We start from the raw sequence: 255,417 nt of genomic DNA on the forward strand, positions 1-255,417 counted from the left end.
GTCGCTCGCAGGCACATGAACTGAAGCTGTAGGTAACCTCTGTACGCAGTCCTTTTCTTTTCTTTTTTTTCAGTTAAAGCATCGGGGATCACGTACGGCTGTCAGTGATGGATTCGTTTACTCTTGAGTTTTCAGTGAAGGTGCTATGTCGGCGCCAAATATTTTACACAAGGAGCTCCTGCGAATGTACGTTTGAAGCGCATCCATGATGCACTGGCCGAGCGGGAAGCCGTACTTCTACATAGGATCCGGAACATGTTCACTTGAAAAGGTTATCGCTTCTGCCGACAATTGTAGACACGTTGAAATTAGTTTGTGACCTCTTCATGGAATTATAAGGAGCGCTTTCGCAGAAGGAAATCTGACTACTGTTGTCTGCCGTGTACTCTCAGAAATATCGGTATCATGCTGGCTAGAGCGTAGAGTGAGATCGTCATTGCCCTCCTAAATGAACACCTAGCGCAATTGAAATCAAGTTGTAATAAAGGCAATGAGTGCCGAATTATTATGTGCACATTTTTATTATTTATCTATCAGAATAAATAGCGGTTTTATGAAAGGTCATCGGTGGCTACGGACTTTGGCTATAACAGTCGTCATGCCTCGATGTGGAAGTGTTGGAGAAAGGAAGCACCGATGTCGTATAATGACGTCGCGCGCACCCACGGAAAAGCTGTGCACTGTGTGAAGTTTAGCGCCTTTGTTCATTCTTTTCTGTCGTCTACTCGCGCTGCCGCGCAAATGTTTGTCACGTGGTTTCCCTTGGCGAGCTTTGCTTTGCAGAAACGAAACGTGGCATGAATCCCGCACCGGTATATGCAAGAAAAAGAAAGAATTGCACAGTTGAAAGGCCTCTGGCTGCTTTTGGCAAGACCGACGGCTTGAGATGGGCGCATTTAGCAGCGTTGCTACGTATGCGGGCTGTGCAAGAACTTTGTTTTCCGGAGGTTCGAAAGAATCGAACCTTCTAGACGGAGCGCATAACCGAGAAACAACGCTGAGAAAAGACGCAATACGTGAGCAGGACTTCGTAGAAGGCTGCCTCTTGCTGATGTCGCATTAACCGGCCAACCGGTCCATACTTCTGATCTGGGTTCACGCTCGCCGTTTAATGTACTTCCTCCTTGTTCCTCCTTGGCAGCTTCCAAGATTCCCGTTGCTCGGTCGCGATTCTCCCTTGACGCCAGTGCCCTTTCAGAGGCGCCCGTAAGCGAAGCGCCAGGCGACTGCTTGGCGGCCGGGATGGATGCCGCCGCTTCGCCCGGCGGCGTCCCAAAAGGGTTGCGGGGGTCGTGAGGGAAGGCGTGCGCGTCCCCCTTCGGCCGCTGAATCGATGACAGGAAGCGCGTCCCGACGCCGGCAAGGCTCTTCTCTCGCTTCCTCGCTCGGCCAGCCGGCGGCGCCGCGCCGTCGCGACGCTCTTTGCCAGACCCTTTTGCGGGAGTGGGTTGCGGCGCAGTGAGCACACACTGCGACGGACGGCACGTTTATGGACCCTTGAGAAATTTTCGCTGCGTCGCTCCCGTTTCGGGCGACATAAATAGAGACGCCTTTTGCAACGTTGGGATGCTGGTTATGGATCGCTCAGATAGACGCTGCAGGGGGTTGGGACTGAGAGTTGGCGCGAAGTTTTTGGCGCGTGGAGAGCGGGAGAGAATTTAGCATTCGGTCACTGACCACTGAACATTATGCAGAGAAGAGCTTACGCCGAGGAATTACTTTTTTTTCAGTAGTTCTATCTCAAATAGCAAGTCGTCCGTGACTACTTCACCAAAGGTTTGATAATCGCATCGAAGATAATGTGCAACTGCTTGCAATTTGCGCGCGCGCGCAAAATAGATCATGGGTTTTGATGATAATGCCTTTTTTTTCGGGGGGGGGGGGGGGGGGGGGCGGGGGGGCAGTATTGATGCATTTTACAAACGAAAAGTACAGAGGAAAATATAAGTACTTTCCCTCCTTAATGTAAAGTGTTGGACGTAATATTAACTATATTAGCAAACGACAACCGGGCAAAAAGGTAGGTTAGCTGTTAATGGATTTTTTTCGCATTGAACCCCAAATTCAATTTTGTTTAGCAGAATTGCTGACGCATTTTTTACCACAACTAAAATCTGTTGTCAAAAATTTCGGCGACGACCGTGTAATGCCGACAAGGCTGAGTATACCGGGCCCATAATAAACGGTAGAACGTGCTGCACAAAACAACAAAAAAAATATGAATTTGGATTATGGGGGTTTAACGTCCCAAAACGACTCTTCCAACGAGGGATGCCGTAGTGAAGGGCTCCAGAAATTTCGACCAACTGAGGTTCTTTAACGCGCACTGACATCGTACATGGGCCTCTAACATTTCACCTCCATCGAAATGCAACCGCCGCTGCCGAGATCAAACCCGGGTCTTTCAGGTCAGCAGCCGAACATTATAACCACTAAGTCACCGCGGCGTCTACAAAAATATCTATTGAGTTACAGAAATCAGAAGCGATATGAGGGCCTTGAGACACTCGGTCGTGGAGGGCGCCGGGTTTAATCTCGACCGCTTGGGATTCTTTAACATCCACCGAACTCTCAGTGCACGAAGGTTATTGCATTTCACATCCATCGTAATGTGGCCGCCGCGTCCGGGATGGAACCCGCGCACTCGTGCTCTGCAGCCGAACGCATAACCACTTAGCCACCGCGGCAGGGCGGCAGGGCGAGATAAAGGGTTCAATTTTGACTATGATGAGGATGACAAAATACATTTAGAGAAAAGGTTGGAGGAGATGCAGCGGAAGCAAACAACGACGAAAACAAAAGTTAACGTGAAGAAATTCCTTTTTCCTATAGTGGCATGGTTGAGAGCGTGGCATAGTGATTGTGAGAGAAAACAGAGATAAAATGATGCTGGCAGCATACGAAATGGGGGAGCAGTTCGTTCCTCGATGCATGCTAACGAAGAGCTCATTACAGGCGCTCGCAATTTTGCTGAAATGCTTTTTATTGTAGTTGCTTATCTTCTAATGCAAATATTCATGCGTGCAACCTGTTCCTCTTCTGGGCATACGGAGCTGAAATCGAGCGTCCACTTAGCGATTCTTTTGACAGCTGGGCGTGCGTAGCAGCACTTTTCCCATTCATGTCTGGATCTTCGTGCGCATGAAGACAGACGCAGACTTCGGAAAGAGGGGATGGGCACGAGGTATATACAGAGCCGCGAGTACGGCTCAGGAGGCGAATCTTTTTTTTTGTAGACTGGCATCTACCATTGTTTCGTGAACAACTAGCGAGAAGAATAGTTAGCTAAACTAAAGGGTTAGAACTGCTCAGAGCCAAGTCAAAAGTGCTCCGCGCGCATTTGAAATGCATGGTAGGCTTATACCGCGCAAAGCAATTACGCGAAACAGCTTACATTAGTGCTGCGGTTTCATTTTTCTCTGCCAGCCGCGGTAGTACAGCTTGTGTATGCGTCAGCTTATCGGGCTCCTCCTCCTTTTTGGTTAACCGCGGCGGGGCGACCATCCTGTCATTTTGTTTCTTTTGGCAGTAGTTGACCCAGCAGCATGTGTAGCGTAGCGCGGTTGGACTTTGAATGGTTCCGGCTGCCAGCCGGTGCCGCAAAAACGTAGTTGCAGGCACGTCGTCAGCGATCGTTTGTTTATGCAGCCCGGAGAAAATGTTGTGTCTGGCGGCCAGACTGGGTGCGCCTCAGCACGAGCCGAGAGGGGCGTGGTCTTCTCGGGCTGGAAAGTCTCGTTGAGTACAGCCTGTTGCGCAGCCACGAGTCGCCAAGAGCCACGATGTTTGGCAAGTGTCTGCGTATGGTGTGAAGTCTGAATAACGCGGTAGGTTTGTTGGCTATACTCAACACCGCTTTCTTGTATATGACGCCCACGCTTGAAGCTTCGCGCCATTCATATCGATTGGGGATATTGTTCACCGGTACAGAACATCTTCGATCGTATTCTAGGAGGTTCACTGGGAAATCGAACATGTGCTTAGAATGCATCGGAGTAGCACGAAAAGTGCGACGGTGACCTTTTTTTGCCTTTTTTTTTTGCTTAACGGATGCTTGCAACTGTTTGTCAGTGCAACCTGTGTTCCTCACACTGCAGCTGCAGAAGACTCGTTTTCAGGCCCCATTGTCAGGAAGTTACAAGGGCGCCAAAGCCAAATTGTCTGGTGGAATCTTGTGAGCAGGCCTATAAAGGGACACCGCTTTCGGCTAACGCCGCCTTGTCCCTCATAAGCTGCCACGGATAGCGAAGTTTTCTCCCCACGTCCTCCTCGCTTCAGTTGTGCTCCCTGCACCTCGAGTGGCGCGCAGTTACGCGCACTCAGTCAGCGATGCGGAATTACGAATACAGCTGCCGCCCGTTGTGGCCTGCAACCAACTCCCGACAGCACGAGCTGCTGCTGCTCTCTGCGTCCTGTCGTTGGTGTCACGGAAAGCAAGGGATGTCGAGCAGCGGCGCGCCCTCCGCACCGGGTTTGGGAAGCGTGCCGAGGACCATCGATTCCGACTGACCTCGCTTCGTCGGCGACGGCGCCGCGTTGGTGCACTGCTCGGCGCCATCGCAGTCGGCGCCAAGGATTCGGAGCGGAGGCTGTTCGATAGACCACGTGCGCATCTGCCCTCTGCAGCAGCGCATCTCCCACCCCTCCACCTCAAAACAAAAACGCTTTGCGCACGCCTGCACTGATAACGAAGAGTGGCCATTTCAATACGGCCCTCAGAACGAGTTATACCGCCGCTTCATTTTCTGTGATCGACTGTTGCGTGAAAGCCAGAACGGATTTGATCCGAGCCAGTGAGAGATGTTCGTTGACGTCAATGGGAATCATTCTTGCTACAAATCAGGCCGAGTATACACCTGTCACTCACATATAGCGCACGCGCGAATTCGCTGATTGGTCGAGAGATGTCACATGACCTTTGGCGTCATCACAACCTGTTCACCGTATTAGAGTTGTCGCATCAGAGCCCCGCCGATGAGTGGTGCCACGAAATTTTCTGATCGGTTTAGAGAGGTCGCGTGACCTCATGACGTCATCACAGCCTGCCTTGATGGGTCATCTTGATTTGTCGAGAGAGGTGGCGCGACTTTGTGGCGCCATCCCAATCTGGCCACCGGATTGTGAGCAACCTGCGCACCGTGGCAGCTAACGATTAAATTAATGATTGGTCGATATTAATGATTGGTCGTGTTAAGTTGTGACGTGATGACCTTGTGACGTCATCATAACATGCCCACCGGGTTGTGAGGAACCTAGTTTCTAGATAGTAACCAAAATAAAGAATCGAAATTAAGAATCAGAAAAAAAAAAGTTATATTGCAAATGTCGACACCGTCACAACATAGCGGATGCCTGATACTGCAGCTAGCTAGCTGTCCGGCTGTGGCGGTTGATGGACTGTCATCTGTAGGGAAACACACGCAAACACACACAGAAGTTGCAACAGAAGCTGTAACAAATGCGAAATCTAATGCTATTGATTTCCACTCTTAAGGTATTTCAGCGTCCTCATGCTTTTATAGCACCCTCTGCTGAAAAAACGCATTTCATGAGGCGCAGTTCGTGTTGCTTTACACTTCTGGCGTACCGGCAGTTTTTCACCGAAATGGGGGACTGGCTGTATACGTATCGCCGCATGCAAGAAGCATGCGCACAGAAAAAAAAAAAAAAAGTGTTCCTGTTTGCGCGCCGCTGTTCCCTCGCCTGTTTGCCGCAGAATGTGCGAGGAAATAGCGCTTTGTTTTTATAAGACGTGCCAAGTTTATCCGCGCTGTCTTGAGCCCTGCATTCAACCAGGCGCCCCTTCCTATATATATATATTTAAAGATAGCTTTCAAATACCCATATGTGCCTGGCTGTACTGTCGTGCTGGTTTCTTAAAAGCGTGCCGACACCGTGGACTTGTTCGTTGGTGTTCTTTTCTTCGTTTTAATTTTCGAAGGAAGAAGTTAAATTGCATTTCATTGCGTAAAATTTCCGCAATGAACACGAGCTTCGAGACGCATCCACTGCCAACAGAGAGTGAAAGTGAGGCGGTAGTGCGATCTGCACATCATCACGGCACACTTGACGACAGGTATCTTAGATCACATACCCGTAGAAGGAGTTCCATAAAAGCGGTTGCTCTTGCACAGTCTTCCACAGACAATCCAAAGAATGACCAAATTTAGAATTTAAAATATTTTGGTGTTTTGCTCCGAAATGCTGTCAGTACAGTTATGCCCACTTGACAAACTAATATTGCTTCAATATTGAGTTGGCGATAACATTCTCTGCTATAAGGAAGCGCATAACAGGAGGTGTAGAAAATGTTAGAGGCGCCATAGATGCCATAATGTGTATTCTTTGTCGGTTCCAAACCATATGATGAGAGAAGTATAGATAGTGAAAGGTGAGCTTCTCAACCAAACAAGTGATTCGTAAATGTTGCCGTTGCGCCTCGACTAACAGGCCACGCCTGAAGCGCGTACTTTCTCTCTGCGGCGTCTGCGCAGTCTTCAAAATCCCGGCGAAGTTTAACGAAACTATCCTGAAGCAGGCGATGCCGTAATTATACATGAGCGAACTCTCACGACAGCCTGGCACATAAATGCCACCGACGGCAGGCATTAATGGCGAGTAATTCCGAACCTCCACACCTTTCTGGGAAAATATGAATGGAACGCGTAATATCACGTGTTAAGTTGCATACAACAAGCTTTCTAAATTTTCAGCGCGATTGCTTTAGCAAACCTTCAAGAGTTTCACCAGGATCGGAGCATTTACGCGTTTTGCGCGGTGGAGTTGCGCTGCCGCCGGCGTGGCGAGAATGGGCGGGCTTTTAAGGAAATTTCGGCGAAGATTTCAGAGCAGGTTCCGACGCAGATTTTATAGAAAGTTTCAACGCAGAGTTTAAAGCACAATGGGATCGACAAGCATTGAACTAGAAAGTTTGCCGGGTATTCACGCGCTATTCGCGTATTCTGGATACCTTAGTAGATAATTAAAGTACTTAGAGACTTTCTTGACCATAAAGCCTAAAAGAAATAATGGTGTGCGTAATGAGTAAGACACCTGGTTACGTACAGTCACGAATATGTTCTATATAGCTGCCCCTAAATATTTCAGTAGCGTGCCCTTGCAATTTTTTTTGTTGGTAAGTCACAATCTTTTTAGGCAGTGTTGACAAATTATATAAACGACCAAGCGAAAAAGATGACTCAGACGCCAACAGACATACGAGAGTTTATTCTGTGCATTTGGTCTATTTTTATTGTACAGTTCACAGAATAAACGCTCAGGTTACTGTTAATGAGTGAATGAGCTGTTTTTTTTTCCACTATTCTGCTTGTGAAAACTACTTTCAATCATGTTGACATATTTATTTATTTATTTATTTATTTATTTATTTATTTATTTATTTATTTATTTATTTATTTATTTATTTATTTATACTGCACCCTCTAGCGAGGCTATTGCAGGAGAGGGGTAGAATACAAAGAAACAATACAAAGAAGTAAAGAAAGCAATCACACAGCATTAGGAACATGCTTGTAAGAATTCTTCTAATGATAATGAACGGCTGTTGCCTGTTAAAGAATTCCATACTTCAGTGATATGAGGGAAAAATCTGTAAGAAGTTGGTGCGGGCATAAAAGCGCGAAGTGCTTGTAAAGATATGCATCTAAAAAAAACTGTATGCTGATATCAGTTTAGGCAGTGTCTGTCTACATCAGAAAGTATCAATACTGAGCATATGGCTATAGCAAGCATTACAGCCTAGTAATAATGAGACGTTAAAAATAATTCAGCAAGAAAGGAGCTGACTTTTGCTAGTGAGGACAGATCGAGGTTGCTTTTAAGGAGTACATTTTCTTCTTCCAGCTTCCGAAGCTGCTTGGCGCAGCTCCAATATGACGTTCCTATAAAATAGGAGAAAAAAGAGGCAAGCATGCATTGTCATGGCAAGAATACTCCGAACTTGTCTGCATACTGGTGGTATCTTGGACCCTCGAATTATGGACAGCTTTCTGTGGGGATCAAGCTTTCTTAATGTACTTATGTCTCGTTAGTATGGAAAGACGGTGCTCTGACAATGGACTGAGCTGTAATCCACAGAGCTCAGTTCGGCCCGTATTAGTTTTTCCAGCATTTATAATATGGACAGCCATGCGAACAAAGCTTTGACAGACGAAACAAGGCGCCATGTGTCGACAGGAAGGACTGCTGAATCTGTTTGAAATTAGGTGTAGTTGAGAGTAAACACGGAATGAAATGTCTTCGTTACGCGCTAGAAGCCAGAAAGCTCCGCTAGTCGCATTTGTGCTTACGCACTCTGGCCGGTCATCTCAGTGCCAGGCAGGCGCAGTCTTCTGGCTGCCAACACGCTTCTTTCTCTGGTGTCTGATTTGCCGCCAGCGAGGCGCCGCCGAACAGCTATAGGCAAGTCTAGTTGTTGGCGCGCGTTGCCGTGTTACACCGAGGAACGAATCGGGTCAAAAATAAGAGAGCATATAGTATACATGAGCGTTGTGAAAACAGCGCACGGTAAGAAAAAAAACAAAAGAACAGCAGGTGCCTCGAGAACTTAGCGCTGCTCGGGCTGGGGCCAACGCGGGGATGAAGGGCAAAGGGTGGGAATCTGTGGCTGCTCACTGCTGCCGGAGGACCGGAAACAGCGCAGAGACGAGGTTATTGCGAGCGGAACGACAAGCGCGAAATCTAAGGCCAGTTCATCGAGCAGTGAAAAGACAGGAAGGAAACCAACGGTGCGTTTTATTCGGCTAGGCAGGCTACGCTGCCCCCCTTATAGCATTTCTCACCGTTTCTGACGGCGTGACCATATGAGGAGTTCCCTGGAGGCCGACGCGCTAGCGTGTCATGCTGAGGGAAATGACGATGATCGCAAGTGGACAGGAACACGGAGGCCGGCGACCCTCGGAGCCCTTCACAACACGAAGCGCTCACACTTTCAGCATCTTCGAGCAATGAGAGCGCGTGGCGTGAAGCCCTTAGCATCTGCAGCGCGGCACGGCCGCTGATACGGCTAGAGTTACGAGCGCTTTTCTCAATCCGGGGCACTCGATGTTTGCCGCACACGCGTGCATAGCGATGAAAAACACCTGGCGGGTCGGACGAGGCGCCTGGAATTAACACGCACTGTTCAGAGAAACGTAGAACAGAGTGGGCGATTCACTTTACGGCTGCGCCTCTCACTTCGACATCCTGAAACTGGCAAACCGGTGATAGCGCTTACAAAGTGAGAGTAATGAAGACGCAGCGTGATGTCGAATTATTGGCTGGCACTCAAAAAGGAATGGTAAAACGTGTCTCCTCGCACTAACAGACGTACTGCTTTAGCTGGTTTTAGCGAGACTTTAGCTGGTTTTAGCGAGCTGTCACGCACTGCGGATGTATTAGCCATTTTTCCTGAAGTACTTCGGGAAAGAAATAAGTACAATATTAATTTTTGCAAATCCATGTAGTGTCAAATTATGACATTTGAGCACACAGCACGAAGAAAGTGTCTTTTTGGTTTCAATAGTGAGCAACCAATTTCCCTGTTTAGTAAGTCGCGGTAAAAAAAAAATCATGTTACTGAACTTGCAAGACACTTTTTTTTTTTTCACTGTTGGGAAAATCACATCGCCGCACAAAAGTCATCATGGCGTGGACATCTCAGCAATTACGCTATTTTCACGAAATCAATAAAGATAATATAAACTTGATCCTACCTATCTAATGCATCCACTAAGTAGTGAACAGTTGCAGTCAGTTGTGTTACAGCGGAAGACCGTGTCGTAAACCGCGCTGGCGGTTATCAGTAATGTGATTGTTCTCGAGGAGGTGGGTTATGCGTTTTCAGATGATGTATTCTACAAATTTTGCGGAAGTGCACAAAAGAGAAATCGGCCTGTAGGAAGAAGATGCTGTCTGGTTTTCTCTACTGAGTGATTGCCGTTCGATTAGGGCCTCAAAATTGTTCAGGTGTCCATAAAGCCAACTTCGGGTGCATTATAGGAATTCTGCTCATGCCGACGTAAGTCTGCTAGGTCACAGATCTATGCAGCAAGTTCCCGATTTTAATTAACATCTGAGTGGCGCTACGTTGGAGCTATTGCCGGCAGAATAATCGCAAGGCTAATCCCAACAGTAGCTTACAACAACCTCAACTCGACTCTCCCCTCATTGAAACTCGACTCTCGCCTCAATATCTTGATTTTGGAAGGGCTTCTCATTTTGCTCCACGGGGTGGGGCGTAGAGGGAAATGCTGAACTTTTAAATTTCAATAAATTTTTTGGTGTTCTCTAGCTGACTTTTTCACATTTGGTGAGCGCGATGCCAGGGCGGTGGGAAATAATTCGGCAATATTTGTTTTTTTATTTCCTTTGAAAGTATGAAAAAGGTGACGATTTGTAAATTTGTTTCGCTTTTTGCTCCACTTTCCCCTAGTACAGGCGCGGAGGTTACAGCTAGCAACACATTGGTCTATTCCACCTTGTTAGCACTCCAACGCTCGTCTCTCTCGCCGCCCCGCCGAAAGCATTTCTATGTACGAACCAGGACCGCTATATTTGCGCAAAGTACCAGGTGAGGTGTCGCATGCTGCGGGAAGAGATGGATGGACAGAAGTCAGGTGCAGCGTCAGATGCTACCGAGAAACTTGGCGCCTCTGATGTTGCGTCACTGGTGATGGATAGCATCGCCTATCGAGAAGGCGCGACAAAGAAGCCACAAACGACGGCGTGCTGCCGCAACACGTCCTTCTCAAGGCGGAGTAGTAGTCAATATAGCGTAACAGACGACGCTTTTTGTTGGGATGCCAGAAATGCGCTCTATTTCTCGCTGAATAACGCTCTCGTCTCGCTTGATGAGATATTCATCGTCTCTAAACGCAGTCGAATCTACTTCTCTTTGTTTCTTTTTTTTTCACTCGTTTGTCCTCGACGAAATTTACGCGAGAGCCATTTGTTCGAAACTGGATTTAAGTTTAATGCAGAGGCGGTCGTCATTTGTTAGAACCTTCTTCGCACTTTGTGAAGTATGAATATAATTGCGAAGCTGTTTGTACGGTGTAACTTTTGCCTCCACTGTCACACCCGAAAACAAATTCAAGAGGGTGCAAGTGTAATAACAAACCTGGAAAAGGGGTGCCAGATTCGAGCATACAATACGCGGCAATCACGGAGCACCTTTTGCCCTAGTGCTGCGCGTGCTGGCCTGTGAGCGCATGTGAAAAAAAAACTACTTGCATTATAGTGACGGCAAGGAAATAACGGCGCACTAACGATGCGTCATCATTGCATATCCACCGGTGAGTTCATCTGGCGAACTATGAAGAGGATTGTTTGTTGATGTTATGATGTCACCTACCGGACGCAAGGAAAGTCTTGTTATAGCAGTGTACAACCACACCCGTGGCTTCATCCCCCTCCACTGTCACTTTAGGGCTGTGTCTTACAGCAGTCTCGTAGATTTTGAGGACGCGTGCAAGCAAAGCTGAAGTGCAGCCGCCGGACATCTTCCTGCGGTCGCAAACTAGAGGCGTCGCGACTCGTGACTGCTTGGTCCGTGTAACATTTCCTCCAATGCGGAGCAACACGGCTGAAGTGAATTTTCCAGTAAATACTTGTGCACTGTCGGACATCGGATACACTGCTGCGTTCTTTCATATAGCCAGGGTGATTATGACGACCAATTTGATTACGATCCTTCTAACGCCTAGTATCACGGATCCGCCGTTGTGGCTCTGTGGCTTCGGCGTTCAACTGCTGATATCGAGGTTGCAGGTTCGATCTTGGCCACGGCGTCCGTATTTCGATGGAGACGAAGTACAAAAATTCTCGTGCGTGCATGTGCTGTGCAATGTCACAACACATGGGACGGGTGGTCCGAATTAATCCGAAGCCCTCCACTACGGCGTCCCTCACAGCTCACGTGTCGCTTCAGGACTTTAAACCCCACAATTTAATTTCATTGATACATGGAGCTTACATGCAAAGTTTGATGCTAACATGTTCTCAGTAACCAGGGCTTTCCGCTGAAAATGTTTGGCGTCATTCTGGGGAAGAGGTGCGAAGAAAAAAGGGGGCGCGAATGTCGACATCCAGCAGCCAGCGTCTGACAGTTCCTCTGCGCTCATTTTGTGCTAACCTTCGACAATAGGAGTACGAAGTGGGATAAAAAGCTGCCTACTGTCCTTGGTCCGTTGGAGGCCTTCGATTCAGTCTCTTCCTCTCAAGTCGGTCTAGCTGCACAAAATGGACCAAATGCCCATTGTTTCGAATTCGCGACATACCGATGTCGCAAATTTTAGCGGTTCTAACAAAATTGGACTTGATATTGGCACTCGCGCGTACGAGAAACAATCGCGGCCAGTGCTTCGCAGTGCATCGCGCGGCCGTGAATGGGTCCGGCTCATACAAGAGCGCCGCATGCGACAGACTTGGCCGGAGGTGAGGGCTAACTGCCAGCTATGCGTTGTCTTTCTGGCTTTGGGCCCTCTGCGGTCATTCTTGGCCGGAACTCCAACCTCTTCTCGTCAGGACGCTGAATAAGAGCGCGAAAGGAAAATGAGTTCAAGGCCTGCAGCTCCTGGTCGCATCTCTCTGTGGTCGCGCTGTAGGGATTGAACCTGCGGCGCCTTGTTCGCAACCCCAGGGTGCAGTGCGCGCCGTGCTCGACCGTGTGCAGCAGCAACGCCACAGATTGCGCGAAATTCCCGCTTCCGGAAGCCAGGCCGCACACGAGCCATTGCGACGCTCGGTAGACGCGCTGCGGCTGGTTCCGGAAGGCTGCTCGCGCGGCCCGCCGCGCTCTTGCGGCCCGCCGCGCTCTTGCGGCTTGTTGTTGCAGCCGTGGGCGGAGGCCCGATTTAGCCCTGGCTCCCGGCCCTGGAGCCGAACCACTAGCCGGCGTACTGCGCGGGAACCTCATACGTCGTCGGTCACGTGGCTCCCCTAAGAAGCCGCCCGCCGAGCCTGGCTGGCTGCCGTCATCCAAACCGGGAACCCACGGGTGGAATAGCCGAGGTGCACCGGGGCTCCGATCGCTGCGAACGAAGCTTCGAAATACTTTTTCTGACGAAGTCGTCCCGGGGCCGCTAGTGCACGTGCGCGTGCGCCGGACGTTGAGCAGAGGCCGTCCCGCGACTGTGATGCAACCGGGCCATCCGGACTGAGTGTGACAAGTGAGTCCTGGGCGACCTTGCGGCCAGCACGAGCACCATGGGCGCGGCACAGAGGAAGCTGGCCAAGGTGGGCATGACGCCGTCTTGCATGGCTCCGCGCTGCTGCTGACTTCGGGGGGCGCTATAGCGACCTGCACGTGAGCGGCTCCGTGCCTCTGCCGCCTTCGAGCTGCGGGGACACGGAGGCACCCTACGTGTGCGCCAGCTGCGACTCTCGCGGCAGCGCCCGCTATGGCGATCTGGCTCGTGCAAAGCGAAGCACGCTCGTCTCGACCGAGCGTGCTTGTCCTGGTCGAGTGTGGGCTGTGCGCAGCGAAAACGAGAGGAGCCCGAGGGGCGTGGACGAATGCGCTTCATCCCACACGAGCCAAGTTTCCGACGCCCCACTTTCATGCAGTCTCGAGTTAAGAGTGAATAATTGTGCAACTGCAGGTAAAGCAACAAGCTCTGTGGCAACACAGGCCAGGGTACTGTGGTGAAAGCAAATTCTTTCCGCACCGATGTAGCTCCCATGTGGGTCGCCTTTTCGACGCTAATTGTGCCTGGCGCCTGTAGCTTCAAATGAAAAACCCCAAGGGAGCCTGTAGGGAGGGGCACAGGAAGGGAGTACCTTTTGCTCATGTGACACATACATGGATTCTTCTTTCTTCAGCGCGCCTAAGTTTTACTGTGTGGTTGCTTAATAGCGATTTACTACCCAGACAGCTAGCACGTCCACGTCGCAGCAAAATCTATTTCTGCCAGTCGGCACAAATTTGTTTGGCTTGGAAAGGGCCCCCTTACTAAACCTTTCGATGTTGTTTTACCACTCGCGCTCGCTGCCAACTCGTGATGGTGACGAGACGCAAGCCAGCTGGTCCTCGTCGTGCCCCAGGAACTATAACTGAATTGCAGGATTTGCACTCAGTTTCACCTTAGTTGCTGTGTAAGTGTTGACACTTTGCTCGTGCACTTTGTTCGTGTTATAAATTCAACATATTGACTTCTGAAGCCTTAACACGGAGAAATGTTAGCGCGAACTTACGCATGTGTAGCTGCTGTGCACACGTCTCGTACAATATCGCCCCCAGGTGTCGCCGTGCGGCTTTTCCACTCCTGACGCGACTATACCATCGACTTCCACCTACACCGATGCAGTTCACGACTGCACAGACTGCGCGTCGCTGCAATGCAAATACGCCCTCGCCGCAGCTTTCGCTTTCACAGCTTTCCGAAGCCAAGCGTCCTTGGCTCGTCTTACTGCACGCCTGCTTGGACGACAAAATTGATCACCGCGAGTTGACGTGGCGCCGTGGGTGGAACCGGAAATACCTTTTCGAGCGCAGCAGCTAAGTTATTCTCGAGGAGCAGCGACTACTCGCGCATATATACTGCGCTGCCGAAAAGCCTCGTCGTCGCGCGCTGAAGATGGTGCAGAGGAAGAGGCGCTGCTGCTTCCACCCGGGTCGCGTGCGGCATTGTCGCCCCTCCCGAAATAGAGGGAGGCCGCCCCTCGGGTTCCCACGCGACGCCGAGCGGCCCGTGGCGCGGGGGCCACGTGGCGAGTTGCCGCCGACCATCCACTCGGGCGGCAAGGGCGCTGGGCGGCTGGTCTCGCGATTGTCCCGCGGTGCCCTCCCCGCCGTCAGGGCCTGGAAGGCAGAGCGACGCAGCGCCGTCGCCAGGGGTAGATGGTATACAGTGCTCTGTGTGAGCGCGCCCATCGGACGCGTACAGCACGGCAAACGCGATCTTCAGCCATCCCAGCGGGAAATCGCTAAGGGTGCCTTTTTAAAACGGGCTCTTCTTTGGAGTTCCGGTTCCCACAGACGAGAGCGGGCTGCCGTTAGGTAAATGCGAGGGCATGTGGGCTTAAGAGCGCGTGTCTGCCCTCATTCGTGACGGCCGTATCGCGTTTGAATGGAATATGAGGGACGGGGTAAGAAGATGAGTACTCGTGCTGCAAGTGAGTCATAATGTCGCCGCAGTGTAGGAAGGGATGCGCGCTGAAGAGAGGCGCACCCCGAGGCTGCACCGCAGCCACTCACGCTGCTCCTAACAAAGCTTTCTGCTCCGCATTTGCCGTGCAACTTTTGGGCTTGAAGATCAGATGACAGAATCTAAAAATCAAATCGCCAGGCGACTCTTACGAAACAGAAGCCTGAAAAGGGAAAAAGGAAGGATTGTGTCCCAGCTCGCATCAGAGAGAGCTCGTATCAGAGAGCGCGATAGATTAAACGTTTGCCGAGGGCAATGCTTTTTGGAATCGTTAGTCCACTGTCCCACTGGTGGTCGCAATGACCCTTGCTCGACTGACAAGCCTTCGCTGGTCCTCCTGTAATGAGCTGGCTAGCGCTGCCGTCCAGGGAGCTCGGGTAGGGTTGGGCACGGGGTTTCCCGCTTCGGGTTTGAATCAATCGTAGACTTGGTGGTAAAGGGGTGAGGTGCTGCAGCATGTAGGGCAGCTGTCGGGGTATTGTGAGCGGCAGAAGAGATGAAACACATGCAGTCTGGGCTGGTTCCCGGCCTGAAGTCCGTGCCAATCTGTGGTCTATTGAATACGACAGGCAACGGGAAAGAGATCGGCGCTTTGAAGTGCGCAAACAGAACAAATAAAGCGCGCGAAATGCACGCCAACCACTGTTCTCATTATGTTTCATTATGTTTACCACCTGTGCTTTATTTGCACTCTTGATTTTTTAAAGCATAGTGCACTCATATTTGCTTTGATTGTTGAGCAGCGAAATAGCCCCAAGAGTGCTGCAAAGCTTGCAAATCGCTCATAATTCTAAATGTCATGGGCGCCGTGCCGCACACTTTGTGAGCAATGGTTAATTCAAATGCGAGCAGCTTACGCCTAACTTTTCATGTGTGGTATTATCACATTATTTTAGAGGTTTTGAATTTATAGGCACTCTTCTTCTGGTGCCCGTTTTTTCTCTAGACTTGCCACTTAGTGCCTTCAGGTGAGGAGGAATGTGCATCCATGTGATCACCTCACAGCGACTCTGGAAAATGTATTTAAATAATGACAGCCACTGCGCTCGATTGTTTCATTGGTAGTGTCCTCGAGCCCATCCTCGTGCTCACACGAGCTTTACTCGCAAGCTGTCCTGTTCTCTCGTAGCGTTTTGCACCGTCCTTGTTCCGCCCACGACCATCAGAGAAGGCCCCTCGTCTTAGCTTCTAGACTGCGTGGACGAGACGCCACGAAGCTGCTACCACGTATTCACACCTAAGACTGGCCCGTGACAGTGCTGGACAATCCCGATAGGAAACGAGGTGATGGTTTAGGCGCCAGCCAATCGCGAGACAATCTTACTTTCGGAGACGTATCAGCGGCGTCACGAACCTAACCCCGGTTCGCATCGGATTCCGCGAATAGCCTGACCCCGACTGCTTGGTGCGAGAAATTCGGGCGCAGTCGAAAAGTAGGCGGCCCGAGTTTTTAAAGCCTCTGCGCCGGGGCAGCCGGCGCGAGCGAAGCAGGGCACGCGGGGGCGGCGGCCACGCACGCGCCGTTGAGAGAAGCGCGCGGCGCCGTCGTAACTAGATTCCGTCCGAGCAGTTTTTGGGAACCGACGAGAGGGGGTTGCGGGCTGGCCGTCTCCTAAAAACGGCGCGTGCTTTTTGTGAGCCTGGAACGCGATGTTCGAGCGGCCAGCCGACCGCTCTTTCATCGGAGCGCCGCCGGCCCTCCCCCACGTCTCTGCGGGGCTCCTGCGCCTCTGTCTCTCGCAATGGCCTGCGGCTCTCTCGGCGCAGCACTGTCGCGATATTGTCTCGCGCTTTCCGCCACCGGCGCTGTTTGCGCCCACACTTGTCTTTAGAGACAGCATACAGCGTTGTTGAGGCTGCGAATGGCGTCAGTCAGTAATTCGCCAAGCTGAAAGCTGTACAGAGCGGTTCTTGTTTGGTTATCGTACGACAACCTCGTGAATTCAACCCTTGTCTGGATAACGTCCCCTCGAAGATCCGACAGTGCTGCGCGCTTTTAGTGAGGCAGTGTGTAATAGGAAGGAGCGCCTGTGGGTGGCGCGTAGTCGCCATTGATCTAACCGAAAGAGGGGTCCCAGCGCACATCGGACGAACGCCGGGCGTGGTGAGGGATGTGTACTGGAGGGAGGATCCGGCGCTGACAACGGTGCAGTGAAGGATGCAGCCGGAGGGAGGTGGAGCGGGCGTGAGGCGCGGACGCCCGCATGAGCCCGTCTCAGCGCCAGCTGCTAGGACACGGAGGCGCGGAGTAGACCACACTGAGCGGTCTCGCACACAACCCCTATTTATTTTTGCTTCGATCACATATTAATTTAAGGAAGAGAATGACATCATGTTACTCTAGTCTTGTGGTTGTGCGACCTTTGGCGGGTTCACGAGCTAGTGCACTATCCAACTAGAAGTTGGTTAAGTCCACCTACTTGGTCTTGCGTTGCGGAGACAAAAAATGCACCCTTCTTTAGCGCGAGCCTAGTATCGGTAGACTATCTATAGCGCTATCAAAGGACCGGGCGAAGACGCTGCGAGGAACCCTCTTTGGGTCACTCTGGCGAGACGCTGTAGTCTTGTTGTTTCTGTGCAAGAACTGCGTCGTTCCAGATTCTCAAGCTCAGGATGCCAGCGGCGGAGCGCTAATGCCCTGCCCCTCAATTGGAGCGCGGCTGGTACGTCGTCGTGACACGTCCATCCCTGTCTCTCTTTCGCGCGGCGGCGTCTTTCTTATCGCGTTCATTCATCGGGCGAGCTGACAGGCCCGATAAGTGGGCGCGTGTCTGGCGCTGCTGCCAAGATCCTTCCCGGTGCCTCTCGAAGCAGAGGTCTCTTACCGAACGGCAGCGGAGGGTGCCGAATCCAATATTGCCAGCTCTGCTTCTGCAAATAGAACAGGGCAGGCCCGTCGGGTGTATCTTGGGGGCCAGTTCGCGAGGCACGTAGTATCGCTTCGTGAAAGGCCAGCCGCGATCCCGCTGTCGCCTAGTTCGCTGTCGTGAGTGGCATACGCATGGGCGCCAGCCAGTGACGAACTCACGGAGCACGGCTTTGAAAATATCGTTTAATCAGCGGAACCATTGAAATATCTTTGTCTACGTTTAGTGGCTGCTAAGCCTAACGATATTACGAAGCAGACAAACAACATGGCTTCCGTGTTTTTCGGTTAACTGATATGGATGACACTCTCTGTATGTGTCAGGTGCTCAAGTGTTACAGGTATACGCCGTGTGGTAGTCTCCGTTACTACTGAACACTAATACTGCGGCAGCGAGAGCAAAAAGACTCCGAGATACTCTGGCACGGAGAGAGCATGGCAGTCAGGGCTAGGCTGCTGGTGCTACGATTTCCGAGTTTCGATCTTTGTGACGAAGGGCATTTGTTAAAAACATGCCTGCGGGTATACGCCTGTGGCTCTGCTGGCGCTATTTCAAAGCCTTGGGCGGTTTTTCGTGAGGGTTTTTCATGCCCTCCGCAGTTTTGAAGTTCTGCGGATGCCAGAGGTGCACCACTGCGCGACTCGGAACCAGCACCGACCACGTGCGTTTTGGCCGGTGTAGATTCGACGAAGGCTGACGCTGTAGTGCACGGGGGACACCTTAATCTGCGGCTAGTGTTCATGGGGATTTCGTTCGTAGTCCTTTCCAAGGCCCCGTTGCACGGCACGGGATGTTGCGCAAACAATCAGACACTAAGCCTTGTAACTAGGCCCGCACTTACAACGAAGAGCGCTTTTTGTTTGGGAGTTTTGCGATAGAATTTCGTTTTATACAGAAACGCGCTACATTTTCGCAGCCTCAGGCTCTCTAAGCATAGATGACAATTCAGCTGAGTTGGTGCTGCTTAATGTTAAAAAACTTGCGGACAGAATTGCAGCAACGCGAGCCTGCAGGGTGTGGTCAAATGCGGAGCTTGATGAAAGCCAGTGCCTACACACCTGGAAACCGAAAGAAACCTGCCTTGGGTTACGGCTATGGCAAAAACGGCAGTTTTTCTCGTTGACCCCGACCTGAGCTTCTGCACCGTCTTTTTTTTTTTTTTAATTATCCTTTTTTCCTTCCTTTCAGTGCGATAGCGTAAAGGCTCCCGTTCTCGAAAAAAATCGGCATCGTCAGCGTTGCGAGCGAGAAAACAGGTGGTCTGCCTGCCACTTAGGCGACGTGACTTTGTGACGTCATCACAACCTGCCCACCGTGGGAGGTGGCAACCTGCTGACCGGGTTGTGAAGAAACTACCCCCCGGGGCAGGTGGCAGTTAAGTTTGCGATTGATTGAGAGAGGTTGCTCGGGAAGAGCCACCTGGGTCTCTCATAAGCCTCACCGGTGGCTGTGTTTGAAACAGCCACCTGCCGGGGCAGTGGCGCATCGCTTGACCGCTGCACCACTGCGCCAGGAGTGGTATAAGGACTGTGCACGATCTATGAATGCAAAGCATAGAATGATCAAAGAGACAGAGAGCGAGATAAAACTTTATTTCACCATAAGGTGGAAGGGGTCATGGGATAGGGTGACAGAGAAGGATCAGTTCCGCGTATATGGGCATGTAGGCAGCACTCATGCGACAGAGAAGGATTACTTGCTCGAGAGAGATCTCTAATGCTGTTGTACTCTTCAGGGTAGGTTAAGCGTTACGTGATGGGGAAAGAGAGAACAGTGCCCGTGTTACAAAGTGATAAGCAAAGGGGACCCCAGGCCACTGAATGATGCCATTAACGCTATCGTGCGTCATACCTTTACGGCGGAGGTTAGCTGTCCCCTCAAGTTTTTTTTTTTTTTTCATTTCGTTGTTTAGATACCCGGCTACTTTGTTCCCTTTGCTAATCATGCTGCTTCTAAGTGTACATAAGATAGAGTACAGGCGCCTCCTCCTTATTTTTACTCACTTTCAGGACGTCACTGCCCTTCGTCAGTGGTTCAAGTGACCCAACGTTTAGCTGGTGCCGGGGCTGGTCAGGCAGTCAGTGCTGCGTAAGATAAGACTGGAACAGAATCAAACAAAAAGTATGGTATTATCCGGCCTAAGTATCGGTTACCATTCGCGTGAGAGTTTCTTTATCTCTTTTATTGCAACAGACGGTGCAGGCTTCGTAGGAAGAGATCTTGTTGCGAACTCGTAAAGTGCGACGCGCAGGGTTAAAGGTGACGTCCGTGGCTGCTTTTCAACGGGCCAAAAAGCATTCTGAACGAAGCAATAGCTTTGTCTAGTCGGTTGGAAGACTGTACGTGCGCAGCAGTACCATTCGTTTCAAATTGCACGCGTGCTTTTAAGCCAAGCCTCTCCGTAGTGAACGGCGTCTCCGCGCGCTCGGGATCACTGACCCAGCGGCCAAACCAGAGATACGTCACCTGGCTGGGCCAACAGACGCGGCGCGGAGAATACTTTTTGTGACGTTATTTTCGGGAGAGGCTGACAAGCATTCGGAACGGGTAATTGTTTGCGCCCGCACTTGATGTTTGTTTGGCCGCTGTCATTGTTTTGTCTGCAGAACAATGGCTGTCACAGTGCAGGGCATGAAAGCCGTCGTCCCTGGCCCGCCGTCGGAAATCGGGGGGCAATGGCGGCCTGCTAGCGAGTCGCGCCTCCTTTTAATGCGGTCAAGCCCGTGGCTCGGCGTCCTCTGGACGAGAGGAGCAGTTAGCGGGTCGTAAGCGACAGACCGCGAGTGTGACGCATGATGGACACAGCTGCGCGAGCACGGTGCGCACTCCAGGAAGGGGTTCTCGAAAGATCGGGGGAAAATGTCCCACTTTTATCACGGCGCAATTTCATCAAGGCGATGCTGCATAAGGTATGTGACGGCTATAGGATCTTGTCTTCTGGTTGTCCTGGACATTTCGCTGTTCAGTTTTCCTTTTCGGGCCTCACACCGATGCAGTCACGGAGTTGATGGGCGACGTGTTGTGCTCTTATAGAGCTGCTAACAGGGGATCGAAACGCACTGTGAGTGAGAACTTTGGTGTGTACATAAACTCTAATTGTTTATTGTGACTTAGCATCACGTCTAGACAGGCTAGATTCGTCATCTATTTTTTTTTTTCTGGCGAGAGGAAATTTGATGCCCCTCGTGTTCACATTCCACCCGGTTTCTGCAGCTTACTTCACAAGAAATGATGGCCATTTGTTTTGACTTGGCTGTTGCGCTAGCGGCAGCCACGCGAAACTGCAGTTCTGCGACTGTAGTTCCGCTTGTTTGCAGCTAAAACGTCGCAAGCCGTGAAATAAAGAAAACAGACAGAGAAAAACAGCCAAGCCTGCGCGGGCCTCCATCGCGACGATGGGCGTCGAAGCTAGCGGGCCGCTGGAGACGTCGGGCCCGCCGAGATCGGGTCGGCGGCGCGAGGCAGATGGCGCGGGGGTCCCGGGCCGCTCCCGAACTTTACTTTTGGCCGACGCGCCTCGATCCCCTTCTCTTCCCCACGGCCCGACAGGCGCCAGTCTGGCGAGCGGTCACCATGGCAACGCGTCGTGTTGAGCTCCCGGGACGCAGCGGGAACCCGAGTGCCGCCGTCCTTTCTGTCCTCTTCCTCCGCGGGCCCGGAAAGCACGCCCTCCCTTCCGCAACCAGGGCATCAAAAGCTGCTTTCGCAGAGAGTCGCCCGCTGCCGCGCTTCGAGTCCCGTTGTCGCGTCTGGGCCAGCTTGCGAGACACATCTGCAGTTTAGCTAAGCGCTGAGCCCCGCTCCCGTGCCGCTGACGGCCGCTATATGGCCTGAGGAGCGGAGGCGCCCCGACTCCCGCGGCCAGGCTGCGGATCTAACGCTGTCCAGAGGTGCGTACGTCCACTCATTTACATTAGCCGCAGGACGATGCTGCAAATGCTTCGCTTTCGGGTCGCAGCGTTTTCGCTTGCCTGTCCTACTCTGAACGGACGCACTTCGCGATTTAAACGCCTTTTCTGAATCTACACACTGAGGCTTTTTGAGAGCGCTAACCTGTTCATCTACGCTTCCTGTACCACCCTCTGAGTATCTTGTAGTGGCAGTTTGCGGCGTGCTATAGTTTGCCGTTGCATGCTTGGCATTTATGCTGCCTGCTGGGCTACCTAATTTGACTGCCGTGGATATCAAGATAGGCTGCGCTGTGCGTGTAGCTATGTAACAGTGCGACCTTCGGAACTGGCGCTGCCGACAAGGATGAGGACCACATGAGCACGAACGGGCACGAAGTCACAGGCGTAGGACAGGAAGCATGCAGACGTCGTCACCCGCCCTTTTTCTTTAGAGACCGTGGTTGTCACTATCGATCGATATCCGCATTGATAAAAATTTAAGTCTGGGATAGGCGTCACACCTTTCGCGTTTGCTTAAATTGCAAATCTATTTCTCCCCTGTCTTTGCGCCTCCAAAGTCTCAGATAACGGCGTTGTCACGGTGACGCCTCAGCCAGAAATAGATTTTTTTTTTTTTTTAGCAGCACTGAGATTTTTCGCTCTTTCACCTTACGAATTACAAGCGCCCACTCGATTTGAAGAGTAGACCTAAAGGAAATTGTATTGGTGATAATAAAACGCAGTGCACAAATTTTCTTCTGGTTTTGTTGCTTCTTGTTCCACATGACGCCGTCTCTAACGCTGACGATAGCGCGTTTAGAGCGGGCATAGAGCGTTTTTTTAATCCATAACTTAAAAGCGAAGTAGCGAGATCCCTCTTTCTCTGTGTGGCAGTTGTCACACTATAGGCTGAAAGTGGGTTCAGAGTTACGTATAATTGTTTTCCTTTTTTCTTTCAAACGAAAGAAAGCAAAAGAAGCATAAATAGCGCTAAGAAAATTCAGCAAAAATAATCCGCTGAAGAAATGACCCGTACTGAACTGTAACCCCAGATAGATAAATGAAGGAAATTAAACGTGACATGAAAGGTTTGCTTTTAAACATTTCAATTTTTCTAATCCTCGAATAATTGCGTTTAAAGAGAAGGCTGCTTTTCAAAGTTGCAAAGCCACCGAAGGCCACTATTTCAGCTGATAACCGTCGTGGGAAATGAAGCCTTCCCGACGTGTGCATGAACGCTGGACTTCGAAATTCGAATTAAAAGCTTGTTAAATGTCATTCGTGAAATTTTACTTTTCGGGGCATTTTTTATCGGAAGAAGTGTCGTCACGGTTCCTATACAAGTTCATGAGAGACACGAAAACTGGTGCCGCCCTTGTTTGAAACGATAAAGGACCGTGGAGACTGGAAGCGCAGAGCCAGGCACGCATCCATACGTGTTTGTGTGGGCAAGCCCGGAGAACACGCCGATAAACGGCGAGAAGAGTACAGCAGGGGAAAAGAGAATGAAACGTGTGACACCTATCTCATGCTTCTAGGCCAGGGAGTGCGACGTTATCGAAGGTATGTTTGCAAAGACGACGGCCCGCTTGGCAGGTAACGGCAGGCGATCGGCAGGCGGCGGTCGCTGAAGCAGCATCGGGACCGAGAGCTGCTTGTCGGAGTAGCGATGGCCGTCGAGAAGACCGACGACGTGGGCGTGTCCCAGGCGCCGAGGGCCCCCACCAGGCCAAAGTCACTCTGGCAGGTAGGGACGCCTCTTCGTTGCTCGCGGAAGGGTGAGGATACTGGCAGCGAGCCTCGATGCTTGGCTAAACATGGCACCTTCGCCTATAATGTTCTTATAAATGCGCCTGTGGTGTTGTAATCTGTGTTTGGCTGCAAGGGCCTGAGTTGCTTCCTCCATGCAGCATGTCGCCATCGTTTCGTGTTTTGCTTCTTGTTCGAGCGCTGTGAGTAGACTCGACAGCCATCGCCGCTTTGTGAGCCACTCTGAAAGAGCAAATGCATTCGCGGACAGCGCTTCATGGGGGAAACTTGCGAAGGGAGTTTCGGAAACACCTTACGTAGCTAAGCTGGCGCGCACAAACAGCGACGCCTCTCCGTGCGTTAGCGTAACAATCCTGTTTGCGTCGGCAACCTCACCTGCACGTGTGTAGGCGTCGCTAACCGGCAGAGCGGCAGCAGCTTCATCGCACGCTTCGTCGATTTGGTTCACTGCTGGCACAACGAAGCGAGAGCTCCGTGTGATTCCCAGCGCCACATACTTGTTGTTTGTGCGCTTGCGTGCGCAGTGTGAAGTTCGCGATCGAGCGAGTAATTATTGCCGCGTAGCTCGGCGGATTTCGCGTCTTTAACGACTGTCAGAATCTGTCAAAGGAGACAATAGGGAGCAGCCATCCTTCCAAGTTGTCCGCTTCGCGCCGGCGCTCAAGGCGTCGCTGCCTCGACTCGTCGCAGCAGCAGCTGTGCCGGCAACGGGGAGTCCTTCCCCCGCTCCGAGTGCTCCTGGAGTGATCGGCGACCGCATGTCACTGACCGCGCCCGGCGGGAGTCTCCAACGGCGCCTCGCCTGGACGCCGTCGTCTGGCGAACACTTTACTGCACCTCCACAGAGCTGCACCGTGCGCTGTTTCTGCGCCGCTGACCCGATTAGTGGCGTATCTGTGTCTCGGCCGAGCTCTCGACGCCTCGTCCTCCAGACGTCATAGTACCGCGTAACAGCGAGGCTTATCTCGTGTGGCTTTGCAGAAGAATGCACAGCCTGCGAACAAGAACTGCAAATAAGTAAGAGTCTCTCTCTTCAAGTGTGTGTACGACGACGGCGGCGGCGGCTACGTGGTGAAAGGCAAGAAAAAGGAAGCAGGCTCCGTGCACACTCAATGGAATCTGCATAACAGGTTGAGCAGCGCAATTTTTATGCTTTCTTGTGCGACGCTGTCCGGAGCACTGCTCGAGGCCCCTGCTGCGCCGATAGGAGTACTCACGGGGAGTCGGCGGCGGCACTACTACGCGCCCGAGAAGTGCAAGGCTGTGAGCTCCGACAGTCTCTGGTCAGGTTGGGCCTCTGCGTGTGTGTCCCTCCCCGCACCATCGCACACCCCCTGCACGACCCGTGAAACTACAGGAATATCGGCATGGAGCGACGGCTGCGCCGACACGGCTGGCGTTGAATGGGCCCCGGAGAGCCGACGATTCGCCAGAGCCGCGAAAGTTGGATCGGCTGTCTGATTCGGCTGCTCGCTTCGCAGAACGACCAGTGCGACCCGTCCGTTTACCTCTTCCTCCGCTGGCTTACGCTGCTGCTGTTGCGTGCCGTCCTGAGCCAGATGATGCCCCCCGCGGTAAGCAGCGCGCTTTGTGCGTCGCTCTGCCGGCTCCGCTGGCACGCCCAGAAAACGCGACCGATTCCCGTGCGGGCGCTGCACAGAGTACAGCGCCTGGACAAAAGAAAATTGATGTCACCATAAGAACACTGTTGATAACTTGCACAGTATATTGACTCCCTTGCCAGACATACGAATACGCATAAAAAATTACCTTTTGACATACGAGTTTAAAGAGTGAAAGGACATAGTGTCGCTGTATGTAGTGTACAAGCACGCCGATTATCGCCGGTCTGATCATTTTTCACTGCATTCTGACCTCGAAAGGTGTGCGCGTTCTTTATGTCGTAGTGTTTCAACCAGCCACACGTAGTGAAATGCTCGGTCTTTGACAGGAAAACACCAAGTAGCCCTTAAGAGCGTTATCACTGCTTTTTTTAGTTCGCGCTGCTCGAGTTCGCGCTGCTCACAGCGAAGAATGTGACTAGTTAGCGCTGTGAAAGGCGAGGAAGAATTAAACATTACTCAGGCCACCATGCCCCAGCGACAGCTTCGAGCAGTCCGCATGCAAATTCTATGCATAGTACACCCCTCAAAGTCCAATACAGGGCAGAGTGAAAAGTGACAAGCGACGCTGCTCACATTTTCTGCAGGCGTCACCCTCCAATCTTGAAACGGAGGAGTATTCGTATGCCTTGCGCGTACGCGCATTCGCGACCTGTGATTGATACAGGTAGATTTACTGGGACGCGCCTTGTCTCACTTTGTTGGTACCAAAGCGGAAGCTACAGTTCACGCCAGCTAATCAGAGGCATAATGCTCGAACAGTAACGCACGTGCGTTTCATGAATGGCTTGAGCCCATCACTTGGGTTGTAATTCTTCACGCGATGCCGCAATGGCTACCAATCACGTACCGTTCTAAAGTGGCAACATACTTTAAAATTCGGACCCTGATTTGCAGATGCTATAGCCGTAGCTTCAATTGCAGTGCCAACAAAGAGAGGGTAAAAGAACCACGACCGTGATGACTTCCATCACCACCTTCCTTGGCCTCTATCTTCTAAGGAAAACTTTGTTTACGACAGAACGGCTCGGCGCGCCGCGATCGGCCGCAAGCAGCGCGCCGGCGCCGAGTGACGCTAGAGCGAAGCTTGGAGTGAACCTTGACGTTTCCAGCGGGGCCCGGTGCCGCACACACGCGACGCTCTGCGGCAGGTCAGCGCGTAGAGGCCGCGTTTCCTGAATGGCGGTCGACGTTATGGATGCGGCGGGCGCAGCTGTTCACTCTCCGCATGCGGAACAAGCCTGAAAACGATGCGGTCACGGTTCGGCGCCCACCGCATGGCGCTGCGCCGCCGGGTCTCTGCGATTTGCCGTAAAGTGCGGCCAAGGTCGCCGCAAGGACGCTCTTCCGCCGAGACACTCGCGGAGCGCCACGCCCCTGCGGCTTCCGCCTTTGCAGAGCACCGCAGGGAAAGCCTCGCGTTGCGCTGTATTTGAATGCGTATGCGCGTGTTCGGACGCGCCTCGCGCTTGTCGGAAGCGGGTACAATTAATTCGTGTTTTGCTCCGCGCGGTGCGTTTGAGGGTTTGAGCTCGTCACACATGGAAATGACGAAAATGCGTGCCTGATAGAGAGTGTGCGACGCCTCGCAGCGTCTCGCTTAACGACTGGGGCGTGCCCCGAGAGGTTTTTCTCAGTCGCTTTCTCGAATCTTTCCCTCCGCCCGAAGCACTGTCGCTTTTGAGCCCTGCCACCTCCCACCTGTGCTTGTCGCCGTGATTTGGTACAGCGCATTTCTGAGCGTGCTCGCTTTTCTCCAACGCGTTTCGCAGTTGAAAGGGAATTTAAAGAGAAAATAAAGCGAGACCAGGGTTACTGCGCACAGATTCACCCGAATGCGAGCCTGCGGAGGCAGCGCAGGTGAGGGGCAAAACCGCGGTAATTGGGGATTGCTGCGAGCGGCTGGGAACGACGCGTGGAAACAGGCGGCGAGCTCAGCGGGAGCAGTGTGCCCCGCACGAAATCAGGACGACACACCGTGGCGCGCCCACGTGCCCGCTGCACTACGCCGGGCGTAGATCCGGTCTGGCAAAAGCGCCGGGGCGGCATTGAAAGCGGTGTCAAGCTGGCGAGGGCCGTTACGCAATTAATCCAGCGCAGTGCTTCGGGAGGGCTTCCCGGCGCCAGTCATGCTTGGACGGCCGTCTTTTTCGCAAACGCTCCTCTGCCCGCCGCCGCTCATCTGTTGGGCGAACCGCATTAAGCAGATGAGCCTGATGAGTCGCGAACGCCTCTTCCCCCTCTGATCGAGTGACAGGGCAACGTTGGCGGCGAGCCTCGTTTCGCCGCGAACAACGTTCGCCAGGTCGGGGCGCGGTTGCGCCCAGTCGAGCCAGCGTTCTCCGGGCAATCGTGGCCTTGTTCGCGTCATCTATATGAATACAGGCCGTAAGCGTACGGCAGCGCGGCTGGTTAGCGGAGCCTGTAATGTGCTCGCTGGGATGCGTTTATTTCTTTTTTAATTCTGCGTCTGAACAGCGAGTGCTGGTCAAGCCTTTATCTTATGCGCGTACGTGTTGTGTGCTACATAACTGGCCACGGGGTCTCGCCTGCATGGTTCCTGTCTTCCCGCTCTGAACGAATGCGCGGTGCGCGAGAAGGTGCTTGGAGCAGCATGGAGCTGTTTGAATAATCTGCCCCAAGCACTTATAGATTCACGAAACTGTACTCATTGGAGGCTGACCCGCGAGCATTGTGCGATCGCGTAACAGGTGTGAACCAACCACAAGCCTCAGGTATACATGAGATGAGTTTTGTATACATGACCCTGGTCATATTGAACGGCTGCCTTTTCGTATGGAAAAGGGTTACAATTGGTGGTTGTTAACGTAATACCAAGGTATGCGAACTCCGTACATTGTATATATGAATAGGTGAATACATTCTGCTTGTAAATATAAGATGGCTTAAAGATCTTCGTTGGTGTATGCGGTAATTTTATTTGTCAAATTTCTAGCCCAAATTTAGCGGACGATCCTCGTGACGCGGTGGTCTCTTGACCTCGAGTCCAGCCGGTCACGAGGAATGCCCAGCTGAATACTGGTCGTAGTGTTCCGGCATTTGTAGCTGACGGCAGCACGCTAGATTTAAAAAAACCGACCCACATCATATTCCGTTACAACAGGGGAGCTGGCATGCACACGCGTTCAGTGAACGTCCACTGTATGAATGTCAATTTGGTATAGGCTTATGGAATGAGGTTTGATTTCTGCTTTGTTCGCATCAACCGCGACACTCTGCTCTTGTTATTTTATCTCTCGCGTTCTGTCTGTGCTTCGTTTTTCTCAAAGCGTCGCGCGGGCGGCGTTAGTGCCCGTTGAATCAACGGGATCTCAGTTTGGTTTCGTTAGCTGGAAGAACCCATTGGCGTCCTCGCCTACCTGTCAGGAGAGCGTGACGTATCCCCGGGCGGTCATGTCTGGCGCGCCTGACAGCATTGCATCGTCAGTCGCAACGCAGGGAACCGCGCGTGTACACCGCTGCTATTCGGCGTAGCTGCGATGTAGGCAGCGTTGGCGCGCTCCCTGTCACAGCCCAACAGCTGCAGGCCGAGCGACCTCGAAATCTCCCCGCCGCCCGGGTAGCTCGCGGCTGCAGCTGTGTGTCGGCGCTGCTCGCCAGTGAAGGAGCTGCGCACGGGCACGGCTGAGCTGGCTTCCAGTCGGCGTGCACTGAACACCGAAAGCCTGGCCGTGCCACCGGCCTCACCGAAGGCCAAGCCCCGATGGGGGTTCCGGGCCCTGTGGCGGAGCCTGCGCCCACGCCGCCAGCCTTCGCCCCTGGCCGCCGAAGCCTTCTGGGTAACCGCACGGCCTCCGGCACCCGTGGCCGGGGTGCCTTTGCGGCGCTCTGCGCCTTGTCTCTCGCGTGCACGATTCGCGCATCGCTGGCCGGTAGAGCGCGCTCTGCGGACGCACTTGCCTGCAGCAGGAACTCCGCGCATTCCTCCCTCGCCGGTCGGCACGCACGATTCCGCAGAAGGGGTATAGCCCAGTGGCTCGATAATGCGGCCGACTACAGGGTAATTGCTTCCACTGCGCTAACTGCATGCCGGGTCCTTTCATGTGAGGCGATCCTTCGAGCACCGCCCTTTAATTTCCGGCCAGTGACTCCTCCGCGTTGCGCCATCGTTATCTTTAGTATCAGCCAGTTGATTCCCAGAGGCTGATTGGCGATTGGATTGGAGGTTGATCGGAGAACTGAGAACGTCGGCGCGGTGCCTCTGCGGCATATGTAGTGTTCGTTTTGGGGACGCTATATTTGCTCTCCTTGATATGAGTAGGTTTCTCCGCTGCTCTTTCGTACGCTGTGTCCACAGGTCAGCGGTATGCATTAATTAGTGTGGACTCGTGGTACACCAGAGTGCGGCGAGTCAGCCAAACTGCCCATAGTCTTAACCTGCAAATAATATCTTCTGAGTGGCGAGGCGCTTCCTCGAACCGCGGTTGATTTCTCGCTGCACGATAAATGGATGCACATCGTCGGAAATGTTTACAGTGGTGATGACACAGGTTACAGAGTTGTAGCTTTTAGCAAATATTTTTCGCTCGACGAGAGATTAAGGGTTGATCATTTGCAATAGCTCAGGGGCCATTTGAGGAAGTAATAGATGAGTCTGACTTCATTTGGGCACTGCGCCGTATTCATTTAGAGCGAAAAAAATACTCAAGACTATGACACGCGACTATGAACAACCCTCAGTTGGTTTCACTGGACTAGGACACTTCGCCTTTTTAAAAATTTTGGCTGCATTTAGCTGGGACACCCGGTATATGGGAGTGGCATTTCTCCTGCAGTGGACATAAGTGGACTGATGATGACGATAATGACGACATACATCAATATAACACGGGTTGTAGTTTGCTTTAGCTTTACAAGGCGAACTTCTCACAGTTTTACACATGAGATGATTCTCTGTTTTTAAGGTGTCACCATAGCGGCGAAATTACCGCTGTAAGCCGGTTCTGTCGGAAAAGTTACTTGTAAACATGGAGGAAGGAAAGCCAGTAAAGAACGTGTCTGTCATCACAGTGGTCTTGACGGTGACTGCGGTGACTCTGAAGTCGGCCACTCCCTCACTGTAGTCTTCGCTTGCAGCTAACAGGGCGCGTCGTGCGGCTGCACGGCCGTGTCGACGGCGTTCCTCGATCAGCGTAGGATGTAACGCGATTGTCGAACAGGTTCAACCGAGGACGCGAAAATGTTTGACGGAGCGGCGGTGCGAGCTCCTTTACCCCATCACGTTGCGCATACACACACCACGTGACTTCCGGGGTGCGCTTGTCGCGGCGATTTATATGCTGGCCACGATGGAGCCGTACCAACTTGACCGTGACCCCCACTCAGCCGCCATCATGCAGATGGAGGTTGCGATAATTTCCCCTAGCTATAGGTTCCGGGAAAGCTCTTGTCTCATGCCTACCGCGAGAGTAACTTCGTTCTGGGGTGAGGCCACCCAGATGACGTGTTTAGTGCGCGAAACGTTCGGTGCCGGTGTCATCTGATAAAAAGTAAGTAAACAAACGCCAGCTGCTACCACTAAGGCAGTGTTGTAGAACTCAGCCACTTTTTACGGCGCCGTTTTTTGAAGCTGCCAATGATAGCGTTTGTTGTTTAATAACTGATGGTAATTTAATAATTGTTTGTTGGTAATAACTGATTGTTTGTTGGTAATAACTGATGGTTGTTTAACAACTGATGGCAGTGTTACGGGAAAATGTGCTAGCTAAGGGCCGGCTACCCAAAAATCATAGCTGTCTAACGCTGTAGTCGTAAATGTTCTCCATTTGCATGCTTTATGGCAGTGTCTTGATCGAGCCGTCACAATCATATGATTTGACTCGTATAATGCTGCTACTGCTTGTGCAGCTAATAAATGCAGCATTTCTGTTTGTTCGATTTCGTTAAGCTGAACGCACTCACTGCTTAGGACAGGCTCTGTCCGAAACGTCGACTCGCAATAAATGTTTACCTAAATGAAGCGTTTCTCAATTTCAGATTTTACCTCTAGCAACCAATTACGATATATATATATATATATATATATATATATATATATATATATATATATATATATATATATATATATATATTGCGCTGGCAGGTGTCATCTTCGGCTCCGGCGGGAACGGAAAATGTTCACCTCCTTTTGCTTTGCTTGAGGCTAACTTCATTAAGTCGACTCTTGGATAGTAACCAACGTACTCAGGTAGCGAATTTATGGTCGCGCCGTCATTCGGGAAGCGAAGTTGCACAACGGCTAACGACCAGGCGGTGACCCGTACTTTCGAAGCGAGCATCGCATGGGGTGCCCTGGAAAGTGAACCAAACGCAAAGAGAAAAGCGATGGTGCTCGGTACGGATACGAAACTAAAGCAGTATTGCAGGCGGCCGCTTAGAGTAAGCAGGAATGGTTTTTTTTTTTACTTCATACTAACGCTTTGAACTTGTGAAGATGCGCAAAAAGAGCGCCAAATGAAACCTCGAACTGCTTAATTTTTGTAACGATGTAGCTACAGTACTGTGAATTACGCTCCTTGAATGAGGCACGCTGAATGCGAAGTGTTCGCGGCGGGCACGCACGTTTTGAAAATCGCGCGCGCTGCGCTTCTGCACCGGCCTCTACCTAGAATGTGCCATTAACAGTTATCGCTGTAAAATGCTTCCTAACTTTCATTCCGGCAGCATGGCCCACCACGTGCTTCACGCAGAGCGAGTATGTAACCAAGCCAGCACCGTTTTCTGTGCTATGCCCAACGGGTGGTATATATACTAACGGATACCTGAGAACCATCGCCACGACCAGTCGTCCCTGAGTATATGCTGCTTCTATGCAGCGCTGCGTATGGTGCATATACTGTTTTTAAAGCGGCGCGCGACGCGGCTAAGTATATGCAGAGCTATGAGCATGACTTGGAACTTCTTTTTAGGAATTTTGCCCGTTGCATACGTTAAGACAGGAGGTTTAGCCTCCAGATCGGCTTGTGTAAAGATACTCGTTAGAAATCGTCAATTTATTCTCCTCTAAAAACTCCACGTATCATGGCCGCAACTGCAGAATGTCGAAAAACGTGAGTCACTTAATGAGTAAAGATGCCCGTGCGTGATGGCGAGGGTCTACATTTTAGATCGGGGCGATTTCATGGAGGCTGATTTTCGAGCAAGTGGTGGTAAGTCTTAGATAACTGCTTTCTGTAATAATGAACGTCGTTATTGCACCGCTCAGACTGTCAGCGTCCTTCTCCGTCGTGGGAGGGGGGGGGGGGGGGGGGGGGGGGCGGCCACGTGCAGCCAGAAGCAGCCGTTCTGGCGCGTTTGTGAAAAATTAACTGTTTTCGCCTTGGTCCTTGAGCACTCACGGTTCTCCCTCTGCTCGGGGTCCACATTTATATATAATGCACGGTCGCCTGTCTCGTCCACAAATCCGGCAGGCAGCGACGGTCACACTCGCCTTCGCCTCCAGAGGCACGGGGCTGGGCGTGGCGTTCAGTGCGAAAGAAGAAGGGGGGGGGGGGGCGGGTGCACGCATTCCGGCCGGCTGCCATTGAATCTGGGGCCCAGGCTGCGCAAGAGCGCCCCTCTTCTTTGTCATCGATCGGCCGTGGCCTCACCCCGCTACACGGGACGTATACATAAGCGCAGCCCGCGGCTTGGCCCCGGCGTTTTTCCCCTTCCCCGCCACTGGCCGCGGCTCGATATCCCGCGCGTACCAGACAGCCAGCAGCAGCAGCAGCACCACGTGGGTCGCCGCAGTACGGGTCGTCCGGGACACCGCCCGTCGACAGGCGCCGCGTCCTTCGGCCAGTGTGCGCGGACCACCGCGGGGCCGTGCATGCGAGAGACCGCTGCAGGCGGGGGCTTCGGCCAGCTCACGAGTCTCTCCAAGCCGACAGCGGAGGCACCGCTGCAGCTATGAAGACCGCGTCGGATCGCTGCTGGAGCAAGAGCTGAGGCGATGCGCGAGTCGCTGTCGGGCATGCGAATCTGGCTTATCCCTCACTTCCGGCCCCTTCCAGTCGTCTGGAGTAATGTAAGCGACGTTGCTCGATGAATTTGGTAGGCAGGAACGTTAAGGGACGACACCGTAGCTCGTTTATCTCGAGGAGGAGAAGATCCAAGGCGCTGACAGCAAGCACTCCGTGAAACGTGTCTGCCGTGGAGCCGTAGTAGGAGCCAAGACCAGATCTAGAGACTGACAGCCTCGCTGAGTGAAAGCGGGCGAAGGACTCCCGCTGACCGCGTTAACCATGCCGATCAATCTCGCAGTGAGTATTAAAGCAGTATCGCGACACGTAACGCCGCGGTCAATCCTTGAATGCCGTGACTTTTTCCATTTGTATCCCGCTCTTTCGAAGTCTGCCTAATTATTCGGCGGTTATTCAGCCCGAATACCCTCGTATACTCTGCTTCTAAAGTCTGCTTTGTCAGCGGCAATTTGGCTGAGAAGTTACTTTTTAAAGCCCCCCACCCCCTTCGTGTTTGGCGCTGACGCGACTTATTGAAGCCTGCTACCGGCTTATCGATCGTAGTGCGGCGGTGTGCTCGTACGACACGGTTATTAGGTCATCCGTAGGGCGCTGCCTGCCTCATTACTTTATTCACGCCGTCCTTGTTGCCATAGCTCAGTCGTGTGGTCGTGATGCAACTTCTGGGGGGTAGAAGGATTGCATTTATTTTATTTGTACGTAACTGCTGCCAGATGCTGAAAGAATTTTCTTTTTCTCTCTATGAAGCCTTGTTGCTTCACTCTGTTTACTGTGGCCGGTAAAGAGAGTAGTGACGGCGAGAGATTCACTCCACACTGTCAGAGCAAGTTTGCAGAAGAGAAAAAAAACAGTAATCTGGAACGACGCGGCGAGTGGGGGGAGGCATTTTAGCTTGTCCCGAAACTGTGTTTTTGAATTGGCATTTTCGTTACTAACCGCATGAGGAAAACGTCCGAGTGCCGCCCGCCTTCGTGCCATTTGCATAATGTCCAATAACGCAGGTGAGTTTGCGCTGAAGTCACTCCCACCCCCCTTTTTTCTCTTTTTTTTTTTTTTGTGTGTGTGGGGGGGGGGGGGTTAAGCATGGTGACGGGTAACCTTGACATGAGGGATGTCCAGTGAATCATTCCAACTGCGTCTATATGTTATGTTCACATGAGATGGAACTTTTAATTTTTTTTATTTGCCGTGGGAGCAAGGCTGAAGTGGGGCACTATGTGGCATGGGATGTATTGTTGCAGACATGCTTGCGCCGGCGCTCTTCATTTGAAGCTGACAAGGAAAATGCTGACTGACTAGCCTGGCGGCCTCTGGGCATGTAGCCGTGTTCATTACGCTGACAGATGAACTATTCGGTAAATATGAGAGAGGAAGGGAGAAAAAAAAAAACATGCCGCATTGACCGCTGTTGTTTGCCACGGTGGCTGCCAATGTTTGCATCGGTACTTGAATTTAGATTAAAGCAAAATAAAATCGCTGATTATTTTACTCGACGGGCGCGCTTTTCTTTTTTTTTTTTTACTTTTCAACAGTGCAAAAGTGGTGACAAGGTGCCGGGCGAAAACACGCCCTGCTTACCGCTGCGCCTCTCAGGCGACGCAGTAAGCGCAAGACGCGTCCGTCGCTGTAGTTCGGTACTGTGGAACCAACGAGCCCACACATCTATCTGTTCATCGCATCTTCTTCCGGGTCCCTCTCCGATTGCCCGCTATTCGGTCGGTGGCAGGCTTCACAATTACCTACTCGGGTCTGTTCCCCCGCTTCCTCCTTGTGCGGAGAGAAAGGCGCCCGGGGCAGCAGCGGGCGCGCGTAGCTGGCTCCGTGTCGGCGCTTTGACCCGAGTGGATGGGCCTGGATGAGGAGGTGCGCGCTTTTGTGCCTGCGGCATGTCTCGCGGACCTTGATCCCAGGAGTGGCGTACGGGCGGTAAGCCAGCGCTGCTCCTTCTAAATACGTCCCCGGCTACGACGCCGTCGAGCTCCGCCCGTGGCGCGCCGGCGGCCGCTGTGCGTCCCAGACGCCCGCCGTTTTTCTTCTTTATCCGGCCCGGACAGCCGCGGTCGCCGCTCGTCTGCGCGAAAAGGGCACTGAACAGGGCAGCTGGGAACGCACCTTCCCCCGTGGCCAATGAGCGCGCCGTGTGAGTGTGTGTGCCCTTCGGCTGCGGCCAGTCTTGTCAAGCGCCGTTCCTTATGCCCCTGGAGTTGTGCCCCAGAGGATGGTGATGCTGCCATCTTGAAATAGTGCTCTGGAAGACTGGCTCATGATCGTCGAAACGCGGTGTTTACAATCGCAAGTATTTCTACCTGAGCCCTGCGCTGTGTTCGCCGAGCTCGGCTCGCAGTAGATAGCGTCCATGTCGTCACCGCAGGAAACGAGACAGCGCTTCCTTGTCGGTCATTTGCGCTGAAGACGTTTGCGCTGTTGAGGCTTGTGCGAGAAACGCTCCTCTCCATCTCGGGACGACCTCCACCTTGAAGCGTGCCCCTGGGAACGGTTACTCCCAACAAATGAATTTTCTGCGCGGCTCTCCAGTGTCTTGGCATTTGGCTGAATGGACGACTGCATTTCTCACCTGTCGGGAAAGAGTGCTGGGTTATCGCTCTACGTAAGTGCTCAAAGGCCCCTGTGCACTTTGTTGCGAAGATCGCGGACAAGGCTGGTCGGCGTTACGAGAGCTGTCTGACCGGCGCCGACTTTTCGAGGGCTGTCCAGTTCTTAGACGGGAGGAGTTCTTCGTTTCGCAATGATACGGATGCCGCAGAGCCAGCTGGTGAGTTTGTCGCGCCTCTGTTTCTCTGCAGTGCCAAAGAATTAAGGGCCAAAAGACAAGGAAGTGCCTGCAGGTGACTTTTAGTCGCTTTCAGACATTTCTGTCAAGCTCTTTCCTTTTTTTTTTCTGCCACCGGCGTGAATAACCCCTTAGCTGTACGTAGGATTTTCGATCTTGCTGGACCTTCATTATTTCATGTGTCGATTGTGAAGAGAACGAAAGGATAGATGCAGAGCCTTCCGTATACGCTGTGCGCTAAAATTTCATCCTTGACGCTAGAGATTGCACGCTATGCCAGGGAGACTGGCACGGGCATGCACTGAAAGGCTGCAGAAGCGCAGCTGGAGATCCGCATCTCTGCTTTCTGTAACAAATAAACTTGAAAATTGCTTTAGGATATATATATATATATATATATATATATATATATATATATATTCGTTCAGTTTCGTCGTAATTAGGGATATAGAGCAAAGAAAAAACAAACTTCGGCAAGTCGCCGCGTCTTCCACGCCTTCAAAAGCAGCCGCCGCAGTGACCCAGTTTTCTTCTTTCACTGCCTCCGGCCGCACTGTTGAAGAGGAACAGTGCGGCGGCGACAACAGCGGTGCCTGAAAGCGCGGTGGCGAAGTCGAGCGGTCGGTCTCCTCACCATCACACTGGCTCGGTGCCACGGCGATGGGCCAGCGTCCGAAATAGCGTTGTCTCGAGGTGGGGGACGCTCTCAGTGCTTCCGGTCTGCGCGTCTGCACTCGCTATAACTGACCAGGCGGCAGAGTAGTTACTTGTAAACGCGAAAGTTTCCTGGCCCTATTTTGCGCTGTTAGCAAATGCGCTCACTCGACTTGCTGCGTCTTTTGGCAGTCCTGTCTGCCGTCTCTGTGCCCGCTGAGGTGCAGACGAGGAAATAACGAAGTAATAATTTTGTTAAACTCTGAGCGTGCAGCCCAAAGACTTGAACTACTGTTGTCCGAACAACTGAGCTGTATGCTCTAAAAAATAACTATGTAAACCTTCGCCATTGCATTTCAAGAGAAGAGATAGTTTAGTGGGGGTGCGGACGGAGCCTATGAATGAATATTTTTTCTATTTCAAATGAACCGGTGACATCCTGGTTGAGTTATCGGGACCGAGAAAGAAAGGGCGAGGCGGTTGTTGTCCATATTATTTGTATATATTTTTACTGATCGCGAAAAAAAACAAGAAGTCGGAGTAAAAGCCATGGTGAAAAGATTGGGGAAGGTGGTCCAGAGCTTTCTTCCATGTTAGAAGGGAGTCCTCACTCTTCGTATTTCGGGTGCCCCAACTTCTGGTGATAAGCATAGCGGAATATGCAGCGTGCATGGTCTAATTATTATTATTATTATTTTTTTTTTTGCACACAACTACTTCTCTTCGAACTTGGATTAGGCTGCACGCAGGCACGAACTGCTCGAGCGTGGGCTACCGTGCGACATGCACTGCGCATCTCACACTATCGCCTCGCCCAGCTTGACCTTGGCCTCGGCCACTACGTGGGGACACGCCCAACACGGGCCGGGACTGACGGGACGGGCTCTTCTGACCTTGCCGTCAATGAGTATTGGGTTGAATCGATCAAACGAGCCGTCAGGACCGCCTACATACATCAATATTGAAGGAAAAGCGGCGAACTGCGTTTCTTCGTCCGAATATTGTCTCGGACGCGCTAATGGGAGGACTACACGCACCTCGTGCCCCTTCCTATGGCAGCTTTGGAAAGGGCTGGCTCCGCCTCTGTCTCTAGGCTGTCTCGCTACGGGTGGGGGGGGGGGCAATCAATAAGGTCCGCTTGCACGCCGCGCAGTGCGGTAGTCTGCTGGAACTGTGGGTTCCCGCTCGCCCTATTGTATATACAATGTGCTCTACGTGTATTTTGCGAACGAACGAATCAGGAAGTGTTTCACGCGCAGCAGCGTAACCTTGTAATCGATCATCAGGTTCCACAGCAGTTCACGACGGCAACGTTCGCGATAGAAACGAAGGTCCAAGTGCCGTGAGCCAAAATGCAGAGGGGTATTAATTTTTTATTTGCAAGAAATTACATGCGTGTGTTTTTGCGGCATGATTGGAGACTCGCTAAATGTCAGACTCCGTTCGGAAGAGGCTAACTCGGATGCTACGCAAACAATTCACATCTGCTTAGTGCATGATGGCCGACCTCTCATCGACGTACACCGAAATGCGTTTGGGTACAATCGGGGACAAAAGCCTCCAGGACGCGTGCGCGGCGTGCTCTGTTATTAGCCGGTGGCTCGAGAACACACCTGTGGGAGTGAAAGAAGAGCTCACGTGCTGTGATTTCTGGCATTCAAATTGCGTGCTAGTTGGCAGACATGACACTTGAGCGCCCGGGTCGCTTTTCGCGTGTCCTGGAGTCCGCGATGGTACATTTGTCGTAAGCCTGCATTGTGAAAAGCCGTAGCGCAGCACCCAGCGATTCCAGCGCCGCTTTCAGCCCAGCAACCGCACTGAGGGCCTTTAAGCATCCGATGTCAGTGCTGGCACACCTCTCGAAGAGAAATCAAGCTCGCCAGGGCAAGGAAATATGTATTAAGGAACATCATCACACTCTCAACAACCACAGCGGTGGCTATAGTGGGTTGACCATCCGCCTCGTATGCATTAGGTGCGGAGTTCGATCCCCAGTGCCGCCGGGTGCCAGCCGGTGATACAGTGGGTACAAGCTTTTTCCTGGCCTGGTGCTCGGCTTCTCTGGGGTGAAATGCTTGGGAAATGGGTCTGCGACCACACCTTGTGCAGTAGACGAAAAACATTGTTTCATGGTCTCCTTGGCCAAGGCTGTCCTTGCTCCATTAAAACTCATCATCATTATCATCAATACTCTCCGACTACAGCTGCCGTCACGCGCTAGAATCAGGAAACGAATTGCGCACTTTATTATATAATAGTATTGTGAGTACAACACATGACTCTGCTTTCGAGCGTGCGAAATGCTGTGTGCAAGTTTACAGGGTTCTCAGTCGAAAAGATGTGTCGCCGCGGCAATAAAATGAAAATTGGTTTGAGGAAAGGGAAGGGCGCAGTGATGTCTTACTTTTCTATGGATGGATGAAGGGAATGGAGGGTATGGATGAAAGAGGCAGGAGTGAGAGAAAGAGGTGCCGTATAGTGGGCGGCTCAGGCATAATTTCGACCATGTGGGAATTTAACGTGCACTGGCATCGCACTCGGGCACATTTTGCGTTTTGCCTCCATCAAAACGGGGTCGCCGCGTCCGGGTTGAACCCGCGTCCTCGGGCACAGCAGCCGTGCGCCCTAAGGGCGGGCGCCGCGGCAATATCCCATTTCCTTATTATGCGTCATGCAGGCAGGAGTGTTGAGTACTTCGTTTTGTGCCTGCGGCAACAAGGCTCTGTAGCAGTGTATTATCTTTTCGGGGTGGCCGAGCATCATGTCCTGACGGTGCCCACAGCATACTGTGCGATTACCTTGCGACCACAAGGCGTGTGTTACCGTGTGCTGCGCTTCAACTCCTATTATTTTTTTTTATCTCAGTGTAATCAGGAAGACAGAATATACTTACTAGATGGTAGTTTGTTTTCGGCTCTGAAGCAAAAAGGGTAGCGTGAAGCCCATAAAAGGGAGCGGGTGATCTTTCGCGCCCATGACAGTTTACGGCTTCTTTGAACAGTGTTTTGGGGTTCGTTTGAGAGTCTCCGATACCGTGCGATAAGCAGCGACATAAGCGCCGATGGCAACGACAGTGGCAGAATACTTTACAAAAGAGATCTTGACCACGCCACTGACTTCTTCGGCCGATGGGCCACCTATAGCTGAGTGCGTTTCCAGGTGATTTCGATGCTTCGAAAACCTCCTCCTGTTTGGCCTCTGCACTGCTTCGCACGGCGGGCCCACCGCAGTATCTTTGATATCTGCATGCATGCATTCAGTAGAATGCGCCGGAGGGCTCTTTTGTCTCCCTAACCAAGGGCCGGACGGCGAGCGACGGCAGGCTCGCACCCTAGCGGGACCCCTGCGCCGTGTGTGGGTGAGGGCTTCTGTTCGTGCTGTTGGGGAGCGCAAACAACGCGGGTCTGCGCAGCTGTTAGAGAAGCTTGCCATCCCTCCCCGCCCCTCGGTCTTTTGAATGGGGGCACCCCGCTGCAAGAGGGATGAAAGAGACTGCCGCTTTTCATCTTTTCTGCGGAGGCGCAGAGGAGAGGAGGGCGCCAGGCTGGAGAAGAGTGCACTGCCCGCCGCCATTTGCATGAGGGGCCGGCCCGCTTCGATCTGCAGCCGCGTTTTCCGATGCAGCCTCACGAACGGAGCCCATTCCTTGGTTTGTTCCTGAAGCATCGCCGCCTCTCCCGGAATAACGGTTGTTTGGGCTAAAAAAAAAAAATTCATAAGCTCTTCCTGGTGCATTCAAATTTAAGAAGCCTGTGGGGCGGCCTCCTCGACTCCTGAATAGAGTGGAGGCAAGCGCTGCATTACGTATGTGCCTGTGTGCGCCCACTGATGATTCGTTGCCTGGGGTCCCCGTCGCGAGTACAGGGTGCGTCGTAGGGTAACGGCCGGTTATTGTGTCTAATTATACTTATTTACCGGTGCTGGAACGGACCGGATCGGAAGGAGAGAAGAGCTCACAGTAAGGACGCTGCTGTCCTTACGCGCTACTTCATTCGTTGTGCACTTTCTTTCCTTTGTTTGCATTCCGTCCATTCCAATTGCAGCTCACAGCACGCCGTCAGTGTCACAACAGGCGATCCGTAAGCTGGTTCCATCGGTGCGTCCAGGCTCGCTTGCTTTTCCGCAATCAAAGACGGAAAGGAAGAAGGCGGTGCCCATGAGCGCTGGCTGGGTTGCAGCGAGTTGATGACAGGCCGGAACTTGCGTGTCCAGTGTTCAATTGAACCTTGAATCTTGGATGCGAGGCGGAGGCCTGTCCATTGTGTGCGCGAAAGTCTGCACATGTCAACATAGACCACAATCTCTGATGGAACAGCAGTAGAAAACCAATTTCAGAACTTGATTTTGATAGAGCATACGTGTATTTATATCTCAGCCTTAAGCCGCAGACTTAACGCATTCATCAAATACACTTTACGAAACAGATTTGGTTTCGTTCAAATCTATTTCGCCCCCCCCCCCTCCCCCCCCCCAAAAAAAAATAAAGATGAGAGAAAGATGTGGAAAAAAAGTAGCCCAGGGGCCGTATCTCTAAGCTGTCCTCCATTTTCCGTTGTCCATTTCTCGTCCATTCGGTCCCCTGTCAGTGGTCACTCAGGTCAGTGTCAGTGGTCACTCAGGCTTTAAAGCTTATGTGGCAAGCGACCCCGGCCATTGGGTGATTGGTGACCGGACGTTACCATTGGCTTAAACTGGATGCAGTATGCAGCCAATGGTGAGGTCCGGTCGCTAAACCACCCAATGGCCGGGTCGCTTGGCCCAGACACTTGAAAGCCGCGGGTATAGCTGAGTGACCACTGATAGGGGACCGAATGGACAGCTTACATTATACGGCCCGAGGGAATAGTTTCGCATTCCGCAGCTCAAATCGCCGCCTATATTCTTCGCATTAACGCAATAAAAAAACAAAGCTGCGTGCCCCTATCTATATAGAAAACCTTGATAAGCCAGCATGCGAACGATCTATCTATTCGTGACAGCCGTTGAGACAATGGTCAAACCGTGACACCCGAAGACAAAGCCGCCGACAATGCGCTAAGAGGAAAGCAGTGCGAAGGGCCTACTTTACTTTGATAGTTTGATGGGGTACAGCCAGGCGTCAGCATTTGCCAATGCTTAAGAACCGGTGCCAGCGCGAACGCAGGCATGATCGAAACATCATGACGATGATTCCAGTCAGGAAATGGCAGATATCTGGGTTCCTGAAGGAGCTTTCAGGGGGTGGGTGTGATCAATGTGCGGCGTAAATTGCTGGCTTCCCGGAGGTAAGCTAATTTGGAAGAGCTGTGCGTCAACAAAAAATATTATTGTAGAAATCATGAACCTTTCAGTTAGGAAATACATTTTTTCATCCCCTTGGCACTATCCTGCGTGTCGCTATTTTCCGAACTGCACGGTGTTGTGAGAAAAATGGCGATTCTTACGGAGTTTTTAAAACAGAGGGCTAATATAGAGCAGCTGCTAACACCGCCACCTTCGGAGCAGAAATCCTTTCGTGCTTTCGTATCACCGCCCATTGTTTGCAGTTCAGCGCTGTCGTTCCTGTTATCGGACATCGCAGTGGGGTTAATGTCTGTCTCTACCTTGGCCGTTATTTCCTATAGGGACAATTGGAATGATAGTTCAGCATACAGGAATTTTTGGGATTGTAACGACACTTCGGCTGCGTATCAACATGAACGTGTCAGATGCCCTGCGTACTGCTTCCTATTTAGTGTCCTAGCGTTTTTTTTTGTGCGTCTTGTATATCCAAGGCTGCCCGATCTAAAGTTAGCTAACGGGTTACAGCAGCAGTGTGCATTATATTCTTTCTTTGCAAAATTATAGCTAGTTAAGTTTAACCTGAAGGACAGATCGTGCGAAAACCTAGATTAGCATGGTCTGGTGTTTTATCGCCCTGAAGGCGATGCTTAATGGCTTCCTAGTGTGTCTATTTCCTCTCGTGAGGGAATATCAATGAAAAACAAACGCGGCGCGAGACTAATTTGCAGCCTTAAAAGCGCCTATACCACATCACAGATTACACAGAACACATCAAAACGCAATATAAAAAAAATATGAAAAGGACAAAAAAAAATTTTAGATAAAAGTCCGTTCTCACCAACTATATGAAATACGAGAACGTTCAACAAGTTCTTTCTTCTGGGATTTAATTCCCTTTTTTTGAGCGATGGTTTGGAACGATGTAACATTAAAATGAAAGTTTGGAACCCCTCTACCACCGTCGTCTTCACCAACGGCGGTGCGCAAGTCTCTGGATGCCGTCGTAGGAGAACGAGGGCGGCTGTTGACTCCAACGGTACACTGCATTGATAACCTCTTCGTCAGTCGCGCAGCGTGGATGCCCTTTAGATGTACCTTTCTCTTGGGAAATAGATGACCTGTGGCACGTAGGGGGGGGGGGGGGGGGAGACAAACAGCCACCCTCAGTCCCCTCATTCTTCTACGTCGGCATGCAGTGACCACCGGTGGCGAAAGCGTACGGCCATTGGGGGAGGGGGTGAGTGATATGCCTCCACTAGACAGGCAATTCCAAATTTCGTTTGAATGCGACATCTTTCCATTCCATCACTTAGAAAAGTTATGGCGCAGGAGGCAAAAACACCCCTCGCATAGTATAAAACCGTTGATGAAAAATGTTTGTTTAAAAACTATTTTGTAGGGCAGAACTTCTTTGGAAGTTATTAAAGTTGTTTAGGAACAGCACAGCCGTGAAGTTACTACTGCATTTCTGTCTAAAATATTTTACATCGTCTGTTTGAATGCGCTCGCAAAAAAGTTCTACGAACATTATGCGGTCGGCCCAAATAAAATCGTCTTGGATGAAACGCAGATATAAACAGTGCAGCGTCTCCAAATATATTTTGCCGATGCGACAAGCGCGAGGGAAGAGCGGAGTCGAGCCACGCGGGAAGCTTGCGCAGAGGCAAATCACGGAGCACGGAGCGCCGAGCGGAGGCGGAGGCACGCCAGGCGCCGCCATCTTCGGCAGAAGCAGATCGCCCGCGCATGCGCGCTGCGCCGAATCAATACTGGCGTCTGACGCGCCGCGACGCCGCTTCACCTCGGCCGTCTCGCCGTGTTCCGTGATCTTTTGGGTTTCTCACAGCGTTTCGACACCGAGAGCGCTAATTTAGGCAACGCAACCGCGCCCCGTTGACTTGGGGTAGGAACAACCAAGAAGATTGGCAGCTAAAGGTATCGACAAAGCGACTCTTCGACGCCGGCGAGCCCGTCGCCTCTTCAAAGGGATCCTCTTGGCGATGTAGGCTGCTTCTTTAAGCTGCACAAGCGGCGGTAACCATGGTTACTGAAGGGGAACAGCAGGTAAATTCATTTTGAACAGTATCGCGCGTTGCAGTTAACCTAACCTGTTCTCGTGCACAAAGCTATTTACACCACCCGGTGTATATAGCTTATGGGTCGAGCACTTGCGGGTTCGCGGTTCTGTAAACACGCGGATGCTTTCGCGATCCGCTGGTGGCGGCAGCGCTTTGATTGAGAGAACAAGCCGGCCTGGCTTCGTGGGCGTGCACCTTTGCGTTGCGATACGCTGTAGATGCATGCATTTTATAGACGAACTTTTTGTATTGAACGCCATTCAGTATGCACATGGACTGTTATGTTTAAGCCAGGAAGATCTGCTCTTTGGCCGGTGCATTTTCGTGCATACGCGCACTCGTTTTCCGATCGCCGGTGATAGGCGTGGCGTCTCACGGGTGGCTTTTAACGAGGCGCGTATATCTAGCGGCGAAACAAGCGAGAATAAGCACATATGTTGAGATTCCAGCGCGCAGCATCGTCTGGTTCCGTTTTGCGTCCAGGTGGAATCGGTGCGGCAGAGGAAATAGCGGCAAGCGAGTTCACCGTGCGGGCATACACGCGCATACCGGCCGCTACGCGCGATTCACCCGAGAGCGATGTGCGGAGCAGCTTTTTTTTTTTTGCCTGGGCCTTCTGTGGGTTAGATGTTCTGTTTTGCTTGATCACTTTTGTCCTTTCCTGTTCTCCCACGACGTGCTTGGCGCCGTCGGAACGCTTGAAAGCGGATATTACGCGACTACACTAGTGTATGCAGCCGATGTTTCGTTGTGTTCTGGGCTTTTTGCTCAAATTGCACCACTGATATGCTCCATCGCACGAGTTGTCCGCAGGAGAGTGGAAGTAATGAGCGAGCGCGAGGCGATGGCTTCCACAAGTGTGACATTCTCACACGCACGCTAGCCGGCCTGACAAATCTAGAAGCCATCACCTCGCGCTTGTAGCTTCCACTCCACTGCGAACTACTCGTGAGATGGAGCGTATATTACACGAACGCGTTGTCTCGCGGCTATGCTGGGCTGGATAATATTTTAACCTAACCTTGCATGCAGTCGGATATGAGTTACTCATGTTGCGAGAGCTTTTTGCTCCTAAACATGCCTTAATGTGTTTGACAGTCGAACCATAAAAAAAGCTTTAGCAAAATTCTGTTATGCAGTTACTCTTTCCATTGGACAAATAATATGATTGAGAATACTAATTCAGTATGGTGTTCGTAAGTGTTATGGTTTTTCACAGGCGTTGGCGCTTATGAAAATATGGGTGTTGAAAAGTTGATTTCGGCCTGCAGCCAGTATTTGCTCTGAAACGAGGTGTTTTTATTTGTTATAATATCGCAGACATTCAGGTAAACTTGTACACACCTCACTAGGGCTGACTGTAAAAAAAAAAAAAAAAATTGTACATTTGGCGCGACAACAGCAATCAATGTCGGTACAGCAAATAAAAAAAAATTCATCAAATGCCACTGAAAGGGTATAATAAATGAGTACCAGGAAAGGATATATGTTTATAATGCAGGCAGTTGAAAGAGGAAAAATATCAAGTATGGCAATCATTATAAACACGATATAATATAACATAATAGTTCAGATAATTATGGGTACAGATGCATGTGTTATAATCTCTCACTGTGTCCTGCAGAGCTTGATTTTGCTTTTGCTTTATCTTGCAGTTTAACACTTCCCATTGTTTTTTTTGTATGCATCACTGTTCAAGTATAATGTATGTTACCGTTAGACAAGGGACATATATGTGATGTTTATTTGGCTTTCTGGCATGCTAGCTGTCTTGTGACACATCTCAAAACATGTGGCAGTGTACTTTAGCAAAATGTCCCTATGGTTGATATTTTAGCTTTTGGGCGCAGTTTGATAGGTATAGCTAGGGTTTGATACCATGCATTGTTACTGGTGCTATTCGCAAACCTTCTCATGTGTAAGTGTGGTTTGGGACTGGTCAGCAACTTTCTTGTTCGCTATCCTTAGCCACCAGTGTCCAATAAACTTACAGTGGATGAGGTATATGAGACATTGAAAACATCCATTAGGTATCTACTTATGATCCTCCCATATTACACCTACGTGACGTGCGCTGCAAAATGATCGCCTGCAAAATGTATTGTTAATGTGTGGATACTACTACTCGATATTGGGCATGTTCAGTGTATTTTCTATTTTCCAGTTTCATTCTCTAAATATGTCATTAATGTAGCCTGAACGTAAGAAAACGTTTGGTGGTATCGGTTCATATTCTAAGCTTGCGTTTTCATATCAAATTGTGGGTGTAAAATTTCTGCACTTTAGGAGAACATTATGTATTGGATGAATGTACATTTGATTATTCTAGTCTTCCTTATGGGCTTTATACAATTAAATGAGTACTCCCTATATAAGGAGCCTGCTTTTTCATATTAAGCTACAACTTCATATGAAAAAGCAAGCTTTTTCGATTTGTTCATCTTGGCCCCGAGAGAAAAAACAAGCTGGCAAGATATCATCAGAATTATAGCCTGGCACAAACTGGTGCCTTGGTGCATCCATAGTGTGTATGGGCTAATATCTTGAAAAGTTCATATGTATGGTGTTCTATGTCTAATAATCTCTGTGCACTATAATGCCACCTGGATATTACATGTGCACATATACATTTGGAACTTGCTGGTACTTAAAATAGATGTTGCTGATTGACCAGGCTGTAACATAGACTGTCATGTTATCTTGTTATTGGCTATCATCATAATTCTCCACTGGTTATGAACCAGCCATTCGCAAAACACTTGCATTTAAGGGATGTTTTTGTGAATTTTGCACCACATACCTAAAACAGCGCTTAGGCTGAAGTACCTGCTTGGGACATATCTACAGTAGATATGCCCAAAGCAGGCACTTCAGCCTAAGCACTGTCAAAAGCTTGATGAAAATAAACTGAAGTTTTTTGTAAACAAAGGTGGCATTTGATTTTGAAGAATGTTTAAATCATGAAAGCTATGCAGTAAAAGGAGTCTTGTTAGCTGTTCATTGGACATTCACACCATATGCGTTCAAACCTATGCTTTCTGAGTATTATTGGCTATTAAAATGTGCACATGTTTACTCAAAGGATGTCTGCAGGTGTACTTTCTAAAGTGTAATAATTATTGTTTGAAAGTCTGGCTTAGTGATTAAGGGGTTGTAGACAAGTCCTTTGAATATGCAGCACCTTTAGTCTTTTCTTGTAGTGTTGACAATGCACCATGGCATGCATGGCATACTTTCGATTCTTGTAGTTGTGTATAGTACGCTAACTACTTATTTAACTAGCACCTTCGGTTTAGGCTTGCATGAACACACTTCATCATCATGCGAACAGTATACCCATATAAAATTTGGATGGTGCACTTGGCACAACTTCGTTTCTTGTAGCTCATACTGGTGTTGAAACCTTACTGTTTTTTCTGTTAGTGTTTTAATGTAAGGATGGTTAGCACTTGTTTATGTCATTGAAAAATACAGAATCTCATACACCTGGGAAGCGAGCACTGGAAATTGAAATTGCATTACTACGTCGGCAATTTCTGCAGGCCCAATATGACTCTTTATTACATTGATTTAACTAGAAGCAGATCTTGATGGCTTCCTTGAAAACCATCACTGAGTTACTAAACTGAGAAAATATAAGTGAATATCTACTGAGACTTTTGTATGTAATTGGAGTGTATGTATCGACAGTTTTAGTAAGACAAAAAAAAAATTACTGCAACGCAAAATAATAGGCAGGCACTCTTTAATGGCAGGTGGAGATATGGCGAATGATAGGAACGCCCATGCACAGCAGTGGAACAGCTCATCCAGTCTCAGTTCTTTTTGTGACAGTAGTGTTTGTTCTTTTCTAGGCTTGTGAATAGTGTCTTATTTCATATGTGGTGTCTCTAAATAGTACACAGATATGTTTTAGATAGTGCAGTGAGCACAAATGCTGTGGCACCATTACCTTAGCCCTTGTCTGCCTCATAGGAGAGTTCCTTTGTTAGCCTACCAAAGTGGCAGACCAGCACGTGAGCGAAACAGGCTCCTAAAAGGCATGAAATCTCAAGTCATGCCATTTTCACGGTGTCTTAGGAGAGGAGTTGCGCCTGCTCAAGGCCATTACTGGCTTGCTCGTTGCCTTCGTCCGAGGAAGTTAGTCGTGTGCATTCGCTGTTGGTGTCAGAGATGGATGCGGATGAGTCCCAGATACCAAGACATAGGGGTGTGTTTTCTGCTTTATATGGATGGATATATGTAATTGCTTCATCTGTGGCCACATTTGTGAGTTATCTGCGTGGAGGTTCAAATCAGCTGAAAGCTTTGCCAGTGTCTGCATCAGAAATCAACGAGGAAAAGTTGGCGGAGAGTACACAATTTTTGGTGAGACTATAATTTGCAGTGGCACTTAATGGCTTTTGCTGCACCCCTTTAATACCTAAGTACCAGTGTGTATTTTAGTGCTTTTTCCACAGCTAATTGCACAAGCTTCTAGATGTTCCGTATGTAGTGGTGACATTTTTGTCCTAGAGCTTATGCAAGAATTAATGTTTCTGATTTTTTGAGATGACATTCCTATTATTTCTATATATTGGATTGTCTTTTATATCTTGGCAAGGTATTTTGCATCAGTTGTTCAAATTATTGCGAAATCTTAGTAGCTGCCGAGTAACTTTTGGCTAGTAACTGCCGGTTATAGCTGCTTATGTGCGTTTTTACTTCATGATGAACCTAAATTAGCAAAACTAAGAGTAAGATAAATGCATGCGAGTCATGCATTGTGAATCATGCACTTTGTTTTTCACTTCATTGCTGACATCTATTGCATATTAAGTGCTTTTCGTAGACATCTGTTTACATAACTCTGATCTTTTGTATTTATGCAAGCGTATAGTCACTTAATCTCTGTGTACTGATCACAGAATTTTTCTGAGATTTTAGTAATACGTTTAGGGTGGCAGTGCAGCTCTACAGTCATAATATTAGCCGAATTGCAATTTTCTTTCCATTGTATGTTAAAAAGCTTGCCCCACATGTCACTGAAAGAATTTGAATAATTTTCTATAGAAAGTGCCATGTGACATTTGTTATCAAACTGGTTTGTGAACCTTCCCAAGGGCCTTTGATAGAATTCAGGAGTTCAATACTACAACTCTGTGCTGTTTGCTGAAAACACTGGTCTTTGTTAAGTGTTGTGGTTCATGACATGTGTCATTCACCATTGTCACTGTTGACTATGCGGCCACCGCGATGGTTCAGTGGTTATGGTGTTCGGCTGCTGACCCAAAAGACGCGGGTTCAATCCCGGCTGTGGTGGTCACATTGATGGAGGCAAAATGCTAGAGGCTCGTGTACTGCGCGATGTCAGTGCACATTAAAGAATCCCATGTGGTCGAATTTTCCGGAGTCCTTCACTATGGCGGCGTCCCTCACAGCCTGGGTAGCTTTGGGATGTTAAACCCTATAAACCATATACCAAACTGTTGATTGTGTAATATCCGTGCCACATGGGCAAATTTGTTGCCATTAAGTGCTTACTACGTTAAGTTTTAATGGCATTCGCGCAGTGCCACATGCATTAATTTAATGCATTCGCCTTACTGCCATTTGCGACCTACCGAGTTCGCCACAACTCATTCGCCTGAGCAGTGTGTACTGTCGTCCCCATTCCACATGTAGAAAAGGATGCAACTTTGTTAGTAACCACTTCCTAGCCATTAGCAAATGGTTAATTCATACTTTCAGTCAGGTGAGGCATCTATACTGCATCTTTGATGTGAAGGGTGGTATTTTTACTAGCACTTCTGACAAATACTCTTGGCTGGTGTGCTAACATGGGAGTTTATGGCTACTTTTTCTACTTGTCAAACAACTACACTGATATTCTCTGCAAAATAATGTTTACATTACATTTGAAAAACATTCCCAAGATGTTATGCTCGTGTGCCCTGTTTATATTCATGCGAAATTTTTGGCTGCTTTGGAAGCATTATCATCATTGTGACTTTCGTATAATGACATTAAATATGGACATGTAGCATCAACTCCGAAAATAATGGCATTAACATACTTAAGGCCTTAAGCATTTACTGCCATTTCTTTCGCGTGTGTCGCACAGGTGTGACACATATTCGGTCATTCTTTATTTTAGGCTGTTCATTGTTGCCTGCAGCTGTCATATGTCCTGGCCTTGGCTGGAGCAAAGTTTCAGGCTGTAAATACTAATGGCAAATATGACACTAGTGTTTGGAGGAACCTCAGATATGGCTCCTTGGAAAGGGTGTTAATTACTCGGAGTTGGAACGATTCAACCATGAGTTTCTCTGTGGCTTATTATACTGTTCTGCGTTATCACTGTTTAGCAAAACTTAGTTTGACAGATTAACCTACATGCTGTAATTAAACTGCTTTAAGATTTGAAAACAGGATTAACACCTTAAAATCTGGAAACACACATTCATGATTACTTCTGATAAACTATTGCTCATGTGTTTCAACACAGTTGTTAACTACTGTTGCATACTGCATAAGGTTTATACCTGTGATGAAATAAGTTAAATCAATACAGACAAACTGAAATGAAAATGAACTCTGGAAATGAGAATTTTGGCATCTCGGAGGCAACCTGGCTGCTCTTTTGGGTTGCTTTTAAAAGAAGCAGCTACAAAGCAGGTTTCCCCCGTCATAATTTACTTCAGATATACTGATTGTGTTGAATACATTACAGCGCATTCATCAGGTGTAGCAAAGAGTGCCAGTTTGCTTTGACTTGTAGGAAGAGTACGGAATATATACTCACAGAAAAGCTTTCTAACCTATGTATATGGTTACTTGCAGTATCACCACTTGACGGATGCACCAAGTTCGCTAAATTGGCTTTGAAATGTTGACATGCTTCTTTAAGGGCTTGGCTTAGAGTCCATTGTGCTCAAAATGACAACTCCCTTACTACACTATTCTCTGCCAGGTTCTTTACATTCAAGTTAATCCTTCATATGAAAAATATTGTTGCTACATGCACTTCACTCAGCAAGAAAAATATGTTTGCGCAATTTCACAAAACATGCCCTTCAGCGCACTGTCTAATGAGTGCCCTCATGTTGTACTCACTCTTTTATTAGTCATCGTGTACACAGGCAGTTATGTGATGCTGAAGCCCAGCCCAGGCTGCTAGAGCTGGGTCTACAAGGGTATGCAGGCATCGTATTTGCTGTAGAAGAGTTAATTTAATTTAACATGTTTTTAACACATAGCGCAGCACTGTGTGTTGTTCCTTCTACCCTTTCTTCTGCCTATCTTCTTTGGCCGTATACCATTGTACTGTGTGTTAAAAACATGACCTTAAATATCTGCTATGCTTACATCAGTGTCTGCGGTAAAGGAGGCCTGCATGCTGAGATTTTGTGCTGCGCCTTGTTGAAAAAGAGTGTGGCATACTCAAATGCTAAAGCATGACAGAATGAGAGGAAACTTTTTTTGTTCAGCAGACTGACCTGCAGTGTTAATGGAAGTCTCCGTAATGCTTCAATAGATAAGCATAACATGAGAAGCCACTGGAGAGTTTTTGGCCACTACGTCTTAAGATTCTACTGAATGAATTCCCAGGCCAGCAAGGATGAACACATATAGGAACGAACAAACATGACAAATGTGGTTATTTGGTCTTTCCTATGGGTTTCTTATAGTCTGGTGCAAGACGTGTACAGCAGCGAGTAATAATTTGGCTAACAACAAACTCATCACTAGCAGTCAAGATTCATACACTTCTCATCATTCTTAATGTGGTTAACAGTATCAGTGTGTGGTTTCAATCTAGTGGTTCTTGCAAAAAACTGTGAGAAGAGCAGCCTTAAACTGAGCTAGTGAACGTTTCTCTTGCGTCGTCATCAGTGAGATGCAAGTGCCACTGTTCTAGCCAGAAATCAGTGATAAAAACAGGTACTTTGCTTGCATAATTTTCTGAGCCAAGCCCCCGTTATGGATGCTCTGTAAGCCGTTGGAGGGTGTTGTGGGCACTAGCTTTTAAAAGCTTTTGTGTGGGGCTGATTTTGTGTTCACTTTTAGTGAATGTCCCTTTTTTTTCTTATTGTTTCAATGCTCTTTGGTCAGATAAGCCATTAAATTGTCAATTTTTTCTCTTATACAGACTGATGGCAACGCCAGCTTCCTGCGGGCTGCTCGTGCTGGCAACCTTGAAAAGGTGCTGGATTACCTCAAGGGCAGCATAGACATCAACACAAGTAATGCGGTAAGCTGACTGTTGGCTCTTCATTCGGAGACTGCCGTATGCTCCCATGAAAATGCACTTGGTTAATTGGAATTCTTTGGTACAGATGGTGTGCGAACATTTGGCTGTTTTTCCACCGATTCAGTGAAAAAAGTTTGCTTGCTGTGAACCACTTCACATGGGCTTCTTAGTTAAAGTGGGCATTCGCAGCAGCCACAAATCATTGCAACTGCAGCTCTGTGCAGTGGTGAAAGTACAGTTCCAAGTTCACGATGAGGTGAAGACCCATGTCTTTGTGTCTTCCATGAGGCAAACGCGGCAGGGGATGTAAGGACGGATCAGACATAACCAGATCTCTGTGCTGCATGGACCTCACCTGCCGTGTGTTGCCTGTGGTGGACAAAAAGACACACAGGCATGTGGTGCATCTGCTGATGTAGTTTGCAATAGTGGCAGTGGCCACACTGTGAAAGGAGGGAGGTAAAAGAAAAAATGCGGGTTGACAGTCATGTGACCACAGAACCTCTGCTGTGTGACTAGCCACTACGGTGCTGTTAGAGCTGGAGAGGAAGCAAAAATATATATAAAAAGACTTCAATGCATTGGTCTTTGAGAAAGCGGGGAAATAAGAGACTACAGGAAAGAAAGGAAAAACTGAACCATTGTTGCTTCTGAGTACTCTGACCATGTGAGCTTGTGTCGCTACTGCCTGCTGCCTTTATTATCGGTGCCATCACCCACACCAGCCATGCCGTTGCTACATTGTTTTTGGTGCACATGATGCAGTAAATGCTTTTCTTGCAGTCATCTTGTCGCAAAAAAGTTTCGCTTATTATTTTGATATCAGATATTTTGACACATCTGGCATACTCGCAAATCCTTTTTTAAGGCAATTCTGAATGAGCCGAACTTCTGATAAGACAAACAAGTTCTCATGGTTCCTTCGAGCTAAGCTTAAAGGGAGTCTGGTTTACTTTAGGAACAATCATCTGAAAATTTATTGGAAAGGTCTTCATTGTATCTGTTTGAAACTTGTAAATCAGGGATCTCAAACTCATCTCGTTAAGTGGGCCAGGCTGCATGGGCAAACTTTTGTCTCCCGCAAGCCAGTATCTGGATAGGGGGAGGAGGAAGGGGAAGCGCACTCCTCGTCACACTTATGATTATTTTTTCTGCTGTTTTGAAAGCAGCAATGGCCAAATGGTGGCTCAGATATGGTGGGGCGAATGCAGATTACTACCCTTTAATTTCCACAGAATGTATGTCTAATAGCTGGTTTTCTAGTAAGCCTCAGTAAGCAACTGGCTGGTGTCAAACTATGAACAACTGTAGAGAGGTGCAGTATGGATGGGAAAGAAAGCAATATGTCATTGGCATGGCTCCTAAACAAAGTTGAGATCTTCAGGTCTAGTTGACTGCACACGAAGGCCTCAGTACAGAGACATTTAACAGAGGAGGTTACAGGGGGACATAACTGTGTTGCAGTTCTGTATAAGCAGGTAAATCAGGTACTTTTTGTGCAGAATGGACTCAACGCACTGCACCTGGCTGCAAAGGAAGGCCATGTCAACGTGGTTAGTGAACTGCTCAAGCGTGGAGCTAATGTTAATGCTACCACCAAGGTAGGTATCATGGTGCCTCTGACATTTTTTGTTAGAAGTGAATTTACCAGTGGTATTTTCATTAATTTGTGTTCTGTTTTGTTTTTAAGGTGAGACATTCCAAATTTACTATTTTGTCCGTGAGGATGCTTATGCATGCAACAGTGCGCTGACACAGCATCACCGTACTGGCACAGTATATGCAGACCATATTTAGTATGCAGGGCATGACAAAAACTATTTTTAGCTACTCATTTCTTTTGAGCTTGTGAACACTGTGACTGGCTTTTGCTTAAGTTAGAAGGCTTCCTTAGTATATGACAGATAATTTGATGATTATGTTTTGCTGAAAGTAGCTTCATGTTAACGCACCTGTCTCATATATAATGTTCTGGATGTTTCTGACGTTTATTTTTACTAGGTAACATATTTTCAACTATCATTTTCTTCTGTATGACAGATCTTGAGCTAGTTGGTTGCTTACCGATGAACAAATGCAACACACAGTAAACAAAGGAAGGGAAGACAAGGCACAGGCATTGAACTGAAATCTAAAATTTATTGTTTCGACATTCTGGTTAATGTACAGAAAGTCAATATGAGATGAACTGATACAGATAGCCAGACATCGGTAACAGTAACATAGTACTTTTGCACTATATTCATTCATCCGTTTCTTTTGTCATTCTTTTGATTTGTATTTGTATCTTGTGCTAATGTGTTTCAGGGAAACACTAATAAGGGAGGAAGCCATGTTTTTTTGTGCATGAGTTATTGGATTTCATGTTGAGCTGCTGGTGGGTCACATGTTTAAGAAAAATGCAATAAAAGAATGGGTCTGGGTTTTTTTTTTTTTTAAAACTGCATTAAAATTAATAATGTCTTCTACTGGTCTAGGATAATAGTGGTGTCTGTGTATATGAAGTTCCTTCTCATGACTAACGAAAAAATACAATCCCCTTAGATGATGTTTCTCCCCATTGCCCTTTAACTGAAAAGAAAAAGGAGATATAACAAAGAGAAGAGTTACATTGCAATTTCTGGTATGATTGTGGTGCTATTAGTGATAAGTGGGGCATGACCGATGAGTGTCAGTGGATATTCGCTTTGGCAGCCTGGCATGTTGCATATTTATCCCTATTAAATAAAATTAAACTGGAAGCCACTTTGTGATACTACCTGCTTATGTCTTCTTTTGACTTCGTTTTTCTTTCTGCAGAAAGGCAACAGTGCTCTGCACATAGCGTCGCTGGCAGGCCAAGAAGAGGTGGTGAAGCTGCTGGTGCAGAAGCAAGCAAACGTTAATGTACAGTCGCAGAATGGCTTCACACCTTTATACATGGCCGCCCAGGAGAACCATGATGGCGTGGTTCGATTCCTCCTGGCCAACGGCGCCAATCAGAGCCTAGCCACTGAAGTAAGACCTACTCTGAAGCTATGTAGGGGACTTGAATTAAGTGATCTTATGGCCATTGTGTGCAGGATGGCTTCACTCCCCTGGCAGTAGCACTGCAGCAGGGTCATGACAAGGTGGTGGCAGTACTGCTGGAGAACGACGCTCGTGGAAAAGTGCGCCTGCCTGCACTGCACATCGCTTCCAAGAAGGATGACTGCAAAGCAGCTGCTCTGCTGCTCCACAGTGAACATAATCCTGATGTCACCTCCAAGGTCTCTGTACATTTATTGGTGGCTTAAGTTGCTCAGCATTTAGACTGTAGAATTGTGTTGGGGGAGGGGGAGTTTTAGTTCATTAGGCTCCTTACGTAGGGAAATTAAGTATGGAGGTGGTTGTGTGCCTGTTTGTAGATAAATTGAATTCATGTTGCTAAACGATTATTCCATGTGTTAAGCCGCCGCGGTGGCTCAGCGGCTATGGTGCTCGGCTGCTGACCCAAAAGACGCGGGTTCGATCCCGGCCGCGGCGGCTAGAATTTCTTTGGAGGAGAAATTCTAGAGGCCCGTGTACTGTGCGATGTCAGTGCACGTTAAAGAACCCCAGGTGGTCGAAATTTCCGGAGCCCTCCACTACGGCGTCTCTCATAGCCTTAGTCGCTTTGGGACGTTAAACCCCATAAACCTAAACCTAAACCTATTCCATGTGTTAAAGTTTTTCATTTTTGGCTCTTGTAGGAAATAAGAGGTCAGACGTTTGACGTACTGTACACAGCTTGATGATAATGTTGTGTGGAACAAGAAAGCGGACCATTTCTTTTGTCCACACAACTATACTTTGACTAGCATCGACATGCAAAGTTGGAGTTTACAGGCTTCTAGAAAAGAAAGTTTTGTGGTGGGAAAAAAAAAAAAAGGCTGGCCACAATTTTTTTTTTCCCATGAAACTTTCTTTTTAGCTTACTTTGTTTGACTGTGGTTTTAGTCTTTATTGGACCTCAGCATTCAGGTAGTGTTGCAGTTGTAAATAGTATTGAGATGCAACGTGTTAGGGGGCAATAAAAATATTGCTACTGCCATTTTGTTTTAAGTTTTTAAGGGTTCTTAATAATAACGGTCATATACATTAAAACTTGTTTTGGTGCGATAAGCCAGAGCAAAAATGTTTAGCAACGCATGACAGGTGGGTTGCAGGCAGCTCGCTGGTGTGTCATGAAAGCCTTTACCTACAGTTTATGCAGTTATAGATGGATTGAAGTGCAAGCCATCTGTAGTCAGCTTCTGTTAATTCAACTTCTTCACAGCATGTGAAATTGGTTGAAGTTACCTGAAGTTTTGATTTAAGGTTGTTCTTAAAATTAGTAGCTAGTTAAACATCTATTTAATTTAAATATCTTGTATTGGCAGTCTGTACCTATACTCCTCCTCCTCGTCATACTGGTATGCACTATAAAGTCAGGTTGGCCTTTGTGTAACCTTCTATGGTTGAAAGTGCAGCTTCTACTTCAATTCCGATGGGCCTTGTTTCCCAGACATTTTCGTTGTCATCTTCACTGTTGCTACTGTACTAAAACTGAGCAGCACTGAAGAAGATTGAGCTTGCTTATTCTAATTAGAAGCTGAGTTAACTAAGCTTGCCACAAGTAAGCATGGCATATAACTCATCAGGACCTGTGTGTTGGCCAATCGTGACGGTCAGAAATACCATAGGCCACCCACTGGCCACTCATATGTGGTTCTTGTGTTCAAAGGGCTTTTTAGGTTGGCCACTAATACAATGTTGCACGCTTCTAGTGAGACTGTACACATGCCTTTGTGTCTTTCTCAGCAAACACTACTTCAGTCCCCTCAACGTCCTGCCACACTTGGGTGGTGCTATTTTTCCTTTTTGGAGCGAAAGCTTCACTTCTCGCGTACAAACCTTGAAGGTCATGTTACAGCACAGATATGACCTTGAAGTGGCCTCAATTAATAAAAAAAAAACAAAATTGTGGTATAGGTAGGAATCGAACCCGGGCCTCCGACATGCGAGAGGGGGACGCTTCTGCCCCACCACGACTGTTCAACTCTTGGAAGTGAATGAAGGCGCGTCTAGTGATTGCACAGATGTCTTAGAAACGTATCTTCGAGATATGTACTGAGGTGTGAATGAATAATTTAATTATGAGCATGTAAATTACAGACATCTCAATTAAGTGAGTAGCGAAGTACGTTTCTGGTGAATTTCCTTTGTGCATGGCGTGCAGTCGTAGAGGCATCATGCGGCATCCACTGAAACCCCAACACGCAATGTACGGTGATGGTCCAGCAGGTGGTGTGCGTCTAGTGATTGCGCAGATGTCTTAGAAATGTATCTTTGAGTTATGTTCTGAGGTGTGCATGAATAATTTAATTATGAGCTTTTAAATTACAGATGTTCCAATTAAGCGAGTAGTGAAGTTGTCCGGAACACACTCAACGTTACATACGCCAAGCCGCACCTAGTTGCCCTATACACCACAGCTTTCGGTCTCTAATCAGGTTCAACAGTAGTTAAAACAGCTATTTTTTTTATGCTTGTGCATGTGGCTAGTGAAATGCATGGAGTGTGCCTAGTTTAGATGGACTCTGTCGGCACAGGCCTTGCACATTGAAAAGAAATCTCTCTTTATAGTGCCTTTAATACTACTGGTAGTGCTTATAGTCTTATAGTCAGTTTATCATTTTTACCTGTTGACACATTTAGGCATGACTGAAGTGAAGGAAAATATAGAAATGATAATAGCCGATGTTTGATTAAATGAAGTTGGTTAGGCCCCTAAAACTTATTTTGGGGAAACACCTTGCGATAAAAGCAAATGTTTTAACTGGTTTGGTACTTTGTGGAAGCTTTAGGATGATTTTTATAAACTAAAGGTTTTGTGAAAATATAATGTGGCCGTGCATTTGTTTATTATTCAAATAGACGAGTGCTATCCTGCCAAAAGCTTACTTAGTCTTAGCAGAAACAGAGATGCACATTTTTTTTAAAGTATCAGTACAGTAGAGCATTTGTTAATGCAAGGGTCATGTGGCCTGATTTGTTGAAATTGGCGTGCACATCCATTAGCAGAATGGCAATAGCATTGAATCATGAGTGGGCTCCTTAAGTTTTTGTCTTACTACAATTGGTACTACTGAAAGAGTACTTTTTGGTTGACCAATATAGAGCCTTCTGCACCTAGTTTGCAGTACTGTAACAGTGTGGTTCTTTTTGATCTTGTTGATATTGCAGAGTGGGTTCACTCCACTTCACATAGCTGCTCATTATGGCAACAGTAATATTGCATCTCTGCTGCTGGACAAAGGAGCTGATGTCAACTTCCCAGCAAAGGTGAGAGATGTGCAAAACAGTAGTCTGTTTTGAATTTGCATTTTGTTGTATTGAAAGCAACAGCTAAAGAATGCTTTAGTTACATTGATGAGGCTTTGCAAGTTTGTTTAATCGAAGTTCTTTTGTGTGTCTTTCTTTAACTGAAACCTTATTGCATATTTCTACATATTTAAATAGATTGGCACAATGTTGACATCTTAAAGGATTTTCGCGCACTGAAAAGGGTGGTGCACACCACATGACCGGAGTATCACATCTTTGCAAGCTGGTGTGATGTTATCCTACTCTTTGAGATGGGGATGGCACAAGTCATCCCTGCTTGCTTGGCAGTTGTTGGGGTCAGCAGCACTTGGTACTGTGTCTTGTGACAAAACAAGCTCTCATATTCCGTTGCACGGCTTCTTCTCTCAGCATGCTTTTCTCTAGTGGCTTGCATTCTGACAGAATGATAGTATAGACCTGGTGCATTTCATTGTTGTCATCTGGCATTCGGTGGGCAAGCTGATCTTCTCTTGAGACAGTATAGGTGCACACCAACTTGCCTATACCTTTTCATTGCTCTTCTGTTTTCCTTGAGCAAGAGGACCTTCTAAAGTGTGTTGGATGGCCTGTGCAGTGAGGTGATTGATGGTAGTGAAGTGATTATGGTTACTTTAGGAAAACATGCACAGGATAGAAGTATTCTCATGCTGGGCAGTTTCAAGCTGTCTGGCCACAATGTTTAAAGCAGAGGTTCTTGCCTTATTTTGTCTGCTGGCAGTTGTGTTATGCCATATTCTAGATGTGGCTTTTCCCAGAGTGAAAGAGGGAAAGAAACTAGCTATAGGTTTACAAGCTGTTGTTAAATTGGTCTGCTCCCTCATAGCTGCATGCTGTGACTTCATTGCCTATGCAAGCGAGAGAATGGCAGCCATTCCGGCTGCAGATGTCACCTTGCGCTCTGTGGGGACAGCTACCCCTATGTGAATACTGCGTTAATACTAGTTTATATACTGCGTGTTTCACATTATGACTGGTTGAGGATTAGAGTTGCTGGTTCTGCTGTTGCTCAACTAAGAATGCAGCTTTCACGTGTAATGTGAGTGTACGCATTTTGCATTCACAAAACACTTCCGTGCAAACAGGATGGCCTAGCACAGCGAGCAGATCACTATGTATATGGCATTTGTTGTGCTTACTTAGATTATTTAGACTACAGGGAATGCAATGCATCAAGGAAATGAATCTTTTTACTTTGCATTAAAAAACTTGTCTTTAGATGTGGTAGAGCGATCACATTGAATTAGTAATGTTATTTTGTGTTTTATATTAGCTACTTTTATTCAGAGATTTGTTCAACTGCTTGGAGCATACGTTGGATATTCCCATGTGGAAATTATGGCATACTGACAGTTACGCCACAAGAAAATTGGAAGCAGACTGTTTTTTTGGTGAACTTGGGCCCTCAAAAAACAAGAGACAGTTTTATGACGGGGAAGGCAACAAGTACGGACAGTGGTTATCAAATCTGAGCTTGTGATTTACACCCATTGTATAACCCATCATGTCTGGCTCACTTGTTGGTTACAGTGACAGTTTGAAAGCATGCTGCCAGCATTTTGCCAAATGAAAAAAAGAACATGGAGCATGTCTTGTGCCTAAACATGAACATAATATATATATATATCTGTGGTGGAGCTCTCTTTCTGAAAGAAAGCACAGCACCCACTGCACTCTCGAGGCTTTAGATTTAGAAGCAGTCAAAGTGACATGACGTTTTGCAGTGAAAGTATGGCAATGAAACGTGAGCAAGGCAACTGAAAATAGATCAACAAAATGAGATTTTAGCTGAGGGAGACTGGATATCACAGCAGTTAATTGTCACTTCCATGGCGCAAAGACTGCTGTGTAGAAATGTTAATTGACCCTGCCCGTATTTCTTCTTCAGCTGCTAATACTTTTGAACTTTTTGTTTGTCACAGTTATGTGTGCATTTCATTTGACACTGATAGTACATAAGTCGATGCTGTACTTAGATTTTATTTGGCATGAATTCTTCTACAGCACCAGATAACGCCATTACATGTGGCTGCAAAATGGGGAAAAAGCAACATGGTGAAGCTGTTGCTTGAAAAGGGAGCAAAAATTGATGCCTCCACAAGGGTAAGCCCATTCACTGTCTGAGTGAACAATTCGGGAAGCATGGATGTTTGTGAAAATTGCCAACAGGAAGGAACTTGTTCACACATTGTGCTGTTTGCGAGTGCACTCCTGCATTGACAAGCACCAGATGATATAAATTATCAAAATCAACAGAGAAGGGAAATCTTTGAGGCATTTTTAATCCACAAGACAGACCATCAGCGTGTTAGCAGTCCAGCAATTACATATATGACTCAAATAATCCAAACAAGCTGAAAATGCTGATTTGTATAGATTTTGAAGTAGTTATCTTTGCCAGCTTTTAAGTTACTGTTACTAGTAAAGAGAAGAAATTTTCATCTTTCATTTTTGTCCGTGTATTTTACTGAAGGTTGTGATGAATCACTGAGGTATGAAAAAAATTATATTGGTGATATTTATTCAAAGTGAGCCTTGTTCTCTGCCCCTCTCTCCCATTTTTTTTTTCCATTGAAGCAAGGAATATATGAATAAAGAAGTGTGATGCAGATGCAGTTTCACACTTTTCAGTAATGATTTAATTCTGATACAGTGGCAATTGCACATTGCCTGGTAATTTTGTTGTATACAAGTGCACATGTTGTATCCATTATGATTTTTGGCGCAGTGCTTTCTTGCATACATCCACTAGATGTTAGTGTTCTGCTAGTCCAGCAACGTCAGGAGAGTGGTAATGGAACTCATTGTTATAGGGACATGTTTCAGTTTATTTTAAAAATATTTTCCTTGAATGTAGTTTTATTCTGATTTTGACTTTGAGTTTGTTTTGTGTGCTTATTTCTAGGCGCAACTACTCATTAGTCTGCATACCAAATTGCTGCCTGAGGCCTTTTCATACTTTATTTAGTGAGCATTCAGCTGTGTTTCAGTTGCCAACTAGCATGGGAGAAAATGGCTGTCAATTTGCAGCACTTAGACACATGTCGGTGCAGCTTTTGAATCACCCAGAAATTTACCTGTGAGAGTGACTGCACATGTGTTGTTGGTTTAGCAGAGGTTGCTGGAATTCTGTGCCTACTGGGCCGTGCCCTCTGAGTGCTGTATGCCTTGTTTCTGGCGCAGGATGGGCTGACGCCGCTGCATTGTGCGGCTCGTAGTGGCCACGACCAGGTGGTTGAGCAACTGCTTGAAAAGAATGCTCCCATCACAGCCAAGACAAAGGTCAGAGCAGATGAAATGTGCTGCTGATTTGCTTTGGAACATGTCCAAAAAGATGTGTTGTGGCCAGAGATTTCAGAGAGAAGAAAGTGATGCTGTTTGGAGGGACTTGCATTTCACTGTTTCTGGTATGTTAAACTTGTTTTTACATGGTTCACATGTCCCCTCTGTGCAGAATGGACTTGCTCCCCTGCACATGGCATCTCAAGGTGACCATGTTGACAGTGCCCGCATTTTACTTTATCACAAGGCTCCAGTGGATGATGTCACCGTTGTAAGTATTCATTGCTTGACTTCTTTCTATTTTTTTTCATTGAGGCAGCCATTATGTGAAAGATAAGGAGTTTCACTTTATTCATATGGAACTTTGCTAGCATGCAATATTATAACATAACTAATATTATGTGGGTGCAAGGATGCAAACGAGCACTGTACAGCATCATACTCTTGTCGGTCAAAGTTATTCCAATATGGTATGTCCCTTTTACAAATTAAGAGTTTTGAGCTGAAAATAATACTGTTCATAGTTGTAAATAAAGAAGGGAGTCTGTTTATGGCTAATGGTTTATGGAGGTTTAACGTACCAAAGTTACTCAGGTTGTGAGGGATGCCGCAATGAAGGGCTCCAGAAATTTTGACCACTTGGGGTTCTTTCATGTGCACTGACATCGCACAGTACATAGGTCTCTAGAATTTCATCTCCATCAAAATTCAACCGCTGCGGCCGGGATCGAACCCATGTCTTTCAGATCAGCAGCCGAGCGCTATAACCTCTGAGCTACTACGGTGGCCGGTAGGAGTCTATGCACAACTTGTGAAGTAAGGGGAAAGCTGTGTGCAAGTACTCTTCATGCATGAGTTAGAAAGCAGTCAGCCTTTTCAAACAATGTGTTGAAGCATGCTTCTCATTCATTGGCTTATTTATTTGCTAAGGCACATGTTGTATTTTATGTGCAACTGGAGCTAACTGTGCATACCAGAGATTTTTTTATTGTTTGCAAAAGTGTAGCTCGGATTCTAGTAAGACGAAACAGCAGTGTACCTCTTAAGCCATGCATTAGCATAAACATGAAGTTAATTGTACACTTCTGTGGCTTGGGCTGCAGCCACATCTAAATTGTATATATCTTGCGCTGTGCAGGTGGTTCAATTCTGTTGCTTTTTTTTTTTTAATCATGTGATCAAGTCAGGTTAGGTTAGCTGCTAAACTTTCAGAGTGAGTTTTATGCAAAGGAGCATTTGTTTGCTACTTTTTTTTTTGTTAATGGGAAGCAAACATTTACATATTGAAGGCAATAGCATTTTTATGCTCAGTAAAGCCTCTCTCAAATATTCCCACTGAAGCCATAATAAAGTTTTCAGTGTAATTGTATGAAACTTGTGCCCAGCTTTCCCAGCTTTCGGGTTATTATGTATACCACAACATCATTTTGTGCACCAAACATCAGAAGGGGCCCCATCTTAAATTTTCGCGGGTTCGTTACCGGCCGCGGCGGCTGAATTTCTTTGGAGGAGAAATTCGAGGCCCGTGTACTGTGCGATGTCAGTGCACGTTAAAGAACCCCAGGTGGTCGAAATGTCCGGAGCCCTTCACTACGGCGTCTCTCATAGCCTTAGTCGCTTTGGGACGTTAAACCCCATAAACCAACCAACCATCTTAAATTTTGAACTGGGTCAGTATTTTTTATGATACTCTGCATGTTGCACATTGATGAAGACATTGAGAAGTTAATACTGGTGAACAGCGCAAAAAGGCGGGACAACGACAAGGCAAGCGCTGACGCAAAAAGGCGGGACAACGACAAGACAAGCGCTGACGCAAAAAGGCGGGACAACGACAAGACAAGCACTGCGCAAAAAGGCGGGACAACGACAAGCGCTTGTCTTGTCGTTGTCCCGCCTTTTTGCGCTGCTCACCAGTATGAATGCATACCAACTCGCCCAGATCTCAGCTTTACTAATTGAGAAGTTAGGTGCACTGTAAGTGCTAACCATTACCTGTGATGCTGTTAGTTGTGGAGCATGTATAGCTTGGATTTGGAGGAAGAGGTCTCCTTATGTTTGCTCATGAGCGCATGCAAGTTTTCTGGGTCCTCTCCAGGGTAGTTGAAAATGTTCTCTTGCTCTTTGTAGAGTGATTATTTTCCTTTCACTTTTCAAGAGAAAAAGGTAACATTTGTGAATGCACACACACTCATTTACTATGCAATCCAGAATCTGATATTGATTTTTGTTGGCTTGGCTGCTAGGACTACCTGACGGCACTTCATGTGGCTGCACACTGTGGCCATGTTGGAGTGGCCAAGCTGCTTCTGGACCGGCGGGCAGACCCCAATGCACGAGCCCTAAATGGTTTTACTCCATTGCACATTGCCTGCAAAAAGAACCGCATTAAAGTGGTTGAGCTGCTACTCAAACATGGTGCTTCCATCGAGGCAACCACTGAGGTAAGAGTCTCACCTCTATGGTCTGATGCATATGCATACCTTGTGGTTTAATGTCATTTTATTTTGTCCTTTCACATAGTCTGGGCTGACGCCCCTGCATGTGGCCTCATTCATGGGCTGCATGAACATAGTCATCTACCTGATCCAACACGGGGCCAACCCAGACATCCCCACTGTCCGGGGGGAGACTCCTCTGCACTTGGCTGCGCGCGCCAACCAGACGGACATCATTCGCATTCTTCTGCGCAATGGGGCACATGTGGATGCCAAAGCCAGGGTTTGTAGACGTTATGATGACTGTCATTTTTCACAGTACTTGTCATATTTGTTAACGTAATCATCTGCTTCTCAAATTGCAGGAACTGCAGACAGCACTGCACATAGCTTCACGACTGGGCAATGCCGACATGGTTGGGCTGCTCCTGCAGCATGGTGCTGCAGTAGATGCACCCACGAAGGATGCTTACACGCCTCTACATGTGGCAGCCCGTGAGGGCCAGGACGAAGTGGCTGCACTGTTGCTCGACCACGGTGCTGCCCTCGCTGCACCAACAAAGGTCAGAATAACAGACCAGGAGATAGCATAAAGAAACTTTAGGGTGCCCATATGCACCTTCTGTAGCTTAAGCTCCTATCTGTTGTCACTGCGGGGATAGACATGCAGAACCTGACTGACCAGTCGTCATGTCCGCATTGCAGAAAGGGTTTACCCCACTTCACCTGGCAGCCAAGTATGGCAACCTGAAGGTGGCGCAGCTGTTGCTCCAAAAAGATGCCCCTGTGGATGCCCAGGGCAAGGTTTGTAAATTGCTTTTTGCATTTCTCATTTTGCTCATATTCATCTTGACAGTTCTGTTCGCATGGTGTGTGGCAATTTGTTAGTTGAGGTTAATGGCCAGTTTGCTTATGAGTATGCTGATTGAAGACCAAAGTGCAATTCACTGTCATTTTGTTCAGTAAAATTCCAAGGCTTACGTTTATTGCAGCATGCTCAGGGGCAAAACTACGCCCTTTGGTGCTGCTTTCTGCTCTAATGCAGATATATTAATGCGAAAGCGTTAGAGCTGATGTTAGAAGGAAAAGCCGAGCACGTTGTCACACTAATTCAGGATTGGTCGGCAGAGGTCATGATGTCACACCACAGTCTACCAATGAGAGCGCAGCGTGACGTCAGACATACAGAACGGAGGGGTTGGTGGGTTGCCAGCTGCGCAGCAGTCGAAGCATGTGGAAAGTTTCCACTGCTCTGTGCTTGGTGTGTTGAATCATGTGACAGGGTTCATAATGTGGTTTCTGGGGTAGAAGAGCGGTGAGGGAGCACTTCTCAAAAAAGAAAGAGGCTTCAAAACGGATGTGTGTGCACCGTAATGGTGCTTGTGAAGTTGCGAAGGAGGACTAAGTGACTTCTAATGCTATTGCGTTCGGCTTGCTAAGGGTTGGTTAGGACTTGGACAAATAAAGCAGTAAAACGACGAAGGACAGGAAAAAGAGGAGACACACACTGCAACTGGATCCAGTCGCAGTGTGTGCCTTGTCTCTCCTCTGTTCTTCATCATTTGACTGGTTTATTTGTTCAAGTCCATGTACCAATTGACCCAGATTGCAACTCTTCTGTTGGTTAGGAGTTCGCAATTTTTCACTTCGGATTCACTTACCCTCACTTTGATCTCATTCTAATCAACAGCCTTCGGCATTATTTTATTGCTTTCTTGCAAAAAATGTGGCTGCTTGGCTGCCTGCTGTTGCCTGATCGTCTTCTGCCATTGTCAGAGCAGCAATGTGCTGAGAGCCTATTGCAGTGCTGAAGTGTTAAGTTTCTGTAAATGTATTAAATTCTAAAAGAGGGCAAACATCAGAGGTTCTTTAAAATGCAGCATGTCACCCGAAATTAAAAAGAATTGCAGCCACTTCTTGAAGGTACTTACAGTGCATTTCATTATTCTTGCCATTGGTATACAAGCAGTGTGCTTGTGCACTAGTTTTAGAAAATCATCAGTGTGGAGGGTCGGACCTGTTGTTACATTATCATACAGCAGAACCAGTGGAAAGCATGCTATGCAAAGGCAAAATGTTGACCTGTTTTTTTAGCCTTCATTTTGGGTGCTTTCTACAGGTTTTGTTGTGTGATTCAGAGACTCTGCCTACTGTTCATGCAGGCTGGCTGTGCAGCAGTGTGCAGTAGTTTTTTTACACCTCTCTTGTTACCTTAAACTTTTGCAACTGACTGCAGATTGTGCATTCTATAGCGTTTCTGTGCCCTCTGGCAAGGCTTGACCGGTGTTGCTATGGGACTGCACTTTGATTTGCAAGCATTTTGACTACTGTTTACATATAAATGTGTATTTACATGCATAATGAACCACATGGTTTTTCAGTCTGCTTCGCACTAAGTTGAATGGTTCTTCATATTAATTGTCATTTTTTAATTGCGTCATTATATGTTGCAGATTAACCTTTGGGTTTTTAATACTGGTTGGCAAAAGCAGATTTAGCATTGTGGAGATATTTCCATGTCAATTGTTTTTGTCGGTATATCTTTGCTTAGAGATGCTATGAGCTTTGTTCTCATTCCCTTGATAGGTATTGGTAGTGCCAGCTGTAAGCTGGGTGAAAGACTTCTGTATGGCTTATTTACTCTTTAAATGTTCAGGCTTCATGTTGCTAATGTACACTTCATGTAGCTAAGGTTACTTGTTCTTTCTTTTTTTTTCCTTTTAGAATGGAGTGACTCCTCTGCATGTGGCTGCACACTATGACCATGTAAATGTGGCTCTCCTACTTCTGGAGAAGGGGGCCTCACCGCACTCAGCAGCACGCAATGGTTTGTAGAATTTATTGTTGGCATGTGCAGCTGGCGTGAGTTATAAGGGAACTTGGGGTTTTGTGTTATGTTTATTTATTCAAATATTTGTTTTGCATAGCCTAAATGGCTCAGACTTGATTTTTAATATCAATTTTCATTTGTATGTAGCTTGATTTCTATTGGTGTTGCTCTTAGTCATGCTTGTTTAAGTTTTTGACCTGCAGTGCTTTTTTCTGTGATATGTTCGGGAACAACTGTTACGTTGAGCATTCAGAAGTGAGGTAAAATTTAATGACTTTGTCCTCTGGGTAACACATAATAAGCAGAGTGGCTTATAATTAAGAGTTGGACTTTTTGGTGTGAACCAAAAAAAAAAAAAATGATGGTATTCAGTTTTTGAATTTTGGTTTTAACCAAAAAAGATCAGTATTGCACGGCAAAGCTAGCTGGCTATTGAGCAGGAATTACACTTGAAATTTGGTTTTAACTGAAAAAGGTCAGTATTGCACGGAAAACCTAGCTGGCTATTGAGCAGGAGTTACACTCACTTAAAGGAGCAGATTAACAAAGTATGTAAGCCAGGGATGTGGTGATGTGCTGGTACTGTTGGAGTAGTGCAGTTGTGCGTTTTAAGGCATTGCTCTAGTATACTTTACACACCTCTGCAGACCAAGGGCTTCAACTCCGCCATCTGCTAGCAAAGTGGTGTTTGTTCACTGTCATCACTAGATTAGGGTGGTTACTATGTTGAGCAGGTTTCGCCACTGCATGTGAAGATATTGACGCGAAATCATGGATAAGCGTCACGAAAAGTTGTCATGTTCTAGCTACTGCAATGGTGCAGCGGCAGTTTCTTTGATGCCATCACCATGCAGACCATGGGATGATCCGCCCTCTCACTCAATCCAGCACGATTGGCCAACCTAATTTGTTTGGTTTAACATCCTGAAGTGACACATGGGCTGTGAAAGATGAAAAGCCAGCGGTAACATGACAGCCTAGTTTTTACATGTAATATTCCACTTGTATTTTTTTTCTGATGGCTCCATCATTTAACTTCTGCTATTTGTGTGTAATTAATGGTAAAGCATTTGCTCGTGCTGACAAAAAGGCCAAGGTAAAACTCTTAAGTGATTTTTGACTACACAAGAATACTATATTGTACCATCGAAAGGAACCAGTAATTCACCCCTATAAAATAATATTCACTGAAAAAAACTGAAAACTGCGTTCTGAAATCAATTCCGAGCAAAGTCCGTTGAATTAAAAAAAAATAAAAATAAAAATCTCCAACTCCTACCTGTAATTTGTGTCGAGCTTAGAAGGTTCTTTCGCGCTTAGTAAAAATGAACCCAGTAAGCATTGCCACAGGTTATTTCATAAAAGTATAGATTGTTTAAGGTGGAATGAGTAGCGTTATAATTAATTAAATATAATTGAATTCTTGTCCAAAAGTTATGAAATACATATATTTATGAAACTTTGACTTAAGTTCTTCATTTAAAGGGGCCCCGAACAACTGCTTTGTCAGTCATGGGAAATGCTTAGAGACTGTGGGGTGCCCTACAAGGGGGCGTCGTCCTTAATTCTTCCCAAATGCAGAGCAGAAGGGGAGAATTTAAATGTACAATATTTAGATTTTGCTGTTTTCATCAGCTTGAATCTCCCTTGAATTTTCCCGTGACTTGTGTCTCTAAAGCATCGTCCCACTTACCAATACTGTGACCAGAGCTGTTACCCATGGCATTCTGGCTCCTATTTTTATCTTGAGCAGCAGCACTGATTGTGCTATGGGTTAAATGTTGGTCCTGATCCTGCCAATGTTAGGTCTATCACGTCATGAAGTAATTGAAGAGCTGTAAGAAAGGCAGAGGGCCTTGTGAGCACTACACACCACGTAAGACTTAGGAACCTGGCTGGGATGTTCGTGGTGGCTAAGCGTACTTATTACATGTCACAACTTGCCAACAAAGTGGGGAGAAGACGCAGGATCTCTTTAAACTTTTTCCTCATTTGCATGTGCCTGCTACTAGCGATTGCCTTCTTGCTCCAAGTGTGCACAGGCACAGTCTTTGCAGGTATGGTCAATGCCTGCAGATGGGTGCGGTTTCATGTTGTTGTCACATTTGGCACTCTTGGTATGATAGTCAATTCGATGAAAAGCTTTGCTCAGGTAACATGGGGCAATGTGTTCAAAGAGGCTTGTGCATTCGTGAAGTACCAGGGAAAAAATGATTTATTGTTGTGAGAATTATAGTTCTGAAAACTTGCTTTAATGGTGACTTACCACTTAGTATGTGATGTTGACAGAATGACGGGTGTAGCCCATGCTGGGCAGTAAAAATGCAGCTGGCAGTAAGTGGTGTGCACAGATGGCGGATGGTCACATGGGGTAATGACAAGCCACGTGTGCATGCAGGGCCAGCAGCACTGTGATAATAGTGTGCCCAGGGCAGTCACATGAGTGGCTCTGGTGGTTACTGGTGCACAGCTGTTTACGGGCCAAAGGAAAGCTTTAACTGTCATCCTTCGCCAGCCAGTACAGGTTGGCTGTGCAGCCTATTCGGATAAACTGTTGCATACCCTTAGGCACTCAAATTGGCAGGTGTGTCTGTCATTGAAGTACAAGTGAGTGTAATGGAAATGAAGTGCCAGTTTGTATTAACCGGAAGTATGAAATTTACTAGTGGAAACTGTCAAGATTCTACTTAATTAGTACTTCCACCTTGCTGCATTCCGTTTTAGTTTACAAATGGCAAGCAAAAAAGGAGTGCACTTTCGTTGCTAATTTGGGGTTCACTGTTGTGCTGTGGTTTTTCAGCTTGCTACGCGCTGCTGTGGGAAAATACAGGAGTGATACTTTATAGTGTTGTTATACGGTTCGTTGTTGGCAATGGGAGCACTTGTATCAGTTCTGCACTGAGGAAGGCTAAAGCTTTTATTAATTTGTGCCTCTCATTATGGTTGATAGCAAGCATTTTTGACCATTAGGTGCTTGATTAGAAAATTGTAAACAATTATATAGTTATTTAAAAAGCATTTATGAAACCTAAGAAACCTGGTTACAAAAACCTGCTTCAAAAAAGGCAGCTGTTTTAAATATTTTTCAGAATTGTATGGAACAGTGTATGGCACCTTGAGGGTGAAGCCCACTAGCTATTATTCAGCCTGGTATTTGAGGACTTGAGTTGACAACAGCAGTGTTTTAAATTCTGTTTATGCTTTTTTGGTTGCAGTAATAAAACCTAGCTTTGTCCAAATGGCTTGTGGTAAGCCACTTGGAAAAAATAGCTAGTTGGTTTCTATGTGTAAAAGCAACATTGGACAATGAGGCACGTTATAGTGGAGGGCTCCAGATAAGTTTTGACTGCCGGGGTTGTTTGATGTGCTTATAAATGGTAGTATTGGATGCTTTTGTATTTCACCTCTGTTGAAGTGTGGCTGCTGCAGCAAAGATCAAACTGTAGTCGGATACAACTTAAGTCTGCAGTAAAACTTCGGCCACATTCAGGACCGCCGCACAAAATCCCTCCAGGGCAAAAAAAGTAGTCCATTGTTAAAACTTTTCTTGTTACCTAACAAAAAGGTAATCGCTAAAAAAAAACTATAAGCTCTAGAATTTTGATACCTGGCTTGAAACAATGTAGCGAAACATTAAAAAGTTGATTTAGTTTACTATTATGATTGCCCAGCGGAGTAATACAGGACGCCGCGGACCGTGGCCCAGGGTTAACAACTGTCGTTTTTTTAAGTTGTATCTTACTATAGTAAGCTTTTTGTATTAAACGTCCTTAACACTGGAAGGTGCTGAAATAAATGCTCCTTACATTTTTTTTTTAATAGCTTTATCTCTGATTGACTTCTTAACCCCTTTTGGTTTTTTTTTTAGGCTACACACCACTGCATGTAGCAGCACGCAAAGACCAGATGGACATAGCCAGCAGCCTGTTGGAGTACGGAGCCAAGCCGGGCGCTGAGTCGCGGGCGGGCTTCACACCTCTGCACTTGGCAGCTCAAGAAGGCCATGCCGACCTGGCTGCTTTGCTAGTCGAGCATGGGGCTGACTGTGATGCCAAGGCCAAGGTAGGCATGGATGAAGCGCTACTGGCTACGTCCTTTTTTTTCTTTCATGTAGCTTACGTGTGGGGAAGTAGTAGTAGTAAGAAACTTTACTGAGGACTCAGATGAAGTGTGCAATAGGTTGATGGCATACGTGGATGCCTCCTGCCTTCCAGACACTGGCACTGCCGTGTACGTCATCCATTTTCCAGACCCCATACTCCTCACGAGTGGCCCTTTTCACAACCTTCCCACTTCAGCCATGCTTGAAATCACACCCACAGTACACGCTATTCATGCATTTCTGCAAATCCCTTTCACAGACAACTAGTACATTATTTACACCAACTCGCAAACCACTCCCCACTGCATCTGAAACCGCACATACCTCTTGACCTAAGAGACGACCTCAATAAAAATCTTCTCATCCTATGTCCAGCCATTATCACTATAAAGTTGATTTCTGGCCATTCAGGGGTTGCTAGTAATAAGCTGTGTAATCAGATCCCCCGCGATTTTCATAAATGCGCTCTGGCAGTCCGCCGGGGTCATCCCACAAATGAGTAAGGAAGCATATGCTCTGACATGCACCCTGAAACAACACTACACACGACTTAAACATGCCTGTCTTCCAGCATGTCACCCCACCCTTAGTGTCCCTCAAATCCTGTATCCTTTGCAAAATTCAAACTAGCACCCTCCTTCCTGTGATGTGTCTCTTCCTATACGACCTCCGAGCTGACTCCACATGCTCTTACTGCCCCTCCCTCTGCACTAATACTTTTCCAACACTTTTTCCTTAGTCCTGTCACTATGTGGTCCCCACATTAGCCCCATCCCCCGCCTGTCTCCTGGTATACCTGGCTGGGGTACCAACTGGGTACCAACTGTGCTTGGTGTGACAGGTCACTGATCTGCTGGATGCTTAAAGTAAAGTGTCTCTGTGAACATTTGCGCAACATAATTGTCCTTGTTTCATTGTCAGTGAGAAAGAGTTATTCATATTCAAACCACTGTTAACTACGTGAGATGACAGAATCTTACAGGTGGAATTTGTTAAGTGCTGCTTATAAATGACACTTTCACATAACACGTTGTTCACAGAAGCTTACTAATTTTATTTTATTGTAAGGAGAGCCAGTTACAACTTGGCTTTCTTGCTATTTTGACTTCAGAAAGAAAGGAATTCACAGGTAGTCACTCTCGTGATGTTGCCGCATCATCTTTATGGTGGCCTCGCGAGCTACGTCGATACATGATGCCATTGTCTTGTATGATCACACTGATGAGCTGGACAGTGCTCACCTCCGTCATTAGCCTCTCATCTGTGTTGTGCTGCATTGGCTTTGCGAGTGGGCACATTATGCACGGCAGTGTAATTTCTGTGTTGTGTTTCTCTCTCCATACTGCTTGATTTCGAAATGATATGGCTGCTACTAGTTAACATTCTATTACCCAACAAGCACGTTTGCTTTCTTTCTGTGTTCGCAGCACCATTACTGCTGTGTTAAACACACGGGCTAGTTTAGTTGGTAATGTAAACTTCAATGATATTGTGTATTAGCATTCAGAAGGAAATGAGAACACAGTTCTTGCGCCTTGTGCAAACAAGAACTTGTGCAGCAGTCTGTGCTGTACATGAGAGAGCATAGGTGTATTATAATGATTCTCCTTCTGGACGGGGTGTTGAAAGCTGCAATTTTTTGTTAGTTCAGAAACTAATCAATTTTATATAGGTAGTTTTACAGCTGATGTTTAAAAGATTCGGGCTTAGCGGATTATGCTGACAGGACTCAACACACACATGATAATGTGGCTTCCGCGACATTTGCTGTGTATTGTATTTCTGTGAAAGTATTCACCAGCTGCTTCTGTGCAGGATTGACAGAGTTTAAAAGTGGTGGTGGTGAATGTGTTAGCAGATCATTTATCTTATTAATTTTTAAGGAACAGTGTCTATTTCATGCTCCATATGTAACATTTTAAGGAGTTTTGTTGATATTTGCTTTAACTGATCAACAACTGTTTTTGCAAATGAGAATTGTGTTGTCAGCACACATTATGCGGTCTGCGTCAAAATGAATTTTTTGTAATTAATGCAAACCGGTAATTGAAGGCCCAGGAATAATTAAAGAATTCTTGCTTGCCTTTGAACAACTTGTATGAACAAATTGTATGAACAAATTGTATGAACAACTTGTATGAAAAACTTGTATGAACAATTTGTATGAGCTAAGACAAACATTGTTACACTTTTGCACCGTGTTAAAAATTTGCATTGTCTTCATACACTGCCAAAATACGTTACTTCGTGGGGACAGTTGCATTGATAAAATACGCAAAATCTAGCTAACCTTCTGATAATGGCTAGATACCTATGCTGTACAGGTTCCACCACCATTTTGTGGCAGGCTTAGTAGTTCTGCTATACCAACTTTTTGACGAGATGTATCCATGCTGACTGCCTTCATTTCCATACTGGAAAACCTTCTGAGAGTTGGCCTCTCATTTGAAACATTGTGTTCAGATGCATATTTTGTTGTCTGAAGGATCTGTAGTGTTGGTTTAGACGAATGCCGCTTAAGAATGGCAACTGGAGACTTATTGCTTGGGTATTGTGTGATTGCAGAATGGGCTGACACCCATGCACCTGTGCGCTCAAGAGGACAGGGTGGAAGTGGCAACTATTCTGGCTAAGCATGGTGCCTCCCTCGATCCAACCACCAAGGCTGGCTACACTCCACTGCATGTGGCATGCCATTTTGGACAGACCAACATGATTCGATTTCTGCTGCGTCAGGGTGCCAATGTGAATGCCACTACATCTGTGAGTAACCTTCCGTATTTGTCTCAAGCAGAGCCCTCTTAAGCTATTTGGTTAACTTTTCCCACTTGATGTTATTGTTGATTTTTATTATGGGAAAGTGTTTCATTCTTCTAAATAATTCCACAGTTTTTAGCTGTTTGGGGGTGCCCTATACAATTGAGCTTTAGTCCCAAATTTTGGAAGAAGTGAATGTGTCTTGTTATAGAGGACTTCCATTAGCTTGATATAGATGGGACTCATTAATGTACTCTGAATGCAATTTTAGAGCAACAAGAAATAAGAAAATTAACTGTATCATTATCGTAATCGTTGCCTTACGTAAAAGCATAAAAATTGTGGCCAGCTGCGTTATTCATGTTAGCCATGCACTTTACTGCGGCTGTCAGAAGCATCAGAGTCAAGCACAATACTTTGCGATAAATGAATAAGAGGGAGGGCAGGCATCATTGCTGCTGTGCTGGAATTTACTTTGACAAAAATGTATGTCGGGTGATGAAAGAAGCCCGCACCATACTTTAATTCTGTTTTTTACAGATCTAGCTGCCATACATACACTCTGTCAGTGTTTTGTTGTAGGCATTGCCTCAGGTATTTCTACTGAAAATGGTCTATTTGCGTTGCCACTTAAAGCAGTGTCACCGGCAGCTTTACTTTTGCTTTTCTAATTGTTTGCATTCAAAGTTCAAAGTTCTTTCAGACCAAATTGTTTTACATCAGTGATAGATTAATCTACTTAAAAAAAACATTGCTTAACAAAAGCAACTCATATTTTTTAAAAAAGCTTGAAGCCATGGAGTTTTCGAAGCAGGTATGCATACTGTCAGGTTCTCATTTTTTGCCACACAGGCAAGAACTTAAACCAAAAGTTTGACTGACTTAATGCCCTAACCAAATTCACCTGCATGCTGTTTGAGTTGACCGTGAAAAAACTTCAGGCTATGCGTATGGTATGGTTGAGAGAGGTGCGACATGAATGTGTTACAATGCAAGAACTGAAAACATGCACAAGAAGGATCGTTTGAAGTGTGGCATCAATGGTCTGCTGTAAGAAATGCAGAGTTCACAGTCGACTGAATTTTAGAGGGATCGAGGTTGAGTTGAGCATCCATAAGTGCTTTCTGCCCTGCCTACTCTTCTTGTGTACTGTGCAGTAGTGTGCATTTCATAAAGTCACTTTCCCTGCTGGGCGTGCTCAGTAATCTTGGAACTTGTGCTGGGGCGGTAACCTTCAAGATTTACAGTGCACGGCTGGTGATCTTGGGAGTTTGTGTGAGGGTCTTTGTGCTGTTATGTTGTACGCATTTTTGCTTTGCACTTTCTTCATGGGATGTGTGCTGCGCTTTAAGAAGCTGGTAAGAATGTTGAGAATAACCACCATCATACAGCCTTGCTTAATGTGCAGGATTATTGCACCTGTGCATTCTCTGCGACTGAATCTTTAGTCTGCAGACATTCGTACTATGCTAGGCAAATTGTTGTAGCCGTAGTTAAGGCCCTTAATTTCTTGCAGTGGAAAATTGTAAATTCCCTGAATTGAAAGAAGAATCTACAATATTCCGTGGAAAGGCTTTCGTGCAGTAATGCATGCTGCCTTTTGTGCAGAAGCAGCCATACGCTTTGCCTCAGTGGCCAGGATTGTTGAGAAGTTGGCTTTTTCTTGAATCTCACAAGCCTGGTGGGTGAGCTTACTGTGGGTAGCTCGAAGAAGAGTAAAAAAGAAACTCGCGCTATTTTCGTAGTTTGGTCCCAAATATAATGCGAGGTACTTTCTGAGACAGATATGGTTAAAGAAAGAAACTAGTGTTATGTCTGTGCAAATACAGTAATATTGCTTTCAGCAGGCACCAGTATCGTGACTCACCTGATAGAAGCGTGTGGGTGCATTGCTGCTTGAGCCATAATGCTTGATGTGCTAACTTGCTTGAATGGTTGAGGATGCGAGCATGTCAGGGCATTAACAGAACGTCATTTGTTACCAGATTCCATGTTTCAAGAGAACTCAGAAGAATAAATTAATTACATTCTCAACATTCTATCATTCCTACTAATGTCCACGAACACAATGTTGTAAAAAAAAAAGAATGTGGCTGCTAACCCACATTTCCACAAAAAATGTTAAAATCCACGATTTTTTGTGGAATCACTGGAAACTAGGGGCCTTAGCCATAGTGCACAAGGTGCAGGTTTTATCATTTTCATTTGCTTTAAACAAGTGTTTATATAAGTGGGGCTGTAGTGTACGTGGCTACAATTATGTGGTGATGGAAATTCACTTTTACTGCAGCTTTCTCCATAGAGTTTTAATTAGTGTTCACTTAAAGTCAACTGTTATATGGTGTTTGGCTGAGGTAGTTATATAGTTATAAAAAATGTTCTTTTGGTGCATTGCATGCTTCTGTGCTCAAAAACTTTACACCTGTTTTTTGGCAAAACTACCTTATCAGTGACTCTTTACCCCAAGTTGAAGAAAGTTCTGGCCTATTTGGTCTCTTGACATCAATCTATACATTCACTAGTATGCTGAATTATTTCGCATATTATTAAATATCTGAAGCTTGTTTCCTGATTTTTTGACAGTGAGTTTTTTTACTCCTGAGTGAATACTTTTTTTTTTTATGCAGCATGGGTACACACCCCTACACCAAGCTGCTCAACAAGGGCACACACTAATCATCAACCTGTTGCTTGAGCACAGAGCAGCACCGAATGCTGTCACCAACGTAAGTGTACTTTTCATTCTCATTTAATTGTTTCTGCATACGGCAGAAATTTGCTTGAATGACATTTAGCAGCACGCAAGAGGTTGGGAAAAATGTCTGTCACTTCTGTCCAGTTCAACTCCTGACCAGCTGAACCGATTTACTTGGTCCTGTTGAGTTCTTCTATGAGGAACTTTGTTCAAGCCTGAGCTCCTTGCTTACTAAAGCTGCTGTGATAGAAATACTTTGATATTCCGTGTTGGCCACAGGTGCACCATTTCTCCTCATTGGTTGGTCACCATCTTGCACTGAAGTGGTATTTTAGTAGGAAATTGTCACACCTGTTGACGTGCTAGGCTTTAGCAGAAAAGAAAAGCATTAAAATTCAGTTTTCAATCTGGCCACCATTGTAATCAAAAACCAGGCAGCAGATCCTATTTTTTTTGTTTGCAATAAATTAAAATTTTGGGCCAATTTAGGCTTTGTACACTATTTGGTAAGAAGGAGCATTGTAATCACAAATACTACAGTGGCATCATAGTGTGCTTCATGTAAGTGAGAGGAGCATGGCGAGATAAAAATGCCATGATTTGAGCTCAGATGTTCGCAAACTTTTTGTCCTTGGGGGATCCCAACGACTTTTAATAGGTGCTGAGGATGGGGTTTGGTGCATGGCTTTAGGTGCTTGGAGCACCTAAGAAGGAGTCCAAGGAATCCAAATGTTCCACAAAACCCAGTTGTAGAACCTCTGTGCTAGCACCTTATGTGCCATACTGAAATATGAGTGAAATAATTTTTTTTTTTTGCATGATGTTACACAATGCTTTTCGTAAATTGTTTCAGTTATTGGAACTATTGTTCATGAAAGTAGTGTCGTAAAGTAACAAGGAAGATTGGAGAGCTCTTGTTGGGGCTAATCTGTTTTGCCTGTTACAAGCACTGAGGTTTGTGAGCAGACAGATTCTTAATGTGCATTGCAGTTTAAGCTAGCCTGTACAACCATTCCGCAACATTTGAATAAGTCTTGCACTGTGCTTACCAAATACGTTTTCTTTTTCTTTTTTTTTTTTTGCAGCAAGGGCAGACCGCATTGGCCATAGCCCAGCGTTTAGGTTACATATCAGTGGTGGAGACATTGAAGGTGGTAACAGAAACCATTGTGACCACTACCACAACAACTGTGACAGAAGAGAAGTACAGAGTGGTTGCACCGGAAACAATGCATGAAACTTTCATGAGTGACTCTGAAGATGAGGCTGGTAAGTATAGTAAACTCTAATATCTATCCTTTCCTTTATTGGCCATGAGAATTGAAGTGTAATGAGCTGATTTCTGCATCTTTATTAGCGTGAAAACAGCTCCTTCTTAGTGCTAGGGCATTGTTTGCTTTGTTATATTGTTAATTAAATTGTTTTCAAACTTAACAAATTCTTGGGATAGACAAAGTGGTCAGTTTTCTTGTACTCTGGCCTGAATATTTTAAGAAATTATACTTTTTATGTTTGCTGTGTGCAGTTTTAAATGAAAAAGAAACCGGTAAAAGTATGCTGAAACTGTTCTCAGAAATTTAGCTTTCTAAGGTGAGCTTTCAGGACAGTGTGTACCGGAACATGTCTGACAACTTGTCAGTAAATGTAGGAATCTACAAGCCTGTCGTCAGTGCTGGGAATGCGGTACAATCAATGGAGCTTCTTCAGTACATGAAGTGTACAGTGCTTAATAAAATTGTGCGCCCACCGTGGTGGCTCAAGGGTTATGGTGCTCGGCTACTGACCTGAAAGACGCGGGTTTGATCCGGCCGTGGCGGTTGCATTTCAATGGAGGCTGAATGCTAGAGGCCTGTGTACTCTGTGATGTCAGTGCACGTTAAAGAACCCCAGATGGTCGAAATTTCTGGAGCCCTTCATTACGGCGTCCCTCATAGCTTCAGTCGCTTTGGGGTGTTAAATTCTCCAAAACCTTAAAAACAATGATTGCGACCAGAATGCGACTGTTATATAAAATGCAACTGCAATGAAAAGATTTTGTATTATGACGGTGTGGTGAAATTGTCCTGCTTATATATATATAAAAAAAAATAGATGCCAATCGCTAGCAGTCATCTTCGTCACGCTGTTCTCGGACTGCTGGATCTTGAATTCTCAGTCGATCGGCTTATGTCTCTACCTATTGCACTTTGTATTCTTCGTGGCTAAGACGAGAGGCTTATTACTAACGCAGTAATGCAGAAATAAGAAACCTTACTCTAACCCAAGTGGGATTCGAACCAGTGGCAGTGCAACAAAGAACTTTGTTTGCCTATGCCTTATGCTAGTCTGCCATCCCTGAAGCTTCTTTTTATTGTTGCTGCATGGAATATATCAGGAACCTGGCTGATCCTTGCTCGTGCCTTGCTTGACCGGATCAAATTCAGCCAAAGGGCAGCCAATTGGGAGGTTAACTTTACGCAGTGCTAAAAGGCACTGTGCTAAAATGCAGTTCTCTGAACAGTGGTCTCGTTGGACACGGCGATTCTCCATGTTTATTCATCATGCGGCTTTCCCATGTGCTAAACTGTCCTATTAACATGAAAAGTTCACACAGGATTCCGGAGTGTTTCGTTACAGGCAGAAATCTTGTAGTGTAAGGCTTGATTTCAATGTTCTTTAAGAGTCTGTAGAAGTATGGGCCAAAAGAACGCGGCTTCACGAAACAATGGAAATGATTTCGTTGTTCAATAGTTTCTCGTTGCCTTTCTTTGCATACGGCACAAAGGTATGCTTGTTGCGAAGGCACGTCCTAACGCGCGAGATCCACGTTTCAAGTCTAAAATAAGGTTTTTTCGGCCGATTAAATTTGCATCCGCTGAACACACTTTAGAGGGGCTCTGAAAGGGGCTCTCAATAAAGGTGTGGTATGCCTGGGATGTTAAAGGATGCCGCTTCACGAATATCCTCCAGCAAGAATTTTTTTAATGCGTTTGTGGTCAAAATTTAAATTTTAGCTAGTTCTTGCCTCTCCCCCTCCTCTCGGCATTACTTGCTCGCTCAAAGGTCTGCGTTCCTTTGCCGGCCTCACCACGTGGCTGACTGGTGGTGGCCACTGCAGCCGTGCGACCTTGAAAGAATGTAACCACTAGTTATCTCTCAAGAGAGATAAGCTGGAGTGTGAAACGGAGGAGAGTGCGAGTATGAAAAATTCATCGAAAAAGGCTTGGTGACTTTCGCGCACTATTGTGGGTTCTCTGCTGCGTGTAGAATTGCATTATTTTGCTCAGGTTTTCATGACAACACGATGTAGAGATTTAGTGAGTTTTTGCACTCTCATGAGAAGTTGTTTGAGGGTCCCTTTAATACAGTGGTATCAAGAAAAGCTAGGTAAGGTTGCAGGCTTATGGGTAGAGGAAGTAATGGCCGATCAGAACCTTTGTTATTTGCCTTCTGGAAAGGCTGTACAGGTATGCTAAGGAAAAGTGGAGAGTGAGAAAACTGAATGTATCGGCACAAGATTCTCTCGTGACCATGTCCAGGAAGACAGATGAGCCCTTCGTCGTTTTTAAGCACAGCTGCCAGGAAAGGGTGGTGTGTGGTTTTGAAAAATAAAAACCCTGAATTAAGTTGGTGGACAAAAAGTGCATGACAGTCTGATCAGACTCTATTAAAGAGCAAAAAATTATTTCGTGCATAAGGTCCCTTTGATAACGCCCCAGAAAGAGTACAAAATTCTATGCAGCGCATGTACCCTCTTCCTCGCACAATGCAGCCCTTACAACAGTGTCGCAGCCAAGATGTTGCAAATTTATGGCCGTGCAGACACGAAGTGCTCCCAACCAATCCAAGCCTGCTTTTTTTTGTCATACTCTTTCTTTATCAGAAAAAAAGAAAGGGCGATGTCATTAGCATAGGCCAAAATCTTAATTTTTATACTGTACTGGAGAGCAGCCACGATTAGTTGTGTTTTTGAAGATACTGAGCTATAGGGGCATAATGTAAATAAATTTGGTAAGCTCTTTGTTGTTAGGGAGAGCAAGTGTTCCCACGAGGCTCTTGTTGAGTGGGGAATGGGTAATTGAGGAGGTGCTCGCATATTCTTATACTATGTGGTAGAGGTTCGGCGGGCTGCTCAAAAGGGGGAGAGGGAATGACGATGACTGGCAAGTCCATTTTGGGGCAACAGAAAGGTGTCTGTCTGTATATAGTTGCCAAAAGAAGTTAGCTTCTTCTCTCAATAGTGTGCGGTAACGTAGAGGGTGCATGCGGCAGTCCTGATGGTGCCTGTGTAAGTGCGTAGGAGAAATTCCCAACTGACACAAGCTTCAGGGGAGACCTATTACTTGTGCGACAGGGTCTCTGGAACTGCTGAAGCTGCAGGGTTTTGTAGATGCAAAATCCACCAGCATTTCGCCTTATGTACAGTCGGGGACAAAAGTCTGTGGACCACGTGCTCCGTCAACGAAGCCGATAGCTCTTTTATTACCCGCTGGCAGGAGACCACACTTGTGGAGGTGAAAGTGAAAATCCTGCTCTTTCACGCCTAAAAGTGTGCTGTTCAGCCAGCGGCTAACAATAGAACTATCAGGTTCATTTACGGAGCACACGGTTCAGACTTTTGTTCCCGACCGTACCTCATGAGGTGGATTCTAGCATATACTACATAGCTTATTTGATTTTGCGGCTCATGCTGTTGAAAAAGCTAGCTATGTCTCGCTGTGGGAAGGAGGTGTTATTATGACATATTGTCACAATATAGTTAAGCAGGCTTGTCAGGGAGTCTGAAGTTAATAATTTCTTTCTTGTTTTTAATTCTAGCGGAGGACAACATGCTGGGCGACCAGTCTTTCCGGTATTTGACAGCTGACGAAATGAAGTCTCTTGGTGATGACTCCCTGCCAATTGATGTCACAAGAGATGAACGCATCACTGAATCTATCCACATCACACGGGAGCCGGGTAAGAGCCAGGCAGTTATGACAGCTATAAAAAGCAACTACTTTGTCTGCTTTTATACTGCGCCTGGCACATAAAGGGAAAGAAATTTGTGTAATGCAAGGCTGCTTCAACAGCTGGCAGACATGCAGCCAGTATTGTTTGAAGCTGGGAGATGTCGGATCATGTGCCATATCATACTTTGCTGGATGTTAACCATGGGTCTTATCCTAGTGGTGCGGCTGCAGTCTTATCTGTGACTCTGATAGTCACATTTGTTTTGCTCCCTTGCAGAAACATTTGCCGACTTTCTATAGAATGTCAGTGAAGGTTGACTGAAAGTCTATAGTGTCTATAGTGACTGAAAGTCTATAGAGGAGATATCTATAGTGTGTGTATACGAAGTCGGCAGATGTTTTTGTTTAGAGTTGTTCACGTATATTGTGCAGGCTGTGTATGTTGTTTAGAGGAGATATCTTTCCGTCTTCAAATTAGTGATTGGAATCTCAGATTTTAGTTGACACTTAGTGCAAAGTACTGGCCGTCTAGAGTGTGTCCCAACATGGCAGCATATTGCCATCTCTTGTCCAGTGGAAGTTGTGTGTACTGGTCAGTGGCAACATCATCACTTGCTTTTAACTGCTTGCTATTTGTTTTAAAAGTAATGTAAAATTAAGGAGAGTGCAACTGGAAAATGTCCTGCAGTTAGCATGATGTTCTTGCCTGGTGGAGGTTTTGTTTCGAGTACGCACTTTTTATGTGCAGCTTACATTTATGGTCTCCTAAATGCTCTTGGATGTTATGAATTACATGATTAGTCATGCACGTGGCAGCCTCTTCTAGAATTTGAAGTTATTGTTTCTAACTGCTAAACAGCATAAAATTGTGGGAAGGCAGTGTTAGCAAATTTGTGGTTTCCAGCTTATTGCCTTGGAGCCACTGCAGAGCTCCTTCACTGGTGACACTGTTTGCCAATGCAATGTGCTGTATGATGGATGCACAGTGCTCACAGAAAGAAGCAGTATTGCTGACCTGAAAACATTTTAAGCACCTCTCTCACATTTTTAGCTTATGAAAAAAGTTGCCTGTGAAGAACTCAGCTAGAGCACAATGTAACAAACAGGTGTGCGTCTGTACATGCGCAGCCATCTGCTGTAGGTTCCTCAGTGCTGTGCTGTGTGTTCGGTGTCACAAAACAGAGGTGCTCTCTGTGTTGCAGGCCACCCAGCACCTCTGACGCAGGAAGAAGAGCGCCTGTCACCTACACAGGCCCACACAACAGAAGCTGTTTTTGTTGGCAATTATGCACCAGACAATGTGGATCTGTCGCGAACACCTATTCATGCTGGGTAGGTGCGCGCGTAGGTTCCTATGTGGTCTTGTAAGTCTTGTAAGTCTTGTAAGTCTTGTCTCTCTTTTTTTTTTTCCGTCAAGTGTGCAGATAAGAGCAGCTTCGGTTATCTATAGGTTCTCTTAATTTTTACATTTAACCTGCCTTGTTCTGGCTGTCTGGTAGACTTATTTATGTAAATAGCAGAGAAGTTGACACTATGCTTATTACGTTTACCATGTACAAACTAAATACGAGCGTTAGTAGAATAATACGTTCATGTGAAAAACAGTCGTAGAAAAAGTGAGCTTGCGTGCATAATACCTAGTCTTGGGTCACCCGTTTTAAGATTTAAACTCTCTGTTGCACTCTTAATGTTTATGATGTAAAATACTGCAAGGCTTTTGCTGCCGACCGAGTTTCATATTTATTTTTAACATGATTTTTCAAGATATTTGCAAAGGGATTTGGTGTACGTACTCCCAACCCATTTAGAGACGCGATAGAAGCTACATATTTGAGGAAGCCTCATCAAAATTTGAATTAGTTGCATATTGCTGAAGCTAGATGGGTTGTCCTGAAGTTATGAATGAGTCATCCATAAATTGGTGCTTTTGTTGCCTGTGGCATACTATTTCCTTCTTTAATTAATAAAATTATAAATAGGTAGACTTTAATAGTTAAGTTTCTGGCTTCTTATGGTGTTCAGAGATTTAGCATGAGACTGTATTCCTGAACAATTTCTGTTTTTTTTTTGTAGCCATCAAGTGTCTATTGTGCATTGTCTATTTACCATTAATTTTTACTTTCTGCTGGTACAATTTTGCTTAACAAAATTGTGAAGCTAGGTTGTACTTAGAGCCTAGCCTTTGTAACATTAAGAACTGTATAATTTGTCTAATCGAATGCTTAAATTAACTAACAGTTCACTGTGCAGTATGCTTTCTTTATCATGCCAAACCAATTTTTACACTTTTAGATGAGCTTTTACCTTCTTCACTGATACACCAGCATTGGTAACACCCAAAGCTACTTCTGAATTTCAGTTAACAATATATATGTAGCTGACCACCACTGTAGTAGCTTTAGTATTTTTCTCTTTGTAGCTATTCATAGCACATGCGGCTAACATCATGACAGGGTTGTTACTGTTGCTGCTGTTTTTTGGATACTGGCATGAACTGGAAAGAATCAGCACTAGCATGGAAGTAGGATGTTGCATGTATGTTTCTCCTCTTATGTAATCATATCACCTTGGTATTTTTGTGTGAGTTACATTCAGTGGTAATGAAACCTAAAATTTCATATACAGTAGAACCTTGATAATTTGAAGTCAATTTAAAAATTCAAAATCCCAGTGAACTAGAAAAATTCTGATAGTCGCTAAATTTACTCTGCTTATTTTACTGGATGATTGGACTAGCCAGTTTTCACTGACCAAATAATCTGTATTTTTTGGTTGTGGCTTATAAAACCCAGCTTGGGTGAATGCCACACTGGTTCTGTGCTGCTGCTAATCTTTGAATAATGCTTAGTCCACAACTTGGCAACTGAACTGGCATGTTCATTTTCAATTTGCTCCCTTACACGCCTTGTGGATTTGCGCCAGTTCTGGGTTCTTTGCTTCGCTAGCTTTCCTTGCCTCCTTCTTTGTAGTGAGTTGCAACATGAACACCTATGTGTTCACGTTTTGTTCTCTTGTCAAGTGAAAGCTTCTAGGGATGTCTGTGGTTACGTAACAGAGGAGGCCCCAATATAGAACCTCAACTCTATTCTTGAACCAGGCCAGAGGTGTGCCTAACTGGAAAGCTATAAAAGGCAGTAGTTGGACTTGCAAATCATTCATTGCACTCTTTGATGCTCCATGCACCATCACAGAGATGGCAGTGAGAATGAGAGCAAGCTTTATTGATCATTCAGTAATGTAGTTGAGGGTTTATGTTTGTTTTTTCTTGTATGTTTTTGGCGAGTGTTTGTTTCTTGATATGCCGGTTCATTCAGTAATGTTGAAGGAGACGTGTGAACATTCTGTGCAGACGTTGAGACCAGTATAACCAAAAGTCTGGTGTCCAGAGATGGTGGCAACCGCATTAAACCCCCTTGAGCTCCCACTGTAGCTTGAGTTAATCATTTCTTAGACATTTACCACAGTTTAGTTAGTGTAATGCTGGTTGCTGCGAAGTATTGCATATGATATGGTTAAACTTAGTTTCAACAATCCGCTTAATTAATATATATCTCATTGTCCAATTGACTTCAAATTAACAAAGTTCTATTGTAATTGTGCTGAATTTTTCCTGATTTTAAGCACTTGTGCAACAAACCCGCTAGTTTGTATTCGGCTTTCACATCATTGCCTCATTGCTGATGATTTCATTTATCTGCTCATATATTGTTTAGACTATTCATTCACTAGATGGAAAGATTAGAATATGTATCTTATCTCTTTAGAGCATCATGTCAAAACCATCCAAAAAACCTCTTTGTATCCACAGCAGCAAGGGTGACCAACATATTTCATGCGCTAGAGCTTTTCCTCTTGTGTGGTAGTGTCAACAGAATTGTGTTGTCAGAGTACAGTTTAGATTTACTATTCTAGATAATGAAAGTAGAGACTATACTTTTCATGTCTTTTTCTTATTACGGACGCAAGTCCTGACTTCAGCAGTGAGTGGGAATTGAAAGTTGACTTGCAGAGAAATTTAATTCACTGCTCAGATTTTCAACTCTTATTTTTGTGACCTCCCACTCTTGCATAATTGTTTTTGGAGTATGCATAGCTTTCTGCTTATAAAATTTGCAATCAGAATCAGTGGCTTTATCTAGCTACTGAGTGTACCAGATAATCGGCTTACCTACTGTGCTACATTAACAAAGAGTAGGTTATCTGGGTGGCCAAGACATGACATATAGGGGCATTTACCATCACTTGGACCAAGGTTTTTAGAAGAAGTTGTATGTTTTGAAATGGTAAGGCTAAACCATTTTTTTTGCAGTTACCTGGCACTCTTAGAAGCATTCTTATGCTTTAACTAATTTATTAGGTGGGATGTATTCTTTGACCATTGATTATAGATGTCCAAAATTGCAATCGGAACTTGTAGAACTTGACAAGAAGCTTTAAGTGTTTTTTTTTATTTTAGCTAAATGCAGAGCATGCAGAGCAAACATACCCACAAGTAATGTTCCAAAGGATGCGCATAGCAATCAAAATGCCCATTGCACGAGCACCTGCTTCAAAAACCCTGCTTCTAGTTGTGCATGTGTACTGGCTGCTGCCTCGGCCCACCAATGTTGGTGAAGCAGTTGCTATCATTGTGTGTGTGTAGTTGCAGGGCTGATGAGCACCTTTAGGATTCAGCGCATTTAGTTCATTGCATCAATATAGCGTTCAGAATAAGACTACCCATCCAAAAGTTGTGCAGTTTGGTATTGCTATTAATTCTTTACAACTTTGACTGTAGCTTTCCATGTATCTCAACAGCTCGAAGGTAATTTATCAAACTTCCTATATATAGCAGCATTCAAGAAAAAAAAAAAAATCTCCTGAGTGCACCAGGTGACCCTGAACAATATAGTACTTCAGTTTCGTCATTATTAAATGAAGTATTATACATATAAACCTTAGCTCACGTTAGGTGAAAGACCCTGTATATGTCTTGATTGGTACTACTTGTCATGTATGTTGACTAAAGAGAAATTTCAAGGGCAGGCTAATTTCTCTGGTATCAGCTTGCAAAATATAGAAGTACTACTAGTGCATGCTGCTCTTATTTGTTTTATAAATCTCGCTCACCTTCTGATGATGCTCATTTGCATTGTTTCTCTCTCTCTTGTACAGTGTGTGCGCTTCCTACTTCTGGCTTCAATATTGCTACCATTACCGATTAGTATTCTATTTATTGATGTGCAACCTGAGGCTTGTAGCATCAAAATATTTTAACATACTGGATGAGAGCTTATTGCTTTTTGTTGTAACTACTAGTGTAAGCATTGCCTGTTTTCTGCCTCAAGCTTTTAAAGAGCTTGGTTTCCAAGAAAGCAGTGTCATTACTCTGTGCTGTAGCATTCAGAAATAAGAAAAATGAAACATTGGTATGCATCTTCTGCATTCAAATTTTGGGGCTTCAGCGTATTGTAGTCCCAACATAGGTATGTACTGTGGTTCCCACATATGTATATGTATAGTGAATGTAGTATATGGTGCCAGTATTTGTTCTATTTTGGCTGGTTCTAAGTTCTAGTAGTGTCAGAAACATGCTACCTAATTAAAGACTGTCGTTGTTGCCTTGGTTTAGTAAAACAAATTTTTCATTTTGGAATGTTGTTAATATTCAGCTGAGGATGATGTGGCTATAAAGTAGAGTGTAGATAGGTTTAAATTTACAGTGTCAGCTCTATTGAAAGTTTACATGTAAAATCATTGTGTGAACATATTTTAGTTTGTCACTTTTCTTTGAGGTTCTTACGATTAGTGCTGCAGTTAGACAATTTCCTTAACATCGTTTTGTTAAAACGCTTGTTTCGTGATATTCACTTATTACAGTGAAAACTGATATTTTTGTATTTGAGGTCAGTTTTTATTTAGAATTGCGCCCTTTATCTGAATTACTAAGGAGGAAGAAGATATCAATGCCATTGAATATAGCGTAAAAGGGAATCAAATTTAACCAAGTGGTTAATTGGTAAAGGCACTGTGGATCTTTTGTGTGCAATTTGGGAACTGCACATGGCTAGTGGTCAGAAAAGGGAGAGGATTTTGTACTCCTCGTTTTGGCTTTGAGGTCAGTTTTTATTTAGAATTGCGCCCTTTATCTGAATTACTAAGGAGGAAGAAGATATCAATGCCATTGAATATAGCGTAAAAGGGAATCAAATTTAACCAAGTGGTTAATTGGTAAAGGCACTGTGGATCTTTTGTGTGCAATTTGGGAACTGCACATGGCTAGTGGTCAGAAAAGGGAGAGGATTTTGTACTCCTCGTTTTGGCTTGCACTGCTTCTTTGTATTATTGGATCATGGATCGCTCATGGTCATCGTAAGTGGATAGAATTGAATTTATTTCTTTTTGAATGCTACAGTTCAGAGCATATGACATCATGCAGTAAGAGCTTTGACTTTGCTACTGGCACTTCTGTGTTCTTAGCTTTGAAATGCGGGACAATGTACCCTCATAGTCATCCGTTCTTATTCTACATTGTGTAATTTCACGAGGTAAATATCACCTGTAATGGAGTTTAGCACAGCCTTAAATACTGCCTAAGGCAACTTAAAATGGCTTTGACATGAAACACACTGGTATGCTTACTTGTTATATAGTAAGGCTGCTTGTAGTAATGCAAAATGAATTTGGCATCTCTGGAAACTTGTGGTTTGAACAAAATTCATTTAACAGTTTAGAGTTTGTGTGCATGTCTATTTATAACTTAACTGTACATCATTGAGTGCACTTTCTTTTTAGTCCACCTAGTAGGTGTGCTTTAATAAATCATGCAGCTCAAAAAAGTTTAGTTATGCATTGTAATTTATTTGGGTGACTATGGGGGTGCGTTGTTTTGTTTTCGTTAGCTTGAAGCCTGTATGTGCTGTGTATGTTGCAACACTCATCACTTTTTGTGTTGTGTTCTCTTGGTTTTGCTTTCTTCCCCCCTCTTTTGTTTTCTCTGCACACATCTAGCTCCCTGCTTAGTTGGGACGGCGATTCCTGTTCCTCTGCCTACGTCCTGTCGCCCACAAAACGCATGTGGCGCGAAAGGTGTGCACCTCCCAGCTTTTATTTGCTTCTTTCTCCTTACCCCCTGCCAGCGTTTGCCCCCCCCTTACCTTGCATTTATGTTCACATGTTTGCACGGCATATCATCAGTGGCTTCTTTGGCCATTGTTAAAATGTAGTTGATGCCAAGTGCCAATTTATTGAGCATTGTAGCTTCATATCATTTATATGATCTTCGATAAAAGTTTCAGGAAAGTTGCGTGTTCACTTGGAAAGCTGTCATTACGACAAGCCATCATTTTGAATGTGTGCTGGCAACCTTTTGTGAGTTTTGTGTGCAGGAAAAAGATTGCCATTTAAAACACAATTTGTGTTTCAAGCAATCTTTAAAGCTTCTTGTTGTCCTTTAATTCGAACACTCATTTTTTTTTTCACCTGGTAAGTGCTGTCTGGTTACTAACAAGTTCAGCATCATGAATTAGTAAATAGTAGCAACAGACTCATGTGGTGTACAGAAACATTTTCCTTTTTATGGGTGCGGCTACTTGTGATTTATTGCAAATGTTGTGTTCAAATGTTTTGAATCTGATTTCTCAGCTAATTTTTTTTGCTTAGATTGCTGGTTTAGGACTTTATAGGACACATCTTGCCTTGAATTGCTGGTTTCTTTAGAAAATAATAGTGCATTTCCTTGAGTGCATGTTCTATCAGGTTTTTTTTTTAGGCTACATGTCATGAGTGTTTGTCATGCCATTGTACTGTTAGCACCATAAGTTCTTGGGATACCAGGTTCGCGAAAAACAGCCTTGTTATGCACCATCAGCAAGCTGCTTGGCATTGAATGGTGCAGTTCACACTTGCATGTGCAGCTCACAGAGCACATTTATCAATTCCAAGATGCTTGCTTAGGATGCGTGGCAGTTTGCACTTTTTGCAGATCCAGCTTTCTGCAAAATTTCTAGGTGCTGACAGTACATGGTCATTAAAACACTATGATGTAGGCTTCTTTAGTTTGCCTGGCATCACTGCATTAGAATGCCAGAGATCTTACACATGGAGAAGTAAGGCAACAAAGGTAAAGGGCAGTTTGTGTTGTTTTCAGCTTTCAGCTGATAATAATTGCTCAGTGTTGACGTCATCACAGTTGTTTTTCAGGGCTCCTAACTAAAAGCTGGGAAAGTCTGACACACTTCTTACTTGTTTCTTGAAAGCAGTGTTAATCTTTTGATTTTTGTTGTTTATGTTCTCTTATACTTATTCACATCTACCTTAGCTGCATTTACAATTTTTCTGAATGGTATAAATGTATTGTGCTTCAAGTTCTGTCAATTTCTCCTGTCTTTCCATTTCATCTTTATGGTTATGGTGCAGTGAGATGATAACGCTTATCTTGGCATGCTTGCATTCTCTGAAGCTGTTTTTAATTTTTACCCTTGCTTTGGGGGAAGCATGCATGAATGGATTCTTGCGTTGGCTTTATTAAAGGCTTGTTGCCTAGTGCCTAACACTGTAATGCATGCTGCATGTCTATGAATGCAATGTTATGATGAAGATGCTCAGTTTTCAGTTTTGTGTAGTTATGTGTCATTCCTGTGTACCCCTGTGTTATTCCGTGTCTGGTAATGGCATATTGCCAATATCGCAACACAGCATACAGCACAGCAGATACAGTGCAGCAGTCCTATTTGCAGAATGCATTTATTTAACTTTTTTGTTGCAAAACATGGAGGCTGACGTGTTTTTTTTTTGTGGAAAATTTCCTGTTTGGAGAGGAGTGACCACCCCCTCTGCCACCCCTTCTCCCCCATAAATCTGCCCCCACTTTTACCACTTATCTGTATTAGTCATGTGCGTGGCACATGTTGACATCAGATGCAAAGATATGCAGTTGAAATTAAAAATTTGGCTAAATTATCCTTGCTTTAATTGGTAATTTTACTTGGGGGAATGACTCATGCACACTGCGCAAGAAATTAAATTTTTCATGAGTTGTGAAAATATATTTTCGATATTTAACTGTTGTATTCAAGAAAGTTGTTACTCTGAATAATTTTAGGGCATATCAAAGATGTGGTCACTCTATTTTTGACTAACTTGCACATAGCTGCATAACAAGCTGAGTGAATGGGGCTCCCATATTAGTACTCTGCCTTTATCCATCCCTTTCTGTAGTAGGATACAACTTAAAAAAACTGTAGTTGCTAACACTGGACCATGGTTCGCGGTGTCCTGTATTACTCCGCTGGCCAGTCACAACAGCAAACGAATCACCTTTTTATTCTCTTGACTATATTAAACAAGCCAAGTATCAAAATTCTGCAGCTTGTAAAATTTTTCTTGCGATAAGCGTCTTGTTTAGGTAACAAGAAAAGTTTAAACAATGGACTACTTTTTTCGTCGTGGAGGAATTCTGTGTGGCGGTCCCGAATGTGGGCGCAGCTTCACTGCAGACTCAGTTGTACTGTATATTTCATGGTTGCATATTTTTTTATGAACTTTGTATGCATACTTTTTTTTTGACACAAAAATCATCTGTTGTTGCAGGAACAGCCCAGGCATAGCACTAGAAACAATTTCAAATAATGCCATCACATGTTGAGAACACTCACCTTCTTGCCTTTGTTGCCTTAGTCCAGTGGCAAGGTGGCATATCCTTAGCTAACCTGAAACTCATGAATGCAGGAGATAGCTGGACACCGAGAATTCTAGAATCTGATAATGAATGTCTTTGAGTGGTCTACTTGTGCTGTTATCTTAAGATAGCTGTGCTTCTTCAGCACAAACTCTCTTCACATCTTAATGAAAATTTTCAGTGCTCAGTGCTTGTATTATGTTATTTTAATATATGATGTTTATGAATACATGCCATCAGATGTGTGCAGCCCTATCCATTCTGCAGTCTTTTTAAGTATAAGCCTTCCCAGTGCCTCCTTGCACTGGGAACTGTAGTCTTTAAGCAGAGTTGCTTGTGACAAATCAGTGGTGGCCCTGCATAGTCAATTGCTGAACCAGTATAATGCAACATTGGTGCTTTGAAGAAAAGAAGAAAGTTTAGTTAATTGTGTTAATTGTTAGTTGTGTGGGTATGGCTGCTGCAGGAAAGAGTTAATTTCATCTCAGTGGGGGAGGTCTTTGTCCTACCATGGATGTAACTGAACTGATGGTGATAAGGATGATGATAATTATTCAACGGTCTTTTGGACATGGGCTAGAAAAAACAAGGACACATCTGGCCAACACTCAGATGTACTCATGTTTTTGTGACTTTTAATTGTCAACTATTACCTCCTCTGTGAGCATCGCTTTTGTATGCTTCTAACAAGGTGTAGCCAGTGTGCTTTCTTATGAGCCTTTGTAACACTTAAACTTCCTTGATGGCCATTAAGTTCAAAATTTATGTTATCAGCCTAGCCATACGTCAGCAGTTTGTGTGGCACTTAATTGCCAAACCATTTGTGTGAGAAATATTCAATCCTCGAGGACCTACTATTGGTGAGGCACAGCACAGAAACATATCGACACCATTTATAGTTAATGTGTGCTTAAATGCGAAGCTGCACTGTTGCTGTGCATGCACTAATGAAGGCCTCAGGGGTGGACGTGTAAAATACAGTTGCCAGGTTGTGATATCTGCATTTAATTCCCGATGCGTGTCATGTTGGCAGTCTTATATTTATAACTGTGGCTTTGTGTATCTACACTGTGGTGATTTACCTATTGCATTTTTTAGCAGCAAAGCAGGTTGGCAACATTTCACTGTGCAGCATCTCTGTGCTTTACCACCAGCATGTCTGTAATATGACAGGATGGGCATTTTTATTCTCCTTTTCAGTGCTGGAAGTGAAATCTATGAGGTTTAAATGTGCTGAAAAGATGCTGCAGTTAATTACTGTGGGGTTGGATTTATTGGAAATTTCGCACTCTGTGTGTGCAGTTTTTAGGTGGTACATACACAAGTCTGGATGGGCAGAGAACTTAAATAATTGGCATTCTGCTGTTGTGGTGACTAGCTGCATTTGCAGGTGGGAAGTTTTCTAGTAAATTGAACATGCTATGTGGAAATTTTTCATTGGGAAAGCACTGAAAAACTTGTGTTAAGTTGACTGCACTAGGTAAATTGAGACTCAGTCATATGTATTAACCAGTCTGTGCATACATGCTGGATAGTTGCAGGACTTTGTATATATCTTGACTCCTTGGCCACCTGAAGAAAGCACCATGCCTGCGCAAGCTGCTTCAAGATTGGAGGCAAAGAAGAATCATTTGCTTTGGGGAGGCGAATTGTGGGTGCTATCCAGGCAGGCGGTTGCATGTGTGTTGTGGACTACTAATGGCTGGCTGTTTGCGCTTTTCTGGCTGTTGTCTCTTGATGTGCCTAACCTGGTAATCTTTTTCCTCCTCTCCCCTTTTTGTGGCTGTTCTCTCCCCCTCTGCTGCACGATTCCTTCGGAACCAAAGTAGCAAGCTAAAGTGGAAGACGTAAGTGGCCCTCTGACCCTGCTGCCCTCACCAACATTGATAAAACCACCCAATAGTGTTGCTTTAATGTATCCCATTGCGGCTGTTTTATGTTTACACACCCTGAGCTATCACGTGCTCCACGCTAATTGTGTGGCTGGCACTGCTGAATATGCTGTGGTGGCTTTGTGTGTAGGCAGCTTGCAGCAGAACTTTTTAGGCATGCCGTCAGCTGATGAGTGGCTACAAACTGCCTTGGGAGGTCACAGTATTACGCTGTGCACACTTGATCATTATAACTGAGTGTTTGCTTGTGGGTTCTACCTTTGATGGTATACTCTAATGGACCCCTTCCTTTCTTTTGTGGTTTTTATTTTTGTGCTAGTAACAATTAGCATTGTTGGCTGAGGTTTACTGACATTGTTTTTGTTTATCAACAGTTTCCTTACAACCTTGGGACTCTAGTTTGGGGCCTGAATTTTTTAAGTACAGTCAAGCCCACTTATAACGACTGCAGTTATAAGGAACACCCCCTTATTACGAGCGAGAATTATTTTACCGTCGAAATATGTATTACAGCAATGGCACTGTGTCTCGGATACAACAAATGACAATGACAGCTCAACTCGGTTAGAGTGAACAAAAAGGCACTGTAAATTTGGCCCCACTGGCAAAAAACTCTCGCTTCCCACCAGCGTGGAGACAGACTGTATCACCTCCGCCCGCCTTCCAAGAACAGCGAGCTGGAGCCAAAACAGCATTAAAAAGTCTGTATTGAAACCACCGGCCAAGCGTGCACTGTTGGGCAGCAGTGATGCACTTGTGTCAGTTGGTCTAAAGTAGAAGCAGAAGTGTGGTTTGCGCGAAAGAGTGACAGTACTGAAAGCGAAACTGGTCGTATTCGGTGGTCAACCAATGGCAGCTATCTGAGAACTTTCACTGCCTGTCACATGGTATGCCTTTCTGGCTCAGCTGGTCATGTGGTGTGCGTTCCCCAATCTGTTCTTCGACTTTGCGCTGCTGTCAGGCAGAAGCATACGACAAGTAGTACAGTTGATATGCTTTGGGTGCAAGTGTTCTGTACTAGCTTCGTTGCTGCATCCGTACTACTTTGTCGGAGACTCAGAGGCTGACCTACCACCAAGTGCCATGATTGCTTATGCCGTAGTTAGTAATATTGTGTCCCTAAAGCATCTCGTTGGCAGAAATCATTTCGGAGAGAAGCACATTATTTGCCTGGACAGCTTGGAAAGAGCTGTTTAGGGCCTTCATGAAGAAGCAGACGTGCGTAATGGACGTTTTCATGAAATAAAAGCCACTTTTGCTTGACTTAGCAGTTTTTGCTGTAATAGAGTAAGTCCTCTTACTATTAACCTTGGTCACAACGAACGCGATCCCCTTGAATGTGAGATACGTTATAAGTGGGCTTGACTGCATATCTAATCAGCTCGTAACTATGATATCCCAAAGGATGTTTTTTTTTTTTTTTCGTCATTAACTTCGCATCAGAGTTTTCCTTAAAGATGGGATTTAAAGCAGTAGCTGAATATGGTGGTCTTTCGTTTGTGGCAGCCAGAATTATCCTTGTGCTGCCAAAAAGAGACTCAACATATCCACATTTTCCTTTTACAAAATTTACAGGTGGGTTAACTCACTGCTTTCTTTCCCCTTGAAATTCTGCACGTACTGGAGCCTGGTTGGAACAGTTTTTTTCTGCGCTAAAATGTTCTGCTGTAATTTATGTTGTTTTGTGACATGATTTGAGTTACATATTAAAAATAAGCATTGCTAAGCAAGTTGAGCTTGAAGTGTTGAGTGTTCACTGTTTTGCTCATTGTTTATAACAAACTAACTTTTGCTTATTTTCGATTAATCTGCTGTGGTACATGTGTGTGCAAGGTGTGTGTCGATTTTGTGTGCATTTAACATAACGTTTTTGCTGAGGGCATGCTAAGCCATAAATTCCTTTCCTTTTTTTGCTCATGAGAGATGTGCTCCATTTTAAGTTCAGTCATTGAGCCGTTGTTGAAGAGCTCATAAATTGTATTGTTAAGGAAATGTGTTGTTGTTTAGTATGCCATCATAACGGTTAGGAATGGTGACATAGGGTTAGAATGTGGCTGTCTGTGATTTTGAAGTTACTGCTCGCATTTTTGTGATCAAAACGTAAGTATCATGTGAGATCACAGAATTTTTTATAATTGCATTCTGTGTGCTTACCATGGAAGAGCTTACTACTGTTTTCTTTAACCTATCTTAAATTAAGTGTAAGCACTCTTAATTCAATTTTTCTCACTGTTTAGCTACGAGGTCATCATGTCTGCCATTGCAGCATGAAGTGAGAAGCTGTTTATAACAGAATTGAAAGTTACAGAGCTCAGCTAAACAATGTAGCTGAATGATTGCTGTGGGGTAGTGGGCCTTGATGTGATAAGGTAGATATATGACTGTGATCACTTTGAACCTCTAGTTGCATTTATTTAATGTTACCTGTGCAGATTCTTCTAAATTTTGTTTTATTATGCTTGAGTAAGCTTATTGTTAAAGAATAGCTTTCTTTGCCTTTATTACTTGGGCATATCATTTTTATTCTCAATAACTTTCACAGGTAGGTATAATTTTATAATGCCAGGAACGTTTCAATGCTTAAAGTACACACTTATTTGTCACATGAAGCCAATATTTTATGTGCGTAATGTTAATATTCTTGCGAAACTCCACCACACGCCAGGATGTTGCTGGATGACCTTGCTGGCTGACTTTGGGGCTAGTTGGTACTTACTTATTTATCCTACTAAATGGCAAAAGAGATCTGGGGAAGCTGATGAAGAAGCCAGCACAAGGAATTTGTTCTTTCAGTCAAATTGTAAGCGAAAAAATTTCTGACAGTCCCTATATGAACACGAGAAGGCTACGTGCATGGGTCTTCATAAAAGGAACATGAAGATGTTATCCCACAGTTGTAATTAGCCTGAAAAATGACACATCGGCCTTGTGCAGAGAAAGTGATGGACAGCTCATGCATGCGTCAGCTTTTTTTATTTATGCATATGGCTTTCACCAGTTTCTTTTCAGTCTGATACTAACACCTACTGGTGAAAGTGCTTTTACTAAATTCCGTGCACTAGTGCTTTTTGCAGTACTTCACAAGTTGAGAGCAAGGAAAGCTCTTAAGTGGGCTCAGACGCTCCCTGAGCCTACTTTTCTGACACTTGCCAGTTTGCCCCTTATGCACCTTGCTGAAAGAAATAAGGATAGCTCCTCTAAAGGCTTACATTAATTACTTCATGGGATGCATTGAAAAAAGCGCAGATGGAGTGATCAGGTGTAAGAGAACTAACTGGTTAAGAGTGTATGCATAACAAAAAAAGAAAGCTGACATGGGTGAACTGCTCATTGGAGGTCAAAGGTTTGGTTTGGTTTATGGGGTTTAACGTCCCAAAGCGACTAAGGCTATGAGAGACGCCGTAGTGGAGGGCTCCGGAAATTTCGACCACCTGGGGTTCTTTAACGTGCACTGACATCGCACAGTACACGGGCCTCTAGAATTTCTCCCCCAAAGAAATTCAACCGCCGCGGCCGGGATCGAACCCGCGTCTTTTGGGTCAGCAGCCGAGCACCATAACCACTGAGCCACCGCGGCGGCATTGGAGGTCAAAGTATCACCGTTGGAACTACTGCTGTTTGTGAGAACTTATCTGAATAATTGTTTTGTTATGCAGACACATGACCATGGTCTTCTCATGTTCGTGTATGACATAAAAACTATTCCTATTACACTTCAGCTGAAAGTTTCGGCTTGTCTTGTTGATCCCTTTGGCTTGCCTTGTGTTTCACTGACAAATAATGGTTTGTGGTCTGGTGCTAGAGCACAGAATCTCTGCTTAAAGAAAGCACCATGAGCAATGAGCTCAGAACACATTTTTTGTGACCTAAATTGAGAAATAGGATGATGATGACTGGAATTGTTCAATGAACTTCTAATGTGTCATTTTTGGACTGATATTTTTCTGTTCTTTATTTTGGTCCTCCTAAGTTTTCTTGCAGTCTCATATATGTTCTGAAATGTAAATTTGGCAGTTGCTAATAACTTTTGAATATTGCTGTGTGTGCGTAGCAGCATTTTTGGTAGTAAAGAATTCTTTACACTATGAGAGAGCATTTTAATTACCTGTAAATTATGCTTCTAAATGCATTTAATGAACAATGTTGCATGGTTGTCTAAGAATTATTAATGACGTGATGAGCAACAATTTTTTCCAAATTATTATGCTGCACCATGGAAAATAAAACTGCGTTTGCAGTTTTGTTTCATTTTGCCATCGTATGTTCATTTCTCTACCTAGTTTCCATTCTTCACTTGCACTTTTCCTGCTGCTCTGTGAGTTTAGAAATACCCATCTGCTAGGACTGGGCTCCAGCCTTGCCGGGACAGTGTCCACATTGCTGCTTGCATTATCTCTGGTCCATGAATCCATGAATGGTCCATGAATCTGGTCTCCTACATGTCCAACCAGATGGAAGTCTAAGGTAGCCAGATTAAGGCTGTAGGGCACGAGCAGGAGAACTTCCCATCCAGTTTTCTGAATTTTATTCACTTTTGAGTTAGAAGTTTGAGGGTGTTCATCGTTAAGCTGCTGGATAATTTTTCTTCCAGGCCTCGTATCAGAGTCATTACTCAATGCACGATGGTGCTTGCAAATGTTTGACATAGCCGTAATAATTATTTGCCCAGGTTCGAGAAAATAAACCAAAATGAAACACTCTGAATCCCTAGGGCCATGCTCTAACTTTGGCAACTGATGGCACTCACTGTCTTTTCCTTATTCTTTGATAGAGAGTTTGAAGGATGCCATTCCATGGTTTGGCATTTTGTTTCTGGCCAGATATGGCGAAACCATCTTTTTCTACCAGGCGCAGTAGATAGCAAGGAGCCACCTCTTTTGTTTAAAAATCTTTGTAGAAGTTCTGCTATGATGGTTTTGCATTGAATTTTTTGCTCCTCAGTCAGCAAGTGCAGATCCCAGTGGGCCTAACCCTGAGCTTGCAGTGATCTTCTATTCTGTGCTATGCCTGATACCAAGTATTCTTGCTGTTCCATCTAATGCAATACACCTGTCTTCTTTTGATGAGTCATCAGTAGCTCTTGTTGGCTTTCCTTGTGACAGTGCGAGGTCTACCACTTTGAGTCTAATCTTCATTGCCAGTCGGTCATCATTAAAATGTTGTGTCTACCTTTTGACAGTGCTTTCATTCATGGACGCATTGCCATACACATGCTGAGGCCTCTGGTAAACTGGTGCAGCTGAAGTTCCCACTTTGGTGAAATTGATCACCTTGCTGCAGTGAGACGTCATGGACAGCCAGTTTGTTTTTTGTACTGGTTGATAGATGATTTGACCTGTTGATACCAAATGATTAAGATTGTACAAAACATGGCATCGCACGCCACCAAGTGCTTATTTTGTGGTTGCAGTCTTGGATGCAAAAATTGTTGCTTATGAGCAGAAACAAAAAAAACTGCTAATGAAAATAGGTTCAGATGAGAGTTTAGTACATAAAGTTGAAGTGAGGTCACGTGATTTTGTCAGTGAAATGCAGAATTTTAGTATACTATGTGAAGATCTCTTTAAATTTGATTGCAAGATCAGAAATGCAAATTGATTGCAAGATCAGATATTTCGGGTAATAACAGTTCAAGTTTTAATGTTCAAACTTAGTTTCTCCGACAAGATTGGAGTCTTTGAAATCCCAAATTGCAGCCATGGTTAGGAATGACCAATGATTACCTGTTATGTTAGCGTGCATCAACAATAATTTATTTTAAGTTTCGTACTAGTATTAACTAATGACATTCATCTACCCTTTTCATCTTTGAACTTGTGATGATAGCAGTGGCGCAGTATTGGGGGAGTGTGTAAACATGGCGGCAAAAATGAGGTCCCAATCAGTGGTGGAAGACATTTATGTTCCTGCACCAGAAAATGTCAACATGTTCACCCACTGATTCCAATGAGGCTGAGGGGGGCAGAAAAGAGGGTGCATATTGCTGGGAGACATAGCACCATGGTCGCCACCCAGAAGAATGTTTTGAATGCTTTCATTCAAAATCAAATATCACTGAAGTGTGAACAGATAGAAGGTTGAGACAAGAATAAGTGTATATAGTTGCTGCAGCGGTGGCCTAGTGGTTGAGTATCTGCCTTGCATGCGGGAGGTGCGGAGTTTGATCCCCAGTGCCGCAGGGTACCCACCGGTGATACAATGGGTACAAGCTTTCCTTTGGCCTGGTGCTTAGCTTATACGGAGTGAAGTGCCTAAAAAAATGGGTCTTTGACCCCACCTTGAGCAAACAAAAATACCTTGTGCCTTGGCGCTCTTTGGTCGCAGATGGCCTTGCGCCATAAAAATTCGTCATCATCAAGAATAAGTGTATTTCTAAGTGATTCTACACAGCGCTTAGTTTCTTTGCAATACCTGGAGTTCATGAAAAATTCCTGACCACAGTGGCTGAAGAGCATGTAAAACTTGTGACTGCAGAGGGTTAAAAAATTAGTAAAGCATATGGCAGAAATGGAGACCTGGAGATGGAGGTAGAGGACTGAAAACCTACAGTTCTGTATTTTGGTGCACATCTGAATAGTTCCTCTTGGCATCTGTTCTAGCCCATATCTACAGTGGTACACAATTTCTATAGAAATCAGTATTAGCAGCGTGCGTTAGGTTGATTGAAACGAGACATGTTACTTACAGTTTGGCATCATCTGTGAATACTAAATTGCTGAGACTTTCATACATGGTATCATGCCAAAAAGAAGCTCTTTTGAGGCATACAGATTGGCAGGCATTTTGTAACATCATGCAGGAATGACCCGCCGTGGTGTCTTAGTGGTTATGGTGCTCGACTGCTGACCTGAAAGACACGGGTTTCATCCCGGCCACGGTGGTCGCATTTTGATGGAGGCGAAATGCTAGAGACCCGTGTACTGTGCGACGTCAGTGCACGTTAAGGAACGCCAGGTGGTCGAACTTATCCGAAGCCCTCTACTACAGCGTCCCTTGTAGCCTGAGTCGCTTTGGGACATTAAACCAAGCAACCAATCATACAGAAATGCACCGAACTCCTAATTAGCACAGCATACGTTGGACATGCAGTACAAAGAATTTGTTGTTACACAGCAATGTAATGCTCTGCTCTTTGGCATTTGCATCAACTATTTTTTTTTCATTTTTGCCCTCTGAAGTTGTTAGGCATTGATGTGTAAATTTTCTCGTCCTTTGCAATGTTTTGCATTGTTTGGCTCCTCCTCCTAGGTTTCTTGTGAGCTTCTTGGTGGATGCACGTGGTGGCGCCATGCGTGGCTGCCGACACTCTGGTGTGAGGGTGATCATCCCGCCTCGCAAGGCACAGATGCCCATGCGTATCACATGCCGCTATCTGCGCAAGGAGAAGCTTCCTCACCCGCCTCCACTGCTTGAAGGGGAGGCTTGTGCCTCACGCATTCTCGAGGTTGGGCCTGCAGGAGCTAAGTTCCTTGGGTGAGTCATTGTGCACAGGGCCAGGGTGAGGGCATTGAACGACTCAAGTTTGTCTTCTAGGTGTGTGTCTAATGCATATTTCATTGCTATGCAGGCCAGTGATTTTGGAAGTCCCACACTTTGCATCACTGCGAGGCAAGGAACGAGAGATAAGCATTCTGCGCAGTGACAATGGTGAAACATGGAAGGAGCACACTCTTGAGGCTTCTGAGGAAGCTGTCCAAGAGGTGCTAAATGAAAGCTTTGAAGGAGAAGGTGGGTTGGTAATCTTCTCTGGTGTCTGAGGTTAGCTTGTTTTTTTTTTTTTGCATTGTTTGTAGTGCACTGTTCTTGTTTATCACGGAATACTTTTTTCTGATGTATGTCTAGCAGTTAAGTTAGATGTTTGAAAAATATCAGTGGTGCCTGCAGTTTACAAGTGTCACACAATATCATGCATAAAAATGCGGAATGGAACAAAATGACGAAAATTAGAACACAACTCGAAAATGGTGGAACGGTGTCCACTTAAGAATTGGTGAAGCTATTTGAGGAAGTTACGTGAAACCTACTGTATTCTTGCTGTATACACCATTGTTACCATACCTTTTCAATCCTCTGAATGGCATGTTGACTGATTTCTGTCAAAATGTTCTGTAAGTGCAGAAGATGAACCAGATACGATATAAATCTATTCTCTTCTTCATTGAAAATGTAACCTTGTGGGCAAGCATATAGCTAGAAATTTTTTTTTTGGGAAGGGCCCAAGGTAATTTCTTGTATTGGGTGGAGAGAGTGGGAGGAAAGTGGGACGGTGCGTGTGCTTGTGGGCTTCACATTATTTGGTGCACAGCCAACTTAATCTTGTTTGGAGAAGTAAATTAATCTTTTCTATGAGCTCATTTGCCAAAAATGATGCTCAGGCATTGAAGCAGGAAGGTATTCAATAGATAGCATTTGTTAACAAAGAATGTTTAAAAGTATTTTACTCTTTGTATGTTTTTGCAATGCACATATTACCGATTTTGTGTTTTAGGAAACTTTTGGTGCTACTGTACTGGTGTTTTTGTCATTATTAACTGTGAGATTCTTTTTGTTCACTTCAGCTTCATTTTGTGTACTGTGACTGTGGATACACTACCTGTCAGGAAAGAGTTGCGCATTTTACTGTTTGGAGCTGTAACCTGTGCTGTAATAGCCATTGCTCATGGTATTATGTGTAGCATATTGAATTTTTTGGATTGTCTTGAATAATTGGGCTCAGAGAACTCGGAGACAATTATAGTCTTTTTACCTGAGCAGCCTCGCAACCACAAGTGGAAATGGAGCTTATTTTTGTCTTTGAAACTAGGGTTGCTGTGCGCTTAGTGGTGAATAAGACTCGCATATAAAACTCATCCCTCTGTTTGTGTTAAGGTGCTAATAAGATCATTTGAAATTTTTGGGTTGCAGACTTCGTAATTTTATGTCGCATATGCAGACGAGGAAATCATTGGTGCAGAATTATATTCGTAGCATTAATATTAGACTGTCGTTTTCGGCCACTTTCTCTTTGAACTCTCTCTGTGCTCTCGGCAAGAACAAATTGGAAAGGATAGGCCTACAAATGGAGTTGGTGCATTGCACAACACTGTGCCTTGCTCATTTCCTGTTGCTTACTGACCCTATGTCGTGTGGGGCTTTCTGGCAGAGCTGAGCGCCTTGGAGGACCTGCAGACCAACCGCATTGTGCGCATCCTGACGACAGACTTCCCCCAGTATTTTGCGGTGGTGAGCCGGACAAGGCAGGAGGTGCATGCTGTGGGTCCCGAGGGGGGCCTGCTCAGCTCGACAGTGGTGCCCCAGGTGCAAGCCATCTTCCCGGAGGGCGCTCTCACCAAGAAGATCCGCGTGGGCCTCCAGGTAGGGCAGCCCCCCCCACCACCGTACCTGGCACAGGCCGAGACCCTCAGCGAGGCCGACGAGGAGCCCCCTGCGGGTCGGGGGCCCCCTCGCTCGAGGCTGGGCCGCCTGTTGCCTGCCCGCAAGGGCCCAGCTGTGCGCAGTGACCGAAAGCGGCCCCCTCGCAAGGCGGGCTTCTTTGCACAACTTGTGAGGAGAACCTGGCCTAGGCTGGCTGTCTTTTCACATGTCTGATCGATGGGCTGGGCTCATGCACTGCTCATTGCTTCTACACTTTGGGCTCGTGTTGCAAGGGGGTGAATGTTTGCTGCGCAAGACTATTGTAAAGAAATGGAAGCACGGCATCAGTGTGGAGTATTGCCAACAATCTTATGTTACCTTATAAAGCCATCTTAATGCTACATTCCATGGTTTATAGGGGCTTCGATGCGAGTTGCGAGCTCTAAATACTCAGTCATACTCCCATCTCATTTCAATAGCGTTGTTCGTTCAGTATGCCGATATGACATCAGGGTTCATGGCATTGCTTATTGGCAACACAAGACAAAGACAAAAATGATGGTGCCAGGTATTGTAATATAAACAAAATTCAGAACTTTGTTTTGTTAGCAAAATTACTTGAAACTTAAGCAAGACATTACTAATTGTTTGAAATTAATGAAATGAAGTTAAGACTTTTGAAAAGAGGTTTCAGGATAATGACAATTGCAAAATGGTCAGGTAACTTTTTGTCATCGCCTTTTCATTATTAATAGTCTATTTTTTTTTATGTACATTTGATACAATACTCAAGTACAGTAATTGCATCTTGAGCTGCAGTGATTTGGTTCTGACTGACTGCAAATGGCTCGGGTTTAAATCAATGAAGTTTAGTTGTTGTACAACTCACTTTTATTCAGAGCTGTACTTCTTTGAGTGGCTTTTGTAAAAGGACAGCTGTCTTGAACATTACTGTTGTGTATTTTTATATCAATGCTCTTTTATGTCTCTATCATTGTGTACTTATAGCTTCGACTAATGTAGCCTCTTTAAGCTTTTCATTCATTAACTGTTTAGGTGAGTTTTTACCGACAAGTAATTTTTGTTGTGGTTCAGCGAATTAGTAAGAGGCTACGACATCTTAAAGCTTCTTTGTTGTAGAAGCTTGAAATTCATAATCATCTCTATTTTGAGCACATGAAATTATTGTTTCATTTAGCTGCTTTAGGCAGTGGAAGTCTTAAACTAAATTAAACTTATAGTGAACTCAATCTGGCAAAATGCAGTCATTTTGAAAGGCCACCGATGTGCAGAAGTTAATAGAAAGGAGTTTTTACCGTATTCCAGTGCCTGATGCTAGCATATTACAATGCCAGAATTGGAAACAGTATAGTTATACCCTGATACATGACAGTTCTATCTTCTTTAAAATGACTGGAATGTCAGTTTTTGTTTTCATTGTATGAGGTGCTTTCCGTAGCAGTTTGTGATTGTAACTCTCAAATTTTTCTGGTTTATTTAGAAAGTTTCTCACTCTTCGACGGATAGCAGCTAAAAATTATTTGCACTTATAATGTCAAAGAAAACACTGCACCAGTGGATTCTGAACCGTGTGCAACTTATTATTGTTTCTCGTGGATGACCCCCCACATTATTTTATATTCTAATTTTCCTTTAAAATTTCTTGTATCGATGACCTTAATATGCATTCTCGAGTGCCCAGTTTTTATTATAGCTTTGTAATATTAAAAACTTTATTGCAGTGGGAAACAGAGAGAGAGAGAGAGAGGGGCAATTATTTGTAGTCATAGATGGGAAGATAGCAGATAAAAATGTGCCATTCTTCTAACTTCACTTGTGGTAACTGCAAGAAGAAGTTTTTTTTTTTTTTTTTTTTGTGGAAGGTGAATTGAGCATATATAGGGCCGTTTGTTTTTGGGTTAAATTCATCTTTTTTCTAGGGGTGTGCGAATATCATGTTTTTCGAATACGAATCGAATACGAATACTTGGTTCCGAATATCGAATCGAATATCGAATAATAAAGGACACACGCATTTAACCGCTACAAAACATTATTTGAGCACCCAAGAACATAACAGTTCAACTATCAGTGATGAAATGAACACAAAAAGTGTGTATGGCTGCCAAAAACATTATTCTTAGAAGAGTGGTAATATCAGAGAATATGACTAGTACACATCATTGATTAAGGCTAGCTTGCCATAAGCACGAAAGCGCGTTGCTGGGATGAACATAAAAGGTTGTCGTGAAGGAAAACCGGCTGCTCCACATGGTCAGGCAGAAGTAGTTTCCTTCTAGCTGAAACCACTTCTCCAGCCACAAAAAATGCCCTCTCACATAGCACTGAACTGGCAGGTATTGCGAGGTATTTCGTGCACAGCTCTGACTATAACAGCTTCGCAGGTATAGCCACAAAGAAGCTCACCAGCGCAGTCAGCTACTGCATGGCCCAACGTTACGCATTGCTCTGGGCGCCGCCATGTTGTTATGTCTCTGTGGATAGGACTTGCGGACCGAAATGAACGCCGGTGCTCGCAATAGAATATTCGGCTAGATACGAATATTCGCGTCAGGTCGAATATTCGAAACAACACGAATACTAGGATTTCGAATCGAATACGAATACTAAAAATATAATCGAATTAAATTCGAAATTTTCGAATATTCGCACACCCCTACTTTTTTCATTGTTGCATTTCATCAGGTAAAGTCGAATTTTGGCCCCAAAACTGCTTTTTTGAAAATTTTGTGGACTCGAAGGGTTCGCTAATGTGCAAAAAATGAAAGTACGTTCGCTGGCTGATTTTTCGGACTGGATTGGCATTGCTGAGAGGTCCAAAACAGAGGAATGGAGCCAAGAAAGGCACCTTATTTGAACTCTTGATTGACGTGAAAATAGTGGTTGATGGCTTTCTGCACATTCCGACTCTTCGGCATGATCACATCACTCTTGATCTCATGGCGCATCATGCCATTGTTGTACAGACATGACAGAATAGGGACTGCTGTTGTGAGCTTGTCATTGAATGGGTGCAATGTCATCAGCATGCCATCACAGGCTGCTTGTGATGGGACCAAGTCCATATGTGATTAAAGCAGATCCACTGTTCCTGCTACATGAAGGACCCAGAACAGGAAGATGAAGGGGAAAAATAGGATAAGGTATAACTGTCATCATACCTTAGGTAGGTGCTCCATTGGTGTTGACTTTCATAATTAGGCTTTATGTTGCCTAGAACTCGGGACCAGTGTCCAAAAACAGTGGCATGTTGTTGTTTACACTTCACAACTCAGATAATACCTGTGCCAGCAGTGAACAAAAAATTACATTTACTATCTAATGTCGTAAATTTTAATACCATTCAAGATATGTCGCATGGGTGAACTGTTCTTGAAGCATGTAAGCTATGTTCCATAGCTTATGCAGGCCAGCAGATAGCTTTGTTAGAAACAACGCTGTATAAGGTATCAAATTATTTGTTATTCACGACTGTCAGTCAAACAGGCATCTCCACAGCATTTTTCTTGATTGTTACCATTTTTACTGGTACTGTGATTGACATAGTTTGGCTTGTGTGCTGGGCTTATAGCTTGATTTCTGACCTGCAAACCAAAAACAATGACAATTTTTTCAGCATAATTATTATGCTGCAGTTGGACAATATTGATGACGTTTTGGGCTCATGAGCCATATTTATGACCAGATAAAATTTTTTAATTGGCTTTCAGGCATTATCATCATTGTGGCACAAAATAATATTAAATGAAGACGTGTAGCACCGGCTCTTAAAATAATGGAATTAGCAAACTTAAGCACTTTATGTCGTTTCTTGTGCACATGTGGCGTCTGTACAAAATGAATGGGAAAAGTGAGATTTATTGTCGTCATTACAATGAAATAGTTAGGTCTGTGAAGCATATTTTGTTGTTAGTGCACGGTCCTCACTTGAGCACTGCCATTTTCCTCTGAAGAGTTTGTTGAAACAAAAGTACTATTCAGGTTTGTGTGATGAAGGATGTGTGGCTGCGGTACAGTCATGGTGCGATCTCCGTCAGCCATCTGGCGGGAGCGTCAAATGGCTTCCTTTAGTTAACCTCCTTGTTTATATGAAAAAATTTTCGATTGCCTGGAAGTATTAGTAGTTTAGGCGGTTCCATTGTACTAACAAAATGATGGTCAGCTCTGGTGAGTGCAAATAAGGCCTGAAAAATTAAGCAGCCAGTCATGAAATGCCCAAAAGAGCCATCTTGGTTATATGTTGGGTCTGTGAGATGCGGGTTGGTGCCGCGCAAAACTCCAAAATTTTATGCATATCTGAAATTTCAGTGTCTGAAAATCGGTCAGCGACTGTACAAAAATTACTGACTTCTGTAGGTTCCTTTCAGAAGCGCTCGAGGAGAAAACTGCCTGATGGTTTTTTTTCCTGAAATTTTGTAGTTGATAGCCTACTTATTTAGAGGATTTATTTTTGAAGGGGGTTTACTTCAGAATGAGCTTGAATGGTAGGTTTTGAAAGCAAGCCTCGAACATAAATTGCCATGGTGTCTTTATGGAATTAATTTCATTGCACACTGAGTTATGCTAGCAATTACGGCTGTATTATCATGCACTCCAATTGGCAGCTGTTACACTGAAACCATGCTCTCCCTGTTAAGAGAGCCATGTAAAGGCTGTGAGTGTGTGTGTCGGTGTGTAGGGAAAAGCATTTGTTCGTCAACATTTCTTTAGTGCAGCTTATATTTTGTTAACTTGTCTTTTGCCTATGTCCCTGCGTAGAGGACTGCTTGCTGTTGTAATTCCTTTCATGAAAATTTCTTAGAAGACTAGTTCTAGATGTTTTTATAAGACCTGGTTACATTCCTTTTATCATGTCAAAAAGACGTGATTTTTACTCATTCATTCATTCATTCATTCATTGTTTATTCATGCCATATCTTGCAAAATAGAAAAGAACTGCTGTACCCATAGCCATTGGCTAGTTCTTGGTCCATAGTTCCTCAAAGTTGTAAAAACATAAAGCATGAAAGCAAGGGGCCCTAAATACTTAGCGTTTATTTTCTCTTAATTTTGATTATCTATGCTGCCTGATAATGTCTCAGTAGCTGAGTAACGAAGTAACTCAACATTGCTGTCTGACCAGGAAGTTGATTGTATTTTAATTTTTTCATTTTAGTGCTTAATTTTGGCACTTTTTTTTTTATGCACATAAGCTGCTAGCATCATAACTGGAACTACACACAGTCAAATTTAGTATGGGTAACTGATCATCTGAAGCTCATAGATATTTTGATAGTTTTTCTGTTGGTCAGATATAGTTAGGGGTAAAATGCTGGGCGCATATGATGGATTGATTTTTCAGGTGATTTGTGCTAGACTTTGAGTGTCAGGTGTGCCTGCACAAATTGTTTTATTTTTATAACATGGCTAGTCAGTGTTGTACTTTGGTATTTGTTTCTATTTTTTTAAAATAAACTAGATAACTGTGCACTTTAAGCTTAGTTGCCCATGAACCTCAACCCGAGGTTTAGTAAAAATAAAAAAAAAATTGGCTTTGGTCATTTTCTGGAACTCTCTACATTCTAGGCGAGAATTTCATACAGACATTAGTGTTATATTTCCTAACAGAGCTGAGCTACAGTGTGTTTAAAGTAACAGTAGGGCAGGCTGTAACAAGTCCAAGCACTTTGGATACTAGGAATGCAGTAGGGTGGTTTGTGTCGTGCTGTGGTCTCTAATTTCTTAAAAGGAAACATAATTGTTTTGTCATTGATAGATTTTCTATTTTGGTGCCACAGATGATGCAACAACCGATTTGTCAGTAAGTTGCATTCAGTATGTGAACTCGCATGACAGTGCAGATTTATTTATTTATTTATTTATTTATTTATTTATTATTGGAACCTTACAGGCCCTGAAGGGCATTGTGTAAGGGGGGTTACAATATCAAAGTGGATCACAGTAAACAAGGGGCAAAGCACTACTCGATGCGTTATTGCAAAAATCATAACAGAATTCCTAAGCATTAATAGAACTGGAATAGAATACCTGTAGGTGCACACAAAATATACGAGAGAATATGTGCAAAAGGAACACAAGCTTGGTAACAAAATAATATAGACTGATTATTCTAGCAGTACAAGCTACAAACTTGCTCACGGAATGAAACAGGATTATTTAACGATGCAATTGAATCAGGAAGATCATTCCAAAGTGATATGGCACAGGGGAGTGACAATGAATTGAAAGCCTATGTGTGTTCGAAGATGCGTGACAAACTAACGTGGTGATGCAAATGTCTAGAAGTGCGCAATGGAGTGCAAAGCAGCAAGGGCGAAAGCCTATCGGTATACACATACTTGCGCTGCAAGCATACATGCGAAACTGAGCGGCGATTTTCTGGAGGTGGGAGATCATTTTCTTTTTTCATTTCTGTCACACTGGAGTGGTGGCTATAGTTGTTGGAGATGAACCTGGCAGCTCTGTTTGGAATTTATTCTAATTTTGTGATTAGGTAGTTCTGGTGTGGTGGCCATATTGGCGACGCAGATTCTAGCTTGGGGCATATATAGGTTGCATAAGCTAATTTTTGGACATGAGCAGGCACTTTTTTTAAGGTTTTGGTGGTGATAACCAAGTGACTGAGATGCTTTAGCACATATGGAAGTGACATGTTCAGACCAGGAAAGGTTTGGTGTTAAAAGGATGCCCAGGTATTTGTAGGACGAAGTCTCAGATACAGTCACATTATTTAAGAAGTAAGAGAACTTGGAATTGGCGCGTTTATGGCTGAAGGTTGTTATTTTGCATTTGGGTGGTTAAGCGTCATGATCCAATTTTCACATCATCTAGAAATATTATTAATATCCTGCTGAAGACGTACCAACTAGTTAAGATGGTCAGTTCTGAAATAGGCTGCCTGTTGAGTATGTGGTGCACTAAGCAGATTACTTTACTAGTCTAAGTTGTGAAATTTTTGTTCGGTGTGGAATCTTATGCAGCATAAAGTAGGCATGTGAAAGTTCGGCATACACTTTAAAAATATATGCTGTTCAAGTGGTGCGTTTGTGTGTGTTTTGCATCCCACTTCTGATTTTTTATGTGGGGAAATGGCAGTCAGGAATAAACGTTACATGGGAGAACATGGGAGAATAGAAGCAACACATAAAACACTGCAGTTTTTATACAACATGGGCTGTTGCCAGTTGGAGCTTATGTCCTGCGGTGAGGTTGTGTTGTTCAATTGATTTTAATTTCATATAACTTTTTCGGGTCATCAAATGTATTCATATTTTGTAATATACTGTGCATTCAGTGCATCATTTTGAGACAGTGATATGCTGGACTCATCGCGTTTTTGTCTACCACAACTTATACTCATTATATTTAAATACTAGTAAAGTTAATGCATGAAGAAGATTATTTAAATTTACATTTGGGCAGAATAAGCATATTTCAGGAATTATTTTGTCTATTGAATAAATGCCGTAGCATAGCATTCTGCATGTTGAGGATTTTCTGACCTTTCTTGCAGATAAAGACCATGTGAGGTAGCAGTTGCTAAGGCAGGGTTGCTGCGATTACAGATACAGCTAGCTCTTGTGGTTGTGAACTGAATGTCTTCATAAGACATTGCCAGCTTTGATTAAAAAGAGAGAAATAAAGACGGCCTTTTCAGCAGATTACCAATCATCAACTGAGAATTTCATTTAGGTTTTCAGTCTTGTGATTCATTTCTGTGATATATATAACTGTTTTTTTGTTATACTGTTTCTTGGTGTATGACCACAAAAAAACTTTCATTCCGAGGTTTTAGTACATATGTATGTTTATATTGTTTGAGATAATGTTGTGTGTGGTATTTATTGTGTGTTCAGTCTTCCGATTCTAGTCATTTTATTTCGGTATTTTGTTTCCAGTGTTGAAACTTATTTTGCATTTATTTTGTTTTTAATACTTTGTAAAAGTTCCATTCTTGAAAAATAGACTGGTTCTTTATGTGAGGAAAAAGAAAAGGATTTTTTGGGGGGTTGTAGCTTTTGGTGTAGTTTTTGTTTTCCTCTTTCACTTGGTTATATTTAGGCCGTATACTTTCCGGTTTTAGCTGAAAAACACCAATAAACATCCGTTGGTAAAAAAAAAAAATAGGTTCTGGTAAAACTGCATAACTGCGCAGCAAGTTTAGTTGGCAACTAAACTATTTTACCTGGAAACCTCTGTGCAGCATCACAAGAGGCATTTCCAGAGCATCATTTGAGCTAATACGAGAGTTGTTTGCCACTTTTAAAGCCATCATATTTGGATATTGCGATGCTTGGAGGCACACATGAGTGGTCATTGCAGTAGTGCAGCTATAGTTCTAGGTTCCATTGATGCTTTTTACGCTTTTTGATCTTGGGATGGCTCGTTTGATGATGTAGTCCTGGAAATTGCTGCATTAATGTGTCTATTTTTCATACTGGAAAGCTTTCTAATGAGAAAAAGCATTTATATAATGTCATGGTTACCTAAAGTATATGATAAATGTTTGCTAAAATTGATTAAATAGCATATAAAAAATTTCAATCTGCATAAAACTGCTAATAACAACAAAAAACTCATTCCTTCATTTGTATAAAGGATAGAATTTTATTTTTGATCTTTTTATTATTTTTCTGGGATACCATTTGCACACGCTAATTTGGAATTTTATGTACCTTTAGTGTAACTAAGTCATGAGTAGAACAAATCTGTAGCTAGAAGGAGCTCTCCACCATGGTGCTAATAGGCAAACAATTAGGCTGACTGTGACTATATGAAGCAGTGAGATGTAAAGAGAATGTTCTTCAAAACTGAGTTAACAGTACTGTATAAATAAAACGAATTGGAGTACCTTGAAATTTTAGGAACAGCACCTAGAAATTAGAAATCTGGGGACTCAACAGAAGAAGCAGAGGGCCTGTTGCACAATTTTTTAAAAAATAACAGGAGAAAGTGCAAAGTTTGGTGCTGTGAGTAATGAGAATGTAACATACTGGAGACTTGGTGACGGTCAAGTAAAAATTTCTACATCATTCACTAGTCAGTCTAATAAACAGCAAGGAACTTAACATGTATTTCATATTACTCTGCATTTCACTATTTTGCCAGAGAATAATTTATATTCATAACTTAAAATGATGCAATGAGTATATCTTACACTACATTTTTTTTTCAACTGCACTGACATTTTGATCATTGTTCCACAAAATTTAGGCTTCATGAGTGCATGATGAAGAAAGGCTCGCTGCATTGCTACTTGACTGCTAAATTCTAAATTCTTAGTATGATTTGTAAAACTTCTCACGGATTTATTTCATGTGTGTGTAATGTGTTGCCAGAAGCATGCTTTTTTAGATTTCTTTGTTCCATTTTAGTGCGACTAGAAATACAAAGCTCCTAATCTTTCTGAACTTGTGATGCATTTTTTTTTTCTTGGTATCCTGTAGGTTTAGTTAGTCAAGGGTTCTTCAAGAGTCGTTATCTTGAAGGGAAGGTAAAACATTCAGCATATTTTGATGAATAGATATTTAATTTTGCATTTTTAATTGGTAACCTTGGATTTTGAAGTGTTCATGTTTCGGTGTTGGGTAGGCACACAGGAACATGATCACTTCAATATGCAGGGTGTATTGGCTTTGAGTTGTGTACTGTCAGTGAAATAATGTTTACACACTTCGTCTGGAAAAGCAGGATATGTGAATCAGAGTCCTGCAGATTTTTTTCTTATACTGCCTGTAGCATTCTAAATATTGATGTGTTTTCAGTGTGGCTTCAAATCTCTCTCTGTGGCATCAGTTTGATTCTCGACTACTTTTAGCTGACTTTTGTGTAGTTAATGATCTTGAAATGAACATTTTTATTGTTAAAGATATCATAATGAAATTAGGTGTGTATATATGTTTCTTCTTGCTGTTTTCAAAAATATAATTAGTTTCAGTATATCTCAGTTCACGTATTATAGGAAAATAACTGAAGCCAAATTAGCTAAATTCTTATGGGTCATTAAGACACTTTCTTTTTGCATTTTTTTTTGTTTCAATTGAAATGCAGCTGCAGCCAAAGCCCTGCCATCTGGAGCTATGCTAATTATGATGATGCTAGGTTTTTTTTGCCGCAAGGGCACCTAAGGCCAAAATCGCCAGACACAAAGTTTTTGGTCGGCTCAGGCTAAAGCTATGCTAATTATATCGTTTAAATACATCATCATATAAAAATGTTAAATTTTGTCTAAGCACCATAATTATGAGGTATAGTTAGTCGACATTATAGTTCATAAAATTTGAAATGTTTGATTCAGCCAAACAAAAACAGCATAGCTCCATAGTTTAGATCTTCCTGAACTCAATGGTATAAGAATAATTGAAATTGCACCGTAAAAATGTAATAAAAACTGTTGTAAGACTAGTTATTTTGGCGAAAACACGAAGCTGAGAAAATCTCATTTGAAGTGCGCACGCCAGCCATTCAGCGATCGTTGCAGAGGCCTCAAAAAACAGTGGATGTTCCAGAAAATATGTCACAGTAGTGAGTAATACCAGGTAGAAGGGAAGGGTCCCAGCTTTCAAACAAAACCAAGATGGTGGCCATCGGGGACGTGGTCGTGGGAAGTGATGGGCGCGAAGTCCTGCCGCATTTTGCTCCAAAATCACCGTTTCCGGGCTTCATAGGTGCGAAATATATAGATGTTTTAGTAGTTAGAGGTCAAAATTTCGACTTTGAAACTTTTTAGGCAGGAACGTTGGAGTCTATCGATCCTGAATATGCCATCTCCCGCTTCTCCCCTTTAACGGCATAGATGAGGCCTTTGTATTATCATCAGCTACGTAATTTGTTTATTTGCTTTTTGACCAGGCTTGCTTGCCCATGCCTTATGCAGTACTAGTATATCAACAAGCTTATTCTGCTTCGTGATTTTACCTTGGGTGTAATGAATCGAGATTCAGAGAATTGACCTTCCATCACTGACATGCCTTTAGATGGAACTGACCACTTTATAAGTGCCGCTTTTGCTTGCATTTGTTTATTAGGCAGGCTTCCTTTCTAAGTGTGATGAGTCAGTAGTGTTTGTTGTACGCTGTCCTTTCATTTCTGTTGATATGAGTACTACTGAGTTCTCATGGCATGTAACTTTTCACAGATTCCTACAAATTTTTATGCATCTGCATTTAACTGTGTTCAGCCTTTGTGTTGACTGATTTACTAATGCAGCTTTTGAGGACTTTATTTTTGCAAGAAGAACTTTATGCTTTATAAGCCCAGCACAGATATAAAAATAAGATAATCTGTAAAGAACATATCTTTCAGATATTTTGTCTCTTGCCCATGCTTGGCCAGTATACATGAGAGTTATTTTTGTACTCTGTCTAGTTTTCTGCTGCAGAGCCACTTATAATCGCTCTAAATGTAACAGTGGTAGAGAGAGGTTGGCCAGGTGGTTCTTGATAATCACAAAGTGAACAAAGGAGGGGAAAACCTCAGGGCGCTTGCCAGCGTTTCGACAAGAGGACTTGTTGACAACGAAGACGAGTCCTCTTGTCGAAACATTGGCATGCACCGTGATGTTTTCCCTCCAAATGTTACAAGCGCTTCATCATTTTGAATGGCGTCCCCATGACATCATGGCACGAATTTAGATATTTAACCCTAGCAGACTTTGACGAGCCTGGATAAGCTGACTGTCATTTCTGGCCCATTACAACTATAGCTTGTCATGTGTTTTCTGGTACTCTGCGTCCAGTTTAAGACGAGTAGAGCTTGTTCAAAGCATTTTTTGATTTCCTGGCAAATGGCGACACGGGTACTAAATGACCATTTTGGTACCATTTTCAAAAACAAATGTATCCGTTGGGGAAGTTAAAACTTTTGGAGGACGTGAACGTGTGCTGACACAGCACTGTTGGGCCTTAGTTATCACAGTTCTATAGCACATTCTGCCTCTGTTAAGACAGGGAATCTTATTTCCATATGCTAAAATTTTATGTGGTGGATGATAAGAATTTTGTCATAAGTTGTGTTCATACAGTTCATGTACCCCGTGCAATTTATGATGCATGTACAGTGTATGTAAATTTTGTACTGTGAATTGCACAAGGCTTGTTGGATGTTGAGCAGCTGCACTTGTGTTAAATTAACGGTTCTTAGTGGGCCACGAATTGTGAAATGAATGACTATAGAAAGTAGTAGTGAAGCCACACATGCAGTGTCACTGCCAACTCTCATTCCCTGTATTCACGGTGCTTTAAATCCTGTTTGTGCAGTTGTGCGTATAATGTGGCATTGCAGGAGCGAGCTAGAGAGAAATTATGTTTTACAGCAGAGTTTTAATGTTAGTGCTGCATACACATGCTTATACTTGTAAATCTTGATATTGGCGATGCTGGCATGGCCAGCGTACATTCGAATGGAACTTAGGAGAGTATATAATGACGCATACTTTGTTAACAGCTACAGTGGGTTTTCTTGTCTCAGTTTCAGTAATTTTGAAAGAAAATAAGTGGGTGGTACTTGCATTAGCCACATGTCATTCTCAACATGCAACATTCTGCGCCGTCTATTTGACATATCTAGTTTAAATTGTTCTGGATTGATTAATTGTATTTGGGGTCTCACTGCTATCGCAAGCAGATATATAGTAGAGAGAATGCAAATTAACTGCGTTCAGCCTTTGTGTTGAATGATTTACTTTTGAGGACTTTATTTTTGCGAGAACTTTATGCTTTCTAAGCCTTAAGCTGTTTTCTTTATTTGTTCTTGGTGCTCCGCACGTACGAGTTGAGGGGGGGGGGAGGAGGAGCGTGATTTTTAATCGTCTATAACTTCATTGTTATTGATGCTAGCTCAAAACTTCTTGCGCTGGGGTGACAAGTGATGGATTGCCTATCTCTCGTCTGCTTTACGTAATCTCAATTAATTTATTGCATAGTCCCTTTAAAGTAATAAACCAAAAATGACCTTAAAAGTTTTTTTGAGATGCAGTGAAAATTATAGGTGACTTGTAACCTTTCATTTCCTCTATGGATTATTGTATAGTGCTTTGAATGATGCTTGGAAATGTAAAAATCACTAAAAAATGTAGGTTTGGCTGCTTGCATGGGCAAGTTTGTCAGTCAGTTTTCTTTTGCATGACGAAATTAAACTAGTTCTGTGCTATGAGCATTTGCATTAATATAAAACAATTGACTGAATAGAAATAAACCTATCAGCATATGCTGTTATTGTGTTCATATGTAAAGCTTTAGAATTTGAGCTATATCTGAAGTTTTTTTTTCAATGACAGATGAGTTTATGATAGTTGTAATGCAATATGGTTGATGTACAGTCGAGCCCACTTATAATGAACCTGGTGGTTGTGCGGATTCATTCGTTGTATCCTAAGTTCGTAGTAAGTGGACTTCTCATTTTACAGCCAGAAATGCGAATTTCTTAGAAACTGGCGTTTATTGCTTACGAAGTTTGTGCGCCGGCTTCTTCATAGGAGACCATAGCATGGTGGTTTCCAAGCCTTCATGAGTGGTCATACTTCATGTTCTTAGCCGAGGTCCTATGTGCCAACAGTAAAGTTGCTTTAAGAACATGATATAACTAATCGTGGTTAAAGTGTTAACAGCAGTTATTTACAAATCAGCCTCCTTGTCATCATCATCATCAAATTCTCGGCAGTTTGGGCAGCGCTCGCACTTCGCGTACAGTGGCCTCGTCAGGGTATGACTTTATGATGCCTGCGTCATGATCTGCCCCAACGAAGTCATCTCAGGTGAAATCATGTCCGGCCATCTGTGCATCAACAGCGAGTTGTAACAAATCATTTCACAGCGTCTAATCACACGAATGTTCATCAGTGTTCTCAGTCATTTGTTGGTCCATAAAGCATGCTTTACGGAAGAAATTCCTGATGCACTCCAGAGTCAGTCCCATCCACATGACTTTAATCATTCTTATAGCAGTGAACAAAGGTTGGTGGGGGAATTGCTTTCAACATGAGCTGGATGATTCATCGATGATAGGTCATCTTGAGCGCGTGAGTGACGCCCATGTCCGGTAGCTGAATCCTGCATTTGGTGGTGAGAAGAATGCTGTCACTGCAGCCAGAGAAGACAATATATGGTGCGCTGCAAAGTTATCAAGCACGAGTTTATTCGCTTTGTCATGGTCGAACTCAACAAGGCACTCAGCAAGCAAATCGGTGCGCAATGCCCATCGTGCCATTGGAACTTGTGCCTGGTTGCACGCTCGTTGCATGAAAGCAAAAAGTTGCGTGTTATCCGAGCCTCTGTGTTCGGCCTGTAGCATATGAAAACGTAGCTCTCAAAGCATCGCAGTGCGCGAGACTTGCCGATGACAAAGAGTCGTCACCAGTGGCTGCCGTTCCTCCTCGTGTACAGTAGGATGTTAATGCTAAAGCTTGCTGAGTCTGTCACAATGCAGATATCGCCTTTAAAAGCATGAGTTTTCGATGGCAGCACTTGGTAAAACTGTGCCATTTAGTCTGCAGTGTATCGCCTTTTCTATTGTGTTTCTGGGTCCCCACATTCTTTTCGGGACAGGGTGTCATAGGTGCCTTGAGATGCTCTTTCATCTTTGCGCGAGGTTTTGAACTGCAGGGCCAAGCTTACGGCGTCTCCTTGTTTGTTGTAACAGAGTTACGTGGCCATGGTTTTTCGTTGTCTCTGAGACCCAGTGCCATTGCCGTAATGCATATTTTGACGGTAGCACCAGCCTCGTTCGTAATAAGTGAGCATTCGTTTTAACTGCAGCTGTTGCAAGTGGGCTCGACTGTAGTTACATTTTGAAAAATGGATAGTTTCAAGCATACCTATTTTAGGCAGTTTCTTTATAGCACCATCTTTACAGTGCATTAAGGTCATGTTGTAAATTTTAGATCTGAAAAAATGCATTGTGATTGCGTTGATGCATGAACTTGTGGAATTTAGAAAGTATGATGTCCTTTGTGTGGCCACGTGCATGATGCTATCATACTTCAGTGCACCCTTTTCTTGTTTCCAGTGCTCAGTTTTTGTTTATTTGAAACTTAATATGCCTTTTTATGGGAGTTTTTTTTTATATGCCAGATCTAAAGTATGTAAACATAACAGTAGCTATGAACTCTCTTTTGATGAACTGGTATATGGTATGCATAATGCTTAATATGAGCTTGATAGATTTCATTGAATTCTTATTGCTTTTATTTACAGTAGAAACTGATTTGACATAGCTCATGCCTATTGCTTTAAGCAGAAATACTGTGCGAGTTAAATGCAGGCATGACTGGGAACAGGACTATTGCAGAACTGAAAAACGTCCTCTCTCTTGTCCATGTTCAACTTGCGCGGTATTTTTGTGAAAAAGATCATTAACTAACTTGCCCATCAACATGCCATATTATTTTACAAGCTACAACCTTGCCCACAGCCAGTACCTTTTTGAAGCAGTTATATGCAGATGTGACACAGGGAAAAGGAAGACACACGAGCATGAGCACTGTGATGAGTCATTGTGGGAGTACTAACTTGTTGGTGGTCCTTCCTGCTTAGGTGGCCAGCGCTAGAAAAATATAGAGGCAAAAGAATGTGCACACTGCATGTTGTGTTGTGTGTCTTCTTATGCCCGTTTTTTTTTTTTTTTTTTGTGTGTGTGCATATATGTGGGCTGATTGTCTCTGCAGATTAGAGGCATCAGAAATAGGCAGATCATTCATGAGACAAACAAAAGGGCACGATAAATTTTGTAAATAAAGCTACTGGTTTAAAAAAAAATTCATGTAAGTATAGTATGGTTAAAAAGTAGTGATGAATTGTTTTTATTTATTTATTTATTTCGTGTACCCTCAGGGCCAGAGGCATTATAGAGGGGAGTGGTTACAAAAATTTAAGAAAAAAAATGTACAGTGCAGCAAACTAATTAGTAATACAAAAATGATTGCTCCTAGTTATACATTATTAGCTGTTGGGTTCTTGGTGTGCTGGTTAATAGTATATAATACACAAAATACAGCGCAGCAATACAGTGAAAAACAAACAAACAAAACGCTCGTACAAAAAACAACAAGAATATAGAATTAAAAAAAAAAAGAAGATGATGCTCCTACTTATACAAAGTTTTCTAATGCTGTTTTGAAGCGTTGGTTGTCAGTAATGGTAGCGGTAGATGCAGGAAGGTGATTCCACTCAGCAGATGTGCGCGGAAGAAATGACTGAAACATGGCATTGGTTTTGCAAAATGGAATTCCGACTTTGTTATTGTGATCTAGCCTTGATGAAATGTGTTGGGGAGGGGAGATCAGTTCGTGGCGAAGTGAAGGATGATAAAATATCTTGTGAAAAAGTGAGAGTCTAAGGGCTTTACGGCGAGATGCTAAAGATGGCAGGCTGAGATGCGAGAGAGAGGCTCTGTCATCAGATTTTAAGATGATTGGCACGCAGTTATGATTATTATCGTTATTATCAATGGCAGGCCTAGTGTTGTGGTAGGCACACAAATATTTCCAACAGGTCACAGCACAAAAGAAATTTGAAAAAGAAAGCTAGGAGCAGTCATGTCCTTTTGTCTAAAAAAGGCAATAATTTTCTCCTAGAAATTTCTTGCTTCCTTCTAGTGTACACAGACCTTGTTTATTGACCACTTCTGCATTGGTGGGTTCTGTGGTAGACACCCTACTGAGCTCAATTTTTTGGAAAAAACATACTTATGGATGTGTTTCTTGGAAATTGCCATTATATGTCACAACGCTGTCATTTGGGGACAATTTTTTTAGAAGTTTATGGTATCCTAACTTGTAATCGCGCGAGCACCTTAACCTTGAGTTCTTTTTTTCTAATTATCTTGCAATTCTTTATGCAGTTATAACATTGTATTCAGTAATTGGTGGGCAAATTCTTCCATAACATAACTACTATGGCACAGAGCCATAATTGGCTAACAAAGAATGTTAATTTAACTGTAATAGTATGGCTTTTTTTTTTTACATTTCTTTCAAGTGTTTTTTGAAGCGTGGAAATGTTTAGCACACTCGAAGGCTGTTTATCTGAAGGATAGGTAGGTTTTGGATTTTGTATTTGTGGTGTCAGAGTGGTCGTACTAATGCCATATCACAGACTTCTTAAGTTGTTCTGCTTCCTTCCTGAAATATGACATGCCATAACATATGTGTAACTCTTAGTTCATCTTAATTTTTCTTAATTATTCAGTGTGCAATTTTTGTGTACAGTAATATCAGTGGTTCGTTATGAATGCCTTGTTTGGGTTATGCTTAGGCCACTCAAGTGGCATGTTTAGTGCATCAAAGGTTAAAAATCAGTTAGCTTCTTTTTCTTCGATGGAAGCATCAGATTCTTGTTACTTTTATAAAACTAGCAGAATTTGCCATGTGTTCACTTGCTGTTTAATTATTTGCATTAGTTAAAAAATATTAGTTATGGATTTCAATTTGTGAAATATGGAACATTGAATGCTACTGGTTGAAAAAAAAAATATTCCCAGAATGGCAGGATTTTACAAGCTTTACATAAAACATATGAAACTTAGACGATGAAACTTTTGCTTTGTACTAACAGAGTCCTTATCCACAGTTACCTCAATTGTGCATGGAAACAGCTAGTAGCAGAAGCCCCCTAAAGATATCATTCATCTTAAATCTGATGGTGAATGTTTGGATATAAACATTTTCTCTCCAGCTAAAAAAACAAAACAAAAAAACAAAACAAACAAAACAAACAGGCCAAAAAGAAGCAAACCTAGTAAGGGTCAAAGCTGTCAGTTTTTGAGATTGCTTGCCCTAAATTCTGTAATTTATGCAAAAACCATGAAACATGCTCACCTTTACTAATGCTTACCATTGCACACAGTCTGTTACTATTCCTGTGAATCTCTTGCTGTGACCTTTGCAGAGATATGGGCTTGATACGACAAGTTCTACTTTGATTGGGGTCTGAAATAGGTGTGCATTCTTATGATGAGCATTACTTTAGTTGAAGGGTATGATATTTATTACAGAGAATAGAAGATCACTTCATAAATTCGTAATGTGGCGTACGTTATGTTTATCAAACAGCTTGTTCTGCTGTCATAGGCCCTCTATTGGTCATTGGTCAGCCATTACTGGCTGCTTTTCTTTTCAGTGAAAAATTTGGCTGTACTAAGTTTTTAGCATGGTTCATTGTATGTTACCATATTTTATTCACAAGATGCCCTTTAGAGTGTGTCTGAAAACCAAGGAAAAAAAAAAAAAAAGAGGGAGATGGCGGGGGGCAAGAAAGAAAGGAATAGATGGATTTGATTGTGCAGCACTGCTGTGTTAGAAATTTGCAAGTGATGCCTTGATGCCAATATTGTCTTGCCACCATTGGTGTTGGGTGAAGAGCTTTCTGTGTTGTGCGCTCTGCAATTCTTGGAGAGAAGCTTTATGCCAAAGAGGTGACTGTAGTGGTAGCCTCCCTTGACTTCATTTGAGGCCCATGTACAGTGTTCATAGTGCATCTCTTTCTGAACACATCACGCGGCCCAAAGATTCTATTTTTGCCAGCTAACCTCGCCATAGCATCGAGAGTTCATGCAGTCATCAATTTCAGCATCATTCATGTACAGTTGCTACAGCTTTGTACAAGGTCCAAAGAAGTGTCAGTGTCTTGCTTATTGAAAAGGCAGATGCAAAGGATACTTAATGAAAACAATTTGTTTTAGTGAAACGGTACTAAGTTCATTGTAGAGTGCAGTACTATGCTTATAACATATTTGAAGACCTTGCTTTTTGTCTTCAGGGCTGAAGAAATTCACATTAGTGCATTTTTATGCAGTTTGCAGCTTTCACAACATACAGAAGAATCAAATTATTCATGCCATAAAAGGAATTACTGCTAAATCATAAATATTGCCAACATTATTTGGCAACAACTAGATGCTGAGTTTCTAGAATGTTTATGATGTATGTGAAGCCTTTGCAGATGGTATTAGTAATAAAATAAAATCTAAATAAGTAATTTCAAGAACCACTCGCTTACTATTGAAACAAGGCTTGCTAGTAAGGTCTGCAGAGGGGTCAGAGTTAAACACAAATTGATCTTTTGGTTTAATATGTGAAAGCTGGAAAATAGTCTTCGGACTTACTAATGTGAGCGAAATTGGTACTGCAGTCTGACTAACGATAAGTTAAAAATAATTTATTTTTGTTTTTAGTGGGACCTTATTGATGTGCTCCACTTTTTATTTTCTGTGATATGCTTAAATGCATATTTGTTTGATAATTGTGCTTTTTACATGGTTACCTTATTATATATAGCGTGCTCGAGAAAAAAGGGCCCTTGGCTTTAAAGAACAAGCAAGGTTTGCCTTAGCCGTATGGGAAAGCAAGAATGGGAACCGTGTGCCTGCAGTTATAGGGTACTTAAGAGGGGGTGATGGGGAACCTGTTAAGCTCCATAGTCCCTTTCATGTGCATGATTTCCAACAAACCACTGGAACCTAAGGGGTGTCCAACAATTTGTTGGAAATAGTAAATGAAGTGAAATGGAACATGGCTCATGACTAGCTACACCCGCTATACCACCTTGTGATTGCTGTTTGCAAGTTCAGCCATTGCAACTTGCAATAACAAGACTGATAAGAACTGGTTGCATTGCTGAAAGTAAATGCTAGATCAGCCTCTCTTTAGTGGCTTTCACCCTTTGCAGATTTGCAGGCTTGCAAATAAAAAGTGGCCTAGTTTTCATTTCAGTCAAAGCACTTGATTTGTTAATTGTCAGGTTGAGCATCATTCTTGTTGATACTATAGCCACTGCATTGTTGCTACCAAAGTGCTTAACCTGTGCATAAGCGTAGTTGTGACATAATAGTCCTTCGCTATTGTGAGGCTTGCTTTAGCGTATATTGTCAACATACTCGTTTAACTTAGGCTAGGTGCCAGTGATCAGTTGAAAATATTGAATAGGGCAGTCTGTGTAGGTGCCTTTTCTAATTCTATTGCAATTTTAATGTAACACTGCTGAACAACATGTTATTAGATGCTCCTTTAAAAAAAGTCTGCTTGATTTTGGTAGAACTGCAGAATCTTGTGTGGTAGTTCCATTGCAGAAGTGCATTTGCCATGCGCCATTTTTGCTCATTCCAGTAAGGTCACTAGTTTGCACTGACGAAGCTTATATTCAAAGTGAGACTTAATAGACAATAGCTTTGATGTGGCTTCTGAAGATGTGTACCTTAATTTATGTTATAGCTCAAGGCTGTAAATGTGTTCGTAGAAAATATCAGATTAACATAAAAATGTTTTTTTTTTTAATATCCCTGCAGCATTAGGTAGTGTACCTTTAATTTCTCATGCACATAATTTGTTCAAGAGCTGAAACCTTATGCACATTTTGTTTTCAGTTATTTAGTGCTTAGGTTTACTGCCTGGCATGGTTGGCTTATGTACAGGTGCCGTCAAAAGTAAATTGAAGGCAATATTCACGAAAAAATTTAATCATTGGTCCCCCAATTCGTGCATCCTTGAATACATATGTGCAGCCTAATTGCGATTTTGCAAATTGCTCTGTGCACCAACAAGCGTGGACCGTTATACTTTAGATTTAATGAAATTACATTTTTTTGACAAAGTCGCCTTCCATTTACTTTTGACGGCAAGTGTACATTTTAATTTGTGCTCTGTCATCTTTCTTGGTGGAGTGTGTCAATAAGGCCCTGCTTATCTATTATTTGTTTTATCTGCTTCTGCCTAGTTAATAGATAGTTCATTTTGCTGTGGTACTTTACTCACTTATATCTGTTTCATAAATGGTAGAAACTATCTTTTTTTTTCTTCTCGTTTTCATATATTAGTTTTCAGCGGTCCAAAGAGCGTTAGTTGTGCTTTTGAGATGGCAAAATATTTCTGTGCCCTCCTCGACATTGTCCAGCAGACATATCGTAACAGCAGCATTGAATGTGTGCTACGCCTGTGCAACTTCTTATATTTTTTTTATCTCGTACTCCTGTCATGCATGTGCAGCCGCATTCTAAAGGTTTGTTCCAAAAGTGTTTGTGTTACTGAACTCCTCACTTAGGCCACATGTTCTAATAACCAGTTTTGCTTCAGCTTACATTAGGTTGTAAGGAACATTGCTACTTGGTACTGAATAAATGCTTACATTTACAGTGCAGAAGTCAAGGGCAAGAGAGAGGCATGCACGCGATGGTACTGTAGCTTACAGTCATTTCGTGTGCTTTGCCCTTCCATCCTTGGCTTTAGTTCTGTGTGCTGTTAAAGGCTAAGCATTTAGGGTTATTGAATTAATCACTTAGGTAAATTACTGCAATGCTGCAGTTTAACATGTCTGGTATTCATAGCCTTGATTATAAAATCTTCTTTTTTTTTGCCATCTACGGCTTTGGGATGTGATGCGCAGTTTAAAGGGCCATTTTTGTTATGATGCAGTATAAGCATCATATGTACGAGGTGTGATTAAGAAGTAAGGTGAATGGTTTTCGTTAAAACTAAGAGTTAATGCTAGAATTATGTCTAATCAGACCCTTTTAAGTGATCCGTATTTGATCTCCCCCTTTTAGATTACGTGGTTAATATCTTTTGTATAGCTGAAGGCTGACCATTGTAGCATTCCTAAGTTTCACCAACTATCAATATTAGCTGAGGGTTTACTTTGGTGAATGAGTGCTGAGAAAAGGACTGAATGCATCGTGGAGCCTAGTACGTGTTCATGGGTGGAGGAATATGACTTGTGTGCAGTTTTACTCTTGAAGCGGCTTGAAAACTTTTCAGTAGCACCATCACATACTTGCGATGAAGGGGGAACATTATGGTAGTGCATTGCTGTGATTTTCATGTCTTGTGGCAGTGGAGCTGATGAGAAGGATATAAGCAGTCTTTAATTTGCTTCATTTGTACCTATGCAATGTTATCATATTGTGGTGGTGATTCACAAGGAAGAAGGCAGACCTAGTGTAATCAAGAAGCAGAATTGATTGCAAAAACACACTTAAGGATACCGCTTGGCTGCATACATGAGAGATAATGCTTAATGAACTCTGTCCTGTGTATATCTTCCTGTTGACTTCACAGCATGGGTAGCTCCATTCACCTCGGTTTTTAATCACATGTCGTAACCTCTGCTCTGTTCATGTTTTGCCCCTTTTGCTGCTTACCTGCCTAGTCTATGCTTTTGTGCACTGTTCTGACTAACCTGCTTCTGTAAGAGCTGTCCAACTTTCAATGCTGGCTGTGTGTGCATCCCATAGCAGTGGGGAGGACAGTTTGTTATGCATTTCACGTGACTGTGCATGGTGGCTTGCTTGGACATTGAGGAGAAAAAGTTCCTCACTTTGCTTTGTCTAACAGAGTTGGTCTTCTCATATTGGATTGATAACATTTTTTTTTGTGACAAGTTCTTTTTGTTCAGAAGGTGAGTTTGGTTGGCAGTGCATTGTGCCTCTCTCTGTGAGTACAAAATCTGACTGTGCAGCGTTGGTGAGTACTGTAATCTGTGCTGAGGAGGCATCCTTGTAGCATCATACATGGAATGACCAAAACTTTAATTTGAAGCAGTTTACTTGTGCCTGCTTATTACTGCTTCTATAGTTCTTTTCTCCTAGCTCTATAACATAACCTTCAACCAGAAGAAGCAATGTGTTATATGATTGAGGCCATTTTTTCTATTGAATCAATTCTCATAATTTTCGTTTAATAAGACTAACCTGATCTTTTCTTCTTGACTGACTTTGCTTGTTGTTACCTTACCTACTAACTGGACTAGAATGTATGTACTGAATAAAGGTCATTGTAATCTTGGCTTATTTCTGTCTCTGCCTGCTTCTTCTTAAAGCCTTTAATCTCCTTCTTTATTCTCTGTAACTTAAACTAACTAGCCAAGTCTTTATTCATCTTGCCTCCCACTCACATTAAAAAAAAAAAAAAAACCTCCAAGTAAACTGACCAAATCGGGCCACATTTTGAATATTTAGTTCTTTAATTTTATTATGTTAACTTTTTTTTGTACAAGCTAAATTGTGTCTTCTTGCTGTCTCTCTTGAAATAAAGTACTGGAGAGGGATATTGGCAAGATAAAATTTTTTTTTCTTTTTTTTGCTGCAGAGAGTTCAAAGTAGGCAGAGATCTGTAAAATTTCATAACCTTAAGTAATTCTGAAATGGAATTCAGTACATACATCTGGCTTCCAGGTGCCCCAAATTTATTTTGTGAAGTCAACACTGCTCCCCACTGCTATGCTATGAGCTTTGCTGCTGTTTACTCGGAGGTTGTGCCTTTCTCAAGCTTCCTTACGATCACATTACAAAATATGCCATTGCATGGACACTCTGCAAAGAGCAAGCTTCCTGATCAAGTTGCTCTTTCAGTAGTTGGCAGAAAAAATGGCTATGATGATTGCAACACTGGTGTCAGAAGCCTTCTGCAAAAATAAGCCTGCTTTTCATGAATTTTGGCTTTAGGCTCTTAAAATTCTGGCTTGAAACCCTCTGGGCAAACATACTTCTTAAGCATGGATCTGCGTTTGGGCTCAACCATGTGACCTTTATAGTGAGAAGCTCAGTTGAAGTTCTGTTATCTCCGCTGATGGCATTTAAGTTCAGTCCTGTGACTTAAAGTAGCACAAGTTAGAATGAGTGAAGTGTACATAGTTTTTTTGCATAGTTTTTGAAGTTTATGTACTTCTTGTAGAAACAGTTAGAACAGTTTAAATTAGTAAAATGTTCAACATTGCAAAGCTCAATTACAGAAATATTTACTGTGAGTTAACGCATGCAACCTTTTGCTCATCTGTTTATTTGGGAAGAACCATAAGTGCAGAAAATTGGGAAGAGTAGAAACAAAAAGCATAGGAAAAATATAAGTGCTGATGGCATGCCCAGTACTGCAAATTCATCACAACAGGCCATCCTGCACTAGTTCTCTGGGTTCCACTTGATTACTGTCTTCTGCTGCGTCTTATAGACCTGGGGGTTAAAAAATTTGCTTTCTCAATTATACTGGGAAGGGGGCTTTTGCGAAGGCGCTGCTTCTACTCTGGAGTTCTGCACCTCACCTCTGCGTGCTTCGCACCGTAAGGCACTGCTTTCTTTTCTCTTGTACTAGCCTTTTCGTAGTGCCTTGGACACAAGCTTGTTGGCTGCGCAAAAACTTATTGTGCATGATTTTTCTCTTTCGCTATATTGTACCCCAAGCTACTTTTATGCCTTTGGCATTTACTTTAAGGCAGAAAACTGATTTTACTGTGAGCTTTGCTTAGTTACTTGTGCACATTTTGAAAGCTTTCTGAATATGGTCGCAACCAACAATGACAGACTTGACATTCGTACAACCAGCACCAGTCAGTCAACTGTCTTTCATTATTCATGAAGACAAAGTTGGCAGAAATTTTTTGCTCTACATTTGGTGGCAGGTAAATCTTCAGTTTTTATGCATACCAAATGTTCCTTTTGCCAAAAGACTTCAGATTGGTTGATGCACTGTCATTGGAAGAGATGGATCATTCCCAGCCCAAAGCCACCATGAAAATTCTTAGCAGTTCTTGGTTGTTTAGTACACAAAAACACTGTCTTCATTAAGACATTGGGACATACTTATATAAGCTTTTGATGGCAGGTAGCAAGTACGTGTTATTGCTTACAACTGTGTCGTGGGTAAGCATACTCTGCTTGCTTTTGTGATAACAATGTTGGTAGATGTCATCTCAGCGGCTTGCCTTACACATTGGTTTACTTGTTTTCTCCATGCTTGTGCGTGTAATACCTTTTGTGGTAAGACAGGACTCATATTATCTTTTTTTTTTGCATACTCCTAATTCGTGCTGTTTTTCTAAGTGTGGTTTTTTTTTTTGTGCGACTCTTTTGAAGCGATACATTTGATGATAGGTAAATCTTCAGTTTTCCTGCATACCAGATACACTTTTTGCCAAAAGACTGCAATACATTGTGTGTTATCATTTGCAAACTTGTATCCTGCTGTAACATTTTAGCAGACAGTGTCATTGTTGCCTTGCTAGGCTTTTTTTTGTCATCTAGAATGTTTTAGGCACTGATAGTAGTAGTAGCATTTTGCAACAGTTAGCATTCATTGCTTTTTACTAATTTTGTTGCACATTCAATTCTAAACTGGTTTATTATTGCATGTCAGGCAAGCACTGTCACCAAATTTGTTACTTTGATAAGATGTAACCAATGACTATCTTAGGTCCGTCACCGTTTAATGCACAATATTATTTCTTTAAACTGCCGTTTTTTTTTTCTTGTAGGTAACATTGTATGTTGAGCTTACAGGGTGTTGCGCAGTTAATATGTAACCTAGGCGGTTTTTTTTTGTCTTATCAGCAGTATACTGTTTGTTCAACCAGTTTAATTGTCTTCTCCTATTTTCTTCCTTTATTTGGATAACATTGTTTTTTATATGGTGAACTTTTAGGTTCTGTTACCTTTGAGCTGTAACATTGCTTAAATGTTGGTAGAAATATAATGTTCTGGGAAAGTGGGATCTTAATGTACATATTTTGTTTTGAGTGCACAAAATTAAAATTGCTTCTGGGTCAGAAGGATATCCTGATTAGCTGACTACTATGAAGAAAACTACTGTATTGCCTTAGCAGCTTTTTCTTCTGATTACATGGAGAAATTAAATATTAGCTTTACTGATATGATATGGACACGTGCTGTGTGCTCTCTTGTAAAAACTGTAGCGGTGCTGTATCCTGCAAAAGAAGAATTATAATTAATATCCACCTGATATCATAAGCTGACGACTTCAAAGAAAAGCTGCGCTGTTTTCTGAAATCTTTTTAGTAAAACAGAAGTTTGTCCTGGTCTGGTGCTAGGGCTGGAATAGACTAGAATAGAATATACTAGAATGGAATAGAATAGACTAGGGCTTTATCGTGCTGCAGTGGGGGTATTATATGAGGGGAGGGCAAATAAGCAGCAAATACAAATCAAGGATGAAAAAAAGAATAATTAGGATGTTTTTATACAATCATAGCACAGGCATAAAGATCGAAATTGAATAACGCAAAAAAGATAAGAAAATGTTGGTCGAGAAGATGACTCATGAAGATTACCTTAAACTTAAGTGGATCACGCTCACTAGCAAATGGTTTGGGTAGCATATGCCATTCTTCAATTCTGGTTGGCAAGAAAGATTTATTAAAAGCGTTCTTATGGCCATGGAGTTGTTGAATGCTTATAGAATTGAACAAATGGCATGGTGTACGAATTGGAGGATGAGTAACCATTATGGAAGCCATGCTGATTCTTGAAGAAGAAAGAGTCTGTGCAGGTAGGGTGCAGTTTGCGGGCATATAATATGTTCGAGGAATTTACAAGGAATGCAGGTTAATGAAATTAGAAGGGGTTAATGAATTAGAATTGATGATAATTATAAGGCTCATTCCAATTACCTACCTTGAATACTAGAACCACTTCATTTAGTTTCTAGTATTTAGTTCCAGTCGTTTAATTGTTGACTAGACTGTTCTAAAATCTTTATTATTTTGCTTTCATGTTTTCACAGAAAGTAGGCTTGAGCTGCAGGGACTTCTCTTAGTATTCAGGCACTTTTAGTTACAGTATGGCTGGGGTATGTGTCACCTTTGTTGGAGTGTAGTGTTTACGTTAGCATTAGCAGAGATGCTTTATCGTGTAGACCTGTGTTTGGTGGTCCAAGGCCCATCAACACTGAATAGCATTTTAAAGCAGTGTTTGATCAGCACCTCATTGTATGAATTTTAGTGAACCTTATGGTTTGACATTATCCTGGCAGATTTTTAGCATTTTGTTTGTTTCAGTATTTGATGAAGCATGCTGTTTGTTTCAGTATTTGATAAAAAAAGGATAAACAGTGACATTTTTAATTTCAGAAAACAGTGTAAAAGACTAGGTGGAAGAGAAACTTGAGATGTATGGGGTCTCTGTCTTTTGCGTTTCTTCTCTCTCTTGTCCTTTGGGCTTTTTTCTGAAATTTAATTATACATGACCAACTAGTCCTAACCGAAGTTTTGATAGTGACATTTGTAATTGAAAACTTATTGTAATGAGTGATATTAAGAAGGGACGTGGCAAAAAAAAAAAAATGGCCAATTGGTTATAATTTAAAATTTTTCAGTTCATTTTCTCATGATCCTTGAGTCTTTATCTGTATGGTAGTATAAAATTACAGTGAAATATGAAGTTGAAATTCAGAAAAAAACATTTGCTTTATGCATGGTCATCGATAATTATTAGCAGATCATGCTTCTTATGGTCCTGAGGCATTGCAGATTCCACTGCTCTCTGAGGACTGAGAACCTCCATCTTAATATCACTATGTATCATGGTGAAGGGGAGAGATCAGAGCTTTCACTTGTCTCAGTGCTGCATTTCTCTGACCAAAAGCAAAAGTAAACAAGGTGATAAACAAAGTAAACAAGGAAATTAAGGTTGATTTTCTCAGCTATCAGTTTTTCTGTGGTTGATCGCTCATTCCTTTGGCATTTCATAATGAATGACAGTAGAATAATTATTTTTATGTGCATGAATTCTGAGACACTGAGAAGTGCAATAAAGTTCTCAATTTTTATATGTATATGTGCAGTAGGTTTTGAAAGTTATTTTTGTAACAATTTCATTTAAAGGTCAGCTTTTATTTTCGTAAGTATTGGGCACCTGAAAAAAACAAAAAAACTAACAGGTTTATTGCACAGTCCAGGGCTTTGTGAACATGCTGATATAAAAACTTGTGCACTTTCTCCTTAATTTAATACCCCAAGGCTGACTTTATTGTAGTGTTAATTGTAATTACTAAACAACTATAACAACTAGTTAAAATAAGATGCAGTTGTGAAATGTGCATAAAAATTTACTTGTCTGTCTGATTTGGTTACAGTTCACAGATAACGAATATAGTTCTAATTGCTGTGTCTTCTCTTGACAGGGAGTCATAGGGAATTTATTTCTGGATTTATTTTAATATAGCAGTCCTGTTGCTGGTGAAACGAGATTTTCTTATTTCATGGGAATGCACTTTCATATAGGCCATTTTATCCAGGGCGGAGCGATCTTGGGAAGGGGATGCCATCTACTGTCTAGGCTGGCAACAGCCGCCATGCTGGTATGCGCGGTCGCATTTGCGGAACAGGACGCTGCTGGTACAGATCGGCACACCAGAGCTTCTGCATTTATCTTTTTATTTTCTGACAGTTTCTGACTGAGAGAGAACTTTTCAAGCAGCAATGAACCCATTCGGTCAAAAAATAACTGGAACTTAGGCACATGTTGGGCCCAGAGGCGCTTCTACCATCATCCTGACAACTGACATAAGGAAGCAAAATCAGACTATGAGTCGCTCAAAATATATATTTTTTGTTATTCCCTGTTAAAATGAATGAAAGTAGGCACTAATAGTTGCAAAATAGAAAGCACAAAAAGGTTTGTTGTTCAGGTAAAGAACAGCTTTAAGCATATGCCACAAAACTTATCAGCTGCTCTATTACTGCAGTTAAGATTTTCTGGATTTTACTTGCATCGTGCAGTTGGTGCAAGAATGTGCTTCACATTTCTGTCTGTCATCAGAACCTGAAGTAGTGAAAAGTTTTCTCTTAAGCTGAGCTGTAGCTAGTGCCTGGTCTGGTGATACCCTAGTTCTTTTGTGTAAAGCTAGTCTAGGGAGTTTAAAAGTTGCCAAGACTGACATTTTAAACTCAAAATATTTGTTTCAGGGGATGGGAATCAATATACCAGGCGAGCTGGCTATGTAAACATTTTGCCATTGTTTCCTGAAACTCTATTAAAATTTACGATTGCACTGTTAAGGCAGACTGGTATACAGGGAGTTTTTTTTTTTTCTCATGTACATTATGGTGTCTAAAAATCTCAACTTAATTGTAAATTGTGGGGATGTAACGTCTCGATGTGACACATGGGCTATGAGGGATGCTGTAGTGGAGGCCTCCGGATTAATTTCAACCACCTGGGATTCGGTAATGTGTGCTGACATTGCACAGTGTATGGGAACCTTTTGCATAGTAAGAAATGCAAAAAATTTAGGAACTGAACATGTGAGTTTCAGCTGGCGCATAACATGTTCTGAAACAATACTGAAGGTAGCTATATTGGCTGTGCAGCAGGACCTGTCAGGGGATAGCATTGAGTCAGTTTGGTCAAGCTTGGCATTGAAGGCTTAGAATATAATGAACTAACTATTTTATTTGTACTGTTGCAGTATAATAAATGAAAGTGTAGACTGCACTGCAAGGCTAGCCTGTTGGTTACTGATGCATATGGAGTGTGAGTAATGAACTATGTTATGCACTGAAATTATTTTAGTGATTCCGTCTTAGTTTTAGCAAAGGTTATGTTTTTATGACTGCCAGCCTTTTTTTTCGGCAGGAATTAGTGCTGTGACAAACCAGTTGAAAAGCAGAAGCATAAAGAATTTCACTTCATGTAACGAGTTTGCACTGAGGAGTGCTTTGTACTGCTTTTTGTTGAAAGAAATGTTAAACTATGTGCACTTGATACTTCTTACTGACATTCTGTCATGCTCGCATTCATTGCCATACTAAAATATTTTGGAGGATATGGCTGCTGAGCTTAACTTTCAATTAGCATGCAAATCTGGCCTGCAAATCTGGCCTGCTGTTTTCAATATCTAGAGAGCATGCTGCGAATTCTCTGTGCTGGATGATATAAGAAAAATTCACAGAGAAACAATGCTGATGCAAGGTGCACAGCAGCAGTGTAAGGCATGTATTAGGCTAGCAATAATACCGTATTTTCCGGTGTATAAGACGCACCCGCCATATATGCAGGCTGTCATTGAAAAAGTTGGTATATAAGACGCACCCATGTTTAAGACGCACCCCAATTTACCCAGTTAGGCTAGTGAGGCTTAATTAAACACTCTTGCGCGACCATCGCGAAATGCACCGTACCTGTGAGAAGTTCTAGCAACACTAAGCGATCGAAAAAGGCAACACTCGTGCCATAGCCGCCCACATTTTAACAAAAAAGAAAGAAAAACGAACGAGCTCTCCTTATGCCCATAACAACATTTTATTTTTATTTAAAACCTTCGGAGTCTTCAGCTTCGGATGCACTATCAAAAAGTTCGCCCATTTCTGGAGGCAACGCGGCTGAAACATTCTCTTCGCACTACGTATGTACTACGTACACGGAGAAGAGTTGCAAAGGGTGACTAAAAAGAACGCCGGCTTGCCTTCGCTTGTCTTGGGCGAGAAACGCGATTGTCGCCATCTTTTGGCATTTCACATTACTTTTGCTTGGGACCTCTGAAACGGCCATGTGTTTGTGATCCCGGAAGTTGTCATCCCCGCCGTTTCATGGTAAAGTTCACCTAGAAAAGTTGCGCACGACGTCCCGGTATTGAAGTAGTAACAGCGTTACAACCGCGTTATTGGTAGTCATATATTTTCAGTGAAAAAAGCTTGAACATGAACTTGAGTAATTTCTGAACTCACAAAAAAAACGAAAAATTCACGTATAAGACGCACCCTTGTATAGGACGCATCAGCAAGATTTTTGGAAAAAATCCGCGTCTTATACACCGGAAAATACGGTAGATATTTGATATTTCTGATTAATCCAAAAAAAAATAGAAACATAGACGCGTTTAAAAGTCCTTAGTTTTAATGGTGTTTTTACTTCCTAGCATGATCCTTCTACTGAGAGAAAAATGGTTTCTGCAGTGGCAAGAAGCCAGACAGATAGAAGAAGGTATTGGACGTGTGTGGTATAGTGCATTTAGACATTTAAGAATAAAAAGCCGATCCAATTTTTTTTCTAAAATGCATGACCAGCTGGAGATTGTTGATTGAATAGCCATGGTGAAAGCTGTTCACCTTTTGCTACTTTACTGATTTTTATTGTACTTAATTTTTATAAGGCTTCAATACTCTTGAATGAGCATTTATTAATTTTTAAGTGAAAGTTTTCTGCAGCAAAATATTTAAATTAATTCTTTGTTTTTCAGTTAAAAATCTGTCTCATGTCAATAAGGCTGAAATTTTTAGTGAAATCTATGGGATTACAGTGGCCGCATATGGGGTTGGCACATATGTATGATGGTGAAGGCAGTCGTTTCGGTACTTACTTTGTTGCAGTTATGTGTATTACTGTTAAGGTTAAATAATTAAGTGTTAATTTATTTTAAGCTACACACTAACGAATGTGACCGAGTTGAACCCTGTCAAGTAATGAAGCTTTTGCAGCAGCCAGTTGCACTAGTAGACCACATCGTAAGCTTACTTAGCTACTTCAAGAAGAATTGGAAATAACTTGGACATTCTTTTTTTTTTTTAATCCTGCGATGCCCAGTCATTCCAGATGGCAGGTAAAAGTTAGATGCACCAGGATTTCATCACTCATGGGCCTCTTTTTGCAGAAATTAAAAAACCTAGGAGATTTATTAAGAGAAAGATGGCTATAGCGTGACTAAATTTAGCAAATTGTGATGATTTCTGAATGCCTGAGGACAACAGAACTGGATGCAAATATAGAGGAGCATACTGTAAATCAAGAGCAGAATTCAGAACTGCTCCATCATCGCCAGTGCAGCATTACAACCGCAGAAATTTCGCTCTGTTTTGCCGTTAGGGTTAGCTTTTACATTAATTTATTTTTCAGCAGGCCTCCTGCATCTTTGGCAGCAGACGCTTTGACCTTGCTTCGATAAGTATGTTAGAAAGGACTATTTCTTCAAATATTGTTAGCAATTCATGTAGTTCTGTGCATTGGAATTAAAATTATTCCCATTTTTGCACTCTTATCATAGGTGTTAACCAGGCATTAGAGGGTTAATAACATGTGGTTTGCCATGGGAAGCCACTGATTATAATATTGTCACCTTGTGCATTATAGACCTGCTGTGAAAGTAGTGGCATTCAGCGCTGTGCTGATGGAAGGGAAAATTTTATTATAATTAGAGCTCTTCATATTCGAGTTTCTTAGTTTGTCAATTTGGTCAGTAAGAGTGGGTGCAATTGTTCAGTTGATTACAGGGAAGAAATCTGGCTTGCTTTGACATTGTTTCATAAACGCTGTCTAAGAAACATGTTGATTTATGTCTTTTTGAGTTTTGTGGGCTATATTTAATATCACACGGGACTGAGGTATAGGTTACTTATATCTTGTTGGATATAAACTATTTCATTTTCACAGACTGATCACTAAAGATAAGTTGTTCTGAGGAAGAATTCTCAATCTTGCATATTTCTATATTCATGTTCATTTCTAACAGTTTTTCTTCGTGTGAATTACTTTCATTCTCACTACTTTCATGCTACTACCAAATGTATTTTCTATATTTATTTCAAGATACCCCTAAAGGCCCTCTTCACGAATGATAACTACTGACTTTTATACTTTCAGCTGGTAACTTGAGCAAGATTGGCTAATTTACAACTGCTGCTTAAAAAAGGAAGGTGGCTTTTCAGTAGTGATGTGTTTTAACTTGATTTTTTTTTGTAAATCTTGCTTGTAGTGCAAAAAGCAGGACAGGTCTGGTTTTATCTAAAAATGAATGTTCTTAACTATGATTTGTGCACCATGTATTTTGAATTGGTATAATGTAAAAATTTATTGATACACATTGTGCAGGCAAATAATGTATTTTTTGGACAAGCTGCATGCTGAGGTGTGTAAGAATAGTGGCTTACCTGTGATAGCAATGGCATATGACTTTGAATGTGTCTAAAATTTATTATATATGCGTGATTTGAAGATAGCTACATGGGAGGTTTAATTATCTTCTGGATGTACTTTCGGGACAACAATTCTGGCAGTTGCATGCATGCATTTTAGTTACTGGTGAACTGTTACAAGCCCTAGTAGATGTGTCCATTACAAGCCATAAATACAGATCGGTCCAAGTCTTTGAAAAAAAAAAAAAAATGTGAGGAGCTATAATAGTAGGCTAAGTTTAATGCATACAAACTGCACAGAATGCTTGAATTGTGCAGTGAATTTATTCTCTGTGTAACTTGGGTATTATTTTCCTAGTTTCATTTCTAGTTGAAGCAGTTGGTAGAGTATCTGTTAATGCGTGATAGGCATCCACAAAGTTGATGGATGGTGTTTTTGTCTGCCAGTGGCGACAGTTTCTTTGCAGAAAATACTTGAAGCAGGGCTAGCTTTGCTGCTGCTGCTGCCATTTACTTTACCTGGGTGTTTTGTGTTTTGTCACAACCCCCTTTTTCTTGGTGTTTAGGACACCCAACTGTGAGTTTAAAATACTGATAGGCTTTTCTTGAGGTTGTATGGTTCAACTAAAAGAACTGCATGTTTGGCCGCAGCTGATGTAGGACAAGGTTCAGTGAGAAGCCATTGTCCAGCATTGATTGTAGCTGAGCTGATCATAATCATGGTGACTGCATAAACACATAGCCAGTTTGTTTTTGCAAGCTGAAGCTAATTGGTACCACTTTTTTCGTTCCTATTAGGAAAACAAGTAAAGAATTTTGCAGTGTCTGCCTCTTTCACTGAGCTACATGCTATCATTGTGCATTATTTTTGAGTGAGCTTTCCTGTTTTGTGGTTGTCTGTACACTGCTAGATAATCTTTAAAATACTGTCGACAACGATCTTGTTTGCCTGTTTTGGATCTCTTTGGTGATAATTCTGGGGAAATGTGGGCCAAATACATTTGCGGAGAAGAACAGGTGATTTATTTTGCGGCAAAGCAGCATGTTTGTAATGGCTGTAAATGGCCTTCATTTTGTGCTTGCTTGGGGGACATGCAGGCATTTAGTTATCATATTAGGAATGAATTCTCTACCCAACTGCTCTGGATGCTTTATCCAGGAGTTTAGGGATCATCATGACACAAACAGGGGGCATCAGAGTTCTTGCCATTGCTTCTCCTCCACATGCTGCCTTTTCCTGTTCTGTGCGTTGCATGGCTGAACTGAACTGGAAAGCAGGGTTGTTTGGAGTCCAGCTTCCATCATGCCTACACTGTATTTAATGCTGCTTTGTTAGTAACATCATTATCAGCGATGCATCCACTGCAGGACAAAGGCCTTGCCCATTGATCTTCACTTATCCTTTTCCTGCACCACTTGGAACCTCATTATCCCAGCTAGTTCCCTTATTTCATCTGCCCTCCTAACTCTCTGTCATCCTTTGTTATATTTTTCTTCCCTTATAATCAGGGGAAAGGATTCATCTGGAGGTATTACCTCCTGTGGTGGTTCAATACTTGTGGCATTCAGTCACTGAGAACCAAGGTTGCGGGGTTGTATCCCGGCCCTGGTGTCCACATTTCTATAGAGGTGAAATACAAAACATTCTGATATGCTGTGCAAGGTCGGTGCGCATGAGAGTCGTAGGTGGTTGAAATTAATCTGGAGCCATTCATTGTGGCATCTCTTGCAGCTTACATGCACCTTCAGGACATTAAACCCCACATTTGCTTGCTTGTATGGTTAAAAAGTATTGAACTTTTTAGGTCTTTGTCTCTTTGGTAGTTGTGTAGCTGCCGCGTTGGTTCAGTGGTTATGATGCCCGGCTGCTGAACCAAAAGGCGTGGGTTTGATCCTCGCCATGGTAGTCGCATTTCAGTGGAGGCAAAATGCTAGAGGCCCACGTACTGTGCGATGACAGCGCACATAAAAGAACTCCAGGTGGTCGAAATTATTCGGAACCCTCCACTAGGATGTCCTTCATTGCCTGAGTCGCATTGGGACATTAAACCCCATAAACCATAAAGCAAACCATCTTTGATATTTGTGGATACTGAGCAAAATGATTTATTCATCATGCTGCAGCACTAGCATAATGTTGCTCAAAGCCTTAAGTAGCAAATATCTTTTTTATTTTTCAGGCCCAGCCAATCCCTGCAGAGCTGGTGACCAAGCTTTTGGGCCACCGTGTGGCAGTGAGCCCTATTGTAACTGTGGAGCCTCGACGTCGCAAGTTCCACAAGCCTATAACCTTGACTATCCCTGTGCCACAGGCGGCAACCAAAGGCATGATCAACCAATATGCTGGTGATGCTCCCACTCTGCGTCTCCTCTGCAGCATAACAGGTAATACTTCCAGCAAAACACTTTAATACCTGTTTTCTATTGCCTGGATCACGGAAATAAATATGGCACTCTGGTGCATCATGGTGCACCAGGGTATTTCGGCCCCTGGTTCTTATTTATTTAACTTCAAAGTTGACATTGTTTGTCCATAATGTTTGGGTATGGTATTGTTGTGATTCTGTCGCAGGGCTGAAAAACTACTCTAATGTGCTTGAGGCAAACATTATCACGGAATAATCGTACTGTATGCTTTGGTGACTGCCAATATGATTAATGATGTGGGATTTGCACCAGTCACCTACAGATAGTTCATACCCTTATTACGTACAGATAGTTCATGCTCTTACTACGTTGTACTGTAAAGTGCTAAATATTGTTACACCACAACTCTGCGAAGAACGTAAGCTAGGCTGAGCAAGAAAAAGGCAGATACAGAGCCAACAATTACATTCTGCTGTTTGCTTATTTACAGAATATGGGCTTGTTTGAATCAGTGAGCATGTTTTGACATTTTTTTCAAAGCTTTCATTTAGCATGGAATAAAAACTCACACATCTAAATAAGAAAAAGCTGAAAATGGTGGGCACTTCGGTTTTGCAAAGGTTAATTAATATACTCAAAAACTGCTTTCCTTTTGTTGTTGTTTGGTATAGCAGATTTTTAGTTATTGTTGCGATTATTTTTAAGATAAGTTAATTTTATTAGTTACTTGTGTTTTGCAGGACTTCGTTTGAACGCTATGCAAGTTGCTTGTAGATGGTACTGAGCTGTTGGTTTCACATGCTTTTGGGATAACAGAACTTTAGTTTTTGTGTGCCTTTTTCATTTTGAATTTTTTGGAAGGTGTACATGTTTAGCCCAAATGTATTTTTGTAAAGTTTGAGTGGTTATTATTGCAGTGTGCAAACAGGGGTATTTTCCTGCTATTATGGCGGTTACTTTGCGTGTAGCCGGCCAAGTAGGCAAGCTTTCATGCCAAGTACACGCAGGTGTTGCTCATATGTGACATCTGTGGTGCAATAAGTCACAGTCACAGCAAGTTTGGACAAAATAGGCAAAGGCAGAGCATGTTAAGAATGTGTTAAATAACCCAGTGTATAGAAATAGGCACTCAGTGGAAGAATGTTGTATCTGGAAGTAGAACGAATGGAAGGCTTACTGTGTCGTTAGTAGTCTTATACGACACCAGGTACAGTAGCGGACAGAAGAAAATAGGCCATGCTTCGTTGGGCAAAGTCTTCTGATGCATTACCTAGCAAAAAGTGATAAATTTTTTGTGAATATTCAAGTAATATCTACTTTCCCCTTTGTGCACACAGGCAGCAAATGTTTCTGTCTCTGTTATGCAGTGCGACAGAAAAGTTTGAACACGGAACCTTGGTCCATATTATTCTGTCCGCGACTGTATGTGCAGGCGAGACAGGGAGATATCTATGAGGTGGGCAGTTTAAGGGTCTGCGGGGAGAGAGAGCGTCCTCCAGTGTAAATGATGTACATACCCCCTTGGGAATTACCTTTCAAGGAGCAGTCAATTGCTCTCCAGAGGAATTGGGCAAGTTGCCTTCTGTGACTGGCGAGTGCACCTCCCTGACATCATGGCAGTGACCAGGAATGGAGGAAGAGGCGGGGGTGTCCCTCCCTTGCACCCAAGTAATGGGCATGCTGTCTAATGATGTCAGCACACTCGCCGCTGGCTAGGAGAGGAAACACAGTATGCGTGTACTCCACTGTGGCAAAGAATTGGCATTGGAATTGGCTTATACTGTTACAGTAATACCTCAATAATTTGAAATCAGTTTATTCAAATACCTGGTCAATTTGAAATTTTTTGGTGTTCCAAAATTTACCATGCAGATTTTACTGGATGATTTCAGCAGTCATTGGGCTGGTGAATTGATAAATCATTGACTTTGGTTGTAGCTGCTCAGAACCTCGGTGTGGTACTGACACGGCGTTGGCACTGATCGTGGAGTAATGCTTGGTCCATAAGTTGAGAACCGTAGCTGGCATTTCTATTTGTTCCATTTTGTTTGCTTGCTCTTTACGGATTTGCCAGCATGTCGCTTTGAGCTTCACTGAGCTAGCCCTAGTGAAGCACCGAATTCCCCCCACTCTCCCACTTTTTTTTTTTTTTCAACGGAGGGAGTATACCACTTGGTCAGTAACTGACCGTCAAGTGTCCTTGTGGCTGGGTCTGACCAGCGAGGCTATTTTAGTTGTACTGTTGCACATCACTGGTGCAGGTTTGCAAAGATTGTGTGCTTCATTTTGGGCTGTAAATCGTAACTTTGTGCAGTATATTTGAACTCGTATGTGGGACTTTTCACGCACCACAGTCTTTTCTTCTTATGGCTGATTAGTTGGCTTTCTAAATAGTTTTTGACAATTCTTTGTGCACCCATTACAGTGCTGATGGGTGACATATCTTAAAAGCCTTTAGAAAGACATGTTAAACGTTGGGTCATTTTTTTTTTCCTCTTTTCTGTTTAGATCTATAACATGTGGCTGTTGCTGTGCTTTGTGTGTCATTCTGCTTGTGCTGCCTGGGCATATGTGCTGCTGGCATTGAGGCATATAACCTGCAATACAAAACTGCATGAGAGTTTTCACGTGCACCTCACTTTGGATGATGGTCGTTGCGCTCAAGGAGGCCTGCCAGTAGCTGGGCTTCTCTTTCTCCACTTTCTCCTTTGACTCAAGCCTCGGTCTCTAACTGTATCTCCTCTCCTCCTTACCCTTCCATTTCTCTTGAGCAGCCAGTCGAAGGCATGGCCAATTGACTGGGGAGTACAGGCTCGAAGCAGGTCTCTACATTTGGCTTTCTCTTTTTACATTTTATTATAAGCTCTTCAGTTTCATTTCTTGCTTGTCTTAAGACCACCCAACCATTTTTTTGCAAGCTCGTCATCAGGTTTCCTTCCATTCAACGTGCTCATGCATTCTGGCGTTGTTTTTACCATATTTATTCATTTCCCTGCATGGGTTCATAGCTTTCATTCCTGCCCTTTACATTGTTTTTTCTTGTAGGTTTCATCCAGGTACAAGTTTTCATTAGTGGCATCCTTCATCTTTGTTTTGGTGTTGCATTCATAGCTTGAAAGTTTTCATTTATTTCATTCCCTCATCCTGACTTATGAGCTGCCCTGAGTAGTAGCATGTTACTTGGCAATAAAAAAAAAAGAAAACATTCCACTTCTGAACTAAATGAAAGCATGCACAAAGTGCATGATGCAAGGACTCTTTCATGTCTCTGTTATAATGCCCTGGCAGAGGTCCTGGCAGCCTGGGCAAGTGCCTGATACTTCTTGCTATAATGAGCAGATGTGTTGTGATCATGTATATCAGACTAATATCAAATAGGTTCAGGATGGAGCCAGGCCAAGCTTCCTTTGTTTTAATAATTTTCACTGAATTCAAGCACCTAAGATGAGTAAGTATCAATGTAGTTCTTCCTCTATTTAGATCCTCCACTTGCTATCAGGCAGTGCATCACCGTGGGCTCCGTAGCACTGGCACCTGGTAGTGCATTTTTACGTGCAAGCTTCAGAGCTGAGGTATCACGAGGGACTGCCTCCCCCCCTTCCTTTATGTTAACTACTTGCCGGAACATACAGTTGACTCTCAATAATTCAAACTTTAAAGGCACCAAAAATTCGATCGAATTATGTGGAGTTGAAATTAAAGGGAGCCTTTGAATTAATGAGAGTTTATTGTTTTTGCGTGTGAACAAAACAGGTCAGCTCGGATCAATCGAGTTAAATGGAAAGAATGAATTTGTGAACACTTGTCACATCTGTTACTGTATTTACTCGAATGTAACGGGAGTTTTTTTTTTTTTTTACTGAAAATGCAAGTGAAAAGTCACCCCTCGCGTTATAAACTAATGTTATGCTGAGACGAAGGCATACTATGCCTTTTTCACTTGCATATTGGTTGATGGCATTGTGCAGGTCGGCCCCCAACTTCGGGAACCGGAAAAAAAGGAACGAAATAAAAAAAGTTAGAGTGCTGCAAATATTTAACTAAGGTGACTGGCACAGCAGGTCACATATTAGAGCAGCGGCAGAGTGAAGACAAACTAACACCAGAAAAGGCACACTTCGTGAATTTGATGCATCATTCCTGGGAAACTCTGTTAGAACACACGTGACGTAAACACCTTCATTTTGTTCTATGTGTTAAGGTTCGCTAGGTACCCTCAACGTCCACAGCACCACTGATGTCGCAGATGAATGGTCGTTATCCGATATGGGTGCACAGAAGTATGATGCCACTATTGCACGCAAAAAGACACTCTCGGTGCTCTCGCTGCTTTCACTGCTTTTCTCAGTACCTATTGCACCTTTTGGCAACACCAAACTCACATGCTGCCGGGCAATTTTTTGATGGCTCCGCTTGTTAGGCGATGACTCGTTTAAATGCTGCCTAAAACAGTCAGTGACGTTTGAGAGGCTTGACTCATCACATGGTTGTGTGATTGGGAGAAGTTTTGTTTTTCTGACGAGGCTTCTAAAAGCACATGGTAAACGCAGTGATGGGGCGGTGGAAATCCATGCTTAGAGGTCTTATCTGATAATCTTTTTCGCGGCGCTCTTGAAAAAGAAAAGGTCCCTGAAACCTTCCCACAAAAACGGGTAGCAACTGCTGTACTATGTTAAAGCTCGAAGGGGCGTCCTCGCCTTCCTATGAAGACGAGCCACGGGAAAGCCATTCTTGAGGTACTTCATTATTAGTAAATTTCTAACTTTCAGTTCAAGCATGCAGCCTTGTTCCTCACATTGCTATTGCGTAATTATTTTTTGTCTTGTCTCGGGTCTGGAAAGCCGACCCTCGCATTAAAATCTTGTGCTTTTTTTCGCCTGTTTCGTGCCCCTCAAAGTCGACCCTTGCATTATAGTCGTGGTCGCCTTACATTTGCGTAAATATGGTACATTCATTTCATTGTCACCTCATGGTATTCAGCATGCTTTAAGAATCCCTTTTTGTGCATCTATACAACAAAGGCCAGGTAGTGAAGTTTTGAGAGCCTTGGGAAGTCCGAGTTATTTACCATATAACTATAAGCATTACAAAAAAATCAAGCAAGCATGCTGTTGCGTAGTTTTCACCAGTGATTTCTCTGTTTGTTGGATTTTGTGATTAGGTTGAAAAATATGGCTAGTGCAAAAATGTGCTCCTGTGTCTTGTGCCAGGGCGTGCATTTCAGTGCACCATGCATTTTAGTTTAGTGTTTTAACCAGACCTACTTTGCATATCCTTGGCAGAAATTTGCCTGAATGGACAGGATCAACTTTGATTTCATCGCCTTGTACTAAACAGCTGCAGTAGGAGGGCTGTTACAAACAGTACTGTTTGTGACTAATGCTCGCAGCTCTACAAAATGTGGCAGCATCCATTTTGTTTTGATTCATGGCACTGTGTTTGGTCAGCTTTGCAGAGTTGTATTTCTGGAGTGAGAAGGTTAGGATTTGCAGGCTAAAACACCTCTCATCTTGCACACTGCTTTGTAAAATGTTGTCCGTGTGTTCACCCCCACCCCCCCTTCCCCCTTTTATTTATTTGACCATAGCGGCCACACTTCAGCATGGCAGTGGTTTTACTGATGCTATGCAGCATGCTTTGCTTGCATGCTAATGGTGAACACTGCTTGTACTATGAGACAGTAAGCATGTAGCATTTTTTTTTTTTGTATCAGTGAACATTTCCTTCCGAATTTTAACAGTGCACTTTTACAAATTAAAAGTTCTAGAAAGTTTAAGTTCAGTAATTTAAAAGCATTATGGTCAGTAACTCTTGGTGTCTATAATGGGTGTATTGAGAAGCAGTGTAGATTTTGCACCATGTGGTTAGTCAGTTCATATTATTATTAGCTTTATTGCTGTCTTTCAGTCTAGTGTGTAATGGGTATGTTGACAAGTAGCATAGCTTTTGTGATATGTTGTTAGTCAGATAATATTGTTACTGAGACATCGTTTAGTCTAGTTTTGTGCGTTTTATTTCATTTAATCTGACGCAGTTTCTGCTTGCTGCTACTGTTGTATTGTTGCCAATCACACGGTTCCTTGGCATGCCCCCATATTTTTGGCTAAACAAACTTGGATGCTAAATCTGTTTCACAAACTGAATCGAATTTTGTGCAGCATGTAGAGGCTCATTGTTTTATTTTATTTCTGTGCATAGCACCCAGTTGGTAGCTATTGCTGCCCTGAGAATGGAGTCGTAGTCGATTGCTGACAGGGTGGTTGCTGAAAGTAGTGATACTTTTGAGTGAGACTGGCCCTTTATTATGTTGTAAAAATGCCAGAGAATAAGGAATCAACCATACAGTGTCACTGACATGGCTTAGTGCCTGCCTTTCAAAAGCTTTATCATTTTAAAGTTTGGCAGTCAAACTGCATCCTGAAGCATTTGCAGTTAATCCTTGTCAGGGCAGTGTGATCAAACAGCATGAATTTCCTAGTACGCATGATCCCTGTTTTGTCACTAGTAAAAATATGACTTGGTGAAGGTACTAAAAATTTGCTGGAGCAGCTAAATAAAAATGTAAAATTTGATTAGTTTTAATTTCAGGAAATGTGCCTCAAAATTTTTATGTATAGATACCTAGCCACAGGTTTGAGTTGTTTTATGAATAATAACTTGTGTTGCATTCCTATTAGCCGTGTGTGCCATGCTAAAAATAGATTTCTGGCTGTGGTATGAGCATTAGTTATGGTTTTCAGTGATCATGCTTTTGTTTGTTTAATTACTGCGCTTGTTATGGGTAGCTTTGGAAAAATAAGGCCGCTACTCACAGGACTAGAGGAAAGAGCATTTGGAGTAAAAGTTGAAGGCAAATAGTTCAGATGTGCTGATTACTAATTTCATATTACAAGTTCATATGTTGTGAATTTGTAATATGGAATGAATTATAAAAATACTATTTATAATCATACAAATTTATACATATGAATTTGCATGTTTACACATCATACGTCTTATAGCGACTTTTATGTACAGCAGGCATCTTTTATAAGGTGCAGAAAGAGGTTTTGCCACTTCAATAATACTTTAGGGATGTGTATATAATACCATGGTAGAGAATGTGGTAGAGAATGATAAAGTCAGAAGTCATTGCGGTGAAAGTTGCAATGACACTTTTCTAGCAATATGAAATATTTAATTTATAACGAGATATTGAAGAGTTAATATTGTATATATTTGTATAGCATTTTTAGTGCCTGTACTGTTAATCATACAGCATTACTAAAATTTTCTATTTAACATGCTGGGAAAGGCATGGTTTCTCTATCATAATGCTTCAACCTTACTTTTCACACCATCTGAAAGTTGTATGTCATGTGTGGAGTTACAAGCATTTCTTTATTCAGCACATTCTTGCAGCACTTCAAGCACTTCAAGCAGTGTGTAAGCTAATGAGCTTGATTTTTGCTTTTTGACTGTTAATCTATGGTATGGTATGTGGTTTTCACGTGGTATAAATATTGTGTTTTGAATGGTTGGTGGTCGACCTAAAACAGACCCTTTTGTGCAAAAACAAAAAAGGCATTCACTTGTGGATTATTGTTCTGTGGCAGGTAAATAGATTAGTTGTGTGATTTTTAGTCTTTTTTATTTTTGCTGATTGAATGTAATGGAACGTGAGCGCTAACCTATAGCTGAATGACCATTTGGTGCTTACCTTTTGCACATGTGAAAAGTGATGGTCGATTGTTTGATTGAAATTCAAATTTCAGGCGGCACAAACAAGGCTCAGTGGGAAGATGTGACTGGGTCAACACCACTTACCTTTGTCAATGACTGCGTTTCATTCACGACAACAGTCTCAGCCAGGTCTGCCCTTGTCTTACTTACAAATGCTGTGCATGTTTTCATAGAAATACAGAATAGCAACTCTTATTGAATGAAATGAAATTTCACTCCTGCTTGGGCCCAAAATTTCTTTTAGTATTGTGGAAGAAATATAATAAAAAATTGCTGGTTCTGAGGTTTTGTCTCTGTAGCAAAAACGCTTGCAGGTCCAGTATCAGTTAATTAAGTATTAAGTTTTAAATACAAGCTTGCTGCTCTCTCTCTTATGAAACGAGAATGCTGCTAGCATAGCTTACTGTATATAGAAAGGTGATTTAGTTCAAAAGTGGACTTTTACTGTTGGAATGCTTAGAATGTGATAGACTGTTTTTAGGTAAGCATATACTTTTTTTTACAGAGTTGGTGCATAAGTTTCTTCCTCTTTTTGAAAATTCAGAACACAAAGTAACACTCACTAACGATACTTGAATGAACTTGTTCTTTAACCTTAGAAAAATAAGGCTGTTACCGTGTGGGATTAGTAAAAGCATGCTTGCAGCTGCAGTTAATGCACCTTGTTGTAGCTTTACCATATATTGCAACCAACTGTTATAGTGCCAGCTGTATTGTTTGACCAATCAGCTGTAAAATATTTAGACTTTGCCAATAGTGCAGAAGGTAGCATATAAAAGGTTGATTTGTTGAGTGACTTCTTCATGAAATTAGTGCTATGTTAAGGTATCTTTTAAAGTTCTTATGTTATGGCATTACGGTACTGGACTTTCTTCGTCAGTCCGAGTAAATTAGAAAAGGCTGGATTTACTTTGTGTGCTGGGATGGTGTTTTAATAATTTCTCCTTTATTTAGGTTTTGGCTTATGGACTGTCGACAAGTGAGTGAAGCAACCAAGTTTGCAACAGAGCTATATGCAGAAGCAATGCATGTACCATTTATGGCCAAGTTCGTCGTGTTTGCGAAGCGTCAGGACCCTATGGAAGCTCAGCTGCGCGTCTTCTGCATGACAGATGACAAAGAGGACAAAACACTAGAAAGTCAAGAACACTTCACTGAGGTGGCCAAAAGTCGTGACGTAGAGGTAAGGGCTTGTTATGCTTCACAGGCATACATTTGAAAAATTTGGACCATCTAGTTTTGATGTCGAAAGGTGACCTCGAATGTGGAGCAAATCGAGGCAGAAAAGCTAGTTTTTGTTCCTGACAGCACTCCATAAAAGGCTGCAACAGAGGGTTTTTACTGCTCTCATGTGCCATGACTTGGAACTTAAATACACGATTCCCATAGCTTCATTGCTGCCAGTCCAATGCCTGAATTAACCATAATGCAACTAACACTTGTATGATTCCGGTTTCGTTCACAGCTTGAAGTATTGGAAAAGCTTAGTCGTATATTAGGAGAAATGCCCCTGGTGTAGTAAGCTTGAGTACTGATTTCAATCCAGCTGAACCTGCTGCCATTAAGGGGTCAGATGTAGAATTATTCTTCATAATTATGATGTTACGCCAGCTCTGTACATTCACATTAGGGCAGAATAGGTTTTGGACTCTAGGAATTCTTATATCCATCTGAAAGCATGAAGGTGCCACCTGGTCATGTGCCCTCTCCACTGCCTCTTTGTCTTGTTGTGTTTACATGCAATGAATTTTAAAGCCTGGTAGTGTTAAAGAGTCAGTGCACTGTTGGAACACTGAAAGCTGAGTAGATGCTAGCATGTTAGGAACTGGGCAAGATTAATTAGGTTGTAACGCTTAGTAAATTGTGGCTTTGTCACACTGAGCACCACCTTGATATCAGCTGCTAGTTCAACCCTGTTCCTGTGCTTACTCCTAAAAGCAAGCACCAAAAATGCCTTTTCACAGGTATAAGTGATTACTAAAGGAAGCAATGCATCTATTGTTCTGTCAGGGGGGTGCGGAAAAAGTGAAGCAGCCTCTGTTCAAAATATGACCATATCTTCATTGGCACACTTGTGAAGTACTTGCTAAGTCCAGACTGCAACTCATAGAGACCCTAGATTCTATAGAACCCACATAGAGAACCCCCGGAGTGGAATGTCATTGTCATAATTGCTTTAGCACTTTTAATTATCAGTATTTTTGTTTTGTGTCAGAAAGTTGACTCATGCAGTGAGAAGGTGGTCTGCCACCAAAGTTTCTCAGATCTTGTCTGCTTTGTGCATCAAAACACTGTAGCTACTCCTAGAATGTTTAGCTAATATGGGATTGCACCCCCTGTTGCTGTTCAGAGCTTAAATAGAGTGAAATAAAGCAGTGTAGTGCGCAGTGGCTTTCTTTCCCCTTGTCTCACTAACACTGAAAAAACAACAAGAGCGAGCCAATTGGCTGTTTATATTTTCGTAATGCTTAATGAGAGTAGTGATCAAGAAGAATGTACTCTGCACGAGTGCAGATGTCTGTAATTATTGATAGGTTGCCACCATCACTAACCTTGTCACCTTGAGGCTTCATCCCTTTCATCATGTGTAATGCAACCAACCTGGTGTGTAACTCGTTGACCTCCTTGCCTTTCCGCTTACCTCTCTCACTGGCCTTCATTGAAGTATTGTTACCCACAGTGAAGGCTTTGTGCACACCATCAGTTGTTCATGTTTTTTGGCAGTGTAGCGTTTCTTTTGTGCTGGTTTTATAAGAATAATAGTGTAGTGCTTGCTGCTTGCTGTCTGAGAGTCAGCGTTGGTAAAAAGAATTGTTAAGCTGCACCAGTGACTAATTACTCTTCATGCCAGGTATTGAAAAGGCATTCAAAGGTGTCTGATTTGCTATTGATGCCTGTTTCTGAGTCACCTAATTGAATTAATTTGTGGGTGATGTGCACAAAAATGGCTTGCGAGCTTTTATATTGGTCTCTGGGGTGCACTGTTACTCAGTGTTCTCAGCTCCAGTAGGAAGATCTTTGTTTTACCGTTTTTCTGGACCATGTGTGCTAGCCAGTTCTCTGGCGAACATGCTTGATAATTGAGCAAGTAGCGTCTGTAATTTGAGCTGCTTGGCAGCAGTGTGATGCAGCTCAGTGTAATGCAGCTCAGCCACTGTTCTCTCTTTCTCATAATGCCTGTGCATTTGAATCTCATTGGGGCGCAAGTGTGGGAGGCTGTGGATCGGGAACCAGTGTGTTCATTCTTTTACTATCTGCATAGCCCCATTTACCCCATACTTTGCAGTCTTGTAAAATGGCATCAAGTTTATATGCACATTGTTGAATTGGGAACTTTTTTGAGTACATGAAAAATAAGTGCATATATATTGTGGCATAATAAAGAGAGTTTGGCAGTAATGCAATAATTAGTGCTTAATTAGTTGTAACAGTGCAGTCTAACAACTCCTGTGGCAGTGGTGCTTTCTTTTAATTGCTGTGCTGCATAAAACATGCAGATCAGTCATGTTTCAGACCAGATGTGCAGGGCATTTTTAAGGCTCTTTGTATTTCTTGACTGATAAGGCGTTTGTTGATTTTCTTCAAGGTGCTGGAGAAGAAAAGCCAATACCTTGAGTTTGGGGGCAATTTGGTTCCTGTGACCAAGTCGGGCGAGCAGCTGCAGCTGCAGTTCCAGGCCTTTCGAGAAAATCGACTGCCCTTTGCGGTTCGGGTTAAGGACCCACACCAGGAGCCTCTCGGACGGCTTGCGTTCATGCGCCAGCCACGGGCTGCCCGTGCGACAGAGCCCCCGCAGGCACCCCTCTGCAATCTCAACATTGCCTTGCCTGAGGTAAGGCTCGCTGTTATGTGGGAAAGATGATGTGTTTACCTACCAGCTACTTTGTTCTGCAGTATGAAGCCTCACAGAACCTCTCGGAGCTGGTTACACTGGAGAAAAAGTATGGCTTCGTCGAGGAGACAGGCCTTGGTAGGTCCATTCATGTCACTTCTAACCAAGCTTGCTTGGCATAGAAAAAAACATTGTATCTACACACCAAAACAAGATGTGCTAACCACACTACTATTAGTTTTGTCTTTTTACTTGAAATGGTGTGCTATCTGTCATATTGTTACTGGCAAACGAACATCTGCAGTTGATTCTTAAAATTGTTTGTTTTGCAACTTTATAAAGCAACACTCAGTACGTTGGCTGCTAAACGCTAACTTGTTGCTTTTATTTTGAAATATGTGGTTGTACAAGTAGAATGTCCACATTGGGAAATGTAATTTGTGGTGACTTGCTTGTATGAAAAGCACACACATGAAATATTTTTAACACTTAAGGGTGCTGCACTGAATCGTAAATCAGTGTGACGTTTTTTTTTTTTTTTATTGAAGTTGTCATTGAAGAGAAACGAAAAGCTACGAGTTTACAAGGCATTATAAGTGTGTCACAAAGTCTTTGTAGTTCTTCAAAATTTTCTTATCAAGTACTTAGATATGTTAAGATTTGAAGATTTGAAAATTTTGGAACTAAAGTAACAAGATTGCATGTTTCTTGTGTCAGGAGTGAAGACAGTGTGCTGATTTCATTGGCTTGGCACATTTACTCACTGCAGCCAAGCCTGAGCTAATCCACCGTGCAGACCTGAGGCTCTCCGACATTGCACGAGAGCTGGGATCAGACTGGCCAGCTTTGGCAGCACAGCTGGATGTGCCAGAGCAAGATGTGGCATCTATTCGCACAGAATGCCCAAGTGACCTGGCTCAGCAAGCGCTGCTCATGCTTCGACTCTGGATGAAGAGAGCTGGAGGCCGTGCCACAGGTAGGCACAGGCTTCCTCAAGTTGACAGTTAGTGTGTGTGATTCACAATATTGTGGCATGTGAGACCGTCTAGGTTTGTTATTTAATTTTTGGAAGTAACAAATGACTATTGTTCTCAGTTTGACAATCGGGTAGAGGGCTTTGAGAAGCAAGTTGTCTGCTTGCAGGCTTTGGCCGTTTGCTTAGCTGGTGTGAACTTCATTGTGCTCATTGTGGCACATAGCTATGAAACATGGCTATGGTTGATTTCAATAGCCTTGTTCTTTGGGTCTATTTGTTTTAGGTCTATTTGTTATGTACAGTTATGCCCTCCTGTGGGAAAGGCACATCGAATATTTCTCATTTAACATGTTCTGCTGGCAAGCTCAGCCATTGGTCTGCATGCTTAGGGCATGTGGAAATGTTGGTCCTCTTGAGCTGCCATGATAGCATAGTGCCTATGGTGTATAGCTGCTTATCCCAGGGTCGCAGGATCAAATCCTGGCTGCTGCGACCGCATTGTGATAGAGGCAAAATGCAAAAATGTTTGTGCTGTGTGATGTTAGTGCATGTTAAAGTATCCCCAGGTGGTCATAATTAATCCAGAGCTCTCCACTACAGTGCCTCTTGTAGCCCATGTCACCCCTACATGCCAGATAATTTGTATTGGTTGTGTGCACTTTGTTGAAAGTCACAAAATGAGGGGTTTTACAGCACTAATGGCTATGACTAGTCCTGCCGACCCCCCCGCCCCCCCCTGGGGATGTCATGGTCCGCTCAAAATGACATCAGATAGCTAGGTCACATGGCCCAGTGCTATCAGTCACATTGTTACATTATTATGACCCATTAGTCACATTAATGGGTCATGTCACATGCCAAGTCTTGTTTTTATCACATTGTGTAGTTTTTTTTTTCAAAGCTACAAAATGATTTTAGAGCATCAGCTGTTATAGCCGCTTGGTGGTAAAACTTCATGTTTCTTCTGAATCTGTTCCGTCTAAATGGCTGCGTTTAGAAATGAAAAGCATGGCAAGTGATCGCTGCTCTTCCGAGCTGCATTAAATTATGCCAGATGGGCTATGGGTTGGTAGCATGCGTATTCATTTTTTGTGTGGCCAGGCTGGATGCACGTTTTCAATTGTGCCTTTCTGGCAACAGCATAACTCTTGCGCTTTTTGACTTGAGTGCTATTGTTTTTTAAGTGACGTTGCAAAGGGCAGAGAGAGAAGACCCATAGTGCAGTTTTTAGCATGGCTGCTGCCGCTTTGAATGAAACTTAGGGCTTTGTACTGTACTACAGGGGGCTCTGAACAGTTGGAAGAAATCTCATAGATACTGGGGCAGAAGGTGGAAGAAATCTTTACAGCTGCCACCACACAACGTTTGCTTGAAGATCGTGTTCTTATTGGCACTGCTAGTCTTTTTCCAAGTTTTTTTTTTCCCCTGAACAAGACACAGTGTAATTTTGGCTGCTTCTCACTATATAATCACATGAGGAAAACCTCAGAAACGGTCTCGTATGCTTATGAGCATGTTTTTATGCAAGACTCTAGAGTTGAGGCAGAGTTCTTCAGCATCTCTCTAATGACCGTGATGCTTCCCCGGAAGTTTGATATAGAGACAGGACCTGCTGCCAGGGGTGCTGCTGTGATTATGGGGGCCAAGAAGCGGTGCTGGCATGGACAGGTCATGGCACAAGCATTATGTGCAACATGGTTTGAATTAGTAGTTGCATCATTTTAGTGAGTCGATATAATTCATGTTTTCTTTTTTTGAGATAAATGCAAGAGTAGCCAGGTGTGTAAATTCAGGTTTAGCATCAGTTCGAGTTTGAGATTTTTTAATTTCACTGTAACTGTATTTGCTGGCACTGCAAATCATTAAAAAGTATGCTATACTGGAAGTTAATCATTTCTTACTGACCAGAAAATTCTGTTGTTTTGAACATGTGTGCGGTTGTCTGCTTGTAATTCTTTAGGAAACAACCTGGAGAAAGGCCTACGTATGATCAATCGAGAAGATATTGTCAACAAGTGCATGTTCAACGTAGAGCTTGTGACTGATGATGTCGAAAAAGCTGTTGCCAAAGTTCACCTCGACCAGTCCGGTAAGTTGAGTCTGAAAAAGAGGCATTAATCTTAGTATAGCGGTTGCCAACATGTGCACTTCTTTTTTTTATTGCATAGGGTTCGACACTTTCCGTGAGGAACTGGGAACTCCCAAAGACACGTCGCTGAAGAGGGATGCTTCCTTGGACGTCTCTTACGACGAGCAGGACCTCATGAAGGTCAGTTGCATGCACATCTTTTTAAATGGCACTTGCTTGCAGCCTTCATGTCTTACGTGCAGAAAAAAAAAAAAAATTCTTCCGTGAATTGCTATTGTTTATTTAAATGCTTTGTGTGGTAACATTTCAGATGTGAGCATATGATATGGAAGCATTTTTATACCATGGAATGTGCATGGTTTAATGCAAAAACCCACATTGTTTTTCATGGAATTGTTTTCTAATCCATATGTGAAATTGCTGGAACATGATTTCTATATTCTAGATTGTTAGTGCCAGGCCTCTAAAAAGACTGCATGGCTATGGCACAGGCCTGTGCTTACATCCTGATTACTGGTCGATTCCCTTACGGTTCTGAACCCTTTTTAGACACATACTGCCTCTGTGACATTACTGCTGTGGAGTGCCATGTTTTAGTACAAAGGTACACCCCCCGTCAAAAGTATACCGCCCGAGGGGTTTGCTTCTGAAGCCTGCTGCATGCCTCGTTATGCATCCTCAGCCACCGGAACCTCTCGAAGGAGGAATGACATCGAGTCCTCAATCCTGCCAAACCTTGGACTGCTAGATATGCTAGGGAGCCCCGCTAAACTCCTTAGAATCAAACGCCTTGGGCTGTATACTGTTGACGGGGGGTGTACATAGCGTGTAGCTGAGCTTGACGTTTACTACCTGCATTTTCTGCTTGGCGTGGAACTTTGATGTTTGTTTAAACTTTTCTGACATTTAAGGTAACCATCTAAGTATTGAATATTGTGCTGCACTGACCAGCAACCTTTTTTTCTTCCACCTTCCAGTTGCGCTCATGTGCACATTCCTGTGCTCTGTATGCAGTACAGTTCATCATTCTGGATATATTGAATTATTTTTTATATTGAACATTCGGAACAGCCTCTTGAAAAGCCCGTGCAACATTATAGCGCTATTGTTTGCCCATATCGAACTTGCATTCAGTGGAGCATTCGATATATTGAACTGTGTGCCCACTGAAGTTGATCACTCATAAGATACTTAGTGTGTTTCACATGTCTTCATGGTATGAAGCAACATGAAGGTTATGGTCGTCTTCAAGATGGGCTTATCTTTACTATCAGGCGAAGCCAGGAGGCGAGTTTGTTTGGTTACAACGTATTAGGGAGCAGCACTGTTGTAGTGTTCATGTGGGCAGTTGTATATTTTTTTAATATTCTGTGGGCTTTCTTTTTTTTGTAACTGTAGGAGCTGGGGTGAGGTAGTGGTTGATCGTTGTTGAAACAGTGTAAACAAGAGAAGAACGCAGGTACTGACAGTGTCTATGTGCACACCTGTTCCTGTGTCCTTGCCTTCATGCTTTTTCAAGAATTAATTTTTTCCTGTCCTGGAAGACAAAGTGCAAAAGATGGGGCTCTGCAAGTAGTGGAATTTTCTGTTGATTGTGGGACTTTTGGAAAATCCATGATAGTTGTGCAAGTGGTGATAAATTTATCTTTTGGGAAGAGCACATCCTCCTCCTTTTTGCATACTGCCTGCAGTGTGTATTTCAGTTGACTTTTGACTGAGGGCACCATCACAATTTACAGGGGAAAGTTTGAAACATTCCCAAAGGTTTGCCATTGAAGACAGGTTATCAATTTTATTCACAGAATCTAGGAAAGTGCTTTTGCTAAACCTGGTAGTAGGCTAATTCCTGCCAACGAATTCTAATTTTATGCACTGTTGAACTGAAATAAGCCAATTTCTTAGGTTTAAGAAAGATTTATTTCTTTGTCTGATATCAATGCAATACTTGATAATTAGTTTGAAAGCACAGTCATGCCTGAAAGTTTATGCAGTGAAGAAGCACTGCTTGAGTTGCATGTTGTGCTTGTTAATAAGGCATGCAGGCACAAGCTGGAGGTGTGTGGTGCACACTTGTCAGTTTTCGAGAATTTTTTAAAAAGAATTTGACATTTATGAATATAAATCATTGTGTAGCTAAATGGTGAATCTATTTGGCATTACATTGAATATATACAGCTAACTTCAGCGAGGGTTTAAAAATATGCGAGGCGCTCTGAGACGATGCGACCAAATGCATGTTGCTGGCTGTTGTATGTAGCAAGTCAGGCTACTTTTTGTATTGTGCTTTATTGCATAATTAGTCTATATTAATGAACCAACTTTGAAAGCAACGAAGATAGTAAAAAAATTCAGATGAAAAAGTTGTAGAACGGTATGCAAAACACGCGATTAAACAGTTTCTAACTTTCCATCTATTGCATATTAGCTTTTTTTTCGCTCACTGCAGATGCCCACGAAATACCAAAAAATACCACGTAACATGCCCGCTTGCGCGCCATGGTTGCAGTGCTCTCAAACATTCCGCATATAAACGAACAGGTCATTTAGCCCGGTGTGCTGCCGCTTGAAAGGTGACAGGGCAGCAACGCAGCAGCTGGCTGTGCGATTTACGCCAGCGGTATGCTTCCCTTGCAATGGCTTATGATAGCGATAAGCAGACATAGCCCTTATTGCTTGCACTCGCGTAAATCGCACAGCCAGCACCTGCATCGCAGGCTTGTCACCTTTTCAGTGGCCGCACACCCGTCTAAATGAGCTGTTCGTTAGCTGGGCACAACTTTTGAGAGCACTGTAATCGTGGCGCGCAAGCGGACATGTCATGTGGCATTTTTTTTTGTATTTCTTAGGCATCTGCAGCGAGCAAAAAAAGCTAATAGGTAATAGATGGAAAATTAGAAACTGTTCAGTCAGACGTTTTGCGGACCATTCTACAACTTTCTCATTGGAATTTTTCCCCTACCTTTGTCACTTGCAAAGTTGGTTAATTAATCTCGGCTAATTATGCAATTAAGCCCAATACAGAAATAGTATGAGTCGCTCCATACAATAGCCAGCAACATGCACATGGTCGCATCGTCTTAGAGTGCCGTGGCATATTTTTAAACCCTGGCTAAAGTCAGCTGGGACGCCCTGTACAGTGTCTGAAGCCAATCAAAGACTCACAATATCTTCACTGATGCTTTAAGTGTACTTGTTAAACATGAGTTAGCTTGGAGCTGTCGGTGTTAAATTTTCTGGCCTTTGTTTTTCTATTCATCCACTGCTAATGAAATACTGATTACAAAAGCTTTTGTTAGGGTGTTTCTTATGACTTGCCGGGTTTCACTGTCATCCTGGAACTTGTGTAATCAGAATTGTGAGGCCCTTGTTCCCAGCCTGTGGTGTGGTTCAATGGGCCTCTCCTCAGATGGGTGGTATGGTGGGCATGTGGCGGGCGGCCTCATGAGGGGTCATGTCTTTCACACTCTGTGCAAGGAGGCCGAGTCGGCGGAGGAGACGAGTAGCGAGACTGGATCGGTCCACGAGAAGCACACTGGTTCTGAGGCTAAGGGTAAGTGGGCTTGTCATCGTTGCTTATAGTTGCTTGCTTTTCTCAGACTCTTGAGGAATTGTGCCTCCTTTTTAGTTACATAAGCTTGGAATATTTCCGTGAATTGAAAAAAAAAAAAAAAATTTAAAGGGACACTAAAGTCATTCTTGCTCATGATTAGTATATCTTGTATAGGTTGGGTTTTTGGAGGCTTATTGTGAACTATTATATTAGCAATGGTTCAGAGCTGCAGTTTAATTACAAAAATTGAAGTGGCTCCAAGAGGCCTTATGTGAATTGTTGGGTATGATGTATTCGGTCAAGTATTATCATGGAGTGATAGATCATGTTTTTTAATCATTCGTCTTGCTCTTTTGTGCTTGTATTTCAGTGTATTATTTTAACAAGTGTTGTTATACCTATAACAAAACGCTGTATCTCAAAATCAATTTTGTTTCTACTAATGAATGAGTTGTGCGCCACCTCTCTGAAGTAGTATAGTTTTTTATCTTTCTTTTGTACCAATTAGTTTACTCTTTGGTTTCATGCTGTGGATAGATCAGCTGCAAGCTTTCTAAGAATGCATGCCTCAGAATTCATGCCTGGCCTTTGCCATGTGGTCAGGTGAAATGATTTAGTTAGGCCTGTCACCGTTTAGCCTGGATTTTATCATCTTCACAGTGCACACAGTAGCCAGCAGTTGAACTTTTGTCGTTCTTTAAAATCGTCAGGGAACCTGTGTAGCAATGACATGTATAGAAACTGTAGTAATTGCACCCTCTAATTCAGTTAGTAGTGACCTTCATTAAGATGTCTTAAAGTCTGTCTCAAAGGCAAGAAACTAAAATGGCCTTTTTCATTTTACTGTTCTCATGAAAAAATGCCTACAGGTTTGTCAGAAAAGCACTGAATGTTATTACTCATTTTTGATGACTTTAGGAGTGTGCAAAGAATTTTCTTTAGTGTCCCTTTAAAGTTTGATGCTCCTTGTTGTGAAGAGGAAGTAGAAATTGAGGTTCTGCGGTTTTAGTCTTGGAGGAAAGGGCACTTGCAAATTTATGGTGATAGATAATGAATTGCAAGGAAATGTTTTCTTAGGCATCTTTTTTTCAGGCTAACTTAGAGATTAAGCTATGGCCAGGTGTGATTGTATGCCTAAGTACCTGTGCTAGGGCAAGCAGAATATGAAAAAAAAAAAATTATAATATGCTTGTAGAAAAGGCTGTGACATACTGTAACTTTTATTAGGTTAGCATTTTTGCAGCATTCAACAAGGGCTGTTGTTTTTTTCTCATGTGCCTCCTTCTTCATTAACTTCGTGCAGCAGCTGGGGTATATTGACAGGACATAGTAGACGCCATCTGGAATCAGACTTTATAGTGCCTACTTTTTAGTCGCACTTCGTTTGCCATTTGAGAGGGAAGTCCTTAAGTCTGCTGTTATGTGTGGCAGCACTTTGTCACGTTATGCACATGTCTTTCAGCAGCTCACAAGCCATTGCTATGCTTGCTTGTTTTTTTTCCCACCACAAGCATATGTTTTTGCAAGAGATGTGCTGGGGTTATGGCCCTGCTTTCAGTGTGCTCGCTCTAGCTACTGACACGCTGCACCATTTCTAACACTGTTTGCTGTGCATATTGCAAGCAAGCAAGCTGTTTTGCTGTGCTCGTATAGTGGCACAAGTATGTTGTTTGGTTTGGTTTTTGTTTGGTTTCGCTAAAAAAAAATTTGTACTGCAGTGGCTGGGCTCCAGAAATGTGCATTTCTGGTGCTACTTTAGGATTAAAAAAAAAAGTCATGCTGCAAGACTCTATCCTACCAATCTGTATTTTGACCATTCCCTTGTTCTAGCTGATACCACATAGTTGGTAGAGTGAGGGAAAAAAAAATGTGCAGGAAGAGCTGTTTTACACAAGCTGAATTTTGTGTAAAAGCTGTTAGTACTTTTCGTCGTGTTAGTGCATTATACAAGGTGTGCTTTTTGTATTTACAGAAATGTGATGGAGTAATAAAAGAATTTTGTTTTGAGTCTGTATTTCTTCAGAGATAATAACTAATATTTTCAGGTAGTACATGTGTTTGTTGGTGTTTTCAGAAACCCGTAACTCTTGGAGATGTTCTTTTGCTTTATGTAGTTGTCAGTTCTTAAGGTTCAAAGTCAGGCCTCGTGCTTATGGATCAAAATTGTTTCTCTGAAGACCATTGCATAACCAGACTGCACTACTTTTTTGAAGGTCTTGCTGCTTGTGTAACTCTTGACATGCATTTCAGATTGCAGTGTTGAATGTTAGTTGCTGTTGCTGCTTTATCATTGTGTACCCAGTACAGCACAAGGCTTGAAATATTTTGCAAAGTCTGGGTAAAATAGAAAATTGGCAAACAAAAAATGTAATATTTGCATTGTGATCTCAGATGTTTGTGAGCATTAAAGCTTTTGTAGTTTATGAAGTAAGGAAAAAGAATGTTTTATTGGCAATGAATTAAAGTACAAAAAATGTCAATCTAGTGTAAAAACAGCATATTCAAGCTGAGCTGGTCTGTTTCAGTTTTGTGCCAGTACTGTACAGCCTTGCAGCTGCCAGTTTTATTTCTAGTGGCTGCTTTTTTTTCTAACTTGCTAACAGTGTCGGGTACCCATGGTATGTCTTAGTGGCTGCTGGTGCTGCTGCTTGCAGCTTGGTTGCAGCAGGTGCCGTGCTCGTACAAGCTGATTTTGTGTGTGGACTTTCGCAGGCTCATTTGTGAAGTGCTTAACAGTGTTTTGTATTAACTCTGTTGAAGGCCTTGATCTGAAATCCCTCATGCAATGTTTTGTTCATAATATTGCTCTGATAGGAAGTTATTCTTTTGCATAACACATGCATGAAAGGTTACAGGCAGTTGAGTCCTCGTATAACTACTGTTACAGTTGTATTGGTAATTTTAGTATATTAATGCTGCTCTTTTCCATTGGCAGCCTGCAAAAATACATGCATAAATGGTCTCTTTTTTTTTGCTGCAAGCATTTTTTTTTTCTGATTGCAATGAAGCACAATATAGGTGTAGGTAGAGGTGTGTTCCCACTGTTTTCTAGTCATTTAACGATGGAAGTGCACATTCTCAGCAATGGTATTGCTCAGTTACTCTTCCCAATAGTTTGACACCACAAGCATGAGTACAGTCATGACTTATTTTATGCACTAATGCAAGAAGTAGTGAGAGAAGCATTAGCTCACTATTCGCAGTAGTTATCGTTAGGCTGTTGGTTCAGTCAGAAAAGTATGTTTATCCGCTTGTATGTGTGATGAATTGCAAAGGATATCTTAAGACTCTTGGGTGCACAGGCATTTTCATTCTTGTTATGGCAGAGCACAGCAGAAAAGATTCAAAACATTCATTTGATTCTTTTGGTTCATGCTGCTTACCTACAGTCCTGCACCTATCTGCCTGTGATTTTGAAATGAGTACAGTTACCTTTAAGATGTCTTGAAAACAGGTTCATTCTTGTGTGCTACACATTTTATTAATTTTTTTATCATGTAAAATGTAGCTCTTCACAGTTTTTGATTTTGTGTATTATGACCATAAATGCATTGCTTATTGCCACACCTCTTACTATAGTGTACATAATTTCTTATTTCTTTTCCCCTTTCCCAGTGCAATTTTTGAGCACTGTTATTTAGCAATGATTATTGGTTGTGACAGCGAGGTCTTGACATTCCTGTAATATTGTTATATGTGGGCTCAACTGTTATGGAAAGCTAATGAATGTAAAAACTTGTAATTTTGCATTTTGGATGGAACCTTTGGATAAACCATAAGTGTGAGAAAGCTGACATCCTTTTAACATAATCTTAAATAGTTCGTCATTTGTGTCGCAACAATGGCACATTCTGTCATTTCTAGTAAGTGTGTGTATTGTAGGCAACACGTATGAACATTTTCATTGTTGCACTTGGTTGCAAGCTGATTATTTTTTTGAAGAGCATCATGTGAGATTCTGTAGTGTCTGTTCTTTGGCAGTAACCTAACTGAGGACTTGTTTTGTAGAGACTATGCTTTAGATGCTCCTGAAAGTGGAATGTTGTGAGGTTGCTAGTGTGCCACCCACCCTTGCCCCTGTAGTGGACTGACAGTTGCCCAGTCTTCTGACAACATTGCGAAGCCGGGCCGTAAGTGAGCCTGTGGTATTTTTTTTTAAGGGGTCCACCGCTTGCTTGGCTACTATACACGCATGCTGCTATTTTTTCACAATGCAAGCTGTGCTTTGGAGCAGCCTTTGTTTATGTTTTGGTTTGTTTTTGTACACTTACACTTTGACGGGTTGAATGTATGCCTACGCCTAATGCTAAAGTTGTGCTTGATTTTAGCCATATTGCACACAAAGCAGTTACAGGTTTGCCTGTTTTGTTTTGATAGTGACTGCTAACCGGAGTGAGCAGAAAGTTTTAAACTGTATTTATATGGGAGAATTCTCATATTTCTGCTGCATTGAGGTGTTATGAGGTATAATTAAATCCACGTTTTGCGCAAAACAGCATGCAACAGTTTATTAGTAGCGTTACATCTAAATAGCACCTTGCAGCTATTACGCTTTTTAGCAGCAGAGCTGGGATCACTGAGCACTTTGGAGAAGTAATATTAAAGCCACTGGGGTAGATTAAACTGCACCAGCTGCAGTTACTGTGCAGTCAGACAGCATGTTTCATTTGATAGGTCATATACATTTTTGCGGTTCTTGGGTATGGAGATGGAGGCATCTTGCTTGGTCTTGTCACAGCATAGGCCTTACCTCTTTGCTGATGCCATTTTAGAGCATCACTGACTTTAACTATAGTGTGAAGAATTTTATCTCTGTGTCTTGTAAAGGCTTTTCTGGTAAACGAATTTGTCACTTTTCTTTTTTTAAGTGTGCAGTGAAAAGTCCAGTGAGCAGAGTTTTTCAGCAGCATTAACTATTTTTGAACTGGTTTTGCTAAAAATGATCTTGATTTTAACGTATGCAGATGAGTAATGTCTTGCACACAATAATTTTGGATTTTTGCTTTAAATTTTGACATGGTTAGAAATGTCTGTGTTTTCTAACTTCTCTGCCATAACTTGATGCTTACTTGGCTGGAGCATTGCACAGATGGAGTTTTGTTCTTGGCTCTAGTTAATGGCTCATGCTTGCTTTGCTTCAATCAAGCCGTGTAGCTTGTGGCTGCGGATGACTTTTTAAAATGTCTACGGGGACAGGAACCAGCAAGGCCGTTCCAGGAGTCAGGAAAGGATCTCCAATATCAGCAGCTATTGGTCGCATTGTACGAGGAAGTTCAAAGGAAAAGGCAGCTCCACGGATGGCTGTCGAAGAGACCTTTGAAGAGGAGCCTGTCTTGAAGATAGAGTCTGCAGAGGTCACTCAGCAGGCAGCTCCTGAAGCAGGTCCTACAGCTCCGCCTAGGGATTCAAAGAAGAAGAGCAAGAAGGAGAAGAGCCCCAGCCCTCTAGGGCCTGACTACAGCCTGCCTAGGATGAGAGACTACCACACTCCTGAAAGGGATTTCACCAGTACTACTGACACCTTGATTGTCTCGAGCATCAAAGAGGATGTTGATGCCTCCAAAGAGTTAGCTACTGATGGCAAACTGAAAAAGGAAAAGAAAAAGGAAAAGAAAGAGAAGAGCCCAAGCCCTCCTGGCCCTGACTACACACTACCCAGGCTGAGGGACACATACACCCCACCAAGTGATGTGACCGCAGCAGTTTATGCTGCAAGCACATTGCCTGAACAAGGTATAACATTAGAGCAAGGCATTGTGAAAGAACCCTTGGAAAGAAAAAGCAAAGAGCGCTCGCTGTCTCCTGGTGTAGTCAGAACTGGGGAGAATGGGTCACTTGGAGCAGACCCTTCAGTTGATAGACAAGTAAAGCAGTTGTCACAAGGCCCTGAAGATACAATTATGGAAAAAGTGGAGAGAGTCGTAAAAGAGACTCCTGGCAAAATTGTTGAAATGGTCCACATCAAGAGACAGCGGAGCAGTAAAAGTCCAGAGGGCAGGGGCAGTCCAGAAGACAAAAGCAAGAAAGGGCTTCCCTCTTCTGAAGTTGTGGCTCCTGACACATCTGGAGAGTCAAGAAGTGTTCCAAGTGAAACAATTGGGGCTGAAAAGAAACAAAAAAAGCACAAGGAAACGAGTCCTACAAAACATGGAAAGAAAGATGTAAAAGAAGTGTCTGAGGCTGTGGACAAGGAGGCTGAGCTTTCTGCTTCGGATGGCAAATTGCCTGATAGTGGCTTTCTGTCAAAAATGGCTAAACTTCCCAAAAAAATGTTTCCACGCAGTGGTAAAGCTAGTGCTTCTGATGAAGAGCCATCGTCACTTTCTGAGAGTAGTCCTGTTGCTAAAAAGAAGCCTGGAAAGCTTCCGAAGTCGGCAACACTGCCTAAGGCTAAGCCTTCAAAAGCACCCTTATATGAAATAAAAAGCGTAGATGTCGAAGTGGACACATCTAAACTAACTTCAAAAGGGGTGAAGGGTGTGCCAGCAAAAGATGGGGAAGGCTTGGAAACTAGCACAGATAAAGAGCCAGATAGCAGATTTTTTTCAAAAATGGCAAAAATTCCAAAGAAAATGTTTCCACGTAGTTCAAAGACCAGCTCTTCTGAAGATGAACCTTCATCGGCAAGTGAAAACCTCCCTTCAGCTAAGGGAAGAGCCAAAAAAGAAAAGGAAGTTTCTTCCAAAAAAAAGGAGAAGGTTGTGAAGGTAAAGCCAGACTCTAAAAAGCTGTCAACTTCCTTTGAGGTGGAAGTTGACAGAGACACACTGCCAGGTGCTGGAGTGGATATTAATGCTAAAAAGCCAGGCCTACAAGAGTCACTAGACACTGAATCGAGAAAGAAAACTAGGAGTATGCAAATCTCTTTCCCTCAGAGTATCAAGGCTGTTGGATCTAAGGGGGAACCCTTGGAGTACAGCGTTGACATTGAAGGTATGAAGTCACTCCAGAAAGAGCCCCAGCTTGCTGTTGGTGGAGAGTTTCCAGGCAAGCCAAGCCCGGATATTGAGCTATCACTCACTTCCAAGGAAACTGCTCCTGAATTTTCAGATAAAGCACAGGGTCACATTGAGATTGGTACCCCTGAGCATGGCAAATCATCAAAGGGCGGTTTCATGACTAAAATGGCCAAGCTGCCAAGGAAAATGTTTCCTCATGGCTTTAAAGGTGATGTTTCTGTTGAGGAGCCATCAGTAGAGGTAGAAAGTATGCATGTTTCTGTGCCTGAGATGCAGGTCAAGCTAGATACCAAGGACCTAAAGAAAAAGGGGCCTGATGTGCCAGCAATGGAGCTGACTTCCAGCTTGCCTGTAGGCACAGAAGGAAATGTTGAAATGAGTGCCCCAGGCCTATCTGTATCGTCCAAGTTTCCAAAGAAGGATGGTGTCACCATTGAACGACCATCTGTAGTTGGTGAAGGCATTGATGTGGAGTCATCACTGCCAGATGTGCAGTTAAAGGTAAAAGGTAAAGCTTTTGAAAAGCCTGAAACAGAGCTTGATGTTACATTACCTGAAAGGAAAGTGACAGCAGTTCTGCCTGATGGTGCTGAAGGGCACATTGAAGTAAATTTGAACGAGATGGGCAAATCATATGATGACGGCTTTATGTCCAAAATGGCGAAGCTACCAGAAAAGATGTTCCCGCATGGTTCTAAAGATGAAATTGCAGTTCAGAAGGCATCTATTCCACAACATGATATTCATGTCAAGATTCCAAAGCTAGAAGGTGAAATAGAAACAGGGGCGACCCTTCCAGAAAAACCCGAAGTAGACTTTGATGTTGCAGTACCTGGAAAGCAAGTTTCTTTGGATTTGCCAGAAGGTGTTGAAGGCAAAATAGAAGTATCAGGTCCTGATGTAGGAAGACCAACAGATGGTGGCTTTATGTCAAAGATGGCCCAGCTTCCTAAGAAAATGTTTCCACATGGCTCGAAGGGAAGTGTTCCACTTGAAGAAGCACCAGAAGCTGTTGGTGACATTCATGCAAAGGTGCCAGAAGCTCGCCTAAAAGTGGGCTTGAAAGGTCCTGAAAAGCCAGAATTTGAAGGAGACATTGCAGTGCCTGGTAAGAAAGGGGCTGTCAGCTTGCCAGAAGGTGCAGAGGGAAAAATAGAAATATCGACTCCAGAAATAGGCAAGCCATCAGATAAAGGGTTTATGTCGAAGATGGCCAAGCTTCCGAAGAAAATGTTTCCTCACGGCTCCAAAGGAAGCGTTTCTGTCGAAGAGGTGCCAGATGTTGATCGCAGTGTTAAAGTAAAGATGCCTCAAGGAAAGATTCCTGAAGCTCACTTAAAAGTGGACATAAAAGATCCCGAGAAGCATAAAGATGCAGACATTGCATTGTCAAAAGAGAAAGTCGGTGTGGGCATCCCTGAAGCCATTGATAAAAATATTGAAATATCAATGCCAGAAGTTAGCAAGCCATCAGAGGGAGGATTTATGTCAAAAATGGCAAAGTTTCCAAAGAAAATGTTTCCGCATGGCGCTAAAGGAAGCGTGTCTGTTGAAGAAGCACCAGGAGTTGATGTTGAAGTTAAGATGCCTGAAGCTCATTTAAGCATGGATGTAAAAGGCATTGAAAAACCCAGAGGAGAAGTAGACATTACCCTACCAAAGGAGAAAGTTGACATTGACGTCCCCAAAGGCTTTGATGGGAAATTAGAAATGTCAGCTCCAGAAGTTAGCAAGCCGTCAGAGGGTGGATTTATGTCAAAAATGGCAAAGTTTCCGAAAAAAATGTTTCCTCATGGCACTAAAGGCAGTGTTTCAGTTGAAGAGGCACCAGGAATTGGGGTGGAGGTTATGATGCCCGAAGCTCACTTAAGTATGGATATCGAAAGCCCTGAAAAGCCCAAGGCAGAAATAGACATCACAATGCCAAAGGGCAAAATTGATATTGATATGCCTGAAGGTGTTGATGGAAAATTGGAAGCATCAGCTCCTGGTATTGGAAAACCATCGGATGGCGGCTTCATGTCAAAGATGGCTAAGTTTCCTAAAAAAATGTTTCCCCATGGTGCCAAGGGAAGTGCTTCAGTTGAGGCGCCAGAATTGGGTGATGTCCAGGTAAAGGTGCCTGAAGCCCATTTAGGTGTGGACATTAAAGGGCCTGAAAAACCGAAGGGTGAATTAGATGTCACATTACCAAAAGGGAAAGTTGACATTGACATACCTGAAAGGATTGAAGGGAAAGTGGAAATATCAACTCCAGAAGTTGGCAAGCCAGATACAGGATTTATGTCAAAGATGGCCAAACTTCCCAAGAAAATGTTTCCCCATGGTGCCAAGGGCAGTATGTCAGTTGAAGGGGCTCCTGAAGTTGGTGATGTTCAGGTAACCATGCCTCAAGCCCATTTAGGTGTGGATATTGAAGGGCCTGAAAAACCGAAGGGAGAACTAGACGCGACAATGCCAAAAGGGAAAGTTGACATTGACATACCTGAGGGCATTGAAGGGAAAGTGGAAATATCAGCTCCCGAAATTGGCAAGCCAGATGGAGGGTTTATGTCAAAGATGGCCAAACTTCCCAAGAAAATGTTTCCCCACGGTGCCAAGGGAAGTGTTTCAATTGAAGGTTCACCAGAATTGGGTGATGTCGAGGTAAAGATGCCTGAAGCCCATTTAGGTGTGGATATTGAAGGGCCTGAAAAACCAAAGGGAGAACTAGATGTGACATTGCCAAAAGGGAAAGTTGACATTGACATACCTGAAGGCATTGAAGGGAAAGTGGAAATATCAGCTCCCGAAATTGGCAAGCCAGATGGAGGGTTTATGTCAAAGATGGCCAAACTTCCCAAGAAAATGTTTCCCCACGGTGCCAAGGGAAGTGTTTCAGTTGAAGGGGCTCCTGAAGTTGATGTTCAGGTAACCATGCCTGAAGCCCATTTAGGTGTGGACATTAAAGAACCTGAAAAACCGAAGGGAGAACTAGACATGACATTGCCAAAAGGGAAAGTTGACATTGACATGCCTGAAGGCATCGAAGGAAAAGTGGAAATATCAGCTCCAGAAATTGGCAAGCCAGAAGGAGGATTTATGTCTAAGATGGCCAAACTTCCCAAGAAAATGTTTCCCCATGGCACCAAGGGAGGCGTTTCAGTTGAAGGGGCAGCAGAATTGGGTGATGTGCAGGTAAAGATGCCTGAAGCCCATTTAGATGTGGACATTAAAGGGCCTGAAAAACCGAAGGGAGAACTAGACGTGACATTGCCAAAAGGGAAAGTTGACATTGACATGCCTGAAGGCATCGAAGGAAAAGTGGAAATATCAGCTCCAGAAATTGGCAAGCCGGATGCAGGATTTATGTCAAAGATGGCCAAACTTCCCAAGAAAATGTTTCCCCATGGCGCCAAGGGAGGTGTTTCAGTTGAAGGGGCTCCTGAAGTTGATGTTCAGGTAACCATGCCTGAAGCCCATTTAGGTGTGGACATTAAAGGACCTGAAAAACCGAAGGGAGAACTAGATGTGACATTGCCAAAAGGGAAAGTTGACATTGACATGCCTGAAGGTATCGAAGGAAAAGTGGAAATTTCAGCTCCAGAAATTGGCAAGCCAGAAGGAGGATTTATGTCTAAGATGGCCAAACTTCCCAAGAAAATGTTTCCCCATGGCACCAAGGGAGGCGTTTCAGTTGAAGGGGCAGCAGAATTGGGTGATGTGCAGGTAAAGATGCCTGAAGCCCATTTAGATGTGGACATTAAAGGGCCTGAAAAACCGAAGGGAGAACTAGACGTGACATTGCCAAAAGGGAAAGTTGACATTGACATGCCTGAAGGCATCGAAGGAAAAGTGGAAATATCAGCTCCAGAAATTGGGAAGCCAGATGGAGGATTTATGTCTAAGATGGCCAAACTTCCCAAGAAAATGTTTCCCCATGGCACCAAGGGAGGCGTTTCAGTTGAAGGGGCAGCAGAATTGGGTGATGTGCAGGTAAAGATGCCTGAAGCCCATTTAGATGTGGACATTAAAGGGCCTGAAAAACCGAAGGGAGAACTAGACGTGACATTGCCAAAAGGGAAAGTTGACATTGACATGCCTGAAGGCATTGAAGGAAAAGTGGAAATATCAGCTCCAGAAATTGGCAAGCCAGAAGGAGGATTTATGTCTAAGATGGCCAAACTTCCCAAGAAAATGTTTCCCCATGGCACCAAGGGAGGCGTTTCAGTTGAAGGGGCAGCTGAATTGGGTGATGTGCAGGTAAAGATGCCTGAAGCCCATTTAGATGTGGACATTAAAGGGCCTGAAAAACCGAAGGGAGAACTAGACGTGACATTGCCAAAAGGGAAAGTTGACATTGACATGCCTGAAGGCATCGAAGGAAAAGTGGAAATATCAGCTCCAGAAATTGGCAAGCCAGATGCAGGATTTATGTCAAAGATGGCGAAACTTCCTAAAAAAATGTTTCCCCACGGTGCCAAGGGAAGTGTTTCAATTGAAGGTTCACCAGAATTGGGTGATGTTCAGGTAAAGATGCCTGAAGCCCATTTAGATGTGGACATTAAAGGGCCTGAAAAACCGATGGGTGAACTAGATGTCACATTGCCAAAAGGGAAAGTTGACCTTGATATGCCTGAAGGCATTGAAGGCAAAGTGGAAATATCAGCTCCTGAAATTGGCAAGCCAGATGCAGGATTTATGTCAAAGATGGCCAAACTTCCCAAAAAAATGTTTCCCCATGGTGCCAAGGGAAGTGTTTCAGTTGGAGAGGCAGGAGAATTGGGTGATGTACAGGTAAAGATGCCTGAAGCCCATTTAGACGTCGACATTAAAGGGCTTGAAAAACCAAAGGGAGAACTAGATGCCACATTGCCAAAAGGGAAAGTTGACCTTGACAAGCCTGAAGGCATTGAAGGGAAAGTGGAAATATCAGCTCCTGAAATTGGCAAGCCAGATGGAGGATTTATGTCAAAGATGGCCAAACTTCCCAAGAAAATGTTTCCCCATGGTGCCAAGGGAGGCGTTTCAGTTGAAGAGGCACCAGAATTGGGTGACATCCAGGTAACCATGCCTGAAGCCCATTTTGATGTGGACATTAAAGGGCCTGAAAAACCAAAAGGAGAACTAGATGTCACATTGCCAGAAGGGAAAGTTGACCTTGATATGCCAGAAGGCATTGAAGGGAAAGTGGAAATATCAGCTCCTGAAATTGGCAAATCAGAGGGAGGATTTATGTCAAAGATGGCCAAACTTCCCAAGAAAATGTTTCCCCATGGTGCCAAAGGAAGCGTTTCAGTTGAAGAGGCACCAGAATTGGGTGACATCCAGGTAAAGATGCCTGAAGCCCATTTAGATGTGGACATTAAAGGGCCTGAAAAACCGAAGGGAGATCTAGATGTCACACTGCCGAAAGGTAAAGTTGACATTGACATACCTGAAGGCATTGAAGGGAAAATGGAAATATCAGCTCCAGAAGTTGGCAAACCATCAGATGGAGGATTTATGTCAAAGATGGCTAAGCTTCCTAAAAAAATGTTTCCTCATGGCACCAAGGGAAGTGTTTCCATAGAAGGGGCCCCTGAAGTTGGGGATGTTCAGGTAAAGGCGCCTGAAGCTCATCTAAAGATGGACATTAAAGGTACTGAAAAGCCGGAATTTGAAGGGGACATTACAGTGAGTGGTAAGAAGGTGGCCGTTGAACTGCCGGAAGGCATAGAGGGAAAAGTAGAAATGTCGACCCCCGAAATGGGCAGACCATCAGATAGAGGTTTTATGTCAAAGGTGGCTAAGCTTCCCAAAAAGATGTTTTCTCATGGCTCGAAGGGAGGGGTTCCTGTTGATGTGAGTGAAATTGCTGGTGATATCGAAGTCAAAATGCCTGAAGCTGACTTAAAGGTGGATGTGAAATGTCCAGAAAGGTTGGAGCCAGATTTCAACATTTCAGCACCTGAAAAGAAAGGTGATATTGATGTGCCTGAGGGCTTTAAAGGGAAAGTTGAAATATCTACTCCAGAACTTGGCAAGCCATCAGATGGAGGATTTATGTCAAAAATGTCAAAACTTCCTAAAAAAGTACTTCCTCATGGCTCTAAGGGAGAGATATCTGTTGGTGAGGTGTCAGAAGTTACTGGTGATGTTCCAGTAGAACTGCCGGGAGCTCACTTGAAAGTCGACTTGAAGGGTCCTGAAAGGCCCGATTCAGATTTGGACATTTCAATGGCTGATAAGAAAGCTGCTGTGGATGTACCTAAAGGCTTTGAAGGGAAAGTTGAAGTGTCAACTCCAGACCTTGGCAAGCCATCAGATAAAGGATTTATGTCAAAGGTGGCCAAATTCCCGAAAAAGATGTTTCCTCATGGCTCCAAGGGAGAGGTGTCTAGTGGTGAGGCATTGCAAGCTACTGGGGATGTTCAAGTAGAACTGCCGGAAGCCCACTTGAAGGTGGATGTGAAGGGTCCTGAAAGGCCTGACTCGGATGTGGACATTGCAGTGGCCGAAAAGAAAGTTACTGTGGATTTGCCTGAGGGCTTTCAAGGAAAAGTTGAAGTAACAACTCCAGAACTTTCCAGGTCGTCAGATGGTGGTCTTGTGTCCAAAGTGGCCAAGTTGCCAAAGAAGGTTTTTCCTCATGGCTTCAAGGGAGGAGTGAGTGAGGTGTCGGAAGTTACTGGTGATGTTCAAGTAGAACTGCCGGAAGCTCAATTGAAATTGGGTGTGAAGGGTCCTGAAAGGCCTGACTCAGATCTGGACGTTTCACTGGCTCAAAAGAAAGTTACTGTGGATGTGCCTGAGGGCTTTGAAGGAAAACTTGAAGTATCAACTCCAGAACTTGCCAGGTCATCAGATGGAGGTCTTGTGTCCAAAGTGGCCAAGCTCCCTAAGAAACTTATTCCCGGTGGGGAGAAGTCTGTAAGCTTGGTTGAAGAGCCCTCACTTAGTGCTCATGTTGACGTCCCTAGAAGTGACACAACCTTCAAGGTGGATGCCAAGCTTCCTACAATGCCTGTAACAGATGTAGACATTTCGCTTTCTGCAAAGGAAGCTTCTGCTGATGTACCAGTAGGTGTTGCAGGAAAGGTGGAAATAGGTACTCCTGAAGCTGGGAAACCATCTGATAAAGGCTTCATGTCAAAAATGGCCAAGATTCCAAAGAAGATGTTTCACCATGGTCCAAAAAGTAGTGGCTCAACTGATGAACATTCCACAGTGGCTGAAACTGTTGATGACAAGGCACCCGGCTTTGAAGTACAGCTGCAGAAAGACGTCAAGATCCCCACGAAGCCTGAAGCAGATGTTAGCGTCTCGTTTCGTGAGAAGGAAGTTACTGTGCAGCTACCAGAAGGGAGAGAGGGAACAGTTGAATTAAGCACCTCAGGACTAGGTAAGCATTCAAACAAAAGTTTTATGTCGAAAATGACCAGGTTACCCAAGAAGATTTTTTCTCATGGTCCTAAATCTGGCATTTCACGTGAAGAGCCATTAAGTGCTATCGACCCCATTCATGTGAAGGTATCTCAGATAGATGCCCAAAATAAGAACAAAAGTGATTGTAATATCTCAATGTTGGACAGTGAAGTTTCTAGCTCGTTAACAGAAAAAACTCTCACGCCAGACAGCAAAAGCTCTCTTAAACTTGAGATGGCACCCGATGCAAGTTCTACATCCAGAGTGACAAAAGTCTCCAAGGAGATGTTGCCTGACATTCTCCATAGCAGCATGGCTACTGGAAAGAAGGGTATACAACCGGGCATACATGCTGAGATACCTGAAAAAGAGGCACAACTTAACATAGTTGCTGAAGCCTCTCAGAAGTCCCCAAAGCGTCGTGAGGTTGTATTACCTGAAAAATATATGACATCTGAGACTGATGTGGCTGAAGTTTCCAAAATGGCATTTCCTCTTGGTCCTAAAGGAGATGTTGCAGCTCAAGAGTCAGTGGACAATAGTAGCATTGACATCAGTTTGCCTAGAGTAAAATCACATGGTAACGTCCCTGTGAAGGTGTCGGAAAAAGTTGATGTGGATTTAGGTGTGCCACTCTCAGAAGAAAACATCGTGATTGAGGAACACACTGGAACCTCAGAAGAAAATACTGCAGGGATGAGAAAGAAATCAGATAAAGGCCTTTTGTCCAAGGTGGCAAAGATACCAAAAAAATTATTTCCCCACAGCTCAAGGAAAGGTACTCCAGTAGGTGGATCATCAGGACCTGGGTCAAATAGTAATGTGCATATACCCGATTCAGAATTACAGTCGACTGAGAATAATAAGCTTCATGCAAAGTCTCAAGCAGATTTCGATGTGGCATTGCATGAGAGAAAGCCTACCAAAGAGGTGCTGAAAAGTACTAAAAGTATTGAAAGAAGTTTCCCAATAAAAAACTCTGGAGAGGTTGTTGAATTAAAAGGAAGGTCAGAAAAGCATGAGATAGATATTACCGGAGGTGTGGCCGCTGCGTACGACACTAAAAATGTACCTAGTGCAGATGCAAAGAAAGAAAAGCAGGAGCAGCTTCAAGGTGCAGGCACTGTCCTGGATAGTGACACATTGAAGCATATGAAAGAAGGCTTGTTTTCAAATGCTGCAATTGTTCCTCATGAAATAAGTATGGGTGCTTCAAAAACTCTTGTTTCTGAACAGGAATTACCTTTGTTGTCTGTGAGAGATTCAGTAACTATAGAGGAGCTTACAAAACCTGCTGATAAGTCCAATGGTAAATGCAGTGTCTTCATTTACAGTGGTAAAGTGCCCGAAGGGTTTGTGTCAAGTGAGATGAGGGATGAAATTCAGAAACCATCTGTAGAGGGCTCTGTAAAAGAAATTGACTCTAAAAGAACCAGAAAAGCACCAGGATATGATGGACCTTTTGATGAAGTTACCGAGAAGTTATCTAAAAGTAAACCAGTGACTCAGGATAAAGAACTTCATACGACATTTGAAACAACTAAAATATCTGCTCCAAAGAAGGAGCTGCAAAAACAGTTTTTCAGTGAGCCTCTTGAGCTGGTTCAGGCAGTTGAGAAGCCTGAACATCGGGCCAAAGCATCAGGGTCAGTCAAAGCTGATAACTTTAGGACTCCTGGTGGCTTTGTGAAAGTTGTTGAAGTTACCACCCACAACATTGGTAGAGTTCCAGAGGGTATGCTTAGACCAGATACTGGGAAAATTTCAGCGATGTTTCCTTCTGATGGCAGAGCTGGCATCCTTGAAGGAGACCTAACAGCATTGACAGATGTTGTGCATGTGACAAAACATGAGGTCCAAAAGTCACAGAAAGAATTAAGGAGTGAAGAGCATGCTTCAGGAAAGCCTGTGTGCCATGATCATCGGGTGCAAGGATCGGATGTTACAAGAAGGAAGCTTGCAGAGACGCCAGGAGGCTTTGTGCAAGTTGTTGAGGTTACTGCACATGATGTTAGGAAGCCACGCGATGAAAGTCTTCCTCTCGTAAAGGGCGAGCTCCCTTTATGGGTGCCACTTCAAATTGGAAGCGTAGATGGGTCCTCAGCTGGTCTTGAAAGCATGAATAAACCGACAGGGGAGCGGATTGAAGATTCAAGAATGTCTGTTGCAGTGGGGGAGCATGTTCCTGATAAATCAAGCCAAGGTGCTGACATTCTGCTGCCAGGAAAGGAGCTGCCCGCCGTGGAAGGACAAGAAGTCATGGAAACGCCTGGCGGTGTCATAGAAGTCATCGAAGTGACTGCTCATGAACTTTCAAAGCCACCAAGCTCTGGTCTCCTATCCAAAGTGTCCAAAATTCCCAAGAAGATATTTCCACGTGGATCAAAGTCAAAGAGTTCAGATGAAGATTCGCCATCACCAGGAAAGAGAGAACTGAAGGAAACCCCTGGGGGTATTGTTGAAGTAGTTGAAGTTACTAAACATGATGTTGCCATGCATCCTGAAAGCACACATGTCAAGCAAGTTGGCACAGAAGTTCTGTTGGAGCCGGCAACATTGGAAACTAAGCCTAGTGGTGCAGAAGGATTGCCACCAACACATGTCATGCGAGAGGTCAAAGAAGTGCCTGGTGGCATTGTTGAAGTTGTCAGAGTAACAAAGCACATTGTTGGCAAGCTGCCTGAAGACAAGGGCATTGGGGAACCAAGTATAAAAACTACGGATGCATCACTTCCATGGGAAGCAGAATTGGCGAAGGATCCATCAGCTGTCATAAAACGAGAAGTCAAAGAGACACCTGAAGGGCATGTTGAAGTGGTGCAGGTCATAAGAAGAGAAGCCAGTGATGTTCCTTTTGGATCTGATTTCCCTGGGGACTTGGAATCAGATGGAACTGTTTCTCGGAGGATTGAAACAACTGTTGTTGATGGCAAGCCAACAGTCATAAGGCGACTAGTGACAACAACATCTGATGGAATTCGGCAAGTTACTGAACACATTGAGCAAGGTGCTGAAGATGCTGGAAGTGCAGCAAGCAGCTTATTTGCTAAAATGGGAGAATTTGCAAAAGGCTTATCCAGTGATGATCCATCAACTGTGACAACGCGAGAAGTGAAACAGCTTCCAGGTGGTGCTGTTGAAGTTGTGTCAGTTACAAAGCGCTCTAGTTCTTCTCCGGAGACAGAAATTACCAGCCAAGAGCAGCTACCATCAAGCACTTCAGGCTCCATGCACTTTGCAGAAAGTGCAGTTGGGAAGCCTATGGAGGCGAAAACAACAATAATTCGAAGAGAAATTTCTGGACCAGAGACAATAGTACGTACCACCACATCAGTTGTCACGTCAGCCACAGCACCAGGCTCATCAAAGCCAGAACTTTCAGCTGATGTTCTTGACAAGATGTTTGGTGCCATGGAAAAGCCTCAAGTAGATGACCGGCTCAGAGATGTTCTCACTGCCGAAGGAGGTTACGTAGCCAAGAGGGAAGTTACACCAGAAGAAGCAGAGCTCTTGGCGCAACTTTTTCCTGAACAGTCTACCGGAGTGGCTGTGTATCCTCCTGCTGGTTTAGTGCCCGAGGCTGCGATCATTCCCGAGTACCGGTGCATGACCACAGCTGAAGGGGCACCTTTATCCCCTCATGACCCTGAGTCCAAGGAAAAAGTGTTGCTGAAGTTGGGGCGAGCGCTTAGCCAAGACGACCTGGATGCACCATCTCCAACCCAAGGTGAAGCAGCCATGACAGTCGCAGGACTCGGTGAAGGTACTACAATGGCTTTGTAGGCCATTATTTTCTATTTTCTGCTTTTTTTTATGTTGCTTTGGAATGGATGGATTTGCCTGAATGCTGTAATGGTTTCTGGACATTTCTCTCTTGCTTTCTTTTTTTCATTTTGAGCCCACGGGTTATGTAGTCATAATTCATACATTTCATATTAACTAAGGTAGCTTGGGAATTTGAGATCCTTGCAGGAAAGAACACATTCATTTGGACAGTGCGTTCTGAAACAGTTGTTACCTGCAGAAGTGCTAGGCAACAGTGGAAAAATAAATTGTAAAATTGGTGATATTTTTGCGTAAGCTTGGTAATGTGCTCTGTTTGAAACTTTGATATTTGAGCGTGAATGTATATTGTGGGTGGATGTGCAAGCTGGAGTTCTTGTTTTCATATTATTTCATGAGAGGCATGGCATTATAAGTGAAATTTCACAGTGTTTATTTGGCGAGTTTCTTACAAAGCATTGTAGTGAGGCACTAGTACACCAAAATAAATTTTGTACATTTATACATATGCCAAACATCTTTCAAATGGCATTCTTATTTGAGTGTAAAAATTTCTGATGCATGTGGTCATTTAACTGTGAAGCTCATAATTATAGCAAAAATTTAGTTTACATATGACTAGATTTATTTTACATGATTTACGTACATGTTTACTCATTGTATCTGTGCCGTAAAGGTAGGCAAAAGGAAGCTTTCATGTCTTCTGATTGTGACTTCTCTCTGTGTTGCACTTGCAAGAGCGGAAGCAGCAGTGGTGCGAGTACAGGTTAAAGCAATGAACTGCATGCATGAGGTATGCAAAAGAAAAATGTGTGTGTAGTCCATGTAGAGCAGTATCGCATACAGGCACTCATTATAAAAGCAGTGAAATAAACTGCCACAAGTAAACATGGCTGCTTGTGATTTGGTAAACAGTTATTGGTTAAACTTCCTATTGAACCCATGCGTACCTAGTGTGTGAGAGAAAATTTCAGCACAACACACCTTATACATCTGTCAACTCTCTAGTAGCTGTTCCTGTCAAGCTTTTTGCTTTGTTTAAGCAAATCCATTATTTTAGCACTACAGCTTAAAGACCGTGAGCTTAAAGACCCACATCACAGGCCCAGTCCACACAGACTATTGTGCTAGCTGTTTGCTGTAAGGGCGTTACAGCTTGCTGGTAGTCAGTCATTTTGGCAGGGTGCTATACTTGTTCTGTAGAGGTTTTAAAAATACTTATCTTAAAATGCGGCTAACGCACTGTCTCATTGCTTTCAGTTTTTATTTGGGGTTATTACATAGCTTATTCACAACAAATGCTGGTTGAAAAGAGAGGTATGGTAGGGTCTTCTGTAACAAATACTTAAATCATATCACTGCCTAGCAGAGCTGCTCCCTCTATTCTAGTAGACAAACATAATGACCAGTCTATGGGTTAAAATTGTTTTGCGTGATGTTTGCCTAAAATTATGTTTTGTCTACTTCACTTGGACCCTTGTGTGCAGTCCTCATGGTTCTCACAGTGAAGGCAGCTTTGGACAAACTGAATAGCCTAACAGTTGCATGGAGCTGTTGCAGTAAATAATACAAGAAAAGTGAGCCCCACTGCTCACTGTCATTAAGGACTGCTCCTCATCATGGCTCATCAGGCTTGTGAATAATCAGATCAAAACTCTCTATACTTGTTGCATATTTTTGGGTGTGGCACTTAAAAAAAAACTGTGAGCAGACAGCAAAGTTTAGGCGTAAGGATATTAAACCGCGCCTGATTTCTTGAGTTAAGGTTCTTGTTCAGAAGGGCATGTGTAGTAAAGAATGCAGCAGTGTCATTTCTGTAGTCACGCATATAATAAAGTAGGCCAGTGAAACTCTTTTTGCATCTTTAGCAAGTTTAGCATCTCTGTTTTGGAGGCTTGCATGCTGCTCTGGGAAAAAGAAGACTATATCTCTTGGCATAGTACCATATACAGTTTCTACTGCATCTGAAGAGTTGTTGCATTGACAAGGTTTTTTATTACGTTTCACGAGACCAGATGTTTGATAATAACTTTTAGAGAACAATATATGTGATCACCTCACGGTTTTAGTCGCGACACACAAACATACACTATGTATCTTGTATTGTACATTTTAAAAATGGTAAGACTGTGATAAACAAATGTGACTCTATGTCCCATGACCTAGTGTTAAAAAGTAAGCATCTTTTGAAGCACTCAATCTGCGTGCAGGCAATGAAAGAATTGATTCTAGCAGCTTTCTTTATGCCATTGCTCAAGATCATGTTCAGCTGTGTGTTGAAGTGTGTGCTATTCACTTATAATTGCCATGTCTCCCACTTGTCTGAGGTTTGAATAGTATTTTGGCCTGCAGTAACTGAAACCATAATAAAATTACTTGTTTCTCTGCAAAGCCAGTGGTGCTAGGCTTGCCTACACAAATCAACAGCAGTGGGCCTTGTTGAGTGCCAAGCTTGTGTAGACATTGCTTAGCAAGTTTGTTTTTATTGGTGAGCTTGTGCTGGTGAGTCACTTGCAGCGCTTATGTGTGCAATGCATTGTGGTTAGACTTTCATGCAGCACATTTTTCATGTCAGTTTGAGATCATGAAGATAAGTGGTCATTGGTTCCTTGAAAGTACTGCAAATACACATTGGCTGTGTGCCTCTTTTCCTATCTTATCCTTTCATTCCATGTGGTTGATAGTTAACTTGCTGGTTGCTGCTCGGTTGGCTGAAATGGGGAGCCACATGTTCTTTTTGGGCTGTAACAGGTACATGCACTGATCAAGCCGAACAAATTTCCTCAAATTTTGTTTGCGAGCTTGCTTAGCTGCTACAAATATTTTTGTATGTTGCAGCCATCATAAGACAAAAGGCCCTGTCTTTATGAAAGAATGACGTGTCTCATTGTTAAGGGAACTTAATAAAGGAACAAGTTATATACCAGGTGTTTCAGGGAAGCAGACCACTAATTTTTTAAAAACGGGGTTTTTGGGATAAAGAGAACCTTTTTTGCAGCACAGTAATACCCGTGTTGGCGGACGTCAGGAAACAGGCGAATCATGTTAGCTAGTAAATTGTTTAAGTAAATTCTAATACCGTATTTTCCGGTGTATAAGACGCGGTTTTTTTTTCAAAAATCTTGCTGGTGCGTCCTATACAAGGGTGCGTCTTATATGCGAATTTTCCATTTTTTTTTGCGAGTTCAGAAATTACTCAGGTTCATGTTCAAGCTTTTTTCACCGAAAAAATATTACTACCAATAACGTGGTTGTAACATGGTTAATACTTCAATACAGAGACCGCCGTGCACAACTTTTTTAGGTGAACTTTATCATGAAACGGCGGGGTTGACCACTTCCGGGATCTTAAACACGCGGCCGTTTCGGAGGCCCCAAGCAAAGGTAATGTGAAATGCCAAAAGATGGCGACAGTCGCGCTTCTCGCCATTAAGACAAGCCAAGAGAAGCCGATGTTTTTTTTTTAGTCACCCTTTGCAAGTACGTAGTGCGAAGAGAATGCTTCAGACGTGTTGCCTTTTCGATAGCACATCCGAAGATGAAGACTTTGAAGGTTTTATGTAAAAATAAATTGTTATGGACATAAAGAGAGTTCTTTCGCTTTTTTTTCTTTTGTGCTAAAACGTGGGCTGGTATGGCGGTGAGTGTTGCCGTTTTCGATCACTTAGCGTTGCTTAAGAACTTCTCACACGTACGGTGCATTTTGCGATGGTCGCATAAGCATGTTTAATTAAGCCTCACTAGCCTAACTGGGTAAATTGGGGTGCGTCTTATACACGGGTGCGTCTTATATACCAATTTTTTCAATGACAGCCTGCATATATGGCGGGTGCGTCTTATACAAGGGTGCGTCTTGTACACCGGAAAATACGGTAGTTATGTTATTAACTAGTGCCTATAGACCTCTGCTTGCTATTAGATTTGCAGCCAGCCATTAGCACTAGCCATATCAATTTTTAGATTTTCGAAAATGCGATTACCCTTTGGACCACATCTCGTGCCCTTTGAAAACCGCGCGCCTGCGGAGAACACAAAGCTATGTCCATCAAATCGCTTCACTTCATGGCACAGGTACTATGTAACAGTCTCTGCCCTACCTGTGCTGCGGTGCTCCCCATGCCTCACCACTTTGCTTTGTTTGCTCTTAATGTGCAAATGTAGGTGTGTGAACTTTTATAGGTCAGCACATGTTGGGCAAATATGTTACATAGTAGTTCAGTAAATGCAATGCACACGTAATTTCACTCTTCCAAATATAGTTGTTCACATACTCCACAAATTTAAGTACTTTATGAAGTTTGTTTGAGAATACATGCGGGAATGCTTATGCTTGCCATGTGTGATGAATAACAGGTTATTTAGTTCTATTTGGGAGGAATGTCTCATGTAGCCTGTGTAACCCTTGTAGCATTGTATGCAAAAAACAATTTCAGCATATATTCAAAGTTTGTCTTTTATGGGCAAAGTCTTTTTATGAGTTCTTTTGTAGCATTACAGGCTACACCAGAAGAAATGTCAGTTGGAATGGTTGAGCTGCAATAAAATTCAGTTATGATAACTTTTTGCTCTTCAAGATGTGTTATGCTATTTGATCAACCTGCTTCTGTGTTTTTTGAAGTTTCTCTTGAACAATTTGTGGCATTAAGAGTCTATTCTGCAGTGAAGGATGCCATGCCTGTATATATATATATTGGCTACACTGTGTGTCCTGTGATAAATCTGGTGAAAACAGCGATGGACAGAGGCTAGAGGAAGCAGTTCATACCGGCACTGATGTGTCATTTGCACCCTGACACTTCAGCAGTGGACACATCTGATCAAGTTGAAGAGCCGGCAGTCGAGAAGCTTGAACTGGCACGTCGTGAGAGCAAGCGCTACAGTCAGGAGTTTGAGCAAGGTATGCCAATTCAACAGGAAGTGGTGCACGCTTTGGCTTTTGCTTTATGTGATGTGAGCTCTGCTTGCCTCTTCTGCTGTCTTCCATTTCATAGCTTCTGGGTTTTGGGTCTCTTCACTGAATCAGGTGTCTTTACTACAGGTGGCATGTATGCTTAACTCCAAATGTATGCATTTATAATCAGTACAAAAGTTCTTGCGGGCAAGATCCTATTGTGTAAAGGTTAGTAAGTTATAGTACTTTGGTCAAGCTATGCTTTGCTTGCTGCTGGTAGCTGTCCAGAAGACATGTTGTCCAAAAAATCCTTCTCACTTTCAGTTTAACTTTGTTGGATGGATAGGTTCAAATGCTTTTGTTAAAATTTTCTTTTACAGCTCAGAATTTTTTAGAATGTCTTAGAATGGCTGAAGGAGAGCAATATTGGTAATTGGGGGTATTAACAAATACTAAGCAATTATATTTGCTCATGGGCTCTTGTACTAAAAAAGGTAGTTCCTTTTGTCAAGGGCTTATGAGTGAGTAGAAGCAGCTTGTTTGGCTGACATTAACTGCAGTAAGCTTTTATTTAATGGCATTGCGATCATAATGGAGACTGGATAGACTTAAACTTCAACTCTAGCAACTGAGCTGCTTTATTTTGATTATTTTGGCAATATCCCTCCTCATTCACTTGCTGCAAGGACAGTGCAGCGCTTTTGTGACTCATGCAGTGCCACAGATCACAACGGAGTCACATCGCTCATGAACCGAATGGCTGTGTCTGCTGAATGGGTCACTAGCTTACGGTTTGCAGGAATTTGTTTGTCGTAGAGATACAATCAGTGGGATAGTTCTACTTAATTGCACTGCCCTGCTTTTCTGCTTTTTACCTTAGTGTTCAAGAAATGCGTGTCTGCATTGTAAAGTGCTAATTTGCATGCACAGAAAGCTGAATATGTCATGACATTGTTAACACATAACAGGTAGTGTCTAAGAGCCTTTTGAAAAAGCTATTGTTTAGTGCTTTTTTTTAGCTTTGTTTAGCCTTTCAATTCTTCCTTTTAAATTATGCAGTCTTGAAAATTTTCCCAAATAGAATGTAAGTGTTCATGTTTAATTTTTCTTGCGGATTGTTGAGTGAAATTAGTTGGTTTAATTGTATCATGATTGCCATGTCCGTTACCTTGCCTGCTGTGCCTATATTATGAAGATTGAAGGTTGCATTGGCATTCCTTTATAACACTTGGTGCTGCTTTACTCTCTTTGCTTGCTGCCTTGTACTTGTATGCTGTGCTGCCTTGTATGTGTGCTGTTCCTTCTTAGGGCCTGCGTCTGTGCATTTGTACTGTCGTGTTTGCCTTGAGGCTGGTTTTCTTTTTCGTTGAACAGCAGCTGTCTTGTAACTGCCTAACTCAGTACGTTGGAAAATTTCCAGCGCACACAGGGCAGGTACAAAGAAGAGAACACCACAAGCGCTGACTCGCAACTAAGCGTTTATTCGCAAACGCAGAAAATATATGCTCAAAGGAGCATATATTTTCTGCGTTTGCGAATAAACGCTTAGTTGCGAGTCATCGCTTGTGGTGTTCTCTTCTTTGTCCCTGTCCTATGTGCGCTGGAAATTTTCCAACATGCTGTACCAACTTGCTCGAATGTCAGTTTTACTAACACAGTACCTTTATTAATTTTATGTTGCTCTGACTGACCTCTGTGAACTAAAGAACTTGTCTGTGCTCATTTTTGTGCTTGTGTCGTCTTATTTTCATTTTTCGTGTTGTCCTGGTCTCGGCTAAACAAATTAATTTATTTCAGTTCCATGACTGTTGAGTATTGGTCACCTCGTCAGATTTTTTAGTTTAATTCTTGGTTACTGTACAGTGATTGAAGTCTCATTTGGGAAGCACAAACAAACAGCAAAATGCACGGTATTATGGAGTTGATAGTGCGAAAGATTGGTAGAAGGATAGGGAGAAACTTTTCCAACGTTAGCATACTGAGGAAATTGGCACTTGTCAAAGTGTCAACTTTTTCTTCACAGCATTGCTTTTCACTGTGCTCTTTTACTGTCTAGGTATTGCTCATAATAGGTTAAGTAGTCTCAAAGTTTTTCATGGTTTACAGCGTCATTAATGAATCAACATGGAAAGATGTCATGAAACATTTGTGGTTCACTAAGGTGCTATTTCCATTTGTTGTGTGTTTTTCCTGGTTGTTATGTACTTTTTTATCTGAAAACTGAACTGAAAATTTAAAGAAGTGCATACATTTATTGGTGATTGTTATCTGGAGGTAATTGTGCTTGCATTTCTAGAGATGTAGAGCTGGAATGTAAGACTTGTTTTTATATTGCTGAAGTCCTTCTTGTATGATTTTTCTTCTAAAGAAAAAATGAATCTGTTAAATGTTTTGTTCATGTTGTGAAAGCTCATTCACCTAAAATGTGGTTGGAAAATGTAAAGAAATAGCATCGTGTGCTTATGCTCTGCTAAGCTTGGGTGTTGTGAATTGTGAATTGATGAGGGCTCTGAACACAAAATGTGGTTTGTGCTTCCTAGTAGATGCAGTTTTCCAGATCTTTTAGGAAGTGGCATTCTTTCTTTTTTTTTTATGGGGGGGGGGGGGTATCTTTTTTGCTGCTAAAAGACTTTTTATTTAGTGTGTAATGACTTGAGTTACTTATGCTTCTGCAACTGATAGAAAAAATGCATACTGTGGCAGTACAGCGAAGCACAGGAGAGTACTGGGGGCTCAAACCATGCTTGCCAATCTCTGAGGAGAGTAGCTATTTGGCTTGATCACACATCATGCTTATGAACTGAATTGGTTGACGCAACTGCGGCACAGTGTGTTGCAGGGGCTTTTGGAGCCACTGGGAAAAAAATGGGAGTTCTTGTTTTGTGTGATATCACCATTGGGTGGATTAATTCTAGCTATCCTGTATTGGTACAAGTGATAATTTTCGAGTTATGGAGTTGAGCACTTTCCCTGGTTCAAATGGTGTCTTAATCAACTAAGGTGGGGTAAAGTTCTCACTGTTCATATTTGCTACATCAAAACGTGGTGGACTTGGTGCATTTATGGTCTTCATGTGTTGCAACATGGCTTCAAGCCTGTTGAAGTGTGCAAAGCTAGAGGTCTGGAGCAGCATAACATGGCAGCATGGGAGTAGTGTAATATTTTTGCTATTTATGCTGCTTGTGTATTGCATAAATATCATTATAAATTTAACAGAGTAAGCCATATTCAAAAGAAGCTTACTTTAGTTTTTTTTTGCTTTTGTACTGCTATGTGTATTTCATATCTTAATTTTTGTACAGTGCTGCGCAAGATACCAAAGGATTGTAGTAAATAAGAAGCAAGAATGTCAGTTTGTTGAAATCAAGAGAAATACTACCAAATCGAGTATTTTGTTTCAACTAGAATTCTTACATTTTAGTGGTCATTCACTGAATCACTTTTTAGCTAATGGTAAAGATTTCAATTTGGCTGCTTTGCACTTCATAAGGAAAATATATGAAACGTGAAAAAAGCCACAGAAAAAAAAAAGTTTAAGGCACCTAGTTGTTGCAGCCTGAAAGTGGCTATTGCCACAGTGCATGCACATTTGCAAACAGTAGGCCCCCCACTCTTTTTTTTTTTTTCATGTGTACCCATCGTCATCAAGCACAGAGTTAATGTCAGCTTTTATTCTGTATTCTTTCTTTTATGCTTTAGCTTAAAAGACCTGTGCTTTCCTGGTAGCCATCCTTGCTGCTATTTGTCTGCAGCCATGGGAGGTAAATGTGCAAGTGTGCACATTAGCTAAGGTTGCATTTTGCAACAAAGGGCAATTTTTTTTAGATATAAATAGTGATGGATCAGTGTGTTGAAATGCATTTCTGACAGCATGGACCCTGTGGCAGGGTCAGGTTCTTTGGTCTGAAATTCAGTTTAGTCTTGAAAACTAGGTGCTTATTCTTATTATTGTCAACTTTCAGATTACAGTGGGCTTGATCATTTCATCAGTCAGCTAAAAAGTCAGCTATTATGCCAGTCATGTTCTAGTATGGCTTGAATTTATAAAATAAACATCAAGATTCGCTCTTTGTTTGCATTAAGAGTTTCTTAGTAATAATATATGAAGCAGTCATTCTTTCCTGACCATCCTTTGCCAAGTGCACAATGGCGGTAAAAGTTTTAGAAGAAAAAGCATATATTTGTGTGTTTAGTGGTGTAGCACTTTTAAGAAATGATCACATTAGGTTGCTTAAAAATCTTGTAGAATTGTTATTTGGTAGATGTATGTTGTGAATTTTAGGAGGGATTTGCACAGTTTTTGAATGAATAATGCTGACTTTCCTACTGATCTAATAAATGAAGGCTATGGCAGTGTTTTTGCATAGTAACGTATTTGCTTGGCTCTTTTGATGGAGTGTTCTTTTTGGTTTTGTTCTTTGCTTAGCTTCTATGATAAGGCAGTCTGTGCTTTCTTTCTCCATCTTCTGTAGTCATAGCATTTGCTCAGACAACTTTTTTATTGTTTGTTATGGATGCTTCAGGTTGTAGCTGTCATTCTTGAATGAGTCTTTCACCAGAGCAAAACCTAACCCCACATAACACTAGACATTTTGCCAGAAGACAAAATCACTTTGTTTGCTGCCTGGGCAATGGAACACTTGAGGAAACTTTTCCTTAGATGAAGCTGCATTATCAGATTCCCGCATCCTGTGTGTCTTGTTTGCCTCATGGCATTTTCTTTCTCCATTTCCAGCACAAGTCTTAAACAGGTGTTTATTTTTTGGCTGTGTTTTGTAGCCATAATGAAGAAATAACGATATGAGTTCACACAGATGTTTAATGGCTGGTAGTACAGGTTCTGCGCAAATATTGCCAGAATAAAAACATAGCTTGCACTGTTTAAAACAGAAGTTTTTGTTTACAGTCAAGGGGCTCTATTAAAAAATTTTATTGTAGTGAACTTTATGCATTTGAAAAATGTTTTGTCCTGGGAAAAACAGAGGTTGGCAGTCACTTTGTTCTAGCAGGGGTGCTTCTTGTTTTCTAGTTCAATTTATTTGGTGAGCTCCATGAATAAATTGATGAGTTATTGGATACAGTATGATCTGAAAATTTCGATTGTGAAGGAATTAGCACAATTTATGATGATATAGCCATGTTTCGGGAAGCTTAGTCTCAATGATAGTTTGTTTCCACGCTTGGGGGAACTTGCTGCTTCCTTGCCAGTGCCGTAAAGCACACTTGGCGATTAGCTGCAAGTAACTGCCCACATTTGTATGCTCCTTCTCTCTCTCATTATTGCCTACTTTTCTACTTGTTTAAGCTAGGTGACCACAAGGAAATTTCCTACTCATTCTTTTATTTTATTTCTGGGAAGGTTGAATGAAATATGTAAGAGAAATGAGAGCATTCAGAATTTTGCTACTCATAGCCAGTTGTTTGAAATTTTAATTGTGTTCACGAAGAAATCTGCAAGCTCAGATTATTAACCTATCCCTTCTTATCTTATGCTTTCAAACTAAAACACTGCTTATTTCATCCTGTTCGTGACTGTAGTGTCCCTCATTGCCTACATTGTTTTGAAATTAATATTATTGATAAATAAGTTGTCTTGCATAGAGCTAGTGAAATTCACTCAAACAGCACTCTGAACACCATCTCTGTGTTTATTTTATCAGCCATTAACATTCTTATCTACTGTTGCGGCTTAGTGGCTGCAACATTTTGCTGCTCTGTAAAAGTTCAGATTCGTTTTCTGGCCACAGCAAATGCAAAAATGCTAGTATTCTGGGATTTCTGTGCACATTTAAAAGAGCCTCTGCTGGTTGAAGTTTAAACAAAGCCCTCTGTTATGGTTTGCCTCGCAACCTGGATACAGCTTCGACATGTAGAATTCAGTTTATTTTACAGCAATAGCTGTTCAGTGCCCGTTCCTGGGTATCGCGCCGTAGTAGTATGTCGTTTTCTGTCGTAGTCGGCGTAGCCGGTGGGTGTTCTGCCATGGAAACCACACTCAGGGTGGTTACCATGCAAGGAAGAAGGTGTCATGTGAGCGAAGAAATGTGTAACCGGTGGGCGGTTGCCACAGGAACCATTTGCGGGGTTATTACCGTGGAAGGAGGAGGAGGGTATCGGGAGAGCAGAGCGATTCCCAACAGGAGGATGGTTATCCTGGAAGGAGGAGGGTATGGCAAGAGCGTAAGAAGGCGCAACCAGTCGGCGGTTGCCACGGAAACCACCGCGGGGGCAGTTACCCTGGAAGGACGAGGAGGGCTACCATGGAAAGGGGCTTTATGGCGAGAGCGGAGGAAGGCAAAACCAGAGAATGGTTACAACAGTAACTGTCCGGAAGGTAGTTACCGCGGAAGGAGGAGGGTGTGGTGAGAGCGTGAGAAGGCGCAGTTGGTACGTGGTTGCCATGGTAACCAGCTGGAGGGTCGTTAACCCAGAAGGGAAAGGAGGGTTGCTGTGGAAGGAGGGTACGGCGAGAAGAGGAGGTTATGGTGAGTGTGTAGGAAGGCGTGCCATGGCAACCATCCGGAACGTAGTTAGCATAGAAGTAGGAGGAAGGGTATAGTGATGGCAGAGAAATGTAGCACGGTCCATCTCTGACAGCTGCTACAAAACCAGCCGCTCGAGGAAAGGATCATCAGTGGCGCTGCACTTCTAGAGCAGCACTCTGGAGCACAGTCCTAGATGAAACACGACTATGTGTGGAAACCTGGAAAGAGTGCCCTAGGAATACACAGATGTGAGGTCGCTGTCATATTCTCTACCACAACATATTGTAAAGTACAACTACCTTAACCGCTGTGGCTGAATCTCGCGTTACCGGTGGTAAACGTCCTGTCAGTTTTTATTTTCACTTAGACTCTTTTGTATCGGCGAGAACAGGAGTGGTGTGTACTATGTTGAACTTCTACTTAACTATATCATAGTTCCATATTTTCAATGTTTTTAATAAGCATGAGCTCTATGGAGAGAAAGGGAACTGACATACCTGCAGATGAAAATGGTCCCTCTGGCTGTCCTGACACCAGGTGTCATTAAACATTAGACTTTAAACATTCTGTACGAAATAAACTGGCTCTGCTTAGGCCCCATGTTAGGCATGCTGGATAAAACACGTGGGTAAATTTGAGATTATTTGTTTTTTATTGTAGGCTGTGGTAGATGATCTGTTTTGGTTGTCGGACACATTCGGAAAACTTTCTTTGTATAGATGACACAGCATGTTTAAAAAATGGTTTGGCTTGGTATAGGGGGGTTTAACGTCCCAAAGCGACTCGGGCTATGAGGGACGCTGTAGTGGAGGGCTCCAGAAATTTCAACTACCTGAAGTTCTTTACATGCACTGACATCGCACAGCACACGGGCCTCTAGAATGTTGAAAAAGTAAAAGGCAACTTGGTTGTGGATGGTCCTTTTATACACTGCACCTCCTACTGCCGTAAAGCATGTCTGCTGCTCTCTCTGCCCTTCCTTGAGGGAAGGAAAAGAGCGGTTCTTTCTTGTGCTTGTACAGCTGCTGATGCGCTACTCATTAACAGATGCACCGAAGCCTTGAGAGGTAGTAATAATGTACAAAATGTGAAATTCTTTTGTCTTGGCATATGTAGATCATTTCAGCACTCTTTAATAATCAGATAAGAACTGGCAAGAGGCAGTTTACTTGGCTGGCTGTAGTGCACATTTGTGGCCGATGGCATATGGTAAATGGAAGTGTTCCTCACAAGGTTTATGGAGTAGCAAGTCACTCGTTTCTTGGTGTTGAAGCTGTAGACTTTCTGAGATGTCAGTGAAGGATGGAGGTGTCAAAGAAATGAAGCACTCTGTGTGAGTTGTATGTGTTGCGAACATAGTCAACATGCTCACTTTATTTTTTTCAGACACGCTAGCTACTTTTCATTGGATTGATTGGTTACTGTAGTTAGTGGATGTTTTGTGAAACCTGAGTAAAAAAAAGCGATTGTGTTTGAATTTTCTGATGAGGTTCATTGCCTTTTATTATTTCTGTAGATGAACCATTACCAAAGGCAATGGGATTCAAGACCAAGCCTTCAGAAGAAACAGTTGTGAGCTCCACACAGGTGAAGGGTGTTCATGATAATGGCACAGTGAAGCATACAGTCACTACAGTCACAAAGACAACTATCATTCAAGGTGAGCTCTTCATTTCAAACATTGGCGTCTTTCACTTTGCATTTCTGTTGCACATATGTAGCAAACGTTCCCTAAAGCGTATCCGCCGTAAGCGACAGTAGCTATGGTATTAGGCTGCTGAATGAAAGGCTGCAGGTTTGATTCAAGCCGCAGTGACAGCATTTTGGTGGAGGCAAAATGCAAAATGCTTATGCACTGAGCTTTCAGTGCACATTGGCCCTTTGAGTGTCATTTATGTACCGTTACGTTTCCGCTGCAACACAAAGCTGGTATGCTCCGGGTGGCCCCATCATTTATCTCCTTCCTACAAGCTTGTACTGTCATCTTGCGCTGCTTCTTTTGTGAGTTGAGGTACACGGAGTGGCCACACATCTCTCCAGGGGGGTGTGGTCGCTTGGCGCTAACTCCGCCTGTGCAGCTCTTGAAAGGAGTGGGTGTGTCTGTGAGCGTGAGCAGCCCTACTCTTGCATTCTTCATTCAAACATTCACAAGGATGGTTCTGCAATTTGTTGTAACTTTCTAGAATTTTTTTTTTTCATTTTTGCCATGTCCGCTACGTCGCATCTAGTGTAGGGAGAACTCACTGCTACCTTTGTGTGGCCTCGCTTGTCGCTCTCAGTGGCAAGCAAGCTAATTGCGCTTTTCGATCTCTCGTTTCCATCTTTCTTTTAAACTGCTGTATTCAGTCCGTGATGATGTAGAAAAAACCCAACACTGAGGGTGTGTCACTTGAAAAAGCCCAGCAGTGAAAAGGTTAAAGACGTTTATCTGAGGTAAAATTAATCTTCAACTACTCGCCGTGGTGGCTGAGTAATTTTGGTGTTTGGCTGCTGAGCCCAAGGTTATGGGTTCGAATCTTGGCTGTGACAGCTGCATTTTGATGTAGGTGAAATGTAAAGAACGCCCACGAGCTGTGTGACGTCAGTGCACATTAAGCATCCCCTGGCAGTCAAATTGTCAGCGTTAGTGCTGCTTGTGGTCTGTGTGAATCTGCTGAGGTTTGGTGATATGATTTGCTTATGCAGAGGTAGAAGAGCCTGCAGGGGCCCCCCGGCCTGGGGAGTCTGAAACATGGGCATCCGACCTCGACACAAGCCAAGTGTCAGTATCTAGCCTTCCTGAGGATGAGCGGACAGAACCTACATTATCAAGCAGCGCCACCACTGCCACGGCTGATGCGGAGGCTCTCTCTGGACCCCTTGCTCGCACCCAGGTGGAGGAGAAAGGTAAGCTGTTGCTCAAAGAAGCGGGGCATGGGTGCAGATGACAGCCTCACAGTTTTTTTTGCTTCTTGATCTGCTGGGGGCACTTTGGGGGGGGGAAGCAGATTCTGGTGTGATAATGAAATCTTATGTACAGCAGTCCTACTTACACATTTATACATTCAATCTGGTGTTTGGAAGGCCAGACAGTCTATGCTGTGACAAAGCTATAAAGGTATCTGTACTAATGACTTAGCTCGTGTAGCCTTGGTTATGTGTCATGAAATATCAGCCATTTAAAATTTTGTAATCTTTTTATGGGTAGCAGCAATAACTATGTTATCGTTAATTATTCTACAAATTAACACATCTCATTCATTTTAAGACATTCTGCTGTCGCTGCCACCATGACTATGAAGGACTGATCATTCAATCTCAAAACGCATACTTTTGAAAATTGCTTGTCTTCTCATAAGCACCTTGCATGGGAGCTATGAAAGAGCTAAATTTCCTTGCAGCCTGGGCACTTGGCGTTGAAATGAATGGGATAGTCTGCACTTGCTTGTTGCAGCCAGTGCTCTGAACTTCTCACTTCCTGGCTGCAGGCTAAAGCTGCTGGAAAATTAAGCTTTTTATGCTCCCCATTTTTTGCAGACTTTTACACCTGGCCTAAATAGAGTATCTTATTTAATATTAGAAGCTTTTCATGACTATGTAACGCAGTTTACTTTCTTCTTTTGGTATTCTTGTCTATAAAATGCAAAGAAAAGCATTCTCATTTTTACAAGAATAGTGCTGGTATTCAGTTTTGTCACTGTATCATTTCAGTTCAGTCTTGCTTTAAACGTTGTTCAAATTACAAGCTGCAGATTGCAGTGTAGCCATTGAAGCTATGGGTTTTTAGTTTTACAAACAGGTGTGCATATTCATTGTGCTCTGAAATTCTAATAGCCGTAGCGTTACATAGATAAATGCCAAAGTGTTGTTTTTCAACTGCTTTTTGTATCTGCACGCTGCGCCTAGTGTCAGTGCATGGCTGCAAATTGTGTTCCGTATTTGCATGGAGCCTTGTGCCTGTCAGTGGTGTTAATGGTACTGCTGTAGAAGATGCAGTGTAATGGCTGCATGAAAGAAAATACAGTAGACTCTGTTTGAGGCGAACTTGAAGGGATCAAAGAAACTCGTTCATCTTATTAGAATTTTGGTTTTTGGTTTATCGGATGTGTCACTAAAAAGGATGTGTGAGCTTGCCAGGTATGTCCAAATGTCTGTGTTATGAGAATAATAAATGAAATGGCCTCATTTATTGTGCTGTGCATGAGAAAAATCAATGGAGGGAGTATATGAGTGGCGTAGTCAGAGGTTAGGCCTGTTCAGTAGTAGTGGTAGGACGGTAGCCTCTCATGAATCCCCTTGGGAGAGGGTGCTGTTTTTTTGTTTTTCAGTCTTTTTTTTTTTCTACAGTGACTGCCACGTTATCTTTTCTGCCTTTCGCTTTTTCTGCGGCTTTTTGAGCGTGCGCTTCTGGTTAGCTGGGGAACAGAGGCTTCAAGATTACATGGAACTGAGATGTGACCATCTCGGGCATCCACACTGCTCATGTCACCTGCATCAGGCAGATGCGAAGGGGCATGGTGCGCTTGATGAAAATTGGATCCCCTCTCAATCTTATAAATCCCAAGTCCAAAGTGGACGCAACCTCTTCCTGACATCTTCGCGCCTTTTCATTAACTGGAGGCAACATGCGGCAGGTGATGCTTGCAACTTTGGCATCTGGCAGTGTCAGGTCTCTGAACTGTGCGCACATTACCTGCTGCAGTCACCTCAAGCAGGCACAGAAAAGGGGTCATTCCCTCAGCCTTCATTCGGTGAAAATGCCTCTCTCTCTGTGCCCTCAGCCTCCAGCCCACCCATCGCCTATGCAGCAGCGAAATGTAAATGCTACGGTGAAAGCAAATTCGAAGACACAAAAGGAAGGTGATCAGTGTAAAAGTGAAAATGTTAACGTGCAATGTAAAACAAATACTGCTAATAGAGATTTGTTGCATCACATGGTATGATCGCCCGTCAGTTTTTTTTTTTTTCCTGTTGTTTTGGTTGATTTTTTGCTTGGCGTGTAGGTAGTTACAATTGTAGCCACTGTGAAAATTTGTGTTAACCAGGAAACGCATTCGAGGTGGTTCATATTAAGCCTTTTTTTTTTTGAGTCCATAGAAAACCAATCAGACATTCTCACATTGTTCATTGTATGTGAGAATGTAGCTTACCTTAGTTCGTCTTAACGTGAGTCTACTGTAGCACACCTTTTTAACTTACACAGCAAGTTCTTGCGAGGAAAAGGAGCTTTTGTGGACCCATTTATTCTTTCTTTGTGCTTGCTTGCAAGAATTGCTACTTTTGAAGCTGTGTGCATCTGCATGGCTAAGAATAAACATCAAGGATGGTTTAAGTATTTGAAATGACCTTGCAAAATAAATATGGCGATTCAGTATCTTCTGCATAATGGCATCAGAAGGTTTTGATAAAATTCTGTGTTAGAAAATCTTTCTATTGTGCCATCTTTCTAGTCAGAAAAATGTCTCATATGTTTCCTTATGAAAGAGCAGTGCTCATGGAATGCTTTTTCATTTTTTTCATAAAAAAATAAAAGGGTCCTTTTGAAAATCAAGTTTGATATCAGGTTAACCTTAGACATAGATGTCTTAAGTAAGGTCTAGTTCATGAGTGTTGAAAGCTTGGATGTTTATGAAAGTTAAATGTTGGAAACTTTATTAATAAACATTTGTAGTTAGAGAGCATTACTTCTGTAGTCATACCATTTACTGGACACAGGCACAATATGCAAGAAGCACAGGTAAATAAATGTGGAGCCCCAGGCCATTGGAATTATTTCAGCACCAACTAAACTGACAAGCACAAGTCCTCAAAACTCTTACGCTTTCTATTGACTTAAAGCCCATATTCAGCTAATTGTTAAATGCACCGAGAATTCTTTTTACTCAGTGGGATTCTAGACTTTATTATGTTGTAATGGCTTCAACAAAATGGCTGTAGAACTTCAACATTTTTCTTTTGTTTTAGGTTCTGGGGAAACTTACTTGGGAGCTAAGATTTCCACTTTTTCTTTACCATGGCAGCGTGTATAGCGCTTGAGCGTGGTTAGGCAGATTTATTCTTCTCCGAAGAATGTTCTGTGTGTCCTGTGTGTCGTAGGCAAGAGATGCTATTGACGGAAAAGAAGGTCACTGAAGCTGGTAAAAGGATTTGGGTGAGGGAACGCTTAAGCCTACACTAATCCAATAACTCAATTTTGTGGGGAGGGGAAACCTGGTTGTGTGTGCCTGGACTACATGCATGACAACCTCCTGAGTTAGACACCTTGCTGCATTTCTTGCAACACGGCCTAGCTTGATTTTCAGCTCAGCTTCTTCTGACACAGGTGAGGTTGAGAATGGTGATTGTATCCGCAAAATATGTTACTTTGACTTGCTATTTCAGGTTGTATAGCTTTCCTCATTTTTAATTTACTCAATATGCCTTTTGTTGAAGGATCAAACTTCAATGGTCCTTATTTGTTTTATTTATCAGTCTAATACTGTGCTTGTAATGAAAGTTGGCATTACTTGGGAGCTTTTAATGTGCTGTATGATAAAAAAAGAGACATAGAGGTGCGTATCCAGGCTGAGTTTGTTAAAAGTTCATTTTGCATCTGGCAACCATAATTTGACAATTTATGACCTACTTCGACACACTTTTCTTAAAAGTAAGTTAACAAGGCTTCCAATGTCTTGATATATATATATATATATATATATATACTGGAATTTTTCAGTGCACTTTGTCCTTGATAGAAGCAGTGACATCCTATCCTTGTACTCCTAATCTGTGATTGCTTTGAGTTCCTTTTATTTCTTGAGTATTGTAATGCCACATGCTATGTGGCATTATTTTTCTTGTTACATTCTTTAATATGCTTACTCTGCAGTTATTGTGCTTACTGAATGTCAGCATAACCTTTGCTCTGACATTCACGTAAGTAGAATGCTGTAACTATATGCTGAAAAATTGTGTATGTGGTTATATTAGGATGTTGTTCTGAATGACTGAATAGCATGGGTTGTGGTAATGATTTTGACTGCTATGTCACATAAGTTGTCAAAATTGGCTTTTGCTTCCTGTTGGATACGATTGCTGGCTGGAGTGGCATGAAAAATACCTGTGACAAATACAAATATACTGAGCGAAAATTTTTTCTGCTAAGAAATTTGGAAGTTGTACTTGAACCATTCTTAAAAAATCCTTTGGTACTGATATTTTTTTTTTATACTTGTCGAAGTTTCTCTTTAAATACTTTTTTCACACGCTGTAATAATGTGCATTTATTGTGTAGGGTATGAAGTCAGTATATAATCTACTGTGACAAGGGCATTCCATCTCATGTACAGAATAATATATTAAATCAGGTCGTAAGTAAATATTATGTTGTAGATACAGCCTTATGCGCTAGGTTCAAAGTACCTAGTTTTATGATTCTTGAATACGTTGTGGATCTGGTAATTCATGAGATGTTAATATGTTTTAGTTTATTTATTTGACTAGATTTGATTGCTCTGACACTTCTGTTCTTGCCCGAGTTGAAATTTGTGTTGACCAGACCACAAAATGGCTCGAGTCAGATCATCAACTCATCCTTTGAGCAGTAGCACAGCTTTTTGAATATGAAAAAACATATCCTACAAAGCAGCAGAAAAAGGCAAGGTGTGATGCCTGGAACCTGCAGTGCACATTAATATATATTGAAAAAAATAGTGGGTCTTATTTCTTGCAGTTAATTTTTAAAATGTTGCCAGAAGGGAAAATTAATTGGTAATGTTAGTCATTAAGTGTATTTGGTACATCAACCACTTCTTATTTTGCTGATGGAAAAGCATTAAACTTGTAGATGAGTTGATTTCTGACTACATTGCACATATTACGTCATTTATATGTTACAGATTACTGCGTACATGTTATACTGTAGCTTTAAACCAAGTTTATGATCAGCACAGATCTGTACATTTTATGTAGGCTACCATAAGGTGGTAGATAAATATAGCTGACAGTATTGCAAAATTGAGTTGTTAAAAGTTGTTCATACCCCCAAGTGTGATTTGATATGTAAGTGCTGCTTGGCCATCATTGATTATTACAGCTTAGCCTACTGTTCTGCAGCTCTGTCATCGTGGTGTGGCATAGTGTTTGGCATTAGTGGCCAGGGGTTGAAGTTATGGTTGTGTGGGCTCGTGCCTTTCTGTAGGCAGTCTGTGTAATCCGACCTTTCTTGAGCTCACTTATACTGACATGCTGATTATGAGACCTAATGTTGATTGTCAGACCTGCAAGACATTAGAAATGAAAATCGGCTGTATAGATAGGCTTATAGCGTATGCATTTTTAGCTGTGCTGCCTTTATATGCTAATACCAACAGTCAAAGCTGAATGGAACACAGAAGTGCGTGTCAACAAAACAAAATATTTTACATGTTTACTTTATGCTGTAGTATACAACTAGCCTGATTCTTGCTTCTGAGTAAAAGGTCTACTGAAGTTCATGGTCATTACCCGTTCTTAACAAATATCTCGCAGAAAAGTAGAAAATTATGGTATATGCATGTTCGCGTTTTATTCTGGCCAGACTGTACATTTCTTGCTAGCTTAGGTGGTCTATAGATATGAGTGGTCATCAGTTGTTGTTGCTGGTTTTGTTATGATTAAAATTTAACAACAGAGAAACAAAAAAGCGCGGAGAAAAGTGTGAGAATCAGTTCAAGAAAGATGTAGTGAATATAACGAAAGATGCTTAAATAAACAGTTTTTGTGGGATATTTTTCTGCGCATATTTCGATTACTCTTGACATGCAGAAGGTTAGGCCTTGATTAAGCTTATTTTGATTTGTGCTATGCAACAATTGGAAGATATCATTGTGAGTTACTGGTACCCCAGGTGAGGTCTAAACTAAGAGAAAATGGGCATGGTTAGTGCAGATAATATGGAGAGCAGATAATCGATGGTCCATGAAGGTAACGGTGTGAATTCCAAGGGAAGGCAAACATAGCAGGGCGTGGCTCAGAGTCAGGTGGATGGGCGAGATTAGTGAGTTCGTGGAGCTATGGTGGCCACAGCTGGCACAGGGCAAGGTTAAATTGAAGATCAGTGGGAGTAGCCTTTATCCTGCAATGGCAGTGGACTTATATAATGACGTCAATGGCAATGGTTAGGATGATGATGATGTTTAAGATGAATAGATTAAATCTGCTTCCTTTGTGTTGCGGTTTTGTTAATTGCGGTAATTCTAAGTGGAAATGATGTGCTTCAGTTAAGAACATCTGAGCCTGATTTTAAAGACACCTTCATGCTATATTAAATATTAAGTGTGCAATATATAGACTTCGCTTAAATCTAATAAACCTCTCATCTGTAGCGAAAACTGGAAAACCTCAACACTGCTTTGTACACAATTTTGAACATATTGTTTTCGTAGCTTTAATGCTGTACTGCTCTATAGAGCCTCTGCATGTATGTGCAAGGTTTTTTTTTTCATGTCACAATTGCGTGACGTGTTACATTTGGCATCATTGCACCTGTACTCCATTTCATACAAAGCAGGCAGCGCTGCGAAGGCTGTGGAAGTAGTGCGTCTGCAAAACCATATTACTCCGCTACGTATAGTTCATTTACCTCGAAACCTCGGTGAGTGTTTGGACCAAAACAATGAGTGGTATAAAACGAAGTGGTAACATTGAAAATTGTGGCCGAAGCTGCAAGGCACTCAGTGTTCGGGCCCTCTGACTATAATTTTCATAGAGTGTGAACTACTTTTTAGGCGCAGATTGAGCAAGAGCGATTCTCCTTACCAGCCACATATCATACCACTACATGTAGTTCTTGCTTCTGTGACAGAGGTAAAACGAAGTCCAGCAGGTGCCACTCATGATACTTAAGGTTTGTCGCAGCGAAATATGCCTGTGTTCGTTTTGGTTGTGTGGCGAACCACTTTTGGGCACAGACTTGGCCTGCATGAGCAGGCGCGCTAGCTTTGGCAGCATTAACTGCTATGTGTGAAATGGTATATAGCTATAGCTATCGCCTGGTTAACCTCCCTGACTTTCCGTCCATTTCTCTCTCTCTCTCTCTCTCTCTCTCTCTCTCTCTCTCTCTCTCTCTCTCTCTCTCTCTCTCTCTCTCTCTCAGCTTGAGCAAGTCTGGCTGAACTGTTTTTAATCAGATATGCTCTATTTACTCGGGCCTGTTAAAACAAATTCCTATCCAGTCATTTGCTTTCTGTAGATGTAGTGTAGGAATAATTTACTTACCATGAACCATCACATATCATCACATCTGTCTTGCACCTTTTTTTCTTGATGTCCACGATGTGTGGCTTTTACACAGGTCTATATTTGGCTTATAACTCTGCTGAAATCTTGTACTGCTACCTGTGCATACACAGCAGTATTCCTGCAGATATAATCATGCAGATGTTGGGGACTAGCTATACCCTTTTTTTATTAACTTTTTTTTTTTTTTGGCTTTATGAGCTCGTGTCAACAGTGGCTTCCCAGAAATGATTGTCATGTAAACGTAAAGCTTGAAAGCTGTGGGCTATAATGGGCAAAATGCTTGCAGCATTTGAATGTTGTCAGCAACTAGCCACAACAAAATAGCTAAAGAAAGCACTGAGTTAGCGGCGTCCAGGTGTTGGCTGCTTTATGACCCTCTGCATAATGGCCAGTCAGTTTGACTGCTGGAGCTTCTCGGTTTGCAGAGGCGTGTAAAGTAGTGGAGTTATACCTCAAAATGCACAGCTGTGCTACTTAATCTGTTCATTTTCTCCTTTGTCTGAGTGTAAATCCCATTGATATATAACTAGTTGTGGTGTGTATATTAAAGAATACTGGCTTTTTTCGGTTAAAACCGAATTTTGAAAACTGAATTCTGCGTTTTTTACTTTTTTTTTGGTTTAAACTGAAAGGTTCGACTCCTATATATATAGCTTTATGCAAATTTTGATCTTTAAGCGGCATTTTTTTTTCCACACAAACTAATTTATGTGGAGTTTATATCCCTAAAATCGGCCTTTCGCTCTGTCAATCTGCGCATTTGCAGTGCCGTAGCATCATTTGATGTAAACAGTCTGGTCTGGTTGACATGGTTTCTTGCCACCGTCATAGTCAGCTTGTAGGAAACCATGAAAATGATAGTGTCGCCAGCACATATTCACACACATTTAATGGGGATCACCATGTGGGTAATGAAGACAGCAACATGTTGAGGCAATTTTATAGGAAAAGCTGAGGGATTCATATGTTGTTAAGTGAGACAGTGCCAAGGGTACGACAACAGTAGGGTAGTAGATGACGCAGTGCATAACTGGTGGCGGTTCGTGAACAATCAGTGTGGCTGTTTTGTGCTACAATATTTTGAAAACGTAAACAGTCCTGTTAAACCGTCAGTTGTTACATATATATCTTCTCATAATTGAGCAGGCTATCGACACAACTGATTTCACACCTACCATTTATGTGAGGTGCTATCTGGAATCAAGTGGCTGTACTTTACACGATGACAAGCACTAGAACAGGATGCTGCTCACGTTTCTTATTTGTTTCTTTTTGACACCTGAATACAAAGCATGGGCTGTGAGATGCTGCTGCTATTCTCACCAAGCTGTAGTGCACTTGGTGCATGCATCTCAATCTCACCATACTGTGTGCCCCATGATGAGTCCATTAATGCTGGCGGCGCATTTCAGGAAAAGTCTGCACACTAGTTTCGGTAACAATTCTTTACCTCTTTCTGTGCCTCCCACATTATGAAGGGTGCCTAAGCAGGTGCCTGCCACCCAACATATTCCTTGAGCAGGCTGGTAATCAACCATGCTGCTTGCTTCTGTGCTGTTAATGTCCGTATTTTTATCATGCTCTTCGTTTTCTTCCTTTCTTAAAGGGATACTGAACCAAACTTTTGGAGCTGCTCTTTTACATGTAAACAAGAGCTTGTCTGCTAAAATTGATAAATGCGACAAACATTTTAGCGAAAAAGGCGGATAACACGTTTTTTTCGTGATTTATTGCCATATCGTTGCACCTGGCGGCCGCCTGTGGAAGCTGCGACTAGACGTCATTACACCCGCGTGCCCACCGTTCCCGCAGAAGCACGATTGCCATCACTACTCGCGGGTTTTCCAGTTTTGCATGTGTGTGTCATCTGCTCACGGCGTACACAGATATGTCAAGATGTTAATCGATGCTGTCTACATACCATAACCGTATGCACGCTTACGTACGCTAAATGCAGCTATTTTTTCAGGACCTTAAGCCATTTCTAACATTCTCACTTTTGCAACAGAAGCTCGACGATGTTCAGACTAGTGGCGCCATCTGGTGGTTAGAAGGGGAACCATTGTTGTCAACAACCCGACGCCCCTCTTAAGCCTAAAGGGGGCAGAATCGTCACTCTAAATAAAAAATAAAGCAAATTTATTACTCGTACGTTTTCTTATGGGCGACAGGAGACAAAGCGAAAGACCGGTGGCCCATTTATGGCCACTGAACGCGCTGAAGAAGGCAGTTGCAACGATGAATCCAGACCGAAGCAAAGACGAATCCAGCATGAAGCGAGGCTTCATGCAATGCATCGAAGGGCGCCGCCATACTTGTCGCCACGGGAATGCAATGGGAGTGCCATGACGTCACGCTCTTCGCCTCGTGCTGGCCGGGAGGGCTTGGCGTGCGCTTGTGAAACATCGAAAATAAAACCATCCGCTGAAAAATATGCGTAGTGACGACTAGATTTCGGTGTAATCACATTCTGAGAATCTGTTTTCAGCGTTTTTGTTCAATTTTTAAATTTTGATTCAGTATCCCTTTAAAGTATTCTAATAGCCTACTACTCCGAAACAAGCAGTTGTCAGTCAGCTCTCTCAGTGTCAGTTACACTATTATAGAAACAAGCACTGCACAAAAAAGTCCTGCATGCATGACGACCAGGAGTACACCGCTTTTCGGTCAGACTAAAGTTATCAGGCGTGCGAGGGAAAAGAAAGAACGCAAAAATCTTGAAGCCTTGGAAGTCACGAGATTAGGGCCTGACAAATGTGTCAGTGAAGCATCCATCCATTTGTACCGCAAGAAGTTGGAATTTTTTGGGTTGACAAGATTACATTTTTTTTTTCGTTTTGTTTTTTTGTCTTTGTGGGGTTGGCACCCATACGCTCTGTTGTTGAAAGAAGGAGGTGTTGGTGCGATAAACCAGTTGTTAGTCTGCGCTCGTCCCATGTGCTTCTTTTCTCTTGTCTCGTTCTTTTTTGCGAAGTTCTTGTTTTTTTATAATGTTGTACCAATCAGCCCTTCATCACACACTTCTAGTTGTCAGCTACTCTCTGTGTTAAGCCATTTCTTTCTACCTGCACTCCTGTAGTGCATATCGCATGGTGCTCCTTAATGCCATCTGCTGTGTTTCCAGCCATTTTGTTCTCATGGCTCCCATGTAGTGACACAAGCTATGCTAAAGGCAGATTGTGCTGTTGAGCAGTTTGTACTGGAAGCTCTCGTTTTACCTCTGTTATTGGCAACAAAGAAAGCTTCTGACATCCCACTTGCGAAACTTTCCATAAGCGGTCTGCATTTGAAAAATAAATGCTGCGTTTTATACAGGGTCTATAAATTGTCGTGTGCCATCAGTAAGAAGAGAAATTGCTTCTGAGAAGTTTTTTTCATTCCACCAAAGTGATATCAAGCAGTTTTTCCTGCTAGGTGGCTTAATTTTGTTTTTTTCTTGTGGCACTTCTTTTTTTGTAAAATTGTATTCAGTGATTTTAAGGGAAACGGTTGTTGCAGTTGTGAGAATCAGGCCTTCGCTGAATAACTGTTGGTTTAGTTTGGCAAAAAAAATACAAAGTTTGTTTATGCAGGCAGCAAGAGGTTTGACATCTCACACTGAAAGATCTTGGTATGCAGTTTGTGTTCCTCATTAACATTCCTAAATAAAAATAAGTGCATGTGTTTTTTCTGTGGAGAGAAAGAATGGGCAGCCTTGTTTTCAACCTAAGAACCTGCACATGCATTAGTGGTGTGCTAGCTGTCATGCATGTTGCAACGTCGTGCAGAACCTCATTCTGATGTCTATTTTTTAAGGCTGTTTCAGATAAACGACTTGTAGGCACATCCCTTATTTGATCAGTAAATTATGTCTAACAAGAAGTCCTTTCACAAAGTCCTTTATGTTTCTGAATATGCAGCAGTTATTCCTATAAGTGTAGCTTCAGCCTTGTAGAGTGACTGACATAACCATGTTTGGTTGCATGTATAACCTATGAGATTTGCTTCTTCTCACTTCTAATGTGTGCTGTGGGCGTGTGACATAACATCGATGGATCCACCCGCTGAGATGGAAATGGCATTAACTGGATGAGCTGCTTTCATCAGTGTGGGTAAGCCACTCAGTTTCATCAGAAGCAACAATGTACCAATGGTGAGCAACGAAGGCAGATCCAGTCTTCCTGCTGCCATCATGTACAGACAACGTGGCATGCACTTCAAAAATGAGTCTGGAGGACCAGCATGTCTTATTGACTGTTTGTTTGCTTGAACTGGCAGAGTCAAGAGCTGAGGAAAGCTCCTTGGAAGAAAACAAGATCTGGAACACTCTTCATCAAGATTGTTGCTGCACTGAAGAATTCATTTTTGCCTGTGTGAAGCAAAAGATGGTATCACCTGGTGGTCACTGTGGCAGTTTTGGATCCTCTGTTGACCTGTGCAGTGGTGAAGATGCATATGAAGAAAGACCTAAATATGAAGAAGTGCTGTCAGATGCTGCTGTTATATCATGCCCAGAAAGTATGATTCTTAAGCTGTTGCAAGTGCCAGCAGCTGCTGCAAACACATCTGGGGACACTTTTGCACTGAACTCAGTTGGTGTTCTTGAAAATATGTCACAGCAAAGCAGCAGTACAAATGGCTGTATGAAGTATGCGTTAATGTTGTTTAGTAACCAGAATGTGCCATTAAGAGCGTTTCATAGAAAAAAAAGGCAGCCTGGTATATATTCAGGCTCATTTTCAAGGTCTAAATTAAATAAAGGAGAACTTGTTTTTGTGCCTCATATAGAAATACAGGCACATGAATGCTTTGAATTTTTTAGGTATCTCCCAAAACCTTTTTCCTTAGTGATTGAAGAAATAGGTGAAGATAAAATATTGTGCATTAAGGCACCAAATTGTGATTGTCAAGTTCAAAGGAGTTCACAGAAAGAGGATAATCAGCTAGGTGGAAGACTAGATAATGCAAATTTAACATTTAATGTTGAGAACATTAGTGTCCTTCAGGTTCCAGGTATATTTTTGACACGTTGCCTTGAACTCGCTGCAGAGCAGAGTAACTTAGCACAGGAGCACATCTACAGTGATGAAGCTTTTGCAGGGAAGTTCAGTACTTTATATGGAAGTGATTTGCCCAAGGAGCAAGTTCACAATAAATCTGCCACATGTGATGCTGTGGCATCAGATTGTCTCACTGCAAATAATGATGTGAGCTGTTTACACCACACGAGCCAGTTTATTGGATTCAGCAAAGACTTGAGGCTGTGTTTAAAAGAGAAATGTAGGGGTGAAGTACAGCATCTTCAATGCACTGCTCCTGGTGATGCTTCTAGTTTTCCTGTGGACTTGAAGCAGGGCACCAGTGAAGTTATGAGGGACAGTTCTGGTGACCAGTTTGCTTTTGAGAGCTTTGAGGGATCGCTATCATATGAGACTGATGAAAGGCAGCACCCTTTGCAGTTTCCAGTAGGGGTCAGTGCAGAAGGGTCTCCTAGCTCATCTGGCAGCTTGGAAAGGAAGCAGCATGAAACTGCCCACAACACTCATGCTCTTGCTTCTCATCACAGTGGCTGCATTCAATGGACTACAAAAGAGCCGAAGAGTGATGAAGATAGAGTTTTCAGATGTGCATCAGAATTGGTGTTTGACTCGGATTGGAGTGAAGAGACAGGAGAGAACCTCTCCAACAGAGCTTCTTCAAATGGAACTGCAAAAGAAGATATTGCTCAAGGAATTTTAATGGAATTGAGGAGCTTGTCTCACTCACTGCTTGATGTGTTTGACATCATTCAGCGAACTCCTCCACTATCTAAAAAGGCATTGTCTCTCCCAAGAGAAGTTCTTTCCGAGCATAGAGTATTGCATGCTTCTACATCAAGTCTAGAATCTTGCCCGTTGGCACAGTCTGAATGCTTTCGCATTAGTGAAGATAGTGCTAATGGCACTAAAAAAAGGCGAAAAAAGAAAAAGAAATGCTCTGTGTAAAGTTCGCACTCGGGCTACTTTGGCAGTAAATCATCTTCTCATTAAACTGTGTGCAGACGTATCGATTTTATTCAGCTCTAAATTGAAAGAATATCTACGGCTAAACTAATTGTGATTTTTTTTTTTTGTGAAAGTCTACTCTGCCGTTTCTTCGTGGTATTTACTTTTGAAGACAGTTGATATGTAGAAACAGCAAGGCATGGTTCAGAAGCAGTATTGGAAAGCTCAACTTGCACTCCATTGGATAGCTTACTTGATCTTAGATGTAATATTTGTGACAGTGCGGGATTTAGCAGTAATATTAACGAATTCATTGTTAGCTAAGGTTTTCATTTGAGGCTGTAGCCACCTTTCAGTACAGGTAATTTAATTTGAATATTAAACAAGAGTAGTTTAATTGACCTTAGGTTGCAGCTAAAACAGGGCCGTGGCGTTGGAGATTGAACCCAGGTCCTCCGGCTGAATGCGGGAAATTTTTGAAGGTTTGGTTGTTAAGTAAAAAGTTAATGAATATCTAGCATTAAATAATAAGGAGTACCATGACAGGAAAGTATAAGTTAGCTGGTTAACTGCAGACTTTCCAAAAGTTGGTTCTTATTGTTTTTATAAAACATAATAACAAACTGCCAAAGCATTGTACATCATCATAGTAAACCACAAGTAAGGTCATAGTCAAAATTATGTTTGTCTTGCTACTCTGCAGTGCTTGAACTCCACAAACTCGAAAAACTGGGAGCATAAATCGCACATACATCAGCACATCACTATAGCAGTGAAAGGAAGAAAGTCACGAGCTTCTTTTTAATGCTTCAGAAAGATGCCGTATGTGTGAATGTCTTCTTGTGAAAGCTTGAGAGCTCAACTGCTTGGTTATTTACAATGGCTGGAGCCATGAGAAGGCAGGTTTGTAAGCGGGGTTACAGTACAGGCAGATGTGACAGTGTGTTCTTTGATGTGTTGAAAGGAATAAACAACAGGCAGTGGGCATTTTTAAACTGTGGTAATAATAGAAGTTTTGACTAATGCAGAAAGTCCATTTGTGTTGAGTATCATTTGCAGAACTGGCAATGAGAAATGTGATGCTGCCACTCAGTACAACAATGCCCGTTATGTTTTCTGCGCATCACTAACTTGTTCTGTTTGTTCCACTTTCCCTTGACTATTTCTATGCATATCAGTGTGCTTTTTCACCTTTGAGATTGCAGTGCTCAAGACTGATGATAGTAACTTTTTTGAGTTAAGATGAACATCTTGTGTATTTTTGTGTACAGATGATTTATATTAAACTGCTAATGTTTAATTTCCACAACTTATGACATTGCATGGAATATGTTCGTATTGTTAGTTTGACTCCACATACTATTAAGTAACGATGTGTTAAGGCGTGCATTATGAGGCGTAAGCTCTTAAAGTAACCTATATATCCCTGCACACATGTGCAGTTTTTGCACTGTCTTTTGCACTGCTTCTGTATTCTGTTGGCAACTTTCCAGCACTTGCAGTAGTGCACATCACACATTGCCTCCTCATGACCTTTTTATCATGTTATTTGTGCACCAACAAACATATTTGTGAAAAAAAGTAAAATTGGTACATAGTTGGAGGAGGGGTCATGTAGACTACATATCTCCTTTTAGTTGCTTCGAGAGCAAAGCAGCCATGTTAAGGCCTAACATGGCTGCTCAATTTACTAGAACCTACTCAGTTGTGGGATCCAGAGTTGTACAGCGTTTCCCATATCTTTCATCTTGGATGTATTATCCATGTGTAGCTTACTTTGGCCAGAGTTTGCTTTAGTCGTAGGCTGGATTATATTTCTTTTATTTGTTTATTTCAATACTCTCTATGCCTCTAGGACGTTACAAAGAGGAATAGAAATTATACCATATTATGTTTGCTACATTCATGTACACTTTCTGCAAGTTGAGTAGCAGAGAGATGAATGAAATGCCAAGTGTGAAACATTCAGGATGACGAAAGGCATTATTGGGTCCAATTGAAATGCTAACAAAGATTCATATGTGATCAGCAGATTGGAAAGAAATAAAAATAAACTCTTGCATGCTTTGGTAAAAATCGTGACGATCATTTGTCAGAAGTGATTACAAGACCCATCTTTATTTATTTGCTATCAGTCATTTTTTTTTGTTTGTGTTTGAATTGTCCCTGATGTGTTGCCATTATTTTGCATATTTACATGTACATACTGTTGCAAAGAAATCCAAGAATACTGAAGCTAGATATATATTGGCCATGCAAGCTTTATGACAGCTTAGCATTTTTTTAACTGTATGTTTTGACCACTCTGTGTTGTTGAACTAGAGCCAGGAAGTTTTATAAATGTGCACATGCATGCACACACCCTTAGTGGATTTGTGTTAATTTATACTTCCCTTTAATTCACATAATGTCAAAATTTTAATCGGCCTGTTGTCAGCGTTTGCTAAAGCCTTTTTTGAAAGTTTGAATGAAGCTTCTGGTTTATTCATACTTCTCATTTTCTTCTGCAGCATTTCTGCTTCAAGAAAACAGCTTGTAGAGGCAATTATATTCAGAAAAAAAAGAAATATATTCTTGAGATGATAAATAAATAGAATGAGGGATTGATTTGATATTGAGGTGTCAGCCAACACTTTAAATGCAGAACAAATCTGCAGCGCTAGATTATTTGCCATAATAAATAAATAATTATTTATGGTTTAGGAGTTTAACATACAAAAGTGGCTCGGGCTATGAGGGACACCATAATGGAAAGCTCCGGCTAATTTCGACCACATCGCACAGTACACGAGCCTTTAGCATTTTGCCTCCATCGAAATGCAACTGCAGCGGCCAGGATCGAACCCGCGTCTTTCAGGTCAGCAGCCGAGCATCATAACCACTGAGCCACCGTGGCAGCAGTTTATTGATTTGTTTATTCGTCTTTTTTTCTCCGACATACTGCCAGCCCCTGGAGGGTTTATAACATGAGTGGGTGAACAGACAGACATTGGCATTTATTTATAAAGCTCTTTCTGGCTACTGTTTAGAGCCAGACAGAAACCAGAGTGGCTAGGGCATTACAGAGATGCCAACATCATTAGTACTAAGTAAAACAAAGGACTGCTTTCTTGGCAAGTTCAACAAATTTCTCAAAATTTGCCTGTGCAGTAATACAGGGATGCAGTTCATTCCATTCACGTACAGATTGAGAAAAATAGGAAAACAGAAAGGAATTATCAGTTTAGGAAAATTCTTCTAATCTATTAGGGTGCATCTGTAGAGTCTGGCGAATGCGTTTCAAGTATATGAAATCTGAGTAATTTAGCTTAAATGAGTTTTGGTGTAGTAGATGCAAAAACTTCAAACCTGTAGTTTCGCTCGACTAGCAAAAGTATGAAGGCCTGCATGTTGTAAAAGTTCAGTGGATGAATCAGTCCGCTTGTAACAGTTTAGAGAAAATGCACAGCTTTTCTTGGAATCATTTCGAACATGTTAATGTTATTTTTCGTGTGCGGAAACCGAACTGTTTGCATATTCTAAAATTGGCTGGATAAGTGTTTTGTAAGCAAGATGTTTAATTTCAAAAGTCAAGTGAAGCAGGACTCTCCTAAGAAGAAAAAACAGCTTCTGCATAGCTTTGCTGGTTACCTGTTACATGTGCACTTTCCAGGCTAAATTGGAAGAAATGATGACTCCCAGATAATGGTATTTTTTAATCTTGTCTAACAATGTGGTCAGCCACAGCTACAAGATAATTTAATGCAATCTGATGTTCTTGTTTCGTGTGGTCCTTCCTGAGACATAACTTTGTGAGGAAAACATAAAACAAAAAATACACTCTCTCATATTCAAAAGAAGTTGTAGGTGTGATTTAGAAGGGTGAATAAATACTGGATAACTACGGAAGCATGAAGTCTGTGACAGAACTTTGAGTAATATCTGTTGGTACCTAAATTCTCCCAAGGGGAAGTGGTGTGGATACGAGTAAATAGGAAACACTGGAAATGTGCTTTGTGTGCGTTAGTGTTCACATTGCAATTCACAATTTTGGCTTGAGCTGCAAGTATAAAATAATTGCTCAAACCGTTCGAATTAATTTGAGTTGATTTTGTATGTGCGCTTGTGTATGACATGTGCAGTGGACTCTAGATAAGACAGACCTGAGCTGAATTTTCCGATAACTGAACCTTTTGGGGACCATTGTTTAGTGTCCCAAACAGGCAGTGCAAAAGTAAGCTGTGTAACACAAACCATTCAACCTGCCCCCACTATTTCATGAGACTTCTTGCAGTGCCAGGAGAGGATAAGTAAACAGGGTTGTATGTACAAATGGTCATCCAGCTAAACAGAGGAATGCTAAATTGCAAGTGGCCTTGCATGTGACTTGTGCATACCTGCCAACTGTCATGAATTGCCTGGGAGACTCCCAAATTTTAACTGACCCTCCCCATTGTATGAGCACGCGCTTGTTTTTCCCAAAAATCATCCCCAGTATTGTTTAGAATAATTTTTTCCGAAAAATCCAACGTGACTGCAGCTACTACATCCACCAACAGTTTTTTCGGACTTCCAAAATTAAAACTTATTTGACCTTTTATGGTGAGCTGCCAGCTTTCCTGGGTGACTGATGCATGTTTGTAACCAATTTTAGAAAGTAAAGTGTGCAGGTTCGGTTATTGCAAAATAAACAGCTTGTATCTTGCACTGATCCTGTGGTGTGGGAGATGCCATGTTAAATTTTCTCTTATTTTGGTGTGTTTCTATGAGCTTTTTATGGCTAATTTCAGGGCTGTATGCCCAACATGATTGTTGGAACATGTAGTGGGTGAGTGAAAGGCAGGCAGAGTGGGTTGGACTTCGAAGGCATGATGGCCTCCCAAAATCGTCAGCGTCCTCACAACAGACAAGAGAAGCGATGTAGTGTATGGCCTGTGGTATCATTTGCATGGCTAAAGATAAGTATCGTAGAAAAACGATGAGGTTACATGCGTGCACTCTGCATATCTGGTGCCCATTTTCTAGCTCTGTTTATTTGGAAAATTATGAAATCCGTGGTTTTGTTATGCGTATCAAGGACGGCAACACGCGCGGGTGGCCCGTGTTGCGTGCTCAATTCATGATGATATGAAAGAACCATCTGAAAGAGTCAGTTTTTCAGAATTGGTCTGCTGTGAGTTGTTGCAGCTATCTGCGAATCTTGCGAACAAATTATTTCTTGACGCTCACTGCCATCTCTACCTCATGCGACGCAAGGCTCTGGAAAGAAAATTTACCCTCGATTTACTTTGTCAAACTAAATGTGATGAGGTGCGCTAGCACAATATGTATGGACCCTTCGCATAGGTTACTTAAGATGGTTTTACAGACAATGTAAGCGACAGCCGGCGCGACGTGGCTTCTGCCTTTTCACTTGGCTACAGCTGGCATGCACAGGTTTCCTCCCTTCTACGTGGCTGCAGCTACCACGAAACTGGTTTTCCTCCTTCACCAGGACACTACCAGGCTTCACTAAGACACATAATGGCTTTTGCGCTAGTGACCCGCCAAGTGCTAGCCCACGAAAAAGAAAATGGGGATGTCCCGCTCTCCACTTTGCCATCTGCAACCCATCGCCTCTCACCTTCTCTTTGTCTTCCCTCTCCCACTTTCCTTTCTCTCCTCTGAAAGTGTAGAGGGGGTTTCCCTCTTTCCACTTTGCCATCCTTGGCTGGTGGCAGCTGGAGACTTCACCAGTACACATAATGGCTTTTTTGATAGTGACCCTCCTAGTGCTGGTGCACTCACATACCAACAGCGACTGGTGGCACCTGGAGGCTTCACTCGTAGACAGGGCAGCTTTTTCTCTAGTGAGGCATCTTGTGCTAGCACACTAAAATGAAAGTGGGCACTGGAGGCCGCTGGGGTGTAACTTAACAATGCAAAACTTCTGCTGTTGAAGAGCCATAAGCAAAGGCTTGCATGGCAAAGTCACTCTTCAAATCCAAATTGGCAGGTGCGCTTGTAACTGGCACATGCTGCTCTTTCGGCTAGAAAGTTTCTTCAGAAACATGAGGGCTGTGAGCAGTGTTATGTTAGTACTGGGGTAATGTCCCTATATGTGACAAGTGAAGTTCTCACAGTAAAGGCTAGAACTTATAACAACTGTATGGGTGACTGTATGTACTTTGTGGGATTTGCCAATAGTTTATCATTAAAGCAATAAAAAAAATATTTTCTAGCAAATTCATTCTCATTTATGTTTGACTTGTGCTTGGTTTCCGAATGATGCCTGTGTGTTTTTACATAACCTAACACTTCAGGTAATTCTGGTAAAGGGTTACTGAAGTGAAATTGAAAATTACTCTCAGAAATTGTTGAAATTTCACTCAGAGGGTATGATTATGTGAAGTTTCAGCGTTAATTTCATGTTATTTCATGTATGACTGTATCTTTGAAATTTTTTTGGGCATCTTTGAAATTTTTTTAGGGCATGCCAGTCCTTGCACGTGAAACGTGCGAACGCTGTCACGTGTGTTGTGGTCAGGCAGCATTCAGCTACCCAGCCACAGTCAGTTTTGAGTTTACAGCATGGGTATTGCTTCCGTAGCAATGCACCTGCATCTATCAGAGCCAGTGCAAAGCATGAGAAAGGTGGTCAGGTGGTGGACACAATAACTCTGCCCGGCAGCCATGAATGCTTGGATGCCCTTGCTGTCTACTTTCGTCTTGCTGTAAGCGTTGGTGGTGCTGTTACACTTGGAAGCAGTTCTTATAGGTAGTGCCACCATCGTCAGTGGCAACAAAAATGATGAGTGTGATTACGACAACCTAATCATTAGATATTCTGTTCGTGCAAGTGAATTTCAAGTGCTTGGTATCATAGTCTTACACTGGCTTCATCATTCTGGCACCAACCCGATGCTCAAATTGTGACAAAAAATAAAAATAGGGCTTCCACTCATGCATTGCATGAATAGTACCAACAGTGCATTCATTGCTCGCAACAAAAGCAGCCAGCCAAAGTGAATTGCCAAAGCATAAAATATGATGCGATTTATGAAGTTTCGAAAAATGGTACCTGGCACACTTTTCTTACATAAGCTCACTTAAATTATTAACCCTGTTATGTGTACACGCCTTCGCTGCCATTTCCCTGCCATCTCTGGTCTACGCTAGGAAAAACGCTGTTCCCATCATTACCCATCTTTTTTTTTTCAGTCTGATTTAAGCTTTTCGTTCAGCAGGTGGCTTTGTGGTTATTGATGTGGGAACTTGTTTGCAGCGAAACAAAAAAAAAATTTGAGAGAGAGGAAGGATGACGTTTTTGAATTGTATCTTCATAACAATAATCCTTGGTTGAAACAGCCATGCCCCTTTCTACTTGGTGCAAAATTCTTGGTAAACTTTGTGATAATTTAAACTTCCGATTTTATGTTTGCCAGTGGTCATTCTGGGGAGAATGTTTAATGTTGGCACTTTTATTGTCTTGTTCACTATAGAAAAATTGATACTTCTACGCTATAATTATTGTAAAATAGGTATTCATATAATTTATGTCTCCGTTCCTGTGAAATGTTCCTGACAAGCACTGATAGTATATTTCAGATTGCACTTGTATTCGTGGCATTGTTGCAGCTTAATATGTGATTATGAGAGGATGTTCTCTTACATGAATTTATGTTGTCTTAAGGTTATGCTTTGCAGTCTATTATGTCATTTTTCTTTTTGATATCTGCAGAAATTAATGTTCCCTAATATTTTGCCACTTTCATTCAAGCACATTATTATTCAGAGCTTGCAGTGCAACTGAGTTTTTTTTGTTTATATTTTGTGTTGTACTCACACCTCCTTTTTTATTTGTTGATGGTTTTACAGCATCCAAGAAGCAAAAGAAACGGGGCAAGAAGCGCTCTAAAAACTAGTAAATCCATTTTCCAGTGCAAAAAGACTGCAGCCAGTCATAAAATAAGCACATCAACAGTTTCATCACTCATTGTTTCAACCTCCAAAGGAACATTTCTCTTCGACTTCTTTATTTCATCACCTTTTTTCAACCTGCACAGTCTGCACCATCTCTGCTGCACTGCTTTATGCTACTGCCACTATAAATAAATAAAGCACGGCAGCAACTTCTCACTTGCTAACGGATATGGCGGCAAATGCAGTTGATAATGGGCAGTGCGAGGCTGCTACATACAGTAAAGAGACACCCGGAGGTCTTCTAGTGACAGTGCAAGAAGCACCTGAGGGACAAGCTGAAGAAGTTACCCCAAAGCCATCCTTGAAGCGATTTGAAGACCTTCCTGAAATGGTGGAAATGCTTAGTCCATTACATCCTGATGATGAGGGTGACAAAACTGATGTTGAAAACTTGAGCGACCATGAGGACATGGATACTGCTGAGCAGAGAACATTATTAGTTGATAAAGACGAGGATTCCAATGATGAAAATCAGACTGATGTTGAAGACTTGGATATAGAAACTGCGAAGCAGCAGGTTATGCCAAATCGCAATTCGCCTCCAAACACAGAAGAGAGTAAGAATGTGGCGAAGCGATTTATTCAAGAGGTGCAACTGGATAACCTGGAATGCAAAAAAATTCCTAGTGATAGCAAATGGCTTAGAGGCGATAGCAACCACATTGATCAGAAACCATCACATAGCAGACAAAGGTCGCACTCGCAGCCATGCTCCTTGTCATCGCCAGGAGCAGTTGAAGTGTGCCAGTCACCACGGTCAGCATCTTCAGAGACTGAATTCGCCAACTTGTCAGCCCATGTTCGTGCTGTGCTTGGCGAACTGGATGTTCGGTCGCAAAAATATAAGATCTCGGGTGAAGCAAAAAGAAGCAAGCTTCGGTATCCAAGCTCTGGCTTGCCTTATCGTTTGACAAACCGTGCTGATCAGGAACGCCTGCTGAGAAAATTTTTTGTCGAGGAAGACGTGGGCTCCTTGACAGATGAAGGGGAGTTTGTTATCATGCCAGAGCCACGGAGCCCTACATGCCGACTGACGGCAGGCCTGGAAGAGCTTGATGTGAGCTCTGATGGAACAGACATTGAAGACTTGGGTGCGGAGTCCCACCATGCCATCGGCAGTGGAGGAGGTCAGCTGCCACTTTGCTCCTTTTAGCAGCTCTGGTCTCTCTCTTGCTTTCTTGCTGCACCACTTAACTCTCTGGCTTGCTCACATGTTGTCTAACAGATTGAAAGGAAGCTCCCACTTCTGAGAAAAAGCACCATCAGAATAGAGTGTTCTTGTCCTCTTGATTTTCTGCTTTCTTGTGTTGGTGAGGGCTTCTCAATCTGAACCTTTTTTTGTCTACTTTTGGTGTCTGATCTGTACTTCTAACCTTATCCTCCTTACTAAAAGAAACTGCACATGTGTGTTGCTAAAACTCTTCTCACCTGTTCAGCTACCTGATGACACATACTGATGTGCTACAACAAAAATTCCGTGTTTTGCCACCGTGAGACCACTGTTTTTATGGTATTGTCATGAAAACACGCGTGTTTCGCTTGTAGTGTTAAATTATAGCATTACATGTTTGCATCTTTGCTTGCTTAGCCTAATTAATTTTGCAGCATAATTAAAAATATTGATTCATACTTCAAGCTGCGTGTAAAGTCAATAGTGTAAAACAGTTGTAACTAATAAGGATACAGCAATCTTAAAATTTTGTCATATTTAGATTCTACAATGAAAAAGGGAGGATAATATGTAGTTGTCTGCTACTGTGAAGTGCTGCTCACAGCCACATAATTTTTTCTCTGAAAACTTATTGTTGTCATAGGCCCACTCATGTTGCTAATATTATGTTGTTTTAATCTTTCCATATTTTTGATGCACTAATTCTAGCTTTAATTTAGTGTCCGCATTACAGACAGACGATAAATTGTGTTGTTTGTTAATCATTGATGTAAAAGAAAACGAAGCACTAAAAAGAGAAAGGAAAACAGGCTAATAACTCTTTTTGTGGGGACGTTATGCTGGTTGTGGCCTTAAGACCTCGTCATTTCTTCTACACATTTTTTTTTTTTTACATGTCTGCATCACATTTAAATAAGCTGCACGGGGTATTAGTCCTCCTGTTGATTTAAATATAGGGAGAAAAACTATTCAGTTTCATTCTGATAGGCATATGAAAGAAGGTAAATCAAAATATGATCCGAGATAACTTTGGCTGAATAATTTTTTGAGCTCTTCACACTTAATCATTTGCACTCATGACTATTGCTCTAAGATGGCAGGCATTCACATATGACAGCAACCATAAGCATCAGATTAGGTTTCATATTCTTGCTTTGAAGCTAGGTTTTGCCTGAAGGAATACAATATTGAACTTAAACATGGGGCTGTGTCACTTCATAAGCTTCCCTTCCCATACTTCTACCATGCTCATGCTTGCACCCTTCTGTTTGCATGCTGTGTGTTGTGGTTTGTCCATGTTTGTGTAACTGTTTTGCTTGAGTGTTTGGTGGATAAGTGCTGTGGAGTGTAAAATAACATTTACTGTGTCTTGAGATAGCTTTACAGCCTGCTACTCACCGGCACCATTAATTGACTTTGGTATGTTGGGAGCTTTCATATTTGCTTGCTTTACACAGCTCTTATATTGGCATTTTGCTTTGCTGGTCCTTAAGCTTCTTGAGTTTATATGCATCCAAACTGCTTCATGCAGATTGACCACATAAATCTTGCCTTTGTATAGTTGCAATGACCTGAATATTCTGGAGCATGGTATTGTCTTAGTCATGCTGACATGGCAGCCAGCCTAGTACTGCGCATGGTTAAGTATTTGCCAGCCACTAGTAATGGTAAGCGTTGTTAATATGTACTTGCACGAATATAATGCATCCACAAATATGATGCAAGGGGGAAGTTTGAGCCACCAGGAAAATGAAAACATAATATTTTGTAACTCTGTTTGTAGCAACCAGAGCCAAGGGCTATGCATAAACATGGCGTATTCTTCCGTGCTGCCAATGTTATTCGAGAGGCAAAACTTCATAAGCGTGCAACACAATTGAGTGTGGGAAAGTGTGCCATGCATTAATGGCATCCAGTGTCAGCACCGCGCTGCCACTGTTCGTGCTGCCCAGTCATGTGCCTGTTTGCCCCTTTTTTACTTCCCTGCTCCAAGGCTCTTTCGCAGCCTTTCCTTTTTCAATAATCCAAAACTCAAGTCCTGTGCGATGTGAGTGCACATTAAAGGACCCCAGGTGGTCGAAAATAACCCCCAGCCCATCACTACGGTGTCTCTTTCTCTCTTCCTTCTTTAATTCCCTCCATTATTTACCCCACAGCACAGTTGAGGTGTCCACCGAGGTTGAGACAGTTACTGTGCCTTTCCCCTTAACCAATTTTCTTATGTCCGTTTATGCCATACAGAGTGCCTTTATGGCCCAAGGTCATTCACAAGTTGGCTTCTCTTTGTTGCTCACTAGCCTGGTGGTGGTGTTATCGTTAAATGTAGCAAAAAAAAAAAAAAAAGAAGGGGTTATTCTCGTGCCTTGGTTCCAGATGTAATGCGAGGTGTGTTCTGAAGCAGATGATTTGAGGGAAAAAAACTTATTATATTCGTGCAAATACGGAATTGTAAACTATTTGTATGTCTGCAGAAAACCACTTTATGGAGTTGGTTCAGGGTAACTTTGGAAACAAGCACTTGGTTGGCACTGTACCTTAGTGCAAGCCTGAATGTGTGTGCCCAGCATTTCTTAAAATAAAGAAACTTTATACAGGTTATATAGAAAACATTTCTTTTGCATTAAGACTGCAGCAGATTGCCTTTCTGTCAAGGTTTTGTATGATGACGTACCACGACACTTTGGGGTGTTAAATTTGTGTTTTCCTGTTGCTGTACAGAGTGGACTGAAACTGACCCAGATTCAGGAGAAGTGCGGCACATAATAAGCAAGACAACACATACTACTGTGACATCAAAGAAACCGAGTGAAGGTAAGTTGCCCTTGGAATTGTTCTTTCTTTTTTAACCTCTGCTTCTTGTACATGGCTTCTTTATACAGTGAGTGTCAATTTCTGTGCTAACATGGGACCGTAGTATCACACTTTCCTGTTGATTGCAGTAATGGCTTATGGGTTGGGCGTTTGCTCATTCTCTTTCAACCTGTTCTGAGATTGAAGCATAAATCAGTAGATGCAACTCACATTAATGAAGCCTGAAAATAGCAGCTTGTATTGTACAATTTAGGCTCACTGGGAATGAGAAGTTTTAGTATTGTTACTGTTTGCATGTTTACTACGCTACCCGCATGACGAAAGACATTTGGTTTGCATGCTGCTCTAATATTGACAGCAAATTTGAACCAAGCTGGCTCTGCTTTTGTGGTTTTATTTCACTTATATTGCTAGGCAAAAAATGCTTACGTTGCCTTCATTCCATTGAGCTCGTTCACCATGCTATTTACATTTTATACCAAACACTGCACCTTTCCCTAATAAAATTGCTACTGACGGCAGTACCACATGTTGGTTTAAAGTTGTGGGAATGATTTAATGTTCTACAACTGTGCAAGGAGGGAGTACTAGGCACTGAAGTAAGTAAATCTACTACGAAGTTTTTCTTCCTTTTGAGTGCAAAAGTAAATTTTAGTATTTTTATTTGGACCTGAGGCAATGTTTTCTCAAATTGTTGCAGTTTTTAGGTGCTGTTGGATAAAAGTTGAAAGTTGGTGACATTTTGGACAAAAAAAAAATTGAACCTGCTACCAGTACCTGGTATCACGTGGTTTAAAAGTTTTTTTAGCTGTCTACAGAATTTGTCTCAAGCTTTCACTGCATAAATGCATGCGTCCTTTTAGGTAAACAAATTGTTTTTCATTTTTCCATACAAAATAATTTTTAGAGCAAAAGAATTTTACCTTTCCACTGCTTTTTTTTATGCCAGTTTTATGTCCGGGTGGAGACATTTAATGCATGTGCTACATTGTAATGCAGTGCAAATTCTACTTTTCGCTGTTATATATTTATTCCTTTCTACCTAAATGCACCTTGTGGCTGCAAGTGTACACTCAGTGCTACCACCATAGTTTTGTGGTCTGCACTTTTGTAGCAGAGAGAAATGTATGTGACCTGCATGTTTACAAAACATGCATATTTGGGTGAGCACTGAGGGCTGCAGCTAAAGTTCGTCTGCTGCACATTCTTAATTAATGCACATGGTGAGGTCAGCAGCAAGTAGGCTGTATAAAATCCCATAACTAAGATTGCGATGGCAAATATACTGGTATAATCAGAGCCCAGTTGTGGCTTCTCTATATAGGTGATGAATGCAGTGTTGTGAAAACATTTTAATACTCTTCTGATTCTGAAATGCACTTCCTATGGATGCAGTCATGTATTTTTTTTTGTTTTAACTGTTGCAGAGTTTATATGCATGTGTTTGAATTTATTGTTGCGTTTGTTGTTCATCAAGTTATTTGTGAAATGAATGTTTCAGGCCTGCATTTGCCTCTTGGTGCATGGTAAAAATTTTCAGTGCTGCTTCTTTATTATGTGTGCTTTTGGATTCGTATTTATGTGCAGTAATGCATTTATTTCTGACTGGCAAAGTTAATTGCAACTAATTTGCATAAGAATTAATTCTGCTTTGTTGTTGGCATATCCTTGGTTGCTTTAAGCAAAACAGAAAGCTGACGTGCATTTATTTGTGCAGTCAAGTTAGTGAGGTGGCGTTGATTGCCTCCTTTTATTGAGTATGTCGTGCACACTTGCTGTGAACCTGCGTAGCTTATCTCAAGAAAGGCTTTTGTACTGCTTGTATGAAATAGTGTTTTACCACACACTTCATCATCATCAGCCAGTCTTTTTCTGTTCAAGTATGGTTGTTCCTGGTATATGAATCTGAAAGTCCGAAATGTGTTTACAGGAATGTTTGTATGGTTACCTTGAGCATGATTGTTCAAAGTTTTGTGATTGTGCAATTTCGTGGGTTCAGTAACATGAAGTAGCAACATGCAGTAGGTTATGTGATGCTTCAACCACAAAATTTTAGCAATGTGAATGTATTATACTGTACATTTTAAGCTATTGTGGAAAAAGTGTCATGAGCGTGCACGGTATAGGTTGGATGCTCTTAGAACAGTTTGCTTCTTTTGTCACCTAGTAGCACCACTGGTGAACACAAAAATATTAGTTTTTGCCTTTCCATTTCTGTTTACTGAGCTCAAAAAATGTATCAGGAGTGCTGTTTATAATTTGATCTCCGACCCATGTACCCATTCTAGAGTAATGTAAAGCAGCTGATAAATTTTGACGTAGTTTAGTTGTGACTTTTTTGTTTTTTCATAAGGTACTGCATTGTGCATGACATTGGCTTTAAGAGCAGTTTAAAGATTATGCCAGGTCATGTCTCTTTCCATGCTTGTGTACTTTTTTCTCACAAAGCTTGCACGACTGTGTGTATGTGTCGCACCAGTTGTCATTGGGAGCAATAGCCTTGTTTTTGTTTTTTTTCTAACACCATTTACAATTGGTTGGCGAAGCCTGGCAGTTCTCGTTGTCACCCATGGCTGCATACAGTAGCACAAGTAGGGTAGGACTTGTGAATAGCAGCGGAAATGTCACCTGGACAGCAGTTTAGTCTCTTTGATTTTCTCTAGCTTGTGTGCATTGTAATTATTGTTACATTTTTTCTTGTCTGCAGCTGCAGCTATTGCTTGTTCCTTCATCGGTTTATAAACTTGCACCTGCACAGTGCACTGTCTTTTGTATGCTATTGTGAAAAAATTAGCTGTGTATTTGTAACAAAAGACAGCATTGTGGAGTGCATAGTGCTCTTTTTGTTTACTCATGCTCATCAGCGTCACGTGATCTTCAAGAGGGAGACGAGGAGCAGCAGTTCTGTAGCAAAGCAGTATGCCACCTGAGTTGTTCCTCCCCCTTCTCCCCTTCCACCCGAATACGACAGGTGCTCCTAGGGGCGACACCACGTCCACTACCGTAAGTCATTCATCTAAAGATGGCCATCACAGCTCTACACCCAGTGCACCTTCGGAGTGTGATGAAGCGGAGTCACTTACATTCTTCCAGAAAAAAGAGTTTTTTGAAAAGCTATCTGAACAGTCACCTCCCAAGGAAACTTTCAGTGCAAGGCTGGGCAGCACACCATCACTGGACACAGCCCTGACACGACCAGTTGTGACCCTCAAGCCACGACCACGCTCAGAAAGTCTCACTTCACAAGGAGAGATTATTGAGGAGAGCATAGTATTTGCTGAGCGACTCAGGTTATTTCAGAATGGGGCCCAAGCAAGCCCATTGCCCAGTGCGAGCATTCCCCAAGTGGACCTAGTGGATCCAGCACCCCAGATGGATATTGGTGATTCATTACAGCAGGTTCCTTCAGCAGTTTCGGAAGTCTTGCGAAGCACTGAAGAAAAGAGTGATACACGGTTGCTTGTGCACACAAGTGACGCTGATAAGGAAGCTTTTGATGTGCGCTCTGTTCAAGTGGCTGAAGACTTCAGTGATAGGCAGTTTTCCCACATGAGAGTGCGAATGCCAGCACCTGAAGAAACTGTTAGCAAAACTTCAATATGCAGCTCTGACTTGCCTGGAGACAAACCTTCGCCTCTACGTGATGCTTATAAAGGTTCCCTGTCAGCCTCTCGACAGGAAAGTAGCCAAGCCGGTAAGCCACCTCTCCCTAGTGCATTAGGCGATGATAATTCTGTGTGTCTGGTGCATGAAGCTACTACAGATTTAACTTTGTCCAAAGCTGGGCCTCCTAACCAGACTAACAACGACATCACTCCATTTGACAGGCAGCCTGTAAGAGAACAGAGTCCTACTTTACGTAGTTCGCAGTCACAAATGCTTGCTTCAGGCCTTCAGATGGGCATTGTGGCTGGGTCAGGAATTCTGCAGGAGGGTATTAAAGCAAGCCCTCAAAGTGCCATTTTGGAGACATTTAGTTCTTCAGCCACTGAAATGACAGGTTTAGAATCCCCAGAAATAAGGGGTTTACCTTCAGAAGAGGTTCATGCAGGGTCTGCAGAAGAGGCTAAAGGAATCGATGTGGGAAGAATAGGTGCTGTGTTGGCAGCGGCACCTGTTGCAGTGTTGCCAGTGTGTGATATCATCTCTGGAAAACAGCTGGAAATGTTAGACATTGCACAAGTTTCTGACGAGCCAAATATTTTTGAAGGTTGCGTCGAATTGCCTAGTCAAGTTGAATCACAGACATGTCCAAAAGAAAAAACTATCATGAAGACAGAATATGCTGACATACAGCACAAGCTGTCATCAGCATTTGGAGAAAGCCTTGCTCCTGTTGAAAGTAAAGCTGGTGTCACACAGGGTCTGCCAAAAGAGGTTCTGGAAGCACTTGATAGATCAAGTCAAGAGTTCATTGCCTCCAAGCTGGATGAAGATAGCGAGCAAGATGCAAATATTTTGAGTGCAACGCAAGTCTCAATACCACGTGAAGTTCTTCCTGATCACATTGAGAGCACACTTGATAATTCAGCTGCAGAGCTTGCCAGAGAAGAGCCACCCAGAGGTGCCTACAGTACACCTAGCTCTACTGCAGTTTGCCTGACACCTGAAAAGCTAGAGTTTCAAGCCACCGGGGAAGTTGCTGAGGAAAAACAAGAAAAGTCAGAAGTTTTGGCTGCTTTAGATGCATATCGTAAGAGCACCTTGAGGCGAAGTGGCGAAGATAGCTATGACAAAAACCTCGAAGAATTCATCACTGTGTTGGAAGATTATGAACCTCTGCCAGCTGGTCAGACGTCCGATTGGAAGCGTGCAAGCCCAGCCTTTGAGCCATCTGTACGTCACGATTCAGAAATCACTTCCAAACTTCCACCACTGGAAGACAAGAAAGCACCTGAAACTGTTGGAAGCATTCTGGACTCTTCTGAAAGTGCTTCTGAACTGCTTGGAGATCATGCTGAATCTCAAATACTTTGTGAAGACACGGGATTGCTCACTGATGAACATGGTAGAATAGCAGGGCACTATGTTACTAGCATTGCAGAACCTGATCATGGGGAGTGCTTGCCCACACTCTCTGAGCAAGCACCTGGAAAAGAAAGAGAGGAGTGTCTCGATTATGACAGTGCTCAAGGTGTGAGGTCCACTTTTGGTCTGGAGTCACCACTACCAAAAGAGTCTCATGAAGAGTGTAGTTTGGATCTCGCAAGAAGCGAAGACGAGCAAGCATCACTTGTGGAAGACAGTATGAATGTTCCCACAGAAAGCAGTGTAATAGATTATCAAGTTGTTGGTCACAGTGGTGTTGTAAAGGACGCTCAAACTCGCCCAAAAGGTAGTGACTTCGACTTGCGTGAAATTTCACGTATTGGTGACAAGACTGGGGACCTGCCTTTGTCATGTGGTGACGATAGAAAAAGGAGTGCTGAATTTTCAAAAACAGTTTCAGAAATTGCTGCTGATATGGTCATTAAGGACACTGATAGTGAACATTTGAGTCAGGATGAGTTGCACCAAACGGCAAGCACAGTGTTGTGTGAAGGCGGAAGTGATGTGCCATATTCTTCTGATGAGGATCAGCACAAGGAACTCTCCAGATATAAAGAAGTTGAACTCGTGATACCATTCCTTCGGGGCACTTCATCATCTTTAGAAGACGAGGTTGAAGATGGAGGTAGTTTCTCAAGTGGTGATCTCCAAGCTGAAAAAATAGCAGAATTTTTAACTACAGACCCTGATACCTTGAATCAGGCGGTACACTTTCCTCAGATATTTCAGGATTATGACACAAATGCACACCAGGAACCTTGTGTGCCCACTGAAACAGCGGTGAATGTGGAGAAACGTGTTGGCTTTGTTCTGGATGAAAGGGCAGCAGGCTCAGCACCTTGTGTACCCTTGAAGTCTGACAGACAGACAGAAATTGAAGAGGCCAGCCGCATTGTAGAAAGCGTTGTTCACATTGCAAGCAGCCTAGTAGAATCACTTCATGAAGCCGACCGTGAAACTGCCATAAAAGAAGGTATCTGTGACAGTGTGCTTGCATATGCTGCTGGTAGTCCCCTTGAAAGGTCAGAAGTGAGTGAAACGTTGTCTCAGGCGGGCCCCCCATCAACAATAGAGAAAGACCAAAGAGAGAGCCCTTTTGGTGTTAAAGAAATGTATCAGGTATTGAAGGAAAGTCGTGGTTCTGAAGACCGTATTCAGTATTCAGTTACGAGCTTAGGAGACCCTTTATTTGCTGACGAAGGTGATGAAGACCAAGAGCGGAGAAGACGTGGCTCACCAACAGCTGAGTCCTTGGATGATCAGGCACAAATTGAAAAATGTAGTCATGAAGTTATGATGCAGTTACTGGACGGGTTTTCACAGAGCGATGTGGAGCTCGCTGAAGTGCGAACTGAAGACGAAGCGCCGGACATAGAAGATGACGTCCCCTCACCTGAGGCTGGCTCGCATGAGGAGAAGTCCGTGCCTTCGTCACAGGACAACAGCGGAGACCTCCAACCGCAACTGTCCACGGAAGTGGAAATCGGCAGTCAGGCAAGTGGTGCCCTAGCACCACTCTCTGAGCTTGATTACGAGCTGTTCCCAGATGCAGACCAGTTGCGCACCTCTGGGGATGAAGCTGTGGCAACAAGGGTGCCGCCATTGGAGCCAGGTACTTTGGTCGCCTCCTTTTTTTATTGCTCTACAGTGTCAGTCGCCTGCACGCTGTGCATCTTGGGAACGCCTGCCTGCAGAGTTCCGACATTCTTGGTTACGTGTCTTTTGGTTGGAAGATCCGCCGGACTCACTCAGTCACCTCATCATCATTGGCTCTTGCCTAAATGTTTATTTTTACTTGCCATTTGCAGGCTCGCACCTGCATGACCAGCACTAGAATAGACGCTTTTTCTGCATCACAGCCAGCAGTAAGTTGGATCTGGTGTAGCTGTAAGGGTGCCTTGGTCACATCTTTCTTGTACACTTTAAGTGGAAGGTAATTTACTTCCACATAGGATTCAAGTGCAAACATTTGTTGCGATGTAAGCATCAAAACTGCCATGGGGTGTGCTAACATGAGAAAGGGTCTATTCTGTCTTTTACTTGCCGTAAGATGTTTGTTTGTTTGCTTGCTTGTTTGGTTTGCAGAATGGGCATTTGTATGCCGTTCAGAAACTCTGTTACAGACATTTTCCGTGGTAATATGTTTTCTTAGTTTGCATGAGGTTCATTAGAAAGGTTTGACACAAGGCCTGTTGCACTGTGTGCATGGTGCTCAACTGGGAAACAGTGCTGTATCATACTTTTGTTCATATAGTGGTGTGATGGGCCTGCTCCTGTTTTTTGCATTAGCAAAATTAGAGCCTAGATTTAGCTGCACAGATATCCTACTTAATTGTTGGAGAAATTCCAGTTTTGATGAATGCAGTGCCTGAAATCCTCTGTTAGAAATGAGGGACTATGGTGCAGTTTTGAAAATGCAAAAAAAGTTCCTGCTTGTATCAGAATGGCGGTGGTATGCATTTCCTTTTTGTGTTAATGTGGTGCTAATGGCAACTGCACATTTTAACAGGAAGGGAAAGGGGCCATTCAGAAGGCTTTGTAATTTACCCTTGGAAGTGTCAAATTTTTTGTGTTCGATTCGGTGTTTTTTAGTGAAGCATTGCAAGAGGTAATTGGGCAATATCAGGCAGGTAATATCAGTCTGGGTATGATGCCTAGCTGAACATCAGAGCTGCAGCACGTGTGCTCAGGGACTTTAGGTCAGCTGTACACATTAAAAATGGTACAAGACCATTTCTGCAGTTGAACTTTAAGAGGATTCTCAGTAAGGTTTAACCTAAATGCTGTCATTTGTTTTGGCTATACAGTGAAAGCTCGTTAATTCGACCCCCGTTAATTCGGCAAATCGGATAATTCGACGCGCGCGCGAGGTCCCTACAATTATACATAGGAGTCTATGGGGCGAAACTCTCGTTAATTCGAACAAATTCTGCCGTGCGTCGGTTAATTCGACTTCACTCCGCAGCCCGCCAAGCCGGTGTGCCGAGAGCAAAAAGAAAAAAACACTGCCATGAGCGGCGCTACTGTACGGCTGATAGGCCATCCCTATGGTCATATCGTCCATCCATCCGTCCATCCATCCGAGGAAGCGAGTTAACGGCGGCCAAAGCGGCTGGCGTCTTTTTTTTTTTTGTGCTTTGTTGTGTCGCAGCAGTCGCTATCACGGTTATTTACGGCGCCTTTTTTGGTAAATGCGCGCTTTGTCAGCGTGTTTACTGCGCTACTTGTTGTTGCTGTTTTGTTGCGACTGAGAGAAGGGTGAAAGGAAATCGCAAGGGATTGCCTACTGGCTCAGCCACCACCGCTGCCATGTGCAGATAGAGGAGAGTTAAAAGATCAGAGAAAAAGATAGAGAAAAGATAAGACACCCGTCCGCAGTCCCCGTGCAGATAAGAGGAGAGTTAAAAGATCAGAGGAAAGATAAGACGGGCGTCCCAGCAACAACGCCGTCCCCGCGGACGCTGGTTGAAAAAACAGATAAGCGGGGAGCGGCGCTCCCTTCACCTCCTCCCCGCGCTGCTTTCCGGTGGGTAGCGCGCTAAAGCCCCTGGAAATTTTTAAAGTAGCGACAACCTTTGCAGAGCGCCGCCTCTCCCTCTCCTGCGCCCGTCGCCTCTTCCCATTGGTCGATGGTTTCGCGCGCAAAAGCCCTTTAAACCTGCGCTTTTCGCCGCCGCGGACGCCATATTGTCCGCTCCAACCGCGCACCGTAGGTTCGGCAGGCGCCGTTGCCGACACTGCGCTTTTGCTTGCTGTGAAGAACAGCGGCTTTTGTTTTGCTCGGAACGTGTGTCAGTCACCTAACTTCAAGCCGTCTATCTGTGCGGCATGACGAGCAGCTGCGCCTTCGGGTGCAAGAACCGTCACGACGGTGGAAAGCGGTTCTTCGCGATCCCATCATCGAAAACCGACGCGGGCCGGAGGAAGGTTCGGTTACACAAAACTGGCCGGGCGAATTTTAACGCAACGCCATCAACCAGACTTTGCGATGTAAGTGACGTGCTTTCAATAGCTGCTGAGTTTTCCTGTTTTTTTCAAGCTACGCTGTGCAGTGGTTTGTTCGCGATCGAGCGTATGGCCGCAGTAAGCTCGACATGAGGGCGCTTGCGTTGAGCGCATCGTGATTGCACGCACGCAACCGTGTAAGCGTCTACCGGGGCGAAGGCTCCCGATCGGCTAAGTCCGAACAGCAACCGCGTCTACCGGGGCGGCAGGGCCGCGCCAAAGACCGCCAAACCGGCAGGGAGAAACGGGGCAATTTCGCGGCGCTTAAGATGCGAGGCATACGTCTAACTGTAGAGTGACGTTCCTTAAATTTGAGCGCATGCCGCAGTTAGACATACATGCGTACTATAAGCGCAGATCAAACTGCGCTCTGACATGGTGAAGCGCACGCGTTACATTCTGCAGTCACGCGCATGCGTGCGTGTATGTTATATATATATATATATATATATATATATATATATATATATATATATATTACAGAAAAAATCAAAAAGAGAATTATCGCGCCGTTACGCATCAAGGCACCGTAGGCACCGCTGGTGGAAACACCAGCTAGCACGCGCTGGCTTGCGTTTACTCTCGAAATATGAACAGTAGCTGTGGGTATGCGTGATAGTGCCCATCGTAAGTGCGTCTACCTCGCGGGCCGGGCCGGGTTCGGGCCTATAGAAAAAATCTGGCCGGGCTGGGGCAGGTAACGGAAAAGGTTGACGGGCTCGGGACGCGTGAATAATAAAGGCGCGTGCAGTGCTCTAATAGCGACTATACGAATATGGAAGATTATCGGACAGATGTGTTAAAAACGAGGTATATTTTGCTGCTCACTAAATGACTGATGCCGATGAATCATTTACGAAGAACTTCATTATCCCATTGCTGGCAGGCGAAGGATATTTGCGAGGTAGGTTTTCTCTTCACTAAGTCACTATTCCAAAGAAAATTTTAATGCCGGAGTCTATATCCTTACAGTTCATGCACGCGAGAGAACATTAGGGGAGGCACATATAAGTACAGACGTAGCGTGGCCTTCATACCGTATTTCGAGTACTCCCTCAAGCGTCTAACCTGGTCCGCGATACACTGCAGCAGACCAAAACCGAGAGCCACTAGAACAGCGGATGAACTACAGGCCTTTTAATGCCTTCACTTGCTGGTGTCTTTTCGAATGTCAAACCTGTGCATCCGTTGTAGCACGTCCAGCGTTCCGGCGGGGACGGTCGTTCTGTTTGCATACTCCTTTTCACCAAAACGGATCACCGCCAATTCATTCTACGGCCTCGTGATTCACGGTCACGTTCAATGCACGCCCCACTCTCGATATCAAACTTGGCACGCCGCATAAAGCCCGGCGCACCCGGACACGGTGCGCGTGCGGCTCTACCAAAACACTCCATCTATGCGTGCTCATTTTTGCCTTTAGACGATTCAGTGAAGCATGCAAATCTTTCTCCTAAGTCACCGATGTATTTATGCAGCGGAACGCACGGCTAATGAGGCGGCATATAGAACAACTCGGCAAGTACGGGAATCCAGAGCAACCAATTCAAAAGGGGCGTTAGTTCCTTCGGAGCGGGCTAGAGGTCGCCACCGCAGTCACATGAAATCACAAAGAAAACAGAAGTCTTTCGCCCGGCGCGCGGGGGAGGAGGAGCGAAGAGGGAGGGCGACTTGTCGCTACTTTAGTTTTTTCAGGGGCTTTATAGCGCGCAGGGCCTGCGCGCCGCCTCGCCTTCCTGTCCTGTCAGCTGACCGAGGATGAAATAATTGAAGTGACAGGCGCTGACAACGACGACGATTTACGATTGTGAGCAGTTGCACCAAATGCCGAAGTGCACGGTGAAAGAAGCCGCAGAAGCCTTGTCCGTGCGGGAGGACTTCTGTGAACAAATCCCTGACGGCGCGTGTGCCGCGTGTGCCGCGGCACCTGGCAGCTGTTAAGAGCTGTCGTAGTCGCTCAAATTCGCTCGAAAAAGCGGACGGTGATTACAGATTTCCTTGCCAAATAAAGGTATACGTCCTGTTGCGGCAAACATTGTTTTTTGTTGTTCATTCGATAATTCGACATTCGGATAATTCGACAATTTTTCGCGGTCCCGTCAGTGTCGAATTAACGAGCTTTTACTGTACATGCACTTGACAGCACATTGCAGGGTGGCTGTTTAGTGGTGGTAACACCTGCTGGAATTTTAGGTCCTTCCTTCTACATTGCCTCTTCTCTTCAGGGTGCTTGCTGTTCTTCTGTATGAGGCTTTTGAAAATTGTAAATTAAAGGTGGCTAACCAGAGCTTCTTGAATAAACAGCGAGAACAAAGACGAGCACAAAAGACAAGGAAACGGACGACACAGCGCTGCTTAACCAACTAGCCCGCCAAAACATGTTAACGTAACCAGAGCTGATATTCTTCGCTTCTCTGTCCTCAGTGACAAGTTCTTATGTGACAGTTTTCATCGCCTTAGTTTTTTACTTCTTGCATAAATTTACTCCTCCCCATTAATTATGTTAGGGCAAACGCTATCGCGAAAGCTCATTTTGAAAGAGCTATGTGTTATGGGGATTTTTGTGCCTTTACACATACTGCATGCACTGCCACTCTTCACTTGCTATCAGCATTAAGCAGTGCGCTGCCTCCTGTTTAGGGCAAGGAATGAAAGGCTGCCAACTTGATACAGACTTCCCACTGGATATATACTAGTGGACGTGAGTGGGAAACTGTTCCACTGTACATAAATGCGCCATCTTTTTCAAAAGTTTACAATCTATTGTGGCGTTCGGATGAACAGCGCAGTGGACTGTTGACTTTTGCAACAGATCGTACATCATGGACCTGCAGTTCATCTTGACATAAGCATCTGGTGCTTATCAGCAGAGTTGGCTATCTCGCATGTCTTACTTTATGCATTGTAGTCACTTTGTTGGACACACTTATATCAACTACTCACCTCTCAAAGACTAACATGGTGGTAACGATAGGCGGTAATTTCGTATAGAGCAAGTGTCATGAAACTTTGTTGAATGACAGGAAAATACGTGTACATCCAGTAACATATATTAGATTCATATTAATACGTATGGGCTACAGACTTTGAAGTAAAGGGCAAAACTGTTTTATTCAGCTTCTATTTTGCATCGGATTGTTGCAGAATATGGGAGACAGTACATGTATCGTTGATATTGTGTGGCAGTGTGCTGATTTGGAGGCATTTAGCAGAACACCCTTGTGTCAGCTTTGCGCTGAGAGTGACAACAGGAGCAGTTTTATGGTACATGATATGCCATTATGGCTGCTGTTATCAGCACTGTTTTGGACACTTATCCCCAGCCTTTTTGGTACAAGTGGTCAAAAACAAAACAACCCTTAAAATGTAAATGGTGATTACATAGCAATGCAACACATCATTACAAACTTATCAAAAATGTCCATCTACAAGAAACCATGAGCGACTCTTGTTCCCACTAATTTATTTGAAAAGGATTTTCAGCTTACTAATGACCCATTCTCGTATGGTTGTACTACAAAAAGTTGACATTACTTCTCTTAGTTCAAAATAGGGGCGTACATAATTGTATTGGTCCCGTGCCCTTTGTTATTACAGAATGGCTCTGTTAAGTGAACAGGGCATAAGCACATTCCTGTGGGACAGTGCCGTGCTGTCCACCTTGAAAAAATGTTAATGCATAAGCCTCCCAAGTTTTTGTTAAACGGTGCCATCCAGTTTACTCCAAAATTTTATGACCTTTCGCGAGAATTCTTGGTTTTTAGTGGTCGTCATTAGCATGGCTCACAATTATTGTCATGTAGCTGACTTTATCAAAATGGGCCTTCTGTTTAGATATATACTTTCAAAGGCTGAACTTATTATGAGTGCCATCTTGCCTAGCATTCTGCTCTGAAAGGCATTCTTAGGTGCATCAAGACATACCAGATAAACATATCTGTCCTTACTCAGGTAAAGTGCATTTGAGTTCAACAAGTTGCCATTTTAAACCATGCCTTGCTGAGTTAATAAAATTGGGTAATTTATTTTGCACCATTTTTGTAAGGATCTGCATTTAGCATTGTAGTAGTTGTTTGGAGGTGAGTTGCGTTATGAAAAGCCCTAAGGCAATAAAGGTTCAGTTACTCAGAGAACTTGAGTTCTCAGAAATTACTGAATAGCAACAAATGTTCTGTCTGAGGTGTTATGATATCTGCTAAGTAGTATTATTTTAGTTTTCTCTAATGAACTCTAATGAAATGCTTGACTGAAGTAAGCATTTAGTAGTTGCAGGGGGAATTGAGTGGCATTTAAAATTTAACTTCATCATAAAAAAAAAAAAACTAGAAATGTAACTGCCACCGCCATTTTGATGATTGTCATTAGCTATCACCAGTAGTTGAAAACAGGCTGCTGTTCCTGAAGAATGCTTCACAACTGCAATGGGTTGTGATTCTGCTTGCCTTGTGTGCATGATGCTGTTGGCACCGCTTCGTCTTTTCCTTTTCTTTATGAAATTTAGAACTGTTCATTTTTATGAATTTGTTTACAGGCATATTTTCATTGCTTTTCTTCTGCTAGTTCTATAAAACTCTGAGAAATGAGAAACCCCTGCATGCTGGAAATTATTGGTTACATAATTTTTTGCAGCTGAACACAGTATGTGTAGTATTGACTTTAGTTCAGCGTGCAATGTTTCCATCTATTTGCCTATTTGCAGCATATAGTCTGACACAGTAGCGCACTAATGACTAGCCCCTGTTTAGAGTTGCAGTGCTTCTGTAAATTCTCTGTTCTGAAAAAAAAAAAATCTTTTTGTCCATGGTGACTACAGAAAAGTGAAAGTAAAAAAGAAAGGAGGATGCTCCAATATGTAAACAGGCTAAAATTCTCTTTTTAGCTCTCTTTTTACATGTGGAGCTAAGATGTAATTTTCTTTTGTTCAGAAATGTTGCTGGTAAGGATGCATAATTTTTCACCACTGTGCCATATGAGGCCATTATTGAGACATCTGCACAGATGGTTTTTTGCATCCTAGGTTTTTTGCATCCGTGTCCTTTCTTCAAGTATTGTGGTCTTAGTGAGGTGTACTTTTAAATGTACCTGTTTAGGTTGCTGGTGCGGGGCATGACGTGCTAAGCTTATGTTCCTTTGTCACCACATGATTTTTTTAAATATTTTTTGCCGGCAATGTTTGTAACAGTGCAGTAAGTGCAAGACTGAAATTATGAATTTAGAAACTGTTTGATGGATTAATTAAAATGTGTTGTATGCAGTAATTTGATATTTTGAATAAGAAGAGCATTTATTATTCAGTTTGTAATCAAAAACTTGAAAATCAGCTGTTTAATATTATAGAATATTCTTTCGAGGTTGGAGCAGCCAATTATACTGCAGTGTTTCGCAGCTTTTTTTTTTTTTTTTTCATTTGTAGCATTTTGGCTCCATTTGAAAGTTTTCTAAAATAATTTGCTATTTGCACACGTGTAATAATAGAGTTTAAAGATTTAGCATTGTAGCATTTGATAAGTATCATTAGAAATGTATTGCATAATTTCTAACATGAATAATTTGCACTTCATGCCCAATTTAATTGCAGAATCATATATTCTATTTTCATATGAATTTAAATCAGATTATTTTCAGTATTACCTTGCCAGTTTGTTGGGGAATAGAAAATCTGGCCCATATTGCTCAAACTGTGATGGACCAAACTGACCAAACTTTGGTGCTTGTTGTACCTTTTCCCCTCGAGTGTACTACACACAGCCACAGGGCATGCTGGACAAGGTTTCTTGGAATAAGTTACTGCAGTTTCGGTCAGCTTTATAATTGTTTTGACATGAATTTTTATTTTTAATCTAGAGAATTAGGGCACTGGAAAAATATTTTATATGAAAGTGACGATGAATTGCTCTTAAGAAAACTTTGTATATACGAGGAGGACAGGTGCATTAAGCAGCTTACTTCTCAAGGTGCAGTTAGCAAAGAATGTCTGTATCGCTTTGACTCCAAGCTCTTTGCATAGGTCGCTGCAAAGGTGTGACAGGCCTGTTGTGTACCGCCAAAAGTTGCCGGGCCTGTGCATGCGTGGCCAGAACAGTACTCCAGAAGCTCCGGGAGCAATTGGCAGCTAGGGTTACTGTGTAGCATGTCAAAACGCCCCAGCATGCGGCCCAGTGGTGGCTCGGGTCTCGCGTACAACGGCCTGGGAACATTTCCAGAGGACGGTACATGATGTTTTCTCCCAAGTGGCACGCGCGTGAATGTAGTTACATATTCGAGCACCAGTAAAAGATTATTCAGCACCGCTAAATGTTGATGGACCTGCACAGACGTTGCCTTGGCCTAGAGGTTGTTTTACTTTTTCAACTTGTATCGTAATAAATCTGTGCTGTCAAGCTCTTACTGCCGTCATGATTGCAGTACTTTGTAATATGGTTTATGGTGGTTTAACGTCCCAAAGCGATTCAGGCTATGAGGGACGCCATAGTGCTGGGCTCCGGAAATTTCAACCTCCTGGGATTCTTTGACGTGCACTGACATTGCACAGTAACTACCTTGTAATAGCGACGGCAGTTAATGATGGAGAAAACGCTTAAGGGCTTATAGTCTTCTAGGTTTGCATGGACTGATCGAGCCGAAGCCGCACAACTACGCAGCAGCAGGCAGGCTGATCAAGGCTTTTGCACCGCGCGATACGTGCGAGCGTTGCATTTTTGTTCAGAATTGCTAGAATGCATTGGTGCGCCTGTGCAGAGCTCTCGTGTGCCACGCTTGTTTCGCGTGTGTTGAGCTGCGCTTATATAGGCTTTCGGCAGCTGCCGGGTTTGCTGACTGCATGCCGGCGACAGACGTGGACATCGCCAGCCCGAGAGCGTGCTGGGCATTCACTAACCCGTTTCATTCCATGGCGTATTTCTAGAGCGCGATGCAGCAGTGGCCGAGTCGTCCCATGCGCCATCGGCGGCTGCCGACCCGGCGGCATCGGCAGGGCGCAGCGCGGGGGGTCGGGAGCGCTCACCACTTCTCGAGGCTTCTCCACCAGAAGAGACTGCCTACTGTCCAGAGCAGGACATATCTCCTGCGCAAGAGTACCCGGAGTACTTGACACCAGATATGCAAGTGCGCGTCGGTGTGTCGCCAACCGAAGCACAGCCGGCTAAAGAGAAGCCTGTCCGGTACTCCGAGTCGTCAGTAGAATCCTCCTCGGAAGTAGGGTCACCGTGCCCACCAAGCCAAGGTGGAACCGCCATGGCTTTTGAGAACGTCGCCTTTGCTGGCGAAGATGTGATTGATGCCACGTCGTCGCCGGTAGAAGAATCGTCAAGTCCAGCGGGCAGCCGAAGTCCATATGAAGTTGTCCGCGACGTGCATGCCGAGGAGGCTGCGCAGACTGCGCTTGCAGAAGCAGAGAAGAGCTTGTGTCATGCGGTGCAAGAGGAGGTCCGCGCTCGTCCGCAGTCGCTGGTGACAGAAGAAAGTAGCGAACAACCGGAGCACCAGATCCAGCCGAGTATTTTCAATGAAGCGTTTGATCATTCACCCAAAGAAAGTGCCCCAGAGAAAAAGCAATTGTCAGAGGGGCTCCTCGGTGTTGGTCTCCTCACAGTATCTGATATGACCGCCCGGACGCCTGAGTCACGTCGTGGGGACAGTGACGAGGATGAGGAAGAATGGGCCGATCACGTGATGTCAAAGATTCGAGGCCGACCTATACCACCAACTCCGCCGGCCTCCCCGCGAGCCGTGCAGAGCGCAGTTGAAGTTCAGGGAGAGCAGGTCACCTGGGAAGCGCCACTTGTAGAGCAGGAAGGAGTTGATGTTGAATTAGCCCGGGACATGAGTGCTGAACAAGATGCCGGAGTGGACGTCATGGGCGACCGTAGTGCTGCTCAGCCGCAGCTACAAGAATTTCGACGTACTGCTGACGGCAAGCGGCCTCAGTTGGAGCATATTCCTTCTGAAATATCAGACGAAGATCTCGTAGAAAGAGAACAGTCTCCTACGCATATCACTGCGACATGTCGAGGCGACAGAAAAGACTCGTCGTCTGACCGCAATTCGTCTCCTGATAGCGACGGCCCTAAAGCATCTGGATCACACCGTCGGTCAGCCTCTGGAGTGGGTGCCATCGTCCTTGAAGCTGTTCATTCTCAAGACAGTGGTGGAAATGAAAAGCACTCTCATGAAAGTCGTGACAAAGGTGCACAGGAGGACGACAAGATCGCCGAGGAACCTGAAGACACAATGTTTGTGATAGAGGAGGAAGCGCCTGCGGACTCTAACAGAAGCGAATCATTTTGTGATGACGCAAATGAGAGGGCAGCGCGCACTGCTGGAGGGCTTTCTCCAAGTTTGGACTCACCACCGCAGAAGAAAGACTTGGACGATGGATCGAGTAGCGGGAAACCAGAAGCCGCCTCTCCTGTCGTGCTAAGATCCAAATCCAAGAGAACAGAGAAGATAAGTGATAAAAGATCGTCGCGGGACTTGGACACGGGTCATTCGGGGTCTGAAACCGATCACAGCCACTATTATTCGTTTGAGTTGACGTCTGATTCAGGGAAAACACCTGGTGCAAGCCGGCCAACATCATCTGAATTCGATGTAAACATACTCAGTGGACAGGCCTCGTCGGAGTATGAGACGTGTGCCACATCGCAAGACGGCGAAGTGTCTGGATCTTACGCTACCGCAGCAGCATCATCTCACGACACATCCTTCGCGACGGCACGTTCGTCTTTGAGTGGGAGTTCGCGTGGCTCCGCTTATTCCGTCGACTCCGAGAGCTCAGGCCATCTAGGCAGCATGGAAGCATCCGAAGCTAGTGAAACAATTGTAGCCTCTGCGCATGAGGAACTCGATTCTGATATCGAGTCAGAACGATCAAAATCTGTGCTTCGGGAACCTTACGATGGCGAAATACCTGAATCAGTGATCCGCGGTGGGGTGGAACATCCGTTCTTACCGAGCTGGCAGCCAGCGCTTAAGGACAGTAGTCCAACACTGCACGGATCTGCCGGCGCACGACCGTCGACTGCTGAGGGAGTCTTCAGCCCATTCCAAAGTGCAACTCCATCGGAACCGGGACGCAGCTGCGTTGGGTGGCCGTCTTCCAGTTTGTCCGGCGCCGAATCCATTCGGAGCCCTTTGAAACCAGAAGTTTTAAACGGTGTATCGACTCCCCTGGAAGGGCAGCGCCGGCTTCGGCATAATGACGATTTCATGGCGAGCAGTCACGAAGAAGAACAGCTCTCGGTCTCGGAAAGCTCGGCCACGCAGAGCGAGCACACGTGGCAGACTAGCGTAGAGACCATGGTAGATGCGGTGGAAGCGCAGCGCTTTTCTTGCGACAGTGAGCGGCATCACCGACAGTCGACAATGCAGAACTCAGTTTCATTGCCGTTTGATGAGGCTGTGGTGGCTGAAGATGCTCACCGCGAGGCTGATGATGACCGTGCCACTCCCCCGTTTCAGGAAGTAAACGGCCCTGTGGAAGTGGAATACGTGCCTGAGTACGACGATCTCACAGCTCGGACCCTAAGACCTGTTCGCCAGCAGAATGCACCTGATGGACAAACGGAGGTGCAAGGTGATGTCTTATTGCAAGCATCACCAGGTGAGGCGTCCACGAGCCGTGAGCAGCACGAGCAGGAAAATAGCACGGAACTAAGAGAGGAAGGCTTCTATGCAGAAACGTTTCAGGGTGATCTCTCATCAGAGGAAGTGGAAAGTGCAGCGAATGAAGCGCTACTACTGGATAAGTCTGCTTGCTTCTTCGACGAATACTGTCATGCAAAGGGTGAATACGAAGTTTCTAGCACACGTCCTGCTGTCGAAAGCGCCTCTTTAAAAGAACCTTTTGAGCGCCCAGCTACACCGGAGCCTGTAGACGAAATAGATGACCAAGATGAGGGGAACTTGGCACAAGGCCCCCTGAATCGTGATGGTAAAGATTATGAGGCACTCGGGCATGCCAGCGCAGAGAAATCACTCCCACATTCAGATAAAATGCATGTTGCACAAGAGCTCCCTGAAGACGACCAGTATAATGTCTTTAGCGACTCAGGAAATCAAAGTTCATTTCATGACGAGACCCATTCCAAAATTGCTTCATCTAGTCTCGAAAGGGCTACGGCCGATGACGTCAGGCTGTACACGAGCAAATGCGAAGACTATATTCTTCAAATGCACCAGACCTACAAGTATGGTGTTGGTCTTCCGAAGACATCGGATGGAGGTTACCTTCCGGAAGAAGGGATGGATGTCGAAAATGTCAAGCTGTTAGAGAGCCGATTGCAGGAAGGAAACGGGGGCCAACAAGACTTCCCGTATGACTTATCCTACCAACAGGAATACGTTGGAGATGGCAGAGTAGAACATGGTGATCTGTATACACATCAAGAAGTAGAAGAAGAAGGGTACGATGACGAGCGCTCACGCACGCATGGTAGAAGACGGCTTAGCCCCATATCAGATGAACGTGGATCTACACCAGATTACGATACCCTTGCTGGACGCAAGACATTTGGGAAAGGCAGTGAAAAAGACGATGCTTCGACGTCATCTTTAATGGAATTTGAGCGACTTGAAGCAGAGATGGCCTCGGGCACAAAGTCTTCGAGTGTCGGGTCTAGCGACTCGCTTAGCGGTCGCCAGCACCAAGGCCGCAGTGGTGCAGGCAGTGAACAAGACAGTGTATCTGTAAACTCGCTCACTGAATTTGAACGCCTTGAGAAAGAAATAGTAGAAGCGGAGGGGGTTGACGCACGACTTCGAGGTGAAGTTGTCGCAAAATTAGATGAAATCGATGAAGGTCACGAAAGCCAAGCATCTGACCCAGGCCATGAAACTACTGTGTACGATGAAAGCGGAGCGACTTTGTTACTCTGTGCCTCTGCAGATGTTAATGAAGAGCCTGATGGACAATTAGGAGAAACTGAAGCGGCACAAGGACAAGAAGTTGCTTGGTCCAGGACGGAAAGACACTTTTTGACTACGCGTACTGAAAGTGGCCACTCTGTGGAGAGTGTCGATCGACAAAGCTCTGCGTCGACTGCTACACAGTTTGATGCCGACTCTTTGCGGGAGAGAGAAATTGATGATTCTGAATCTAACTTTGGTCCAGACACACCTGGTTGGATGCAGAAAGAATGTGCGGACTTAGACTCGTTGCACGACTCACTTCACGACTCCGAACGCCATGACTCACTTCAGGAGGTCCTGAGCAAAGATAAGGACTCATTGCAGTTAAGAGAGCCGTCTGCTGACGCTGACTCCCTGCAGGAAGATCATAATGAACTACAAGACTCCTTGTACGAAACAAAGGACATAGATTGGGACTCATTTCGAGCCGATGAAATGTCTGGTTTGGACGACACTTCCCGCTCGTGGCACCAGTTCCCGAGCCAGATTCGCACGACCGAACTGTCGCCAACTTTGTCTCGACCTGCATCGTCGCCGCTTGTCGTTCCAGTAGTTGTGGAACGTATTGATACCCTTACGTGGGTGGACCAAGACCCGGCGAAAACTTTTGTTTTGGATGGAGACTCACTGGGTGCTCGACAACAAGAATGTCCGCGAAACGACGCGCTTGTCTCAAGCACAGACTCATTGGAACCTAGTAGCTCGGCGAATACCCACGCAACATACCAGTGTGACACTGATTCTATGATGTCTAGCCTCAACTCAGCGGAAGAATCAACCATGGTCTCCAGCACGGACACGCTCGAGCATGAAACATTGTATTTTGCTATGCAGGGCAAGTCACTGTCCCTAGAGGGCGGTCTATTTTCAGAAGGAGACTTGACAAAGGAACAAAACAGGCAAACGCCGCTAGAAGGAGGTGTATCAGTCGACGACATGGAAGAGCGCTTTCGCGAGTGCCTGCTGCGTTCAGCTGCTTCCCCTACGAATGAGGAGCAGGTCGAAGAGCGCCAAACGATGGACGAGAAGGGAAACTTGATTGTCACCCGGACTGTGAAACGGCACGTGACCTCGGAGCCACGGCTGCACGCTCAGACATTCACGGGTCCAGATGCTGAACAGCGAAGTCGCGAGTTCGTCGCTTCATTCGCTGCCATGGAGCCGTCGGCGGAAAAGGACGAGTACGAGGGTTTTGACGCTGCCGGCAACGCTGTTCGCGTAACGCAACACGTGCTGGTGCGGCCCACTGTAAAGACGGTCACGTTCACGGGTCCCGACGCACGTCTGCAAATGCGAGAGTACATGCGTAGCCTGGCTGGCGGCCAACACTCATCAACCGAGAACACTCCGACATCTGACTCCGGAGTCGGTGCTTGCTCGTCGCTGGCCAGCCCGCCGCCGTTAGTGCCCGACCCCCCCGCGACAGCGCCCTCTTCTGCTTGTCCTGGGCTCCAACGCTTGTCAGGTAGATGGAGACAAGACGTCCCCTCTCGAATGACCTTCCGTTTGTGACCCTCTTCCCCTCCCCCTGCTCCCTTCCTTTCCCTTGAGTAGGCTGGCTGGAACTGCACTGGTGTTGATGAAGTGTGTGTGGGCTTCTCGGCTATTGCTTGAGCTCCCTCCCAGATTGACTGTTTTGTTGTCTGTTTTATATTTTTTTTCTTGGTTCTGTTATGTTTGCAGTACAGGTACTTCAACGAGAAAAAAGGGCACCGATAGACTGGCGATCAGCAGAAAGTGCTCTTGCTTGGTTTTAAAAGTTGGCTGAGAAGCCTAATCTGCATGTTTTATTCAGGTTGCTCACAAACGTTTGGCTAGTGTGTCAGTAGGTTCATTAGAAATAGACACAGAAGAAAACTTGACTGCTTATTGATTTCCTGCCTGTGTTTGTGCACCTTTTTCTATGATAGATATGTGTGAGTGCGATAGCCTGCAGTGCTGGTGACGCTGGCCTGTCACTCTTGCTTGATATGTGTGGCATATTGTGCCATTTTACAGCCAAACGGTAATGAACGATCGCCATTGTTGCCGTTATCTTTCTTGAAGGCGGGGACCAATGGATGGAAGCGGAGTCAGCTTTGGATGACTGTTCACAGCCTGTTACTGCTACTCGGTGAGGCACCCTTGTGCACCTGTACCTGTACCTGTACTTGTTGAAGCATCCGCATGAGGGGATCGTCATGCTACCGTGGTTTTAGCAGCGCTTTAGACATGTAGCATAGTCTTGCTTTTAGAAAGTCGTCCCAAAAGAATCCCAGTGAAGCAGCTTACTACTAATTTACGGCTTGTCCTTGCAAACACCAGATTGGCATAAGATAGAGGATCATCCTCAGTTAGGACCAGCTCGGACTTCGTTTAGTCTTGAACAAGCTGTGCCTTTGGAGTAATAAAAAAAAAAATTGATGTGATCCATTTCGTTTGCAGTATTGTTGCTGTACTGCTATGTATAGTGTCAGATGGGAGTATGAGAAGATTCTGTAATAAACTTACTGCGATAAAATAATTACATGTTCTTTGTTTTACGGCGGCGATGGAGCTATCGCTGAACCATTGCGGCAGCCAGGACGCTTATGCATGGTTTCACTTCAGTGTCCTTACTCACAGCGAACAAACTGCTTCATTAGCAAATGGTGAGGATGTGAAGCCTCCCGTTCTGTAGAGACGTGTCTGACCCCTACTTATTATTTAAAGGGCCTTGAAGTGATTTCGATGGGCATATTCTAGTGCAGCAGATCTGTAGATGTGGTCTTTGTGGGTATTCAAGCCACATTCAAAAGCCATGCATGAGCCCTATAATTTAGAAATAATTTTTAAAATCGCTGCTCACAGTAGCTCACAACCGATTAGGGCGACACGCCTCACCACGCGTCCCCTACCCAGTGACGTATCCCCATCTGCCCACTGACGTCATCGGGATAGGGGACGAGCGGTGAGGCTTGTTGCCCTAATCGGTTGCAAGCTACTGCGAGCAGTGATTTTTAAAAATTATTTCTAAATTATAGAGTGCACATAGAGCTTTCAAATTTGGCTCGAATACTCGCAAAGACCACCTGTACAGGTCTGTTGCACTAGAATATGCCCATAAAAATATTTTCAGGGTCCCTTTAAATAAAGGACGAGTTAAGCTGAAATGTATGAAAGTTGAGCTGAAATGTATACGGTGATGACAGCACTGAGGGGAGGCTGAGCTTGAAGAAGTTATAGAAGGCATAAAATTGGTTTTTGAAGAGAGGAAATGACGCATTAACTGTCTGACATGACAGTGTGCACCTCAACCACGTGGTAATGGAAGGGATAGTGAGAGTGAAAGAAGAAAGGGAGAAAGATATGCTGTAGTAAAGGGCTCGGGAATAACTGCGACAATGGGTATCATAGGGGACAGTGATGCAAGGGAGTGGCTTTGTTAAAAAAAAAGCGGTACCAAAAGCAGGGCTACACAAAAGTAAAAATCACAGGAATAAAAGCGAAAATATTGAACTTAAAATTGAAACTTAAGGCTCATCCACAATCACATTCTGACAAAAATACCTCATGGGCGGTGACGAGCATAGCTGTGGAACGCCTTTTTGTGTTTCTTATCAGAACGTGGTTGTGGACATGGCTTAAGGTAGTCTGTTTTAGCTTTTAGTCCTTTACGTTTTGTTGTTATTGAGGATATTTCCACATGGCTTTGCCGATATTCATTAAAGTTGTTAGCATTGTGTCCTGTCCTGCTCTCTACACCGTATCGTTGAAGCTGCTCCCCCCCCCCCCCCCCAATGAAATCTCTGGAAACCTAGCACATGTGGAAGCATGGGAACACTAAACAACCGCCTTTTCACGTGCGGGTTCATTCTGAGGCCAGTTCAATAATTCAACAAGTATCTGTTGCCTCTATTATGGTACTGCTTCTAAAGGTGTCTGTTTAAATGTTAGGCCAATGATGACTGTTTGGCGCAGTTACCCTGCATAAGATATTCGAGCTGAAGAAAGCACATAGACTGCAGAAAGAGCACAGAGGGAGAGGGAAAGGCACTGCTCTGCATCACGGAAGGACATATCTGCTTTTTGACACCTTTTGCAATTTGATAAAATGAGCCCACCTGGTAACAGAATGGGGTCTGATTGCCTCTTGTTATAGCCAGTGATGTCAAGCGAAAGTGCCCTCTGAGCCCATGGATTGGGTAACTTGTGTGTCCTGAATTTTGTACTGTTGGAAAAACTGTTTCACGTGACAAATAAGCTTCCATGCGGTGTCTTCGCAGCGTGATCACGACGCGCACCACGCGCACCGTGGGCCCCGATGGCCGGGAGCAGCTAGTGACGACCACGACCGAGGAAAGTGGCGGCGACGAGTCGGAGGCGCGCCTGCGCCGCAGCATGCAGGGCGTCCTGGACAGTTTCATGGCGGAGCCACCCGCGCCGCCGAACCTTGACGAGGAGAAGTGAAGTCCCCGCCGGCGTGCCGCACATCTTCGCTCTCTGTAACCCCGTAGCACACATCGTACAGAAAGTCTTGTTTTGCACACGGGCCGCAGCTTCGCTGAATCCCTAATGTATCTTGTGGCCGACTTTCCCGCTGGGCTGTCGTGCTTTCTTTGGATGCGGGAAGAACGGACCTCTATCCCGATTTACTTGTAGGCCGGTTCTCACTGCCTCCGGTGACAGTGCTGTGGGACACGTTTACCTCATCGCTTGTCGCACCGTGGCTCGGCGAAGTGTCAATATTGGCGTTAAACTCATGGATATCGACTCAGTTATCTATTCAGTGTTTGCAGCTCCCTGGGGCCGGCATTCGTGGATGGGGTTGACACTGTCATTTGGAGCCTCGCATCTTCTTACATTTGCCCGTTTACGTCGCAATAGGAGTACGAAACGCCGTCTCGAAGCAGTGCAGCATTATTAGAGTCGTCACCGTACGTGCACCCCCATCGTTCTTTTTCGTTCTTTCCTGGCTGGGATGGGTGTCGTTGTGGTGGTTTAGGTTTTCAGCACTGACCTGCGCCTTAGGGCCAGGACGCGTGCCGCCGGCTGCCTTGCCTCGGCACAGAGCTGTGGCGCCTACTACAGGTGCCGCTGGCGGCCGTGCAGCACGGCGAGTTGCAGTGCGCGTGGCGACGCTAGCGCAGCGCTTTCAAGGCACAGAGTAACGTGCAGTCTGGCGGCTCTTCATAGCCGTGGGCAGTTCACGCTTGAGCGATAGGGGATTTACCACACCGTTTATGTAATCTCACGTGCATGTTCTTGGCTTTCAATAAAATGCATTTTTGGCTTACGTCGAGCCTTCCTCCGTCTCGTGCCTGCGTAGATTAGGGACACACAGTTTCCTGTCATGGCCAGGTTTACAGCTGTGTGTCACTGTTCATGGCAGATTCATTTGAATGCCTTGCAATTTCACAATATTGAAACCACCTGCTTAGTCTTGCCAAATTCAAAGAATGTCTGCATGCTTTGGCAGGGCTACCGCTGTGTGGAGCTTCAGTACCCGTAGCATTTAATCCTATTTGTCCCTGAGACATTAGGCGTCTGGTACAAGCGGTTGCATCCGGCACTGTAGTGATGCGCTGATTGATTCCGGGCTTCTCCTGCTCTCCCCCAGGCACTTCAGTCATGTGGTTGCCCATACACCCGAAGAAAATTGTATGCACATGCTAGCAATGAAGAATGGTCGGCGATGCAAATGCCCCTTGTCCCACTCGTAGGCGGGGCACTATAGGTCTTCGGAAGCTCTTGGAGGGCAGGTGGCATCGCCGCTTTCTCCGTATATCGCTGCAGGAGCGTCTTTCAGCGGTTGGGGAAAGGAGGGGCGGCATTGGTTTTTGTTTTTGAGATTTATAGGTATACGATTTTGGGGTTGCGTCGTTAGGAAGAAAATTTTCTGGAGTTGACAGCTTCACAGAGTAGAAGGTAGGTGAAAATCACACATGCACAATACACTTACTCTGTTAACTGCCAGGACCCACAAGGCTGGATATCATGAAATGGGACTAGTTGAGTGTTACCGCTTATGTCCTCAGTTTCCTGTAGCACTGCCTTTGAGTGGTGGTGGTAATGTTAAGATACAGGCGGGATTAACCTTACAGTAATTGTCTGCGATTGCTCTGCCTGTGGATCAGAATTAAAGAGAAAAGGATTTGCATCTCGTGTCTCCGTCTGGAAAGGTAAGTGTTGCTTTGAAAAGTTTAAAAGTAACTTCTAACCAACCTTCCGGAAACCAAGTGAAGAGTGCAGCTCTTCAGCTAAATGTAGAATATTCTTGTCAGTGACCCGAATAATCGGCCCTAGCCAACTGTCCTCATCAAACAAGGCATGCTTCAGGACAGTGTTTTATCGCCCACCTTGTTTAATTTTGCAATGAAAAGTCGTGCCACCCGTCCCAACCCCCAACATGCCATTCATGCAAACGACATCACGCTCTGGTGTGCACATGGCGACGTCACCGTGATAACTCCCCAGGCTGTCGAGAAGGTACCATTCAAGAAGGCCCTGTGATTCAAACCCTTGCTGCCGGAGTGGTGCCTGCACTGCTGTTCTCTGCCACAAAAGGAGGGCCGCTAATTCCTGCCGCTATCCCACCCCTTGAAAATGAATAACCCATCAACTTATGCCTTGCCAAGCACATACTTGTATCCTTGACTGACTACAGGATGGCAAAAGCACGATGTGGACGTCAGTCAACCTCTAACAAAGAAAATTGCAGTATAAGACTGCATAACCCATGCTACGCCGGGGCTAAACTATCGATTATGTGCGCCACTCTCAGATTAGCCCTGGCGTAGCACATGTTGAGTGTCGCATCGCTCGAAGGTCACTCTGTGCCTGCATATTGACTGATCAACTGACCTGTCTCCCTGGACCGGGGTTCGTGGACGTGAGGAGTCGTAATGGAGTCAGAACTCTCTCATAGGTCACTCTGCACCCATGTATCGAGTGACCAAAGAGGTCTGTGTGCCTTTTCTAAAACTCTGAAAGCCGCTAGCCTCTCCCTGATGCAAACCCATTGCCCTTACCTGTTGCCCTAGAAAATTGTCCTGAAGTGTGTTAAATATCTTACTAAGCATTATTTATTCATTTTCAATACCTCAAATGCCCCTGTGGAGAGGTTTTACATCCAATCCCATCCAGCAAATCCCATGAACTCCTCGAAGCACATCAGTTAGTGTTTATGAAGGTGTGTTTTGGAATTTGCCGTCTAGTTTGCTTTGAAAACACTAGAAGAATCCCAGACAACAGTGTTTGTTTTCTTGGAACATAGCTGGGGTAACAAAACCTGCACTCTATCTTTTATACCTCTTTACAAAGGCCTCTTATATGCCCATGCTGAGAACCGCTTAGCAACAAAGTTATCTAGGGCATTTTTATGGCTGTTAGCATAATTTTTGTACATTGAAATTAGTCATTTCAGTGCAAAGATGTGTTATTTGAGAGCCTTGATTTCTGCCACAATATGAAAAGTAAAAGTAAACGCTGTACTTGTATGAGCAGAAAACACGCATTGTACATTGAAGATCTAATGAATATTGTGTAGACGTTGGGTGATGTCTTGTAGTCAACTAAAAGACTAGTACTCGTTGTGTGTAGCTGTGGGTATTTTAGACCACTTTACATTTTTGTAGACGTCTACAGGACGTACTGTGCTCACTGGGGATTGGTGTGCCGCAGGGCTATATCCTAGCTGCAACAATCTGCGTTAGCAGTGTAGCTCTCATTCCGCTAAAATGCCGCTGTCTGTATGTTCGAAGCCTTTGCCCTCCAGCATCCACCACCAACCAGCAAAGTAGAGTCTGGTTGTTGGTAGCTTGGTGCGCTGCTTAACTGAAGAGGACGATGGGGAAGACGTGGCGACAGACTTTTTGGAAATTATTTACGCGCAGGGATACAGACGCAACTATCCGCGGCCGACTTAGCCGACAGCCCAACGTTGAAGCAAGGGACGCTGCTTCTCAACTAGGGAGCCTAGCGCGCCCTGCGCCAGCTCTGGACAAAAAATAAAAATCCCCGCGCTCGACCTGCCCGAGCGCGTCGAAAAGGAAGCGAGAAAAACAGCCCTGAAAGCGCGCGATACAGAACTTATATACACCAAGGGGTTTTTTTTTTTTAGGTTCGAATTTTTTAAAAAGGTATGAGAGAAGCCAACAGCCACAGAAACCAAGGGGCACAGGGGATTTTTAATTTATATATTTATTTTGTGGTGTTGATCAATTTATATTACTGAATATGTTATCGCTTAAAGCTAATTGATTAGAAAAGCATAAGAAAAAACAACCACATGCCGCCGGTGGGATCCGAACCCACGACCTCCGAATTACGCGTCCGGTGCTCTACCGCTGAGCTGCGGCGACGGCTGTCAAACCTTCTGCTTTCGGGGGTTTGTTTAGATGCATTTTAACCTTCGCTATAAATGTGGACAGCAGGCACCCCGTAAGAGGCAGAATTATTTAATTAGTTCGCTAATTAACTGAACACGTTAACTTATTTTTGCTTGAAGAGGCGTGTTTTATTTGCATAATTGAGCTCGTCCTCCAAGCAGTCCAGCCAAGAAAAATTCATCAAATTTTAAGCGCGCGTTACAAGGCGAAAGAAAGTCACCCTGGTAGGAGACTTCACACCGTAACTCAGCGGCAATGAGCGCCTATGACGTCGATCGCCCCTCCCAGCGCTTAAATGATTATCAAAACTTTGTATCCACCGATGTAGGAGGCCCCCCTACTCCCCGCACCTGGCGCGCAGGCCTAGCGGACGGGGCCCGGGACCTCCGCGACTAAAGACTGGTTCTTCGCGGCTTCAGCTGCCAGGCGGGCAGCTCGTGGCTGGTCGGCGGGGCCTCGCTCCGCAGCAGGGCCTCCCAGGCTTCTCTACTTTCCGTAGGTCTTCTACAGGCCGAAAATTTTGCATACCCCAGCGCTTTTCATCACACTGCTGACGTCACCTGAAGCAGAGACTGGGGCACTGGGGGGCATGGAGGAAAGAAAACTCCATGCTGGGGGGCCAGCAGCATGGCTGCCATTGGATTGAATTGGAAAACATTTATTCACCGGCAGAAAGTGGGGTACTTCCTCCATGGGTATTTCGACCGGGTCGCAGGAGACTCTTCCCAGAAAGTGGTTCACAGTGAGTTCTTGGTCGCGCTAGATGGCCGTCAGCCCGTGGCTTACGGCGACCTCGTTGGCTCGCTCCACTGAGCTGAGCAGCACGGCCTTCCACTGCTCGGAAGTTAGGAGCTGAATTAGGTCCGGGGGAGGAGGATCCTCCGGACAGTTCCACAAGATGTGGTCTAGTGTAGCTCTGTCGCCGCACTTGTTACATTGGGGGGAGTATTGCCCGGGGTACATGAGCGAAAATACCGCCGGGTTCGGGTGGGAATGGGTTTGCAAGCGACGCCAGATGGTCTCCTAGGGTCTTCATGAGCGATTTATGCGGTGGACGGGAGATGCGTCTTTCGAGGCGAAAGTGGTGTATTATATGGTGAAACGAGTTCAGGCCATCCCTCGAGAAACTCTGGTCAGAGGAGCCCCACTGCCCGGCCGACGAAACCTCGGGCGTAATCGTGGGCTGCCTCGTTCCCCGGGTTGCCCGAGTGGGCCGGAACCAGGGTGTCGAACCGGAACCGAACCCGAAACCGGAACCGAACCCGAATTTTCGCCCGGAACCGGAACCGAACCGAACCCATAAATTTTTCGCCATCTTGGAACTGAACCCGAACCGGAACGATTCAAAGGAACCGTTCCGAACCGGTTCGGGACCCGGTTCAGCCCCACTTTTTTTGCATCTCGGCATACTTCTTGTTTCCGGACAAAATGAGACGATCTAACGTGTAGATTTACCCACCCGTAGCTGTCTGCGCTGGGAAGTGCGAAAATGGTACCCAGTATATGCGACAGCAAACTTACAGGAAGTCTGGTGCCTGGGAAGAAGTCTAATTGACGCTTCTGTAGTGTACTACCGCCAATTCTTAGTACTTCAAGTTTATGTGAAATCTTGAGCTATTATTCCTCCCCTTTTACATATTTGCGTAAATCTTTAATCAGATTGTTAGGACAGCTCCAACTCAATAAAGTACTATAGACACCAAATTTTTGCTTGCGTGCTTTCTTCTTTCAAACGATGCATTAGACATTGGTGTACCGTCTTTGTCAAAAGTAACCAGGCTGCATGGTTTTCTTCAATCTTGTTTAGTGGAGCCCTTGTGACTTTCCTAAAGAACAAAATTTATTGGAAGATAAGAAGGCCTTCAGTCCTTACCTTTAACGACCATTTCAACTTCAGGAAAGCTGTAAGGGCGCCAGTGTACAAGCTAGAAGAAAACCATGCAGCCCGGTTACTTGTGAGAGACTGTACATGAAGCATCGCGAGGTATTTCACCAACACATAATAAATAATTTATATTTGAATTTCTTCATGACCCTGTTTCGGTTTCATCAACATAACGATGGCTGTGATGTGTAGAGGAAATTAGGTCGTGTGAGGTGCAATAAAACGGCACTGTAACTGCTGATACGTCGTTCGTTGTAATTATAGGTCTTAGAGCCGGCTGATTTAAGTGCTATAGTGAGTCAAAACAACGTATCAGCGTTTGTATTAGTTTTCCTGTGCCTTACGTGGCCTAATATTGAACTCACGTCACAGCCATCATGCGGTTTATGAAATCGGGACAGCATAGGAGAAAAAATTATTTTCTAAATTATTTAGTGGCAGTAGGCGAATACCACACGGTGCTCCATGTATTCTAATATTTATGGCGTCATTTGAAAGGAGAAAACACGCAACATAACTGCGTGTCTATAGTCATTTAAGCACCAATTGAGAATGCCTTCCTTTTATTTTCGTCATTTCCCACAAATAGATGAAATATTAGCGCGAGGATCCAACAACGTTGTGATGGTGGTTTTTGAGGAAATGAACTGTCACAGTCTGTCTCACTTCTTGACGGACACCTGAACTGCGCCGTAAGAGAGGGAGGAAGGTGGGAGTGAAAGAGGAAATAGAAAAAGGCGCAGTAGGGGAGGCCTCCGGAATAATTTCTACCAGCTGGGGATCCTTAAAGAGCGACTGCATAGGTTATAGAAATCGACGAGCTTAAAGGGTCGAATGTGTGAAACTTCTAGGTAAAGTATGCGAAGTCCTTTTGGCCTAGCATTTGAAACGATGACGTAATCACCAATTAAAATTGCGGCCGCCTTCAAGCTTCTCCGCAGCGCCCAACGCTAAGTGGGGGACGCATGATGACGTCATCGAAGGTATCGGTACATTTCCAACGCATAAACGCCTGCTTTGAAGGAAAAAAAAAACAACGACACTAAAGGCAAAGCCCGCCGAACGTTGTTTGGCAGCGTCCAGCCACGCCCTGCCAGCCACGGCAGAGCGTGGCTGGCGGCAGCGGTAATTTGAAATTATACCTTCCATGACGTCACACTGAACTTCCCCGCACTCCTCTATTGCTTTGAGGAGAAGTGCAAAATTTAATCGTCGATTACGTCACTATTTTAAATGGTAGTGCAAAAAACTTAGCATGTTTTACCTACAGCCTACATAGATTTGAATCCTTGTGTATCGCGAAATTCTCAAAAAGTGGCGCAGTTGCCCTTTAACGTGCACTAACATCGCGCAGCACACGGTGCCTTTTGCGCATCGCCTCCGTCGAAACGTGGCCCCCGGGGCCGGGTTCGAACCCGAGTACACCGAATAAGCAACCGAGTGCCCTAACCACTGAGCCACCGCAGTGGGTAATGCAACATTTACTTTTGTAGGCGCTCATTGTCTCAGAAATCAGGTTATAAATAAAACCCCTCCCGATGTAGGGCAACAAAGAAAAAAAAATGGCGCACTAGCTGTGGAGCTCGGCTGCTGATTCCAAAAATATAAAAAACCAGTGTGCTCTGTCGCACGCCGCAAATCCCCAACTGATCTCCGTTAATCTGGAGCCCTCCACTACACCGTCTATCCTATAGCCTCAATGTATACTCGACACGATAAACCCGGGATATTACTACTAGTATTACCAAAAGAAGAATGTATAAATTGGTGCAGATTCTTTTTTTTTAGAATCCGCATATTCTTGTTTACAGGCGACGGAAATAAGCAACGAAAGGCGGGTTCTTGGCAACGGTGGAGATGTACTAATAAGAAAAAAATCAAATACCGGATAATCAAAAGGGCAATGCGGAAATATATGCGCTCGCTGGCATGCGATAGTGATTACGCCCAGAAAGATGCTACTGCGATTAAGTGTAACGGCGATGAGGTGATTTCATTATGCCGATTCGCTGAAATCGTTCTACTTCTGAGAAAAAATTGCTGCCAGTCGCCAGCCAGCGGCGCCATCCGCTGTTCTCACACTGCTCGATCTTGAATTCTCTGCCTGGCGACTTATATCTACTTCTCGCTGTCATACTTCCGGTTCTTAGTGTCTGACATGACAGGCTTATGATTGTTGGCGTTTTTTTCGTAAAACGCTTGGGCGACTCAATACGTTGAGCCTTCACAACAATCTGCCTCGGCTATAGCGCGTACAGGTGGGTGACGGGCGGTGGGGAGATGGGTGAAAGTTTTTGAAGGTGCATTTTTACCAGTGAATAGCGCCCCAGGAAAAGTCGCAAACATTCAATGTAGTGCAAGTATATCTGCTTCCTCGCACAATGCTGCACTTGCAAGAATGTTGCAGCTCAACGTCGCAACACACATGTTGCCAGTTTGTTTGGTTTAGTTCGGTTTATTGGATTTTAACGACCCAAAGCGACTCAGGCTATGAGAGACGCCGTAGGGAAGGGCTGCGGAAATTTCAACCACCTGGGGTTCTTTAACGTGCACTGACATCGCACAGTGCACAAGCCTCTAGAATTTCGCCTTCATCGAAATTCGTCCGCCGCGGCCGGGATCGAACCCACGTCTTTCGGGTCAGTAGCCGAGCGCCGTAACCACTGAGCCACCGCGGCGGGGCTGTTGACAGTTTGTGTCCGTGCAAAAACGAACCGTTCTCAACCCATCCAAGCGTGTGTTTTTTATGATACTAATTTTATCAAAATAGAGGAGGTTGACGTCATCATAATAAGTCAATGTCGTAATTTCTTACTGTACTATAGTGAGAAGCCACGATTAGTTGTGTGTTTGAAGATACTGAGCTATAGCGGTTCGGGATATATAACGTGAGTCACAAAGGCGATATCGAATAGGTGATTTAAATAAAATATGTTTCGCAAGTTATAGATGCTAGGGAGAGGCTGTGCTCCCACGAGGCTCTCGTTGGGCGGCAGATGGGCGCTGGAGGGATTCTCTCACATTTTCTTACCATTTAGTAAAGGAGGGGGGACTGGCAAGTCGGTTTCGGGGCGACGGAAAGGTGTCCGTCTGTATGTAGGTACCGATACATGGCAGTTTCGTTTCTTAGTAGTGCGCGGGAAAGTAGAGGGCGCGTGCGGCGGCAATCTTGAGGCCCCGTAAGTACACTGTGTACGAGGAAGTCCCAACTGGCTCAAGCTTCAAGGGAGACCTATTACTCGCGCGACGGGGTCTCCCAAACTGCTCAAGCAGGAGGATCTTGTATATGCAAAATCCACCGGCTTTTCGCCTTACACCTCATAAGGTGTATTATAGCGTATACATAGCCGATTTTCATTAATTTCGAGTTCATTTCATTTTGCGGCTCTTGCCGTAAATTCGTCTTTGCAGCGCACAGTAAGTAAAATGGGTAAACTGAGAAAATCTCGCATTAAACAATTTTTTCATGCTTAAGTAACGCAGTAAACAGGACGAAAGGAAGACGGGAGGCGACACGAGCGCTGACTAACAGCTGGTTATTTTATTCTAGGAAAAGTATATAAAGGCGCAGGACTCAGGGAAGAACCCCAAAAACAGAAGAACAAATGTTAAAATTTAGACACCATACCGCGCATGCACATCACAGTCGAGTCATGACGTCTTTTTCAACGAAATTCGAAGACTATCTTCCATAGTAGTCGGCACTCCCCTATCTCCTGGACCTCACACAATTGCCAAGAAAGCTTTACTCCTTATCTGCCAAATTGATAGGTGGGGAAGCAACACACTCATCTGCTTCCTTCCCAATCATATAGGCCTCGACCAACTCCCTAAATATGCAAACAGGGTCATTAAACACGACACTTGTCTTATCTACTGGGGGAAGCAATCGTTGCACTCGCTGCAATGCAAAGCCGAGTTATACGACACCGCTACTTTTTTCACCCATCTGTGATGTTCGAACAAATGCTCATTGCTTCCCCACTTGGAAAGACAAGTCTCCTGTTTATTCACCCAGATCGAATTTGTAGGGAGATGGTGGAGACCTTCATGATCAGGAAGGAAGCAGATGGGCGTGTTGCTTCGCCATCCACCAGTTTGGTAGAAAAGGAGTCAGGCTTTCTTGGCAACTGTGTGAGGTCCAGGAGGTAGCGGAGTGCGGTCTACTATGGAATATAGTCTTCGTATTTCGTTGAAAAAGATGTCATGACTCGACTATGATGTGCATGCACAGTATTGTTTTTTAGTTTTAATCTTTGTTCTTCTGTTTTCTGCATTGTTCACTGTGTCCTGCGCCTTCATACACTTTCCGAGAATGTAATAACCAGTTGTTAGTCAGCGTCTATGTCGTCTCCAGTCTTCCTTTTGTCCTGTTTACTGCGCTGCTTAAGCATGAACTCTTGCCAACTAGCACACTTTTATGTTCTCGTAAACAAATCTTTGCATTTTTTATTTTGTATACCGATGTGCCAGAAAAATGAAAACGCATAGCGGGGTTGACTGAAACTCATCTGCGTTCTAATTTTTTTTTGTCCTGAACCCGTTTGAACCCGTTTGAACCGGTTCGGGACGGTCCGAACCGGTTCGAACCGGAACGGAATGGCGCTTTGGAGCCGAACCCGGAACTGAACCCGAAAGGCGTGAACCCGAACCCGAACCGAACCCGAAAAAATGCCGGTTCGACACCCTGCGTATGTGCGTCGCCTCCTCGCTGTCGCTACAACTGCGCGCTTCGCCTCCTTTCCCACCGCGTTTGACTTTTCGTTGCAGCCGCATGTTGCCCGCGTCGAAGCCGGCAACCCTCCTCTCCACATTCCTGCGGGCAGTTTTAACCGCGCCGATTTCCGCCCCCTCCTCCGCCTCCGTACAGGCAGCGTGTTGACGGCCGTCAAACCAAGCGCAACTGAAGCTTTTCGCTTGTATATCCAGGCTTAACCAGAGCTAAGCCACTGCCTAATTTTTTTTCTTGTCAAGGGAATTTTCGTGCTCTTTCAACCTGACTTTTATGCACCTAGCCGTTTCACCATAATATATCTTTCGTGTGACAAAGGACCGCTATACACCACCCCCTTTTTTTCAGTTAATGAACTTGTCTGCATGCGACACAGTGCACTTTGAACGTCCTTTCTGGAAGAGGCCGGTTCCAGCTTCTTATTCACTGCAGCAAACACCTTCCCAACTTTATGATCGGCGGAGAACACCACCTGCACATTTTGTCGCCTTGCGATCTTTTTTAGACGATACGAGACACCGTGCAGATACGGGATGCACGCGACCTTCTTTCGTGTCTCTTCCTGGTGCCCTTGACGAGAAAGTCGTCCCGTACCGTGCCGTCTTCTCTTTCGTTGGTCATTTGTCTTAGCACTGGTCTTCAAGATGAACTACTTCCAACTCGCCCAATACAGCGTGCTGTTAAATTATATTGCGCGTCAGAAGTTGGTAACCAGCCAAAGTGGGTAACCAGCCGAAAGCAGCTTTTTCATCTTGAACTTCTGAGGTCCGTGGCTTAGTCAGCCCTAAGGAAGAGCATATCCAGTGCAGGGACACGCGATGACCTGGAATCGGACACGCGTCACGATTCGTTATCTCTCTGTGATTCGTTATCTGCATGACATCTCACACAACCCGAAAAAAGTCCGAAAAAAGTAGGCGTCGATGTTCTCGGCACCTTATCGTATGGCTGGCTTGTGCCGAGCCGCAAAGAAAGAAAGTGGCAAGCAGGCTAAGTGCATGCGCCTCGAAGTACCAACAGCTCTTCTTCGCTTGTGATCAGGCAGTTGTTTATTCCATTCCGCTGTCCTGCGGTAGGCAATATGTAGGGAAGACTAGACGGTGCCTTAATGAAAGATTAAAAGAACACCGCTACAAAGTTTCTTACTTCATACCCTGGTCACCTCGGCATTCACTGAGATTGTGAACAAACAAAAAAACAGAAAAAAAACAGTGGGTGTCGAAGTACAGTACGAAGCACCGGACGGAAGGAATCCTGACAGACGCACGAGAGAAATAATCGAGACTGCGCTGATTAGGAAGCTTTGAAATTCTTGCGTCAGCACCCCTTCAATTGCACTGCTGCACAAGGAGCTGCCACTTCTGGGGGAAGCTTAATCATTGTCTTGCTCTTATCCTGAGCACTTGTTTCTGTTGGTTTTGTTCTCGACGCGTATGTTCTTAATCTCTTTGGCGTCATCTGTGTATATATACCTGATGTCGCGGAAATAAGCCTTCAGTTGCTGGTCAGCGCTGTGTTCGTCTCGTTCTTCGTCCTACTGTGCAATTTAATTTTTAGTACTTTTTATGAGCCCATTCTACTCTTTGTGCATTTCTCAGATTGCGCTGTTCGCGACAAGGTGTTAAATCAGCCCATTAATTTCAATATTGTTTGATAGACGTTTAACGGCACTATACAAATGCTACACCAATCTTGTTTGCGATTGAGATCGTTTTGTGAAGTAGCATAATCGGAGGAAGTTGATATTCCGCGATAAATTACACAATCATCTGCAAAGAGACGCATGCTAAGAAGCAAAGCTGAGGGAGAGGTCAATATTATGTAGGGAAAAAAATGGAAGAGACACCAAGTCTGTAAACCTTGCAGAGGAGCAAGGGATGAAGAGCAGGAAGTGGCCTAAACAAGGTGACGATGACCGAATCCTCTTCAAAGTGCCGAATCCTCTTCAGAGCACACAGATGAAGTTAAGGGCATGATAGCTTTAGTAGGAGGCGCCTAAGGGGGAAATTATCAAATTCTTTCTAGAAATTTATATAAACAGAGCATCGATGGGATTGTAACGATATTGGCCTTCTCCGATTTCGCTGTCCGGGAGTGAAAGGAAAACAGGTACCAGCTTCATATGCTGATCCATGCCATTGGCGAACGGAGCACAACGGCTGCCGTACACCGGGCCGCAGTTTTGAAGCTGTAGCTTCTCTAGACCATGTAAAGCCAAGGTCGCCGTGTTTTCAGTTTTGACCTTTAAGCGAGCCAGAGATGAAACCATGAAGAGCTTATGGTGTTACTATAGTGTGCTACCCCATGGTATACAAGGCCAAGGTCAAAAGAAGGTGGTCGTGTGATACGTGACGTCATCGCACGTGTGACATGACGTGATCCACGTGGCTGATGACGTCTTAACTTGTGAATATAAGGAGGAGCGCGTAACGCCCCCAGACCATATGCAGCGCGATGGAAGACGAACACCCCGCCGTAGCAACTCGTCGAGCTGCGAAGTTACAACGACAGTATGAAGTATGCTGTATAAAGAGATTTACCAAGCTTAACATGTGAAGCTATCGCGTCTTAGTAGGACCGGAGCTAAACCACGAGGAATTTTTTTCGCCGATATTCATGGACTCAGGGATACTTAGAATAAGACGCGTCCGGCCACTAGTGTCTTCGTGCTGCGGCGAGAACAACTTAAACGAGTAATTACTGCACGAACTGAGTTGAAAATTGGGTGGGTCAAAACAGCGCACAAAAAAACAGCACAGCGACAAAACAGCACAGGGAAAAAATTCAGGGGTGCACTTTGTTGACCTCAAGTGCTGTGAGGCGAAAGCCTTTAGCGCGGTGTTGCTGCTTGTGTCACTGATGTGTGGTTAAGATGTTAAGTACACAATTGTTCGTGAATCTTAAATGCTGGAGGCACTGAAGGGCGTTTGGGAGGCATCCGTCTGATTCGACGCCTTTCTGCAAACACTCTCCAGCGTCCTCGACAAGAACTACATATGGGTTGGCAGGAAGTAGCGTAGCCGTTAGCACGCTCGGCTGCGGATCGGAAGGATGGTGGTTGGAATGGAGACGAAGCGCAAAAGGCGCCCGTGTGTTGTGCGATGCCAGTGAACGCTAAAGATCTCTAGGTGATCGAAATTATTCCGGAGCCCTCCACTATGGCACCTGTTTCTCTCTTTCTTCTTTCACTTCCACCTTCCTCCCTTTCCTCACGGCGCTCCTCAAAAACCACATATTCGTAACCAGGGTTAATGATGAGGACGAACAGAAGATCATACAGGAGAAGTTGTAGTCGAACACGTGGCTCTCGAAAAAAACCTCCGGAGTTGGCCTGTAGCCATGAGTGCAGACCTCGCTCCCCCGGCGCGTCGCAAGATCGCGGAGCTTCGCCTTCTAGTGAGCTTAAGCAATTACGCTTAGTCCACAGGATGCATCACTAGGCTCAGGCAGCCTAGCGCTCCTCTGAGCTCGCCTGAACATTCCGAGCTCACATCACAGACGCGTCGCAAGAGGGAATATCGTAACGTTATAAGTGCGACAGCATTAACAAGGAAAAATTCTGGAAGAAATCAAGGGGGCACTTTGTTGTCCTAAAGTGCGGTGAGGCGAACGCCTTTAGCGCGGTGTTGCGGCTTGTGTCACTGATGTATGGTTAAGATGTTAATTCAGTACACAATTGTTTGTGAACCTTAAATGCTGGATACACTGGAGGGTTCTTGGGAGGCATCCGTCTGATTCGACGCCTTTCTGCAAACACTCTCCAGCGTCCTCGACAAGGAGAACTACATATTGGTTGTCAGGAAGTAGCGTAGCTATTAGCACGCTTGGCTGCGGAACGGAAGGGTGGTGGTTCGAATCACATCATGCACAAAGGTCTTTTTTGTTTCTAATCTGACTAGAAAAAGCGTGACACCTCTGCTGACAACCTTCTGTCAACAACTATGAGGCATTAAAGGCTTTCGCCTTAAAAACAGCGCGCGTCAGGACAGCACTCCGGACAAAACGGCACAGCGACAGAACAGCACAGCGAAAAAAGAGCACGTCGACAGAAGAGCGCTGGTAAAAAAACAGCACGATGACAAAACAGCACATTGGAGTAACGCTGCTGGAGCCATAACGACAAACGGTAAATCACAGCACATACGGCAGCAACCATTGGAGTTAGCGAGTGCTCGTTTCACAGACTCGATAAGGAACAGGGTAGGGTAATATTCGCTATCTCAAATATGCCCTTTTTTCTCGCTGGTAATGCAATGAATAACGCTGAAGAAGTTGTTCTGGAAGCATCGGTTGTGCGGGTTGACCATCATGATGCTGAATTCTGGCAAATACGCCCGACGTAGGGCTCTGGGTGTACCATAAGCTCTTATTCTTCAAAACTCTCGCTGTCGACAATTGAATCTTCAGCAATTTCGTCTGGAGCGAGCTACATGTATCGTATCTGGTACAGCACGGGCCTCGTATCTACGACCTGTGTTACGTACGCGATATCAGTCTTTTGTATGGTTGGTGAGGGAACACAACCTCCTCTCCCACTTCAGTGTATATATACACGGCTCTTCAATAAAGGGGCGGTTCTTCTGCTCCCCTTGCTCGGAGCCTCTGGTCGTGTCTCGTCTGCAGCAGCAACGATACGCTACAGGGCCTTCATACACTGAAAGTATCGCATATGCGATGCTTACATTTAACGGTGGCAGGATTGCCAGGGCAACAATTTTCAGTTTTTTTTTTGTGTTTAACCAGGACGCTGCACAGTGGATTTCTGAGGCTGACCGGCGGTTACTTTACTTTGCGAAATGGGATGCACAGCTGACCTGAAAATTCATGCATCAGCGTGCATTGGTTGTGTGTAAGTTCACATTAAAGCTCTTTTTTTCACTTCGCCTCCAAACATCAATTTTCGCATCATTTATCCAAACCTACTTTTATCGCTTAGAAGCCAATTTTATTAAAACGTCAATTTTCTACAAATTCGACCCTTAGCTCAGGAACCACAAGAAACACCTAACACACACCTAACATAACAAACACAGGTGGGAGTCTACTGAAGCAGAGTTGTAGAATAAATGCAAGGGATTTCGTTTCACAGGATGTTTATTGCCTTTTAATTTTGGTTTGATTAAAAATGCACATTTGAGATAGTAACTTCAGCGCTTGCGCAAACGCGTGTGCGTTGCTTCTTAAAGTAGTCTACGTAAGGAATATACGGCCAGTGTCATGAAACCCCGCGGCAACAGCAGCTGCGCTCCAAAGACCTGCCGCGGTGGCTCAGTGGTTACGGCGCTTGGCTGCTGGCCCGAAAGACGCGGGTTCGATCCCGGCCGCGGCGGCCGAATTTCTATGGAGGCGAAATTCTAGAGGCCCGTGTACTGTGCGATGTCAGTGCACGTTAAGGAACTCCAGGTGGTCGAAATTTCCGGATCCCTTCACTAGGGCGTCCCTCATAGCCTGAGTCGCTTTGGGACGTTAAACGCCAATAAACCAACCTAAGTCCAGTAAAATACGCACTGCATTCATTAGTGCAACTTAGCTGCGCAGCATTAGGGGCCCCGTGGTTGTAAAGCAAAGAACGCAGCGCTCATATGCTGATCGCGTGGACGAGAAAAACAGCGCGCAAGCTAGCCAGATTCCATCTCCATTCTAACTAGCTCGTGTCTGATTCAGGTTAGTTTTTCTATTTTCTGTCTATTTCGCATGTTACGCTGCCGTAAGCTTCAATAATCAAGCATACCTTGGGCTATCTGCAACCGCTCTGTGTTTCATGACCAAAACAGCGAAGAGATATATTTTGCGTAGTGGCGATCGTTGCAATAAAAGGGAACTCGGTTCGATATCCGAATTATATGGCATGAAACTAAGATTAGATATCAATTGTCCCTTACATACTTTCGTTCATCTTTTATTTTCTTTGTTGCAGCTGTTAGGTGCCATTTTGATGCTTCCGAATTGCAGAACTCTTGCGACAGATCTGTACGAAGCAGAAAATAATGATAACACATCAGTCTGGATTCGAACCAGAGACGCGCTAAGCTTTTCGATGCCTTGGAGCACTCGGTCATCACTGCAGCCTCTCGCTTTCCCGGTTCTAACTTGTATCCTCTCTCGCTATGATTTGCAAGTCGTCATAGCGGCGAATGTCAGCTATGGCCTCTGAAGAGCGGGCGAGGGCTATGATACGTCAAAGAGCGAAATAAGGCGAGAGGCTCCATGCTTGCTGCCTAGCAGTTGAAAAAGAAAGCGGCGGCGTGCGGCGGCACGCGATGCATGAAAAGCAGCTAAGGAAACCGAACATAGCTAGCAAATAAGAAAAGATAAACTACCCGGTACATTTGACTGCAGCGCGCATGCCCGGGCCATTTTATCTCTCAGTTGCCAAGATTATTTTTACATAATACAGAAAGAAAACAGACCACTGAAGCCAAGCAAGCAAGGCCTACATAACCACTAGTTCTGCTTATGCACCGTTCAAGCCGCGCTGTTCCTCAAGGAATGAGCCTGCCCTGTTTCTTAATGAACTAGCTAAACGAGCACTTTGGGGTTATGGCTGTGATAGTTCACCCCTCCAGTAGCGCTGCATAGTACACTGCTGTGCTGTTCTGTCGTCGTGCTGTTTTTTCCCTGCGCTCTTCTTTCGTCGTGCTATTTTTTCGCGGGGCCATTCTGTCGCTGTGACGTTTTGTCCGACGTGCTGTTTTTCCCTGTGATGTTTTGTCGCCATGCTGTTTTTTTTCCTTGTGCTGTTTTGTCGCTGTGCCGTTTTTTCCCTGTGCTGTTTTGCCGCTGTGCTGCTTTTGTGTGCTCTTTTGACGCATGCTGTTTTGACGTGTGCTGTTATTTCGTGCCCCCATGAGCGCGCTACGAGCCTCCTACCTGATGAGACACTAAACACATACACACACACGCTGACTGCAGTGAATAAAACGTTTCTTTTTTTTTCTTTTGTTGGGAGACATAACCTACGTGCAAAAACAGCTTGTGTGTCCTATTCATTGCCTGTTTGCTTCTTGAAATCATGAAACTCTAACTGTGAACGCCTTGTCTATACGCGTGTTGCAAGAAAGCAACCGTCCCTGTTCTCCAGTCGCG

General features: G+C 43.7%; 1 protein-coding gene across 13 annotated transcripts; it reads left to right on the forward strand.

The window, feature by feature from the left end:
• Positions 1–24,173: 24,173 nt before the first annotated feature.
• On the forward strand, positions 24,174–238,620 carry LOC149351412 (uncharacterized). Of its 13 annotated transcripts, XM_089580741.1 has the most exons (47): positions 24,188–25,247; positions 52,197–52,298; positions 53,801–53,899; positions 55,098–55,295; positions 55,361–55,546; positions 58,524–58,622; positions 60,666–60,764; positions 61,845–61,943; positions 62,116–62,214; positions 64,190–64,387; positions 64,467–64,664; positions 64,747–64,944; positions 65,087–65,185; positions 67,106–67,208; positions 71,080–71,273; positions 73,879–74,076; positions 76,698–76,796; positions 77,851–78,034; positions 81,563–81,703; positions 82,899–83,028; positions 88,687–88,764; positions 93,181–93,201; positions 100,495–100,719; positions 100,814–100,974; positions 102,389–102,600; positions 137,420–137,624; positions 140,381–140,428; positions 145,361–145,457; positions 146,283–146,511; positions 148,915–149,160; positions 149,223–149,298; positions 149,930–150,136; positions 152,097–152,225; positions 152,305–152,405; positions 155,700–155,775; positions 160,972–164,022; positions 164,302–170,097; positions 172,291–173,883; positions 178,705–178,800; positions 186,796–186,939; positions 187,965–188,165; positions 213,312–213,404; positions 216,376–217,098; positions 220,471–220,475; positions 229,365–234,831; positions 235,413–235,479; positions 237,611–238,620. In XM_089580741.1, exons 1-47 carry the CDS (start codon positions 25,077–25,079, stop codon positions 237,792–237,794), a joined length of 22,425 nt encoding a protein of 7,474 aa, XP_089436867.1. In that variant the 5' UTR covers positions 24,188–25,076; the 3' UTR covers positions 237,795–238,620. The 13 variants fall into 13 exon arrangements, with proteins under 13 accessions (XP_089436865.1, XP_089436866.1, XP_089436867.1 ...); XM_089580730.1 differs by lacking the exons at positions 164,302–170,097; positions 220,471–220,475 and having other exon boundaries at positions 24,197–25,247; positions 93,184–93,201; positions 160,972–161,508; positions 229,363–234,831; XM_089580728.1 differs by lacking the exons at positions 164,302–170,097; positions 220,471–220,475 and having other exon boundaries at positions 24,198–25,247; positions 160,972–161,508; positions 229,363–234,831.
• The last annotated feature ends 16,797 nt before the right edge of the window (positions 238,621–255,417 follow it).

The sequence above is a fragment of the Amblyomma mixtum genome, chromosome 3 (genome assembly GCF_055824585.1).
Source record: "Amblyomma mixtum isolate Tamu chromosome 3, ASM5582458v1, whole genome shotgun sequence".
Taxonomy (NCBI): Eukaryota; Metazoa; Arthropoda; class Arachnida; order Ixodida; family Ixodidae; genus Amblyomma; species Amblyomma mixtum.

Bases quoted from the DNA above. Each gene is read 5' to 3' on its own strand.
- LOC149351412 (XM_089580741.1), top strand. From the start codon at position 25,077: ATGGGCCCCGGAGAGCCGACGATTCGCCAGAGCCGCGAAAGTTGGATC. The intron at 71,274-73,878 runs GTAGGCATGGAT...GTGTGATTGCAG, and splicing joins ACTGTGATGCCAAGGCCAAG to AATGGGCTGACACCCATGCA. The intron at 164,023-164,301 runs GCAGTGTTAAAG...AAGCACCAGGAG, and splicing joins AGAGGTGCCAGATGTTGATC to TTGATGTTGAAGTTAAGATG.